At 35.9% G+C, this 288358-nt stretch overlaps 12 protein-coding genes and 2 non-coding genes across 26 annotated transcripts in view; 8 read left to right on the plus strand and 6 right to left on the minus strand.

Moving 5' to 3' along the window:
- Window positions 1-8040: 8040 nt before the first annotated feature.
- Hs3st-a (Heparan sulfate 3-O sulfotransferase-A) lies at window positions 8041-189732 on the minus strand. The gene is made up of 5 exons (XM_076376635.1): window positions 189487-189732; window positions 102022-102108; window positions 30280-30373; window positions 12564-13065; window positions 8041-8657 (listed from the first exon to the last, which is right to left on the minus strand). Exons 3-5 carry the CDS (start codon window positions 30336-30338, stop codon window positions 8061-8063), a joined length of 1158 nt encoding a protein of 385 aa, XP_076232750.1. The 5' UTR covers window positions 30339-30373; window positions 102022-102108; window positions 189487-189732; the 3' UTR covers window positions 8041-8060.
- Window positions 48518-48624, minus strand: LOC143178648 (U6 spliceosomal RNA). Its single transcript, XR_013001831.1, has one exon. It is a non-coding gene; the product is annotated as a U6 spliceosomal RNA (small nuclear RNA).
- On the minus strand, window positions 88426-88532 carry LOC143178642 (U6 spliceosomal RNA). The gene has a single exon (XR_013001826.1). It is a non-coding gene; the product is annotated as a U6 spliceosomal RNA (small nuclear RNA).
- Window positions 92553-96380, plus strand: LOC143178507 (uncharacterized). The gene has a single exon (XM_076377232.1). It carries the CDS (start codon window positions 92553-92555, stop codon window positions 96378-96380), a length of 3828 nt encoding a protein of 1275 aa, XP_076233347.1.
- Window positions 189733-201794: 12062 nt separating the features above from the next.
- On the plus strand, window positions 201795-207756 carry LOC143177837 (protein phosphatase 1G). The gene is made up of 6 exons (XM_076376075.1): window positions 201795-201999; window positions 203469-203748; window positions 203901-204666; window positions 204766-204916; window positions 205060-205515; window positions 205598-207756. Exons 1-6 carry the CDS (start codon window positions 201889-201891, stop codon window positions 205838-205840), a joined length of 2007 nt encoding a protein of 668 aa, XP_076232190.1. The 5' UTR covers window positions 201795-201888; the 3' UTR covers window positions 205841-207756.
- Ift20 (intraflagellar transport 20) lies at window positions 207742-209582 on the minus strand. Its single transcript, XM_076376084.1, has 4 exons — window positions 209448-209582; window positions 209231-209357; window positions 208587-208741; window positions 207742-208009 (listed from the first exon to the last, which is right to left on the minus strand). The coding sequence occupies exons 2-4, from the start codon at window positions 209352-209354 to the stop codon at window positions 207896-207898; spliced, it is 393 nt and encodes a 130-aa protein (XP_076232199.1). The 5' UTR covers window positions 209355-209357; window positions 209448-209582; the 3' UTR covers window positions 207742-207895.
- LOC143177838 (INO80 complex subunit B) lies at window positions 208756-217357 on the plus strand. Of its 5 annotated transcripts, XM_076376078.1 has the most exons (8): window positions 215174-215280; window positions 215547-215712; window positions 215778-215964; window positions 216081-216314; window positions 216396-216568; window positions 216659-216787; window positions 216927-216966; window positions 217047-217356. In XM_076376078.1, exons 1-8 carry the CDS (start codon window positions 215235-215237, stop codon window positions 217050-217052), a joined length of 981 nt encoding a protein of 326 aa, XP_076232193.1. In that variant the 5' UTR covers window positions 215174-215234; the 3' UTR covers window positions 217053-217356. The 5 variants fall into 5 exon arrangements, with proteins under 5 accessions (XP_076232195.1, XP_076232193.1, XP_076232192.1 ...); XM_076376080.1 differs by lacking the exon at window positions 215174-215280 and adding an exon at window positions 208756-209114 and having other exon boundaries at window positions 216927-217357; XM_076376077.1 differs by having other exon boundaries at window positions 216927-217357.
- Window positions 209734-214604, plus strand: LOC143177839 (BTB/POZ domain-containing adapter for CUL3-mediated RhoA degradation protein 3). Of its 2 annotated transcripts, XM_076376083.1 has the most exons (5): window positions 209734-209902; window positions 210804-211116; window positions 211197-211395; window positions 211524-211674; window positions 213542-214604. In XM_076376083.1, the coding sequence occupies exons 1-5, from the start codon at window positions 209743-209745 to the stop codon at window positions 213547-213549; spliced, it is 831 nt and encodes a 276-aa protein (XP_076232198.1). In that variant the 5' UTR covers window positions 209734-209742; the 3' UTR covers window positions 213550-214604. The 2 variants fall into 2 exon arrangements, with proteins under 2 accessions (XP_076232198.1, XP_076232197.1); XM_076376082.1 differs by having other exon boundaries at window positions 211524-214604.
- Window positions 217358-217650: 293 nt separating the features above from the next.
- LOC143178508 (uncharacterized) lies at window positions 217651-239399 on the plus strand. The gene is made up of 10 exons (XM_076377233.1): window positions 217651-217723; window positions 218077-218161; window positions 219258-219396; window positions 220166-220376; window positions 223517-223683; window positions 224319-224496; window positions 237316-237705; window positions 238551-238769; window positions 238844-239062; window positions 239174-239399. The coding sequence occupies exons 1-10, from the start codon at window positions 217651-217653 to the stop codon at window positions 239335-239337; spliced, it is 1845 nt and encodes a 614-aa protein (XP_076233348.1). The 3' UTR covers window positions 239338-239399.
- Window positions 226450-236687, plus strand: LOC143177946 (uncharacterized). Its single transcript, XM_076376282.1, has 2 exons — window positions 226450-228315; window positions 230968-236687. Exons 1-2 carry the CDS (start codon window positions 227551-227553, stop codon window positions 231394-231396), a joined length of 1194 nt encoding a protein of 397 aa, XP_076232397.1. The 5' UTR covers window positions 226450-227550; the 3' UTR covers window positions 231397-236687.
- An 18-nt stretch (window positions 239400-239417) lies between the features above and the next one.
- LOC143177947 (uncharacterized) lies at window positions 239418-242064 on the plus strand. 6 transcript variants are annotated; one of them, XM_076376285.1, is made up of 7 exons: window positions 239418-240325; window positions 240446-240565; window positions 240645-240810; window positions 240904-240984; window positions 241070-241228; window positions 241517-241798; window positions 241921-242064. In XM_076376285.1, exons 2-6 carry the CDS (start codon window positions 240468-240470, stop codon window positions 241778-241780), a joined length of 768 nt encoding a protein of 255 aa, XP_076232400.1. In that variant the 5' UTR covers window positions 239418-240325; window positions 240446-240467; the 3' UTR covers window positions 241781-241798; window positions 241921-242064. The 6 variants fall into 6 exon arrangements, 5 of the variants coding, with proteins under 5 accessions (XP_076232400.1, XP_076232399.1, XP_076232398.1 ...); XM_076376284.1 differs by having other exon boundaries at window positions 240464-240565; XR_013001684.1 differs by lacking the exon at window positions 239418-240325 and having other exon boundaries at window positions 240342-240565; window positions 241590-241798.
- Window positions 242065-247295: 5231 nt separating this feature from the next.
- Window positions 247296-249212, plus strand: Rnh1 (ribonuclease H1). Of its 2 annotated transcripts, none has more exons than XM_076376356.1 (7): window positions 247296-247379; window positions 247616-247768; window positions 247860-248009; window positions 248071-248182; window positions 248258-248388; window positions 248483-248747; window positions 249043-249212. In XM_076376356.1, exons 2-7 carry the CDS (start codon window positions 247665-247667, stop codon window positions 249130-249132), a joined length of 852 nt encoding a protein of 283 aa, XP_076232471.1. In that variant the 5' UTR covers window positions 247296-247379; window positions 247616-247664; the 3' UTR covers window positions 249133-249212. The 2 variants fall into 2 exon arrangements, with proteins under 2 accessions (XP_076232471.1, XP_076232472.1); XM_076376357.1 differs by having other exon boundaries at window positions 248261-248388.
- A 66-nt stretch (window positions 249213-249278) lies between these two features.
- Window positions 249279-249982, minus strand: LOC143177987 (uncharacterized). Its single transcript, XM_076376358.1, has 2 exons — window positions 249676-249982; window positions 249279-249556 (listed from the first exon to the last, which is right to left on the minus strand). Exons 1-2 carry the CDS (start codon window positions 249765-249767, stop codon window positions 249430-249432), a joined length of 219 nt encoding a protein of 72 aa, XP_076232473.1. The 5' UTR covers window positions 249768-249982; the 3' UTR covers window positions 249279-249429.
- Window positions 249983-250467: 485 nt separating this feature from the next.
- Window positions 250468-288358, minus strand: part of LOC143177984 (uncharacterized) — a 59947-nt gene continuing 22056 nt past the window's right edge. The window contains exons 1-8 of one of the 2 annotated variants that reach the window (XM_076376355.1): window positions 277560-278318; window positions 255526-256009; window positions 254112-254593; window positions 253448-253641; window positions 252724-253034; window positions 252105-252179; window positions 251818-251997; window positions 250468-251615 (exon numbers count right to left, since the gene is read on the minus strand). In XM_076376355.1, coding sequence (XP_076232470.1) covers window positions 251574-251615; window positions 251818-251997; window positions 252105-252179; window positions 252724-253034; window positions 253448-253641; window positions 254112-254593; window positions 255526-256009; window positions 277560-278125 — 2334 coding nt within the window. In that variant the 5' untranslated portion in view covers window positions 278126-278318 and the 3' untranslated portion in view covers window positions 250468-251573. Of the gene's footprint in view, window positions 251616-251817; window positions 251998-252104; window positions 252180-252723; window positions 253035-253447; window positions 253642-254111; window positions 254594-255525; window positions 256010-277559; window positions 278319-288358 lie in introns of those variants that run through there. The other variant, XM_076376354.1, reaches the window with a different exon arrangement.

Below are 288358 nucleotides of genomic sequence, written 5' to 3' on the forward strand. Positions count from 1 at the left end.
GCACTTCTCTGTATTTATATAGTGATGCGTTTCAATTATGCAGTGACTAATAAATTTATTCACGCAGAATTATTAAATCCACACGTACAAAAATTAAACATTTTACTCTTTACACTAAAATTAAGGCAACGAAATTAGAATTAAAAGTAAATAAAATTTGGTAATGAGGGCAGATGAAAAACAAATACACTACAGTAACTTTTATAATGAATTTTCAGACTACCTACGAATGAACCTGAGTTATTCTACTTGTAAGTAACAAGAAAAAGTTTCTCTCTATATTTTTTCATTCTAGAATATTACTAAATGTTCCTGTTATGTTCAGAAAATTTTTTGGGTATGTTATGTATTAGTTTCACACTATTTTAAATTAGAATATATTAGTCTAGCTACATTCACGAATAGTAGAATCAATTTGTAAAGAATCTAATAAAAAACAATTATTTTCCACAACGTATGTTAATTCTTAAAGCAGAACATTAATAAATGTAAAAATATGCATTCGTCTGTAGCTAAATTTTGACCTCACGTAAAACGTACGCAATTTCTGTCTCAATCTCTCTAGACATATATGCCTGCACATGTAACACTTCAATTCGTTAAAAATTTTCACGAGACATGGTAAAAATTCCCTTCGAACGTTGTCAAAGTTCGCTGTGACGAGTTTATTCGCGGTTGATCGGATTCCGAGCCACTGCTCCTCGCGTTCTCGAAAGGAAAACTGCTCTTTTCGATATCGAGTGTCACAAAACGACCGCGCAACACGCTCGAGCTCGTTGGCACTGCCACCTCGGAAAAACACCGTCTGATATTCACTCGCAGGTAGATCAATTTGCTTTTTATTACGACGCTGGTATTCGAGCCGATCCAACGTACTTTCATTAGCGCAAATTAACGTCAGAGTTTCTTGTAATGGAATGTTTATAACATTATTACAGCGCAACCTCTCTGTGAATTTATATTCTACAGGAAACATTTTTCAGGTTAATGCGTTCCCCTTCGTCGATTAAATCAACTGTTGAAGTTGCCTGAGGTTTTTAATTATTTTGAACTGCTACAGCAGGTCGATCGGTGCAGGAAGAATTGAATTAAAATTGAATTTGAAATTAAGCTAGGAAAGTACAGTTTTTATGTAGCGAGGTACAATAAATTAGAATACCAAGTGGATTTTTTGTGTTAATTTCGTGGATGATTTCTGATAGATAATACTGTTTATTATCTTGATGATGTATCTTCATAATTTTTGACTGTATATTCTTCAGTATTGCATTTGATAACGCTTACATTTTAAGCTACATGTTATCGTGTATGGATTACTTAAAACCAAAATCCCTATACAATAGCAATCGATCAGTTGTTGCATGCAGCAGTTGGCCCTTTGTTCGAAAAAGATAGTGGTTGTTTGTTGAAACACATAACCATCCTTCTAAGGGTAAAAGATTTGAGGATAAACATTTGCTGTATATGTTACATGTTATAACTCTGGAGATTCACAGCTAGGTTTTAGTGTTATTCCCCACTTTACGAAAAACAAACGAATAAGATTGTATAACACTACTAACGTTAGTATTTTACTAGTGTCTTGCTTAATAAGATGAGCAAGTAGTTATTTAGAAATCTACAATGTGTAAAATTTATATCTAGAACTTTGGGCCAGTGGTGCAAGTATTTTATATCATTGTATAAGAGCTTAAAATTAATACTGTAGATACTCAAAATATCCTATTTTCTCGTTGTAAGTCTGTTGTTAATCCTACTAGCTTTTAGAATTATTCTTTTACTCTTCTTTCTACTCTTCCTCTGATTAAACAAAATGAGTATATGAATTGATCAAGTGCAAACGATACTATTTAAACTACGAAATAACCTTTTATTTAGATCTCCACTTTTTTAACTGTGTTTATAAAAATATGAAATTGCATAAAAATCCATAGTTTATTCATAACTAATTACGAGTTTATAATAAATGTAGCAACGAAATTTTGTTACCATGTCAGCTGTACGATTATCTACAATTCTGCATATGACAATAAGAGTCAGACTAACCCAAGTCCATTTTTTTAAAAGTAAATTTTATACACCATACATAAATTTTATTTCTTTTTTTTTTATTTTATCGTAATAATAGAGATCTATTTTTACTACATCATAAATAGAGATTTACCAATATAAGTTACTTCAAATATTATCTCAATGATATGTAATATTTGCTTTTCTATTCTTCGAAAAAATACTAAAAAAGAATTTGGGTCAGTTTGGCTGACTCAGGTTCAGAATTATTTCTAAGAACAACGTTCCTTTTTCGATACACTGAATATGAAGGACCTTCTGAGGAAATTCACGACGATCTTTCTTTTCCCTATTACACGCACCTCAGACCCATTCCTCGAAGCATCAGGTTCTCATTTTGTCGACCAATTGATGGAATTTTCACATCAAGATCTTTCCTCTCTTGTTTCCCTTCAGAAACAAATGGTCAATTCTATCTCGAAGTTTTATCTCCCTGTGATATACGGGCTCCGTGTCCCTATTTCTCTCTTTTTCTCCTCTCTTTAGTCGATATCAACCCCTTCGTCCCATTCTTCCTTCAATCTCGCCCCTTGGATATCGGAATAGGCGTACCATCGAAGGATCTGCGATATAAGGTCCATTACGACGACTCGAATGGAAATATCCACGAGTTATCTGTAGATTCGCGTTAAGGCAGAGAGGAAACATGGGTCGATAGATTCTTTCAGGACGTTCGACTGAAATGTTATGCAGAATCGTTGCACGTTCCATGTCTCCTCGAATTAATAGCTTTTGGGATATTGATCTACTTCCTTGGATGAAGTGATGGATCGGTAGATGCGATATTTTCTGAAAATTTGATGAACAATCTCTGTATTGTGTTTCGATAACTTTATTGAGAGTTCTATTTTTGGGTCTTTTCTCGTCTGTTGTTTAACTTGTCATGGCTTGAAAGATGAACAATGAATATTAAATTATTTAGACAAATTTTGTTTCGTTTGATGCTTTGATGAATTCGGTGTGCATATATTTCAACTTAAATTTGAAATTAAAAAAAGAAAGAGAGATCATTTTTGCTAAGGCTTTTGTTAAGGTGATAAATTTCGTTTTAGGTGAAGTGATAATTTTGTTTTAGTTAAGGTGACAATTTTGACGCTAAATAAAGTGATAACTTTTGTTGTGGTTAATGATTTTATCTCATTCTCGAGAGACTAACTCCTTTGTTATACATATCTGTATCATTTATGAGTGTCTTTATCTAATACTGGCTCTTTAATTTTATCTGACAAAATTTATGATTGATACTTATTAATTTCGTTTTATATTGCAAAGTGGTGCTATCTATCTACAGCGTTATCTATCTTTAACTATAAGAGATATAAAATACTTGAATTGTTTGTAAATTGTTGTAAAGCTGTCGCTGATATAGTTTATGTAGAAAGTACACTTTTCCAAATAATTAGACGCAAATAGCTTTAAAATTACAAAATTACCTCAACTTATGACTATATTATAATTTTTCAACGAATTTACATTCATCTGCTAAAAACAGATTCTTCTTAACACATAAAAAATCCTTTTCTGTGTATATTATATTATTAAAAAAAACATCAGTGCACATTGAAAAATTCATTCTCAATGCACAATATATTAATACGCCCTACCCAATAATAAAGTTAATATTGCTTTAAACCCTTCGATGACACACAATTATATATAACTCTATAAAAAACTGTTCCTCGTATCACATTTTTTGATATGTATGCGTTACAGATTCACCCCCCAATACTTTCATAGAACAAATACTTCTATCCACTCTCTCAAATGCAAACAATTCGAAATAGCAGGTATTATTTACAATTACTTAAATTTTAATCCTAAGGCTTCGTATGATATGTTTAATTTCCGAGTCGAATCAGAGACCTCTCAAATTCAACTCCTCCAAATATTATTTTATATAATATCCTCGATTTATATCGATTCTATCAGTTCGTACTGATAGTTCCCCCTTCTTTTATGTTTCCCTTTTACGTTTCAATTTTCGAAAACAAAAAACAAACACTCACAATAATTGGTCTCAGAAAAACAGCCCCCATGATTTTCCTATCGACAAAGAATCACGAGCTTACATCGAGAAAATCCTCTCCGCCCCCATCCCCAGCGAAGCAAACACCGATCGACCGAAACGTAATGCTCCTAAAAATTGCGGCTTCAGCAGTTCCGCTTCGTTTCAGGCTTTCCGCCGTCAAAGGCTCGCGGAATCGATACACCGTACTCGAACGACGGCTCCAGCATCCTAATTCGTTCCAGTGAGTCATACATCCATTGGGAAAGGCAAACACTGTCTCCCCAGAGGTACGCGTGAAACGAATATTACGAACTGGTTGAACGAAGCAACGAAACCCAAGATCACAGAGCGTCTCGACCTCCACTTCCTCAACCCTCCCCCGACCCCTAGCTACCATTCCCCACGGGTGGCTCTCTCCTCCTGTACACAATAAGCTTAACGACTCGATATAACAACTTCCAATGTGGATTATAAAAATATTAAATCTTCTGTAATATGAACTAGTTAACTTATAATGATATGTAAACTCACGGACCAATGTGATCCATGGGACGTGGACCCGCGAGAGAGGCTGTTCCGCCGTCGAGAACTCGGACCCTCTTCCAGCGAACAGTCGTTCTTCGCTGGACCCACGTCTCTATTTTATTTTGGCCGGCGTTACTGTTACTTCGTGTGAAATTGTATCTGTTCTCGCGTGTCCGTCCTCCTCGTGTGTGCGTGTATCTGTCTCTGTGTACGTGTACGTAGGTGTGCCAGTCCCCTCTGCGCGAGCGTAGGTACACACCGTGGAGCAAGACGCGCGGTCTTGCGCGCAGCCACGTGGAGGAACGGGTAACAGCATCGATGGATCATTCTGCTCTCTTACTGGAGATCGATCGACCTAAATACCCCGACGTACAATGTGCTCGAACTCGTTCGCCACGAGAATCGACGGATAGACGCCCGACCCAGCCGACGTCTGAGTAACGACCCAGCTAGGGATCTTCCCTGCCACGCTCTGGCTGGGATACGACGCTCCTGTGGGATCCACGTGGCCTGTGACTGATATCAAGGATCGTCGGTATTTCTTTCCTATTCTCGCCGTTCCTAATACGATTCTCCCTCCGACGAACGTTCCATCAACTCTGCTCCCACCCCCTGCTAATTTTCTCCCTTTCCGTCGATCATCTTATGGCTACCCTTCTCGGGGAGGTTCGAGCAGTTCTACGTATGGTGGTTCCGTGAGGAGACCGAATGGGGGAATGATTCTTGACGATTTGGGGAACTGAATGGAAGGCAGCTGGGTTGGGAATTTGGTTTGAGGTACACTTGATGGTAAGTAGTAAGTCATCTCGTGAATAATTTGTTTGAGGGAGTATCTTTGAGTTGTGTATGAGAAACAAGAAATATTGTGAATACTGTATTTGAGAAAAAGATTGAGGATTGTTGGAATTGATTAATGAGTTTCTGATTATTACTTTTTGAAACTGTTTTCTGATTTTGGAGCGATTTGAGAGTGTGTTTTAAACAGGTTTCTATTATTTTGAAGTAAAGTGGAAAGTAAGGAATGATATTATTTATGAGATGACTTACTTTTTCTGAGACATATTTGTACTGGTGTTTGTTGTTAAGTGATTAATTCTTGCATATTACTGGAAACTTTTGTTTAGAACTGCGTTGTTCGTGTACTTTGTGAAAGAGATACAGTAATGTGATAGATTCAGTAATTCAGTGGAGGTATAAATAAATGAAACTAGAAGTTGAAGTTGAAAGCTTTCATGAACTTTACTTTAGTATTTTGTTAACGCTGATGTTAGCTTTATCAGAAGTTAGCTAAAATATACATACTGATTGTATGTATATGTATGTTTGTATTGTGTCTAGTAGACAATTATTCTACATTTCGAGTGTGTTTAGATTATAGGCGATTGAAGATCAGTCTGTGAGTTTTATAGAATTGGTCAATGATCAGTTGACGGATGATTAAACACAAATTTTACTAGAATGAAATTTGAGTAATATTTGCGATGTTTAGAGTGTTTCATTGAATCTTTAGGCCTGTATTCTCTATAAACTCGAATGAGTACTACATTAGAAAAAATGAAATTTTATCTTCTTGCAAGATTAAGTTCTTAATTTTACTGTATCTCTCTCACTGATTATACGTAAATATCATAATTTCTATAGTACATCTAAACTAATTCTGAAGTGATTTTTTCCCTGAGATTAGTTCCTTTTAACGTTGCTCCAATGCACGATTTTGGCTTCATTTCTACTAAGACATGTCGAATAGTATGTTTAACTTCTATGCTTCAAGCAAAATTTTCTCCTTTAGAATTTAACTTCTAAAATAACATGCTAATTGTAGGAAACGTTTCTGAAACATTTCACACCTAATAACAGAATAGCTTATCAAAACAATAAAACCAGCGAAGAGACCAATTTTCTAGACTCCTGCTATAATTAACCTTTAACCACAGAAGCCAATCTCGAAGTCGTTGTTTTCATACGTGTCTTATCTCTAAGACGAGTGGCCTATAGCTAAGGATCAATTCAGCAGCGATCGTCATTAATATCACCTCAGCTACAATTGAATCGCTGAGTCTAAAATATGGATTCATCTTCGCAACAGCGCATCGATTGCAGTTAGAAATCTCCTCTCAATGGTCTACCAAAACGCTGGTTCGGAGCAATTAACACGCAAGGACGAGCGACTGAAACGCGAATGGAAGAGGGAACTCAGGATCCCCGATAATAATGAAGGGTCCTGGGTGGAGCGTATATCCATTAAATTGCATGCACTCGATTTAATGGCTTGACTCGTTGCCACAACCCCTTCAACGTCCACTCGAGTTCGAGCGCTCTTCCTAGAGAGCCCGCAGGAATGTTGCACTCTTAAGGAAGCATTTCACGCTTCTCTATTCTTCTGCCTTCTCTCGCTCCACCAAAGGACTCCCTCAGTTTCCTTGTGTGTCGCTAACGAAGCACTAATCGAGCATTGGAACTTCGCGCAGTAGGAAGCACCTTTGGAGAAGATGTATGCAACAGGAATACAAAGCTACTGAAATTAGGATTCGTGTTAAAAAGGAAAGCTACGTGATTATAAAATTACTTTTTCGGTATTAATCTCCCCTCGAGCACATTGTCGGTTAGCAGTTTACGTCACCATCGAGCTGTTACCCTGTTTCGATCTTAAAGCTAATCAGTAAAATATAAAAGGTACTCATCCTGATCAGCGTTGACCTCTCCACGAATTGTGCCAGTTAGATGGAATTCTGTCCCCGTAGAATCCTCAGCATTCGTTGAAACGACGAGCACGCCAGCAACGATGCGCTTCCAGGCGGCACAGTTGCAGGAACGCCAAGTCTTGAATAAAAAACCGCTAATGATCCTCTTGAACCGAATCAGTCCCGTCGAGTCTTCACGTTGAATGTTCGACTGTGAATCACGGAGACAGCCCTCGGCGCAGTTTGCCCGCTTCATTAACAAGTTCGTTGTCGTTCCTCGAAGCAACAATGTTCCCTGATTCCCTGTAAATTCCCTGGGCGATGTTTCTGCTAATTTCGACCAAGCTCCGCGCGTAATCCCCGTAGATCGTGATTTTCGAGGCGCTCCGTAGCAATTACAGCCTTTCTTTAATTGCGTCAAGCAGAGGAACCGACTTCGTGTTGACTTTATTAAGAACTCCTCCCTCTCTCTCGGACCAGCCGAGTCGCGGCGAAACGACAGCTCGGTCGAAAGCAGTTCCACCGATCCTCCACCCGTCCTCCAACCGCCCAGGGTTTGTTTCCCTAATTCCCAGTCGAATCTCCGCGCCGAGGGAATCTCCGCTCTTCGCGGAACAAATCAAAACAAGCCGAGAAAATTCGCCTAGCGCAGCGATGAATATCGCATCAAAGGGAACAGATTCTCCCGGGGGACGTTGGCTGGCTTCGATCCGTCGTGAGTGCACGCAAGCCTCTCATCTTGGGGAAACGGCAATCGAACCACTTCCCTGCCACGGTTATTCCTCGGGCCAGCCGAGATCCTCTCCCACGAGCTCGTAGAATCGTTGGTTGTGCTCGTTGAAGAACCTTCTCAGCTTGGTAACGACCACGGGGCTCACGCGTGGGTGGCGTCTACCTTTGCTCTCCTTCAGACACTTCTCCGAGGTTTCGTTGCGCAGACAGTAGAAGCCCTTCGTGTGGTTGAAGTAGAAGTTGTGCCTGCCAATCCGCGGCTCCAGCCCGAGGAAGCTCTCGATCCTGCGCAGCTGGGGCACAGGGTCCTCGATCAGTTGGTCGCCGTTCACTATGAGGATTTGCTCTCTAGAGAACACCTCCAGCCACCTGTGCATGTACGTGTGGTAGAGGGAGATTGCGACTGGCCTATACGACTCGTTAATGCTACCATCAGGCCGTATCACAAGCTCCTCGAAGCTCCGACTCGCCTGCTGCTGCTGCAGCTGCTGCACGCTGCGGGGCGTTCCATTCGTGATCGTCGACGCTGTTGCCGCGTGCGTTCGCAGCTGAGTGTAATCCGATATCGCTCTGGTTACGGGCTCCCGCACTATCAGCAGCAGTTTCACGCTCGCGTTCATCGCGCGTATCCTCTCAGGTACCTGCAACACACACGGTTTAATTTAGTCACTTTTCTGTCTCAGTGAACGGTGAAGCACTGCAGAGCAATCGCGTGCCACACGCGACAGAAACTATTTTATTAATGAAACCATGTAGAATGAAGTCTTGATGTACATATGTTCGCGAGATTCTATTCGTTATGTGTTCGTGGCTGTTTGTACTACTTGAGGGGATAGCTCTTGAGAAGTGTCGCTAGTCTAGGGTTTCTGAACCTTTTTTTGCTTATGGTTACTGTCTAAATATCGGAACTCTTTTGTGAATACCTTCCCCCTTTCTTTTTTGCTATCTCTATTTCTTTCTTGTCCCAAACTTCCTTTTTATCAGGTGGAACCGAGAATTTAATGCTGGGACACCTAAGGGATGATGTCGCCCCTGATGAGAAGTTTTAGTCAACAGAAATGATCGGTTAAAATTCTGTAGTCTATTTTCTCTCAAAGGACGAAAATAGTATTACTGCGAAGACAATTCATATGGATACTTATAATAAGTTACATAATTTAATAAAGTAAAAATTTGCCACATGTTCTTTAGAAGCAATCGAAATTGTACCCTTTTTCAAAATTTGTTTTCTTCGTCTTAAGTTAGTCTGTAAATTTCTTAGCTAGAGGGTGGTTAAAAAAATTAATATTAATTTATAGCTCAAATGTTGAACTAATAATAAGTACAAGATTTTTTGGTTATGAGGACAGTTTTCTGGATTCAACCATGATTTGACTCAAGATGATGAATTTTTTACTACGTTTGATATGAGAGCGTCTCCCGCTCGCGGAGGTTTGTTGCTTTTCTGAACGCGACGCAAAGAGTCTTCGGACATTCTGTGTCGCGGCTGCTGAGAACGAGAATTTGCATTGGAAATTAGTGGAATAAACGAAGTGGAATATCCACTCGGTGAATTCTACGGTCTGGAAAATGCGTCAGTGCGAACATGGAGATGCGTATCAAACTCGTGGTGGTGCGTGAATGAGTAAACGTTGTATAATTCATGTAAATGGATAAGGAAAATGTCCTGGATTTAAGTCTGTCTCCTTGAAATGTTTTTAATCTTCTTGAGAACGAAATTAGTTAGAGGAAAATGGTTTGACTGTTGTGTAAATGTAGAGGTCTCTGAATATACAAAGTGTTCGATGATAGATGTTGATGAAATTTTCAGAGGCGATTCTACATGATAAATTAAGATGAAAATTTAGACTGACTTTATTTTTCTTAATTATTAATTGTTAAAAATTCATTTAGAAATGTAAAGTGTAAAATGTTTCTGATTCAACTTATTCTATTGACTCATTCTACTGACATCGTTATATTTGAATTAGCTAATGTATGTCGTAAGTAGAATAAGTCCCAAGTCAGACATATTTTTGTCGAATCTTCGGTGCTTTTTAAACAATTATCTATTAATTTTTTGAGAAAGCCTCAAACTCAGTTTCGTTACCCTTCATTTTCGTACAAAAATAAATATATTTGAAATATATTAACAACTGAAATGATTCCTAGTAATAAAAAACTTTTTTTAGACATTCTCTGTCCATTTTAAATGCACATCTCTACAAAATAAAAAAGAAAGTTTAAAATTTTTGCTACGTATTCATAATATAGAAGTGTGCCATGTAACGGATTGTACAAGCAGAAATATTAGTTTGAATATTAAATAATATATACATATAAAATTTTAACCACTGACTTCCAACGATAATGTTTTTTATATTAAACAAATGTTTTTGAAGTATATGGACTAAGAACTACTTTTTATGCATTTTGTTAAAGGTACTTAAATTTTAAACTTAATACATAACAGAAGCCTACTTTGATACAAATTTAAATGTACTACACTGTTTGAAATTTTATCTTTCTAGGTTAATTCTATTTATTTCGTTAGTATTTTCACAATGTTAGTCTTCTACGTTAATTCATTCGACGAAAAATTCAGATTCATCAGCGGTTGGTTCTATAATTTAATTTTAGCTTTCTCAATATTGAAAATATACAAATTCTACCGTAGTTAGTAACAAAGAGTAGATATAAAAAATTCTAAAATAAAGACCTTAGTACTTTAATAAAAACCATTTTTTTATTATTTTTATATATAGATATGCTGGATAATTAAAATTATTTGAAGAATAAAGTAAATTAAAATACGACAAAAAAATTCTGTATGCAGTCAAATAAATTATAGGTGCAATGATTTAAGAATTCAAGAATAATGAAATTGTGTTTCAGGCTTCCTTTCCCAGTTATGACTTGTTGAAAAGATACTAAACTGCGTTTGAAATACGTCTGACACGGGGACTTATTCTACTGTCACCGCTGTGCCTGACTAACGCGCGCTGGCAGTAGAATAGTAAGTTGTCGCGTCAGACACATTTCACGCGCCTTGTAACCCTGCTGCACACTGTTTACCATAATTTGATGCGAGACTTAATTGTTATCCTTAATAATTTTTTCAAAAAAAATCAATGTACATAAAATTCATTGCTTTCTAGTAATAGTATTTAAGGCAGTACATGTGTGTTCGTACAGTCTTATATGTGTACGATGATACGATTTATATAGTATAAATTTATCTATTTAATAGAATATGTTTTCAAAGACAAACACATTTCACATGCATTTTGGGTGTTATTAATAACTAATGTCTCGAATATGGAGCCTCAAACCCAGTTTCATCAAGTTTATTTTTTAACTTATATTGGTATGTAAATCATTCTTTGAATTTTCTGATAGCTGCTGCCAAACACTCTGTATAGGAAGAAGAGTTAGAAAATAGATAGATATTTTCGTTTTGCTAATTAAGAGATTAACAACAACACTGATTTCTTTGGTATTATCTATAACTTATAAAGTCTATTAATGTATCTAATAATACATTATGTTAATTTATGAATATTGCGCTACTGGTTTGTGTTACGATAAAATGTGAGCAGTGATTTATTTTCGATATTCAAAAAAGGTGAAAGCTACAGAGATTATTTTTAGAGTCTAGCAATAACACGGTAGCCTGGTTCCAAGTAACTGTTACGTCTTTAATCCATTTAAAGAAGAGTTTGAAGTCAGGAACTGAATGTCGAATGCAGAGGCCATTAAAGCAGTACAAAATTTGCTACGCACGAAGTCGAACAGTTTCTTTCAAGAAGGAATTCGTAAGCTCCATTAAGAGATGTATAAAATATACAGAAAATTAACTAACATTTTAATCTCGGAAAAAGGAATAAAAGTGTTACTATTTTAACCCTTAAATGATAAGACAGAGTCTAAGGGACCCCGCATAAAAATTTAGAACAAATTACATTTTAATCTCAACACACAAAAAAACTTGTGATCAGTATCTACTCATTGGAACAATCTTCTACTATTTTTCACACACTGCGAATATACTCTAATATAATTCTATAATCTGAAAGGCAAGTAGCTTCCAAATATGCAAAATTAATCATATTAAAGTTGAGCCATTCTGAAACAGGGAATGGATTCTCCTTTTCCTTTAGTCTACCATTTCCTCCGATATCCACCACCACTTCTTCAAGCTCAACACCTTTTGGTGCAGCAGGTCCTCCTTATATCCTCAACAGTGGGACAATTGTCTATTCGATAGACGCCGCGAAAGATCTACCCAAAAGATGTCTGAAAAAGCCATATACATGTACACGAACCTACATACACCAAGGAGGGGCTGTAGCAATAAAGGGTGCTAGGCTTGAACAAGTGATGGTGGGTGTAGGAGCAAACAGCAGACCGAAGGAACAGCTCGACTTTACTTACAAATTAAACGTCCCTTCGCCTTCTGACTTCCCTCGTCTCTGGTGTCCATCGACTAAACTCGTCCCCGCCGCGGATCTCAAATTCAATTTCTCCTCTGTACCTAACACAGCCAACTCTTTCAACCAACGACTCACCTCTGGCGTGACGAAGTAGCTGGGGCTCTTCTCGATGGTAATCTGCCCCCTGAACGAGTAGGGCATCTTCCGTCGGTACCACTCGAGTCCCTTCCCATAATTATCATCGCGGTCGAAGAAGTGGACCTCGCCAGCGGCCTTCTGTATCTGCGGATGGAGGAAGAGCATTTCGAGGAGCGCCCTGGTGCCGCACTTCCTCACGCCTATGATGATCGCCTGAGGTAGATGCCGGCTGGTGCGGGGGAAGTGGACCTTGCTGGAGAAGAGCAACGGCGGCGTGGCGCGAACCTGCGAGACGAGCTCGACGGTTCGACCCTCGACGGCCGAGGCCGCGTGCAGGCTGTACACGGCGCTGTCGTAGAGGATGTGGAAGGTGAGAAAGAGAGAGAGGAGGACGACCGTGAGGAACGCGGCGGCCATCTTCGGTCTGGATATGCCAACCACCAGGATACAGTCCGAAGCGTCGCCCTCGGCCGGCCTCATGGCAGAGCGAGACATCCACCTGGAGACAGAGATTTAGAGTGTTTTCATTGGATACGAATCGAGCTGTTGACAGAATCTTAACTATACTGCGTTCACTGAGAGAACGCAGTCGTTTCACGCAGATGGCTTCCATTGCCCCGACTGACTTTTCCACTGAGATTGGTGAAGGATTCAAGAGCCTAAAAGGACACGCCTTGCTTCTTTCTACTCTGTATACCTAGTGTCCAAATGAAACAAATGTTTCTATCTATTAAGAAACAATATTTATTGAGATATCAATGTATAAGAATCCACAGCTTATTTGATTATAAGGAAACAGCAACGGTAGAACTGTTTCCTGGATTTCCTACAAAATGTTCGATGCGACCAGGTAGTTTATGACACGGGAAATCTAGGGTCGTTTATGGTATTGCAACGCAGTAAGAATTCTGACTAGTACCAGTACGTTTTCGGTCGACAGAGACGATATTCAAGAAGATTTTTATTTGCTAACAGAGCCGCATTAATACTTTCGGAGAAAACTAAAATCTAAAAGAATATCGTTTGCTTGCTCAAAATTTCTTTCACACCATTTATGCGCTAACACTTGAAGAAGTGACTTTCTTTAGAAATGGTAGGACCTCCAAGGGCCCAACAAGGGGTTCATGGGTAGGGATGTGCTCGGGAGTGACAGAGCCAATAACTAATGAGCGTAGGCGTGAACTGCGCAAAGGGTACGAAAACTCGTCAACCGACAACTGCGTTCTCCCAGTGAACGAAGTATAGATTGGACTCCAGTGTTACAATGAGGCGTGGTCAACAGACATTTTCGATAGGTCCTGACAGAGACTACGCAGTGATTGTCGACTTAAATCAGGCTTCGGAATTAACTGCTCTTTTCGGCCGATTTTCGAAGGCGACGCCTCCTTTCTCCCTCGCACGTCACTTCTCTCCACAGCGGCCATAGTGCTCGAAAGGTCCCAGGCGCGTGCCACAAGAATCGCGCGTCAGGGGATATCACTGACAAAACAAATACGCATCAACAATAATACCTCATGGGTGATGTGGAAATCTATTGATATAAGTGTCGTCGCCTAAATGCGCCACACGCGATTTTTGTGGCACGCGCCTGAGGCCTTCCGAGCACTAGGGCACTAGAGAGAAGTGACGTGCGAGGGAGAAAGTAGGCGTCGTCTTCGAAAATCGGCCGAAAAGAGCAGTTAATTCCGAAGCCTGACTTAAATCATCCCTGTTTGAGCAGAGAAATATTTTTCTAATGCTTGTTTGTTAATGATTGGTCTCATTCTCAGTTGATCTTTCTTGGGGAGGCGTTACGCAATCCCTGCTCTACTTTAAGGAAAATACATGGAATGGTGAGACCATAGGAAGAATCCCAGCAACGAGGAAGACTGACAATGGCGGTTCTCAGCGCGAGCTCTGGCTTATGTCTCGCACTAGGGAGGTCTAGATATTGTGACTAAATGTCTGAGCTAGTAAACTGGCAGTGCACCGTGTTGAATTGATGCTTCCTGTAAAGCTTGCAAGAATAACCAAGATATTCTGTTGGAACATACGAGGAGATTATTATTTATTATAATATATTCAACGAGACAAGTCAGCAAATGTAGACATGTTGCACTTGTGATGTGTGTTGTGTCAGTTGTCCCTATCCTTGTCATTCATGCGCTCAGACTATGAGGAACTGGGTATCCAAGATTTTGGGTTTGTGAGAGGGAATTTTTCTTAGGATCGGGTTGGGACCCGAAAATTTGTAATGTTCAACATTACAAATTGCCTGTAACATTACGAATGTTGCCTGTAAGTTTGAATACTTGTGTAGTACACTTTCAAATCTGAAAGGTTAAGTGGAAGACCCGATTGAAACATCATGAAGAAGCAATTGAATCAAATTCAAGTCGTTACAAAGTTTCTAGACTATAATCAGTGCTTGACCCGGTTGTAGGGTTTGATACCCGAAATTGACAAACTTTCGGGAACTCTACCTGACCCAATTTTAACTTCAGGTACCCGAGTGTTACAAACTTTTGTGTCACGACCCGACCCGCCCCGATTAATGTCCTACCTTATCCGTGGTTCTCATACCTTGAAACTTCCTACACACCTATTATTTACACTTTGTTAAGACCATGTGTTTGGGTTTATGCTGTGTTTGGTCAGTGAGTATAGTAGGGAGACGTAAAGAGGCATAAGGAGCTACCACTTTTTCAAAGCAATTAGATGCTTATTAAGCATTTAGTTCTTCTCCCCTTCTTTCTCCTCGGGAGTTGCCAATGACAAGTGACCAATTAAAGGGAGTGAATTAGTGTTCATCCTTAATTTTCGTAATACTAAAATCACAACCTGATATAACAAAAATTGAACGATTTGAATATTTGGTGTACGTTATGTGTTTATTATGTCATTGCAAACACTGACATTTCCGAGACAATATCTATTGAGTTATACAGAGTGCTTAATAAAATTATTTACGTTTGAATTTGAGTTTGAATTTCAATACAAAAACCTTTATGGAACATCATTTATTGAATAGTATTTTTTGGATGCCTGGAGTTTCATTTTATTTATATATTCAGAGATTAAAGAAATCACGTGGGTGGGTTCGAAGGTTTTCAGTTGACTTCCTAGTGGCAAGGAATTTTATTCTGAGTTGGATTTAATGGGAATGGACCATGCACAATCCACCCTTTGGATTCCAGCCCGACGCTAGCTTGGTCATGGAATAATATCGTTCTTGAAAAAGTCAGTAACTTAGTAGGGATTGCATATTTTCTTGAAGGAAAATATTTCTTTCAAAAATTCATGCTCCAGGTTGAAAACCAATCCTGGCTTCTAGCCTTTCTGGCCAAAAGGGATATTTAATATATTTAAACTATTTACTAGTACAACCTCTTATCTCCAGTACATGAAATACATCAGTGGACACAGGTGTCCTTTATGGCTTGGTGAGACTATGTAGTCACAGAACACCAGTCTCCATTTACTTAGTAACGAAAGTGGTGAAAATTGAAATAGCCTCTCACAGATTGCAAGTTCTTTGAAAAAAACTTCTGTCATTAATTAATAATTACCGCTAATGAAGAAAAATTCCCCTAATTGATAATAGTTACTGGTAGGTGCAAAAATTGCTGTCATTGATAATCAATTACCAACAAGTTAAAAATGCATGTCCTGACGCTTAAATATCCCAGTATTTCAATATACTATTTTGTGATTCTAATCAGGGTTGCTGTACGAATTCCCTCCTTGAGTACAAAAAAAGAAACAAATAAAGAAGAAAAAGAAGAAATTTGAGGGAAGAAATAAGGGGTGTCCTATTCTATTTTGTTACTAAAATCATGCTAAGATCTGTCCCAGACTTATCCCAACAAGGATCCCCTTCTATTCTACCTCACCTCCTAATTTCTTCCTGTACACCCCAGGAAGGAATCCACGCGGCAACCCTGATCCCATTCCTTCTTTCCTATTAGCCAGCTACATTAGAATCTAATCTCAGAATGAAATAAAATTAGCGTTAGTATTCAAGCAACGGAACATCCACCTTCCACATTTCATCCCATCTCTAATCATCACCCTGCCAATCCCAAACTGTCGCAGACAACGAGCATCACCAGATTACAGCCTGCCTCTCCTAATTCGGCGGCACGCAACGTCGACATTATAGGTAGCACGCGTCGCCCATAATTTATTCTTTCCGCGCCGTGGGAATGATTAAGACCGGCGTACCGAACGATCGCTGCTCGCATACTGATAAGGCGGCAGGTTACACGAGAACGTACGCGTGTCCTTACGCGCCGCGATCTGAACGAGCGTCGTCGAGTCTGCCCTCGCTCAGAGAGTCCCTGGCGTAGTTTCGGTTAAGTATTCCGTCGGAAAACGCGACTCCACCGCGCGGATTTCCCGCGCAGACGGTTAAGTATTTACCAGAGTATAATTGAAACGTGATAGAATAAGTAACGCCGAGCGAACGCGTCTCCCTGAGCGTTGTTCCAGAGTTGCGTAACTGCGAATTCATTACGTCGTCGGGGGAAAGAGGCGTGTTGCGTGCTCCTGCGGCAACGCTGATGGATTCGGCCGAGGAATGGTGAATTAGCGTTGCACGCTCGTGATTTATCGCGGGATTCCAGGACCTCTGGAGCTAATTGCGCGCGGAAGGGAGCTGGAAGCTGGGATGGCCTGGGGATGGGATTTCAACCTGCATTCTGAGGGTAATGCCAGTGATGTGTATCAGAGGAAGTCGTTTGAGCTTGTGATATTCGGTTGGAGGACTAAGAAGCTTTGGATAACTTGTGGTCTTAGGGAGGGGGAAAGGAACTTTTGGACAGCTGCAGCCTGAATATATGTTTTGGGAAACGATGTCTGAACCAGATTTTGATTCATTTAGGGGAATTGTAATTGTAAATTGAAGGAGTTATACAGTGCTTATTGTATGCAAAAATATGTGAAGTGTGGGAAATAAAATGGAAATTGTATTATTATGTAGTACATGAAGGGTGAACCGAAGTTTTGTTTGGGTTCTGTTTTTTAAAATCCTTGAATGCAGATGAAGAGGTGGGATTGTAACCTTCCTTTTTTTTGTAGAATTGTATTTTTGAAAAGATATTAATAATAAGTCAGAATTTGGTATTTGCGACGTCTCCTAAATTTATGAATTTACTAATACAATTTGAAGGTGGACTTTCTTTTTGGTAATACATACTACCTGGGAAAAACCAGAATATCAGCAGGCTATCAAGGAAATAGCATTTCACACACAGTGACTTCATATAATTACAGAAAATTAATTTAGAGTATAATAGAGCACTTGGACATAACGTATTGTGCTAATAATTCATAAGTATCTATAGAAGCATCTATAGAAATTTTTTCACGAACTTACAAGGAAATATCTCTAAATCATCCCTAAATAATCATTTCTTTCCATAGAATTGTTATAAGTAGTTCTCCAAAAATAAAAATATTCAGTAAGTATTTATCTCAGCTGTCACCAAGTTCACTGAAAGCATAAAACCAGCTCTCAAAGTTGCCTCACTCACGACTCTACGTCATCATTTCATTAACGATTCCATGTTACAACTTTCATGTATGTTATATCAGTAATCTTCAACCCTGAATGCGTTAATTACATTTTCCTAGTTATACTGGGTTACCATTACATCCAGCATCATCTAAGAGCATGTAATAAAATTTACGGTGAATTAAACCCCTTTATGACCTCAGTCATAATTAGGACTTTCCTCGATGAATACTCCAAGATCAAGAGATTGCATTAAGGGTAGACTCCCAAGACCATTCTACCTGCTGAAACGTCACACAAACTCAGGAATGAATCCCCAAGAATTTTGCAAAGCGATTACCAAGAAAGAGAAATATAAGAAATATAAGAAATTAAGTCGCTTAGATTTGAATGATGCATCGTGGTACAAAAAGGAGTAGCTGTAAGGATCAGTTACAAGAGGGAAGAAATCCTTCTCGACGATTAATGAAGCGACAGAATTAATAGCGACGCCCTTACACAAATCGTATCTCGAATACGGCGAGGTTTTATCGATACCGTTGGAAACAATAAATCAAACGAGTAGAAGCCCGCATACACTCGCAAAATCCCTTCGTTTAGCGATAGAGAAAAAGGTTTACACCAGATAAGAGTAATCGCGTTGGAAATGCTGACATCAGCTGCGCGATGGAAGTGCTCGTTAAGTAAGATTAATTAATCATTTTCCCGTGTAATTACCAGGGCGAGCAATGTAAAGAACTATCTGTACACGCGTTAGAATATCATTCATAAGGACTGCTGTATTTCATTAATTACTCTGTGCCATAACTCTTCTGTACTTCTTATCCATCTTTGTACAGCATGCCTTTGAAATGCGTTGAAATGCTTATTTACGAGAATGAAACATCTTTCGCGGTCAAATGTACGATTTTCTTGTTTACGCAGTAAGAATAACCTTAACAATTAGCAGGATGATTTTAGAAAATAAAATGCTAAGTAGATTAAAGCTTAGATTCTTAAAAGGATCAATTAAAGGAAATCCAACGACCTAAAAAATGCCAAATTATTTTTCCTTAATATCAACTCTGACTCGATTTTTGAAATTTTGTGATTTAATCTCAGAAATTAATAATTTTATTATGTTTATCTTTTTATGTATTGAAAAGTAATTTTTGTAACATTGAATATTAAACGAAACAATTTTTAAATAGATTATAATTATTATTACCATTAGTAGGTATCTGAAATTTCTTAATTTGCTATAGTAATTACTACAATATTGGTCATATATTAAAACACTTATAATAGAGTCGCTATTGTATGTTGTACATTTTATACCTAAAAGGTTTGTGTGTTTAAATATTGTTGTAATAAACCACATAAATCATTCAAATGAATTTCTCGTACTGTAAATTAAGTTGCCTGGTTTCCAAACATCTTTAAAAACTTTTTGTTTAATTGAAATAATGTTTCAACATCTCTCACTGTATTTTATTCCGACATTTTTATTCGATTCTATGGTAACAGGAACCATTAAAATTGGAATCCTTTTGCTCAGAACGCGCGTGTTCAATCGACGTTTTTTTTCCAAACTGTAATTTTATGGAAATAAAATACTTTTCTCTTCTTGACGTATTGTTACGTATTAATAAAAGAATATTTCCTGATAATTGAAAAAAAAAAAATGTTTGACATGCAATGCATCAATGTAATGCTGAAATAATAAACTTCAATATGTTGAAAAATTGATTAACGAAACAAATGTTATCTCGTCAGAAAATATCATTAACAATCTTTATTATTCTTCTAAAAGTCCTAAAAAATCTAAACATCAATCATGTACAATATTTCTTAATCAAATAATTTAAAAATATTATATTTATCTATAAAGAGATATTTACAGAGATCCATCTCTAGTAATATGTATTGCTCTATTAATTATACCTGATGCTATTTCTTACAAAACATTTAACCTATTGTATGTTTCTGAATAATGGCAGTTTAAAATATTTTGTAACAGAAACGTGAGCATCTTTGTGATACAGAAAAAGCTCATGGTCTATGATAAACTGAACTTTCACATACGTGATCGGGAAACTTAACGAAACATGTTTACCAAGGGGGAAATGCTGCACTCTGCTCTGCGACTGTGGAAACGTTAGCTTCATTGTTCTACTGGAATCGATAAATCAACCCCTTACGCTGCTACTGCCTCGGGCTACCGAGAACAAACCACGATATACTACGTCCGAAGTACAACGCGGAAGGAGGATAATCGCACCAAAAACAATCGACTTCGATAATTCCGCCGTAATACGGGCATGAACTCTAGCTGTGATAAAACTGAAGGATTTATTTTCGAAACGTTCTAAGTGCAACAAGTATGAAACTAAGAAGACTGTGAGTTATCTTTAGCTATTTAAAAAGTACATTTTAAGAGTTTGGTGCAGGGTATTATTAATCCTTGAATGGCTGATCCTGGGTTACATTTAATTTTGATTTATTTTCGAAACATTCTAAGTGCAGCAAGTATGAAACTAAGAAGATCATGAGTTATCTTTAGCTATTTAGAAAGTACGTTTTAAGAGTTTGGTGCATGGTATTATTAATCCTTGGATGCCTGATCCTGGGTTACATTTAATTTTGATTTATTTTCGAAACGTTCTAAGTGCAACAAGTATGAAACTAAGAAGACTGTGAGTTATCTTTAGCTATTTAAAAAGTACATTTTAAGAGTTTGGTGCAGGGTATTATTAATCCTTGAATGGCTGATCCTGGGTTACATTTAATTTTGATTTATTTTCGAAACGTTCTAAGTGCAACAAGTATGAAACTAAGAAGACTGTGAGCTATCTTTAGCTATTTAGAAAGTACATTTTAAGAGTTTGGTGCATGGTATTATTAATCCTTGGATGGCTGATCCTGGGTTACATTTAATTTTGATTTATTTTCGAAACGTTCTAAGTGCAACAAGTATGAAACTAAGAAGACTGTGAGTTATCTTTAGTTATTTAGAAAGTACATTTTAAGAGTTTGGTGCAGGGTATTATTAATCCTTGGATGGCTGATCCTGGGTTACATTTAATTTTGATTTACTTTCGAAACGTTCTAAGTGCAATAAGTATGAAACTAAGAAGATTGTGAGTTATCTTCAGTTATTTAGAAAGTACATTTTAAGAGTTTGCTGCATGGTATTATTAATCCTTGGATGGCTGATCCTGGGTTACATTTAGTTTAAGTATTTTGTGTATACATTGTGCAAATGACGAATGAAAAATAATTTTTCTGCAGTTTGCATTCATGATATTATCTCAGCATCCTTTAGATGTATAATAATATATAATTTTGACAGAGAAACTATTTTTAAAATATATTTAGTATGGGTGCAATAAGTCCCAGGGTTGGCCTCACGTCGTGGTCAAAGGTCAGTCATCCCAGAGTTAAGAAATGAATCTTATTTGATATCAGAGTATTTGAAAAATTCATAGCGTATTGTTTACGTCGATTATACGAACTGTATTTTCTTCGATCTGTATTATATAGAATTTTTGGTATTTGGAGTACTAACGATGCAATTATATAAAATCCTTAAGTATACCTCAAACTATCACTTAGTAATAGTTTATCAAAAATAAAAATAAAATTGCTATAAGTCCCAGGGTTAGCCTCACGTCGTGGTCAAAGGTCGACCATCCGAGAGTTAAGAAATGAATCTTATTTGACATCAGAGTATTTAAAAAATTCATAGTGTACTGTTTACGTCGATTATCTGAACTGTATTTTCCTAAGTCTTTATTATTTAGAATTTTCGGTATTTGGAGTACTAACCATGCAATTATACAAAATCCTCGAGTATACCTCAAACTATCACTTACTAAAAGTTTATCAAAAATAAAAAGAAAATTGACCATGAGTTTTGAAGTTAGCGTTAATTTCGATAATCGACGTCCTACAATGTACTAATTCCAAAAAGAAATCGACGAGGTCCAATTTAGGAGTTCTACACGATACAGGCAACTCCTCCCAGTACTCAACAGGAAACACATTATACCATAAATTCGTTACCCCCGAAGGAAATTGTAAAGCCTCGAAGAGGTAAGTTCTTCGAACAGAAGCTTTAAATCCTCCCGGATACACCGACTGAAATCCAAATTTATCATGCTGTCGTTCGAAACAAACGGATATAAAACGACAATAGGAGACGGAATAACGTCTATTTAAGAAGTTTTAAGCAATCCTCGAGCTGAATAATACTTGAAAACGTTTCCAAGTATAAGCAACGATCCCGACGGGCGTGGAGAGAAGGCATTAACGCGACGCTGGCGAATTGTTAATGCCGCCGGAAGAAGAACCTGAAACGCGAACTATCGGGTGCTCAGTTTCTAAATAAAAGGCGCTTAATGAACTCCCGGGCAAAGAGGGACACAAGAGACAGGAAGAACTTTCGTTCTCGCGTTGCAACGCGGCCGAGGATAAATCGAAATTTAAGAGCGACGGGAAAACTTTCGGTCGAGGGCTCTCAAAGCTCGGAATACCTAATCGGTCTTTGGCATCGAGTGGATTCCACCCGAATGAGAATTGTATTCGATACTTTGCCTGTCCTGTGTCATTGACTTTTTTACTGCGTCATTGTTAACACTCCGTTTACGAACGTTTCTTCTATACCCATCTTTGAAGGTACGAGTCAGTTTGAGGCAGGAACAAAACCATATGTTTTCTTCAAAAAGGAACATAATTATGGTTTATTAACTTAAACATGAAACTGATAAGTATAAAATGAAATGAAATATTAAATTATTTAGTTTAAACTTATTATATTTGCAGAAGCTGTGCTGCTGAGTCTCTTATGTCAGATGTGAGCTATCAGGTTCTCAAAGTATCGTCGCTCGCCATATTGTTTATTTTACTTTTGATAGCTACTTTCCTGAAGAACTAACTCTTTTATTATATTCAGATTTATTACTAGTACTGCTTTAGTGAGTGCAGCCAATCTAGTAGCATCAATTGATTTTTTATGCATATTTGTAGAGATAGGTATACCATACAAAGAATTTCAGAATTAGAAGTTTTTAGACAAAATGAATTTGGATATATATTTGTCTCGTTGAATGGATAATAGTTAGTATAAATGCCAGAAAAATATGTAAATGGTTTATGTAATTTTCTCGTCAAATTCGAAATGTGTCAAAATGACGCGCTTCGTAATCGAAGTGTTAATGTATGTGCTTGAGTGTTTGACAACAGATGTCACAAAATTTATGAAATGATGCTACATGGCAAAATAAGAGAAAAATGAAGATAAACGAAACTGTATTTCAGGCTTCGTTTTCGAGTTATTAGTTGTTGAGATAATGATCAAAATAGTGTCTGACTTGGGACTTATTCTACTGATTTCGCTGTGTCTGTCCTAGCCAGTGAACGCAACCAGTAGAGTATTTTTCAAGTTAGACACACTTTACGCGAATTTCAGATAATTCTGCAACAATTGATAACTTTGAAATGAAGCCTCAAACGCAATTTTATTATTATCATTAATGAATTTTCAGTTCTCTGAGTAATAGACTATGAATCTTTTTAAGTACAACAGAATAGAATCACATCTTAAATATTACAACATGTAAATTTCCTTAACGATTTAATATATTTTTGTATATTATTTTTATTCTGCTCTTCATTGTACATTCGAATTTTCCATAAATGCATAAATATCCACAATTTACTCATGAAAGTGTGAAATATTCAATGACAACCGCAACAGAAATATTATTTAAATATTATTTAAACGGTATTTCAGTTACTTATTCACACACCAATTCTTGTAATCAACATCTGTCACTTTTACTCTTAAAATCAAGTAAGATGAATCCTTAAATTATGTAAACTTTTGTTAAAGCATCAACCTTTAAATATAATTATATTTGGTCACAATTGGTAATTAAATTACAACAGAACACAAGTGACTTGTCATGGTTATAAACTTAGTAAGATCGTTTGCTTTACTGTTCATGAACAGAGGTATTCGATAGTAAATGGATTCATAATCGCAGCTATTTCAATTTCACGCGTAATTGCGGCAACAGAACTTAATCTTGCGGTACTGGGAAGCACTTGGCATCGAATTCGCGAAGTTCAGTCCCGCGATTAATAGACGTAAGGAAACAAGGGAGATTTACCTCCCGTATTCGTCAAACATTTCTCTGACGTAAAATAACTTATTTATTTTGTCGTCGACGAATTTACTGTGACTACAGACGAATCCTTCTTTTTGTTATGGAAGAGTCGTAGAACGTGAACACTTTGTCTACTAATAATTTGAAACAAATAAAGGGTATTTAATATAAGAATATCTAAAATTTTTTATAGGAGAGAAATTTATGTAAGAAAACAAGAAATGTTTACAGTTTGTGTGTTTAATGGAAGAATTTGTCTTCAAACTTTAATAGAGAAATTTATATTTGAATTTGTTGTGTGTGATCTCTCTATTATAGTAGAGTCCAGAAGAAAATTGATTTCCAACATTCGAATACCGAATATTTGAAAGAATTTAAATATGTAATTATGATTATGGAAATTTAAATATTTGGAAAGTTGAATATTTAAATATGTTGAAATTTGATCGCTTTGAAGATTAAAAAGTTAGAACGTTGAAATAATTGAAAATTTGAAGACTTCAAATTTCAGAAATGTAGAATTTTGAGTACCTACATATGTACGTATGCAAATACTAAAGAACTAATAAGTAGGTATATTAAAATACTTCAAAAATAAAAAACCTTAAGAATTTGTAAATTTGAAAATTAAATGATTTGAAATTTTTTAAATTTGAAAATTAAACGATTTGAAATTTTTAAAATTTGAAAATTAAACGATTTGAAAATTTGAAAATTTGAAAATTTTTAAATTTGAAAATTAAACGATTTGAAATTTTTTAAATTTGAAAATTTATAGATTTAAATTTTTGAAAATTTAAAGGTCTTAACGTTTGACTACTTGAACACTAGTATATTTAATTATTTGTTGAATGTATGAAGATTCGAAGATTTAAAGCATATATATACTTTCTTTCCGTTATTCTACAGACTGAGACTATTCCCTTCTGCCAGTCTCATCATCCATAAACAAATTGCAAAACCAACCAACTAAACCCAAACATACAATATCCATACCCTAAAAATATCACTAACGAAACGTTCGAGTAATCACAGAAAATCTTAAATCACAGACCTTTAGTTAATAAAGAATCTATTAGTAACAATATCACAAAGCAGATCCATAATCAATCGCTTTTTAACAATTTCTCTAAATTCGATACGAAGAAAGGAGCCTACAGACTCCCAGTGTACCGACAGCTCCAGATTCGCCAATCGTTCAGTGGGGAAGAAGGGAAGTTATCGGCCAGGTGGAAGGCAATTCGAGGGAAACAAGCGGCGTCGAAAAACCGCAGGACCGTTCTACGCTCTGGTTTCGATCAGTTGATTCTGGCGACCGAAGTCGAGGGGGGAGAGAGGGATTGGTTTTCGGCGCAACGCCAAATATTTATCTCGCATCGTCGGAATCTCTCTTTGAAAACCCATCGACCGTATTATCGCGACAAATCGCAATTTCGAGGGTCAACCTCCCACGCGAACGACCGATCCTGCAATGACGGACGCAATTCTGACTTTCGTCGTGTCACTGCACGCGCCACCCTTTTTATCCCTGACAAGGGTGCTACTGACGATCGTCGAGATTATGGTTATCTTGTTCACGGGGTTCGATTTGTCGACAGCTGCAACTTCGAACGTTTGAGCATGTTAGGATTTCAGAATGAATGAAATTCTGCTTGAGTAAATGAAAATGTTGAGCCTTGTTCAGATTAGTCGAGTTGCTTGACTTCGAGCCTCTTGTGTTCGAGTAGCCTGATGTCAAGTTTGTGTTCACGTAGGTCAAGTTAGTTGGATTCAAGTGGTTCGAGATTGAAAGTAACTTGAATTCAAGCTGTCAGGCAAGAATAATTAAAATGGCGTCGAAAGAAGTGGTGCATCCTGATTATTTGGGTAGGTGTTTTTCAAGCAAGAGATGTATTTTTGAGTGCTGCCTTGACGTTCACATGTTCGTTGATTTACTTGGAATTTTTCATGTATGATACAGTATACACCATGGCATACATCAATTAATGTGTATTTCAAGGCAGGGAAAAGTTGAAGAGACATCAACTGCATTTGAAGCTTGAGGGGATATTTCAAGTTAAATAATATAACGTGTTCACATTCGTCATATTGCTTCGAATCACTTGCATTCAAGCCACTTGAATTTAAGTAACTTGAATTTAAGTAACTTGAATTTAAGTAACTTGAATTTAAGTAACTTGAATTTAAGTAACTTGACTAATCTAAACGTGCCTAGATAAAATAGAAACTTAAATGGATGTTTAAAGTCACCTAAAACAACACGTTCACATTGGTCAAATTACCTCGAATCACTTGCAGTCAAACCACTAGAATTCAAGTAACTTGACTCACCTAAACCAGGCTTTACTGATAATATTATTCTGCTGTGGTAATGAGACTGTACCTAATTGTAATTGAAATTAAGAATTGAAATCAGCATGCTTTTTATTTAAAATAGAAACAAGGGTGCTACTAACGATCGTCGATAACATCATCGCTATCTTCTTCACAGGGTTAGATTTATTAACATTAGGCACTATCACTTTAAACGTTGAGGTATGTTAGGATTTCAAAATAAATAAAATTCTGGTTGAGTAAATAAACATGTTACTGATAATATTATTCTGTTGTGGTAATGAGACTATATCGAATTGTAATTGAAATTAAGAACTGAAATCAGGGTGCTTTTCATTGCAAATGAAAATACCGAATAAAAAGGACACATATTTCTTTCAAATAAAATAACAAATAAGATTATTTGAAAATAAAGACGTATAGAAATTGACTCTAATAGCTTATTTGTTAAATAATTTGTGTCCAAATGTTTTATTTTCCAAATATTTGCTTATTGGAAATAGTCAGAAAATGGTAACTAAATAACAGTTTTTATCATAAAACGAACGTAAGTACTCATTATTGTAAACCTAATTGGTTTTTTCGGACAATGTTAAAAAATTTAAAATTGAAAAAAATAGATTTTCTGTTAATTCACCTTTCACCTGCAGTATATGTAACTTCCTTTCCTTCTTCAATAGTTTTGTTTCGCAAATTCTTATCGTTCGTTGCTATACACATAAGCCACTACACTTGTTAATGAATGAAGCAGTTTTTAAATTTCACGCACTCTACTGCTTACGCACATTTCAACTGTCGACGAGAAACTGAACGAAGTCAAGAACATGTCAAGTACGAACAGGAATATAACAGTCGAATTGTAAACACGTCAAAATACAAACATTGTGATAAAAATAAACACTGCCAATGATACACATCGTAAGTCTCGTTTTGAAATAGTTCCTCCCAGCTTTACATTCCTGATACAATCAAATAACAAATATCTAGTTTTCAAATAGAATAAAAAATAAAAAAAACAATTTAGTTATGAAATACGTTATTTTAAAGTAAATAGTAGAACAAATAACAAATAAAATATCAATTTTTGAGATATAGAGAGGTTGCTGAATTTATAACACATATGTGTACATCTTGTAATTTATAAACAATTTATGCTATATGATAGGCAATAGGTATTGTTTATATATTAAGTTAGTTAATGTGATAATTGCTTTAACACAGCCCCACTTGTTCAAGTAAAGAAACGCAGTTTGTTTTATCAACTGAGAATCTAATATTTTAGTATCAGACTTTAAGCTCTACTTTTTCTAAAGTAAGTAGCATGACTTTCAACCATGCAGTGTTCCAGATTTTATCGGCCAAACTTTGTCAGTGTACTCTATGGGTCTAAATAAGAAAAGAATGAATATGAAAAAGAATGAATAAGAGAAGAATAAATAAGAAAAGAAACATACGTCATTTAGAACTTTATTCCAACGTTCTAACAGGAATACGAAATATGAAAAAAATAGTAACTTGTGGTTAACTGCGGTACAGTGTAGGAATATACCAACAACAATATTTATATTTAGTCTGTATATCTTTATCTTGCAGTAAGCTGTATTTACTCTCTGAACTCTGAGGTCGATATTTTCACTAGTACTATTAGTAAGCTGTTAGACCTCATTGAGTAGACATTTTGAGATGCAATGTTAATCAATCCTGAAAAATAGCTAAAAATATCATAACAGTTTTGATAACCTCAGATAGTGATATTTTCTAGCTTAGATAAAGATAGATTAAATGTAAATATTGATGGTATATTCTCATATTGTGTCGCAGTAACCACAAGTTACTATTTCTTTTATATATCGTTTTCCTGTTATAACTATTGAATAAAGCTGTAAACAACCTGTGTCTTTTTTTCATAAATTCTGTTTATTATTGTACCTATTATTACAATAATATTTATAAAAGTTATACCACAGATGTAATAGTGTTTGGCTTCTGTTTCATTAAACAGCAAGCACTATAGTGTCGAGCTTTTACGTCGATATCAATATTTATAATAATTACAATAATTAGTCCAGTAATCCAATTTAAGACTAATCCAGTAGTTCAAACCAAAAGCTCATCCTAGGAAACCAGTTGCTACGAGTAAACTGATGTCACAGTTACAAAAAACTACTTGTCTAACTCTTCACATTATATTTCAGAAAAAATCAATTACATTACCTTGAAGACATAACTAGTAACATTTTTCCTGCTATCTCTTATACGTTAAAAATATTCTATTACCAGCCTACAGAAAAATGGGGGCAACCTCCCCTATCGAATTAATTCTGCAACAAATTTTCCATTTACTGTTCAAAAATTTCATGCCTTCGACTTCCAACAGATTCTCCGAGACAGCAATAAACGTCAAATATTTTCACACGTTCAATGGTCGCATCAACTTTCATAAAACTCGTCGCGTCATACATAGTTAGCCCATGTTCCCTTGTTAGTGCAACGAGTAAACCGTTTCTTCCACGAGGACCATTATCCTCTTAGAAGAAACTGGTTACTCCGCGCAGCTTTTCAGTTACACCGCCAATTTGCCACATAACTCCGGGAGAAATTACGGCGGTTATGATGTAAGAATAATTTCAGGACAGGCCAGCCCGCGGCGCAACGTTCCCCGCCTTCCAACTGCATCCGGTTCGGTTCGACCGGTTCGTGACTTCGAACCATGTCCGCCGCGTTCAAATTGAAGGCCTTATCTCGCGAACTAGTTCAATTAGAATCCGCGGAAAGCAACTATCTTCCCGTCACGAGGATTATCTCGGCGACTTTACTTAGCTAATTACGAGGGAACATTCTGCCCAAGTTAGCTCATCCTCCTCCTTCCTGCTGGGCTTTTATTTTTTTATTATTCCCTTCTTCGCCTTACTTTGATGGATCAGGCGAGGGGATTATACTTCAGGGTCTTCATAAAAGATGAGCATTGGATAAACAAAGGGGTAACTTGATTTGAGAATTTTGAAGCTTAAAAAGGCGACAGTTGGGCTTTTGGTGATCATTTTTCTAGCTGAGACTTGTGAAATAAAATCGGGCTTACTAAATTTGTCACGTAAAAATGGTTTTAGATTAAATTCCACGTATGATCGTTAGAGATCTATATGAATAATATATGTATTATTTTTCAGTGGTTATTTAAGAGATTATTCTATTTATTTAATAAATCGTTATATTTGATTGTGATTGTTTCTTTTTTTTAAATTTGTATGTAACTTTATTTGGTGATTTAAATCATTTGTCTTCGATTAACTTTAAATATGTACTACAGATATACGAATAAGTGAAAACTGAATGTGTGTGGTCAGACGCGTTCTTATAACCATGCTTTTGTTTATTTAGTACTGAAATAATACTTTCATATGTTTCACTCGGTATTTACTGTTCCAAGCACTAATTATATTCTTCCACAACACTACGTTTAATGCAAATTTTATTGGGACGTAATTAACAGCAGAATAGGGGTGATAGGTATATTAAATACGTCAGGCATAGTTTTAAAAATTTTTTCTAGATAAAAAGGATTTCTAAAATACCCCGTAAAACATTTAAAAAATACAGAAGTGTAACAATTAAGATTAAATAAGCCCAAAGTGTAGAGAGACTTTTAAAGTAACGTTAAAATCATTTAAATTGAAAACTATCCAATCTGTTGTGTTCAAAGGATTGAAGACATTTTGGAAACATGAAAACTACTTACAATACATCGATGGGGGACTGGGGAGACCACTCTCGACGAGGCCGAGCCTTGTTGGGCATTTGCGATGGTTTGATTGTTCACATCCTTAGGATTCCTGCAAAAAGAAAGAAAATTGCAATTTGAAAAACTGTTCCGAGATAAAAGTGCAAACTGTTAGTTATCTATGTTTTTTTTTCATCCTGTATTTATGGAAATGAATACTGTTTTCTTTGTAGAATGAATGAAAGCAGAAGAAAAGTTTTCACAAAAAAGCAGAATAGAATGTATAACATACTTTTCATCTTTAAATGTACATTTACGATTTGAGAATGTATTTTTACTATATTTTTTATGGGTAATAGTCTTTTTATTTATTTAACGAACAAATTTTAATAATTTAGAGAAATGAATAAATTGAAATAAATTTGTTGTGAATAATAGAATTGCAAATACGATTATTTTACTATAAAATTCTTGAGTCTATTTTTGTCAGTCAGTTGTTGTCTACAATAATTAAACACAAGTCCCATTTCCTTTGATCTAAACTCGTACAAAATATTCAACAAATGAAAATACCTTATTCTTTAACTATTTTTCGTTCCTCACAAACAGCACACACGCGCGCGCACGATGTACAAGAATTAAACAGCCGAAACACAGACAGACTTCGGAAAGTCTGTCAATGTGTCTTTACGACAGGACGGTCAATGGTAGACTAACTTCGGTGGGCCTGGTGTTCGTCTCAATCATGGTAGAAAAAACAGAGACCGCCTAGATAATAGGGGTCATAAACGAACAGGAACGAAAACACTGTTGCGTCGCGCAGGTCAATGTCAGCAGGGACTTTATGGATATTGGCCTTTGGTGGAAGCATAAAGTTGAGGAACAAAATTTTTGTCAACTATAAATATTGGTATACGACTGAACAAAGGTTTGGGACTATTTTCTGAGTTAAAGAGAATGAAGATTATTTTAGGTACTTAAATACACCATTTCAATAATATGTAGTGGTTCATTGTATTAATTTACTGCAATCTTTTGACGTGAAGAATATTGTAGTTATTATTGAAAATAGTAACTTCGACCTGACTGTATTTTGTTATGCAAGGTGTATGAAAGCAGGTGTAAGAAAGTGTAATGGGAGATTGTATATGCCAAAATAAGGCGAAAATGAGGAATAATAAAATTGCTTTTAATCTTTCCTTTCCAAGTTATTAACACATTCAGTATTATATCATAATTGTGAATAATGCTAATTAAAAACAGTTTTTTTTTCAAAGTTGGAATTATTACAGTGTGATACAATTTTTAATGAATTTAGCGTGGTAGCTAGTCTGTTAAATGTAGAAGAAATATTTCAAATGAGCGTGATGGATTGCGTCTGACTTGACTTATTCTACTGACTTATTCTACTTATTCTACTGTAGTAGAATAAATCCTCCTCTTATTCTACTGCCACTGTGCATACGATATTTTAACATAAATTTTAGTCTCTTTTACAATCAATAATTTGAAAACAGAACCTCAAACGTAATTTCCTCATTCTTGTGTACAGTTAACATATTTAGTATATTTCCCACAAATATGAACTACCATCAGTAACATGTTCAGAAACATATTCCCACAATCTAATTCAAACTAATCGCAGTTTCGTCGAATCTGTTTCACCGAAAAATCGCGGAAAGCAAGAAGTGCACGCAGAAATTCCCAACTTGCATCTCAATTGAAATTCTACTGGCACAGAAAGTAATATTCTGATCGTACCAAGAACTCCTTTGGCAAGGAACCGTTTCTAAAATTAATTCGCGTCGCGAGCGGCAATTTCCAGGGAATTTTCACCAGCAATCATGCATCGACGTTAGCGGGTGCCTGGAGCCTCTCCGAGCATGGAATTTCATAGGCACGCAGAGGCCACAGCGGCATGAAAAATCAAACAATTTTGAGGGCAATTCACGACGGGCTGGTCGCGTTATTGTGGACGAAAATGAAAATCCACGACAACGATGTAACTTTTCTCATTCTGCGTCGTTGACGTTCGCAATATCTAGCCTCCTGGTGAGTTAAGAGTTCAGAGCGTGTTGCAAGCTCGCTGACCGACGCCTGCAACTGGCGACTGGATGTATCTTCAAGAACTTTCGAGTGACATCAGGAGTCAGAATACCCCGAGGCGTTTTTACAACTGAATCTCTTTTTTCATATTTTTTCTCTTGCAATATTCTTGTTTCCCTCAAGCGCAGGGGCTGGTTTTATAATACGTTCAAGCTTATTCTTCCTCGCGCTTTTGTTCCGATCTTTCTTGGTGACCCGCCTGCCCCTCGGTGGGAAAACTTTTCGTGTCCCAGTAGAATTTATCTGAAGTCGTGCAATTTTAATCCACATCGAATTTGATGAAACTTTGCAGGCTTCTGAGCTGGCTAAAAACAGGGGACATGTAGTTCTTGTGGCAAACGGTGTTTCAAGTTTGAGGGGTGGGACCACGCTGCGAACTTTTGCCTGTTTGATGGTATCTTGGAAACTGGTGGAGATATGGGAATGGTTTATGGGCTTCGATGAGACGCGGAGATAAACAAATTTGGAGGGAAAACGAGATACTAGATTTCGTAAGGACTGTTTATGTAGGCTTGACTTGTGTGCTGAGTGTTGCTATTTTTTAGTTTTATTGGGCTGTATTTCTTCTGTTTTTATAGATATTTTTTTATGTTTGCAATAAATTTCACGACAATGCCTTAAGTATTAGGATGACAAGATTGTAAATGTTGCGATTCTTTTAGTTAAAGAAGAGGTCTTCTTATTTTTAGTCATATTATATAATTTGCAAAATTTTATTACAATTAACAAAGGATACTCCTCTGTCTGATACTTGTATATGTATAAAGTACCTAAAAATTTAAATTCTTAGCACACACTAGGGGTAGAAATAAAGTAGATGCAATATTGCTAACCATGTTCGTAAATGCATACGAGTATTTAACACAGCCCCTTACACTGTTCATTAAAATGCATACATGGGTTTATAAATAGTAAAGTAACCCAAGTATTAATAGCATTATCCTACAACATTATACATTATACAATATGAAAAGAAAAAGAAATATTTAAAAAGAACCATTCTGTACCATACTCAAATATCACATTTCATAAACACAAGCTTTTATACAATAAGTAACAATGAAATTTCTCCAACAATGGCCAGGTTTCATCACAAATGCCTGAAAATATTCCACTATTCTGGAACCATGAAGCCTCCGAATTTTCGGATTTCAGATCGATCGAAAACGAAATGGAATTAAAAGAAAGAGCATCTGGCGAAATTTGACGAATCGATACGTGCATCTTTGCAGGCAGAGAAAAATCGTCGTCTGTTCTGTTTCTCGAAATCGGATTAATTTGGTTGACGCGAGACTGTCAGCGTGCATTGTTCGTTCGTTATCTATTCATCACCGCCACCGTGTTGCACGCCGTGAAATCGTGGAAAAAAGGGGAAGCGAACGATGGAATTTAGGTCGAAGTAGCGCGAAGATGCTGGAACAATGGAAACTGGAATAAATCGTGACCGATGGTGATTTACATTCCTTCGTGACAGCACTTGACCCGACCGCCCAGGTTCCATACTTTTTGCGAAATGTATCTCAAATTAAAGTCAACGTTTTATTTGTTTCAGCGGTAACGCTTCAATGCTGCTGTTTCACTAGATTTGAATCGTTTCAATTATGTAGATACAGGTTCCGGTTCGCTGGTATCCTTTTGTTCAGGATTACTACGAGTCATTTACTGCACACATTGTGGTACTGACGACTGTAACACCAATTATTGTCCAGTACATAGGACTTGAATTGTTATGTTGTATTGTTGTTGTATTGTAGAAAAAGTCGTGTTTTAATTATTGAAAACTCGCACAAGCTATTTGTATAAGAATTATTTCATTTTCAACAGGTAAAATGACAAAGAGAATATTAATAGTTTGTGAAATAAAATTGTTATTTTTAAATGGTTTAAAATTACTTGAATAATTACATTGAATTATTCAAGCTTTAATTTAATATTTCACTATCTTTAAAGTATTTTTACGTTCTTAACCAAAAATGCATATTTCGTATCTAATTATATAATATAAGAGATAATTAATAATATTTAATAAGTCAGGCATATTTTAAAAATCAAACTAAAAAGCCTGCATTGTTAAAATTTGATTTCATTATCAAGCGATACTGATACAGCTTCCTCACTACTTAGAAGTTCATTATTTCATTTAGGTCAAATTCGAAGTTGCCTCTGGAAGACAAAATCCTTCTGTACAAAGTAATTATTAAACCAATATTGTCTTATGGGATCGAACTATGAGGATGTGCTAGCAAATGCAATGTAGCCATCCTCCAGGGAACCCGATCGAAAGTCCTTCGAGCTATAGCCAATACTTCGTGATATGTATCTAACGATATCTTTCACGAGGGTCTAGGTATCCTCTTCATAAAAAGAGTTATAGATGAATTCAGCACTAGACACAAAAATAAATTAGAAAACCACCTTAATCCCCTCACTCATCTACCTCTATAACAAGAAACCAGAAAATTAAAAACAATTTGGTCGATGGACCTACTGGATACAAATTTAGGAGAACTCTTTGCTGCAGGTGTCTTCATCACGTCACTTGCATCTTAATTAGAGCAAATCAACTTATAGAATATATTACTCATTGATAACCTCACTGATGATATTAATAACGTGATATATGAACGAGTCGATATTCTTAGCGAAAGGAATACTTTATTTCCTTACCCTAAATTGCAAAAAGAAATTTAATTTAAATCAACTCAGTTTCACTTTTACCCATTCTTGCCTACATCTCTGCCAACAAAGAAGGCAACTATGCTAAAGTAAAAATCTCCCAAAAAGGAGTTTCTAAAATATTATTCTAGTTTCCTGTCTATGGCATTGACCAACTTCCCAACCCTCGAAACAAGAAAACTTAAAGCAAAGTCGCACGACCATGCAGACAACGAGAAGAAGGGAAAGGAAACAGCTGCGAAACAATCGCGAAGCCTCTCTCCTCCTACCACGCAGTCCTCTGCAGTGATACGTGTGTTGGGAGAGGAAGTTTGACGAGCATTGTTTGCGCTGGTTATCGATCATCGTTGCACTGTTGTTTGCAAACCGGCGACGACACGACGATCGTTTACCGCCACCTTTAAGCCTCGGATTTTCCCTTCTGGCTGCCTGTTTCAGGCCAAGCATCCATTTCATGGACGAATTCTCTCTCTGTACCTTATAATCGATCAACCCTTCGTACATTTGTCTTCCCCGCGGAAAAATCGACCGTGTCTGGTCTTAAATCGAGGTTTACCGATGGCCGAGGATTTTTCAGAGGAGCCCAACAGTCCATTCCTAAATCGTTTCAACCTTTTTTTTGCTGTATCTTCTCGTTATAAACTCGTTGCTTCCCATCACCCTTGTAACTTTCTTCAGATGAATGGTCCTGGATGGATAAACTACACGTGCAAAGACTAATAAAGTCTCCTGCATGTTTACTAGGTTTTGTTTGTCACGTATACATCACTATCCTTGCCAGCTGAGGGCTCACATTCGGAAGCTGTCAAGTACGACAGACGATAGACACAGACTTGATACGAGAAACTGACAATAGTTGACTTTTCTGTCGTTAAAAAGTAAAATTGTTTAACAGTAAGTAACATGCTTTTGTATTCCAGATATTGGCGTCTAAAGCTTATGAAGTTTCATCTTCTTGAATCCTTATTTTTAATTAAGAAACTTCCTTTAATGCCTTTTCTTCTTGTCGTAGGTATAAATTCCATATTCTAGGTTTCAACTAAGTCTTCCAAATCGAATATTTAAAAACTGTGTTCAAGATGACAACTTCCATCATTGAGTCCTCACACCTTAAATCCTCTACAATGTTGCACAAGTTACCCTCAAAAAGAAAAAAGAATAAAAGGAATGCTTTTCCTACGCCTCCCCTCAAGTCTCCACCCTCCTCTTTCAGAAAAGGAAAGAAAGCAGTCGAACAATGACCAAAGAAACTCCAAAGAGCAGAAGAACAAGATCGATACACATCGAACAGCAGAAGAGGTTAATGATGCACAGTGGAAAGGAACTTCGTGTACACGATCGCTCCTACGATGTAACACACGACATTCTTCCGCTTGCATAATGGCTTGCTTCCACAAGGCCGCGGCTCTGCTGTTCCTCCAGCACGGCCGCTTTTCGCCGCTTCGAACCGCTGTTCCTCGATCGGCCGACATGCAAACGGAACACGCAACATTCGCCCCGAGTGTTTTTTCGGTTCACGATCAATCGGCTTCCACGAGAGCGATTACACGGGCTACTTTCTTGGGATTCCCCTACAATTTGCGTTAAATAAAAAAAGACTCTTCTCTCTGCTCGTTTATACACCCCCACTTCTACCCTCTGCATCTCCCGAGTAATCGCGCGGTGGATCGCCTCGACTTTCTAATGCCACGGCGTAATTTTCTTCGATCGACCGTTTTCACGCGAAATTTCTACCGCAGCAGAGCGACGAGGAAGCACTCTTCAACGATGCAAATGTTACGACTTCGAACATCGTTATTTGTTACCGCGAAACGTTCAATAAGTACAGGGTGGGGCCACCGCGATTGCGGGGTTAAGGTTACAAAGTGTTTTGCGGGAAATTGTTATTTTGAAACGACGATGTGTTCCTTCTGTTTATGCGAGGACTTAGTGAGGTTTTGATCGAGGAGTACTGACAATTCCTGCTTTAGAGGTTTTATTCAGCTTCATATACATCAATGTGCGTTCGTTTAGAAACTCCAGTGGTGATTTTCCAAGATCGAATTCAAATTTTTATATATTTAAGTACTCTAATTTACAAATCTTGAAATTTTCATATTCTCTGATTTTCAAATCTTGAGTCTTCAGATTTTCGAAATTCCCAAACCCTGAAATCTTTAAATTCTCAATATTCAAATCTTGAAATTTTCTAGTTCACAAATTTTTAAATCTTGAATCTTCCAATTCTCGAACTTCTACATCTTGAAATCATTGAATTCTCGAATTTTCAAGTCTTGAAATTTTCAAAGTAATGAATTTTCAAATTTTGAATCTTCAAATTCTCGAATTTTCAAGTCTTGAAATTTTTAAATTTACATGTTTCCAAATTTTGAAATTTCCTAAATCTTGAAATTTACAAATTCTCAAACCTATAGTTGTGAAATTTTCAAATCTATAGATCCCAAAGTTTTCAAATTTTTAAATCTACAAATCTTGAAATATTCAAATTTTCGAAACTACGAAATATACTTGATGTTTTAAAATCCTTTGCTTTAAAATTTTTAAATTTTCCAATTTTCTAGCTTAGACATTACAAAATATTTAAGTCCTGGAATTAATCTATAACTTTTGACGAATTTAAAAGTTGTTAAATATTTAAAATACTGATATTCCATTCTTTAAAGATTTAAATAGTTAAATTTCCAAGTCATCCACCCTCCTGCAATAGCCGCCAAAAGCCCATAACGATCCTCCATGTCCCATATGAATGCAGAAAATTTAAAATCCAAAGGCGGAAGCATGGGATCAACCCGGATATTACTCTAAGCTTACAGGAGCATATAAAGAATATTACTAAATATTTAATAGAGTCAAATCTATTTGATAAAATATGAACGAACCTGTCATAAGTAATCTAGAGGATGATGCAACGTTAAACCATCATAAAAATAAATTTCCAAATCTTTAAAGTTTCGAATATTTGAAATACGAATTTTTAGTTTCCCAATTTGTGAATATTGTACTTACAAACTTTCAAATTTTTTAATACTTGAAGCTTCCAAGCTTTCCAATACTAACATTTTTCGCTTAAAATTTTCTAAGTTCCCTTTACGCATAAATATTTCATTCAAGATGTGTCACTGAATTTGAGCAGTACCTAGTTGCAAGAAAATAAATTATTGCTGTACTACTATTAAATTTATAAGAGCAACGAGTAGGTTAAAAGAATCATCCCTTTTTGTAATTAAAGTTAAGTTGTAAGAGGAAAATATAAAATACGTGACCTTTTTAGGTATTTCCACTGGTAATTTTCTGTAAAATTCTCAGAGAATAAAATTTATTATAATTTCGGGAAGGTCACTCGTGATTTCATTATCAGCGTAATTTTTCATTTTAGAAGACAACTCTCATTTCTAAAATACAAAATACTCTCGCGTAGCAAAGTGGTTCATTGCGAAGGATGTTAGTTCGTACCTTCTTCTGTGGCATCTACAGCAAAAACAGAGTTAAGTTTAAAAAGAATGGTTCAATCGTTTTCCAGGGACTGAATAGCTCCTTTAGCGGGTTAATGTTGCACGTTCCTGGAACACGCGAAATTTGTGGAAACTTCTGCTATCTGTAGTCGATCCTGGTGAACCAAATCGATAATTTCGAAGAAACTTCGAACTACGTCATATCTGGGCGAGTTCAGCAATTCAAACTTTACTCGAGAAACAGTGGCATACTTTCTTTGTATGTGCTCCACATTGTGTCATATCCAATGGAGAAACAATATTTTCATCCGAAGAAGAAATCCATGATAACATATGGACCCTCTTCTGCTATGCTGTCAGCATTATTTCTAATTTTTACTTTCTTCTAGTTTGTTCTGATTCATAAAGAAACAGAATTTATTTTATAATCCTTTTTTCGTCTTGGATTTTTTCATTTTCTTGGCGTAAGTTTTTCTGTTTTAAGCTTTTTTAATGGGATTATTTTATTAGATATATTAATAAATATCAGTTATTTCAAAACCCTTATGATTATCCACGACCTTCTGCCACCTCTGTAGTACATTTTCAATTCCCCTTTTATAAAAACGTGTTGCTTTAATTTACTTTGAATGAATGAAAAGTGGGGGAATATTAAAAGTTGCCTGCAAACTAGCCCATATTCTCAGATTTATTATTATAATTGTTTTCTTAAGTAGACGGTTTAGTGTAATAAAGTATGAAATGTACAAAACTGATTATTATCTGAAAGCAATATTAGAAAGAAGGAAACATAAACTTTGACCAGTATGCTTCAATTCGTCTCTATTCGAAAAGGTCCAAATATTTCTTTGAATTTCTAAAAATGGCTCAAAGGTCCAAGAATTACACAATTTATTAAACAATATTCCCAAAATTAGATACCACAAATTATTTGTTACCTCAAAATAAATAAATAACCTTCATTCTTCCTTATTCCAATTCTTATTTCATAGAGATAAAATTTCAAAACCTTGAAGATAAGTTCAACAAAAATCATTTACAATTTACTCAAGTCCATAAAGTCGGAATCTTGATATTGGGTTGAAATTTACGTTCCCTTATCGTGGGGTCTACTTATTCGATGGGCCAGTGGAGAGGAGTATCACCAAGATAAGCTGCTATTTGTCTGAAAAGGAATGTCCTCGCGTATAAATGTTATCGTAACGTGAGAACACTCCGTTCTCCATGGAAAAATTTTCAAGGAATACATCCCCTGGTAAAAAGTATCACTTTAATGTCATTGCACAGATAACAAAAATGCATAAGGTTAACAGGAAGAAAACAGAAATAGCAATTGAAGCACTTTGAATAATCTAGAATTTTCGAAAATAAATAATAAAATTATCTAATATAACAATATAAATATATAAGGATTATCAGATTATTTTATCTGGAAGAGGATATGCAAATTTTTTGTAGAAGATTAAACAGAGCTATTACGTTTAAAAATTAGTAAACTCAAATTAAAAGAATTTCTTTTAAAATGGAATTCTAAAAGACTTTGATTTCTTTTTACTACTTACCAACAATATCAAATATTTTAATATTTGGTCGGTTTACATGCTCACAAATGTGGTAACATTATAATGAAAATAATAAAAATTTTGTTCACATGGAAAAACAGCTTGTATCATATAAACTATATTTAATTAATCACTATCAGTACTTCTAAAATTTACCATAAGCACGAAATATATTGTTATTATAACTATACAGCAGCAAATTTAAAAATCCTGTTTTAAAGCTATCTAACCTTGCATACATAAATTTTATTTCATTTTATTTATTCATGTTTATATCCCAAATTATCCATTTTTCAATTACACCATGAATTCACATCCAATTCAGTATTTGCGTATCATGTAACACGTAGTAGTGGATATGGCTATTATATTGTCGATTAAATACATAAGTAATACTATCAAAATCTGTCTTACATAAAATTGTAATGATTTCTAATTTTTCGAAATTGTGCCTTCGTGTCCTTCGAAGCAACGAGCGTCTTCGTTCCTTGAACGTTGGGATCGAGTATTCTTGACACAATTCTCGGGGTCACCATTGTCATTATCGAGTGCACCCTTGATTCATCATTCGCTGTGCAAGAACCGAGGTCAGTCGGAGATATAAAAACAATAACCGAGAAACAATACGCTCTCGAACGCGACATTGAACTTCTTCGAATGCCTTCGTTGTCATCAGGTCGCCCGTGAACATTCTATTCAGAATTCCTTAGCAAGCAATACCTCGTTAAAACTGGAGTCCGACGCAATGGAGGCATTCTGTCGTTTAATCTCTTTTTAGAATCAATAAGCGGAAACTCGAATTCTGATTGCGAACTAAAGAATCGAGAGTGCTCCTTAAAATGACTAATTTTTCTTTATCGAATGAGAAATTCGAGTTCTTTGGAGGTCAAAGTAATCAGCTCTACTTTTTGGAATATTCTTTTAAGAAATTAATTTTTCTAGTAGCAACTTGATTTTATTTTCTCGAATGTAAGGAACAGGTAAATTAAAAGAATACTTAGAAAGACACACGAGTGTACCATCAAGGACTAATGTATGAGGGGTTTGACAACAGGTGTCAGCAATTTTAAGGGGTGATTTTACATGTCAAAATAAGACGAAAATAAAGAACGACAAAATTTCGTTTATGGCTTCGTTTTGAAGTTATTAATTATTGAGAAAATTCTTGAAATTCGCATGAGATTTCTGATTTGGGACTCAATCTACAGGGTGATCTTCTCGCTTGGAAACTCGAAGACATCTTGAGTTTTTAATTATATTTTCTCACCCGAGTATATCTACCCACCCCAAGAAGTCACCACAACCAAGCATCAAAGAGGACGAATCAACACTCATTCTTCACTAAACTCATTGGGATGGGCCCAAAAGCATTGGAATGGATCTTAAAGCCCTCACCTGACTGTCTCAGCTGCAAGGAATTTCGTATTAAAATGTGATGCACGACACCAAGTCCACCCCAACAGGTCTCAGCCCCTCTCTCGAGGACAGACACGTTCAGCGCTAACTGGATCTCCCTTCAGCCTTCTTCTCGAGCACTTTTCGCGAGGGTCGAGGGAGAGAGGTGCCCTCTACTCTCCCCAGTCGCCATGGCTTTGAACATCGAGCAACGCAAAGGCCAAATGTCGCGACCACGTCTCGTCCCCCTACCTTCCTCTCTGTGCATCGATTACATCATTCTTCGCCTCCGTGCCCTCCGCCCCGAGCCCTCCTATAGGTCGGTGTCTCAGGCAGGTCGAACACAATCACCACGGAAAATAGAGGCGCTTTTAACGGAAGCATCAACTGACACGATTCGGTCGTTAATGGATCTGTATTCAGTACTGGCTTCAACTGACTCGGGCTAACTCCTTCAGGACTGAGCTTTCGCGAAGCTGGACTTAGGGGAAACGGTTTGACGATGGCTTTGTGTACGATGAACGTGTTTGCCTTTGGAAGGCTGAGAGATGGTCGTTCGAGTGTTAGGGAAACTGATGTACGATGGTGAATACAGAATGAGAATTTGGGGACGTTTAAGCTGAAGTTTGGATTTTTCGAAATCGTTTGTAGATGGTCTCTGTTTAGTTAAGATTATATAGTTCAGTTTAAATTAATTAAGGTATTTTGAAGTATTATTAAGACTGAATCAATTTCAAACTTTATGAGGGAACTAGACAAGAGTTTATAATTTATTCTAATGGAAACTGAGATAAAGAAATTATTCATTGGATTCTACAATTCCTGGTAACAAGAAGGAAGCAATACTATTTTACTAATGGAGGGGACGAATTTTTGAAGTTAACTTAAGTGTATTAAAATATCATTAAAGTCTTACGTAAAGGATAGGAATGAAACCATTTTGAATTTCTAATAAGACCGAGAAAAAGAATTTCAAAGAATTTTCTTTGAAGGAATAATGTTAGACTATATTAATGATGAAGTAAGTCCTTAATTTGCGCTCTTTTTTCGACTTCTAGGTAGACGCAAGCCCTTAAAGAGACTGCATTTACGTAGACTTACGTTGCAGCAAAAGTTCGCCGAGAAAAATGTCCAAGGTGCCTACTCATGAAGTGACCTAATAAGCAGATACAAGTGGGAAAAGAACGTCTGTGTAGCTCTCTGTAACATTCTTGCTTAATATTGATTTAAGGTCTAGATGCAGTGACACTCCTAATTATTCCAAGAATAATACATCTTAGTGTCATATGAATGTAATATGAAACCAGGAATAAACCTTGAGAATTATTTTTGCAAATAAATTTCTTTTATTTGAAGATATAGATTACTGTAAAGATATATTGATACATATATGCATTGTATAAAAACTGTTATATTCTACTGTCTCATTCTACTCTCTATTAATTTCATGAAGGAACAAAATTTATGGTATAAACCCACCCTTGTAAGTTGGCTAGATTTGATCCCAAGCTGAGGCCAAAATAAAAGACACTGCTGTGTTTGCTCGCGTTGAACTTATTGCTCACCAATAGATTTTTTAATTAATCAGATACACCATTAAAAAACTGGGAGAAACGAATTCCAGAGTAGGTTAAGATGACTGTAAACCTACTAAAATAATTTGGATGATTGAAGGCTATAGAAATAAGGACACAAAAACGTAAGAACTAGTCCAAATACTCCAACTGAGCAGAACACACTAGTATACTATCATACTAACCACGCAAACCATGCGTGTATAAACACATTTTGAATTCTCTATATATCTAACCGTTCCTCTATCTCATTCTTCCTGAAATGATCAACAGCGTCTCATGAAAAAAACAGTGTTCCCTCTCGCCCTCATAATCTCGTTCAAGCAAATCCCAGGCAGCCTTCTACGTCACTGTAAACGCTCACATAACGCAGCCCCATAGAGTAGCCATTCCGATAAAAATGAGTAACAGACGCCTCCGTTAGGTGGCTCTTCGAACAACCGAGGCAATTGGTAGGAATTTTAACGGCGTCCCGAAGGGAAGGTTATTCGTGCCAAGCACCTAGTCACATTGTCGCTACAGGATCGTCGGGATTCCCGTTCGAACGGCAGGCTAAAGGTTATATGACGCCTGGCTCCCGGCGCTGTGGTCGTGTTACGTAACGTATCGAAGGAATTGAAGCTCGTATCGCGTATGCATGCACGTTACATCGTATTACCTAGGGTAAAAGATTCAAACCTCTCCCGTTCCACCTCGCTCACCCCCTCGAACGATCACCCCTCTTAGGGTGATGGCTTTCGTTATTCGGTTCACGTGGTGGTGTAGGTCGATGCACGGGAAAAAAAATGGGTTATGCATACTGACGGGCTGCCTCTGAGGCGAAAAGGTCGTTGAAAATGCGAACGTCAACGTCCGTCCGCGGAATAACACCGTTCCTGGCCTCGTATCGGGCATTCGTTATTGTTAGGGTTGACAGGCTGCCACGGGACGGACACGCTCCCTGTCGATAATCAGAAACGAAGATTTATTAATCTGATTTAAATGTGCTCGCTGAGGGGAGAGGCTGAACTCGAATGTGAAGGATTTTATGTTGAAGGTGTTCAGCTGCAGGGGGATGAAAATGTAAGGGGTGATTCTATGTAGAAGACAAAGTAAGAGGAAAATCGAGATGAATGAAAGTGAGGTTGAGTCTTTGTTTAGGTTTAGGGACACAGTCAATATTGTTGATGATAATATTGTTAAAATATCAAAATTTATTGATATTCAATTCTCATTCCTTTATTATAGATTGAACACGGTCAATGATGTTGTCCATACTTTTTTATGTTGACAATATACGAACACGCTCCCTGTCGATAATCAGAAACGAAGATTTATTAATCTGATTTAAATGCGCTCGCTGAGGGGAGAGGCTGAACTCGAATGTGAAGGATTTTATGTTGAAGGTGTTCAGATGCAGGTGGATGAAAATGTAAGGGGTGATTCTATGTAGAAGACAAAGTAAGAGGAAAATCGAGATGAATGAAAGTGAGGTTGAATCTTCGTTTGAGTTTAGGGACACAGTCAATATTGTTGATCATAATATTGTTAAAATATCAACATTTTATTGATATTCAATTCTCATTCCTTTAATATAGATTGAACACGGTCAATGATGTTGTCCATACTTTTTTATGTTGACAATATACGGACACGCTCCCTGTCGATAATCAGAAACGAAGATTTATTAATCTGATTTAAATGTGCTCGCTGAGGGGAGAGGCTGAACTCGAATGTGAAGGATTTTATGTTGAAGGTGTTCAGATGCAGGGGGATGAAAATGTAAGGGGTGATTCTATGTAGAAGACAAAGTAAGAGGAAAATCGAGATGAATGAAAGTGAGGTTGAGTCTTCGTTGGAGTTTAGGGACACAGTCAATATTGTTGATAATAATATTGTTAAAATATCCACATTTTATTGATATTCAATTCTCATTTCTTTAATATAGATTGAACACGGTCAATGATGTTGTCAATACTTTTTTATGTTGACAATATTATTGGTCGTATGAGGGCCTCCTTTAATCCCTTCAGACCTGATTTTTCAAAAGCAGACAAATAAAGAAAAAGCCAGTACATGATTGCACTCACAGGTTTAATATTTTAAGTTAAATATTGAAATAGTAAAGCAATGTACGTTGTAACGTGCATCAGGTCTGAAAGGGTTCAAAACTGGTGAAATCGTGGTAGAAATGAGGCTATGGAAAGCATTAATATTATCATAACCATTATCTAGATCAAGAGCCATAAAATCTCAGCTTTCTCACTTTTCGGTAGAAAAGAGTTCGTTTTAGTTTAACTATGTATCACAGTACACAATATTGTAAAACTTGGGGTTGCAAGGAGGAGGAAGACTACCTGCTCCACTTTCTTGAGCCACTTTGAGGGGAGTGATGGACAGTGCCATCAGCCCATTCTGGGATTAAAGAATATGTCTAGTGGGCAGTCATTCAAGATTCCTGAGCATAAAGGCCATGGCAATAAATACTTTAATGACCGAGGATGAATGAACTATTTATCCTTCGATAATTCCAGTGTTAAAGTCGTTTTTTATTACTTACATACTGAATATTACTGATTATTTTCCTTATAATTTTAAAATTTACTTTTAAGAAGATTGAGAAAAAATATAAAACGAGGAACGACGTAATTTATGAAAGGATCTAGCCAATATATATGGGCACTTGTGAATTTCTGATTAAAAGGTACCTATTATGGATTGAGAGGCATGCTTACTAGCTTTGATTGTAAAACGTTCTTGTTAGTGCAAAATGCAGTGCCAATTTCATGAATTGCGCTAGAAGCCCATGGATCAATCGCAGCTTTCATCCAATCGCATTGACTAGACTAGTGATGATATTTTTACTCAAGTATTTCTATTTACTGGGTGTACCCATCCACACGATTAATTGAACGAAACCTGCGATTGATTGTATGGGTTTCTGCACGATATTTTTTTATCGATAGTACGGAGATTTAAATTTCAAATAAATCTATTTTTAGTTTTTATCTTCATCCAGTTTTATAAAGATTTCTTCAGCTTTCTGATTTCCATTATAAAATTTTTTAAATAATTATTTAGCAAAGAACAACATTACAATATCTACCAAAATTGATAGCATTAAATAAACTTAATGATTTTCATTTCTGGTAATTATAATAAGCTATGAAATGTATAGTAAGGGTTCAAATCTCAGATCTTTAAATTTTAGAACGATAACTATGTACAAATAATTATCATGTATCAAGAATATCATCAGTTATCAAGAATAACATTACTATATGGCCGATTTTTGAAAATAACGTATTTATAACTGAAACATATCATGTTTTATAACCTTCTGTGCTTTAATTATACTTTTTTATTACTAAAACTCGATCCACAGAAAATATCCCACACTTCTTGAAACGTTCTGTATAATTTCGTAAGATCAACAGTGATGGATGTATTTAGGTCAAGTTAAATGGGACACTCTTTATATGGATGAACTTTTACCTTGAACGTACATATGTATAGGGACCGAAAAGATTTGAAGCGAGCATCTTCTCCGAATACACACCTTTACGTAAATATGTACGTGGAAACGTTTTCACGAACTGTGCTAGAGAGCAGCTTCTCCAACACATTTTAACTGGAAACGTGGCAAGTCGAGGAAACTCGGAAGCTGAAAGCAAGATAGGGATGCATGGAGGAAACCTACGTTCACTATGAGTACTGTGAAATGATGAGTGAAAAATTCTAGAGTGGAAATGAATGTATAATAATTATTCAGATCGGTTTCTAAGGGATGGGAATACAGTTATTCGTTTTATGAATATTTTGTATAATAATATAAGGTTTACATTTTGTTTATAATTGAAGCAATAAAAAAAGGAGAAAATAGTATTAGGTAGTACATAGGTAGATATTCTAGATATATTGTTATCTTATTAACTAGAAACTACTAATTAGAAACTATTATAATAGTTTCTGTTAATAGTCTCAGCTGATGTTTGATAGTTAGGTAAATTTTGCTTGGAATAAAAATAAATCTTCCTTAAAGAAAAACTTGTTTTCTTAAGAGAAGTTCATTTTGTGTCACTTGTCCATAGGTCAGTGGTCAATGAGACGTTAAATCCCACTTAAAAAAATTTTAATAATGTATAATTTATGTTATTCTATTTGTTATTGAAAAATCTATGTGCATGAACCAGAAGGTGAAATATGGCATGTATTTGATATAGCAGAATTATAAATTACTGGAAAACTTTTCTAATGCTACATTTAATAATTTACTACTCCTCAGTTAATTTCACTAAAATATCGATTGATATTTCTCATTTCGTACCGCTATTGGCACTACCGTATCAACTAAAGATAAAAAGAAAATGAAAACATCATTTGATTGATGAAAGGTTTCGTGATATGGTCATTGATCAGGAAACCACTTCAATTTCCGAAAATAATTTCTCATATATGAGAAATACAGATATGATTCTCTGAAAAGACGAGAATCCCACAAAACAAATTCATGTGCCCGTAGATAAATTGCGCAAAGGCAACCGATGAGTACTCCATTTTAGCGAAATACATCTACATGGGTCATTTCACGTTTTATATTACCATTTCGAATTTTATTGAAATTCAGATACATTATGGTCTTTAGTGATACCTTTTACGTAGAAGCATTTTGGAAAATTTTGCAAATTATTAATTGCATAGCAACTTAATCTAATATACGCAATGTAAAGATTTCTATACTAAATTTATATATTTAAAATCATACTAATTAACAGAATTAGGTATAAATTAAAGTAACTACCCTTCCTAATGTAATCAGTTAATCTCGACGAAGTATTATAACATTCATGAATTAAGAAACTAAAATAAAATTTTGTTTAAAATTCAAGGTGTCATATATTATTTGGTAGTGGCAGTGAAGATGTTAGATCATGTCCACGACTGTTTTCCTCAATTTAAGTTTTTCGTGCAAGAAAATCTGCCATAATATTTAGAAAATTCAGTTTTAAAATTACTGTAACAACACAGATTCGTTTTACCTCGAGATTGAAAAGTTGACAACGACGTAAATTATGGAATTTGAAAAATGTTTTGAAAATAGGTTGATAAAGTGAGCAACACGTTCTGTGGAAAGAGTGTACACTCTAGGGAGACTAAGATTCATTAATTCATGGGTTAGATGCGTTTGCTTTCCATGCAAATAAGGGTGTTCAAAGAGAGGTACCTGGACGTATTCCGAAAGATCGTTATTCAGCAGCGTAATGCCTTCGACAAGGTGCATTTGATTAATTCATATACATCATGGTTCGTTCAAACCCTCGGCTTGGAGCGTTAGTTCTTTGTAGATAAAAGGGGCTGTAGGCTGTAGATATTCTAATCTAATATGCATTTACTAGGACACGCTGAAGTTAGATTTTCTACTGCATGTTGCCTGAAGTTAATTTGAATATAACTTCATTACCTGTAATTTGTATATATTTCAATGTATTTGAAAAAATTAAAAAAGTTTGTAAAAAATGTGGAACGCTTCACGATTTTGCGTGTCATCCTTGCGCAGGGGCCATGCTAATCTTCTCTGTATCGTTCCAATTTTAGTATATGTACTGCCGAAGCAAGTACACGCAAAGACGTTCGCTTTTAGTATATGTAGAAAAAGCACCTTGTTCGACAATCAGCGAGAAAATACATAAGAAAGTGCGCCATCTAACGGTGATTGTATATATATAACGTATAACAGTGACGTATAATTTCTCGTTATCTGCGCAAACTTACATTTGTTATACTTATATTTGTATAGGTACTTGAATACCTCTGAACGAATCCACGAGTTAGTGTATTGTACATTATTACACCTATGAGCTCCCTCGAGCTACCTAAAGCTACCACCCAACCTTGAACTTCAAACCTAAATTTCCTACATCCCTTACTTTCACACTGTACGAATGATTCTGTCTTCAGCACCTTCTATACAAAACAAATCAAGATCAAACACCAAGCAAAGTAATTCAAATCTCTACATTCGATGAATCACTCAAGAATCTTCATATTAGAAAACTCATTTAGTAACATTGCTAAGTGACAGTTCTGGGGCTAGGGTAAGTGCTGTAGACTTCACCCCAGTTCTCGTACCAAATGGTATTGGGTTCCCTTCTACTCCCTGAATGAATCCTTTAGGAACAATATCAATCTCTAGCAACACATGGTTGTTGGCATCACTCTCTTCCAATAATAAGCAATCCCAAATAACTGGTCACCAGCTATTACCTGCTGTTAGGGTTATTTAATCTTAGTCACTCTTTTAGTAAGCCATACGTGTCTTAAATTCCAGTCATAAATAGTACGAAACAAAACAGTACTGTACTTTTTACTGTATTTTTGCAAAGTAGGTTTTAGTTACGTAGACAATGGAAAGAATACGTGTACACGTGTGTCAGCATGTGAGGCATGTAAACACTGCTTCAAATCCCATAAAAAGTAAGAAAAGCGTGAAACATTTGTGGAGGATAGGTTTAGAGACAAAGACAATGAAAAAGTTCACATGCACATACACTCCAAAACGCATACATTTTCAGTTACACGCTTCTTTATATTGCATAAAACGCTGGTTCTTTTTTGCCTGCGCGGTGTGCTATCTCCTTTAAGGTTTTATTAGGCCTAGGGACATTATTTCCCCTTGCACTTAAAGAAACTATCACACTGTACGCAACATACAATAGCTTATAACCAAAACACCAAGCGTTTTCAGACATATCTGCACGTGAACTTTTTTCCTTATCTTCCTTTCTAGAATCAGCCTTCAAAAAATGTTCCACATTTTCTGATACACCCTGTATATGGTTACTGTAAATAGAACCGCTTGTTGTACAAGCACTTCCCGATATAACATATTGGCCAAAGTGTTCATAACTACTAATTGAATCGACGTATCCCTTACATACCGAAAATGACTACTATATCAACACGTGACTCAAGTGTAACGTCACCAGCCCTGCACAGCGTCCAGTTAATTGCCCTCATCGACCCCCGAAAATACGCTGTCGCTGCAATAAAGGCCATCGCCTCCAACCTTATTGCCCCATTGCCTCATTCCCAACCCAAAAACCCCATGCTTCCAAGGCTCAGCTCCCCTCTAACAATAACATTCCCCGAAGCTCCCCAAGACCGCTTCTCGTTCATTATCCCCGAAGAGCCACGACTCCCCTCCCCGACGAGCATCAAAGCAGCCCAAGGCGACCAACCCTGCGCAGAGCGTGTTATCCCAGCTCGATCCAGCAACTTTCACCCAGCACAGTAAAGCGTCGTCTTCGCGCGAATGATAAAGCCGAGCGACGCCGCGGGACGATTCACTGTCTGGCGGGTTCGCGTGTGCAGCCCGTGCATGCACGGCCGTGCACGCAGCAGCCGTGCCCCCTCACGTGCATGTGCCTGTGTTTGCGCTGGTTTTAAGGAGGGAACCGAGGTCAGGTCGATTGTCAGCCCGCGAGACCTTGACTCAGTGGCCGCAAACGGGCAGAGCGCGTGCGCCGTACTACGGCCGGGTTACCCGCTTCCTACCCCTTCGCTGGCGCCTGGCCGACCCACCCCTGACACGCTACTACACGTTACTACTACTACGTCCTCCCCTCTTTCACTCCTGTCTCCCCCCTCCTCTCTTACCCCTCGGCGCGCCACTCGTCGTCGACCCCTCTGAATCCACCGTCCCTTTCCACGTGCACGGCTGGATTCTCCTACGTAACCAATTAATAAATACGTCACGACAGGGTGCAAGGCACCGAGGCTGCGCCCGCGCACTGGGACGCGCCGCCGAACGATGTCCTTCCTCGAAGGACGTCGAGTACGAGGTTTAAGTGGACACGCTTAATTATTTCTTTGATAGCTTCTGGCGCGATGCTGCTGATTGGGTTGAAGGTGTTTGGCTCTCGGATTCGGGGGGGGTTTTATGTTTTCGGGAATTGGTTGGGGAAATGCAGTGGAATCTAAAACTGCAGGTGTTTGACGTGCGGCTGTTTACGCAACACTTAAAATAGAGTGATGTAGAATTAACCCTGGAATGGCACACTGGGGTCTTTCATGGTCTTAGGAAAGTACTGATTTCTGTCACTGTGTTTCAAATCATTCCTAATAAAATTCTTTTTTAATTCCTTTTTAGTAGTTGAAGTTTGTAATCTTAAATTATACACTTCAAAGTAATTCTGTGAATTGTTTTTTTAGATAATTTTGTAGACATTTAACGTCAAATTTAGACGTGTAGCAGTGTGAAAAAAATAACAGTGTATCATTCTAGGGTTAATATTTGTTTATACTTATACGTTTCGATTTTTGAAAAAAATTTTGCAATCTTTTTGCAAACAATTCATGATACACTAATTTAACTATTAAACTAATTTTAAACGAGTTTACGAAATATAAAATTATTTTATATATATACAGTACATCATTCATTAATGTTCACTGAATTAGTGAATTTCAACAAATTGTTAATGATTACTATATTTCGATATTTTAAATTATGCAGTGTAAGTATTTTATTTACAAATTGTACGGTTAAATAGTCTGCATATGGCTGGAGATCTCTTCTAATGCTAAGTATACATTGTATATGCACTCTGTAACACATGAAAACGTTGTGTGTTGACATACAAACTACCTTGCTGCCATGTCAAAGTACTTTCTGATGTATGCAAAGCACATATTTGAATTTCACTTATAAACTTGTTAAACTTCCTCGCTCATAGTCAGCCGTTAGAAAGGTGAGTGAAATCGACTTTCTTTCGAGTCGAACGATAACAAAGTTGCCCTATAAACTATGTTTATGTGAAGAAGCGTAATTAAAATATCTTCAATCACTCAACCTTTGTTTACAGATTTCCACCTGTTTGTACACGAAGATGGTAGGAAAAGTTTTTACAGAAATGTCTTATTTTGTTCATCAACTTTTGTAAAAATATTGCACAGAAAATATGTAATTTACATAGAAGAAAATAAAAAAATTTTTAAATTGAACTGAGTTTTATGATCTACCCTATATGTCTCTTATTTTATTTAAACAGTTAATGACAGTATTTTATTGTAGTTATAATTAAAACACATAATATTTCAAATTCATAACTACCCTTTCATGTTCCATTTTTTGCTTATAAAATAGAGAACACTCATAATTCATGAATAATAAACAATAACAAAATTTATACTAACACTAGTAATCAAATCTATTTTAGGTAAAATGTATATTTTAGCAAAATGAAGGAATATTTATTCAGAAGAAGAACATTCATTTTCGAGTCCTCAGTGGGTACTAATTTCTACTCCAAGTAGTAAGAACGCGCATATATCAGACAAAGGCGAAATGTCTCCAAGATACCATACTTGAACTACTAACATTAGACTATCTTACTCTTAGCGACTAAATAACCCCACAAAATGTGCAAGTTTGATTAAATACAATATTTGCATAAATTCGTCAGTTTTACGACACTGTTCGAGAAAATGTACATTTTGAGAAGTTACGACTAAAATTATTCAAAATCTTTCGCTGGGGCTTACGCGTTCACGAGCGAATAAAGGAAAATAAAGCAGAGAACACACGTACGTACGCATACTGAGAAAGCGAGAGACTCTTATCGACAGACACTCACTCGATAATCACCTGAGATTCCACTTGTTCGACCTAGTCGATATTCGATTAACTACTAACGGGCACGACTTGCCCGCGGGAATTCCTGCATTGTTCAGCTTCCGTATCCACTCGAATTGGCCCTGCATTGGCCAGCAATCTCTATAGTGTGCCCCAACGTTACAAGAATGAATGACATCAAGCTCTTCACGGAACCTGGCATTTCATTACACTTTCTAGAGCCTTACTCCTTTCATGAACGTCGCATTTACAAAGTAAAGTTCTTTACACGGAACTGCGCGAAGTGTTATGGTCTACTTTGCAGCTGGATGTATCTCTACCTTTAGTATCTTAAACGAGCCTTCAAACTTCTCTTTACATTAGCTCATAGTTCTGCTAAGAATATTAGGTATACTGTTGTATTTATTAATTTGTGGTTCTATCTCCATGAACATGTTGTTTGATAATGCTATCTTTTGTTAGGCACTGTCAGTACAAATTCCTCAAGTAATATAACACGTTCACATTGGCCAAACTGCCTCAAGTCTCTTACATCCAAGCCACTTGAATTCAACTAACTGGACTAATCTAAACGTCAACTGATCTTGACAAAATAGAAACTTAAAGGGATGTTTCAAATCGAGTAAAATAACAAGTTCACATTGGTCAAGTTGCTTTAAATCACCTACATATATTCAAGCTCATTGAATTCCAATAACTTGGCTATTTTGAGCAAGACTTAAAGGATTCTGCACGGCTCTAAATAAATTCTCGAAAGCATTTAGCAGACTTAAGATTAATTTTCGAGAGGGTATCCCAAACAGTAGCCAAGCACGATTCCTAACCGAGTATTATGAAAAGAGGAAACGTTAATTCGAAGGAACTAATGAATATTTATGCGAAAACGTAGGTGGCAGCAGTTCGAGCCACCAATTACGTCATTTATTTGCATCTTTACTGCCTCCTAATTACTTTCGCGAGCCGACAAAAAATACTGGCGCGCGTGGGAGTGGGGGCGGAGTGTTTCTGACGGAAACGAGTAAATATTCATTGTAAGTAAAGAGAACAAAATCCTGCGCGTCGTTGAAGTCCGTTTCCCAGTAAATTCATTGGCCCAGCCGCGGGTCCGAAAGGCCGCATTTATGAATTTATGAATATTGTTAAAGCCCGTGTGTTACTGCTAAACTGCCCTTTAACGCTGGGTCAGGTCAAGAGTTCACGTGTCTTTCTCTATGGCGATGCGACCAGCATTGTCATAATTACGGTGAAATTACACTCCAAAACGGAATGAAGTAATAGCGGTTGATGTTATAGCCTCGGCGAGCGCTACTCGACGCAGCGAAGCTAGCTGCCTGTCTTAAGGTTTTGTCAAGCGGACAAGAAAGCCAGGTTGGAAGGGTTTCGAGGAATCGTTTTTTGCGCTTGCAATTCTTCTCTTTGGTAGTTATCCGGGAACAAGTCGCGGGGAATTTTAACAAACTTTAACGAAGTTTATTGTGGTTATCAAGGGACGATCGTTGGAGAATTTGAAACAACTGTAATGAAATTTATTGTTGCCTGTATTGTTTCGGTGGTCTTTTATTGACGAGGGAGCTATAGAAATTGGGACCTTTTTCTTTGTTTTTGGAACGTTAAACCCATTCAGAATGATACACTGGGAGAAATATGTAATAACTTGAGTTATAATAAAGATAATTGTATGAAAATTGCAAGTCAGTCTTTCAAAAATTATTAAACAAGTAAGAAAAAATTTTTTTTTATTAGTCTGTAACTATACAGGGTGGTCAACTTGAATAAGGTTACTTACATATCTATTCCAATTGTGATGATATAAAAAATATTTTATTTGAAACTAAAAAGAAATATTCCTTGCAGTATACTGGTCTTTCAATACCATTCAAATTGCATACAAAATATTTTTTTATGTCGTCACAATTAAAAAAAAGACTCTTAGCTAACTTTACTTAAGTAGACAACCCTGTATAATGAATCTTCTGTTTTAAAAATCATTTGAAATCGACGTCTCACGTGAAAATATTTCCTTAACAATTTGTAAGGATTTTAAATTTCAATTATTACCAAAGCAATGTACCTCCAAACATTTTTAAAAATCTACGTTTCATTTTTCATAATTTGCCTTATTTTCACACGACTCAGTTAATAAAATAACTTTTTCTTCATTTTCGAACTTATACAACTTTCAAAATTCTCAACTAAAATCACCTTTCTCAATTATTTGAACAGCATAAGACGACTCTGCGTGCTCTCTGGAAAGGCAGCGCGGCAAACACAAGTGACCAAGGACAAATCGAGCTACGTCACGAAAGAGGGGGCAGGTTACAAAAGCAGGGAAAGCTCGCGTCAGCAATTAAGGGTTAAGGATCACAGGCATTCCCAAGTCGTAGCCGCTCAAAGTGGCGAGTAAACTATCGAACCCCGCAACTTTGGAAACTCTGTCATCTTCCGATAGAAGTCTCTACTTTGCGCGAAGCTAACTGCTCGTCGAACTTTACGATGCTTTCATGAGCGTATGAATAATATAACGGCGTACACGACTACGTAATTATGGTAATATTACGTGACGAGCGAGTGCACTGTAATATTCATTCACACACAGCAGGGGTACAATGTATTTAAATCAATAACGAAGCCGAATATCGCGTGTATCTTTAGACGTGCCTTTGAATAAGCCACAGTCATTCAAAGGTTTTTATATACTATTCCTGTGCAGCGCGGTAAGCTCGTTATTACGCTAACGATTACTATAAAATCGTTATTACGCGAAATTATTCAAGGGGTATTCATCTTGACGATTGTTTTTCACGCGACGCGAGGTATTAATGAAAAATGGAGAATTTGGAATTTATGGGGGAATTATTCGAGCGTTTTCATGGAAGGGTAATAATTATTTGTGTTGTGTATGGATGGTATTTTGTTGAACAATCACCTTTTTTATTGAGCAAGGAAAGTATGGTGTATAATGTGAATTGTCCTGTTAAATTGTCTTATTAGTATCATAATTTTATATTTTTATATTTCAACGTTTTGTAGGTGCTTAAGTTTCGATAATAAAAATAAACATAAGACTGGAGGCTGTAAAGATTAAGTATTTATAAGGTTATAAATAATTTCGACAAAATTTATGGTGAGTACTTAAACTTTGCGAATATTCATTTAAATCATAAATTAAGGTTAATTTATATATTTACTTTTAGTGTTTTAATTCAAAAGGATTTAATAAACTGATGTTTATCTTAATCTCATAATCCCTCTTGTATTAGTGGTCTAGAAAGTAGAATTTAAGATAGGAAAATATCTACAAATATTATTTTACAAAAATTTAAAATAAATGAAATTTCGAAGTATTTCACATTTTCTGTCCATTATTGTGGTATACAAATATAACTAAATTCTAATATCATACCGATGCAAATCGAGATCATGTTAATTTATTATTAAAAGACTGAAAGAGCCTATGACAATTTCTGATAATATATATGATCAAAGTATACACTGATATATTTCAGTGTAATAAAAACAAGAACAAATTTTTAATATGAAACTAAGATTTAGAGTCCCCTTCTCTATTTTCTGACTAAAATATTCTAAGTCAAATAGTCTAATATTAATATATAGCAGTACTAGAACTTTCAACACGAAGCATAAGACCTTTTGAAACTTGGAATATCTAACTAAGTCAGGAAGACAAATATAACTTGCAATATAGACTAGATTCACCTTCTCAATATTATAACATTTACTTTGAATATTTTGTTAAATTTCCCACAAGTGCATAAATATAATCTACTAATCAATTCCTAGTAGAACTCATCAAAAAGTCAGACCAACACTCGACACTTATTTCACAAAAAATGTAAGTTTCAACCAAAAATTCTGACATAAAGTTTTTGTCAGGAACTTGACAAAAACAAACATGAACAAATGAATGAAATATTGCAGTTAGCCCAGAAAAGAATTTACTGGAAATATCCAAACTAGATGGATTCGTCTGTTTCTCGAGTACATGTTCCTAGTCGAGTTGACCCTTGTTTCTGTGGTTAACCACGCGTCGAACTTTACAGCGCTTTTGCATTCAGCTGAATAATAGAACGGGCAATTTGCACCAGGCGCAATGTAGATGAACACGGATGTAAGCATCGACTGCATCTCGGTTCTGTCACGGATAACCCTGCTTCTTCACCGTGTCATTTGCAGATAATAAACCACATTGGCGTTCATGAGCTCGTTGCATTTTTTATTGCGGTTAGTATTTGGCTTCTCTCATTTCTTTTGTGCTACACAGGCTGTTTTAGAAGTGACAGTGTAAAGAAAAGAATAGTTACTCTACATGCAAAGATTTCGTTTCTTAAAAATCAAGAACGATATTAAACAATTTTATTCTCCATTTTCCAATTATTTTTTCATGTAGAATCATTAGTTTTCCGCTTGTATCACTAGTTCTAAGACACCCTGTAGAAGCAGGATGATGGTTTTTAATGAACCTTACAATGCGCAATTTTTTATTTTGAAATTAAATCATTTTTCTTCCTCTAAAGTATGAATAAGGGACATATAATATAAAAATTATTTTTCATGTTTTTGTAGATATTAAAAATGTGTTGTGATTTGAGTAAGTTGTTCACAGGCCAAAGTGATCTCCACGTTTTGATTATTGGGCACAATCCCTAATCCATCTTATAATATTGATCATTTATGTGCTTATGCTGAAACATAGTTTCGCCCTTTTCGACGTCATTCATTTTCTTACACAATATAATTCTGTATTTTCATCGACTACGTGATGAATAAATATTTGTAGAAATTAGAAAAAAGTATTTTTTAATAACCTTCTTCCCTTTCAATATATTTATAGATGTTATCTTTCTAACTTTACAAGATTGTACGAGCTTATATGAATGATTGGTTCTCTCGTGCCTTCTTAATTATACAATCTTGAAGGAGTTTAAGGAGTCCCTCGCGTCGAAGTTGGCGAAATTAGCAAATGTTGCTCAAAACTTGTTCCTACACTTCAATATTAATAAATTAAGCTTAAACGTGGAATTTACGAGCGTGTTACAAATTCTAGGAATCCTTGATACAGAAGTTGCTAAGACGAGCAAACATAAAGTCAGCCTTCTACTTCAACATTCTCGAATACAATATTTTCTCCATACAAGTTCAAAGGCACACTCACATTTCCATAGAATTGTTTTTTCACACGAGCCTTTGTACAAAATTACAAGACAGATACACTTTCACTCAACCTATACTCACTATATTTAGCTTCGCCTGTGGCAGCGTTATCTTTCACCCAAAAATCAATAACAAAAATTTACACTGGATTTTAGCCTGTGCCTCATCTGTGGCCATACCTTCTCGGTTGAATAGAGTGCTGGCACAGTTGCAAGCGCCTGACCAACCGTACGCTTTCGAAATAGACCTGAGGACCTGCGCCCCGCGAATTAGGGACACAAGCCTAGAGAGTGAAACCCAATTGCCGAGAGACCGAGCGAGGGCTTCCCCTGTCGACCTGGGCTTTAGAGGAGGAAAAGATGAATCAACTCTCACACGGTCCCATATGGGGAACTCTGCCCTTACTAACTTCATATCCATGTGCTCTCGATACCCTATCCCAAACATGTGTTAGCGCCATGACAGCTTCAAATGAAGCGAAAGATAGACGCTGGTTTACTTTCGATGGATTTACTGTAGGTCGTAAGAACGTGGAGTGTGAAGTCTTTTCGAGGATCTTGACAATATTTTGGTGACTAGATAATATTTAGAGACTGGTTGATAGTGATCATGGTCGACATGGTCAAAGATGATATTGGGTTATTTAGTAACAGCTAATTATAATTGGATTTCCCTTCTTTTTTTATTTGCAATACTATTACGAGAAAGAATTTAAAAAACTGAAGAATTTAAAAAAAAATTAAATTCTTTGCTTTTAATTTTTTTCAAGTTTCAAATAATTTCTCTTTATATCTTAAATCAATTTTCTGTTCTTCCCACATTATTTCATTGCTTCTGTTTTTAACGTATTAAATAAATTGATCGTGCTGTGTATCCACATTGGTACAAGCACTTGTTTTCCCCAATGTGAGTCGAAAACCCGTTCAGTGGGCGAATGCAGGTCAACAGCGTTGGTTTTAAGTTGGCGCATAGAATTCCTACACAGAGCATGGTCAAGTACATATTTGTCGACGTTTGCCAACATTGACCACGTCCTCTGCATCGAACTTGAAAAACGCGAATAATGCGTCAGCCAACTGGCAGAATAAACGCTTGCTCTCTAGACCTAGAACTAAAATTCGCCTGGATCTCGAAAGGTATATACTTCAGCCAGCTTGCGAGGGGAAATAGAGGAGGACATTTGAACGTTAAGTAAAAGCATAGTTGGATAAGTGAAACGTAAATACGCGAACGTTCTAGGAAAAGCGGGGATTCAGACAGTAATCACGAATGCGATCATTAAATATTTAATGAGCACTAAGGAACTACGATGCTCGATGCATACATTCGCTGTAAACGCCGATCTCTGACAAGGTTCACGATGTCGTCATTCACTTCTTGCTACTTTGAAGTCGAAAATTTATCCCGAGATCAAGCTATTGCTTTTATGCAAATTTCGAGGGAAGCCCTTTACTTAGGGATTATGCAGTGTTCCACGATATGCAGACAATATTCTGTGGTTGGAAAGCAAAATCATCTAAGTCACATGTTTTTGTTTTCCAGATTTCAACTTCAATACTGTTTTAGGGACCTGTATCTTCTCGAGCCTCTACTTTGAAGTGATAACATTCTTTTGATCATTTGCTTCTTTTTCAAAATGTAAATTTTGAGAGACTTGAAAATTTAACAACCTTAATTCTAGATCTCAATTAAGGCCTTAAGTCGAATTTTTTGAAACTGTGACACAAGTGTTCAGCCTTTCAGCTAACTAAGTCACAAATATTTGAAATATGGATTCAGTACCTGAGAACAATAAAAGAAATTCGTGTAAATAGGTTCATGTTAACATTCTTGTGATCACTTCCTTCTTTTTGAAAATGTAAATTGTGAGAGACTTGAAAATTTAACAACTTTAATTCTAGATCTCAATTAAGGCCTTAAGTCGAATTCTTTGACACTGTGACACAAGTGTTCAGCCTTTCAGCTAACTAAGTCACAAATATTTGAAATATAGATTCAGAGAACAATAAAAGAAATTCAAGTAAACATGCTCATGTTTTATTTAATCTTCTTTGTGAGGCGATTGTTATTCTGTATCACCTATAGTGATACAATACTGTCCACTGAATTGCAAGGAAATCGACATGGTTAATTGCGCACAAGATATCTTCGTCGCCATATTGGGTTTGTTGATCCCTGATACGCTATGCAAGGGTTCAAAGCTCGAGAAACAGCGAAGCCATAAAAGCTTCGAACTGGACTAGGCTTTAGCAATTAAAAGGATTAAGTTCTGTATTTTTCATCGGATTTAACGTAAATACCATCAACTGATTCCTTACGTTCTCCCGATAAAAATAATACCAAACACAATATCCTGACAACGATTTATAATGAAATTATATGAAAAAAAGGTTTCTCAAAATTTCAAACCAATTTCCATGCAAGTAGTCAGACTCACCATATCATCCTATCATTTTTACTGCTATAAATTAGCTCAATGTTTCTAAACAAGGCAAATTCAAAAACAAAAATGGTCTAGGCAGTAAACGACCCAGATTGCAGACAAAGAATTAACATTTGCAAAGTGCTATCGTCCTAAAAAGTAAAACTAGTCTTGGAACAATCATCACATCCTCTCCCAGAAATATAACCTCCATCACACGTCCCTCGTTCTTAAACGATCCCCAGACGCAAAAAACGCAGGACTCTTAATTTCATAGATATTATTCTACAGTGCCTTCATTTCAGACCTCACACGACGTCATCGCAAAGACGAAACTCGTTTTAACGAACCGCTGACGAGTCGCGCCTCGTCACGCGGCTTACGTGGGGCGCAACGAAAGGAACATTGCCATTTAAATAATGAAATGGGTCGTTTACATCGTCTCCATCGTCGCAGCCTACCTGCAGAACCCGCAAACACCACTCGCGGTATTCCATCCCGCCATCTGCGAGCTGCACCGATGCAGCTCAAGCGCAGCTGTAGCGCAACGACAGACTGAACTGCATGCAACCAGGGATCTGGCCTCCATGGAATTTTATATCACGCGCGAATCATATGCATACAAATGTCCCAGTTTCGAGGCCCCTCTCTCCATCCCTCTTCTGAAATTCCTTTGGCCGAGACTTTTTATAAATATTCATGCGAATATTACATCGCCCTGAATTTGGGACGTTATCAACGCGTTGCACGCCCTTGGAGGGTTACAGGTGGCTCGGGATCTTTATCGAACGGATGACTGTGTTCTGTAATTGGAATTGTTGAAACGGGAGGCATAGGTGATGTAGAAGGAGATACAGGGTGAGTCATAATTCAGAGGATTAATCTACACACTGAAGTAAATAAGAAACGAACATGTGGAATATGTTCATATGAAAAGATAAAGATAAGAAAGAAAAACTATGAGTTGTTTCAAAAGTACAAAATTCTTACTTTCGTCTTTTAATAAGTTCATTATTTTTGCACTTTGAATGGTCGATTGGAAATTTTCGTGTACTCTAATTTATAGTAAATTAATAAAAATGATAAAGCAGAAGTGGATAGAAAAATAATAATAACTAGAAAGAACATCTGTATTTTCACATCTACAGTTTCGAGTTCAATGTCCTTTAAAAATATATATTTCTCAAATAATTGTATCCACCTTTGCAGAGAATATTTTCAGAACTTCAAATATTAAAGTGTACATACATTTCGTAGCAACAAGCACATTGCCATACGAGGAAAGCAAATACTTCGAATTTGATATCCGATGAAAGAACACTGTTGGTTACCTTTTGAAACTTGAAACTCTGAAAGCTGAACTTACGTGGAATAGCATAGACATCTATAGCTAGAAAGTAAGGAAAATGTTCGATTTTTATAGTAACTTTTTCTCGTAAAAGTGTAGGTACTAAATTTTATTCCCAGATATCGTGTTTCAAGTGTAATAAAATAACGTTTTAACTAAAATATTTCAAAAGTACGTTAATTAAATTTTCATTTCGAGATGAGTGAATCCTTTCAGTTAGTCAAAACGCATATGCGAGTGTTTTAATTTTCATGGTGTTATTCTTTGATACACCACATCAGCGTTTTATGCAAAATTATCATCAGAAAAAGCAATAAAAAATGAAATAACCCATTTCAAAAGAAAATTCCCATTTTCTTTTTAAATAGACGTGTAAATGTAAAATCGAAAAGTAAACTTGAAACAGCCTTTCTGTTCGTCGAGGGCGAGCGTATACTCAACTCTTCAATGTTATAGCGTGAAAATGTTTTAAGCTTCACAGTTAATCATTAATAAAACTACCTACCATCATTTCTCTTTGCACATTTTTCAGTGTAAAATATAACAGAATTTTATTCTGCTTAAAATTAACTCAGTATGGAAGTAATCAACAACCACAATGAAAATATTCAGATAGAAGAGTATACTCAATATTTGTTACAACTTTCTAATAAAGCGTTGAATATTTATATTTATATAACATTTTTTTCTTCTCTGCGCTCGTAGAATCTACTGTCAAACTTTTGCACCTTGAATCTAAAACACTCTGTATATTCACTGCAATGTTTGCAGGATTCGTATACAATAATAATTTATTTTCGTTATTATTTTGACATCAATAATCGAATCCTAAAAAACATCCAATACTTCCTGCCCTACCTCGAGTTATTTCCCTCGATCAATTTTTCGATACTAGCAACCTTCAAAGAAATGTGACAAAAATTGGCGGACAGAAACACGGAAATTAATGTTTGAGACAGTTCGTTCTCAAGAGCGACTCGTCCATGTGCGCTGTCAAAGGAAAATTCTGCCTTCCGTTTGCACGCAGGAACAGATAGGATGTTGCCTGCGCGTTTATTTCCGTGCTTTTAATCTCTTTCGATGTTAAATCTTGCCGACGCGCGGCGCCATTCCTTTTGAAGGAAAATGGAAAATATACCGAGTGACGGCGCACATAAACGGAGAAAAAAGGCTTGTGTTTTGCAGATAAAGGAAACTGCTACGGCGAACGTGGGAATAATCGTTATATCTTGCGCAGAGATACGGGTAATTCCATGCTCAAGAGTTTCGTAAATGAAGGGATTCTTTGTACTGCGAGAACTAAATTGCACAAAGCCTGCTGCAAAGGGGGCTACAGTTTGTTGAAAGAAGAAAGTGAATACGCACCACAGGACACGTAGGTGTAGCGATAATACAAATTTGAAAATATAGTCACTCCCATTCTTTTCTTACAGATTAAGATGCAGAGACTAAGATCATAGATAATTTAGAATTCTAAATGTATTTCTTTATATTTATAATTAGCAAGGGAATGCAACTAAAAATTGTTTCATTTAATCAGTAAATTAACATAAGTAGCTAAAAGGTCTGAAAAGTTTCTTAGTCCAAAAACTCTACAGGTCTCTTGTGAACTGCAGCACCTTAGAATAGAATTTCTCAACATTTTTTGGCTTGTGGTTCTCTACTGAACATCGACCACCTCTATAGCCCTCTTCCCACTTTCTCTTTCTCCTATCCTTATTTTTTCCTACCCTCGTCCTTCTGTTTTTCACATAATCCTAAACATGGCTTTGGGATCCCTAAAGGGGCATTCCCCTTCAGAAACTTTGTCTTAGAACATGCAGAAATAATTTTCTCATATGCACTACCGTTCATAAGTATTTAGACACTTTCACGTTATGCAATGTGTAAAATAAACCAAGTAAAATTCTACAACATACTTTTGGCTACAAAGATCATCTCAGACTATTATACATAAAAGATTTATAAACATCGATGAGGATAACATCTGATACCAGTTAGTATAGAATAATATATCCAAATACTTATGCAGGCTAATGTTTAGTATATTATTAATTATTTTTTGAGAACTAAGTTTAAGAAAAATTCGCTAAATACTGAACCACCTGACAGAAAAGCCATAAGCAACATAATTAATTCTTTTTTAATTTTGGGTTTTTCAACAATCCTAAATATTGGAAGGTTTTAAACAAGACTTCCCAATAAATTTTCCCTCTCACAATCCAGACACTTGATTGTCTAGTATGCAAATGGCTTCGACCAGCAACAAATTAACCTAAAATATCTTGATGGCAGGAACGGAGGTACCTTTGCATACTCATCGTTGTACGTCTGATAATTGCATTAGCGTGACTCTCGGTATATCGTTTACGTTTAATCCGGAAATGGCTTCAACATAGCGACGTTAGGAACACGTACTTCCACAAACAGACGGAATACGCCGTGTTTGCGTTCCTGTAAATACGCGAGCGCAATTTTCGTTTGAGAGAAAGTTGCGGGAAAATGAGAGGCGAGAGAGGGACAGCTTTCGCCGCCATCAGCGAGCGAATTTTCCTGCGAACGCGACGATTGCCTCCTGCTAATTTTGATATCCTCCGCAGGATACGCTGGGAGATTTCGCTGCTGCCGTTTCTTCGTGATTATAGCCACTCTAATCTTATCGGAATTCATAGAATTTCCTTCGGCTTGTTCAGGGGCGAATAATTTTTACGCTTAAGAAGCCGTAACCTTTTGGCCCCCCATCCTTGAGCAAGGATTCCGTGGGACGATTAAAAATTATTTCCAAAGGCACCGAGCATGGCAAATGCAAATGGGAGCTTATCGAGAAGCAGGAAAAGTTCCACTGTCGGAAAGCTTGCTTTTGGAATGAAAATTAATAGAAGGTAAAAGGTCGGTTCGATAGTTGACTCTTTTAGTGAATGACTCTTTGATACCATGTCTTCATGAAGGATCATTTCATTTTCGTTTTGTGTTTTAGATGAAATGAAAGGAAGTTTTTTAAATTTATTTACTTTATTTCGCACTTATATTTAATATGTAATCTAATATATTTAATTTTAGTCTATTTGTTTCACTTCCTTCTGACTATTTTACACTTCTATTGTTATTTTTAGGTGATCTAAGGATAATCGAAAAATGTATGAATAATAAAACATATGTAAGAAATATCCTTTTAGAATGGAAATTTGTGAATGTTGCAATTCAAAGTTATTTTATTTACTGTATAAAATTTACAAAATATTGAGATTACGTTACTTTCAGTTGCAAAAATTATTTTTAATTGATATATCGTCTTCACTCAGTCTACACTAACAATTATCCTAATAATAATTAACTTTAATTATTCTAGTTTGCCTAGACACATTTATTCAACACTAAATATTTCCCTCTTTCATAAATAGAAACTGAAATTTTTGTAGAATTAAATTTCCTTAAACACAAAACTTACTTTTCCAGTGATTACGTTCTTCTTGTGTAAATATACTTTCTGTATAATATTCAGAAGATATCCATTGAAAGTAGAAAAGTACACAAATTCTACCTCTATAATGTTACATCGTAGAAGTACGGAAATTGTAGAACCAACACAGAAAGTTATTCGTATAGTGAAAATCAGATTCCCCGTTTACAAGCACCCACGTGCCCATGGCGTTTCACAGTCCAGTAATTTTCAGAACTTGTCTGTATGCCTCTCAGATTTGTGCGCTTTACGAGATTAAAACTTGTAAAGCCATTTTTAAACAAGTTGCGGGAAACTTGAACCGAGAAGCAAACCGTGTTGCTACGAAGAATAATTTTTCACCGCGCAAAGTACCCATAGTCACCTCCTCTAAATCCCTTTGCAGAACTCCTCAGGAATAATTTACGTCAGCGACATGGTTATTGTAAATCTATGAGAAAATTTTATTTCCAATTTTACTACATTTTAGTAATATTTTAGGTATTTCAATTGAAGTGCATACAGAGGTGTTAGTGAATTTTTGTGAAACAGTGAATCTATTGTAAAATGTATGATTAAATTCTAATTCTGAAGAATTGGAAATCTACTATTTTAACTGTCTGATAATTATAGTATCACTTCACAAATTTCTTTGCATACACTGATGTGTACTTAGTACTTACACAGACTCGTTCACGAGTAAATGTGAAAACTATTATGCTACTTTTATATTTTTTCTTTTATTTACCTTATTTATAGACTTTATATTTAACTCTTGCTCTGTAACAAAATTCATGACTAATATAGTGGACTTTTTTCTAATAACTTCTGAATTAGTAAACTAAAAACGAGAATCTTAATTTTAGATTCAATTCATGGAAAATGTCATTAATTTGGTCAGTGTCGATTTGTCAGTCAGTCAGTGTCGATGGTGCTTTATCCCATGCCCCAAATTTTCGGATAATAAACGTATACATAATATAACTCGCAATGGAGGTAAGAACAGAGTAAGGAGTCCCTCATAAACAGTGGCACATACGTATGAAGTCTAGTCTCCTTTCATAGAGGAAAAAAAGAATAGAAACTTTCCACGAGCCCCAATGATTTTTTATTTCCTTCATAATCGCAAAAGCACGAAGCTTCCACGAGCAAAAGGTTGAATATTAATTCTCTGGCGCGAGCGCGCTCTTATATTAAAATCGACGTTGCATGCCCGACACGAAAGGCGCCTAAAATATGTACATACAGCCGCGGCGAAATTTGTAGAAAAAAAGGAACGAGAGAAAAAGAAGGGAAAAGGGTCAACTTATTCGTGGGAAAATTAGCTCGCCTCTTGGAAATGGAACGAGAACCGTTCCCACGCACCGACGAAATTTCTGCGAGCTTGTAGGTTCAGATATGCACGCCATGGCCTACGTAGAGACGCTTTCAGGCTCGGTGCACGTTTTGATGACGATTTCAAATTAACGTCGGGCTATTTCCGTGCGAAATATCTTTGATCTTGTTTGAAAGAGCAGTAGAACGCAGCCCTCTTTGCTTTCAGGTGATTTACCTAGCGAGAATGACTGCTATCCAGTCATTCACCTAGATCTCAGACTACTTCAAAGCGGTTGGAGACTTCTTTGCTCTTTCGACGATGGATTCGAGTCACTTCAGTCGCTGAGTGACATCTTGAAATTTATATTCTCTTGTTTTTGGGATATCTGAGATGGTAGTTAAGTTCTGACAAGTTCTCTTTTATTTCATTATTTTATTACAGTGTACGTCTCTGGTGGATGTACTTTTACTTTTGATTCTGCTTCGGGTATTAAATTAAAATTAGTGCAAGCTGGTTAATGTTTCTTTTTTAGAAGTCTATTGTCGTTTAGTCAAATATACTAGGTCACTAATGATTCAGGGGTGTTTCGATTTAGGAAGCTACCAAAAAGATCATTTTTAGGTTCTTTTTTATCATTTTTCTTATGACAAATTCAACAAGATGGCACTCTATGGCAACTATAAACATTCATTTAAGTGATTGTGTATCTCATGAGGATACAAAAAATTGTATATTTTTTTATTTGACATAAATTATGAAGATCGACATTTTCATTGTCATTGGACAACGATGGGATATTTTTTCCATGTATCTGTCTCACTCATTCTTGAAGATTTCCTTAAATTAATCCAACAAATTTGCAATTTGTTTTTTTATAGGTATTATTTTCTGTGTAGTTTATACTTAATGCATTCAAATAATGGATTATTTACTATATATATTTCCTTACCATGTACACATTTATTGTTAAATTATTTTTCTCTCCACTGCAACATAAAAATTAATCATTGCATTTATCTTACTCCTAGACTGATAATTCCAATGTTTCACTGGAAGAAGGATCCCAAGGAGGATCAAAGAATATTCAGGCAAGCAGCAAGAAAAGAAGAAGAAACAGCAAAGAAGAGAAATTGGATTATCGTGGAACGTGGCCCAAAGGTATAGTTCCATTTAATTAGGCTGTCAAGTACATTCCTTCGATTTGGTTGGCCTTTGTTCCACTTGCTCGAATCAAATCGACCCATTTCCAGTAACCTGACAATTACGAACCCTTCGGTTAACAGCAGATCCCTGACGTAACCTTAGACTTTGCTGTCTTTGTAATTCGCCATTGACATCTCGATAAGAGTCGAAGTTCAACTAATGATGGGAAAACATTTAGCCTCTCGTACCTTCCTCTTGAAATAGCAAATGTCACTCGTTATTGGACGTCCAATAAAACAAATATTCGGTGAAAAAAAAGACACTAGTATATTCAAGCATTTAATTGAGGTAGGCGCCTGAATAGTTAATTTGTGAACAAGCTTAATTTTACTTCTATTTTTATTTCTTGGTAAATATGAAACGCAGAATTATGTTGAACACTGGAATTATTTTAATAGTGATTTAGGAAATTGAAAATTGTTAAAAATATTCAATACCAAATAAGCATTTACAATTTTGGTACATGTAATGTAATCTCGTTCTTGTTGTAAATTTTTTAATAATAATAGAGTTTTACCTATTCGTTATGTAATAGAATCTATTATTCTATATCCATGTAATGAAGAAATAAACTAGACTCTACTAGCTTCAATAAAATCTTATTTTTATATCTCTTATAAATTAACTACTCTTTCACTCTTTTGACGAACATCTTCAACAATTTGCCAGATTTTTAAACTTTCCAAAATCCTTTAAGCTCTAAAGAACATTTTATAAATTTACATTTCGTAAAATTGTATAAACCAATTTCAGTTTGATTAAATATTATCATCTTTCAACATGTCTACTTAAAGTATTTTTAAACGATTCGATTTCTATAATTAATTTTATTTAATATTAATTTCCATAGATTTCCGATCTAACATAAGAATAGGACTGAATAATAAATCGCAACATAAGAATTTTAGCGCTACAAGAGTGCTCTTACGTCTGCTTGGTCTTGGGTCTGACTAATGGTAGGTTATTCCCCTCACTCTCGTTCCTCTGTTTCATTTGTCTGAATATGTAATAGTATCAAATAGCAATAAAGAGGATTGATTACAGTGAATAACCAGCGTACAGAAAATTAAAAGTCCATAGTTTATACAAATTTAGATGAGAAAAATATAAACAATTGGAATTGTAGGAAATAGTAGTATAAGACAATAATAATACAGTGACAGAAATAAAGCACATATTAAAGAATATTTCTCAAACAAAAAAGTATGTGTAAGATGCAAATGAATGAAACTACCTCCGATTTCACTAAATTAAACTAATTTTAAACCTGTGTTCACTTGTAGAATACATAACAATATTTTTAGTAATTTGCTTCTCATTCTTATTAGTGATTCTAAGCATCAGTATATTTTTACAGTAACAATGTTTAATAGTAGTTTTCACTGTTCTTTCATTGAATTATTATCACACATACGGTTCTCATAATCGATGCAATACTTTCAAATGCAATTCTTCTACCGAGAAGAAAATATCCATCAAATTTCTGATTTACCTGAAACTGGATACGACTACCCCACATAACGAAATATGGAAAGAGTAATTTTATTTTCCCTTTCGGCAAAAATTCACTCCGACCAGATGAAATAGTCAGCCCTCGAAATTACTGCATCTTCGTTTTCCATTTTCCAGAGTGAATTTTCGCCGAATGAAAATCAGCATTTACATATTTCATCATGCTCTACATGCTAACAAACTTTCATTAACAGTAGGATCCTCGAGTACATTCCTCGCGAATAAAATTTTTCAGGCATAATCTCTCGTGTTTACGCATAAACAAATAGCACGTCGTCGCAATATTCGATAAAAAATTTCTGTCAACCGAATAATTACCGAGAAGTGCAGCTTGATCGACTCGAAGCGAATAACACTTTCAAACAGAGGAATGGTCGATATTATAATCTCACTTGTCGCGTCGGGATTTATTTCCTCGCACAAAGTGTTCCGAGTTTCGTTGAAAATCCTCGATACGTCACACGTTTCAATGGATTACGCTTTACTTCTTTGAACGCGCCGTGCATTTCCACGCTCTCATTTCGTTCGTTTAAAAGTTTTATCCTGGAATTCAATTATAACAACTGCATCGCGCATTACCGCGATCCAAATTCAATTTAGGCGAAAGGTTGAAGCTGCACAGCCACCAGCGTCGGACAATTAAATGGATTGTGCGCTCGGCTAGTGTCAGTGTATAAAACCGATGGTTTTCGTAATGCTTTTTACAGCGAAGAGTGGGAAAACATTAGCAGCAGAAATGACTTCGGTAATGGGCCTGGTCGTGAAGTTGCAGGTGTTGCATTCAAGATTTAAACATTTTCGAACAGTGAAATACAGAGGATATACAGGTTGTCAGAGAACTTTAGGGCATTTTTTTAGAATTGCTTTAGACGTAAAAATAATGAAGACAAATTAGATACCACTGAGCATACACTTTCTTCTTGCAAGAAATATGGAACACTTTTTTTAATATTGACAGTTGATATCGTAAAAATGAAAAAAATTCAAGTGTAGTGCATACATCTTTTTTATTCTGCAACGAGATTAGACTTGCTTTAACCCTTGTATATTTTGAAAATTTGAATATCTTAAAGTTTAAAATTTGAAAGTGTGAAGAATTAAAGATTTGTAAGTATTTGAGGTGATTGAAAATCTAAAAATTTTAAAGTCCAGAAATTTAAATATTTGAAGGTATATAATTTGGAAATTTAAGGAATTGAAGATTTGCAGATATTTTAAACGTTTGAAAATTTTAAGATTTGGAAGTTCAAATATTTGAATATTTGAAAGTTGACAATTTGGAGATTTTATGAATTAAAGATTCGTAGGTATTTGAAATGTTTGAAAATGTTTTAATTTGGAAGCTTAAGACCTCGAAAATTTGAAAACTTCGAATATTTAAAACCTTAGGATTAAAACATACAAGAAACTATGTATTTATCTGTACATAATAATTTCATTACCCATTGTGTAATTCCACTTAATTTTAAACAATAAATCTTCTAATGAATTTTAACCAACATGTGTTTCATAATACTATAATGAAGTAATTTCACAAACAGAACACTTTTTCCATTATTCTAGTGTCTAAAGAAACCTTTTACCCTCTACCCTTAATTCACCTTTTCCTGATCTACTCCTCATTATTCTAATATCTAACTTATCTACAACCATAAATTCTTCTACTCCTTTTTACATCTTTCTCTACTACAAACTATTATAAAATATCTTTAACTACACCTACTTATCTTGCATTTATGCACATTTTCCAATGCAGTCACTCGATATAAACATTCAAGACTATTATCTCATTCCTTTAATTTCTCTCTTTCTTCCTCTTGCCTTCGTTATATTATTCTACGTCCTTCACACTGTTATGATTTCTCTCTAGTTGGAAATATAACACGCGATTTTTTTACGAAGAGAAGCAGCAGACGCGTGTCGGTACATTCTCCTTGCTGCAGGCTTTCACGCGGTCTCCCTCCTGACAGCAATGCTGCAACCAGGTGTTTCATGAGGAATACCTTGCTCAGGGATGAAAAATTTTAATGATCATCCGTTATACGCCAACTGTCTAGCGAAAACTCGATCTTTCATGTTGTAAGTGAAATTACGAGTACCTCAGAAGAAAGACGGTATACATATAGATAGATTAAGTTCCATCTTCTTGTAGACTCTGTTTCGATGAAGGGTTAATTTTATGAATCGATGAATTGAAAAGCAACACAAGCCTAACAATCACATTTTGAGGTATTTGATCCTAACATACAATTTTATACATTCTACATATCTGGATCCCAAAGCCACAGGGTATCAAGTTCACTATGTTTCCGTGACATTTGATACACTTTGTCTGTACAGTCGAGATACAGTTTTAACATTATTCAAAAACAGTCAATTTTGAACTTTTATTCTACTGTCCTCCAACTCACCAATTTCTATGTTACTACTGGATCAAAGGAACGATAGAAAGAGGAAGCAAGTAAGTTGGGGATTGCTCCACTGCACAACACAGAGATAAAGTAAGAGGTAAAAGGTGCCAACGAAGAGGAACAACAAGACCCAACGAGCTGGCAGGTTCCTAAGACGCGATCTTCCTCCTGGTAACCTATTTCCAGGAGAACGACAACTCAGAATCGGGTCAGAACTTTTTACAATCGCGCGAGGGATATCGTCCCAGGTAACACTCGCCGCGGCGCAAACACACTCAGCCAGTAAAAGCATCTCGACTCTGTACGCGGACTCGAAGAGATCTTGGGTTCATTTAACTGGCTGTTCCCAGCTGAATAAAACAAGAACGGAGGCAGGCGAACCGAGGGAGACAGAGACCTGGACAAAGAAAATAGATCGATTCGCGGGGTTCGCTTTCAGGAGATCGGGGTGGTTTGATGAACGCGAAACGTTAAATCGCAATGAATGGCGCTTGTTGCAACAGTGTTCGCGAGAATGGCCATTGTTCCAAGCGGCGATAACCTGTTCTCGTTGAGAATGCAAAAGAAAATTTACAATTCCAGTTCTCTCCTTTGTTCCCCACTGTACAGGCTGCTGCAAAGCGAGCGCGCCTCGTTGTGCGTCACGTTGGGCGAAGTTGTGAACTCTTGACGCAGGGAGGGTGTTCTTTTTTTTGGGGAGAAACAAGGTGGCGTGTTGCATGTTTCGTTTATTCTGGGCGGGGAATAAATGTCCCTCGTCTTTTGGTCAGCGGTCGGAATGTAAATAGTGTGCTGGAGGAATAGTACTGGCAGGAGAAGGGAAAATGAATCTTTGTTGCAGGTGGTACTTTCTTCTGTCAAGCACGATTGTTTAGTCGACCCAAGTTTACTACTTTCTTGTATCTATAGGGCATCTAGGTTTATTTTAAAGGATAAAGCCTCTACATTATCATCCCTGAACTCAAATTTCTGGAGGATGTTTTTGTACTAAGATACGAGGCATGAAAGTGAAAATAGTTTTTTCAAAAACTATGCAGTGAATTGATTACTTTTTATGGCATAATTTAAGACACTGTTTAATCTGTTTTGAGTTTGAGTTAAATGAAACCAAGTTGACCTCAATTTTTCTGTACGACACGAGCTTCCCTAATTTTCCAATAGGATTTGACACTTTTGTCAATCGTCATTGAAACACTGTTAAGTGGTCCCACTAAGAAAGAAGAATGCAGACGCTAGACAAAGATAGGGAGTAAGCAAGGACCTGTGAGGACCCACGACTAAATATTCCTATATAATTAATTAAGGCCCAATAAATATGGCGCGCGTCGTGTGGGAGAAGCACCATTCACGAGTTAAGGAAGCAACAACATCGTAAATTAAAGGACTTAGCCACCAGGACTCAACTCTAGAAAATCTGACTGTAATTGGTTAAGGCCCAATAAATATGGCGCGTGTCATCTGAGAGAAGCACCATCCACGAGTTAAAGCAGCGACAACATCGTAAATTAAAGGACTTAGCCACCAGGACTCAACTCTAGAAAATCTAATTGTAATTGGTTAAGGCCCAATAAATATGGCGCGTGTCATCTGAGAGAAGCACCATCCACGAGTTAAAGCAGCGACAACATCGTAAATTAAAGGACTTGGCCACCAGGACTCAACTCTAGAAAATCTAATTGTAATTGGTTAAGGCCCAATAAATAGAGCACGTGTCACCTGAGAGAAGCACCATCCAAGAGTTAAAGAAGCAACAACATCACAAGTTAGAGGGCCCAGCCACGAAGGCTCGACTCTAGAAAATCGAAGAGAACGATACCTTTCAGCACTGTCATGGATCACACTATGCAATAACGCTATGGCTACTTGTGAATCCTTCTTAACTCACACATACCTACAACACAACGTAACGTAACAAAATAACTCTTTAACTTTGCCATGAAACAACAGAATGTCTGCTTCATAAGAGCACCCCAACCCCGTAATTATTTAACACAGCATAGTTATTTAACGTAACTCAAAGGGTAACGAATTATCGAAGGGATTGGAATAATTTCTCTCATCAGATGTTGTGTCCCCGTTTTCGCGCAAAAGCGACGTAAGAATGGCAACAAAGGAGAACGTACAAAGAATCCACGGAAACAGGAACAAGAAGAGGAACGAGGGGTCACGGGAAATGGGGGTTCCAAGGTTCCCCTTCCCCTCAGTTCCGGCCTCGCCCTAGTTCCGAGACGCGCAGACATTCAACCGCGAAACCAAAGTTCTATGGGCTTTATGCAAATTCACGCGCAACTTTTAACATTTACACTGGCTGACTTTCTTGTTGAATGTTTCGGGGCAACCGCGACAAGGATGGAAATGCGGCGGGCGAACGCGGCTCACGTCCCACCGACGTTCTCAATCCTCTTCACTTTGTATCTATCCCTCGTCGTTTGCAGCCTTGAACGTTTGTTTTCCGAACTGGATTCGACGAGCGAGACTAAATCCTTGCCGAGATCCGCTCGAAATCGAAAGTTCGAGAGGTCTTAGTAAAAGTTTTTAGGTTAGGTCTTCTTTTGAGGATGAGTCGATAGAGATTGTTCGAGGAGTAATTAAACAATTAAGACCAGGAATTGTGTAAACACATGTCACTCACTATCTTTTTTTACGTGTACTTATGTTAAGCCTTGTTCAGATTAGACAAATTACTTGAATTTAAGAGACTTGAACGCAAGTGATTTGGGCCAATTTGATCAATGTGAACATGGTTTTTACTTCGATGAGTTTTAATAAAGTTATGGAACTACAGAAGTTTAACAATTTTTCTGTAGCACTCGAGTGAGTCTAATATGGTAACCAGAGAGTAATTCATTTCCTAGGTCAGGATAGCTTTTTTTATCGTTTTACTTGATTCTTTTGTATGCTACTTTTTCGGCAAGAACCACCTAAAAAGACACTAAATTAAAAATTACTATCATCTTCTGCAGTTGGAACCATATGAGAAATATTATAATGCACACATAATTTAACCGACAAGACTACAAAAAAATGTGCACTGGAACTATCATTTTTAATGTCGCTCTCTTTTTAAATTTTCAGTACTCTGTAAATCAGTGCGCTGTAACAACTTTTTCTGATGACGACCTTTCATCAAATTTTCAGTACCAACCGAGTATTTTTGAAATGGAAATATCCATAAATCTTGTTCTTTTTACAGGAGTATGTATACAGATATATGCAATGCCATGATGAATATAAATGCAGCATAAAATGGTGTATAATAATATTTCGCGGAAGATATATCACGCTTGAAAAAGGTCGTAGATTGCAATATTGCGATGCTGACCTGTCATGGGATTTAATGTCAGCGTCTTGGAACAGAAAAAAAGGGAATGGAAGAGACTAAAGCAGCTTAAAAAGTGAATTAATACCTTAATAATTGTGGGAAGTTTCGAGGCGCAAGAATTTCCAACCAAAATTTCCCTGACTGTTCTGACACCGAGCTTTAATCCAGTTAGCCACACGGGAACTTATCTAACCATTTTATAACTTTGCTGTCAATATTATTATGACCACAACAGAAGCTGATTAGTTACTCCGTAACGACATAAGCTGTTATTCGAGAGATTGTTTTGCAGTTTGATAAACTGCAAGCTAGAGAAACTGATTATGGCAGCGGAGTGGGAAAGATAAATAGTATTTCTAAGTATTAATAAATTTTCAGTTGTAACTAAAAAAACGAATAAGAAAGTCACTGAGTTTTCAGAGAAAAAAGAGTTCACTTTTGCAACATTTATTAATCATTCTTTATGACGAAATAGAAGTAGGTAATGGAAGAATTATCCGAAATTTTTGTTTTTTTATTTTATCCATATGTTATATTATGAACTTATAGTTGTTACAGATGTTAATTTTTTGCAGAATTTTTCTACTGAAGTATTTTTTACACTGAAATTTCTACTCCAGCTGTGGAAACTAATTTAAAATACAATAACATGAGACTGACAAAATAATTAGTTGCAAATATCATCATAAATTCCTCTCATTGACTGGATACTATTTGCATACACCGAAGTACTCAAATTTACCTAAAATTGATGCAAAATAAAAGTACCCTCAAAAATAATTATGTTAGTAATTTTAACTCTTTTTATAGCGTCAGTGGTAATACTAAGCAAAAGAAGGAAAGATCGCTAATGGCAAAAAGGTTCACAGGAATTTTAATCTCGAATCCCAAAACGAGAAACTCGTACGAGCAGGAAACAAGTACTAATTAGGCGCGAGCAGAGATGCCTGATTACACGTTCCCAAATGATTCAAATGAACCGTGATTACGTGCATCAGGGAGAAATTGCTTCTGAAACATTTCACTCGAATCGAAGGAACATTGAATGCCAGAGAAAAGAACTAGGACGCGTACATGCGGCGGCCTGTGATTGGAATGAAGGATAGACTGATAAAGAAAAAGGAACAAGAGCGCAAGGGAAAAGGCGGCGTCCCTAGAATGATTATTCGAAGGAGGGAATCGTTTTTTAGGAGAAATGAACCCGATGCATCGCGCGATGTCATTGCTTCCATTTGATATTCCAAGTTCCATCCAATATGAGAAAATTAAAGTTTGAGGAAGAATGGTGTGATCAAATTTATTTAGTGTAATTCTACTAATTATTATTAATAATTTAAGATGGGTGAATCAAATGCTTAAGTATGTTTAATATCTCTTCGTATATTAAAGTCTACATATATGTTTCAAAAATCAAATATTTATGGTAATTACTAAGCACATATAGTATTTCACGAGGAAACTGTTAGCTACGTCATGGAAATATAGATCAAAACACTAATATGTCTGGTTCTCGAGTTGGAACATTAGAAGACTTTTGAGTGATCTACCAACCGAGATAATCTGTTCATTTCTATGGTTATTGTGTTTTGTAGTAATAACGCTAAAACGATGATCTAGTTACTGATGCAGACATCTCGATTCAATTTCAGACAGTTTCGAATAGGAAATTAAACAAAAGTTAAGTAGCTTAAATGGGTCTGACTGTTTATGGTTTATATCACTTTGCTTTCCATTACTCGGAAACGGAGATACAACTATTTGCAGTTACAAATGTAAAACTGTAACATTTTTCTTCAGAATGGCCTCTTATACGTGCTGGAGAAGTTTGCTAGCGTCGCCATGAAACATTTTGTACATAGTTTCTGAATGTAAAGATATTGCGCATGAAATAGTAGACGTAAAATTGGGATAGTATTGTTGCGAGCACCGGGTACATCTCCATGGCCTGCTACGCTCGCAACGAGGAATAGGAGGACATTCGAGGAACAACTGTCAGACAGAATTCTGACAGCTGTCAGGCAGTAAACACGACGAGCAAAATATCCGAATCGTTTACCTTATATCTGAGCTTAATAATACTGCGTATAGTTAATAATTGTAAATAAAGAAATTGTGATACCGTGTAAGCTTGATTCCGATGCCGCGACGCGTTAGAAATTACGGTGCGCGCGGGGAGCCGCCGGCGGCTCCCCACAAACGTAACATTGGTGTCAGAAGTGGGATTCGGGCCCCTTCTGCACGCTCGCGAAAGAGGATGGCCGACGTGGCATCCTCCAACGTGGGACAGGGGATGGCCGACGTGGCATCCTCCAACGAGGGACAGAGGATGGCCGACATGGCATCCTCCAACGTGGGACAGGGGATGGCCGGCGTGGCATCCTCCAACGTGGGGCAGGGGATGGCCGGCGAGGCATCCTCCTACGAGGGAACAGGGTCGGCCGACATGGCGACCCCCTACGAGGGAGAGCGAGCCATGCAAAGGCTGCTCGGAAGATTTCAGCAGGCGCTGTCAGAACAACTAGAGGAACAGTGGGAGAATGCAGAGCGACGTTGGACCGAGGAGCGGACCCGCTGGCAGACAGAAAGAACAGCGAGGAAAGCCTTCGAGAAGAAGATGGGCGCACGAGTCGATGACCTGCAAGGACAGATCCAGGTGATAATGCAACAATTTACTAGGTTAAGCGGCGCCGAGTCTCGCGCCGGGGTGGAGGGGGGACCCGGGTCGGCCGTGCAGGGGGGACTTAGTGGTGTGCCCTCCTTGGCTGCGGCGGCCGTGCAGGGGGAGGTTAGTGGTGTGCCCTCCTTGGCTGCGGCGGCCGTGCAGGGGGAGGTTGGTAGTGTGCCCTCCTTGGCTGCGGCGGCCGTGCAGGGGGAGGTTGGTAGTGTGCCCTCCTTGGCTGCCCTGGGACCTTCGTCCGCCGCGAATCACCCTTCGCTGGTCCCTCTGTTTTCGTCCGGGAGTGTTAGTGAACACCGCGTGCCCTTGGGCTTGGGGTACGCGGTGAAGCCGAAAGCGTATAACGGGAAAGAGTCCTGGGAAGAATACAGAGTACAATTTGAGGCTGTGTCTCGGGCGAATGGATGGGACGGGGCGAGGAAGGCTACGGCCTTGGTCGCCTCGTTGGAGGGTTCAGCGAGGGGCATTTTGACGGCTCTGTCTGCTGCCGAGTTAACAAACTACGAATTTCTAGTTTCGGCCTTGGAGCTCCGCTTTGGAGCTAAAAATTTAGCCAGTTTAAAATATGTGCTATTTCAAAATTGTCGGCAGCGGAGAGGGGAGTCCCTGACGTCGCTGGCCAGGGAGGTGGAGAGGCTGGCGGGTGCCGCGTTTCCGGAATGTCCTGCGGAGACGCGGGACAAATTGGCGGCCTCTCAGTTCATCACAGCCCTGGAGAGCGACGAAGTCAGGAGATCGCTACGTCTGAGCGGCTTCGCCTCGTTGGGGGCCGTAGTTTCCCGGGCCCTGGAGGTAGAGGCCGTGGAGGCACTGGCGCGAGACGAGGCGCGACGAACGGCACCCATGCGAGGATATAAACCGCTCGCGCGTTTGGAGTTCCAGAGTAGCAGAAGAAGAGACCCGGACCGGAGTGAAGAGACTACGTCAGCCATGAAGAGGAGAGCAGAAGAGAAGGGAGCATGCTGGAGCTGTGGACAGCAGGGCCACATGCGGAAGAATTGTCCGGAAGCCAAGCGAAGGAAGGCGGGAAACGCGAAGAGGCCGGCGTGAGGGGGACCAGCCTGGCCTACGCGACAGCGCGTCCCCCCATCGTGGGAGTTGTCTCGTCAAGAGAGACGAAGAGGACATCACTTATGGATACCGTCGTCGAGGGACATATTGAAGGAACGGCCTGCCTCATCGTCCTCGATACCGGCTCCTCAGTTAACCTCATAAGAAAAGGAGTATGTTCAATGGGGAAGCTGGACCGTACGAGATTGAGGATTCGCTCCGCCGTGGGAGAAGACATGCCAGTCTTCGGGAAAGGAACCCTTCAAATACAGTTGGGGGACTTTCTGAGCGAAGAGGAGTTCTTCGTCGTAGCAATGACGGAACCATGTATTTTAGGCATGGCATTCTTAAGCAAACACCGGTGCCAAATTGATTTAGCCCGGCAAGTGGTATGCCTCACAGGAGGAATTTCGGTTCCACTGAAGGGGAGAGAAGAGGAAAGCCGAAGACCTCAAGAGGAAAACCGAAGACATCAAGAGGAAAACCGAAGACTTCAAGAGGAAACCGAAGAGAAGAGAGGCATACCAGAACATCTAAGAGAACTTTTTGAACGATGTTCCATGGAATTGACAGCGAACCAGCAGAGTCGATTCGCTGATTTGCTTGAAGAATTCCGTGATGTGTTTGCAAAGAACCCCGATGAGGTAGGCAGGTGTGAAATCGTCCAACATCGAATAAACACAGGAGACCATGCACCAATCAAACAGGCGCCAAGGAGATTGCCGCTAAATCGCCGTCAGGAGGTTGACCAGTTATTGGAAAAGATGGAGGCACAAGGGGTGATTGAAAAGTCACAGAGTCCCTGGTCATCTCCGATAGTCCTAGTGAAAAAGAAGGACGGTTCGACCAGATTTTGTATAGATTATCGTCGATTGAATGAAATTACGAAAAAGGACTCTTACCCGCTGCCGAGGATTGAAGACACCCTTGACGCGCTCGCAAACTCCACATGGTTCTCAACAGTTGACTTGCAGAGCGGATATTGGCAGATTGTCATGGACAAAAGGGACCGTGAGAAAACAGCTTTTTGCGTGGGAGCCGGACTGTGGCAGTTCCGAGTAATGCCTTTCGGACTGTGCAATGCTCCCGCGACGTTCGAACGGCTGATGGAAACAGTTCTCCAAGGGTTGAATTGGAGAATCTGTCTGGTGTACTTGGACGACATTATAATCCACGCGAGGACCTTTGATGAGGAAGTGGAGCATCTACGCCAGGTATTTCAACGCCTTCGGAACGCGAAGTTATTAATGAATCCGAAGAAGTGTGATTTCCTAAAGAGGGAAACAAAATACCTGGGACACATCGTCACCGGAGAAGGAGTCAAGACAGACCCTGAGAAAATACGAGCCATTGCAGAATGGCCGGTCCCAGCCAATATCAAAGAATTGAGAAGTTTTCTAGGACTCTGCACTTACTACCGGAAATTCGTGAGGAACTTCTCGGATATTGCGAAACCGCTGCACCAGTTGACGGAAAACAAACAAACCTTCATCTGGACGGAACAGCAGCAGAAGACTTTCGAACGGCTGAAGAGTTGTCTAATAAGCTCTCCCGTTCTCGCATATCCCATTGAAGGAGCGGATTTTATTTTGGACACGGATGCCTCAAACGTGGCCATTGGAGCAGTATTATCACAGGTACAAGGAGGCCAGGAAAAAGTAATAGCCTATTTCTCTAAAGTCCTGGGGAAGCCAGAAAGAAATTACTGCGTGACCAGAAGAGAATTGCTTGCGGTAGTGAAATCCGTGGAGCACTTCCACCACTACCTCTACGGACGAAGGTTCCTGGTGAGGACTGATCACGCAGCATTACGATGGCTAATGTCCTTCAAGCGTCCTGAAGGGCAAATCGCTCGATGGATAGAGCGATTACAAGAATATGACATTGAAATCCGACATCGAGGAGGAAAGGCGCATGGGAATGCAGATGCGCTGTCAAGAAGACCGTGCGCCGATACACATTGTAAACCCTGCAGCAGAAGAGAGGAGCAGGACCAGAGGGAGACTACAAGGATTTTACGGACGGCCTGTGAAACTGGAGACGTCGGAGACTGGAGACAAACCCAGGCCGAGGACGAGGATATTGGACTGATCTTATTAAAGAAGCGCGAAGAAATCAGACCAACACGAGAAGAAATTTCAGCATGTCCGCCGCAAACAAAATTTTATTGGACGATATGGGATTCCTTAGAGGTCAAGGATGGCATCCTCTATCGAAAATGGGAATCATCTTGCGGCGCGAAAATAACGTGGTTGCTAGTGGTGCCACGGAAGAAAGTAACAGAAGTACTACAGGAATGTCACAGCTCCCCAGCAGCAGGACACTTCGGAGTGAACAAAACCCTGGCGAAGGTGCGGCAGCGATTTTATTGGATCACCTGTCGACAGGATGTCGTAGAGTGGTGCCGGAAATGTACTACTTGCACGGCGAAGAAGGGACCGCGAGAAAGAGGAGCCGGCGTGATGCAGATCTACAATGTCGGAGCTCCGTTCGAGAGGATTGCGATGGACGTCGTAGGACCCCTTCCGAAGTCAAGTTCTGGAAATCGATTCCTGCTGGTGGTTGCTGATTACTTTTCAAAATGGCCAGAGGTAATCCCTATGGTAAATCAACGAGCTGAAACAGCGGCCAAAGCATTACTAGTGCATGTCGTGAGTCGACACGGAGTGCCGCTGGAAATACACTCAGATCAGGGGAGGAACTTTGAGTCCACCGTCTTCAAAGAACTTATGAAACTGCTAGGAGTTAAGAAGACGAGGACTACACCCCTGCATCCACAATCTGACGGTATGGTGGAACGGTTAAATCGGACCTTACTACAGTATCTCTCCATGTTCGTCGCCGAACATCAGAGGGATTGGGATGAGTGGATTCCGATGTTCCTGTTGGCATACAGGTCAGCCCGACACGAAACCACACAAATGACACCGTCAATGGTCCTGTACGGTCAAGAATTGCGTCTCCCTATACAATTGTGGAGGGGGCTACCGCCCCAAGGAAATGACGCTCAAACGGAGTTTGTATCCCAACTCAAAGAGAGAATGAAAAAAATGCATGAGTTTGTCCGACATCGTCTGTGTTTAAGTAGCGCCAAGACGAAGGCCTGGTACGACAGCCACGCTAATACCATCACTTTTGTTCCAAGTGAAAAGGTATGGCTGTTCCAACCGCGACGAAGAAAGGGCAAATGCCCCAAGCTACAGTCGGACTGGGAAGGGCCGTATGTCGTGGTAGAGAAATTGAATGATGTAATTTATCGAATTAAGGGCACCACCCGAGGCAAGTGTAAAGTAGTACATGTGAATCGCCTCGCGAGATTCAGCGAATAACCCATTTCCCCAGCAAAGAAGAAACAAATATCTCCGAGAGAAGAGGAACAAGAAGAAAGAAGTGCTCAAGAAACGTCAAGAGGCAAGAGGAGCTGGGGAAAGCAGGAACAGAGCTGAGACGCGGGCCCCGGGTGAACACGGGGAGGGGGGGATGCCGGGGGATCGTTGGTCGGGACTCTTCGGTAAGACGACCTAACCCAGGTCCACGCAGGCTCCTGGAGGGTTGCAGAGGACGTCGCGGCCTTGGGTTCCCCGGGCGACACTCCCTCTCCAGGCAGGGAGGTGTCCGAGACGAGCCCACAAAGTCAAAAGACTCCAGGACCACAGTACAGGAACAAGAAAGGATGGGGACATGGAAAGCGTAGGAGTATTTTCGCCGGCGAGTGCAGGAAGAAGGACCAATAGAAGAAAGAAGAAAACCGACAACCAACCTCGTCCAAGAAGAAGAAGCGCCATCGCAGAAGGCTAGGGTGAGTCTCCCTTCTCATCTCCTCGTTCAACCTCGCCGTCCAGGGGCACAACGGCTACCATCGTGTGCCGCCCGGGGTTCGCAGTGCGGATCGGCCGACAGCGGGTGGGGGACTTAACCGTACGCGGGTCTGTTTCCCCACACCGGAGAAGTCTCGTTTTCCCGGGAAGGCGAGCCTCCGGGGCCGGTCCCTGGATATGTGGCGCACCTTTGGACCTATAAAGAGGTCCCCTTGCCATACGGGGAATAGTGATTCCCTGGTGGGAAACAAGGAGGTGCGTCCGGCCGAGGTATGTTTCGTGGAGAGAGACCGTAGGGAGCAGGGCCCGAGAAAACAGCAAGAAAGAAGGACGCAAGTATGAAGAGGACGGGCGAGGGCAGAAGAGCGAAGAAGAGGAATACGAAATTGGTCTTAGCACACTGCGCCTCGCCCAGGGTTTTGGCATGGTTTTTCCCTGGGACCGTGGACGAATGTCGAGGCGCAGCCTGGGGAAGGCCATGCAGGTATAAACTTTCTTGTACCTCTTTTCCAGGCAGCAATACAGACGCCGACTTGGAAGCCTACATTGAGCGCGGTCGGGACGCCCGCTTTCCGAAGGAGGGGAGCAGTGTTGCGAGCACCGGGTACATCTCCATGGCCTGCTACGCTCGCAACGAGGAATAGGAGGACATTCGAGGAACAACTGTCAGACAGAATTCTGACAGCTGTCAGGCAGTAAACACGACGAGCAAAATATCCGAATCGTTTACCTTATATCTGAGCTTAATAATACTGCGTATAGTTAATAATTGTAAATAAAGAAATTGTGATACCGTGTAAGCTTGATTCCGATGCCGCGACGCGTTAGAAATTACGGTGCGCGCGGGGAGCCGCCGGCGGCTCCCCACAAACGTAACAGTATTCTCGTAAAATAATTTAATATCCACGCTACGCTATTATGAGAGCTATCGTTTAATTTATAATTATAACGGATTTGTGGAATTTACTCCTACTTAAAACATGCAGATCTATTTTAACGTTTAAGCTTTGAATAATACGTAACAAAGTAATCAAGTTTCTCGAAGATTAACTAAAATACTCTTAATCAATTGTAATTAAAAAACATATTGAAGTTGAACACATGTTTAATTCATGAAATCATAAGAAAATTAGAAACAAATTAACTATCAAATGTATATTTTAAAATTCAAAGCTAAAAAACTTCTCAAGCAACATTCCCTCAAATTTAATCAACATTTGTAGTTACTTAACACCTCAAACTGGTTAAAAAAGAAAAGAAATAAAACAAAAGTCGTATCCTGAATTATAAAATTAAAAGACTTCTCAATTGTCTTTTAATAGAACTTATTCAATCAACATACTGTGTCTTGATATATTTTAAACACTTGACACCCTTATATACTTTAAAAGAAAAATTAAATTAAATGTGTATCTTAAAGTTTAAAATGCAAAGACTTGTCAAACGTTACTCCCATGGAATGAATAGAAAAATGGAAGCTACATTAAGCCGTGAAGTGACCACGAACAGAGAGTATCGATTTCTTGCGAAGTGGCATCGCTAGGGAAACAGGCTTCCACCATGATAAGAACGGAATTCACGAAACTGAGAATCATATTTTAGCCCTCTCGTCAACGAGAACTACTTGGGACGTAGTCCAACGTGTGCAAGCATAAAAATCTGCGCCGAGAAATAAACTGTCGAGGGAACGCCCGGCACTCTGGACCTGGAAGAATTCTTTTTGCGAGGAACAGAGGACGAAATGGATAGAGCGCAAAAGGACTGTACTGTACCCTGACTAAACCTTGCGAAACAATACCGTCGGGAATGTTTCTGTCTGCCGTGGGAAATTATACAACGACTAGCAATTCCTTGATGACGCCTTCTGTTTACTTCGAACTTGCCGAATATGCTTTTTTCCATTTACATCTCTTCTCTAGAGAACGTTTTCGAAAATATTAAAATCACACGCGCTGGTACTTATTTTGCAGGATTTCAAGCTTTGGAATTTTAGGGGATTCGAATCTAAAAAGTGTCTAGAAGATGGAATTACAGTAATTAGTTTAAAAAAGTAGCTGTTAATTTAACTGTAGTCTCAGTTAATTTTTTGTTCTGCTCTATTGGCATTTTGAGTTGGCATGTAATCCATATATTTGATGCAAGTTCGAATTTCTGTAACAATGTTTGGGAATCGTTAATTATCCGCATTAAAATATACAAATTTTGTTTATTCTCATATACAGTTTTATTGACAGAATGAGGGGTAATATTAATGTGTTCAGTCACGAATTAAATTCACCATTCCTAATAAAATATACTATTATGTATACATACAGTATAGATATACATTGCTTGGTGAACAACGAAAATATTCATTGAACACGAAACCACGGAGACATACGTATATTTCAATTAACAATTTCAAACCTGCCTCAAAAATATATAATCAAAATGCATACATAGCATATTTGTAGAATTAAATAAATATTTTAAGCAATATATAAGTTAACACTGCTTCATATTAATCAATTTTGATAGAATTGTGGAAAGTAGTGTATGCAAATATTTTTATTTCTTATTTTCTAATATTATTAACCAGGACTGGTCAACTGCTTTTCATTCTCATACACTAATTCCAAGTTTGGAAGGAATAAATACAGTAACAATAGAGATTCTGTATTTCTTATTCAGGGAGAAAGTGCATCAATTATTCAGGGTATTTTTTATTTCTCACTGCTCAAAAAAATTGTGGTATTGAAAAGTTTTAGACAAAAATGTGCCAACTTTGACTGGCACAATGAATCATAATTTCTCTCTTAAATTAAAGGCTGAAATCTTTACTGTAAAACTTGTTCACTTTAATACATCCCTACCATTGCAACCCCTTAAATTTGAGGACGTTTGTCATATTGAAAATTGTAAAGTTTGAAGCAGTGAACAGAGTTGCCAAAATCTTTTTCGAGAATATTGTTTCCAGCTGCATAAAGTTTAAACCTTCCTCTTTAATTTAAAAGAAAAAGCAAGTTGCTCCGATTTTTTCTCACAAGATTACAGCACTTTAAAATTTCCCCTGATGCACACTGGATAGTGCCAATGCCAGTGGTGCATGGCATGAATGCAAGGGTTACTTTAAAGCTCTCTAACTCTGCGAAAAAAAATCGTAGCAGCTTGCTATTTTTCATAAATTAAAGCTGAAAGTTCGAATTTTATAGACCTGTAAACAGCATTCTATACAAAATTTTGATGAACCTGTGCACTACATCAAACTTTACAACTTTCAATACGACAAACGTGTCCTCAGATTTAAGAGATTACAGTGGTAAGGATGCATTAAACTTAAGTCCTAAGTTTAATGTAAGTTTAATAAGTTTAATGTAATGTTTCTATTTAGTAAGAAATCATTCTTTAATTTAAAATAAAATATTAATCCTACAAGAATTTTTCGTGGAGTTATAGTAAGTCGAAGTTGACCAATTTTTGTCGAAAATTTCTCTGTACCATAATTTTGTTGAGCAGTGTACATGAATTATTGATAGTTTAGTACCCAGCTCCTCGTTTACTACAGTGTCTGATTTATCGAAAAAACGTTACTGACACAAGAGAAGATTCAAGATGACGTAGGAAGTAAGTGGTTACGTGGGAAGCGGACGCAGGAAGAAGCGTGAGCAGGATTCAAGCGGTCAGAATAAAAAGATGTGACCAGAGGAAAGCAGCGATGCATAAAATCTGCAGAATCCAGGGTCAGGCCGATAGGTCAGCGCACCGCTGGAAAATGTCCTGCGAAATAATGCTGCGGGAGCTGCTTGCTTTATTTTCTGTACACGTATGCACGCACGTGTAGACACATTACAAACAACTGGAGGAGGGAAAAGTTCAGGGTTCAAATGGCGAAGTGAAAATGTAAATTGAAGCTTCGAAATGGGAGAGCTGCTATTTTCGATCCTGCTCGATAATTGAAATTCAGAGATATCATTTTCGAACCTTTGACAAAAAGGAAAGTAACACAGAGTTCGTAAAATAAATACCAAATATTGAATTAAAATTTGTTAAATTATCAGATATTAAAGCTGCAAATAATAAATAAATAAGAACGTTCAGAGTGCTTTAAAATGGGAATATTATTTTCCTTTTTGAATGAATACCAAATAATATCATTGTGAGTTTTACGAAAGTCATATTTTGTAATGTTACCACGCTCTCTCTTTTTTAAAGAATTCCAGGAAACATGCGATCTAAACTACGTAAAGTTAACTTTTCATTCCCTGACACTCCAAACTTTCCATCTTATATGTACTCCCTCTGCTTTCGAAGTTTCTATTACCTCTGAAAATTTTATTAGTATTTCACCGTGCAACGGAACTGCTGTCGTAATTGAAGCAAACATTATTATTATTGTTTAATCTATCAGCTATTAAAATTATCGTGCCTCTTCTTTTTTTGAACATAATTTTAATTTGAACAAATCAAATTTAGTTACTATAAATAGTAGCTAACAAGCTTATAATAAGACAATATTAAATCAGATATCACTTTTGATATGATTTCCACATTATTCAGAAGGAAAGTCAACCCTCTAATCGCAAAAAAAGTATCCAATAATAATTAATAAAACAACGAGTCTATAACAAGGGAATATAATATTCCTTAACCCTTTGAGATAGCTAATAGCAGATATTGATACAATTTGCCTTACCACTTTTCCTAGCGAAAATAAATCTCCTAATCATAGAGACAGAATAATAAAAAAATACAGCAAGTGTATAGCGAGAGAATATTGAGTCAGACATATTTTCTCTTACGTAAAGGATACTATGGCGCATAATTCGATACGATTTTCGCATTATTCTTAGGGGAAGATGAGCGTTCTAATCGCCGAGAAATATCGACGAGAACATTGATTTGATTGAAGGTCGATTTGAATATAGCTGCTCGCAATTCACCGCATAAAAAGGCTAGAGAAAGGTGCTGCACCGACGCGATGAAATATAGTTGAAAGCCTCGTAGGCATTATAAATCGGGCGTGGGGGCGGAATTACGAGCTCCATGAATGGAAAAGAGTTTTCGTGATCAACCTCGTGCTAATAGGTCAGATGGAATCTCCGTAAAATTTCAATTAAACGTCGTCGTCACTCTTTCATGAAATAGCAAATATTCGTGTTTCAGACAGTTAATTATGATGCATATTTATAATATCCTTATTTACAATTCTCTGGAGAAAAAAGGAGCAGTAATTCTGAGAAGTAACGATAAAACAGTAAAGTACAAATACTGCTGACTATTACCGTCTTTATTACACGGAAGAGGTGATTATAATTCAGTAAGGTAATAAAGAATTTCTCGTTTTTTATGAAAGAAATTTTAATAATTCAGCATTTTTTTTCGAGAAATAAACGAATGAAGAAAAAGGAAAAAGTATCAGAAATCGATAAATTGTGCATGTGAGAAACGAGGGTCATAATATAGAAGCTGCTTTCAAACATGACGTAAATAGGTATGTATGCACTTCGATATACATTTATGTTTATATAGAATTATTTGTTTACTTACTTCGTCTTTACGTATGAGAAAGCGGACCCTCAGGTTGTTAGTACGTAAATTGATTTTAGAAACAAGTTTTATACATTTTGTAACCTCTACCCAATTTTAAATCATGAATTTGTATCGATAACAAACTGAAAAATATATTATCTGCCTATTTGTGCATACACGCCTTTACATTGGAACAATTGTTATCACGTGTGAAAAAAAGAGATGAACATAGATATAGAAAAAATCGTCATGTTGGAATTTCCAGTTTTGAGATAAACTAAAAATTTCAATTAGATATTAGAGGAAAATAATATATTCAATACTTTTCTTGGATTAATATTAATATTATTAGTATTCTACTGAACTTGATTTTAGAAAATGCAACGATTTAAAAAACACTGTATTTCTTATGGAAATAGAAAAATTCTTTTTTCTGGAAAGCGATAGAAATTTGAGAAGCACTGAAAAGTGTGATATTTTTTATGTGCAAATTTCTTACTTCATCCACTTGATGAGCTTTAGGAAAATGGTCAAATGAGCATAAAGCTAAAAAACTAAAAAAAGTTGGCGAGTGGACATATTAGCAAAAAATGTGGAACGCTTCACGATTTTGCGTGTCATCCTTGCGCAGGGGCCATGCTAATCTTCTCTGTATCGTTCCAATTTTAGTATATGTACTGCCGAAGCAAGTACGTCTGCATCTTTTCGTTTCGAGTATATGTAGGGAAAACAGCTTGTTCAATAACTAGTGAGAAAGTATGTAGGGATGTGCGCCATCTAGCGATGAATCGTCATAGTATTGCCACATGCCGGGACAAACTGTCTTCTGGTGACGTCATAGAGCGGAAGAGTGGGGATATCGTCCTGTATTTAACTGTAACTGCATTGTCTGTGATACCCCCACTCTTCTACTCTATGACCTCACTGGAAGACATTTTGTCCTAACAACTGGCAATACTGGATCACCATGTAACTCCTGATCAATTGTATAACTAAATTTGCAAATTTAACCTTACTGTGGTTTATATAACATTATTTTCATATACTTAATAATTTTAATTTTATGTATATTAAATCATGTGACTAATTTAATATTTAAATCGTAAAATAATTATAATTTTGTAAAATAGCAATTAATATCAATGCGTCTGTCGTTATTTTTGTTCATCTCGATTAATTTTTCTCTTCATAATTTCATACTTTTCTGTTAGTTTTACATTCTTGTAATTATTAATAATAAATTACGTGAAACATACTGTAGAGTAGAATCTTTATCAACGAGACTGAGATTATCTGTCATAAATACATATATTACTATACTTGGTAGAGGTGTGTTAAAAATTAAAGCATTCATATTTTAATGAAAACTTCTCTAAGTGAATGTTACTGACATGATCAAATAGATGTTCTTGATATCTAGAATTCATATGTGTTATCGCCTAACAATCATATCAGTAACTGAAAGAAAATTAAATATTTCATTCGCCTCGTATATCCACTTCGCTCGATAACGGCGTTAAATAATTAAGGGACTCTGACAGTTAGCTCTTTCAACATCTTTTCATGAATTCCTCTCCACGAGTTTTATAAATAAATCTACACCTCTTTATAGGCTTTGAACAGCTGTCACACTATACTATTCATTTCATCTCACAATTTCTCGATCGAATTAAAATCGAGTAACTATGGTGATCCTTTGTAATTTTAAGTTCATTACATAATCGTCATGTTCCTGCTAAGATTTTAATGATATAACATGCATGAGGTCTTCTAGGCGTTAATAACATTAATAAATAGCAATTCATTTAGGGGAAATTTCATTCAAATGAATATGTGGATATTTGAATCAGGTGCTATCAAATGTTCAAATAGGAACTTATGTCTATGTATATAGACAGTAGTGAACATTCTGTGTTAATCAGGATTCCTACACCGCAGTATATCAAGAATACAATAAAGCTGGGAATAGAACTCGATCGACGATTTAATCGTAGTCTAAATTATAGCATCAGGCACCAGAAGGAGATTTCAGTTTCAAATTTGGTCTTAAGTCGATTGATCGTCCATTATACCCTATATATCATTCAGAAAGCATCAACTTGTTAAAAATATGTTCCGTTCGACGAAGCAACACGCTGTTTTTTATTGTTGCCAGATGTGGAAATCTTAGTTCTTTTCGCATCGTTTTCGAAGTTCCACATCTGGCATATTTTTACAATATAATTTCGAGACTTTCGTCGAACGGCATGTTCTTTTCCCTAGCAATAACCATCGAAGAGGCCATATTGTTCCGCGGTCGTTAACGGCTCAGGGCCAACCTCGGTAAGGTCATCGAGGATTGCAGTCGACTCGCGGGACAATATGGCCATAAAAACATCTGTGAAACACTCGTTCGGTCTTGTCTTTTTGATCCGGAGTACCGTTTCTTCCTCCCCAATTTTCGCGGCCTTCGACCTGAAGGAGAGGTTTCCTCCACCTTCGTCACGAGGAAGTGAAGGCGGTTCCCTTGCCCCCGTCAAGGTGGCCAAGAGGAGCTTCCTTCTTTGGGTCGAAGGCCAATCAATGCTGATTTGTCTAGTCACACCAAATCAGTGACGCCCTCAAATTCGCAAGTTTGGGGGATGAAAGTGGTGGAGGAACGGACTCCGAGAAAACAAAACCAGGAGACATGAGAGTCTTGGTCAGAACGTCAAAAGCATAACGCCGAAATCAGTCAAACAGTCTGAACGTCAGAAACGTGACAACAGTCAGAGACCATACGAATCCTCTAACGAATTAAACGACGCGACAATTAAAAGGACTATTTTAGTTAATTTAAATATAGTTACTTATTTTAGAATCAGCCACCTAATATTAAGTTGGCCGGTGGTACGCGACATTCGTGAATACGCTACACGTTCGCGAATGGAACATTTTTTGGTCCTTCGAGCCGGATATGCGACCTGTGGAAGTGTAGTGCATACATACAAGATACGCGATCTGTGGAAGTGTAGTGCACATATACAGGATACGCGATCCGTTAAAGTGTAATGCGCACATCAACTTCAATCGCTCAAATAGATCCGAGCATTATCATACAAAACACCAGAGGAATTCTGTCAACCATCCGAATCGAGGTCCGACGTTGGGAATTCTGATTGGAAGCTGAGCGAACACGACCCTGGAGTCTGCACTATCATCGTCAACGGCAACGCACGGTCGAAAGACGATTTCTGCAATCGAAATCCAGTCAAGGTAGGCTAGTTGTTGATCTGCCAATCAGACTTTTTCCTTATTCTGACATCCTCACCAGAAACCTTTTTCTCTTTTTTATCCTAAATAATGGCAAATGATAACGAGACTCGTATACAGGCGTTGAAACTAAAACGACGAACGTTCAAGTCGCAGACAACTATGTTGTCAAACTACGTCAACTCATATCAAGATTCCGCGAGCGAACGAGTAAAATTGCGTAATCGAATCGATCGTCTACAAAAACAATTCGAATCATACGAAAATATTCAAGATGAATTAGCCCTCATCGAAAACGTTGAAGAATCGGAAAGGGAGCGCGAGGCAACCACCGAATTATTCGATAACGCAATAGCCATGGCGACTGTGTTATTGGATAGTTTGAATAGATCTACTCAACAGTCAAACATACGGACTGCGACATTGGACGGCTCAGCCTCGCCCGCGCTAACCACGTCATCCTTCACGTTACCGGTTCATCTTCCAAAAATCGATCTACCGAAATTTGACGGACGCATTGAACGATGGATCACTTTTAAAGACGCCTTTCAAACCATGATCCATTCTCAACCAGGTTTAAATAATGTTCAAAAATTACAATATCTTCGTTTATCACTAACCGGAAGAGCGGAATCTGCTATCGACGCATTCACCATAAGTGAAGAAAACTACGAAGCCGCTTGGAATCAATTAAACGATATTTATGATAATAAACGCGTACTCGTTCTTCGGCATACATCATTGTTACGCGACACTCCACACATGGCTAACGATTCTCCGGAATCCATACGTGATTTCGTCAACCACGTTCAACTCCACATCCGATCTCTCCAAGCCCTCGGCCGGACTTGGGAAGATATGGCCAGCGATTTCATTACGAGCATGATGATATCGAAAATGTCAACAGAAACGCGAAAGGCATGGGAACGTACGCTCACGGACACCGAAGTTCCTAAAGCCTTAGACATTTTGAAACATTTACGAATTGCGTCACATCAATCGAAAGAACCGGAAGCACCATCGAACTATCAACGAATGGACTACGCGCGCGAACCCGCAAGGTATACCTCACAGCGATCTCCGCGACCAATTCGAAGGTCACCACCATCTGCGAAATCTACGCCGTCATCGTCTCGATGGTCGCCTCCGACCACGCGAAAATTCAAACAGGCATATGTTACAAACGCCGCATCGAAATGTAAAATGTGCAACGCCGGGACACACGCTGCATATCAGTGCCAGAAATTTCTCGATATGACGGTCGAGAATCGAATACAGGCTGCGAAAGGGGCAAAACTTTGCATGAATTGTCTTCAAATAGGCCACGCGACTGAAGATTGTCGATCCGGAGGATGTCGAGTTTGTAACGGTCGGCACAACACGAAGCTTCATCGAGATGCTGCACCGCGAGAAGATGCACGGAAAACATGACTAACTCCATCGAGTCCAGGACAGCAAACATCACGACTACGAAGCACTTCTATGGTCTCAAACGGACAAACAAACGGATTATTGGCAACCGCGATCATTCAGGTGTTCGATAATGACCGACGACCGATTCAATGTCGGACATTAATTGATACCTGCTCCAACGCCAATTTTATAACCGAAAAACTTGCAAGGGAACTACGTTTGCCATCGACTCGGGCATTCGTGGGGATTCAAGGTCTCAACCATTCAAATACAATAGCTAATAAACTCGTCACCGCTACTATCAAATCTCGTGTAACGAATTATCAACGAACCTTAACATTCCTTGTAATTCCGCAAATCTCAGGATTCACACCGGACACTCAAATAGATAGATCAAAGCTTCAAATACCGCCGAACATAAAATTAGCCGATCCACATTTTCAACAGCCGAGCACAATCGACATGTTAATCGGCGCGGGACCAGCATTGTCGTGTCTTAGCGTCGGGCAACTTCATTTATCCAATCGAAACGATCATGATTTGATTCTACAAAAAACACAATTCGGTTGGATTATCGGAGGAAACATCCCAGATACCACTTCAAACATTACGCGGAAAACTTTTGTAACGAGCCTGGATTTTAATCTGCAGCGATTCTGGGAAGTGGAAGAAGGGCCCCACGTGCAACACTATTCATCCGAAGAGCGCGAGTGCGAAGAGCATTTCTTGAAGAATGTTCGACGTGAGAAGTCCGGGCGATATACAGTCGCGTTGCCTTTCAACGAAAAGCGGGACCAGTTAGGGGAATCTCGTTCGCGTGCCCTGAATCGGTTTTTTTCGCTTGAACGGAAATTGAATCGCAACCCGGAGTTAAAAACACAGTATACCGCGGTTATGGACGAATATCTCGCACTTGGGCACATGACACAGGTAGAAACTTTCGACGCGCCGGGCTTCTACTTGCCGCATCACGCTGTCGTAAAACCGTCAAGTACGACTACGAAACTCCGCGTAGTTTTCGACGGTTCAGCCAAAACAAGTAGCGGATTATCATTAAACGACGCGCTAATGATAGGCCCTACAATCCAGGACGATTTATTTTCGTTGCTCCTGCGCTTTAGAATGTACGCATTCGTACTCACCGGGGACATCGAGAAGATGTATCGCCAGTTCCTCGTACGACCGGAGGACCGCACATATCAGCGTATATTATGGAGAGACGACTGCGGAAATTTAAAAACATTTGAATTGAATGTAGTCACGTTCGGACTCTCGTCAGCCCCTTATCTAGCGATACGATGTCTTCATCAGCTCGCGAACGATGAGCAAGAGGAGTTTCCAGAAGCAGCTGCGATTGTCAAGCGAGATTTATATGTCGATGACCTTCTTACTGGTGCCGAGACATTAAAAGAAGCTCGACATATTCAAGCTCAGATAAGCGAATTGCTTACAAGAGGAGGACTTAACATCCGACAATGGGCCTCTAACGAACCGAATCTTCTAACCGGTATTAACAAAAATCAAATCCATCCGAAGATTTTTGGTGATACCGCTGTAATGAAGACATTGGGATTATCCTGGGATGCACGAAACGATACCATCCGATACACTGTCGAACTTCCAATTTCGAACAAGGTCAGCAAGCGGACAATTTTATCAACTATTGCCAAAATCTTTGATCCATTGGGAATACTCGGACCCGTCACGATCGTCGCCAAACTTTTAATGCAACGTCTTTGGCAATTAAAAGTCGATTGGGATGAGTCGCTTCCCGCCAACATCCATACCGAATGGACCACGTATGCGGCCCAACTGCAAATGCTGAACAACGTGGAATTCAGCCGTCACGTATCTTTGAGGGAATGCCAACGGGTAGAACTTCACGGCTTCTGTGACTCAAGCGAACGGGCATATGGGGCCTGCATATACGTGCGAACAATAAACAAATCTGGTCTTATCAAAACGCGTCTTCTTTGTGCGAAATCTCGCGTCGCACCTTTAAAGAGCATCACTCTCGCTCGCTTGGAATTATGCGGTGCCGTTCTATTAGCATCATTATATACTACCGTCCGAAGAGCCATCATTCACAAGATCCACGAAGTAAATTTTTGGACCGATTCGACAATAGTACTAAACTGGATCAACAAACAACCCTGCATGTTAAAAACATTCGTAGCTAATCGCGTGGCCGACATACAGGGAAAGACCGACATCACGTTTTGGCGCCACATTAAATCAGAAGATAATCCCGCTGATTTAATTTCTCGAGGAGTGACACCCGTGCAGTTCCTCCGCAATTCTTTGTGGCTTCACGGGCCTGAGTGGCTTTCAACCGATCAGACGAAATGGCCAGAGTCAAAATATAGTATATCTAACGAATTACCTGAACTGAAAAAGTTAACGTGTCTTGTAACATCAATCGTGCTGAGCGACGAGATATTCGTTAGGTATTCCTGTATCAAAAAACTCACCCGCATCGTAGCCTATTGTCTTCGGTTTCGTCCAAATCGACGCATCGCTGGACCATTAACCGTTGAAGAGATTCGAGATGCCAACCTCAGGATCGTCAAACTGGTACAACATAACACATTTCAACAAGATATTCAGGACCTCAAAACCGGCAAGCTCCATCCAAAGAGCAAACTTCGTTCTCTCCACCCTTTTCTAGATGAACAGGGAATTTTACGAGTGGGAGGGCGATTACAAAACTCTAATTTGCCGTTTGCACAAAAACATCCCATTTTATTACCAAAGGGAAATCACGTGACAGACCTGATCATCCGCGAGTCTCACGTGAGGAATCATCACGCAGGTGTAACGGCAACGTTATACAACGTACGACAACAATATTGGCCCATCGACGGAAAGAACACCACACGAAAAATCATTCGTCAATGCGTAAGATGTTTCCGGGTTAATCCACCTGCCGTCGAATACATCATGGGTAACCTACCTGCTGCGCGTGTCACCGAGAGTCGGCCGTTTTACAACTGCGGAGTCGATTACTGCGGCCCGTTCTATATTAAAGAAAGGCGCTACCGAAACCGAGCTCGGGTCAAAATTTACGTCGCAATATTTACCTGCTTTGCTACTAAGGCAGTGCACCTTGAGGTAGTGAGCGACTTAACGACGGAGGCATTCATTGCGGCCTTAAAACGTTTTATCTCAAGAAGGGGACTTTGTCGGAACATCTACTCCGACAATGGAACAAATTTCACAGGCGCAGATAACGAATTAACGGAACTGTACAAAACATTATCGGACGACGAAAAGTTACGCAGATTTCTTATTGACAAGGAGGTTTCATGGCACTTCACGCCAGCATTGTCACCACATTTTGGCGGGTTGTGGGAAGCGGCCGTGAAATCATTCAAATATCACGTTAAGCGAGTAGTAAGCGATGAACTTTTCACATTTGAGCAATTCAATACATTCGCCATTGAAACTGAAGCCATATTAAATTCTCGCCCTCTTACACCTCTTTCCACCGATCCTAATGACCCATCCGCTCTTACTCCTGGTCACTTCTTGATTGGCAGTTCTTTGACTTGCCCTGCTGAGACTGATTTCAGGACAACACCTACCAATAGACTTTCACATTGGCAACATATTCAAAAGGTCAAGCAAGACTTTTGGTCCAGATGGCATAAGGAATATGTCCATCAACTCAATATACGGCAGAAATGGACCAAGGGGTCCCACAACATCAAGGAAGGGACGGTTGTCGTACTCAAGGAAGATAACCTTCCTCCCCTTTGCTGGCACCTGGGACGCATCCAGCAAGTACACCCGGGAACGGACGGCATCACCCGGGCGGTTACAGTTCGAACCGCAAACGGAGTCTACAAACGGAATGTCAAGCAATTGGCACCATTACCTGACGCAGAATCGCTGTAGCAGTGCAACCATAAAAAGACTCATACGTAACATTAAGTCACATATCGTCGCGATTAATGTTGATCGATCATAGCGATCAACGGGGGGGAGCATGTTCCGTTCGACGAAGCAACACGCTGTTTTTTATTGTTGCCAGATGTGGAAATCTTAGTTCTTTTCGCATCGTTTTCGAAGTTCCACATCTGGCATATTTTTACAATATAATTTCGAGACTTTCGTCGAACGGCATGTTCTTTTCCCTAGCAATAACCATCGAAGAGGCCATATTGTTCCGCGGTCGTTAACGGCTCAGGGCCAACCTCGGTAAGGTCATCGAGGATTGCAGTCGACTCGCGGGACAATATGGCCATAAAAACATCTGTGAAACACTCGTTCGGTCTTGTCTTTTTGATCCGGAGTACCGTTTCTTCCTCCCCAATTTTCGCGGCCTTCGACCTGAAGGAGAGGTTTCCTCCACCTTCGTCACGAGGAAGTGAAGGCGGTTCCCTTGCCCCCGTCAAGGTGGCCAAGAGGAGCTTCCTTCTTTGGGTCGAAGGCCAATCAATGCTGATTTGTCTAGTCACACCAAATCAGTGACGCCCTCAAATTCGCAAGTTTGGGGGATGAAAGTGGTGGAGGAACGGACTCCGAGAAAACAAAACCAGGAGACATGAGAGTCTTGGTCAGAACGTCAAAAGCATAACGCCGAAATCAGTCAAACAGTCTGAACGTCAGAAACGTGACAACAGTCAGAGACCATACGAATCCTCTAACGAATTAAACGACGCGACAATTAAAAGGACTATTTTAGTTAATTTAAATATAGTTACTTATTTTAGAATCAGCCACCTAATATTAAGTTGGCCGGTGGTACGCGACATTCGTGAATACGCTACACGTTCGCGAATGGAACAAATATATTAATTATTTTCAACAAAGTTGACGATGATTTTTGAGAGAACTGAAAAATACGTTCAGACACTCAGGAATTAAAGTGATACATATTTCTTATCGAGTAGATCAGAATTTATCTGCGAGGAACTGAACTTGTTCCAGTATAAGTAACAGATCTGGCAGGTTTCAGGACACTTCTCGTGCATAAAATCGCACCACGACAGATAACGATCGTTCCTAATGACTCTTTTCAGCGTGGCATTACAGAATTGTAAAACTCAGTAATTTCGCTTTGCAATTACTGTCATAATTGTTCATCGAGTTTATGTGCTTGGACACCTATAAATGCAATAAGCATCCAAGAATATTGGTTAGTAATAACGCTGTTGGTTAGAAATCGAGAAGAAAAAGTATGTTAGAAGATGTGTAGAAGTATTTTATTGAGTTAATATGCAAAATTGCAAAGTGTAAGAAATGAGGTATCTCTTTATCTTCGTTAAAATAGAAAACTAACTTTTTACTGTTTATGATAAAGTTTACTATGTAGATAATACAATTAAATGAGAAGTCACAAAACTACAAATTCTATTATTTAAATTTTGATATACAAAATGGTAATTCTTTTTCTATCAATTTAATGTATGTATATACATGATTCAAGAAATTTTTGAAACTTAAGAAGACTTAATTATTTGAATTACCATATAGAAATATATCTTTGAGATACTGCAACGAGAAGTTTTAAGTATTTCATTTGCTGTTTACAAAGTTCAGTAATAGCAATCCTGAAATATTACTCATTCTTAAAAATGAGGGTAACATTCACTTTCTGCATAATTTAATTGTACTGAATATTACAGAGAAGTTGCCAAGAAATTATGGTGATTATATATGTCATCTTGGATGGTACTTTCACGATGGTTTTATAAAATAGCAGTACTTGAACAGTAAAGTAATAAGACCAAGACTAAAGACATTCGCGATATTTTAAGGATTTTTTATTACAAATAATATTCGAAATGGTTCAAACTTCCTTATATTCTTAATATCTCTGAAACTATGAGAGCAGGATGAAACTTTATACGCTAAGAGTACAGAAGAGATCTTCATGTAATAATAGTTTCTTCTTTTAAGATAAGTTTCCTTTTAAAGATAAGGCGGATTGATCCGAAGATTACATTTCTCTTTTAGATGAAACAGTATACTTTCTTCTATCTCTCGTTACAGTATTTAGCAGCTTACAGTTCGCATTTCTCGTTGGATAACCTACTCCAAAAGGAAACAGTGAGAATAACAGCACGACAGAGAAAGAACGAGAAGAAACAAATATAAGAAGAAAGTTTTTATATAGATGTAGTAAAAACCGAGTAAAAAGAATTAAAACCGATAAAATGATCTATTTCATACAGTTACTCAGAGTTATCGAGAATCGGCCATATGTATAACAAATATACAATATTTAAGCATCCAATTTGCTTTATTGGATGTATAATAAAACTAAATTAAAAAGAGCTAATTTTCCATTTCAACTTATTTCACGTTTTTGATCCTGTCTAATATCAATTGAAGGATTTATGTAAAAACAACCCTTATTCTATTTTAGGATTTTTTTGTAAGTATGTACACGTTTTAGATTCACCACACAATGGAATATATCTGTAGTTGTAGAGTACGACTACCTAAGTCAGATATTTTATTTCCGAGATATTGACATTTAAAGTTTTCAAATTGAATACTGTCTTATGGATTTGTGTCTTCTTAAACCTTTATTTTTAGGTGCAAAAGTTTTTTTACTGTTCTTTTTCCTTTTTAAAAATATACATTCTATATTCTAGGTGTCAATTAAGGCCTTAACGCGAATTTTTTGAAACTGTGAGGGTCACTTTGCCTTACAACCACAGGTATATCATCAAAAACGTGATTCGTGAATATGCTTTTAAAACAAATTTTAATCAACTGAATACAAATTAAAGCTACTACAGTATCACCTTGCTCTTCTGGAAGAAGAAAAGTTAATAAGGGTCATTTTTGTGTTAAACTCTTCAAGTTGTCATATATCTATCACTTTCGAAGGAAATACAATGAAAATTTGAAGGTATGTAGGAAAAAACAGTAGAAAATGTATTTATGCAATGGAACAATGCAATAGTTGAATTATTCTAATTATTTCTTTATTTAACCTACTGTAGATGTCGGCCAATTGAAGACCAACGGAAGAAGTAATTGAGACCGAGGAAGAAAAACAAAGGAAAGACGAGTCACGAGGGGTCATTATCACTGGTCAGCTCGTCCCAATTTGACGCAGCCCGATGCCAAGTGAATATTTCGTGAAAAGCACACTCTGGACGGGGCTACTCGTTTCTTCTGCCTTTGGGGAATTCATTCTTCGATTGCAGAAAAAAGGAAGCACGAGAAAAGGGAGCACAAGACAGGGGTCTGCGGTTGTTCTTGCAAACCAGTTAATTCCTTTACGAGGCGTAATTGGCCTCGAAGCGAGCCACGATCCAAATGTCACGTTCCCATCGATCAAAATTTCGCGACGAACAATGGCGATCATCCATCACTAACAATCTGCGTGTATCGTGGCACAGTGTGAAATGTTTCTGAGAAGAATTTGAAAACTGAATTGCGAAATACCGAAGAGTAGGATTTGCATGAAATTAACCCCACTGGGTTAATTTATTATTAAATTAATGTCTGAGTTATATAAGTATTTATAATTGTGAGGCTGACTAAAAATGGCTATTCCTGTGCACTGCCCCACTGAATAATTGTGCCAGTAATAATGAAAGTAGTTTATATCAAAAATCTGACAAAATTCAATTTATCGCTTATTTGATACTGCGTTGATTTACTTTACAAAATAGGTGATGAACACAATTCTTTATTAATTTTTTCTTTAGACCACTTTCATAATACTTGTGAAATAGTCATAGTAATTATTACTGGTACAGTTGTACTCTATCAATTTCAATTATTGGAAGCCACGTATTTTTATTTGACGAAATTCTGTTGCTAGACTGTGATTGATGTCACAATTGTGAAATAAAGTTTTCCTATTAGAGTTGCTGAAGGTAGGAAACTTGAGTTGAAAATCGTGGTTGTGGTGAGTAAGAAGCGACGGTCAGCTCACCACTTGAGGGATTAATGGATTATGAAGGTGCTTAATTACTACTGTGAGCTATTGCTGTTAGTATTTTGAATAGAGGGTTGTTCTGGGATTATTACTTTAAAGGCTGATATCTTCGATGAAAAATGAAAGGGTTTAGAAAATTTGTCATCTAAAGAAGTACAGCATTGTTGAAAATAATGACTGAATTTCAATGTCTTATGCTTGTGGGAGTAAATAGTCAATTGTATTGGTTAACCTGTAGCAAATTAACTGAACATTACTATATTACATTAAACGTATAATTAGGATTTTATCAATGTAACATATGATTTGAACGCGAATAATTTGCAGAATGGTAATACCTACTAATTACTTGTTAATATTGTAGAGTCAGTTTTATTAACTCTACATGGAACGTTTAGAATATTCACAATAAATACAATTTAATTTTGCAACAAATAAACGAAAAGAAAAAAGAGGAAAAAAGATTGGAGAGAAGATTCATGGTTCCAGTTTTAAAAATTTGTTGATTCTAATTGTAAATACGAACACTATAGCATCTACTAATTTTTCTAAATTTACGAGAGAAAAAAATGAGAATCATTCTTTACATGTATTGTAAATAAATTATTAAATTCATTCATAATAAACATGTTATTTATTTTAAATAGTGAGTAAATAAAAATGAGAATTATTTTAGTAGGCTTTTCCAAACATTACTAGAACAAAAAGAAATAATAAAAAATTTTGGAAAGTTATATTCTGCATTCTAAAGATCAAATATAATTGTAGAGATTAATTTTTGTTGCAAATAAAATAACTATCAGATGCATTATTTTTGACCTAATATAATCTAAATAAGTATATAAAATATCTTTAAATATTTGGTCTGCAAATAACAGTACATCTTCATGGCTTCAAGGAACTTCACATTTCCATTCACAAAACAACAGTATAAACATCTTAAATACTACTTATACAAAACAATTATCTGAACATTAATCTCATAATCCTTGTCTCTACTACAGCATTAACGTTAAAAATTAGAAACTCGTTCTGCATTGAAAGAAATGGAAGGTAAAAGAAGGAAGAAAATGAAACTCTTCCAAAGCAGTAGCAATGGGGGATTATTTACGATGTTACGATAGCACGGGACAAAATAAAATATGCATTCTTTGTGATATTAAACCACGAGAAGCAGGGGACCATGCAAAATTTCGTTTAAGTATTTATTCTACTACCCACTGTTCCCCTTTTTTCAGTACCCTGCATTTTTGTACATTTTTATGCCTTTTATATTTTCAAATGTAATCAGCTTACGCGCAGGCAGAATGTAATTTTCCATGCAGCTATAATGTTTCTAACGTGATTTCACGAGAGAAACGCGAAGGGAACATAATATACATACGCTAAATAAACTACTCCTTGCATTCGCGAGCTTTAGTACTGTTTTGAATCTTCTATTATCAAATTCAAAATGGTAACTTTTAAGTTTATACCAAACTAAGGAACTTCTGGTATTATTTCAATCTTTTTTAGTTTCGAGTATCGTGTTTCTTTTAAAAAAAATTAAACTTTATTTGCAAATAATATTCTGTGTGTACCTACTCACGATTAGAGAGACAATATCGAACAATCGATAAGTAAAAGACTCACCCTCTCCGGCTATACTAGGTGCCTGCAGTTCTCTCATTAAGGTTAAGTAGTCAAGGTCCATGCAACCGGATTTTTAAACTCAAAAATCTGAAAAGATAATATGAGAAACTTGATTAGTTAAATGTATACTAAATGTTAAATGTAATTGTATTATAACACAATTCTTTTACATTGATGGTAGATTTGAATGGGATGGAAAAAAGGAAGAGTTATAGGATCTTTGAATAGTAGTTTAACTTTAAATTTATGACTCAGGCAAGGTAGATATATCTACCACTTAACTATGCTTTATTACTAGATCGTCGATGTTTATGCATTTATCAGAAATTTCAATGTGAAGAAAGAGATAGAATCCATATAATATGGAAAATTGAGGCAATTATTAAAACCAGACCTCATTTTCGTAACTCAATGTATTCCTCGATTGTCAAATTGACACTATGGTAAAATATCAATAAAATTAGAGGAGCAAAATATATTTTACTAATTATGTCATTAACTAACTACTGACTTTGCACCGTTCTCTATTTCTATTAATCATTGAATTTGTCACTTATTTTGTAATGATAATCGACGCAGCACCAAATAAGCGATAAATTCAACGTTTTTCGATTTCTGATTTATTGCTCGACCACTTTCATAGTTATTGTTGTGTGTGAGAATGAACACTTTCTTCCTATTCAGTGGCACGTTTCAACTACTCAACGTAGGAAATTCGTACAGGATCGATCGAAATTCCACGCGACTAACGAGAGGCTAACGTCACGAGCAAATTGAACAATGCCGATGCTATTTATCCGCTATCAGAGATTCCCAGTTTCATTAGGTCAGTATTGGCCGTGGGTAAAGTTGTACGTTTAACTGCTCTCTATCTTTCCTGCCGACCGAATCGAGCTGCCTTAACGAGAAAGTTGGATCACGCCAGGCCTTTTTTCCCCAGTTACCAATTTCTGTTTATTTGGAGTTTATCCAATTTCTATTAACCACTTAACTCGCAACACGGTTGCTCTTTTTGATGAGTACCGATGAATTAGGCTAAATCGAATCAATTGCTTTTATACATGCTATTATACGCTACAATCAATTTTAAATACTGTCACTACTTATTGAGATCATTTTTCAGTCTTTTCTTAAAAAGAGAATTCAAATTTTAGTAGAGAACAATTAGCGATTATCTTCTTGGTGATGCAATATTGAATACTGAAATGACAGTGCATAGTATACTGTAACGATAAATGGTGCTAAATATTAAATATGTATTTTACCATTATTTTCAGGAAATATATAAATTTCGAAAATTATTGTTTAATATGTTTTATTTTAATGAATATGTGTCAGTAGAAACGACGGTATTAAAGGTATCACTAACAATATCATTAAAATCCACTGTCTACCATGTAAATCGTAGTCATTTAAAATTACATAGCTCCCAATCGAACTATTCTTTTCCCAACAAAGACAAAGAAGACACTGTAAATGATAAAGTTTAATAATTACCTCGCATACTCACGGGAGGTCTAAAACAGAAGGTACTGTTTCAACAAAAGGGTAATAATCATTAGTAGTATTTTACGTTTGTAATCGTTTTTCTGTGGCATCGCTTTTCAGTTGGAAAATACGCGCGAAGAGGCAGAATAAGCGACTAGCTCGACCTGTAGGTCGATATATGCTGGACAATTTGAATTGATATAAAAATACCTTAACAATATCAGATAAATATAAATTATAAAAATAAATTTTTAAATTGAAATATAAATTTTTCATTGTATAAGAATGAATAAAAGTATTCCCTTGCACCGTTTAAAAATACATTACGTGATTATTGTTTTACGATTAGCCACAAATGTCTTTCCTCTTTTGGAACCATATTGGGTGAATCGCTAATATTTGTTGAAAAATAGGGGATTTTTGTATTATGACATATATGGGATTTGAAATAACCAAACATTTTAAATATTCAAGAATTCAACATATCCAAAAATACTAAAAATTCTAAGCCTTTATTATTTCCATTAACATATTCAAAAATTAAAAGAATTCAAGAGTTCCAAGCTCTTAGAGACTCAAAAGGCACAAGATTTTCCAATTTTATTCAAGTATTCAAAAAGTTGAAAATTTCAAAATATTCAAAATATCCAAACATTCAAAGTATTCAAGAACTCAAGTTATTTAAAATTGAAACATATTCACTACTACAAGAATTCCATATATGTATTTTGAAAATGAACTGTTATAGAATCAGTAGTCAAACATTATATACAGTCAGACACAAAAACCTATATACCATACACAATTACTAATATTAAAATGGTGAAAAATACAATAAAATTTATCATGTTAGCAATATGTAATTTTTTATGCTCTGTCACCTTATTGTAAAAAACTTTCTAGACACAGTTGTATTCAAAAGATGAAAAAGTACTCAAACTTTAGGGGTTGTTTCCACTCCCTCAAAGAGGTTTCCCATCAATAAAAAAATATTCCCTGAATAACCCATTACACTCTACATGCCCACAAACTTTCATTAAAATCATAACTTCCAGATTGATTGAATTCCCATATAGTACAGTGTATATAGAATTTTGTGACTACATGTATTCTTTACCCCAAGTACCCTTCAAGCACCAAGTACCTTTCAAGCAAATTTATAGTCGTCCCTCCACCAACAGTCACTAAAAATCCAGACTAAGTCTCTCAAAAAACAAGTTCAAATTAAAAAACCTCATCCTACAAATGAATTACTTCCAACATTCTCAACGTTCTTCCCTGTAAACACCCTGTATAAAATTTCTACGCCATTCTACGTCCACAATCAATCCACAGGAAACTCTCCACACTTTCCGAAACAACTAGTACGCAGGCACTGGCCATGTCGCGATCCATAAATTTTATCGCGCTGTCTCCGTCCCCTCGGAAGCTTCCCATTATTCATAGGCTGACTCGCTACATAATTCCGAGGCTCTCGGGCCAGCAGCCTTTTCTGATCGGGAATAAATCTCTCGATCTCCGGTCAGCAAACGAGTCAATCATCCTCTTTCGCGGCCGTTTTACGGTGTCTCGAGATACGGAAGCTTGTAAAGCGAACGATATAAGCTGTTTGGGGGGACAGAGGATTGGATCGAAGGTTCGCTATAACGCCTCCCTGTATCCAGCATCGCGCGCAACCCTGAAGTAATGCTCAAGGGAGGCCGCCGCCATCTCTAAAGAACCATTGTGGATGTAGAGGCGGAAGATTGGAAAAGGTGGTATGCACAATTTCCCAGGGAAACGGGTCAAGGGTGATTAAGGGAGCCTCGTGTGTGCCACGGAATCGAGGTCAACGGGATTCAACGCCGCCCACCCTCTCACCTCGGCTTGCCGCGGGACGGGGAAGTCTCGAAGACACTTGCTCTCGGTCACTTAAAAAATACCCCGTCCTCGACGCCGTATCTCCTAATATCTTGATTGCGAGTTATTGCGAACACCCTCTGCTCTCGCCGAGAGAACTTCCATTATTCTTTTATAGCGTACGTGTGAAGCACCCTCCTTCGTGTTACGCCGACCCCTCTGGACTAATTTGGCCACGGATACACTGGGGCTAATGATCACCAGCTTTGACTCGCTGAGGATGCTTTATGGATCGAACGGTTCCCGCTTTAATTTCGGTCTGCGGAGTGCGCCCGAGCGTCGAGTGTATAATTAGCGTTCAAATGCTTCGGCTGGAGGCTTCCAGGGGATGATGTTGAATTGTGTTTGGCGTTAGGGTTCTATGTTTTTGGTACTGCTAGGGGTGCCGACTGTTCGATTTAAGGCTGTGTGTAATAATTTGGAGATACTCAGAAATATAAATAGATTATATGTTTAAGATTAGGGGAACTTGTATATTTTAGTATTTTTGTGTAGATATCTTTTTTCTGGTGTTTTTCTCTTTTTCTTTAGTATGAAAAATTAGGTCACTTTTTTCGTGTAAAATCGACTATTTGAGTTTGGCTGGTTACCACCCTGTATTTTTGTTATGACTCTTTAACAATCTCCCTAACAGTCAAAAAATTTCATTTATGAACTTTTTGTTATGACACTTTAATCTTATTTATACTTGTAGAACAGGCTACCAAAGTATGTACAGAAAAATATAGGACACCCTGTATAATCGTCATCAGAGTACCTTAAGTTTACATCTAGAACCGACTCCATATCCTTTACTGACAGTATATGTCAAACTCTAAAGCCTTTTAAGACCTCGTACCCCACATTTCCTTTACAAGCCACAATCTTCATTAACCATGCATACCTATACTTCTCGTTACGTAATCGTCATCAGAGTATCATAAGCCTGAGAATACACTCCACATCTTTCACTAACACTGTATCTCAATCTCCAAACCCTTTTAAGATCTGCTATTTCCTTTAAAAGACACATTTCCATTAACTAATACCAAGTACGACACTTCGTTCCTCCAACACGAAAAATCCCCAGCACCGAGGTTGTTTAACATACAGCAGGCGCAAACATTTTGACACAGAATATAGAAAGCACATTTCAGAATTATTCTACTCGTTTCGTGTCCCCCTTCCCGCTGTCCAAGAAGAACAACAAACATTTCCTGCGTCTGTAGAAAAAATATAGTCGAAACCGAGGACAGGAGAAATATTCGATTGAAAAAACACGACTCCGCGCAGGGATATGGAAGTGCAGGAGAATTAATCAATGAATTTCCCAGCGTGCTTGAAACTTTAAATACGCGATATCGGAAGCTCGAACGTCGAGGATCAACGCGCACATCCACATGCCTGCATATTACGAAATTATTCAACAATGCTCGCGTTCTCAATCGTGCCTCTCAACGAAAATAACTTACTATGTCCTTGCTGTACGCCAGTTCGATCGTATCGAGAATCAGGCGCAGTGCATCGCTGGGGGAAAGTAATTCATTAGCCATTTCTCTTATGAACGATCGAGCCTCGCGTGGACGATCGGCTTCGAATCAAGTTCACTCTATTCAAACTGCTCCGACTATTGCTTAACGGTCAATGTTCCAGGGCTATTCTGAAACGACCTACATTTCGCGTGGATACCTACTGCATCTGTGTGCGCGTGTGTATACGGCTTAACGCTTTCAAATCACGAAGATATCCCCGACATTCTGAACAAAAATCCTTTCACTGCTCCTGCAAATTCTCAATTTGCTCCCTCGATTGGATCCCTAAGAACGCTGGAAAATTGTCCGTTCGCTTTGAGAAAGGATCATTTCGAAGCGGTTGGGACTTGGAATGCTCGCTGATTTAATGAGTTCGGTGTCATCATGGTCTTAGAGGTTACAGATCCGATTGATATAGGTGCACTACCGTGTGTAAATATTTGGACAGTCTGAAAGTATTGAAAATGTATAAAATATACTTCAAGTGATATTCTTTGGTATGGTTTTGGCTTCAGACCTTATTTTAGATGATTATTGCATAAGGTAATGATGACTAAACCGTAGCTCGTTAGCCGATTATGGCTCTACTGGGAATTTACTGTGGCTCCTAGGTTCTGAAAAAGGTCTTGCAACAATTTTTAAGGAAAAAATCCCCTTTAATTAGAGAAACATCTTTGAAAAACTTCAATTCTGGAGTGAGAAAGTAGAGGCTTTGCTGTTTAAAAATAGTTCAGGCTCCCTATCTAGCGATTTCTTTTTCACCAAGTTACAGCAGTAACACTTTCACAAAGTATTGTGTTGCTAAGGTCTCATTCGAGTCTAGAGCCTGGACCTACACAAATAGAACGCCTATTATTTCCTCCCCACCTCCTCATTTTCCCCCACTGTACCCAAAGAGGGAATTATGTGGCACCCCTGATTATCACCACCAAACTCCACAAACAATGAACCGATACTCGAATATACGAGAAAGTTGCAATCGATTCAAGTTCCCTGTCGAAGCCCCAGTCACCCCAGTGCCTCGAGTGAACACGAAACCGCGTTTGCTGATAGCGGCTTTGCATAAAGGCTCTTTTGCCAGCCTATGACGCGATTAAACGTTCATTATCACACACACGTCGCGCGCACATCGCTGAAAAGCGCCTGCTGCAGATGCAATAACAACGGTCAAACATAACAGCCGGCAGGTGGGTCAACCAACGAGTCGTTAATATTTGAAGAACACGGGTTATATTATCAGACGGTGACCGCGTAACCCGATATAAATTGCGGGGAGAGCGCCCATCCCCCTGCCGATCTTCTCTTCCCGACCTATAAACAGAACGTCACTTCCAGTAAACTCGATTAAGCTGCATTAATACCAACTTTCACGAGCATGTAAATTCGGTCGTGGCATAGGTACAAACATGTGTATCGTGGAACAAAAACATGCCACGGTGAACATATTTTAGCACAGGGTTGCTAGGTGCCACTTGGTACGATAAAATTGGACGACAATGGTGGCACAAGTTTTGAAAATTCACAGTCATGAAGATATTGTAGTTTTGGACTGATGAATTATGATGACGGAAGTACACTGGTGATTCGAGCACGAAATTTGTTGCTAGGCGTATTTGTACAGTGTTTTCTCGCTGTAAGGTCGTTGATAATACTAGGGTTTTAGTACTAGTGCTATTAACCTTAGGAGTACTTTAGTTTACTACTTGAAAAATGTTAATTCTTGACTATTGACACGGAAGCTTGGTAGAGTCCACGTGATATACTTTTGTTATTGTTCTTACTTAAATATAAAAGACATTATAATGAAAGTTGAGAATATATGTCATAACTTGTTTCCTCGCTCATATGAATTCCAAAAGTATTTGTTATTAATAGGTTTTAATCATATCTTTCGTTTTTAACATTAGGTATCTACAGTTGAGGATTAAATTGAATATATTTCTCTTCTATAAAAAATATTAAAAAAGTTATTTATTGGCATCTATATATATTTAAGTTTTCTAACAAAATATGTGGAAATCACTGTAAACCTAAATTGTGAATAATGTTGTCCCTAGGCTGTAACTCTCGTCAGAGATCAAAAAGTTGTTACAATTTAAGAGACTCCTTTTTAAGGGAAGATTTTACCCCTTGGTCGCCGAGCAAGATAAAATTTGAAAGATGAAGTTCGAGAGATCAAAAAGCAGAAGTTTCACACATTAATTTGTTTCTTCATATAACGGCCTTTGAGGAATTTTAATAAAGTTTTGGAAGTTTGAAGTTTAATCAATTTTTGAGTAGCACTCGAGTCTGCTTCCAATTCTAATTACCTAGACCAGAGACTCCAAATAGGACATACTTTTAAATTGATAACTAAATGTTACAGAAAACATTAAAAGGCAGAGGAAACCAGAATTGGAATAATCTTTAACCTACTATACTTCTAAAACATAAATAAGTATCTAATTACCACCCCTAGAAGTAATGAAGATAAAACGATAACATATCAACTAAATACTGTATTATTAAAATAAAATTGATTTCGTTGTTTGACACATGCCCTAATGTTTTTCTCGTCCTCTACAATAGAGGGTTGGAAAGAAACGTGCATGGGGGTCAAGAGGGCGCGAATAGCGGCCAGAGGGGAGAGGCTGATTGTAGAACCGAGATTAAATTTGGAAGGTTTCGTGTTATACGCTCGTAAAATTTAGAAAGGAACGCGTTCCCCACGAACGTCGAGGAAATGAAAGGAAATTTTCTCAGGGAATGAAAACACTTGTGCGTAGGCGGTGGCGGGAACGACAAAGCTATTCCATTTATGGGACACTAACACTTCGTCCAGGGAAATAGATGCACATGTATCGCCAAGCAAATTGTAGATTTCCGTGACAACACGATCTTCGATAATGAAAGGATTGTGTACATAGCTTATAACGTTTTATGTGTAAATACTGGAATAAGCGAATCCATAACTCGTGCATAAGGAGATGTACATCTGTGGTTCCTTCAATAAGCGTGTTTGCTTGTGGATAAAATTGGAATTGCAAATGGGGAGGCAAATTCTGCAGGTGGATTGAAGTTTGTTTTATGTTGGCTTTTATCTTAAGGGCGGTTAGGAAATATCAGAAATCCTTGTAGTACTTGTTTATGAAAGATTTAATTGATTTGTTTAGATTTATTAAATTTAATAATACTAAAGAGATTCACCAGGCTTTTTATTGAATACGACTTTAGACTAAAATATATCATTACCTACTGACAATGAGAAAAAATGGTTTAAAAATGGATACTTTTTTATCTGTATGTAGGGCAGTGCTTTTGAAATTTGTTTCTTCTGTTCCTTTTTTTAGATATGCAAAAAGTTCGAAATTTTTGAGTATTATGGAAAACGAATAATGACTAGGAGTTCACAAAAAAAACATTAAGTCTTAAGTCTAAAATATACTAAAGCTACATCAGAATATTAGAAGTACTATTAACTAGTTAATTACACATATAACATACGGAATATACAATCCAAGTAATAAATACAAAAACAGAAGAAATAACAAAAAGAAAATTAAAGATATGAACAGTGTTTCAACCCCTAAAAGAGTTAAATCTTAACTACAAAATCCTCAAAAACAGAAGAAATAACAAAAAAAAATTAAAGATATGAACAGTGCTTCAACCCTTAAAGAATTAAACCTTAACTACAAAATCGTCAAAAACAGAAGAAATAACAAACAGAAAATTAAAGATATGAACAGTGCTTCAACCCCTAAAAGAGTTAAATCTTAACTACAAAATCCTCAAAAACAGAAGAAACAACAAAAAGAAAATTAAAGATATGAACAGTGCTTCAACCCCCAAAAGAGTTAAATTTTAGCCATAAAATCGCCTTTCCCCCCAAAAAAATCACAAAAAGCATGCCAGAGTTCGACTACCAATCAACTACATCCTCCCGCAGCCAGGAAGCTGCACGTTGATGCTCGTCCCAGAACATCCCTCTATCTCGTCCGGGAGACTCTCGCGAGGATCGAGCCACTCCCTCGTCATTTCCAACCCTGTCTCCCTCGCAGCGAGGAGAAACGTATCGACAGTCCCTCCGCCCGAATTTGCTTAAAGATTTATCATCCGACCCCGTGCGTCTTGTTCCAACCCGTTTGATAAGGGTTGGTCCCCACGTCGCGACGCGGCCACCCTCCTTCAATTCCATGGTACATCCTCGAGTTCGCCACCGCTATCAGGAATAATTTTGTGGCCGGGAGGAAACGGCGGCCGCCCCTTTTACTGGGGTAATGAAAGTATCTCGACGGGAGCTGCTCCCTGCGGTTTTCGAGCTTGATAGGCGGCGGATGTGTTCGGGGACACGTCGCGCGATTATGCCTGCGACCACACACGCCGCTTCGAGAGGCTCCTGATAAACGGAGGGAAATTGCTCGGGCGAAAGTGAACCGGTTTCTTGGTGTTCCTTTGAATTGGGGGAGTATGTTATCCTTACGCTGGGAGATCGGCGGTGGACTGGGTGTCCCTGAAGGAACCGTTTATTTCGAAGAGATAAGGGGGAAACTTATCCCTTTCCTGACTGCTAGGGCACACACGTTACGCTTAGCTTTTTTGCTGCTGCGTTTGGAATAGTTGGAAACCTAGTTGGCGAGAAAATGGAATGAAATATGTGTTTGAAAAGAATCTTCATTTGCAAAGGGGTTGAATGGGGTTATTCATGTTGGCATAAGTATATGGTACATTTCTAGTATAGATAATAGTCATATATTTATTATTATTATAGTGAGTAATATATCGTAGCATATCAGTCTTGTTTAGGAGTTCATAGAATGTAGATGTTTATGCAAATTCCTATTTTCGTAAATAACTGGAATTAGAGAAATACAATCTGATTGAATATTTGTTTCGAGCTTTAAGTGTTAAAAAATGTATTTCAATTTCTTTCAATACATTTTTCTATTTTTTTAGTGGTTTTGAATATTGAAATTTCTCATAACTGTATAAAGATCCGAAGTCTATTTATCATTTAAGAGATATTGGATTCTTGAGAAACTTAAAATTCTTCAGAATTGCCTTAGAATACAGTGACATCAGTTAATATCTGGACACCAACTTAATCTTACTTAATATAAACCTTCTTTAACCTAAGATCTTTAATCACTAACATGATGTCCATTATTATCCTACGATCTTTCAGCACCAAATAATTTGAAATCCCTCCAAAAAAAGTTTCTACCTTTTAAATCAAAATGTAAAGTAAAGAATGCCATTACTTGTAAAGTGATCTAACATACAGAGCAAAGAAGTTCTGTTTTCACAAATTCTCATTTACATCCTTATTAAAAATAGAGATAGAAGTAAGTCATCAATGCATGAGCTGGACTTACAATTAGAAGCACCTCTTTCGCTATAAGCTCGACATTAAACAGCATCTAGAGCAAGGAACACTATTTTAAATGAAGATATGATTATTTAATAAACCTTAACTACTCGCGTTATGTGCTTTATCTACTCAATTTCACTCATTGTCAAGCATATGCTGATAATTTTTCATCAAAATTCACAGTATACTTTATACTTGTTATCATCATACACGTGGACAAATTTCCCAAGCAACATACCCGTATATGCCACGAGCACACTCGTTAAAAAGTGAAGACGGATGTGGAGCATTTGCGTTACTTTTTATGCGAACGTACAGGACATAAATTGCTCATAAAAAAATACGTAAAAAGTACATAAAAAATGTAAAAACTGCGCGATGCATCGGAATACCGAACGTGCTAATTTTTAGCTAAAGGTTCTGAGTTCGTTTTAGAATCTTCTGTGTTAATGAAGTCACTTGTCAAATGTTTAATAGTGACTTCTAGGAAATTTTTGCAACATGGTTATTCTAAGTGAAATGAGTATTATGATAGCTTTGTTTATTAACATTCGTACAGATCGTTTTAACACGCTGACTGCCTATCTTATTTCATGTAGAAAAACTACGAGTTATCTCGTAGTTGGCAGACGACGTGTTGACTCATGTAGTAGTTCTAGTGTTACATTCATTTACCAGAACTTCAAACTAATGCATTATATTGTACGTTATATCATGTAACTTGTACATGCATATTTTACAGGGTAGTTTAAGATTACAAGGTAGATTTTCTAGTAACAAAATTCATGAGAATCTCACTTTACGTACTACCTAATCATAAATGCATAAATTTAATAGTTTCTCGCGTATCGAGAAAAATTACTTTCTTTAAAAACGAAACATTGAAAGCAAAAATGTTGTAGCAAATGTTTTGTTTATATATTTACTTAGAATCATACGTTTAAATATTCATAGTCTTATTTTCTACGATTTTTGTATATAAGAAAGTCATTTTTGCCTAAAAATTAACACGTTAACGGAAATTTCGATAGGGTGATTTTGATTTAAAATTCAAAGTAGACGTTTAAGCTTTTAAATTACTATCCTTGAGCAATTTCCCACGAATATTCTGAAAGTAGTAAAATTCATACGATAAGCATTAATAGGGCAATTAAGATAATAAATCATTTGTAATAAGTTACCCACATGGAATATTCCAACATGAAACGTAGACATATCGGTTTTCTAGAAGATTAATCGCCCCGCAATTTTCTGAACGTTGCGTCAAGGGAGGAAATCAATGAAATTGCGTATCGTGCAACTAAAGGCGGATTAAAAATAAAGCTCGGTCGATTACGAGCAATTAAAGCGTATAAACTTTGCAGCTGTTTTGTTGTGGGCTATAAGTACAATCCAGCGAGCGAAACGAAGCGTGATAATCCACGTTGTTTTGATGGACAAAAACTCGAAAACCACTTTTCGCCAATTTCAAATAAACTATGAACTTTAAATCGCAAGGGGCACAGCTATATTTTATCCAAAATAAAATAGACTTATTTTCTTAGGAAAGTAAAGCTTAACCATCATTGTTGTTAAGTATTATTCTTACTATTTAGAATTTTCATTTCCAATAATTAGACTAATCTCGAGTCATGCGTTTATGGAGAGTATCAAATATGCTTTTGATCTTAAAATTGATTCATATGAAGGATTTGTATTTGTTTTATGAAGAATGAAACTAAAAGAAAATCAGGATAATTTCAAGATGAAAATAGAGTTGATACAAACAATGGTAAGCTTAACTAAGAAAATAGTCCAATATTTTTCAATATTTATCACAGTTTATACAATAATTATTATATTACTATTTTTTCAATTTTATAATACGTTGTTTAGTACATTTTTCTGTTCATTTTATGCAAATTAATATTAATATTGCTAATATTATGCACCATGTAAATAGAATTATAAGCTGCAAGCTGCTATTTAGTAACATTTTATGTTAATGACTGAGATTTTACTTGAAGTAATAATTCATTGAAATAACATTACTACAAGTAGACGCTATTATATTTTAAATACTGTATTATTATATATTATACTTATTTCGTTTTTGAAATACGGTTGCTTTATTCCATCTCAAGAAACAATGTTGAAAATAATTATTCTACTGTCTACAATAATTAAATACTTGACACTACAATTAAATTTATCACACAAAGTATTACAGAATTATTTTGAAGATAACTTTCTCTCCAATTTATGCGGTAAAAAAATAATAAAATATGTGGTTCACTATTTAAAATTGTTGTTATTTTAAATAAATCGATATTTTGCATATTTTCAAACAACGTAAGTGAAATTTGTCCAGGCTTGCTGGTGTGCCCTTAAAAATAACACCTCCATCAACATTCTACGAATATTTAAATCGATCTGGCGCAAAAATTCTCCAAATAAATACTCGGCATCCACGCGCAGCGACGCGTCAACGAAACATGATCGTAACGAAATTAGCATGCGTATGTTATGCAGCATTCTAGCGGAAATGCGCGCCAGCGTAATGAAATGTTTAATCATCGCCCCCGACCGTGAAAAGAGAGATCCTGTGCATCACTTTAGGCGCAATTGCAGCAAGATGCACGCGCTCGTGCATGCAATGTTAAGTTCCAGTTAGTTAAATGGATGACGCCCATGCGTGCCTCTAGAAACTGCTTCAGAACTAAGCTCACGGTGCGTTTGATGCCTTTGTCGATCCACTATGTGCCTGAGAATCAGAGCACAGTACCTACATACGTACAGAGTGTCCCGTAATAAGTGGGCAACACTTCAGGGACTGACTCAGAACCTAAAAATAATGAAAAAAGTTCATATAAACATATGTCCCATTTATTTTTTTTTTTCTCGAGATATGTCAGGACTCTTGAAATCCTTAATGTACGCAGGATCTGTTGAAAATGATAAAATACTCTGATATAAAATTGAACAGAGGTTTGAACAGATTCGAGGAACGTCAGAGAGTATTGAAAGTGTGAACACATCGATGACGAGGCGTCTGCAAACATGCGTTGAAATGCAAGGAAGTCATTTTGAGCATCTCCTGTGAAGATAGTTAGATATTAAGTGACAGAACACAAAACTCGCTACATCTGGTATTTATAAGAACTTTTTTCATTATTTTTAGGTTCTGAATCAGCCCCTGAAATATTTCTAAAGTACTGGCCACTTTTCATGAGATACTTTGTATTTCCTTGATCACTGATTGCTAGACTGTGGATTTTTATGCAATTTTATATTTTCATGAACACAGTTACAGAAATGGAATTTAAATAAAAATCTTTCATCTTTCAAATACTATAAGTTGCTCTCTAATTTTCATATTTTCTATATTTTTTAATATTATATACATTCTATAATTTCTATATGCTTTAAATTTCTAAATTTTTTATGGCAATCCATATGACAGTAAAATATCAGAAATTAGAATTTCATGATGGAAAAACCATGAAATGTTTACATGAATATACCTTTTCCACGCTTCTTGTATTTTTGTGCTGCACTACAAAATCTTGAAAAGACTATATGTCTGCTTTTAAATTAAGGATTGCTTCAATTTTTTAAAATTATAACAAAGAAATAATACAAATGATATAACGCAGGAAATAGTTTCTATGTCCGTGAAAGAAAGCTTCACTAGATCTGTATGAGAGATATACACGCTTGAAGGTATTGCGAAAATACTGTGCGCTAGGGGAGACTGGCGGTTGGTAGAGCAATTACTATCAAATTGCAAAAACTCAGAAAGACTTTTAAAAAACGTCCATATCTGGTTCACTGGAAACCCTCTGTTTTCTATAGCACAGTGCTCAATCACGTTACAATAGAGAACAGAGAGCTAGATACAATACGAACACGTGTTTCAAAGCGCGGCTTGCAGACAGGTTACTTTCAGTCCTAATTCCGATCAGTTGAAATAAAATCCTACGTTCTGTATCTCCAATTTCTAATCAATATTTTAAATATATAGAAGTAGAGATAAAAATAAACTGACTTTTATAACAAAATTATAATATATGTATGAAATGCTTCAGAACATGAATTAATAGATTTATAAACCTATTTTAAAAACTGACATGATGTGTCCCACGTATTATTTATTTTACCTGATAAAATATCGAAGATATTAATAATAATGATATCAATTTTAATAATATATTACTATATATGTTACATATATTATAATAATAATAATAATATATTATAGTTACTGGTAATATATAATTATAGTATTATTGTATACGTATACGTTTCTGCATTCCATTCTTACAAAATATTGTTAATATTGAAAATAACACAACGTTAAAAGTGTTAATGCTAATATAAAACAGAAATGAAATCAGAATTTAAATAAAACTTAAATCTATAAAAATTAGAATATATGTACATTTTTTTTCTTAAGGTGGGTTTACACTACATGGTATTAAATAAAGTTATACAACTTTTTAGAAAACAGAAAAGAGACATTAGTATAACATACCTCTCTGTACAACTTTGTTAAATAACATGTAGGGTTAGAGCCAGTTTTAAACCTATATTAATGTCATATGTATAAAGAAAAGCAGTCTAGTAACAGTAGAAAATACTTCAAACAATTAATATTAATCCGTTTAAAATGGATTAATATTAGGATAAAATTGTTGGAACTACTTTCATACCAAAGCACCAAAATATCGTAATTTTCTAACTTTATAGGAACCTCATTATCCTTCACAATCTAAATTCTGCTTTAATCATGACCAACTGAAACTAGTGAACTCAATCAAGAATTAACGCGGCGCCGAATAAGTCCACGTAAAGTTACGACTCGAAAAGGATAAGGATGATTCATTGCGTGATTTGCAACGCAATATCCGAGGTTGGCATCATTGCCGTGGTCAATTACTCATTCGGTTAATACAATATGTAACACAACTGACGATGCAAACTGATGGCATAAGTAATGAAGATTGATCGAACGCAGAGCGTGAGGCGTGGATGCAGTGCTCGAATGCAGCGAATTTGGAACATTGATAAATTGCCTCGCTCTCTAATTAGGCTTCAGTTTTCGTTAATGAAATTATTACCCAGACTGCTGGTGCAAACAAAGAAAAATGGCGAGAATGGACGTTGATACGCAGTGGTACGAATTCTACAAAATGTTATTTTCTTTACGAAAACAGTTTAAATATATGAAGTGCTTTTTTTATCTTTTTAAACTTCTTTAGGGTCTTTTTCAGAAATTTTTCAAATGTTAACGTTTTAAAAAAAATGTTGTAATACATTTATGGGCTATAATCTTTCTTCGAGAAAGATTAAACTTTTAAAAGGGACAGAAAATCAAATTTGCTGAAAGTATTATAAACTTTGTTTATTATTTTTGTTTTATATTTTATTTGTTTAATAAAGCTTTTATATTCTTGTTTTTGTATTTTTAACTGCCTTTTTAACAGTTCGAATATTTAAGAATTGAGATCGCACCCTCGTAAGAAAATTATCACAAATTGAAAATATAAAATTCTTGAAATGTGAAATAGAAATAGGAATTTGTTACATAATTACTTAATTACCACGTTACTTCACTTACCTTATTTATTCTTCTATTTTCGAGGGGTATTTTTTATTGTTTTATTATCAATGTTGATTATTATACTATTAGCTAATTAGAAATCTTGTCACTATAATATTATTCAAGAGAATTTTTAATATTAAATCCAGAATTTGAGACAAATAAAAAGGCTCTCAAAATTTTTGTAGTTGAATATTTAAAAAATTTTCGTATCTAAATACTGAAACATACGAAACTTTGCATATGTAGACATTAGATTATTTGAAACTCTGAATGTATAATGTATAAATACTGGATTACTTGAAACTCGGTATATGCAAATGCTAGATGATTAGAAACTCTGAATATGCAAATTTCGTATTGTTTGAAGTTCAGAATTTGAAAATTTATAATATAAGGGTGAAAATTATAAAGCGTTATAGAGAAATATATCCAAAAATATTGATTACACGCAAAAATGTTTCAGATGAAAGTTGTTTAGCACCGAGGGGAATATCATGTAGTGAGACTTATTTTTCCCAGTGGACGCGCAAAGGTAAGGTGAAGGTCACGACCATTTTTTTAAATGGAACCATACTTTTATTTTTTCCTAGTATTCTAGCTTATTTTAAGACGAATTTCGAAACTGTCTACAGAAGCTCATTCAAAGACAAATTTACAGGGAAATGCCAAAAACGAAAACATTTTTCTGTTTAGCATCTGATAATACCTCTCAAGTCGAATACAAATACTTTTAACAGAAGGTCAATTAAGGTCATACAAGAGAAATTAAGAAATAATAAATAAACTTACTTTCTTTAGATGTAACGTTCGAAATAACACATGTCTTGTGTGTGTAATTAACCGTAGTTGTGCTTGTGTAATATATTCATCAGTTTTCCATAAAAAGTAAGCGACTCGTCAGTTTTCAAATCAGTTTCCCATAAAAAGTAAACTCCAGCGACTCCGCCTACAAAGAAGTGGACATGACCATATAATGACCCCTTTAGTATCAGATAATTTATATTTAAAAAATGTCTATTACTCCTGCAGGTTAAAAGATAATCAAGGTGATAATTTTTACTGGGAAGAACTACTTGCAATAGTTCTATTATGGGTCAAAATCACGCTATAAAATGACGTCCCTCGAAAACCATTCGCCTTCCAAGGGTTAACAGCAAAGCACGAGAAAATATTATTTCAACCATGTTTCATCTAATTTTCCAACGTTCTACTTTACTTTACCCTAGCTTCCTAGTGCCTCTGTTCACTGTCTCGTCAAATGCATCAACAACCCTTCTCAGTTCAACGAACGATCACCGCGCGCGCTGATAATTAGCCGTATTCGAACAATCGTGCTCGATGTACTCGAGACCCAGTTTACGCCGCGTCTGACAACGAACCGTGTCATTCCCCTTCGCCGCGGCTGACGAGGAGCCGACTCGTTCCCCTTCGCCCTCTGCTTTGATCCTGATGGAGTCCAGCAGGCACGTCGACCTTTAAATTTCGCGTTCCTTGGCCCTGACGCGAGATTAATTCCTGCGTCGTTAATGAAATTCCCAGTTTTCGCGTCCCAGTAACAAGACGCAGGAGACCAGCAATACACCAACTTCCTGGTAAAAATAGCACGGACTCGACCTGATCTAATTTCCTCGCGAAAACGGTAATTCCGTAATAACTTTTAATTGCCGCAATTTATTCTATCCCGACGTTAATTTATTCTAAGTGGATTCCACGACCGGTGTCACGTGTTTACCTCGAATCCTGGATGAAACGGTACGTCCTCCAGCGTTTCGAGGGCGAGGGAAAAGGGGGGAGGAGATAATGGTGGCGCTGCGTCGAACTCTTGGCCTGCTTATTAAAGTTTTCATGGAAAAGGGGGGAAAGAAAGCTTTCATTCTTGGATCCACGGGCGCGAGAGGCTTGGAGATTATATTTGACCAATCATCTGCGGGGTATGCAAATGAGGACGATCCAATATTGACGGAGTTGCAGGAACGTTTGATGCGATTCGCGGGAAGAGATCGAAATAAATTAGAAGGATAAATCGGGGGAAATATTCATTGAAAAAGTAAAGAGACAGGAAATTTTAAATTGATTTGGGTGAATTAAGATTGAGATTTGTTCTGGAAGGTTCTTCTTTGTGCACGAATTATAGTTAATTTGTGAACTAAGAATTTTTTTAGATTTTTTGACATTATAGAATTAATTTTAGCAGTTAGAAAAATATTCGAACAGACGAAGAGTTTTAGATTAAAATAGAAAAAAAAAGATTTGAAACTGATAAATAATTTTTAAAATAAAAATTCATAGGTACAATCCTTTTTCACGAGTGACGGAAAATTGTGAAATTGGAGAACCTCTTTGCTGAATATTTTTATAAGCAAAAATTTACTGTCATTCAGGGATTAAGTAAGACAAAAGAATTTAGATAATTTATTAACCATAGCAGCGTAGGTATAATTGTTGAAGTTTTAGAACTCTGTTTTGCAGAAATGTTGCATACAAGGTTTATACATTTTTACTGTAACTGTTACTTCTGGTTTTCAATAACTCAAAAATCTCTGGCACAGGAAAGCCAATCGGTATTATCTTCAGTCACGTAAATTATATTTAACTGCAACAAATTTATTGAATTTATTTAATCGAGATAAATACTTTTTCATAAATTGCATTCTATCTACATGGAACGCAAAAATATACACATAAGCAACATGCCTTTGTTGAGGTATTACAAATCATTTCCTTCGAAACTGTGAAACATGGCGATAAAATCATTTTTGTGTTTTTTATTATCCCTCAAAGGGATACAAATTCTCGATTTAAAAAAAAAAAACGGTGGGCAAACTCTGACGTGTCTGAATAAATCCGATTAAATTCGACAACAATTATTTATAGCATATTATTGGTTTCCTAGTAGTTACAAAAATACAACAAGAAATGTTCTTTATTTCTTCAAAGAGGGAACACTTTCGCATTCAGAATTATTGTGCAAATAGAAATTAAAATTATATCACTGGAAACAATTACTCAAAAATGTAGAAAATTCAGAGAATTGTTTAGAAATAGTTACTTAGAAAAGAGTGAAAAATGAAGATTTATGGTATGTGTAGAGATCATCTCAGAGGGATTAGGGAATGCTTTCTCACTACTAGTCTCTCGGTGCAAGCTGCAAGCTTACAATTTGTCATCCATAATAAGAATATAAGGAATAGGAGCAAATACAAAAATTTGACTTAAAATATTCCCTTGAATTAGTCATAAATCATCATATGCATCATAAATAATCTCCCATTATCCTATCTACTTTGCATTTACGAGAAAAACACTAATTCGTAATAGCCCAGACACCCCAATCAACTCTTCTACAATATAACAAATATCGATGAATACTTTGCACCCACTACTTAGAACCTCAACCACTGAATCATCCGAACCCAGAGCAAATGCAATTCCATTATCATTCCAGTCGTCCCATATGTCCTCGTCAACTCGATAAGGATAAACTCCATCGAATCACATAGTTGTCGCTTGGGTCCATCGAAGAGAAAATCGCAACAAAAGCCAACAATTTATTCCCTTCGCCTGGGCTAACGCGGACACGGTGTCATCTCAGGGACAGACGTAGACGAAAGGAATACCATAATTTTCTGCTCCCCCCTCTCTTTCCAACCCCCCTGGGGGCAAGGAGGAGATAACGGAAGAGATCACGATAAATAGGAGAAAACGAACTTTCAGGGAAGGAGAGATTCGAGGAGGGAGACACGGGAGTCTCGCGAACAGAGCTGCGACTTTCATGCTATCATGACGAGAGGTTCTTGAAAAGTGCCGCCTACGGCAGTCCTCCGTACGACGAGAGATATCACGTCATATTTTACCCACAAATCCTACCAGGTCCCTGATGCTTCACCGTCCGACGGTTTTTCTTTTTACGGAGCAATGATTCTCTTCCCACGGTACACACTTGTGCAGCTATGTGTTTGCTCGTAGCGAAGGATGCCACCCTAGGATTGTGTTATTTGCGCGAGATGGGACATCTACTGGATGTTGAGACCTTTAACGCTGGAAATTCGCGGCGAACTTTCGGGGGGAAGAATAGAGGTGTTTGTAGAGGGATCGATCGTTGTTTATTATTTGTGCTGGATTTCTTGGGTACGTCTAAGCAGCTATTCGTCAAATTAATATTTTATAATTTGTTTTCGCAACTGTGTTTATTTGTACACTTTTACGAATATCACTTCAGGTAGTAGTTGGAGCTTGAATCTGAACTTCAGAGGGATTCGAAGTTTTTGAAGAGTATGAAGATTCGAATCACTTCGACCATGATTGAAAGCCTAAAACACTTGAAGGGCTTGAAAGATAACTCAAACTTTTCAAACTCACTGTAACACTTTATGTTAATTGTACTACTTGGACAAAGATACATATTGGAAATGCTTCTAAGAATTTGAATTGTTACCCACTTCTCAAGACTTATCTCCCAAAATTTCTAAAACTATCAAGACTATAAAGAGCTCTAAGTTTCGAAACATGTTCGAAGTGGTTTGAATTTGTTGTCACACATACAGATTCGAAGGGATTCGGAACGTTTCAGGTACCATTATTATCTATGGATATCTGACGTGTACTATTCAAGAATTGAGTGAAGTCTAACTGTTGCACAAGAGGATGTACAACAGTGGCCTAGGGCTAAATTCTATTGGCTAATTTAGTATGAGGGAGGATAAACTAAAACTCTATTTATGTAGTTACAACAAGAGGTAGATGGTGACATTACTGTGCTTTGGAAATCTTGGCTTAAAATGGGGAAGGGAAAGCGCTGGACATCATCACAGAAATTGCTTTCTACAAGGTGATCCTCTCGTTAGGAAACTCAAAGCAGTGCCGCCATGAAAACACCGCGGCAGGACTCTATTGTGACATAAGGGGCTCACAATGCTGTTATGCTCTTTCTTGCTGAGTGCCTTTGTGGTGGCACTGTCTTTGAGTCTTCCAGCGAGAGGATCACCCTGCACTAAATACGTAGCCTCGATATCTGGAATGCAGTCATCCAGAAGAGTATACTCTTGCCTAAATTTATGACCCTTTGACTGGTCGACGAGAAAATCTATACAATGGAACATAAGATACACGACAGGGTTAATAATTGCATGTTAGGGAATGTAAGTGAAATGCGAGACAGAGAAGAAATAGTAGGATAGAGTGAAAGATGTTTTCACGTGGATGCAAGTTTTACTCACATCGCAGCTTTAATGAAAAAAATTGAAATTGGAAATTGAATTTCCAAGAGCTCAGCCTCACATTGTGTTAAATTCCCCAAGTCTTCCTAATTTCAATTTTTCCATAAACCAAGATCAGAAAAATATACTCAAACCGAGAAAAACTAAGAATGAAGCATAGTCCTCCTTTCAAATCAAGGGAATAATTTTCTCTTTTCTCAGAAAATCGCTTCTTTGTCTTCCTTGGCTTTATTTCTGATAATCTATTCCATGTGCTCACAATTGGACCCTCGCTAGATTAGGATTTCAGCGATTAAATATTACAGCGCTACGTAATGTTTCACCTGAATGAACGTAATCGATAGTTGACACGTTGATACCTTAGAAAGTCTCATTCACAAAGGGATTCCCTTCCATCGTTCTACCTCGCTCTATACATCGCACAGCGCTTGTATACATCAACTAATCGCTCAAGGCCATTAAAGGGTTATTCCCACCGTTGGCAAACTTCTCGTTCTATCTCCTCGCCTCTGAACAAACCACCAAGCGGTTGTTTCTGTGTCCCTTGAACACAAAGACAAGCTTGTGCACAGTAAAAGTGGGTATCGTTTTGAATCTGATTCACCGTTGGGAAAATGGCCTTGGGCTACTTAATTTTATTCCCCGATATAACATTATATAGCGTAAGTAGTAACAGACACTGTGCTGGTGGAGCCATTTTGAGCTTAACAACTTTGACCAACGTTAGCGGAAAAATACGCTTTGAAAGAAATTCAATTTTGGTAGATAATATTCTTTGTCTGTGTATTAAGTACACTGCTTTTGTGGTGTATTATCACTGTGCAAATGATATTATTATTTTTGTTAAATTGAAATATCGCGAGGAAAAAAATTGTCTTAGTGGTAAAAGATTCTTGATGACACAGAAAAGAAGAAATTGATACGAAAGACTAATTTAATTAATGAAACAATTACTTGTAAAGTGGGATTAGATGCTCAGGGTCATGTAAGCTGAAGATTTTGGAATTTGGGAGAAGTAAAATTAGAGTATTTGGGATTTCAGTGTTAGACTAGTAGAAACTGTAATAAAGGAGCCATTTTAAGCTTAGCAACTATTCCAGCCAAAGCAACGTTAAAGACAATGTGAACACATTTTGAATGAGGTCTAATTTAATTTGTAGATAATTACCCCATGTAATACACATATAATAATATTACAATAATAATTATTATGCTATTATTTTACTTAAATTAAAAATATTGACGAAAAAAGGGTGGAAAAATTTTTGCCAAAAATAAATCTAATTATTAACGTAACTGCAATCTAAAATATTCAAAAATAAAAAATTATATATAATATATAATACATAATATAATATAATTTATATACCATCTCCAATTGTAACTCATCGTATTAACTGAATATAAATTACTATCTAATATATCTAAATATGCAGCTCATTTTTGGCAAGAAATTAAAATTTGAAGAGTAAAAGTGAGTTAATATAGAGATATATTTTCATTGTACATAGTCATCGCAGGTAGTTCATTTTGAGCAAATTTCGACTCACTCAAATTACACGAGCAGAAGAGCGATGGAACTATCGCGTAGAAACTGACACAGGTATTTCGATTAGGTACACAAGTCTTGAAACAAATTGGCAACCGGTGTTAGCTCGAAACTTCGACAGCAACTGTGAATTCTCCAACTAATTCAATCGACTCTCTATTCAGCCCATGCAATATCATGTAATAGCATTTACCAATATGGTCGTAGTGGGAAGATGACATTGGATCAAGGCCGACGGGAGCAAACCCTGCACGTTCGCGAGGGATAGAACAATAAATTCAGTTTCTACACGGTCAATTGCATAAACGAAATTAGAACGATCACTCACGGGTGCAAAGGTCGACTACTGAAGGGCGTTACAGAACTTATTGTTCCAAAAGCTGCTGTAGTTATCGAATACTGAATATTGATTAGATCGGAATATCAATAATTCGACAGTAATTGTATGGAATACTGTGTCCATTATTGGAAACTAGTAATTGAAGGCAATAGGAAATGAAAGAGCAGCATAACACTTTTGTGAAGATCGAGATTTTTTATAATAATTAGTGAATGAAGGTATGGAGGTGTTATAGAACTTCCTTATTATAAACTCATTGTAATATTCATTATACGTATGTACATTAAATTGTGAATTTATGTCAAATAATTTGACAATAATTTAACTCTAAATTTATTTAGAGTGTCTACACCCATTTGGCGTATTATAATGTGTACATGTACGTAATGTAGATATACATACTCATCTCATGGAGCTTACAAGAAACTGCACAATATGACTCTGAACAAAAATCTGATACTCTTCGAAAAACATAAGCACGTAGTCCTGGAGAATCCAGTTAAGCTCGAGGGCAGAATTTGCGATCTTTAAAGCCCATGGTCGGAGAAAGTAGCACTGTCGTTTTAAGAAAGTGTCACTACTTAATTAAAATACTGAGTTTCCAACATATGTAGTTATAAACATAACAGCAATTCTGATATGGTGAAAAATAGTAAAAAATATTTTTTTAACGTATATTAGTATCAAATAAAATATGCAGAAGTATATTTTAGATTTAATTTAGGGACTTATTATAAAATACGTGAGAAAAATAGAAGGTTTATAAGATGAGTAATATGAAGTACATGTGCATATACTTTTTAAGCTGAATATAAAGTAATTACAGCTTTTACTATCTATTCCCTCGGACCACTATTACAATTATCTTCAATGGAAATCAAACGACACTCGTACTGGACTTGTATATGAACTATCTGTTTATATGTATACTGCTATTACTATACACATAAACATACTAGTTACATAAGTCTTGATCACGAGCTACAAGTCTGAATTGTTCAGCTAAACAATGACATAATTAAGAGATCTGTTCTTTATGATATGCATGTTCTTGAAGGATGTTCTTTATGACCTAACCTGCAAATATATTCTGCAAAATTTTATCAAAATCCAAGGGACTCTTCTTACGAGTTAACTATCCTACATAAATGTAAATCGACAAACCTAGCTCAATTTTTAAATACCAAATATCCCACATTGAAGCTTTAGAGCAGAGGACTCCACCACAAAAAAGGCTCCAGTTACACAGAAATTTTATTCGAAGGAAAAACAATACAACCAACTGCTTAACTTTGTTCTAAACCAGTGTGCCTCAAGTTGTCTCACTACTTCAAGATAAAATAAAAAGCATCCCACTTCACATACACGATCACTAAACCCGCGAGACACTCACTCCCCTGCGCCTCAAAAAGTTAATCCAATAAACAAACCAAAAAACGTCAAACTGCCTCGTCTAAAACAAACCCCAGAATTCCACTCCACATTTCTCGCATATGCTCGATATCTTCTCCCCATTCCTCGTCATCTCGCGTTACAAAGACACATCCGCGATAAAGCGAACGTAACACTGTTGGAAGGAACGCGTCAGGTCGAGAGAGAAATGAGATCACGATCAAGTAACGATGAACGCCCTGGAAATATTATTTCCCCTAATGCAACTCGAATTTCGGCGTTGCTTATCCGAGGGGATGGCCCCGCGGCAGGTGGCGTTATGAAGAACGTGTACAGGGTCAGATAGAAACGTCACTCGGCGGCGCGTTGCTCCGAGGCGAAACGAGGAAAGTGTCGATTCGAATCTCCGATATCCTGCTTCACCGCGTACGTACGCCCACGTACACAGCCGCTCTTTAACGATTACACTGGTGCCAGCTCGGACAGGTACGAGGGGGATTTCCCAGGGACTCGTTGCAACACGTACACCGAATTGCAATAATGTTGTTCGCAAATTCTATCCGACGCGTGCAAGCGCTGGGCACGTTACAGCGAATATTCTTCGACAACAAGATATCTCTTGCGAAGCACGCTGCGCGGGGAGTGTAAGAATTCTCTGTGCTATGGTAATTGTGTTCCCGATTGGGATTTACGAGCTGCGTATTCGATGAACGCTGGGGCGGAACGAAATGGGAGGACAGAATCTTTTTATGGGGATGAAGTAGAGGATCGACACATTGAATGATAGTTAATAGGATGAAAGTGTTGATTGGTGTGTGGACCGAATACTGTGTCTTCTATTTTATTTTTGTATTGTAACAAGATGTATATTGCTGGCATTGTTATATTGAAAATTAAGTTACTTTTGAAGTACTATTATTTTTGCACTAATTGAAGTGGATTATTAAGTTGAGTTTAATGAACATCCCAGAATTTTTCTAAGTTCATTGAAAATGTAGAACAATAAAGAAATTAAACTTGGATACAAAGGACCCAAATTGCCTGCAGTGTACGAAAAATTAGCTATAACTATAAATACAAACTATCCTGGAAATAAAATAATTCTCGTTGGTATTATTTGTGGAAAGTCCTGATACTTCATACATATTTAAAAATATATTCCCTCTATGCTTCCATTGATAAAAGAAATATTCAGAGAAACAGAGAAAATACGGAACAGCATAAAGAATCTTTTTTTTCTCCCAGCGAGGAAAAAATTCAATGAATCGGGGTTCGAATTTAAGCGTAGAAAATGTTGCAAGTAAATAAACAGTTTTATGCCCCTTTCAGGCAGTAAATCCTCCTGCGTGCGTGGGCGGAGCAAGGGTCACAGGAGAAAGCAGTTATTCGATATTCCAGAACTTTTTGCACGACATGAAAAGGGAAACTTACGATGCGGGTTTCGGGAACATTTCCCATATTTCACAACATTTAAACGCTCCTTTCGACAGAGCATCAAAAAGCACGCTGCAAGCGCGACTACACACGCCACCCTCGCGAATCCAACCAATTGACCCGAATATACCTGGGACTTGGCCCGAGTCGATCTATTCGTACGCGATCTGCAATTAACGCGTATCGACTTCGATTGATCCTCCAGCGAACCGTTTACATCGGCCGTCGGGTTCATTCGAAAGAAACATTGGCTTGAAATTAATCTGCGAAATCGAGCCCGATCGTTAGTGCGCCTGGCTGTATCTGGCCCAGATAAAACTGACTACCGTGGAGCCAGGAAATTAGTCGCGCGAATTTGATAAACAAGTTTGCAGTAGAAGATGAACGAAAATAATATACGACTCTTCAAGTTCTGTTTTTGATGGAATTTTAATGTTGTCGATGAAGATGTGGTTAAGATATCTTGAGAGCAAAATGCAATAATTTATAATTGAAAAATTATTGATTCTTCATGTTTAACTGTTCATTTATCATAGAGAATATATTTTTAGTATACCTCATTTTTTTAATTTTGTTCTAGGCTTTCAAAAAATCTAAAAAAATTCTGGTTGGAGCTATCATATTATGTGATTCTTCATTAACTTAAATGTTTAAGACTCTTTTTGTAAAAGTAACAATTTTAGAAAATGTGTAACTTTGCTAGTATATTCAATCTAGATTGTTTATGGAGAGTTTAACATATTTGCTTCTGAGTAGAAATTAAGGTAACTAGACTAGAATTAAATATCAAATCTAAGAATGAGGATAAAGAGTGAGAATGATTGAAATTGTGTATAGAAAAGAATCGTATGTGATCTGTTAATCTGTCAAAATTATTGCAACCAGTAATGAAAATTTGAAAATACATGATCTTGAAAATTTTAAACATTTTCTTTAGTTTTGTAGAAATTTACTTTTAGAACTGTTTAATTCGACTTTATTACAATAAAAAAGTAATTTACTAAAATATTTCAATTCGAAATGTTGAAATTACAGTTACTGTAACTTTAACAAAAAAGGCTAATAAAACTGAATAGAAATTTCAAGGGGACGATAAAACGAATTAGTAGCACAAAAAGCGCCACAGGAAGGTAACGTCAGTACTATGATATTCATCTCTGCTTTTTTACTTCCATTAAGAGTGATTTGTCGACTCATATCGGTTGAATATTTTTTATCTACTTTGATAAGTACTATGTGTCCCCCAACCACTCAACCCTCTTTTTAGATCACTTCAAAGATCTGCCAACAAACAGTCACTTTGATCCGCAATACGAGACTGCGATATGATGAACCCTGATCGGCTTAAAGGATGACATAAGAGTCTCAAAGCCAAACCGATCAGCTCTATGAAACAAGCACAAAAAGTCGACGATGCTGCAACTAAAATATTTTTTAATTCAGCTTCAAGTATACTAGGTGCTTTATAATTCAAGATCAGTGAAATTGCTGACATACTCTAATCCTGGCAAGACTAGACTATTATAAAAACTCGTTAAAATATTAAGAATCATAAAATTTTGCAAATTCCAAGCAATAAATCCTAGTGATGTATATTCTACAAGATGTGACAGAAATAAATGGCCAAACTTTGGTATCATATTTTACACCATGTTTTATTTGTAAAACGAACGAGTTATGGTCTGAACTACCAAAAAGAAAATATCTAGATATTTAAAAAATTTTTGTGACAACAAATAGAAAACGACATCAGATTTTAATATCCATAGTTCAGATCATAAATGTACCCTTACTAATTAAAATGACTTATCATTCAATCCTTTCAGATCAGTAGAACGATCGCAATTATGTCAGCCATCCAGAAACACCCTATACAATATACCATTACATAACTTCCGCAATTTTTATTATCGTGTATTAAAAAAATTATCGATTATTCTGTAAACCTGAATAAAGAAGCGAGCGAAAACCTCGAATTAAAAAGTCTCATGGTTTCTTCAGAAAAAATTCTCAAAAATGTCCCTATATTTCGTCCTCTCAACTACAAGACACCCTTAACATACTAAGAGGAAAAATATTCTTCAATTCACATCGTTTTCTCTCCAGATAGCTACGACCCTTTAAACGTCAGTTTGTTATTAGGAGGCAAAACGATATTACACGACGTACGCGATGTATGCGCAGCCTTTCACGCTGGCGTCAATTTCGTTTAGCTATTCCACTGCTCTGCCAAGGATGTATTCGCACGCGCTTTAATCTGATTCACTTTAATCGGGTGGAGGAGAAAAGGGCGAGAATAACGGTGAAGAAACGACTCGTTCATACACGAACGTTCGTGTTTGTCATGTGGCGTGTGTGGCAAGATTGATGGAGCTTTCAACCTTTCGCTTTATATCGGCGCAAATATATAGTGTATCTGTTTCGAATACGACGGTTCGTGCGGCGGGAACGCGAGATTTGTGAAATATGTCTTGCTGTATTTGGCGATTGCGAGACACGGGCGAGTTGGAGCGATGCAGTAGACACCTCATTATCCAGGGATGGATTAACATTAAATTAGTAGAGGAGACACAGTTATTAGTTATTAGAATATGCAGATTTTTATGCATTTATGGGGAATTTCAGTATGAAAAAATATACAGTATTCATGTGGTGTGCAGAAATATAGACAATATGGAAAGTTACTTATGCTTTAGAATATTGTGAGAGTGAAACAAGGTTTTAATTAGGTTCTACTTGTGTGGTTGTGTTAATGAAAATGGGAATTGGTATAAATATCCAGAGTCTAGTTATTAGGTGGGTAATTTCTATAATAATTTGTTATGTTTTGTAAGTTTCTGAATTGACTAAGGATTCCAGTATGCAGAAGAAATATTTCACGATTGTTTTCTAAGCAGTTACAGTAAAGTTTGCTGTATGAGATTCGTCGAAATAAAGCCAATAGTAAAACTATCAACTCAGTTAAAGTACTGCTGAAAACTTTTGGTGTGAAAATTATTGAATTATTTTCAGATCCTTTCCAATTTTCTACAAATTTTCTTTCAATAATGTGAGAATTTACATTCTTCCTACTTCTTACAAAAATTGAAAATAACAAATAAGGATACGTTAATTGTAAGTAATTCTAGCTATCAACTATTCTGTCCTCAAATATTTTACAATCTGAAATCGATTGAGAAATGTTTCTGGAATAATAAGAAAAGGAAAATTTAAAAGAAAATGATAAAATGATCATAATAGAAAAAGTAATAGCTTCGTTCAAAACATAATGGAGAACAGTTATCCTTCAGGTGACCACGACAATTCATTGTCGACCTTCGCAACAGTGATCGTGACACTATAATGTCACATTCTACCCTATAATGATAGTAATAACAGCCTCTCAGCTCTTGGTATCTCGCTCATCTTTCAGAACTATTTGTCAATTCATATCTAATATCAGTAATTGCGATACGATAAAAATTTATATACAGAGTGTACTATATAAAGCGATCAATTATTTAGAAAAGCTAAAGAAATATCAAGAAACTGTTATAAAAGCTATTCTTTTTAAATAGAGTATATTTTACAATAGAAACAATTGCATAATTACGTACTAGCTCAATAGGTGAAGAATATTTTAAAGTATAGAAATTTTTTTATGTGAAACTTCAGAATAAGTGTAGATGTATTATTTAAAATACCATCTTTCATTTTAACTATCTATTTATAAATAGCCAAATTAGTATTTTATTTTGAATTACTGTAATTATCATTCGAGATTAAAAGTACAGTATAAAAAGGCCTTCTAAAATATTAGATATATTAGTTAATTTAGTGTTTTTAGATTTGTCGAGTTTGAGTAACTTTTTGAAGTGTTTCAATTTTTAAGTATTTTCTCACCATATGACACTTTTAAAGACATGTCATTTATATTTACATTATTTTACACAATGCAATTGAATGACAAATATTGTATGTTCTATAATTAAAATCTGAATTTTCTGCAAAAGAAAACTCAATTAACTTACATACCTAATATTCAAATTTATTCTGCTTTCACATGTACAAAATTTAAACTTCTTTTTATACCAATATAGAGAACTTCAGGATAAAACAATCTTATAAGGGAATTACTCATCTGACTTCACAATTCTGGTCTCCCACCCCAGAATTAGAGAGGTGAAGTAATATATTTCACTCGAAATAATTTCCAACAGGGTTAACCATAAAACTTCTCCACATAGTAGAACCAAAGATCAAAATTTCAAGCACTTGTTGCTTCTGGCCACACTCAAATCACCATGTGTACATAAACTTTTCAAGTTTCTGTCCAACACCTCAGACACACGCCGTGTAATATTTCAAGCTTTGAAAATGAATCTTAAAACGCGAGGGAAGTTAGTTTCTTTGAAGTTCCAGACCAAGGTAATTCCTTAATACGACTTCCTGCGTATGCACGCGCACGCTGTGACCGCGATAAGACGGACGATTATCAAATTTCACTCGCTCGCATCCTCTACTTCGTGAACCTACAACCCTGCAGTCCCATCTATCCGAGATCGCAGGAAATTGAAACTGGTGCCTATCGAGGCTGATCTCATTTCGAAAACTCGATGATCGACAAACTATGGGAACGCATAATTTCGAATAATTAGATTCCGGCTGCCGCTGATTGGTCCTTCAATCTCGGCTAGATTAGATGATATCGTTGTAACGTAATAATTAACTACTAATTGAATCGCCGCCGTTCCAGGACTTTTGTCTTTTCGACTGCATTCATTTCAAGTTTATACTGCTACGAGTGGATTAGCTTTAATTGACGTACTTTGTGTATCCTGTGAATATGGTAAGACAGTAAGAGTAATATTTAAGATAAAAGTTATAAAAATTCAATACTCTGTTTTTTTTTTTTTTTGATAATTTTAAAGATTTTTACTAATATGGATGGTATTAAGTAATATGGAAAATATTGGAAATTGTCAATAAGAATATACGATCATATGAAAATTCTATCAAATTTTTACCATTAAAAGATATGGATACCTGATGCATCATGAATTAAATTTTCCTAAATTTTTCTTAGGATAAGTAAAGTAAATATCGACGTCAATAAATAACTTATCCTTCGAGGTTTTTTCTTTTCAGTCCTGAAAGGCTGCAATTGCACTGCATCAATCTTTAATTCATTTTCGATGTTCATCCTACAGCGCACTTGTCAGCAGCAATATTTCTCTTCGCCATGCACAATTTGCGACAAAAATTTAATATCACATATTTTTTGTCGTCGAAAAAGCACGATCTAATTTTCCTGTATCTTCTTCAAAAGAAGCTGCCTTCATTTGTACCTTTTTGTCCACCTAGGCGGGAGTGCATCCTCTTAAGGTAATCAAATGCAGCCAGACCTCGCGCCGTCGACGAAAGGGAAAGAGAAACGCAGAGAATCAGGCTAATAGAGTCCAGCAGTGCGACCGAGTGGTGCTTAATCAAATGAAAGACACGCTCATGCATACACACGCCCGGAAAGGAAATTGAACGATAAATCAAAAAGTGCAACGAGTCCGACTTGTCCTGAGGAAACTTCGTCACGATACATTGTACCGAAGCCTGACGAACGCCCACGATCTCGTCGACGGTGAATCGAGATGCTGACGATCGATACCACGAGATTGGCTTCGCTGGGCAAAACTCGCGCGACGGTTGCTCGTTTTTTTTTTTAAAGTTCAGTCCACAGCGTCGACGATGCAACGATCCTATGGTCATTTCATTGATATCATTTCAGAAATTTTTTGGTTCGATTTACTGAGAAAATTCGGTGGCAGAAATTATGGGAAAGGAATTTTTAGGAAATTTAAAATTTATGGTTTTGCATATGAGAATATTAATAAATATTCATTCTATGTATTTAATCTTGTATCTATAACACTTACTGTTTATGGATATTGCTTTGCCACAAGAATACTGTTAGGAATCGAAAACATTCTTGGGAACAGTGGAATAAAAATTTGTATTGCATAATTATTTCCTGCTTTATGAAATATGCCTGGGCTAAGTTTCAACTTTTCTTGTGAGAGATTTCGAGTTGTTTTCACTACTTAACCACTGTCAGTGGTGTACGTGGCGTAGATATGTGCAAGTTTCTATAAATTGATAGAAAGGTATATAAAAATATATATCGAGAGGAAAAAGCAAGAATTGAACAGATAAAAATTGATAAACTCCGATAACTGATCAAGATCCACGTCAAACGATGATGGAGCACCTAGTCAGTAGTATGGTATATCCGAACCCACTTAAACACCTACATGTGTCAACAACGATGACAAGAGGATGGATTATAGAATAACGAAAAATAGAACAACTAAATTCAGTGTCATCTCTTATGAACTGTGTGCACAGTCAATTTGAAGCACGTTGTACATGCAACATGTGGAGGCCTTTCTCACACACTAGAGCATCAATTACCTATAAGAATATTAATAATCGAAAACTATCCTAAAGTGAAATCAGCTAACACATTACTGAAATTTATCTCTATTAAAATAAATACATAAACGCTAATATCTGTATATAAAAGAATTTGTTTAAACACACTTTCATGATTCACTCTACTAACAATGAGAATACAGTAGAATCCTAACTGACGTAGAACCTTTTAATAATACACTATAGAGCAGTGAACATTTTTTGCAGCAGCAATAAGCTTAGCCAAAAAGACGATTTAATATCAATAATTTATATTGCAAACCAACAGCTCACTGAAGATGTCAAGTGATTTATTACTTTTAGAAGAAGCTGTACGTACAAATAACGTAACTTCGAAATGATTTCTAGATATGACACGCGGCGAGCAATATAAGTAGTACTCGTCGATCATTCCTTCAGTTCAATTAGAAGTTCGCGGAACAGCGAACTTATTTCAATTAATGGGGCAACATTTTAGCCTAGGCGAAGCCGAAAGTTCGAAACATTTTGTATTAGCCGTGGCAATGTTACGAACTGGCGCAAGTTGTTGCGTTGAGATAACCGTTGAACTTACCACTAGCTGACATAATAAGCGTAGGGCTGACTTTGCCGAATATACACTACTAGCTGGTGAAAATCACTGTGTTCGTCGACGTGTTATGCCAGTCACGCTAGCTTACATTAGGAACAATTAGAAACTTGCTGTGATTGACAATATAATCGAGCTTCAAGCAACCACGGAAAAATACTTCTCAAGAAAATGGAACGCTGAAAATGATGACAGAAATTAAGAGTTTGAAGGGGTTATTAGACAAATTATGTATGGAGTGTTGGAAAAAATATGAGACACTTTCACAGAGTAGATTGCAGGCATCAAAGTGAGAAAAAAAATTCGTATTTTATGTGTTCGATAATGCTTAATTTTTTCATTACATGTTATTTTGTATCGTGTAAGATAGTGTAAAGTTTACTTCTTTCAAAATTGAGTTTCGCACACCTTTTCTCTATATTCTTGTTTAAATAATAACAGTCTGTATAGGTACCTCATAAATAAAGAAGATTTAATAACGATATAAACTGTTTTAAATATCAATATACTATCAAAGAATATATAATCGCGTTTGCTTTTCTGAAGAATAATCAGAAAAGACTAAGCTCACTTTGACTTTTATTTACAGAACAAATATAAATAACTCCTCTACATGAAAATAATGCAAAGTATTCATGTGCATATGGAACGTTTATGTGCTGTGGAAATGCACATGTGCTCAGAAACGCTTAGTTTTTAGATATACATTACTCGATTGCATATTTTCAAACAAGCGAATACGAAATACAGAATAATGTTTAACTAACGAACCAAGCATTTCCAGGCACATATGCATATGAACCTTCTTCATTGTTTTGTGTTTATACCCCACCCACTAAAAGTTCTCCATGCTTTTGTTATTTTTTAAGCGTTTTTAGCACTATTGTAAGAGAAAAATATCTAAACATTATCGAGCATATAATACAAACTTTTTTCTTATCTTGGTTTTTAAATAAATGGAGTGATGTCTATAATCTACTCTGTAAAAGTGTTTCACATTTTATTGAAATCATATTTATATACACAAAATACTGTCAGATCATGTTATAGTATTTCTCTGATATTTAACATTTGACTTATGCTTTGAAAGCTAATTCGATCGAAAGCTCCTTTAGCTACCTTGCATGTATTTACATTTTAGGTTTTATTTAACCTTAGAGTGGTGACGTACGTCAAACTAGAATTGGCTCCATATAAGTACTGCAAGTGTTTACATTTTCTTTGTAATTAATTTCTGTTCTGCCAATTATTTCTACTGTTTTTTGATGTATAAAATATTGGATTAATTTCTATCCTGCCAATTATTAATCTGTATTAAAATGTATTCCTGCAATATTGTTAAGTGTATCGAAATAAATTTCATTATTGTAACAGTTAATTACAATGAAAAAATGTTAATTATTGTATAAACAAAAAATATATTTTGTTAATAAAATTATCTAGAGAATAACAAATAATAGCGTCTTAATTTAAGTAGAATATACCTTCATCTAAAGATACGTCAAATTGACGTCACGATACTATTAGCGATACAGAGTCAATTTGAGGTCAAGTCACCACTATTAACACAGAGTCAATTTGACATCAAGTCACCACTAGTGATATTAAAACGGTGGTCACCATTTGAAGGTTAAAAGCGGAATTTTCTTTAGTCAAAGATTTACGAGATCAAAAAGTCAAGGAATCATGAAGAAGGAACAATTTCATTCAAGTAGCACGATGTGAATAATCGACCCATCATTGGAGTAAATTCAACACGAGACGTACCGCGAGCATTACCATTCTGTGCAGCATTTGCGATGCAGATGACCTGCCATTGATATTTGGATCAAAGACATTATTCCGATTCGGACGAAAGTGTCAGATTAAATGTCACGCGAAATGGTTACCGCGTATCATCGTTCACGAAACAACAATCCATTTATCAAATCTGGTAAAGTCATTCTGAGCGAAGAGATCAAGAGCTGAGCTTAAAGGAACAGACTCCAGTTTAACATTCCTAGTCGTAAAATATTAGCCTGAAGGGAGACTTTTTCACTGAGACTCTTATGCAGCGACTCGGCGAAAATTTCTGGAATATTTGTATTTTGATGTAGAGGGTCGATTATTTAAGTTGAACATCCAAAATATTTCTTGAACAGTTTTATTTCAGCGCGCAATATGTTCGATATAATTTGGCCATTTGATAGCTGTCTGTACTGATTTTGAAGCTACACGAAATTTTTAAGAATAATGTATTTATTTTGAAAGAATAAATATAATAGATATACCTAAAAAATAAGTTAGTAATATTGTTTAAAAAATGTTAGCAATACTCTGGATCCAGGAAGATTACAAAGTACGAAGAAAAAGTGATTCTAGTCTTAAAGGTGGCTAACTCTTATTAACTATTCAGTAGTCAATATATCGAATCTTGCATTATCAGGAAAAGAGATACAGAAATGTGGAGAATCAGGTTAATGAAGCTCAGCAGTGCGACTAGGTATCGCAATAATCAAATGAAGGAACTTTTTGATTAATCAAAAAGTCCAGTGGATCATATTACTCTAGAGAACCTTCCTCAGAGTGTATAGAGGATTGAAATACTCTAGCAGTTCAGCAAAATGGAATTATCAATAGGCAAAATTAGCGTAGGATTTATTTTAAAGAGCAGAAGCTTTCATACTGATAAAAATGTATAATGAAAGTGTATCCTAATATATTAAACCTCAGATGTTTTTAATCTCAGCGACGCATCGTATAGCAAGAGCTTTCTTACTTGACTCTTTAAACGCTACGATCTGACAATAAATAAGACACCCCACGTTGAAGACTGAAGAGGTCAGAATTCAAAGTAGAAATAGAGATGCCATATCGTAAAATCTCTTGCTCAAGAACACTCCTAGTTTTTGTACCAGTAATATCCATTTACATTTCTATACAGAAGATTCAACATAATGAACCATGCTTGCATCCACAATAGCAGAAGTACTTGGTTTCTTCCTGGAAGCAGTTCTCGTATCTCACAAACTTTTGTTCGTCGAACAACTCTCAACTTCCTTTATATTTCAGATTATTACAGCTATGTAGATTCTGTATCTCCTTATCACTATCTCGATTGCAATTCTAGATTTTCTAGGCGGCAAACTCTCTATAAAAACAATCACTTTATTTGACTATTGAAATATACTTCTGTAATTAATGTGTATTGTTCTTTCAAGCATTTGAAATTGTACAGTTCTCACACTGAATCGAGAGAAATATTTTTTGAAAAATGCAATATTTTGTTTAAACTTTAAATTAAATTATCATTGATAAGAAATTTTCTAGACAAGTCAATCTACCTGTATTAAGTTATTTTGCTGAATTTGAATATGGATTTTCTTAAAAAATAAGAGTTTTCGAATTGTATAATTTTTTCCTGTTTTTGTAAAAATAACCTGTATTTCTTAATTTTTAGTTAGAAAGCTACTTGACAGATCCAATTTATTCTTCTTTTACTTTGATCTAATATTTTCGGCCTGTTTTAATAGAATTTTTTTAAATTCTAAGAAGAATTAACTCTAAGTAGAATTCTAGGTAGAATTCTAAGTAGAATTAATTTTGTTGTGTCGAAAAATATAAACGAATGCTAATCTTATTCTACAAAATTCTTTTACAAATCTTGAAACCACAAATACCATCCTCTCATCTCCAATACATATTTTACATCAAGACTATGTTTGTAGACAGTCTGCAAATAATGGTATGCTCTTTTTAAATATGCCGAACATAATTTAATTATTTTTACCAAAGATAGCAATATTCGAAACTGAACATTCAATCATCAGTTTAATGCCATTTCCACTCTTAATTTAATTGAAAAATAAGCCAACTAATTCTCTTAAATCTTCTCTCTAAAATATTTGTTCTAGAACTCCTTAAAAAACGTCTATCTTTTACAAATCTTTAATTTATACCTTATGCATTATAATCGTCCATATAATCCTCACCTAGACAGCCTAAATCAGTAAATAAATAAGTAATCAAATTTTTCATTAATGTTACAGCTTCGATTCTCAACAGGAACAAAAAGGGACTCTGGATATCTAAACAACCAGACATTTATCGTGATATCTCCCCTCGAGGATCTGTACCTTGCCTGCCAGTTCACTGGCATTTTCGAATTTATAACCAGCCGAGTCGTCTGATACGTCGCGACCGTGATTGCGTTGGAACAGCGCAGTTTTAACGAAAATTTATTCGAAAGGAAGAGGGTAATGCCGAGGAAAATAGGATTCAAATGTCTCAGCTGATACGGGCGTAAAGCTTGAAATTTATCACGCTGCTTCACTCGCCGCAACACTTCGGCCTGTTATTAAACCCTGGCCCACTGTTTACTCGGCGCCGACGTTCAAAAACGAAATTACCCTTTGTATATGCGCGCTGACGTTTGAGCCACGCAAATTAGGGCGGGTCGATAAGCGTCGAACGATCCCGCTCTGACGAGTATCACTCAATTAACGGAACTTTAACGTGGACCATTTCGGCTTGCGCGAGGTAAAATCGAAACAGCCGAAACGCGAGTGAATGTCCCGGCTTTATCGATTCAACGTTTTGGCAATTTACTTTGTCGAACTTGCACGGTGCTCGAGGCCCTTCTGTATCGAAAAGCTATAATTGCAGGGGAAATTATTATTTCGTAGGTAGAAGTGTCCTTTCATCGCTCGCGGTGGAAATTAAAATAGAACTCCGCTAATTAGTCGATTAATAATTAGGAAGCCATTGACTCCGATAAATTACGTGTAATAAATAATGAAAGAAAGATGCTCTTTTTAGGAGGAAACGTTAACTTTTATTTACCGAATTGATGCTCGTTTGCATATACACACTTGTCTCGTGATACTAATATAACTTTGATGCTTGCAATAGTGGATAATAGTGGATATATTTATGAGACACCTTTGGAATAAAAATGAACACTAATTGACTGAGTTCTTGACTTCTAGTTAGCTCTCAGTTAAAGTTAACTGGGAGGTTCAGGTACAATGAGTCTAATCGATTCGTGATTCCCTGTTAGGGTAGTTATGTTACATTGTTTAAAATGAGAATATTAAGCTACTGCTACAAAACTGAATTGAAGCACTTTTGAAGTATGGTCAATTAATTAACATTTATCATTTGTGCTTTGGAGCAACGACTTAATATTGATATTTCTGAGAAGTAAATTGATATTTCTGAGAAGTAAATTGATATTTCTGAGATGTAAATTGATATTTCTGAGACGTAACTAGCCTTTCGTGCACTGATGAGACTCATTCCACTTGAATCTCAAGTTAAATTTAACTCAAGGTAAAAAAATCAACCTTAAGAGAGTCAACAGTGAAAATGGATCAATTTTAATCTAAAAGCTCTTGATTGTTGCCTATGAGTATATACAAAATATTTTTAAAAGAAATGAGCTTTCTAGGTGTAGCAGCGCTATTTATGATTTCTCAAAGTTCTTACTGCCACCATATTATTTCTCTTTAACATCCATGTAACTTTGTAATTGACTACTTTTTTATTACATTAGTTTTCCAATTATTTGACAAAATGAGCTTTGCACCCTCAACTTTGAAGAGTAATTCTATCCCTTAAATTTTAGTTACAGCAGCTGAAAAAATACGTGTTCCTTATTTTAATCTTCTCTACACACCTGCAAATTTTCATCAAAATCAGAGGGAGACACTTCGCGAATGTTTCTTATAAATTCAAAATTTTAAAATTGAATGCATTACTTATTTCGTAACGTAAATCCATGCAGCATCAAATAAATGACAAATCTAAGCTTTTAAATTTCTTACTTAGGTCACTCGAAATTACCAACACTATGTATCAGATAATAATTAATAGTATTCCCATTTAAAACATAATTAAAACTTTAAAAAAAAACAAATAAGGATTAATTTCAATTACAATCGACAAAATAGATAATACAGTACTTCCTCGGTATAAGCTTCTCACTTTTCATATTTTGGAATGATTTAACATAAATGAATTTCACTTGTAATGTAACAAGCTAAAAATAAATTACCAATACAAGTATTAACATCAAGAACGATCTCTCTTCCTATCATCCCGCTATCAATAAAATTCAAGCCCAGAAAGAGGTTTGATATTTCATTAAAAAAATCGAACGAGGACTGTAGATAAGGTACACAAAGGGACAAAAGGTTTGGAGAAAACAGTATCGGACATTTTGATCTCATCGTGCGGCGCAAAGATTAAAAGCAAACGAACGTAATGAACGACCCTGGGTAAAAGTAAATTCGCGTACTCGATTACGTTGCCGTAAATGAGCCCCGCCAATTAACAGAAATCGATTAGATTTAATAAATAATCGGCAAGCAAGCTGACAGGTGACTATAAAATGGTTTGATGTTCAGGCGCGACCGCAACGCCGCATCGCAATTAATTTACGCGACAACGATTGAACCCATTAATTTTCAATCGGTTGCCTGAGCCGTGCACTCGATTACACATTAATTGAGGGGTTTATTAATTGGTTACGGGCTCCGAGGATAACGGTAGACCGAAGGATAAAGGGAGTCTCGTGTGAAACCGCTGCTTCGAGTAGCTGTGTTCCCCATTTCACGCGACACAGGGAAAAACATTCGAAATACTGGTCTAGAAAATTAACTGATTCTATAAAACCTGATCCATGGTCCTAGAGTGTAAAAATATGAGCGGTCGTAACGCTAAATTACACGAATCACATATGAGTAGGCAATCACATCTAATTTGAGAGATCTTCAAGTACAAAGTTTCGAACGTCAACATGCACCCCTTGTAAAGTAATTTAATTAACAAATTAATAATATTAGGTAAATAATTTACAAGCTGCAAGTTGTAATTTAGAGATGCAGCTTGATGCATAAATGGCTTTCGTAATTCTGGAAATTATGAATTGTGTAAAGAATATTACTAGTAATTTTTTGAACTATTCGAGAATATTCGAGAACACTTTTAAGTGTTCTTAAAAGTTAGAAGTGTCCTTTTAAAAGACTGAAGTATATTATCATAAATTTTGATTTGTGAAGAAATTTATCTGGAAGTATCACCTACAACAAATTATCCACATATGTACGTATAATATGTATAATATGTAATAATATGTAATATGTTATAATACGTAAAACATACATTTCAGCAGCCACAAAATCAGGCGAGAAAGCATACAAACTGATCATACAAACTTGCTTGTATTGGGAATGGAATCAAGCAACAAGCAGCGACATTGTCACCAGCAACAGAAACATGAAGAAATTAGCAGCAGGCGACAACTTTATCAAGAAACACGAAACGGAAACAAAATGGTGCTCGCTGTTACCTCAGTGGGGCCACACCTTTATACAATCATCTGCCATGAGATTTGTAGCTAAAACTATATTATACAATTTTACTTGATGTATCTTACATATTTCAATAACGTGAAAGTGTCCAAATACTTATGCACAGTAGTATATATTACAAATATACCATTTCTATATCGACATTATTATATGAAAACAGAGTAAATGGTGTGCAAATATGTTTTCGACTGTCTATATTTTCATCAACCCCTTCGACTTACGTACCAGTGTTCAACTGCAATAATCTCCTTGGAAAGTTTCTTGAAGGAGTGAATAACTGGCGCCGCGGTGCAACGCTTTACAGCTAGGCTGAATGTTAAAGTGCTGTATTGTTTCCCGCAATTAAAAACAAAACGGTCCAACCACGTTCGAGCCATTCAAAACGGCCAACGCGATATACGGATTCGCAAGCTGTTTAGTATTTTAATTTGCATAACTGCTCGTTCCTCTGCAAAGCTACGGCCAACAGTGCCTCTGACTGTTGGCGTGGTTGTAATAAGGGCGATGCTGCGAGCGGGAAAAGTTGAGTGCAAAAACAACGATGCTGCTGGTACTTAAGAGACAAAGGTGAAAGTACAGTGGAAGGTCGACTGTTCGAAATAAGAGGAAGACAAACGTTTTTCTGGAGACCGTAGTTTTAGGGTATTGATTTAGATATTCGAACGCAGAAACTATGTAATGGTACAATTAATTTTTTAATACTTATGTACTTTTGTGTTCGATGATTGTATGTGTGTGTAGAGTCAGGAGACTTGTGAAAAGCATTCACTATAACAATTTATGTATTAAATTTCGTAAGTTTTTAACCCTCCACACAGAAGTTCAAGAGTTCGTTAAAAATTGGTACGTTTGCTGAATTGGAATCAGTTATAAAAAAGAATCGATTATTTTCTCTTAAATTAAATTTAGAAAAATAGAATGACTGAAATAGGAGATAGAAGGACAGTAATAGGAAATAGATATTATACAGGGCGTTCCAGAACGTATGTACACACTGTTTAAAATTAAATTGGAAAATTGAAAAATTTGAAAGGGTGAATCTACGCGCCAAAATAGGTGAAAAATGCAGAATAACGAAACTGGTATTATTGATTGCTGAGAAAATCCTTCAAATAAACGTGAAATGTGTCTGACTTGACTCATTCTACTGACACTGAAACACCAGCAGAATAAGTCCCTAAATTACACAATTAACAACTCCAAAACAAAATAATCTGAATTTTTCATGCAATTACTATTGTCCCTATGATCTCCTACTATTTCCTTTTTAATTAAACTATAATTCCACTCCAAACCAACCTTGTGCAACTCCAAAAACAGTTCCCTAATACTCCCCTAAATCCTCGTTTCTTCTATCCAAAAAGAAACTCAACAATCCCTCTGTAACCTTCCATCGCCGAAATTTTCAGCGAAGTGGCGAACCTCTCAAACGCAACGCCAGATCGACCGAAACCGCCACCGAACGCAAGAGATTCGAAGTCCGCCAGCGGATCCAAGAAACTTTCGAACCGAAGCAGACAGCAACGGTGGAGACGATAAAAGATGCAGGGTGGAGCACAAAAGTGAGCCCGCTTAGTCAAGAAACCACATTTTAAGGCCTTCGGGAGCGCGGCGAGCGCGGCGATTAACGAAGATCAAAGTCCCCTACGGGCAACGCGGATCGTGGACCCTTTTCAGCGCAACAGAGTCGCCTAGGCCAGGGCACGCGCACGCAGAGACGGATGGAGGCACACAGAGGAACGTAAAAGTTGCATACTGGCCTGGGTGTCAAAGAGAGGAACTCTTCTCGGCCTCCTCCAACCGTGCGCCGTGGCTTTTCACCGCGCGCTATTCCCTCGTCCCGCCAATCTCGAGCCATCTCCGTTCCAATTTCCCCGGAAGATGTTTTTCCTCGTGCCACGACTCCGAGGAGCCACGAACGAGGATGACATGAAAATTGCAAGAAAGTCTCGTATAGGAACACGGGAGAAAAATCGAGCCAGCAGCTATCGCGACGCAGGATGGATTACGAATCGATATTATGCAAACTCCGACGCCCTGACATATCTACCCTACGTATTTCATACGCGTCGAAAGTGCCACGAATAATAGAAATTTCGGAGGGCATTTGAATGCGACCCATCGCGATTCCTCTGTGTGTGTACATGAGTAATGAGACGGTGTAGAATGGATTTTGCGTTCGTGTGAAATAGCATTGACTTATGAGGACTGACAAGGGAACGTCGGTGATTCATACACGACGACTTTGATGAAACTTTGCACGGTTTTTGTCAGTCAGCGAATAAGAGGGAAAAGGGACGCTGAAGAATAGGGAAAACTACTGGAGTGTTTAAAAAGTGAATGATAATAGAAATTGAGTAATGAGACGGTGTAGAATGGATTTTGCGTTCGTGTGAAATAGCATTGACTTATGAGGACTGACAAGGGAACGTCGGTGATTCATACACGCCGACTTTGATGAAACTTTGCACGGTTTTTGTCAGTCAGCGAATGAGAGGGAAAAGGGACGCTGAAGAATAGGGGAAACTACTGGAGTGTTTAAAAAGTGAATGATAATAGGAATTGTGCATTGAACTTAATGCATCTACGTAGCAACTCAAACTGATATCTTATAGAATGATAGCCACTATTCCCTGTTTCTATCCCAGTTGGCAGAAAAGAGGTCTAACACTTGCAGCTTAGCACTTTCTATCCCCCAGCCGCAGTGGACAAAGAAGCGAAATTGGACATAAAACGTCATAGGTATTATGTGTCATAGGTTAAGTGCTAGGAGTCCAAGGATGGTCTCTTAAGTGCTGCGAATCCAAGACAGTAGATTTGTTGAGTGCTGAGCCTCAATAGCCCAAGACCTCAGCCAATACCATTTTAGCTACCGTGTTGCTTCCCTTTGAATTTTCGTGGAATCTACTCGGGACAATTATTGCAATAGAGTCAACGCTGCAAAATGACCCTACGATTAGTAACAAAGGGCGCTGGTGGTCTGTGCTCTCAACCGTATCGCCTTACAGATCATTTGAGTGTGTCTCAACTGCCCTGTTATCTTTGTACCACGCGCTATAGAGCCACACGGTTTGGAGGGGATAGCCTTTCAGCAACCTCGAACAGCCAATCGATTCGTTCCAACCAGAGTAAGTACACAATACTTATGCGTAATATCGGATAATGTCAGCAATTTCGCGTCGATGAGGCGATTACTTAAATCGTATACGTTGCTCGAGGCTCGAACGGAAAAATATCAACCAACACCACTGCGAGTTAATCTCCTACGTGACCTATTGGAGGCAAGACGTTAGAAGGTGATAGTTTACATTCGTAATGGATCGTCCACTTGGATGCATATTTATGACGCATATCGTGAACGATATGACAATGGCAATAGATCCAATCAAATTGTGTAGCTCTGTGTTTCGATTCTAGCGAGCAGATTATGTTCGACAGACATCTAAAGGTATATATGTATAACTAGGGAATAATTACTGAATAGCTAGCTGATTGCCGCCAAAATCTATCCAGGTGATTAGGTTCTGTCACTGAGCAGCTGTCGACCTGACTGTTGTCGAACTATCAAACAAGACACATTGACCGCTTCTCACGCTGAATGGGGAATATCACTCGATGTGGAACTTTGTATTTGGCTTTTGATTCGTATGCAATTTAAGAATATTTGCATTTGCATAGTTAATGAGAGAGAAAGAGGTCAAAGAGGCAAACTGGGTCAGGTCCCAGATGGATGCATGGGTGTATTATTGGGTCAACTAGCGAAGGGTATGAAAAAATTTGATAGAAGTCTTAGTTATCATTAGTGTCCATCAAATCTTTCTAAATTAGTTTGATTAATTAGAATATGAGTAACTAAAATCTGGCGTTTTATTGCTGTTAGATATAAAAAAATAATATACGACTTCTGACTTAGAAAAAGATGTAGAACTTACTGTAACTCTAAGAATAGAATAGATACTACTAAAGCTCACATTTTGACAGTTTAAATGTCGTTATAAAAGGCAACTTTTATCCACTGTTAAAAATAATAAACATTACAAAAAGATCTGCCTCCATATTTCATTACACTCTGTCACTCACATTTTTGCGAAACTCAGTACACAAGTTGACTTTAGAAACGTATTCCTCGCTATGAAACTCATCAATGAGCCATGACTCTGTATCAAAGGAACATTGTATATTTACTGTAACAGTTCAAAGAACTGCAAGGCTGAATCAAAGATGTACGCGTCCATCAACGACGCAATTGAAAACAGAAGCCCCATCTGTCTATGAATCGCGACAATAAAGAGCCTCCAAGATCCCCCGATTTGCATTTAAATACTGATAGACATCGTCAAGGGGGCGTGCTCCAACGGCGAGATGTATTAAAAACGTGCCATTTCCAGGACAGACGACCGTTCTATCACCGAACGGCAAGGAAATCGATTTTCCCTCCACTCGAGACAGTCTTCAGACAATCTGCCACAGAAGAGGCAATTAAGGTAACAAACAAAAAAAGAAAGGCGAAGAGGAGAATATGCTCGCTGCTGGGTCGAAGTAAGAAAGAAGAAAGAAAGAGTCGAGGGACCGGAAACGAGCTTTGCGTTCTACGAGAACAGTTGGAACACGTGAAATATTCTTCGAAGAGAATTTTTTAACATAGAGAGGGAAACGTCAAAGAACGACCACGAAATTATCCGACGCGTCTGTTCGAATACCCGCGTTTTTAAGTCAGCTGACCTGAATCGCTTTAATGAAATTTACCTTCCATTCACGTAATTCACGCAAATGTATTCAATGCCCCCGTCGACACAGAAAGGAATATATGTGTCAGGTGAACTCGAAAACCGAGTAATCTGAAAAAATGTAGTGAAGGGAATGCAGTAGCAGAGATGGTCGGGTTCTTTATCCAGGCGAAAACGAAAGGACCTGTCCCGTCCCGGAATTCGACTTGAATTTGTGACTTGGGAGAAAGGTAAATGTCCCTTTAAATATGGCTTACTGATAATAGTGTAAATTTATGAAACTGGACAGCGACAGAGAAAATTTGAGCAAGTGAATCATCGAAAAATGTATAGAAGTATCCTCGATACAATAGACGACTTTTGATTCTCTTTTTCAAATATTTGAAAACTTGCAAATCAAAAATCGCTCTGAATTCTGAAAAGTCTAGAGGTGGGCTCAGCAATTTTGAGGAATGGGCTCAACAATTTTAAGAGATGGACTCAGCAATTTTAAGAGATGGGCTCAGCAATTATAAAAAGCCTCAAAATTATGATACACAGGGTATCCAAGCTGAAGCAGGCCACCTAAATATCTCCTCTAGTTCTAGTAACATGAAAATCGTCTATAATATAATTTCAATAGTTTCAAAGGAGAAATATCATGGAAAAACAATCATTTGTGTGAAATCATTTTTGTTTAATTTTTAAATTTTCGTGTTATTAAAAGAAGAAGAGGTATTCAAATGGCCTATTTCAGCTTGGTCACCCTGTACACATTTTCCTTTTAACTCTCAAAAAGTAACAAGATTAATGTTCGTAAGTTAAAATTGGTTTATTTAGTATTTCGAAAGCATGAAGTTTTAATTAACCCTAGAACAACATTGGCACTTTCACCATATGCATATGTGACGCAGTGGGACACTTCGAAAAATCGAGTCAATAGCTGTCATCCAACAGATGGATTACGAATCGATACTATGCAAACTCGAGTACTCTGCCATTCCGCATATTTCGTATACGTCGACAGCAGTAGGAATAATAGAAATCTAGAAGCGAATTTAAATGCAACGTGTAACGCTGTTTGTGAATAATGAAACATGTTATGCTGTGTCGCAGATATTGAATAGAACTTGACGTTTGTATTAAGCATTGTTATCTTACAAGGAGAGAACTAGAACTGCTTCACTCTGATTTCAACTCCATTTGTAGATAGTAGTTGAATGTCTGTCATTTAACTGTTCATGTAGATACTCATAATTACGCAATCTTAATCAAACATGAGTGAAGAATTAGAATAGCAATTCACCAAATATCTTATTTTATCTTTAAAACTAAATCGCAAATAAAATATTTTGAATACATTAAATAGACCATCAGATTAAAAACTCATTCGAGAAACGTTCAGCTCTGAATAAGATACCCTACATAACATAGACTCGTCTACTGGCACAGCAGCTGCAAGAGAAAGCTTGAATTGATAGTCAAAAGAATTTCAAAATTCCTCTACTTCATGTGTCTTTATACGCGAACACTTTTCACATCGCCACGCGTTACAGTTTGCCCAAACAAAATTCTCAAAAATCCTCTGAGAAGCTCGCCTAATGAAAACCGCGGCTTAAGGACTGAATCCAGTCCGCAAGCAGCTGCCGCATATTGCGTCCCAGCTAACCCAGTACACTCTCGCTCCCTGTAACATCAACGCCGAGAACATTTCAACGAAATCGATTTAACACGAAAGAGGTCTGTCTCCCTGGCGAGCCGAGGTATTCGTCTTCGGACTGCAATTTCACGACACAGAGAGCCAGGAAGCAAGAAGTTCCCGGTGCTTCCATCCGATTCCAATTAAGACGCCTCTGGAACGACGTCCTGGACTCGTGAAACCCCTCTACGCGTCGACCTCTTAGCCAGTCTCCCTATCCACCTGGGGACCAAGCGACGCGCTAAACCCTCTGTCGACCGCGCCTCATGGACAATTCGATTTCTTCCGATTCGAGCCACTCGAGCCCAGTCAATTTACGTCGGATGGCTCGAGCAACAACTTCGAGCACCGTATTCGTCTTCCGTCCCCCATCTGACACCACCGAACAGAATTACATCGTTCCAGGGTCTTATTGCGCGCCGTCTCCGCGCACTCGCGTAAATCCACTTGCTCCTGGTCCCTGTCGCTACCTAAGTGCTCTGAAATTTTACCGAACCCTTCCCTTAGGTCGCCGTCGTTGCCTCGGTTTTATGCGGATCGCATTTTCTACTCGATATCGCGCGACGCTACGATACCCTTTTGTTGAGAGTGTAATGGGCTCTTTGTGGAGTTGCTACTGTAGTACTTTGCAACGTCACGCTTTCGCTCGGGAATTTGAGGTCTGGGATTTACACGGGGTGTAAACTGTGTACGGTGGAATATTTCAAGGGGTGGTCGGTGTCAGGGCTGAATGGAGGTTTCGTGAGCCCTTGGGGCAAAGTGAGCTGCTAAGCTCCAGAGTGGATGTGATGTTTGAGGAGAACTATTGATGAATTGAAAATAAGTTTTTTTTATGAAGTATTTGAAGGGTTTTGTTTTTGTGTGTGAAAAATGAGGCTACTTAAGGGATAAAGCCTGGAGCTCTAGCCCTCCTTAGCTCCAATCTCCTCCCCCTTTCTAATCCAGGCCTGGATAGGAGAGTTCAAATGGATGAGAAAAGATTTTATTACAAAATGTCCAATTCGTCGTTGTAAGCTTTAACCCTTGACTGGTATGGTGGGGCCTCAGCGTTTATACTCTGTTTACCATTATTAATCATTTTTGATAATGGAGTGACAGGAATTGTACCACGTTATCATATAATACTAATACTACATCAATGGTTAACTCTTGTTGAGTCACTTTTGATCAGAGACCAATTAGTAATTGATTATTTTGTGATTATTTGTGTATTCTGTTACTAAGAGTAATCAGAGGAATTATGATCATTAATCATGTTTGAAGAAACAAGCTAATTGTTAACTGATCTATGTAATTATGCGGTCGAAAACCTTGACTTATTGGTAATCTGACGCCTGACCTATATACTGCAGTTACAGATGCATTGTTTATGAGGATCTTCAGGGATTTCCCAAACATGTTTCAGAGATATTAATACACTTACTCTTTTTCAAATAGAGAGATGATGGATCAGGGGCCTTGATCTTCCAGCTGCCTTTCAATATTCTAGCAGGACCTATTTCTGAAGAACGTAAACAAATAGAATTTTGTCGAAGATTTTTAAGCTATATTTGAGCCCCCTTAAAATACTGACATGTGTATTGTTCACAATATACAGCATGAGTAAAGTAAAAGAACTGAATATTAAAATGAAATGAACAAATCAGGATTATGTACCTGTTTTCTGTGTTTTCAAAAACAATTCAAAACATAGAAAATTTGTTAATTATTATACTTATAATACATTAATAAACTAATTAACTAATAAATCTCTCTATATGGGCACTCAAAAAATGATTAAGAAATCTATAATCGCCTAAAAATTTTTTAAGGACTAAGTACTAACTCGTTAGATATCAGTAATCTTTTGTTGAGGCTTATCAAAAATTGAATCAGAAAAAACATTCTCTCTTTCCCTCGTTCTCATGAAAGCCAATTTAGTGACTACTTATTCTCATCATTTCACACAGTATCAAACCCAGCAAACCTAAATTTTATATCAAACAGTCGGTTGTTATTTTTTCATCAAATGAAACGTGCTCCGCCTCCATTCGACACATGATGAACAACGTTCAGTTAATGAAAGTCGACGTTGATTAACTTTTCACGTGGGACGAGAAAATAACTCGCGATCGATCAGAAATGCAGAAAGCGACGGGAAGAAAATTACGGAAGGCCGTGGCCTTGAACAACGAAGCTTATAATTTCGATGGTAATTTGCTCGGTCGCGTGTCATTTTCGCATTAACTCTCCTCGTGGCCGTGTGTGCACACATCACGTGTTCCCGTACATGCGCACGCTTGGTACGGTCAATGCTTCATCGCGTTATTCGCCCCCTTTCCGCACCCTGACGCAAGGGAGAAATTTTCTTGCAGGCGCAGGTAAGCTTGGTCGAATGATCCCCTGCACACGAAGCTTCTCATACACTTCACTGGGATCAAATAAATTTCCCAGAATCTGCGGACCCTTTTTCCGCGGACTCCGAGTCAACAAGGATCTTCATCCATCAAAATGTCCAATTCGGGATGTATGAAAATAGATACTGCGTGGTACACAAGGAAATGGGAGGAAAATTGAAGAATTTTTAGAAGCTGCTACTATCAAATTTCGTAGACGAGATGGTTAGGAGAAAATAAAATATAAATAATGGTATAAAAAGAAGATTGAAATTAATGACGATAAGTGAAATGGTCTGGGTTTATGTTGATGAGATTCTTTAATTTATTAGACTATTAATTTAGTCTTTGTGAGAATATGGTTTAGAAATATCAAGTTTGATCATTCTTGTTTATTATAGATATGTAAAATGGGAGGAAAATTGGGAAATGGGAGGAAAATTGAAGAATTTTTAGAAGTTGCTACTATCAAATTTCGTAGACGAGATGGTTAGGAGAAAATAAAATATAAATAATGGTATAAAAAGAAGATTGAAATTAATGACGATAAGTGAAATGGTCTGGGTTTATGTTGATGAGATTCTTTAATTTATTAGACTAGTAATTTAGTCTTTGTGAGAATATGGTTTAGAAATATCAAGTTTGATCATTCTTGTTTATTATAGATATGTAAAATGGGAGGAAAATTGGGAAATGGGAGGAAAATTGAAGAATTTTTAGAAGTTGCTACTATCAAATTTCGTAGACGAGATGGTTAGGAGAAAATAAAATATAAATAATGGTATAAAAAGAAGATTGAAATTAATGACGATAAGTGAAATGGTCTGGGTTTATGTTGATGAGATTCTTTAATTTATTAGACTATTAATTTAGTCTTTGTGATAATATGGTTTAGAAATATCAAGTTTGATGATTCCTGTTTATTATAGGTATGTAAAATATCAGAATTTATTTATTATGAGATTATTCTTCTTACTTTTTCTGGAAAAATCGTTCTTCACTTTACATTTTATAAGAGATTGTTCAGATCTTGAAATCTATACATTCATTATAGTGTAAATTTTATGGAAGCAGTTGTCATTATATAATAATTTATAAATCAATATTTTATATAATACGTCTAATGCAACTATTGCATACCTATATAATAGGTTAAATATTTCAGAAAGAGGAGTTTCAGAGAGAGTGCATAATTCTTCCGAAATTTTTAAATTCAAATTGTTTATGATGAATCCTTATAAATTGAATATTCAAAAATACATCTACGAATACAGCACAGTAAGTAACTGAAAACAAACTATTAAAGACAATTTCGTATAATAAATCATGCTATAAGAAGCAGAAATATATGCTCACAAATATGAGCAGACGTAAAATTAGAAGAAATGTTATTTAGTTAAAGTCATCAGACCAATAATATTGTGGTTTAAAGCTTATCAACAAATAACAAAAATTTAAAAAAAGATTCACCTCAAAAATAACGAAAATTTTTGTCCATCACACGCTAAGAGTCCATGAAAGCTTGAATACTTATATTTTATAAATAAATTAGATCAATATGCATCGAATCGAAGCATCGACGACTTACGAGGGCGAAAGTCACGATACTCTGCAAAATAATTTCAGGAGCACTCCGTCTCCCTATTGCCGGGAACAAAGCAGAAGTCGGGCTTGAAGAGCATCTTAACTTTCAAGAACGCATTAATGCAACCCTCTCAGGAATGCTCAGAAATTCCCCTGGAAGCGTATAATGTCGTCGCGAATTAGGACGCACAAGTGACATCGTTCACACATAGAACGTCGTGGTAATTTGTAAGCAATATGAAATTGGGATCGATACAAGACTTGTTTGCTTAAAAGTGTTTTCAAAGCGAAACCTCGTTTTCTGACGATTCGTTTTTCCAATCAAAAAGTATTAATTTTTTCAATAATCGTTTTACACTGATTGTGAGTGAGGTTTCTATAAACCATGTGCAATATCCATATACATCGATTATAAACGTAAGTTTTGAACCATATTTTAAAAAATGAAAAGTAATGAATAATTTGTCTATAAAATGAAAATAAATTTTTGCATAAAATGTTTTCTGCATGTCTTTTTTTGTTAAAATTTCTAACTTAATGTTTGTAGTGATATGTAAAAATTTGCAAGTTTTCCATCACTTTAAAATTTTTATATTTGTATTTGTTTCATAGTGTTACTCCACTCGATAGAAATATTATGCAGTTTTGCTATTTGTTTTTGTCTCCTACATTTTTGTTACTCATTTTAAATCAGTTATTTTAGGTACATATACTTTGTATTTTATGTTCAGTATTTTTAAATAAATTTTTTTGAAATTTATTTGTCAAATAAATTAAATCTACAAAAGTGTTCATAATATTGAACATCAATCAATCATATTACCTCTTTCTAATAACAATTTGTTATTATTAATAATTTATTAATCTATTTAGCCTACCCTGTATTCTGAAGTGTTAATATAATATTTTTCTACAAATACACTTCTGTGATAGCAACACAAACTATAATACTACGACTTTTCTTTAGACTGAATCTTATCCTACGTACAACGTATAAATATGTACGACTTTACCGAAATATAAGTTTGCTCGCATCCATACATAATACATAAACATAATGGAACAACATCCCAAGAGGAACTTTCATCTGCAGGTAAATAAAAATTATTTATGGAACGTCATAAGCAAGGCTCTATTACAAGAGCTAACAATCAAAGATGATTGCTTTGAAGTTAGGGGTAGCATACATACATATACCGCGAGCAGTAAAATATCAGTTAAAATGTTACGTCTTCTTATTTTGCTTCCGACACTTTATTCCGTGATAAAACTGTATCGATTTTTTGCAGCTACCGTATAAGCATGCACTTTTACGATCTACAGAAAGGCAAAGAAAATTGATCGTTATTACAATTTTAAGATGAGAACAGTATACGTGTTCTCAACACAATCACAAGAGAAGTGAAGAATTTGCATAGAGAAAAAGATCTGAGGCATAAGAACCTATTTTGTAAAAAAGATAATGTAAGAAAAATGGAAACAGAATACTCTAATATTTATTTTGAAGCTACGAAATATGAAACCAGCAGTAGCATGAGTCTGTTACTGTCTTTGCTACAAACATCTCTGATTATGTATGTGTTGTGAAAGTTAAGATGTAAAAGACTTTTGTTTTCTTGTTGCTTTCTAGTAAATTTTTAAGGTTACAAAATCTCTTAATTATCTACATATTTGCAAAATAAAATCTAAAAGCTATAAAACTCCAATTAAATTATTCAAAAACTTTCTAAATATAGGGACATATACAAATAAAAAAACGCTAAAAAATAGTAACATATCAAATATTGCATCATAGAACATTTTATGTGCCATTTGAACTCCCCTGTCATCTAAATCAAAGACACCCTGTATATTCGTCAAGCTACTCTCCACAATGTACTCAGAACTGGTAGTATAAAAGATCTTCAACATGGTGGCACTCAGTACGCGAAGAATCGTGCTGCACCCGTTGTTCTGTTAGACACACTGAAACAGCATCTCGGCGAAAAAACTTCAGCACTTTAGGAATGCTTCAAGTTTATTTATAACGTACGAACACCCCTGCGCCCTCCCCTCATAAGCTGCAACGGGACGAAGCACATAAAAGTTTAAGGACATAAAATAAAAACGTAATCGTCTTCTCCATGGCTGAAGCGTCTCCCTGGAAAAGTATTAAAAACTATTTCTCACGAAATGTATGCTAACTGACTTTATTCGGACTTTTTTTTTATGTTCACCAAGACTTTCTCTAGGCTACGGGTCTAAGGAATATTGTACACTGGAATACTTCATACTTTCAAAGCAGAAAGAAAAATACTCTCTATTCCATAGAAGTCTTTCTGTTTGGGTTTCATACCGCTATACATTTTCGTGATCACAATTCTGCATAATTGCGAACTTGCGTCTGCACTGAGTCATGAATTTGTTCATGAAGCATCATTAACTTCACGTAATCACAAACTTCCGAAGACAAGTATTTCTCATTTTTTGTATTTAAATTTAGAAAACTAGGACAAGAGCTAAATGTTAAGAATAGGTTAAATAAAAGAAAATGTGTGCCACAGTAGATTTCACAGTTAACTGGGATTTTGAAAACGGAGATGCATATGGAAAAATTGAATTCTATAGTTTCGATTTATTTTTACTCGGAAAATTAGATATCGCTTTTTTGGTTGCTCTGTATAAAATGTTCGATAACAGATGTCAAAAATGTGAAGCGGTGATGGTACAAAAAAGAAAGTTAAAATAGAAAAAAATAAAAAATGACGAAATTGCGTTTGGAACTTCTTTTTAGAGATACTAACTCTTGCAAAAACTGTATCTAACTCGAAGCTTATTCTGCTGCCGACTGGAATACACTAGGAAGGTCAAACATAGTAAAGTAAGTAGAATATGTCACAAGCAGGACACATTTCACGCGTATTATTATGTGTTTCCTCAGTAATTAATAACTGACAAACGAAACCTACACACAATTTTGCTCATCTTTGTGTTCTTCTTATTTTAGCACATACAATCACCCTTTAAAATTTGTGATACCTATCGTCAAACATTCTGTATAGCCTTCGTCGATTTAATAACTTATACCGTCTGTGAACCATAAGATTTGATTAGACTTGATTAACTGCTATTCCAGCAGATTAAATTAAGATCGATCTTCATTCTTGCGACACTATTAATTCTATCATTGTTGCAGAGCTAAAATAAAGAATTGTACGCTGTTTCTTGTTACTGGAAAGAACGAAAATACCAGGATTATGCGAAAATAACGTTTCAGAAAACGTTGTGTTATTGGCAAATGAACTCTGCAGAACCGCCTTTCCATCACCACATTAGCAACATAATCCTCGCGGAACATTTAGATTGGCATCTGTCGTATATCGTCGTGCCTGGTCCCGATAGTTGCTTGCCAGTTTGCCAGCAACACAACAGATAGACTAATGTATTCCTACCAGAGAATACTAACCTACGATACATGAAATGGATGAAATTGGTTAACAGATTAGGGAACCTAGTTGGTGAAATGTTGAACTGATCAATTGAGACAGGACTTGAATAGATTTAGCGTGATAAATCAATGAATGGGATTAAGTGAACCTCAAATAGGATTGTAATATTTAGGATAATGAGGTTTCTATTATACCAAAGTATTGTATTATTAGAAATAGGATTTGTGTAAATGATTTCTGCTTGTTTTTCTAAGTTTACTTGGATATTTGACCCCAAAAAATGGTATTAATGAATATTGAGCAATAATTTTAGATATATTTTATTTGTATCATAGAATAGTCTATAGAGATTTGTATGAAATCCAAATTGGTTGCAAAGTGTATGATGGCTTTAAGAGGGATATAGTAGATACACATGAAATGTCAAAATGAAATTAAAAAGAAAAGTTGTCATGCCATGCATTTCACATGAAAACAATATTTTTGGAAGAACTTAAAATTATGCGTATTAATAAAACTACTCAAAGCATTCAAGACATCTAAAAATAGGCTTCAATAGTTTGAGGCACAAAGAGAACATGACCCTACAGAATGATACATGTTGGAAAGTCTATCAAATTCAGCAGCCAAAAAATATGGGATACTGCAAAAATCGTCAGTGTTGTTGATTCCTTCTTAAATAAGTGAAACTCTATTATCCAAATACAGGTCTCCTATTACTCCAAATAAGAGAAGCTCTACTACATTTAAATTATCATTCCCTTTATGAACTCAGGTACAAAACTTAGTGGAAACACCAAGCCACAGCTAAGAATACAAATAATTACCTCACTGTATACCAATTTCGCAAACTCATTAACAAAAAGTATATATATTCCCAAAAACGTAAATCTCCACAGAACTATCTCACTCTCTCTCCAACTCGAATCATACAATGTTCACACCAATGTATACAAATCATCACAATTCACAAAAAGTATTAGTGTCCATAGGCACCATCAGAACCAACAACGCGACACTAAGCTCTCAGCAAACAACCCTCTCCCTAATTCCCAAGCATTCACAGAAAATTCCCACTAGCCCGCTCTGACTCCTCTTTTTCCAAACCCGTCGTCCTTTGTCATTCTCAGAAGAATTACAAAGGTATTGCACCCGGTGGTGGCGAAAACAAGAACAGCACTCAACTTAATAATTCAACGCTAATTGAGGGAGCAGACGTTAGGATAGTCCGCGAGTGCTCACCAGACTACGTTTAGGAGATTATTAAACGTAAAGTCACATGGTGACTGCGGCCAGGGCACGGTACGGGGATTGGGGGTGGGTGAGACGCGAGGAGGGGGTTGCACACAATGGAAGACAAATTGCACGGTAAGGCGGCGTTGAATTATTTGGCATACAGCACTCGACGAGGGCGCAGGAAACTCGCGGAAAATTATACATTACTTCCGGTGTATCCAGGGTCCCCGTCGAAAGGGTTAAGGGTTAATAAGATGCTTGTTTGTGCTTCGAGTGGATGCACTCGAATCCCAGCCGACGGCATAATTCAACGGAGAACCTATTTCCGGGGTAGCAGTCGGCCATTAGGCTGCAACAATGTGCTCGCGTGCTTCGGGAACTGAAAATGTCAGAAGAACGCAACCCCCTAGGGTGCAGACGTTGAGCCAGAGGAGGACAGGGGTATCGGGAGAAAGGGGTGGTTGAACGTGACCCAGAACACGAAATCCAACTACGTACGCGCTGCAATCTAAACTGCGGGATATTATACAGATGGATCTCCACACGTGTATATTTTAATTCGACACTCGACTTCGGGGCAGCAAAATTTCCCCTCGGCGGTGGCGAGCTACATGATTTGCCGAGATAACGATCGCGCTCGCACGCCCTTAATACTGTGTTGCGAGGAAAAACGCCCACCTCTCGCGGAATAACTAATCTGTCGATCGACCCTTCGTGAGTGAGATGTTGAGAGGCTACGAGTATCTGGAGGTCTTCGAAGAGAATCTTAAATTCAGGATTTTCTCTTTAGGAAGAGATCTAGGTGGGAAGTGAAGTATAGTTCTGTTTTGTGTTAGAAAGTGGCTATCGATTGATCAAGGGTTTGTGAGTTTTTAGAGAAATATGGTCTAATACTTGGAATTTAAATGGTGTGTGGGATGATGAAAGAACAGATTATAAAGATTAATGATAAAGATACTAGGTCTAGTAGTACTGTTATAGATGTTGAAATTGATAAATCTACCAACAGTATAATAGCTAAAACGCAAGAACGAAGAATAATGAGAGAAAGTTACTATGAAACTACAGGGAATCTATGCTTTCGTTTTAAAGCGTCATTCGTCTTTATGGATGCAAGTCTCGAATCATATATAACTTCTTCAAATATGATATTTGTAGGTATTTATAACATAGATATTCTTTTATTCCAGACGCTTTCTTTTAGAACGATTCATAAATCTAGTTCACTTCGACTAATCCACTGTTAGAAATAGTGTTCATTAAGCAAACTTCATCAGTCATCCATTCATAATTAGCCAAATCAAGGTATTTTCTATCAATGTCTTACCCTAATTGAAATATTATAACAATAAGAAAACTAGTTTTATTATATATTTCACGTTTTAAGTCAATTTTTATTCACATCACATACTTTTACTCTGATTATTATCCCTGGATCAAACTGACAAAGTTTATTCTTACAAAAACCTGTAAGACAGAAAATAATTAAAATATCGTGTCCCTTTCTGTGCTTCCACATATGTTCTAAGTTTTACTTTTATTTCAAAGATAATTCATCTACTCCCCTATAATTTCAACTAGGTTTCCTTGGTACCCCAGAAAACACGCGACGACCAAGTTTTAATATGTCACGAGGACTCGATGAAACAGCACGAAACACCTTAAATGCCAAATTCTCAGCAGTCCTACATGGCCGAGTTCCCCTCGTCGATGAAGAAAAATAGCAGCGACTGAACGTGCGTTCGCTTTCGTGTGTCGCTCTGCCGCGAAATCGAGTGTGCTCTAAGCTACGAGCGCGTGAAGGCCTCGACGGTCGGCGGCTGTGACAGAGGGTCGTTGTGCTTTTGCTGGACGCAATCTGATCCGATTAGATCGCGTGCAAACGCACAGTGCGCGTACCGCAAGCCTGATTCTAATAGTTAATTACACGTGGCAACAAGCGTCGGTTGCCTCACCGATAAAATTCCATTCTTCCGCTGTGAATTCCTCGCCGAGGCACACCCCGACTATCGCAATCGATGCTTCCTCTTGAGTAAACGCCGATCAATTTTGATTGCGCTTAACTCAATCGCGCTTGTTCGTTCTCTGTATTCTGGCAGCGGCCTCGATTTGAATGCAAAAAACGAAGATGTGAATTCATTATAGAACGTGCTATATTTTAGATGGGAAACTAAACATATTTTGAACACAGTAATCGCCTGACTTAGGTTAATTTGGACTTAACAGAGGGGCTTGGGAATAAGGAATATACGATGATTTATGGTTGTAATTAAACTATTAAACTATTTTATTTCGTTCTGTTTAAGAAGATAATAATTGCATTATTTATGGAATAGGCTGATACACGAAATAGTCTTACAGTTACAAAACTGAATTCACTAAGAAAGGGTGATAGTATTGGGTGATTAATCTAATGTAAAAATGTATTCTATTATTTAAAGGAAAGGTATTGGAATAGTTATGGTTGGAACAGAATTTTTCACTACGCGGTCTATCTAAAAACGGAAACTAAACCCCACAGTTTCCTTTTTGTAGTATCAAATCAACTAGAGTTGCAGCAAGAAAATAAGAGTTCGCGCGGTAGACTGATTCCGAAATATATTCCATTTCACGTGGAAATTGAAATACGAATTGATTTCTTTCAACAATTTTATTTTTACTTCAACCTAATTCAACGAATGCCTTCGGTTATTTTTATTGGCTGGTACCACTGTTCTTTCGTTAAATCACTTGCTTAATTGCAAATGATATAAAAAATATAAAAAGCTAATTTATATAACTTCATATTTGATTATTAAACATATAATATAATGATTAAAATAAATACTAAATACAAAATGCAATCTCTCTTTCTTAGTTTTGGAGAAATTAAAAAACAACTATTTTAGGCGAAATAGTTATTAAAAATTTAGAAATAATCGAAATAGGTAGGAAATGAGTTCAAAAATTAGCAATTCATCTTAAAATTAGTAGTTTATACTTGAACTGAAATCACATTTAGGATAACATTTCTTTTTAATTATTCCCATATATACCACCAAGTTTTTCTATAAAAAATATTTATCTGAAATTATTAAGGTAAAAAGAATGAAGACCATTAAATGAAGATAACCATAATACAGTAATATTACTAATAAAAATTCCAATATCTATCAAATTAAAAAGAAAACCACTAGTCAACAGGTACTTTAATAATTATCAATTCCTATAATATTAATATAATTTTAATTTTAACAGAAAATTTTCCAAAGCTATATCACATGCAACATATCCTAACAAATTACCCAAATGAAATAATCACAGCATTTACGATCCATTAATAATTATTCTATTGTTTTCGCCAGTAATTATAAAAGACGTTACCGAAGTAAGCAAAAATTTGATTAGAACTTGCTGATCGAATCATGAAGTTCTATCCACGCATATCCATTAAACACTTTAGGGTCAATTTCAACGAGCTATACCCGATTTGTTCGCGCTTCATCAATTATACTCATTTATGGCATCAGTTTTAATGAAAATTGCTGATGGAACAACCGACGTAAACAGAAGCTGAAAATTGACCCACATTTTCGTGCGGAAGTCCGTTATAACTTAAGGTAATAATCCTGTTAATAACAGTGAAACAACGAGATGATGAAAACGACGTTTAATAACATTTAATGTCGTATATTGAATTCCTGCATAATCCTCACTTCATTATTAATACGAACTTCAAATACATAATTAATCGTATTTTACGTTGTAAACCAGAAACAGAAGCTTATAGAAAATTTATCAATGAAATACCTTAAATAAAAACGTCTTTCAATGCTACATTAATTATATCACAATGATACTCAGTATTTTATTAAATAATTGAAATTAAAGCAAGCGTTCAAAATTATCCAAGAAACTCAATATCACATTTTTCTGTAGTTACTGCTTTTCTCCTTGGACAGTATACCCCTCGCAAACTTCTAATATCTCCTACATCTTAAACCTAGAGCTTCCCCTAATCTTCCCCCATTCATCATCATAAAAAAAAACTAGAACAAGAGTGATAAGGTTTTGCTCATCCATAACAAATCTCTTTTTAATCACAACTTCGAGCAGCAAGGGGCGCGACGAGCGTCCAATCTGGCGTGCATCGAGAACGCCGGAAACAAACGTCACCCACGGGTCACGTTTCGCGCGGAACGACGGTACCCTGTAAACGATTACACGTTGGCTTCCGTGTGCACCTTTTCCCTTCTTTCGCCAGCGAACGATGCACTTACCGCGTACAGCCGCCGCGCACAAAGAAATTACGATGCAGAAGGCAGAGGCTACGAGTGCATAACCGGAGGGTAGCTCCTTCTACGCAGACACGTATCTCAATCTCACCCTCCTTCGCGCGCTGGATAGTAATAGCCATTGAAGCCCCTGGCTTGATCGCTTTCGAGCAATCCAGTGACATAGAGACTCGGTTGCTATGAATATTTGAGAATTACTGGGGATCGTGGGTGATGAGTGTGTTATTCGGATATGTGGGAGCGTTTGAAGTGTCTGAGAATTTTTGGGAATAAAATGCTCAAGTGGGAGAATTATGTTTATGTTGGTGGTCATTGGAGAACAGTTTTCTATGTGATTTCATATTTTTGTGGAAGTTCGAGAAATGGAACCTACAGAGAAATTTGTTTTATCTTTAAAATACTGTATTTTGCGCTCTATTTTTTATATTTTTTGAGGTTTTGGATATTACATGGATATTACATCAAATTTTCATAAATGCATAAAAAGCGGCTTGTGAAAATATGTACAATAAAAGATATTCCGAATTTTGGTACCTCAATTCTATATTACGAACTCTCGTTTTATTCAAAAAATTTCGTGTAATTCGAAACATAAATTCTCCTTGGTAGACTGCAATTAAGGTATAAATTCTAATTTCCTGAAAACCCCAAATAACTTACGTCGTTATATCAAATGACTGAAAAAAGATCCTAAAAAGGAACGTTCTATCTCGTTCTGAGGCACAGAACGATATTCACTAAAAAATTTCGCAACTTCGAACCAACTTGAAGTCATCATAAAATCGCTCGACAGCAGTTGAAGTACTTTTCACATACTGTGTGGGAAAATCCTATAACTCTATCGACCAACCATACACGTCACAGGTATTCAACTCAGTTTGCATTGATGACAAAGGCACCTATAGGCGTCAGTAGCAATGAAAGAATTAAATTCGACTCTATTCATCGGTCACTTACTATTATATTTACTGCAATCATTCCACTCCTCATATTTCTAAGAAATGGTGAGGATAGCAACGAGTCTTCAACGAGACAGTATTGTGCTCGCGATGATTCGATGCGCCATAAGTCCATTGCTGGCTCAAGTGCCCACGTAACGAGAGAAAAGGGAGAGCAGAAAAAAGCGATCTTCAGACATTTATGTCGTTTCCCTCTTATGTGCTAGTCCCTTCAAGTGAGCAACCGTATGTCTACCCCAGTAGAATGGATATTCAAAAGAAACGCGAGCTTATTTTACAGACTGTTAACGTGATTTCTGGTTCTGAGCGAGATTTGAAAATCGAGTGCACACAAGAAGCTCTGAGGACTATGTTCACAGTGATCAAATGGTACATGAAAATTTTCATAGCATTACTTTGTTAAATACTCTAATCCCTCAAAATACGATTTTAAGTGCACGTATTTTGTGTGCAGGAAGAACTTAATATCTGTTTTATAACCAAGCAAACTATTTAGTTGATATGAGTTCATTGCTGTGGAAACCATATTTTGGGACTAGTTAAAGTGAAGGTATTTCTTAGCCAATTATGTTAGTCAAATGGAAGTTCGTTGCTAAACGATGGATACAAAATTAGTGTTTTGAGTGTTAAACACTATATTTATAGAAAAAAGTTAAAATCTTCCTATTTCAGACATAAGAAGTAGCTGAAAAGTAGCTTCCACCTTATGTCAAGGCATTAAAATGCATTAACTTTTATTAATCATTTCTTGATAACTATACGGTAAATCGATTTCATATTTTGCACAAGGGATTCTTGTAATCCAGATTAGTGACCCCCAGAATTTGAACGAAGTACTAAACTTTTGCATTCAGCTAGGAAATACTTTAAGAAAAATGAGTTTTGCTTTCATGTTCTCCTATGCAGTAATCTGCAGTAATCTGAGAGAGGTCCCTAGCTGTAAGTGTCTAGCATCAATGAATTGTGAGTCTATAACCAGGAAACGTGTTCCTCAATACCGTTAGAATTATCCATCGTCAATGAATTGTGGGACTGTAAAGGCGAAACGTGCACTAAAAACATGAAAAGAGGTACTACTCCAAATCTGTTTACTTTTAATTAGGATATCGCTGGGTTAATAAATACGAGTCGCCATTCGATACAGACTGTAAATTCTACCTCTTTGATTTTTAACTCTCTGATCACCAGTGCTGATTGTATTTACTTTTAGTCTTTTATTCCCATTTATCGAGCAATTTGTGTCCCCTAATTTAGTCCTCTTTTATTAATTCTTTAGCATATCTGTGTACATTGATCTTTGATGTTCTCTATGTACATTGATATTATTTATCATTTTGTGTATTTTTAATCAATTTTCTTAACTTAATGCTCGGCCTCTAATGGAATATGGAAAAAATCCACCATGGAAGTACGTATGCTTCAAATAAAACATGCAGCATTATGCATGCATAAAGGGACCAGCCCTAGAGTGCCTCTGATTGCATGCGATTGGTCAGATTGGTGGTGCATTTGTGGTCGTGGAGCACGATATTTCTCGATTAGTTGTATAACATGTGGAATTGTTGTTATGCGCCATTTCTAACGAGTGCATTTCATACTTTTTCTAGCTGTCTATCAACGAATGCAACTACCTCTCATTAATAATGAAAATAATGAATGTAATATTTTTTCTTACACTGCACAGTTTTTATTATCTTTTACTAGGACTGCAAATAAATGATAGGCTACTATGGAAAACTCTGTGGTTGTAAGCCAAAACAACCTATGTCACATTTTCAAAAAATTCGAGTTAAGGCCTTAATTGACATCTAGAATACAGAATTTATATTTCTAAAAAGAAGAAAGGGCATTAAAAGAACTTTTTCATCTAAAAATAAGAGTCCAAGGAGATAAAAATCTATAAGACAGTATTGAAGCTGAAAACTTTAAACACCGATGTCTCAAAATCAGAAACATGTGACTTAGGTCGTTCTGCCTTACAACCACAGAATTTTGTCTAAGTATTTCTACAATAACTTCAATGTGTTAATATCTACAAAAATAGTGTAGGTGTCTCTCGTTTAGAGCTTGAGTGGAATTATTCTCAGACCCGTGTATTTTTCCATCGCGACGTAACGAAATTATATATAAGTAAACGACTGAAAATACACGGCGGCGTGGAACGAGGGTACGTCAAATGTACAGGTAAATGCCTTGTCAGGTAATCAGAATAGCTTCCTCGAACCGTGTACGAGGGCCAAGCGTGTCTCCAGGGTACATGGAATAGCACGTCGGCTGCTTGGTTAGTGAACGTTGAACCATGAAACTGGACAGAGGATATCAGGCTGGTACACAGGCAGGTGTGAAGACAAACGCCGTGTTCTCATTTACGTTACAAAATTGCCTCGTTCCAGATAATCAGAAAACAAATGTACCGCTTAACTGCCAAGTGATGTTACTCACAGTCGAAACTTTCGATCTCCCCTGGCCATCGCGACGACTCTATTCTACCCTGCTGAACTTAATTGGGCAATCACGCAACATTCAAATCGTTAGTTTGCGGACTATTGTGCGAGTGAGTGCATTCAAATTCGAGAAAAAGAATTCACATCAAAGAAAATTTTATTTGAGGAGACAGTGCGTAACGATACAGGAGTTTCGATTTTTTTTTAACTGCACAGGTTTTTTGAGAACCTTGGCAGAGGTATGGAGCAATTTTTGTTTTTCATTGTTTTATAGTTTCGTGGATTCAAAACATTGCCTAAAGAATAAATTCTGTGTAGAGGTATTCATAATGCTAAGACTACTAATGATTATCATAAATTATATTTGTTTGTAGTAGAATATACATCTTTGAAAAAACGTGTAACTAGTTTAAAGAAATTACATTTTATATCATTTCATTCAGAATTTGCTCGTAATAACAAAATAATGCTCTTAAAATGAAAAATAAATATTTAATATTCAAAATCTAGAAAAGAATTGATAGTTTATAAAGAAAACGTCATTAAGTCATTAATTGAGCAACTCTGAATGAATTATGTTCATAAGATGACATATTTTTTAACATTATGGTTATAGCAAAAGTAGTATTCTGAGCTACAAAGGATACTATAGTATTTTAACAATTACTTACAGGAAAATGTAGTATTATGGATTACTGACAGACAAATAACGTAATGTGATGTCTTCTGGACTGTCACTGGCAGCTTGAGAATAACACTAGCACAATTTCACTTAATTATTCTAGCTTTTAAACAATATTTTGCACGACAAAGTGACTGGCATCGAAAGGAACGCGGTGCGCGAGGAGCTCTGCGCCGTAGCGTGGTCATGTGACCCTGCGTATGCGCAGAACATTTTCGCGCACTCATCGGCGGAAAATTTGAACGCTGTTTGTGCACAGTGCTTTCTCAGAACAGAATAAAATCACTTTTTGCATCATTTTATTATATATTTTTAGTACGTGAAATATTTAGTCCTTTAATTTTATTGATCTTTTTAATATTACTCTTAAAATAATTTATTCTTTTTGAGTCTATGTAACTCGAACAGTAAAAAATACTTAAATACTTCAATTAACGTAAAGTTCTACAGAATTCTATAAGGTCTTTAAAATTCTACAAAAATCCTACAATAAGCACACATTAATGTGTACATTGTTCTTAAAGGAAATAATTAATATGCCTCAAAACAACTTTACTACTCTATCCATTGTTTCGAATTTAATTAAGCTGAAAGCCAATAACAACACCTACTTGATATGCTTTCCAAGCATCGCTTATATGTATTTTCTACGCTTTTGTTCGACATAAGTTTATGACAAATACAAATGTGGAACAGAATGAGCTTCTACTCAGAGTACTCTGTCAGTAAACAAATAAAACATCAGCTCCAGGCGAAGCTGTATCAGATAAACAGAATTCCAAATTCCACTCTCTTCCATTTATTATAACGTTGGTACTGTTACTTTTTGCACATACGCGAACGAAATACAACAGTATTTGATAATAAATTTGTTTTATCTGACTTCATTTGCATTTCTGGTACAACCATCTTTTTTAATACAGGATTTAAAACATCCCGTATGTTAAATGTCATAAAATTATTTCAACTGATTGATTTGAGTCGAATGCAATTCTTCTAGTGAAAAAAAAAGACAGAAAAAGATTTGAGTATAAAAATAATGTAAGAAAAAGACTTGAATTATTTTTCTGAAATACTTGTTTTTGTTGTAGTAAGAAAATCAAGAGTTACAGAAATTAAATATCTATTTAATGCACTTATATTAAAGGATATTATTTATTGGATTTTAATTATCAAATATTGTTATACTTTTATTCTTCGTATTCGAACAATCTGAAATAAATCTTTCTGAAATACTGATGTTATTTCAATGTTACTTCCAACAGCAGATTTTTATAAATAGATTAAATCGCACACGTTTGAAGAATACTCTTCACGTAATATCACTTGCGTCTGATTTAAATTTGAAACAGCCAGTTCGTCCAAATATAAATAAACGGGGCAATATAAACCGTATGATCTACATTATACATATACTACATTCAATGTAACTTAATAAAGTCGTGTATTAAACTTCAAGAAGTAACTCACTTAAAAAATCATTAACCCTGCTTTTTGGAAAAGTCATTTAATTGAGAATCCATTAATGACCTCTTTTCCATTTGCATCGAAATACGAGTATTAGATCTCAAATCCCGAGTATTAGATCTCAGCTGATATAATGTTACACCTAGACTGCAGATGTTTATACAAATCCCTGTTTTAGTATAAAAACAATTAGAGAAGTGAATTCTAATTAAAAATCTGTTGCACCTTACAAACACAAATTATATTTTAATTTTCGATATTTTATACATTTTTACATACTATACAGAAACTTGTCTATTAATATGATTCGTGCCAAGCGTGAATAATTATGAGTATAAATACTGTAACCCCAGCATACCAACTAAGAGTTAAATAATTTTGTCAAAAATACTTAAAAAATATGGACATTAAATTTAATCCAGTAGTGCGTAGACTTTTATTTTTCGACAATGTTTCTGACCGAGAAGAAATTTATCGAAGGAGAGAAGCTGGCCACGTTTTATCATAGCCAGTGAATCGTCACTTATCACTCTTCTCATCGGGCTGACTATACTGGAGTATTTCTACTTGAAAAAACTGGTCAAGAGGTCAGACCTCAGAAAACACACAACAGAAGCAATTGAAATTTCTGAGAGGTGTTTATAGCTAGGCATACATTTCGTTCTGCTATAAAAAATTCAAGTTGGAAAAGAAAGCTCTTCACCAGAAAGAAATTACCATTTCACTTTGCTAGTGAAATGTTCATGGATACAAAAATGCCAGAGTGCAACTGTACTTCGAATACATTCGAAAAATGCAGTAATAGTACTGGCCAAAATACTGAAATAACGTTATGAAACGAGGGAAAATAATTTGTGACGCCATAATGAAACATTTCTCTTGAAAACTCGAGTGGTTGATGGTCGATGTTTAAAATGACGATGATTTCGTTATAAGGAATTTTAATAAAATTGTGTGTTGCGAATGACTTGTGCATATGTCGCCAAAAATGTTTTTTAATTACGATAGAATAATATACGCTGGGTTTTGTACTCATAACAAAAAGTAGTCAGCTAATTTAATTTGTAGGGAGGATTTCGAAAAATGATGTGGAATTTAACTTTTAAATTAACAGTATTGTTAGTTTGTAACATACTATAATATTAATATTATAGAAAAGTATATATAATATATATACTTTAGAAATTAATTTAATCAAAACTAGTAATTATTGTTGTCCAACAATTCTGCAGTGTCTTGCAAAGTAGAAAATGTAATATTCAGTATTCTATATTCAATATTGTACAAGTATGTAACTTGGAGCAAGTGGAATATACCTATCATGAATGATCCCGAAGAATATACACCTACTTACATAATATAGAGTAGCCAAATATAACTAGCTCTTGAAACAACGTCATACTTATTGGTATCTATAATGCATAAATGAAAGAAAATATATTTGTCCTTAATTTGAACCACCTCCTAATGGAATGAAAGTTAAATTTGGTTTTTGGATTTAATATTCTTTCAAGATTAATTTAGTCTTCCTAAGGGAATTAATTTAAAGAAAAATAATAAATGATATATAAATTCAAATAAAGAAACTTTTCGATTCACTATCACACCATTATTTACCTATTCCCTCAATTAATTCTTAAAAAGAGCTAAACCATTGAAAAATTACTGAAAAAAAATAAATTGCCGAAAAATCATTGGAAAACCTAAATAGAAATGAATTTCCTATGAAAATTCGCAAATTTTACCTCAATGTCATTTGAATTTAGGATCCTACTCCTTTTTCTTATTACGATGCCAAAAAAGTTATTAGGAGTTTCCTAAAACATTTAATTGCTCTGTGTTCAAATCACCAGAAGCGAAACGCGAGATATATGTAGCACAGAAGTCTCGCTCTTAAACGCTAATGTCCAAAACTTGCCCGTTCATAAATACGGGGCGTAAGTCTGTAACAATGGCATCAAAATTCGCCGCTGTGAAACGACTTCGCCAGACTAGTAAAAGAGTACCATACCTTGAGCATAATCTTAATGTCCTCAAGAAACTACCTATCGCTTTAGGAGCAGTCAAACTTCCGAAGAGGCATTACTTATCGCTGCACATTAGATGGTGTTAGTTTCACGCTGGTATACTCTGAGAAAACTTCTATAAAGAACAGAAAAAAAAACTGTAGACCTCGATGCTGAGACATTAGCACTGGCAATGGCCAGTCTGTTACATACTCTGCTCTGTTATTTTTTATATTTGTACAGAAGATAATTTTTTAGAAGTAATATCATTTTTTACCTCGATAGTTTAACAATATCGTACTTCAATCTTAGCACATTTTTTATCTCGAAATAGTAGAGGACTTTGTTTAAAAACTGTCTTAATTATTCAGTATAATGATAATAAGAGTATAATTAATAGGAAATTAATTTTAGCTTGAATTATCATTTAATAGTAGTCTACCATAAATAATAAAATTTACTGTTATTTCAAAACTTAAGTAATTTAATTACTACAAAAGTTTATAATCAATGAAAAATTAGAATTTATCAAATGTAGATAGGTACTATATAGCTAACCCAAAAGCAAATTAAAAGTAATTAATAGTAACTTCGCCAACATAAAATTGAGGTCAGTAACTAAATTGATTGTAATACATTAATCTAAGTTAATCAGAAAATCTACTACCTTATTTAAATATCAAATAGGAGTACCTTATAATCATATTGAAGATTCAATTGCTGAATATCAAATATTCCAAAATTTGACGACGCAATATCATCCAATTATCGAACATACTTAAGCACTAATTGCAGTTGTACAGTATGACCATATAAAGAGTGGAAAGTTAATTTCTTTGGAGCAAAAAGTGCGGGGAATCTGATTAACCGACGTTCCACTTTATGGATTTTCCATTACCCAAGCTCCTATTATCCGAAGACTATTATCCAATGTATAAAAAGTGTACAGAACGATAGCGTATTATGACGATGTAGAAACACGTTAAATAACACTTTTACTTAACAATACATCATGTTGCATAACACGTCCTTTGCAATGAATTTTCATTACTTTAAAAGCACAGGAAAAATAATCTAATATAACAAACTTCCAAATACAGTCTAATAAACAGTTAATAAAACTATTATTTTTAATTTGCACATGTCTACAGATGATTCTATGTGACTTCAAAGTACTAAAAAAAATTGTGCTTTAAAACCAAAAGTGAATCTTATCAAAATGAATTTTTACTTACAATTTTCTTACTTTAATACTGAGCTGCGATAAAAGCTAATCATTTGAAGTAATAAAAGTCTGTTACTATATTATTTAATTTAATATTTTATTAATTGATCTTAGCAACGTATCTCTTATACTCTATGAGCTCATTTCCTGCACCCAGTCGCAAACTTATAACAAGTAGATTAGAACAGATGATGATGTAAGCAACAGTTGAAATTCTACAGGCGCTTTAACCCATTTGCCTCGTTTGACGAACTAAGCTCGTTATGTTGTTGCATTGCAAAGCGATAAACTCAAATGACGACTGCAGTTGGCGCTATGAATGTACAGAACAAATAATTTCTATTTTCAAAGTAACTGTGAAGTACTGAAATCTGATTGTAAGGCAAATGGATTAAAGACAGAATTCCACTGAGCCAACATTAGTCGTCTTGTAATAGGCCACAATATCTTTTAAATTAAACAGTATATACACACTTTGCTATAATTGAAAAATTATTTAGAAAATCGTGTCATGGTTCTGTTTATTTTTTTAGATAATTTTTCGATTATTGTAAACTGTGTATATACTATATACAGAGATAGTTAGGTACTTTAAGTAATGCAAAATAGTCATTTTAAAACATACAAAATAGTAGTTAGACTATGATAATAATGATAATAATACTATGATAATTAACTATTTTGAAGCCAATCAACCAATTGAGGTAATGCAAATCATAGCATTTATAGTGATTCACCTTTTAATATTTGGTATGGAAAATATTCGTAGATAATTTACAGAAATTATTGAATCGAAAACGTGCGAACTATCTGCATAGATATCACTAGTAATCATTTTTTATCGCAGAATCCCAGTAATCCTATTACTAGGTGCTTCAATTCTAATATCACATCAGAAGAAGGTTAAGTCTGATTACACAACCCATTACAAGGTCTCGAAATGAAATTTTACAGCGCAGAAGAAGGGATATCCTCGAGGAAAGTTGAGCTTCGAAAACCATAGGAAAAAGTAACTGTTCCCATTATAATGCTAGGTCCCGTTACCCTTCAATTTGCATTGTAAAGCTTTCATTTTCGAAGTCGAAACTATCTACTAAAACCCCCCGACTGCGTGGCGGACGTTTTAAAGAGCACGATAAAAACGGAGTGACGGTAAAGCTCATCAAGGCTGCGGAGTTAAAAATTTTTAATAACGCGAATATCTCGTAAAAATGCCCGATCGAGTAAAAACTGATAAAATCGTGACAGAATTAAAAAAGTTAGCATTCGCTGGGGGAACTACCTATGTATTTACAATGGTGAATGTCAACCAGACTGAAGCAGTACGCGTGAAACTTTTTCATTTCGTCTCATTTAGAAGAGAGACACGATTTTTTCAATTTGTTCAATTGTACTTTTCCCTGTTTCCTATTGAAACACAGCCTGATTTTATTCAAGCAAATGTTTTTGAATGAAGATTAAAATAAATAAAGGAATAATAATTCTTCACTGATTATAAAATATGGATGAATTATTTAACTTAGAAGATACAAGATTTTTAATGGTGTAATTTTCATTTTCCATTGCACAGTGCTTTGGCAGGCAAACATGCGCAAGTTTTGAAGAGTTAATGCTCAAAATAGTTTAAAATAGTTTAGAATGCATAGTTGTTAATAATCAAAGAGTTGATGCAATTTTAACCCTTAGCATAGCAACGAGGGGGTTCATTACCAAGAGGGTCCCCCATCACGACTCCATACCCTCCAAAAAATGAAATGTCATATTTGTAAACGTTTCGTTTACAACAATCATGTAATACAAACATTAGTTTATATTCAAAACAGTGAAACTACACAAATGTATTTCATGTTTTCCTTTTTCTTTTCTACTATCTTCCTTCTTTCTTGTCCTGCATTGCAGTGTGTTCCTTAATTTTGTACTACAGTATTCCAGCTATTTTAATTTATGTTGTTTCATCGGAACATAAAAATGACAAATAAAAGAGAAGAAAAATAAATCTGGTAAAACTGGATTAACAAATAACATTAAGTTGTGATTAAGGTTACGATATTCTTGGCACGTATGTCACAGTCAATAAAATTAATATTAAAATAAAGAAACAATGAAAATAATTATAAGCAAATGAAATTTTAATAGGTTCTCTGAGGACTCTTCTTGGTAAAAAACGTGAATCGCCATACCTTGATATGCTAAGAGTTAAAACAGAAAAAAAGACACCAAATCTACCCAATCATTTGCGCAAGCAAATGCATACCAACAAAAAATGGTCCAAAACAGATCCAGAATTGACTGGAAGAGGGTTAACAACATTGAAAAAAGTAGAACAAGCTGACATCGCCCAACCAGACTACCAAAACAGTTTGTGTCAAGTGAAGATCTTATTCAAACAACTTGTCAAGAAGAACCAGGATGCCCCCGTTTCCCTTGATTGTTTCAGTACCCAAAAGCCTACACGAAACAGCCACTCCTCACCTGATAAGGATCGCCTGTTAAAATTAAAGCAGTCCAAAGTCAAATATATCTCGATATAAGAAGGAACGGGACGTGGCACGAATCCCAGATTCGCATTCGCGAGAAAAATTCCCGCGACGCGTTAGGAAGATCCACCTAGAAGAATTCGCGTTAACCGCCAAGCTGCGGCAAACTGTGCCGCATCGTGTTCCGAGGGCTTTGGGAAGAAAATCGAAGGATTTACGGTGCATTCGGCTGACCTGAATGCCATTCACCCTGAAGAATGGTCCCTCGTCTTTGGAAAATTGTCATTCGACGTCAGCGTCTACCCAGAAATCGCTTCTCCAGTAGAGTAACGCCCTGATTTACGTTAATTCACGCTTATGTTCTTCACATTTGTCACGTTACTGGAGGTCTTCAGCGATTCGACTCGTTTTTATAATGAGAACCTTTTAATGCTTCATTCTGTGTTAGATATTGGCAGTTAAAGAGGGAAATGTAGTTTATCTTGTATCTTGATAATTTAACATTTTGGGATCGTTAAGATCTACTCAATATTGTTTTTTTTATTTACTCCATTTTATTCTTTTTACGATCTGTCGACTCAATATTTAAAGAGAATTTTATCCATTTGATTCAACAAGCATGTACCCACTTTGTATATAAAAGTATGAATATAAATAGTTATAGATATGTACAAGACAAAGAATGAAAAAGAAATAGATACAAACTGAGATAGTTCGTTAACAAGAGTTATAGATTTAGGGGTCTGATTGTCGACACTGATCGAGCCAGAGAATAAGTTCGATCTGTGGGTTATTAACCCCTTGACGTACAATTTTCTTTCGTAATATTATCACCTTTGCTGCCGATCCGGGTGATCTGACAGGAGAGCTATGCAGGAATCGTGAAGGAGCACTGAACTTTATAAGCATAAGTAGCGAGGAACAATCAATCTAGCTATTAATAAGTTTGGATAGAAAGACTGTATCAGCAACAGAGCTTCTGTCTTAGAAATGAAAACAAGTATACATGTACTTTTCGTTGGCATCTACCTACATTACTAATAATGCAATTAATATTTAGATTAAATAAAAGGAACATTTTCAACAGTTAATATTTTAGAAGTAAAGTAAAATCTCATAGAACATCATGAAAGATTCAACATCCAACTGTGTAAATGCACTTATTCATTAATTCATGATAATGTATAATACGTAATAACGCAAAGTATGAACATTTTCGCAGCCTTTTTGATCCTTAAATGGATATACACACTTCTTTTTCTTGACACAATACTTTTAATAAATTGGTTTTCTCCATCTGTGTTTAGTTATCTTTAAATTAATAAAAAGCAAACAAGACAAATGAAAAACGAGAAAAAACTACGGAAAAACCACATGAAAGGGGCAATTTGAAAAATCAAAGAAGGCTCGGCGCGTGCTGTAAATGAAGTTGATGCAAACAACAGGTCTTCCCCCGACAGAGGAAGAAAATCGAAAAAATTTCTTTTGGCGGTCCTTCTTTCACACAGTGCGAGCCATTCAACGCAGCTAATAAGAACTTCAGTTCTGCCCAGAAAAGCACGTGAGAGATATAGTATACCGGTCAAATAGCGAGAAAATGTAACGCAACAAGTTCATAATGAGTCCGCTTTAATCAAAGGAACTGCAATCCTTTCATCTGACATTCAAAAACCCATACTTTAGCAAACACACTTTTCTATTCCCTCGGAGAGCGTAGAATAATAATTTCATAACAAATGATGAACAAAGTTTTCTTTCTTTTTATACAAAATACGTATTTTTGAAGAATGTTACTGTGAATTTCATTTGCATAATTTTTTTTAGTTATGGGTAAAATAGTTCTTGTATTCTAATAGAAAATGGTACAATTATATTGTTTGTTTATTATTCCAAATTCATTTAGCACTATACATTAATTTTGCTCTAAATAATTGTTCAAAATCTATATTTAGTCCTGTGGTTTTGTATTGAAAAATTACTCAGCTGACACTGAAAATTGCATGAGCCACTATTTTTCTCAGTATATTTAAACTCTTGATATCATCTTCATATTTCTTCATGAAATCTGCCACAAAAGTATCAATTTTTGTTTGAAAATATCACTTTACCACAAGCTGCTATTTTGAATACAGTTACATATTTTATGGATAAACTTTAATTTGTTTTCGGGAAAGTTATTTAAAGTTTCAAACAATATAGCATTTCATAAATAAAAACGAGTGCGGCCATCAAGTCCTCAAAGCACAATATTCTCTATACTACAGAAAAGACCCCATCAAGCTTTATAATATTCAAAAACTTTTCTTTTTATACTTAATGCTTCTCCATGAAATAACATAACATTTTATGTAGTCCACTTTCACAGAAAATACAGGAAAAAGTTGAATGTAATGGAACACCTTAGCAACATCAGTAGGAATATAAACTACCACCTAAAACCAATTTGTAGTTCCCTCCTCTCAGCTCTTTAATTTTCCAATTGGCCAATTAAAAAGACTTTTGATTGGTGCACAATGAACCAAAAGCTGAACAAGTACACTGAAATAGTGGACCATTACAAGATATACACCAGTATCAGTGTGTCATTCGAAACCATAATGAAGCTAATTACAATCCTTTCGAAACATTGGAAAAATTCTTTGAAAGAGAAGAATAAACACAAATCAAAATACAGCTTTTTGTATAAATTTTTACGTCACATCAACTGCATTTTGTGGTTATTACGACTGTTATAAAGAATACTGTGACTGTTAGAACTTGCTAGAGAGTGAAGAATATTTTAGAAACAAAATAAATTTATTTATTTTTTATTATCAGACCTTCCAATGAGAACAGTGTCTCGAGGTAAACTTGTAAAAATCGAGCTAAATCGATTGCTCGAGCAGCATTGTCGGGGCAGAGCGACTGTACTGTTTGGGATGCGGGTGACGTCGAATGGTACGCGAAATAAATCGAAGGCTTTTCATCTCGCGAGATAGGTGGATCTCGAGCAGACTTTAGCCGAGAAGTAGAGCCCGAGAGGCATCCCAGAAATGCTTTTAATGACCCTTCCAAAGTACGCTGCGTGAACCGAGTTCGTCATCTCCTCGGCTATTTCGTTCCAGCGCTGGCCAAAGGTGCTGGCTGCGACTAGTAACCGCGGGTACTCCCTCTAGCAACGTCAGCACACTTTGTCACCTGGTTAAGGAATCGTTTTTCTGTCCTGTCAGGCTGCCCTCGCTATGTGGAATACAGAAACTCCTGGAGGCCCAAGTCCCTGGCAATCTACGTGTTCGTATATTATACTAGCAAAGCAGGAACAATGTAACATTTAACTATGTTAGTATGTAGCTTGTATGTTCCACAAATGGCGACTTTTCACTCAAAAGACAGTTTCTCAAAGTGGACATTGTTATTGTACCCTTGTGGACGTTTGAATTGTCGAGAGGGACATCAATGTTCTAAAACAACCATCTGACGAGGAAATGTATCATTCTGTTTTTCTTGATTTCTGGTTTCTTTAGATTCTTAAATTCCTGAGAATCCTCGAATAGAATATTATTTACCAATGAAAGTTGTTTAAATAGGACAGTGTGTATTTAGACATCTGTAAGATCTATTATCTTCAAGAACATTCAGCGGCTGATATTTATGCAGGATGCTCGACAGCAGGTGTTAATAATTTTAAGAGGTGATACTGCTTCCCAAATTATGTTTAACGCTGCGTTTCAGAGTTATTAACCGTTACAAAAACGCTTAAAATAGTATTTTAATTAGTTTTAACTAGTTAAATAGTATTTTAACTAGTTAAAATACTATTTTAAAAATACGCATGAAGTTTGTCTGACTCGGGATTTATTCTACTAATGATGCACAGTAGCGAAGTTATAAGTATAAGTCGTAAGTCAGACATAGCAAAGCCAGTTAAATAAGTTTTAAATTAGGTATACCAAGCTAGTAGAATAAGATTCAAGATAGCCATGGCAAAGCTAATGCAGTAAGTTCCAAGTCAGACGTAGCAAATCCAGTAGGATAAGGCTGAAGTCAGACATAGCAAAGCCAGAGTCAAATACGTTTTAAATTAGGTATACCAAGTTAGTAGAATAAGATTCAAGTTAGCCATGGCAAAGCTAATGCAATAAGTTCCAAGTCAGACGTAGCAAATCCAGTAGGATAAGGCTTAAGTCAGACATAGTAAAGCCAGTAGAATAAGTCTAAAACTAGACATAATAAAGCCAGTAGAATAAGTCTCAAACCAGACATAACAAAGCCAGTAGAATAAGTCTCAAACCAGACATAGCAAAGCCAGTCAAATACGTTTTAAATTAGGTATACCAAGCTAGTAGAATAAGATTCAAGTTAGCCATGGCAAAGCTAATACAATAAGTTCCAAGTCAGACGTAGCAAATCCAGTAGGATAAGGCTTAAGTCAGACATAGTAAAGCCAGTAGAATAAGTCTAAAACCAGACATAACAAAGCCAGTAGAATAAGTCTAAAACTAGACATAACAAAGCCAGTAGAATAAGTCTCAAACCAGACATAACAAAGCCAGTAGAATAAGTCTAAAACCAGACATAACAAAGCCAGTAGAATAAGTCTAAAACCAGACATAACAAAGCCAGTAGAATAAGTCCCAAATCAGACACGTTTCACGCGAATTTTAAGCATTTTCTGAACAACTAATAACTCTAAAATGGAATCTTGAACGCATTTCCATAATTCTTAATTTTCGTTTTATTTTATTGTGTAAAATTGTCCCTTAAAATTTGACACCTGTTATCGAACACCCTGTATAATTCTATATTCTTTTCTTAAACATACAGATTCTATTTTTTAGACTCCAATTAAGCAATGAACTTAAATTTTTTTGGAAGTATAACTTCTGTCGTTTTGCGTTACAACTACATATACATTCAAAAAACAAATTTTGAGATATAGATATAACAACGTCTATAAAAATGATCGCCACTTTCATGAATGACACATCTGTGGATTGGTGAGTATTTGTAAAAAAAATTACAAATTTGTTATTTTCAAATACGTCATCTCGACGTAGAAAATTATTGAAATTCGTGTTGACTTTTATGTTCAATTCCAATGCTCGGGTAAAGCAAATGGTTTTGTGTAGCTTTAATCCTTCATTTAAATTTTAACGAATTGTTGAAAACTGTTTTTGAAATGTGTTCTGTTGAACATTTTTCTCTTCAGTAAGTAAAACATATGGATGTAAATTTTGTCCCTAACTGCTTTATGATAAACTATACATTTATTACCACCACTTTTTATACTTCGCATGTATTTAAATAATGAACCATAAGTTATATTTTTTTTAATAAAACATATAGATAAGTAATTCTTTTATTACTTTATATAAGTTTTAATAATGACATTTTCAAGTATTTCTTTAAATATATTTCTGCTGTTGAATAAAATTAAATGGAACTAAAATTGTCGATTTGAATAAACACACTTCACATTTAAGAAGCATACCCACGTATGAAATAAAATATCATGTTGAAGAAAAATTTCATTCTTTCCATTTTCGATTCTATGTTTAATCGAAAGAAAAATTGAATAATGTCTACAAAATAACTAGAAAACTGATATAATTTCATGATTTTTATGTATTATTTTTCAGTAGGAGTTACATTGAATCGGAAGAGGTTATTGATCTCGAAATTCTCGACGTACTACCACTTAACTGAAGAAGATACCCTTTTACATTAAGCACGTACGAAGACGAAAAGACATCGATAATCTTATAACGTGGATCAGGAAGACGTTTCGATCCTCGATTGGAACGAAGTTACCCCCTGAACTGTCGCAATCGCCACGACACGTACCAAGAAATTTTAGGTGCGATCGCCTCGAAGAAGACATTCCACCGAGTTTAATTATTCTTGGCTGTTCGCCCAACGATTTGCCACTCGTTTGGAACACTAAATTATGATCTAGGTATTTCTTAGTTCTACAAACATTCAACACGGCATACAGCGACAGACAAAAGAATGTTTGAAAGATAAACAAAATGAGAAGAGATACAATTTTATACAAAGCAATTTCTAAACACTTATACAGGGTGTTTTTTCATCTTACACATTCTAATGTCTTCGTTACTTTTGTTGATACGAAAAAATGTGTCAAGACAAACTGGTTTGGTTCAGAGCTAAGAATATTATCATCCATGTTTTTTTCTCTCAAGATCGTTTTATCTGAGTTTTGAAGGTCATGGTCATGTTTTGCATATTAATATGTATTTTTTGTGATGCATTTTAGTGCACGTTGAGACGAATTTAACGAGCTGTCGTATCATGACGTGTAAATAATCTTGAGTGAAAAATTTAAAGAAAACCACAAAACCACACCAGAAAATATGAAGAGAAGAATATCATTCCTTCGGTAATGATTGACCGTAGAAACAAAAGTTTTCCTGCATCCAAAAATGCCTCGAAGCTGATGGACAGCACTTTAAATATTTACTGTAGAGTAAATTTAAAATAACACAATTTATTTACAGAAAACCCAAAATGTAAAAGTTTTCAATCACATTTAAACTAGCGCAATTTTTTGCATTGAAGATCATTTAAAGGTCATAGTGTCACAGTTCAAAGCTAAAAAAACTAAAAAAAACTGACCTGGAGGAGAAAAACGTGGATCATAATATTCTTAGCTTTGAATTGAACAAATTTGTCCTGACACATTTTTTTGTATCAGCAAAATAATAAAGATATTAGGAAGTGTAAAATAAAAGAAACACCCTGTATATTTCATGTACATTAAAAAAAGATAAACTCAAGAGACAAATTATTACTTATTTTATAAGTTCAATTTCTTTTTTAGATTTGTTACTCAGATTAGCAACACCATTATAATTTTCACTTAATTCTTAATGCACATTACTTGCAAACTGAGTTCATTCACTAAATCTTAAAAAAATAGTTATTGTTATTTAAAGAACGTGGATAGTGTACGAGTACTTTTTCAGACTCGATACTTCAATGTGAAGAGAAAAGATACGAGAAACCAAATGGACACCGCAGAGAAGTTTGTGCCAAAGGAATAAGAAATGGAGTGATACAGTCGGTTCAGTATAGTTCCAACAAAGCCACGTGTTGCAGCTTGGCACGTTTGCGTGAGAATCAACTACGAGGTGTTAACAGTGCATAAGGCTCAGACGGATATGGCTGAGTTATCAAAGCTGGCAATAGCAACTGCTAAAAAGTTTCGAGTGGGAAAGTATCAAACGAAATTATCGTTACGACCAACACGGAAAAAGTACACTTCGGCACTCGTTTCGTTAATTAAAAATCCTGTTGCTCTTCGTCGATACTTCAACGATACGAGTCTATTGTCGAACAACTTTAATCTGCTATTGCATTTCTTCTTTATGCAACCGCTGAAGACTTATTTTTTAAAACAAGCAAATATTATACGAGTATACTCTGAGTTTAGGATAACTGTAAACTTATGCAGTGCTATGTGTACCTATAGATAAATACGGAATTTAAATACTTTGAAAGGGATTTGGTTTTGAGTTCTCCAGAAGTTCTGAAACTGTTCAGAATTTTTTAAAATTCTTGAGTTCATAATCTGTGGACCTGATAGGCTCACAGGTATAGAGTAACCAATCTCAATTTTTTTAACTTATTAGATAATTTTGAGGGCAGTGAAATTTCGATTTAGTAAATTATTGGGAGAAAGAGTGAATATTCAAAATTTGAGTGCTTAGAATTTTATGTAGAACTATTGTACAGCGTTCAGTAACTGTTCAAACATTTCACAGAAATTAAATTCAAATACTCTGAAAGTAAAAATAGAGTTCATATTAACAGAAAAGTTAATTCAATTATAAATTATTTATTTTAGAATATCCTATAATCCACTTTCTTCATACTTTATTACGTACTCATATCGTACACATGATGAATACGAAATATAATTTTTACGTTGTTTGAAGTGTCGACATATAATTCTAAGCATTACAGTTGAAAATTTAAACTGAGACTCATTGAATTAAATTTTCACTGTATTTATTATCTTAAATTGTATGATGAGTTTCGACGATTAAATATGAAGAAAAAATCATTCTAAAGTAAAATTTGAAAGAGACCATTGCATATTAACTGACAAAAAAATAGTAATATACTGCTTCGTTTTTTATTGCACGCTATTTCCGAGAGTTTCATAATAAATAAGTTTGTAGCTGTCCAATTGGCTCCAAATTAAAATCGATTTTTCACTTACTATGCTAGATACTTCAATTTATCGAAGTCGTTATTATCGACAATTATGCCGGTTTATATGCTATGATTTAGAGGACAGTAATCGAAACAGTCCACAAAATTATTTATCGTTACGACGTCCTTGCCAGACGGAATATTTTGATGTTTTAATTTATCCCACCATAACTCAACAATGATCAAGTACGCAATTAAATAGCAACAGAGAATCCAATTTTTAAACACTAGATCTATTTATGGCTAAGAAATGTCAGCTATTTGAAAACTCAAAAGTGATAAAAATTAATGAATCTGAAAGAGACTAATTTACTACTGGTTTAAAAATAAATAAAAAAAAGTATTCTGAATAATCACCAAATCATGATAAAAAATCATCACAAATTAGAAATATAAAAAAAAATATTCAAAGAATCAAAAACTATTTTATACAACATATATTCCATAAAAATTCTAAAACCACCTCTGTACACCCTAACGAATAATTTTGTTTCTTTGAAAATAAAACACGTGTAATGCTTTTGCATAAAAATCGACGATTGACACCTTGGAACTGCCTCTAGCATAAGAATCGTGTGAACAGTTGTGGAATCGCGTCTGACCTGGAATTTTTCAAGGCTTTCTCAGTTTTGTGTTATCACCAAATCATTATCTGTTAATCGAGACTAAAAACCCTAAAGCACTGATACAAATTTCGCTCAAAAAATCGACAAAATGTGCATCAATAAACTGCATTTAATATAGAAAAAAAATATGTAGCGCCAGCCATTAACGATCTCCACTCTTCAGGAATTTTCACGAAACTCTCGCGTTAAATCTCAATCTCCAACACGTTGAGCGTCGAGTTCGGTTAAACTTTGGCTTAACAAAATTCCGCAACTTCGTGCATTAATATATTAACGCGAGAAGTTAGTTCCTGACGTGCGAAAAAAAAGGGAACGCCGCCCACATAATGAAACACAGCGAGAGGCGGGGGAGGGTTTAATCGATACTCGACCAGAAGGAAAACAAATCTTCGCCTCTTTCACAGATTTGTATCTTAATCTTTCTACTCGATGTTCAGTAGTGTGTACCGGAAGGAAACACGAGAAACGGGGAAGGACAATATTGACCCAGAGCGCAAAACAAACAAAACATTTATGTACGCAACCCCCTAAGCAACCTGCGTCCTCTCACGCCTGTGCAAAACGAACGCGTTAATATTTTCAGCTTCGTTTAAATATTCCTGCCTGTCAACTGTGTCCCCTTGCACTTGACGACGGCTGAACGATACATTTCTTTCTATAGGGCGACTCAGAATCGATGGCACGAGAGGGAAATAGAAATTCCATGTGCAAAAGGAAATTTAAACTGTGGAAAAACATTATTTGATTCAGCGTTTCGTTTTTTATACAAATTGAATTTCAATTTTGATCAGGTTCGAGTATGCCAGAATATAATTTTGAGTATTTGGAAGATATAGAGTGAAAACGCTTCTACTTTTCGGTAGGAGAAAATAATATGAGTAGAAGTAAGTAGTATGACTAAACACAAGCAATATGACTAAACAAAATTAGTATGAATAAAAACAAGTGATAGGAATAAAAGCAAGTGGTTCGAGTACAAGTAAGTGGTTTGAGTGGAGGTAAGTACTATAAGTGGAATGAAGTAGAATGAAGTAGAATGAAGTAGAATGAAGTAGAATGAAGTAGAATGAAGTAGAATGAAGTAGAATGAAGTAGAATGAAGTAGAATGAAGTAGAATGAAGTAGAATGAAGTAGAATGAAGTAGAATGAAGTAGAATGAAGTAGAATGAAGTAGAATGAAGTAGAATGAAGTAGAATGAAGTAGAATGAAGTAGAATGAAGTAGAATGAAGTAGAATGAAGTAGAATTAAGTAGAATTAAGTAGAATGAAGTAGAATGAAGTAGAATTAAGTAGAATTAAGTAGAATGAAGTAGAATGAAGTAGAATGAAGTAGAATGAAGTAGAATGAAGTAGAAGTAAGCAGAAATAAGTAAAAATAAGTACTGTAAATACTGTAAATAGTGTAAGTTCTGCAAGTAATACAAGTAGTACTTTCCAGTCACTAGTCAGATTGCGAGTGTTCATTTCACCGTGTGTTAGTGCATCGTCCTTAAACACAAAATTATAGCTTCATACAATCATACTAACTTTCTTCCAATCACACTAAATTTCTCATCAAAACCAAACATTATATCAATAATGTGTAATCTATACTTCCAATTTATTTTTCTCCTTCAATGACCCTCTTTTCGCTCCCTTTATACCGTCAGTTCTGAGTCACCCTATACATGGCGAGAAACAGTGCCATGTACTAATGAATGTAGGAACGCAACTACACATAAAAGTTTGTGTAATGCAGTCACGTGACAAGGTGTGCGCCGCGGGCAGTCCCATAATCCCACCTGTACCATAGTTTTTGGCACAGTATAATCAGTTGCAGTTGTAGAATAATATACATATACACATACACTGTTATGTAAAGTGGAGCAATAAGTTTTTTTTAACTATTTCTGGTAATAGAGAATTTCTTTTCTGTTGCTTTTTATGATTTGTGGAAACTTTTTAAGAGTCAAGCCAGATAACATTCTCGAGGACCCAGAAAATCTACATAATATTTTTTCAGAAAAAATGAGATATACCCAAATTTTTATATTTCTAAGCTTTTTTAGGCAGTTTTTACTTAAGTAAACATTTTTCTATATTTTACATAACTAAAGGTATAACGAACAATTATTTCTTCTCAAATAGCTTTGTATCTTACATATATGAAAAATAGAAACAATGGTAAGAGTAAGTTACTTATTAATAATTCTAGGTGATAAAATTTTCCATTATTGATTTTATTTTTGGTTCTATTTATTCTGAAACATTGAACTGTTATCGTAAAAAACAGTGCAATCAAATTACAGAAGTCCTTTGACCTAAGTAACCAAATCACCAAAAAATCCTAATATGTAATTTGATAAATACTAAAGAACTTATATCTTCCAGTTATCTCATTTATAATTCCTAGTATAACTAAAAAACAACAAAACATATCACAGCAATAAAAATAATTCAAAAATTCAATTTCAAAATACAGAAGCAGTAGCAAATTCGAACATTATTTGATAGAACTCAATCAACGAAAAGTAGCGGCCCAAACAACAACATCGTTAATATTCCGCGGAACTAATCGGTAAAGAATTAATGAAAACCGTCAGAAAATTAATTACGCGGAACCCATTGTTATCAGCGTTATCATGTTGTAGTTATAGTGGCGGGGGTGGCGCGGAATTCACACGAAACGCGAAGTCGCATCGCGATAAGTAAAATTTACCGTGAAGTGTACGAACGTGTATGTGAAATGCGAACGTAATGCTAATTACCGACCACTGGATAGTAATCGAATCGATAATCCGATTACGTGCAATTATAACGCGAAAAATCTGTAAAAATAACTGATTCGCGAGCTTGCGATAATTCTGCCTGTTTGTAATTATGCTTCTTATGCTGTCATCCTTGTCCACCGTTAATTTTAAAGTTTATCGCACCGAAAAGGCGACGTGGTAATTATAACAATTATTGTTGAGATAAGCCAACATATTTATATTTCAATGACGTCTGAATTTAGCCAAGAAGGCAATTTAAATGATAATTAAAGAATTTTAAGCTAATCGTAAATTAGTACACCGTTACTACTCTTGTGAAAGTTAATTAAATTGTGTGCTGTATGGATCATTATTACTAATATAATTTTGGAACGATAAATTTCTAATGAAAAAATAAGTGGAAAGTAATAAATCAAATTTTCATAGAGAGATTGAAATGAACGCCAAAAATCACATTTGTAAATATTTATCGAGTGAATAAAGATGAAAATTATTGACTTGTAAGTTGTTATGTGTTTCTATACAAAAAGATGTGAGAAACTAAAGCTCTACAATTATATTAAAAATAATTCAATAACAAAAAGAACTAAAATACCTAAGTTTTTATTAAGATTTGTGAGCTTAAAAATGAGTTATACTGTCTTTTGTCAATATCAATTCTTTCCCAATATAAGAACCTTATCAAAATTCAAAGTTGCATTTTTCAAAAAATATTTAACTCTGAAATATTAACACGTTTTGTCGTCAATACTAATTTATACCTACTTCATATACCATTTTGTACAACATATAATAATATTTGTATATCTTTTTACTGACTTCATTAACATAGATATCTATTGTAAAAATTATTCACTTGAGTTCCAAAGCAATTATTGTATAATAGATATACATTTATTAAATTTAACGATATTATTAAAATGAAAATATAAAACAAATGTTCAAAGAAACTAACATATTTGCGTTTCAGAATCAATCATTTAGTACAATATATATTGCATAAAAATTCTAGAACCACCTCTGTAAATCCTAGCAAATAATTTTCTTTCCTTGAAAACAAAACACGACCATTGTTTTTGTAGGAGACAGCTCCCAGGAAAGTTGCCTAAAAATCGACGATTGACACCTCAGAACTGCCCCCAGAGTAAGAATCCCAGGAACTTTTGTGGAATCGCGTCTGACCTGGAATTTTCCGAGGCTTTCTCAGGCTCATCAGCTTTTCGAGTTCAACGACTTTGCTCAGGTTTCTTACGTACGAGCCGAAAACAAAGGAGCTGGAAGAAAAGTCGACGTCTTGCGTTCTAATTACAACCGTCGCGGTGGCAAAGTGAATTTCATCGTTTGTTTTCCCGTCGTCACATTTCCGTCGTCCCTGGGAATCTTCAACTAAACAATCGTTCTTGTTTAACGTTGTCAAACGTTCGCTTAATCCATAATGGTCGACGCCTACGTTCGCGCAATAATCCCAGTGACCGAAAAACGAGGCACTTGCGGGATTCGTGGCGGTCTTGTGGACTGAAGGCGCAGCTCGCGGACTTGAATTCGTCTCGACCCTTGTTTTTAACCCCTAAGCGAATTATTCTCTTTCGCGGCGGTTCACTTTGATCGCGCAATTGCTTACTTTCATTCGGGAAAGAGAGATCCTACTCGTGGTACCGGAGCGTAATTCGTGGTACAATGGGAAACGGAATAATTGCTGTCGCGGAAAGGTGGAATGAAAATATGAAATGAAATTTGCTGGTACGCGACGTCGTTTTCGAGAAAATCAGTTTCGAGATTACGTCGAATGCACCTCGTTATTTGTTTTTACTACTGCGCTGCGTTTCGAGTTTTCCTGATTATTTATTTTGGAGTTACTATCTCTAACGTGCGTGATTAATTTTTTGTTTATTGTGGCGATTTAGGTTTTATGTATTTCTGTTGATTTCTGTGATCCTGATTTTGTATTTGAGTTTCTTGTAAGTGAATACTTTTTTGGAGACACGAATACTTTACATTTCAGACGTTTTAACGTTTAGAGCACACGAGTCTAAAATACCTTCCACAATGAAATTTCTTCTACAGATATCACTGTGGAAGTTAATATTGATTTTAACAGTTTAATGCTCAATCTACAATGTAATTTCATGTTAATATATTCGTCGAATGTGAAAACATTTCTTGGTATGCTTCTCACATTAAAAGTAAAAATTCATGATAAAATTTGATAAATTTGAACAACCTAGAGAACATATTATGTTTATAAAACAAAAATTATTATTTAAGATTATCATCTTATTTCTGATACTTACACTTATATTATTTTATCCCAATAAACAGTGAAAAAAATAATCATTTGGGCAAATATTACAGGCCATTAAATATTCAATAACTTTTCTACGCTTCAAACTAAAATTGATTAAAATTTGAGGTAAATTTAAGAATATAAAAACAATATTTTGAAAATAAAAAATTGATATCATTACTATAAAGGTAAAAATATAACAGAAATTAATGACGATCAAAACAGAAATATATTACCATGTATAATTATGCAATACTTTACATATATAGTGCATATAATTGAACAAATCTATGTTTAATGATGCTAATTAAACACATGTCCCCATAATTGATTGCAGGACTAAATTAGATCCAATTACTGAGTAAATGCCTTTTTATATTAAGATATTGTTTTGTAATGTTACATAATACTTATAGATCACTACTACTTCACTATATAATTAAATTCATAAAACAAAAATTAATTCCATTATTTTCACCTTTAAAAAATGAACGAAATAATTTAATAATCGTGTAGATGAATATTCATTCGTAAAGACAACTCTCTAAAAATTATTCCAATATTCACTTTTCGTATGGCCAAAGATTATATTGTGTACAATCACACTTCATTTCTAACCAAAACATTATCTATTTTGCATCAACAAACTCACAGCCGAGAAAGTTTCAAATCGCCACACTTTTCTTCAAACAAATCAGAAGCAACTTTAATTTGTAGCGTCTACTGGATGTTGTATTCCTTAAAAATACATACCTATCTGTCACCAGAATAAAGACAGAACGTCAGTAGCGTAGGTCTTTATAGACAGACAGCAGTTTCGTGTCAGACAGGGAACGGAATAACTGATTGCATTTCACGTCGTCACCCAAAAAAATGAGCGTTTCAACGTCTAATTACATTCTTATAACCACATCAAGAAATCTAATTAAAATATTGCCACAAAATGTTCATTGAAAACGTGATCACACGAAAGACTGCGGCAGTGAAATATTCCTTTATAACGAGATCTAATTACCAAGTAAATCGAACTAATAGCAACAGGCACGAACTGTCAAGCACGAAATAAATCAGCACGCGATCAGAGATAAACGCTAATCGATCACGATGAAACAATATTTTCTGTTTGGAACATTGATTTGTGATTCAAATTTGGAGGTATGGTTTCTGGAATATGAAGGCAGTATAACTTTGTCCTTTTTCTTCTAATTATTTTTCTTTTGCCTTTTTGTTTAAATATACATCTTTAGTCGTTCACCATATATAAATAAACATCAGTATAATTTTAATTTAGAGTTCTAATTTCTATATTATCTCATTTAAAAATGGTAACTGAAGTGATAAGTTATTTTCAGATATTTTGCTTCCTTAAAAAAGGAAATTATGTTTCCAAAATTAGTTGTGAACTATCAATATAAAAATGTTAGAAATGATTCGATGGAATATCAAATATAAATTTTCATTATATGTTTTAAGTAATGTGTGGCAAATATGGGGATTGTATAGCTCCATTATTATAGCAAGGAATTAGCATTAAGTCATGTTAACAGTACGATGGAAATGGAAAATAAAAAGATAAAAATTGAACTCCGTAATTAATCATATCGGATATTTGTAAAAAAGTACTCTATCCTATTAGCCTAAGTAATACGTCCTGTTTTTTAAATAGCTATGTTGTTTTTCTAGCCATAACAATTTAAATTCACAGCAAAACAAGAGAATTAATTACGATTGTGAAAATCACAATTATGAATATTTTGAGTCTGTTGACCCAATTTATTTCAAGCGAAATTTCACGTATAATTTCATGTATGATATATTTATTATCAATAACAGATAATAAATAACCAACAACAATTACTGATCAGTTAAAACGTTAAAATTTAACTTTGTCGAAAAGATAGAATATGCAACATGTTACCGAAAATTTGCAGTATATTCAAATTTTGTATGTTTATTGTACGCATTTCTAATTTTCATAAGAATGATTTTGTATGTTAACAATACATTCTCTCGTGATATATTACAGCTATTATCCACTCCACTCACACATTCACTCATTAGAAGTAATTAATAACTGTATTCAATACTATTTTCGCAGCCTAGTCACTAAACTCAAATATTCCTACTTTAAACAACATTTTATTACTACGTTAAAATCGAGAACCTGGTCAACAGCTGCACGTTAAAGTTAAAAGAAGAAAACAAACTACACCACCACTAATCTTAACCAATACATATAAACAAATGTGTCAGTGACTGTTTCTCTAAATCCCCTAAAACTGCCCACAAGATAGACCTCTTCACCTAAGCCCAATCAACAAGTTCTCCACCACAACCTCGCAGCACCGTGACACAAATGAAAACCATGCCAAAGAATAATCAAAACAACGACCAAATCCCCCAACAACCCTCACAAAAACTCCCTCCACAAACCAGACAGCCTCGCAAACCTACAATCACAAACCACCGCTCACAACATGTAACCAAACGCCCCGCAGGCCACAACACTTCCATCGAACATCAACGTCACACCTCATCGAGAAGACGTAGACACACACTGTTCCCCTTTCGAGGGAAACGACGCGACCAACAAACACTCGACCCGAAATCCTCTCATCCAAACAAAGTAGCCGGAGGTGCGCGTCGTCTACACGCCTCTAAACAGTGTGCGTGTTGCGGTAGCAGCGCGACCTCCGTCCCGACTCGCGCCACCCTTTTCCATTCCACCCTGCGCCCTCCCTACGTCACACGCGACAATCAAGAGCACAGAGAGCGACGAGGGGCCGAGAAAGAGCACCTCGGACCACCGTCGGTTTCCTTCGCGACGATGCTCGCGGCAGGGGCGCGCTGTACGTGCGAGCGTTTAACATACACACCTGGTCGGGCCGACCCAAGGTCAGGTCACTAGGCCGCGGACGCGCACGGTGGTCGGTGCCTCCTCCAACGCTCCCGCGATGATCTGGTCGATGACAGCGGGGATCACGGCGCGTACGATCCACCACCAATCCGCACTGGCCCGGATCAGCCCCGGGGAGGACACAATAATAACGACCACGGGAGGACGGCTCGCCCTTTCACAACCACGGTGCAGCACGAACACGCGACAGCCGCGGAACCGACTGCTGCCCACCTGACCGCGGTATCCTGAGGCGAGAGGAGCACGAGAGAGACGTAATTAGCACCGAGAGGCGAAGAATGAGGATCGTGCGCGCGGCTGTTCGGCGGCTCGCCGAGCGGAGACCAGGGTCGACCTGCCTTCCTCGAACCTCACCGAAGAACTGGCGGGCTCGTGCGCTCGCACGCACCCGTAACCCCCTCCACCGGATACGCGACACCTATCTGCTCCACCGTAAACCCTCGCCACTTCTTCCCCTACTTTCGCCCCACCGCGGCGGACCATCCACCCACCCCGTACGCGCTTCCCGCCCGACGCCGCGGCAGCGCGGAAAATTCAAAGATGAGAGTTAATTATAACGACTCGGGACGAGGACGGTCTGGCGGCCTGGGCTTCTTGGCTCCTCGTGGCGATGCGTGGTTTCGCTTGCGGGAGAGAGGGGAACTGTAGAAGTTGAAGAAGGGGAGTCGTTTTATGGGGGGTAGGGATTTGGGGGAATGATTTGGAGGAGTGGATAAAGTGATTGGAATTTGGGATGGTAGAGTGATTAGAATTTGGGTGATGTTGGGGAGTGAGGAATACAGTGAGGTGTGATTTTTGTTGTGAGTTTAGGTGGACTGTGTGGTTAATGTGTGGGACAACTTTAGTCGAGAATATATGGAGTGAATCTTCTTGCCAGTGAATTTGGAAGTAATGTTGTGATTTGAACACCAATGGTTTAGAGTGGATGGTAGATAGAGTGATTAGAATTTGGGTGATGTTGGGGAGTGAGGAATACAGTGAGGTGTGATTTTTGTTGTGAGTTTAGGTGGACTGTGTTTTAGTTAATGTGTGGGATAACTTTGGGCGAGAATGTATGGAGTGAATCTTCTTGCCAGTGAATTTGGAAGTAATGTTGTGATTTGAACACCAATGGTTTAGAGTGGATGGTAGATAGAGTGATTAGAATTTGGATGATGTTGGGGAATGCAGGTGAGGAATACAGTGAGGCGTGATTTTTGTTGTGAGTTTAGGTGGACTGTGTTTTAATTAATATGTGGGACAACTTTGGGCGAGAATGTATGGAGTGAATCTTCTTGCCAGTGAATTTAGAAGTAATGTTGTGATTTGAACACCAAGGCGAGAATTAATTGTGAGTGTTTGTATATGCGATCTGTTGGAAAGTCTTCATGCTACGTAAATGGTCGATTTCGTTCTAGTCATCGTGGAAATGGCTGTGTTTACAGAGTGTTCAATGACAGGTGACAGAAATTTTGAAAGGTGATTATACATACTAAAATAAGACGAAGATACAAATAAGTAAACTTGAATTTGAAATTTCGTTTTCGAGTTATGAATTATTGAGAAAACATCTAAAATATGTGTGAAATATGTCTGAGGTGGGAGTTATTCTATTGATATCGCTGTGTCTGACTCGTGACGTATTCTACTAATGTTGCTGTAGACATTAGTAGTAATAGTTATTGCCTGACTTGAGACTTATTCTTCTGATTTCATTGTGTCTGAATGTGACCTCATTCTACTAATTTCGCTGTCTGACTTGATTAACGTTCGATGGAAGTAGAATACGTCCAAAGTCAGACACAATTTGCATAAATTTTAGATATCTTTGCAACAATTAATAACTCTGAAATGAAGCTCCCAACACAATTTTGTCATTTCTAATTTTTGATCTATTCTGAGAAGTAGAATCATCTGTTAAAATTTCTGACACCTGTTGTCGAACATCTTGTCTATGTGAAGTGAAAGTTTGTTGACAGATGATATTGTATAGACACGGTGTTATCGTTATTGTGTTTAGAGAGAATCACCCAAAGCTGAAAATGTTTGTGAAACAAGGTGTGGCACATTCTACTCGTTTTCAGACCAATTAAACCCCTTTTCCTTCCACGGGACTTCATTTTAAATCTGCATAATATACAAGCATTTATTACATGTACATTCTTCACTAATTTATGAATATTTGTTAATATTTTTGTAAGAAATATGGATGAATAATATTTTATTTTTGTTTCAGTGTGTCATTTGACTCTTAATAAAGCTACCTAAATGTTTGCAAAAGCCTAGGAAAATTATTCCTAAAGGTCACAGCTTACACTTGGAAGCTTCAACAATAATTATTTGAAATAATCAAAAAATAACCATATTTTTTACTTAAGAATTCTACTACCGAATGAATTGCATATTTCTAATTCCTGATATATAAAAATTATTATTACATTATTCTTTATTATGTTCACTGGAACTAATAATAACTTAAGACATAATTTTAAATTACTTGCATCTAATAATTAACACACCTCTGCACGTCATAATTTCCAATATGACCAAAATTATTAAGTTTGTAAATGTTTAAAACGACATAAATTATATTTCAAATAATGAATAAAATATAATGACATATTCGTAGATAATAAATCAATTACTGTCCAAAATAAGGTTTATTCATTTTTCAAATTTATTATTTCCTACTTATATTGAACTTTTTTTTATTTGGTCAAGAACAGATTGAAAATAGTTTTTAATAAATTTTTAAAAATATTGTTTGGAATTAAATATCCATTTAAATAAAAAATCACTAATTTTTCACAAACAACTTAATTTAAACTTCTTTAAATAAAAATTAATTCAAATGAAATTTTATTCAAATATTTATTAAAATAATGTTCAATACTACTAGACCTACAATAGTGATTCTAAATATAAAGTTACAGAATATTCAACGCAAAAGATTAATTATGATGGTTAGATCAAAAGACAGAATTGATCATTTGTCCATTTTATTCATTGCTTTGTTTATTTATTATTCTTTATAATTCAGGAAAAATACTTCATCACGAAGGCACAATGCATTCGATTGTACTACAATGTACACTGGAATGCATAATTTTAAATCGGCACGTGAACGTGCAATTTCTTCGATCGATTTTGCAATGCACCTATAATTCGTCATAAATACGTCAGAAAAATTTATGCAAATAATAGATACCGAACACAAACAAATTAGGTTAATTTATTCATGACTGATCTCGCAATCTAACTCTTAATCTATTTCAAATTCCAACGTTTCAACCGAAGAAAAGCCGCAGAAATAAGACACGCCAATCTCACGATTGCGTATTTACATGTGACTCAAAGTGAGTGACTCAAAATCGAATTCACTCGAAGGATGCTTCAACTACAGTGTGTATTTTCCAGAACAGTCGACTGATCATTTTTGGCTATGCAGTGCAATCATGTGTTTCCGCGTTTGTTATGTAGATGGGAGGGAACTCGGTTCGGTATGTATTCCTACGATGTTCATGCACATACATGCGCGAAACCAGATTCGCCCTGGCATACGTGATTATTATCAAATAGAACGTGAAATGCATGTGGCTTCGAAGAAAAAAGCAATTTCGTCTGTACATTCAATCAGTAATTGATACGTCTCCGATGCGACGGAACAGTTAATTTCTATCGATCTATGAATTGTTCTATTGTAGGTAGTCAACTTGTCGAGACCATCCCTCCTCCTATATTCCAACAAACATATGTTTGTTCGAATAACTATTCATTTGAAAAAAGAACGCCAACTGACAATAGAAACAGATCTGAATTGTTTATGAGTACCAAAGTTGAGTATTATTCAAATCGTTTCGAATAAATATATCTCTAATTTAGTTATCCGAATAAATTCCTTCTAGTCGAATATTTTATCTGAGTAATAACTAGTTTTTACTCGTAATAAATTATTTATTCAAATAATTCATTAGTATACTTATTCGATGAATTTGTTCGAAATTGTAAAATTATTCAAATACTATCTGTTATTCGAATAATATTTGCTCAACATTAATATATTTATATACATATAAGATGTTAAACTACAAGTTTTTTATAATAATGATTGGTAATTTATTATTAAATATTGTTTAATAATGAAGCAAATTTCTTTACTAAAAGACGATATTATTTATACTTCATACTAATATGAATCTTGGGATTCAATTTTGAATAAACTTAAAACAAGATATTTTAAAATAGTTATATCAGTTTTAGAATATTCAGCCCTTTTTTCCTCAACAATTTGCATTTCTATTTATTTAAACATATTTATAATAACAGGAAAGAATCTGATCATGATGAAATAGCTACGATGAATCCCGCCAAGTTTCATTCAGTTCACAACCATTCATTGAGCGTATTGCGTTTGCGCCCTAAGGTAATTGACTTGTCACGCATGCGACCTTTTTCATTAACAGATAATGATTGCAATTATGCATTAATCTCTCCCCTTTCCTTCCCATAACATTTAATAAATAACAGTGCTTCTTTAAATACTTTTCTCATATTTCCAGTAGTAGAATGTACAATTTTGTAACCAAGAATTTTTGTATTGTATGTTTGAAATAATCAATGAACAATATTAATTATTTTAAAAATTACATCTATAATGGTATTGAAAGTTTTCATGTAACAAACCAGGTTTTAAGAGACATAATTTGGTGCAATTATTTTTTCTATAAGTGGACGTTCTCTTAAATTGAATTAAATAATTTTTAATGCATGAATCGATATAACTCAACAATTAAAAACGAAATTGAAGTACTTATATCGAAAATCCATTAGTGTTATTATTTTAAATGGAATAAAAAGTAGAATCTTTGTTTAAAAAAAAAATAACTTGACAGTACATTTTCTTGTGTACCAATTTCTCTATTAACCTCTTAAGCACGAAGTCAACACGCGTTGCAAATCCTTGTAACCTCGGCTAGCAACCAAAGTTCGCACATGTTACGAGTTACGAGCCCACATGCACTCTGTATTACAACATTCTTTATTTTATCTATTTTTATCGCAAATTGTATCAAACTAAACTCTTCGACAAATTTAGATTATAGATACATACATAGATCTAATCTCTTCGATATTAAAAATACAGTATTCCTTCATTATGTACTCACGGTCCACTAGTCATAAACTTATAACGAAAAATACATTTTTAAAGACAACTCACATTCTGAATAGTTCAGTTTTATTTCCTGAAGACTTGCTTGGGAATGCATAAGAACGAAAATCACGGCGTTAATAATAAATAATTCAAGAATACTACCAGCCGAAGACATAGAATCACTTTCTAAATCAAAGAAAATAAATGTTACTTTATATATCTAATTTAAGTAACATTTAAGTAACATATTGAAATGGAGAGTATTATAATTATTGGTAAAAACATTCAGTTTGGATTAAAACTCTTATATTCACACAGGTAAACTTCAATAAAAAGTAGCAAGTGATTCCAAACTTCGCCCAGTAGATTATACCTGTGGCTGTCAGACAAAACGGCGTAACTTACATTTTTAAAAGATTTGAGTTTATACTTTAGGATTTAAATTGTATGTAATAGAAACTGTATTTTTTAACCAGAGAAGATTGCATTAAAAAATGTTTTTCGTTAAAAATCTCTAATACACAGAAGCCTCGAATTATTCTTTAAATCAAAGAAAAGAAAGGGTAGCTTATTAAACATGTTAGAAATCAACGATACTTTCTGTCTCGATAAAATTATAAAAAACCAAGCATTGTTCGATCATCCTTTCCCAAATTCTCTTTAAAAATACGTTGTCGCTAACAAACACACAATTTAAGTTGTAACAATAACTAACTGTATATATTTTTTTCTATTCTAAAGAAATTAAGAACATTGTATGTAAATATTTTTGGAAATACTAACTTCAAATCAAGAATTTTCTACTGTATGTATAGTACAAGCTTAATAGGAATTAGCAAGTAATTTTAAGCTTTTAGTGTAATAGTGACCCATAAGATCGACCTTCTACCATGTAAAAACTATTGTAGTGTATTTTTTCTTTCACCTCATTTCCAACTTTTATATTAATCTTTAACTTAGTTCCCTTATTTTTAATGGAGAAGGTAAAATAGGTATATCTAACATTTGATCAATAATCATTTTGTTACTAACAGTATCAGTACTCTGGGCCATTTATATCCACCAAAGATACTTTAATGATCTGCGCTTTTGAAAAATCAGCAGAAACTCTGTTTTGCTACTCTAGAATACCATCTAATAATTTCCATTCGCAAATATTTCATCATTTATGTTCTTTTCAGTTTCCACGAAGAACATCAAAAAAGTAACAAAACCTGTGCCCTAAAAAACCCAAACTCCCGACGAAGGATTAGCATTCATATCAGCGTACTGAATAATCCTTCCTAAACAAATTCATGAGTCCCTACAACGATCTTTCAACGAAGAAACAATCCACGTACGTTGCACACGAAGTTTACGACGAATAAAATCCTTCTACCCGATCAGAAAGATGTCTTATACGAGGAGTCACATCGTCCTCCCTGGTTAACAGGTTGACGTACGGAGGAGGGCAGGAAATCGCGATGGAGTTACGATCGTGCCAGGCATCGATGGACGCGCGTAAAATCGCGCAACGCGATGTTGCGTGGCGGCAGAGCGTTTACTACTCTCGTTCCTGCCACGCAAATTGCGTAGGCGCGTTTACATGGAACGCGGTGATGTAGGAGGGCGCGATACGCCACGACACAGAGGAGCCAGCCGCGACTTCATTCCTCACGGCAGCGCGAATCGATAAACGGCGACCATCACGCAACACAAACCCATCCTCGCCAACCACCCCGACCTCGGTGCACCATTCCCCGGATCGTACGGCACCTGTACGCTACACATCGCATGCCATTAAAGCGGACAGAGCTTTCGGTACACCCAACTTCGACGACGGTGTGACCCCCACCCCCCTGCACTTTCATTCATCAATTTTTTTTACCCTGGATTTTAGCCATCAATTGCGGGAGACAGCTTTCAGGGGAAACTTCTGATTGCTTTGATTGTCGTGGTCCTTTCAGTTTGCTCGAAATAGAATGGAATACCATAAGGTGGGGTAAATAGAAACATCGGGGTGGGTAAAAAGAAGTTTGGGTGACAGTGAATGTTATTTCAATATTATTTAAATAGTATTGATATAGTATTTATTATTAATACAATAGGTACTATTTAATTTAGATAGTATTGGAATAATATTTTCGATTGATAATAGGTACTATTTAAGTAGTATTGAAGTAGTGTTTATTATTAATAATAAATACTATTTAAATAATATTGAAGTAGCATTCACTACTGAAATAGTGTTTACTATTAATAATAAGTACTGTTTAAATAATGTTGAAGTAGTATTTACTATTCATAATAAATACTATTATTACTAAGTAAGCACTATTTAAATAGTATTGAAATAATATGTATTATTATTAATAATAAGTACCATTTAAAGAATGTTAAAGTAGTATTTACTATTAATAATAAATACTATTATTACTAAGTATGCACTATTTAAATAGTATTGAAATAATATGTATTATTATTAATAATAAATACCATTTAAAGAATGTTAAAGTAGTATTTACTATTGATAATAAGTACTAATTAAACATGTAATATTGAAGTAGTACTTACTATTAATAATAAATACTATTACTATTAAGTAGGTATTACTTAGGTAGGTACTACTTAAGTAACATTGAAATAGTGTTTACTATTAATAATAAGTACTATTTAAATAATGTTGAAGTAGTATTTACTATTAATAATAAATACTATTATTATTAAGTATACACTATTTAAATAGTATTGAAATAATATGTATTATTATTAATAATAAGTACCATTTAAAGAATATTAAAGTAGTATTTACTATTGATAATAAGTACTACTTAAATATGTAACATTGAAGTAATATTTTCTATTAATAATAGATACTAATTAAATGGTATTAACACTAGGTATTAGCAAATCGGTTGTCCAACCAAAAATTGCTTAATGTGAACATAGCATATCCAAAAATATTTCCAATGCTATGTACTGAATGTTTAAGTCAAGCACAATGTAAAATTATATTGAAGATGTAAAATATTTTCTACTTTGCAATGTTTGTGGTAGGTGAAGTATATTATAGGAATAGTTGTAGTTTGAATATATAAATATTCTTCGAATATTTTAATATCTACAAAAATATTTTTTATTTAAAATAGTGGTTTTGTAAATAGTGTGCACAGATGATTTCTGTCCTCCATGAAACTGAAATTAAAATTTCAGAGAAGATTCTTATTTATGAATGTATTCTCTGTATATGCGCGTAGAATATTTTGTAAAATTGAGAAATATGAAAATGGTAAAAGTTACAGTTTTTTATTCAAGCATATCGACTGCTTCCTTTTTAAATCATACATGAACAAAGAATATATTCATAAATAGGACCTTTTTTGAAATTTTAATTTCAAATCTGTGTAGGACAGAAATCATCTGTACTATGTACGACCATTCCACATATGCATATAGATACAGTGGCCATTTGGAATGGAAAACCATCTTCTGTAAAAATTAAAATATTTCTACCCTTTATATTTTATGTATATTTACGTAAAAAGAAGCACAAATATTTTAAAAAAGTAATTCGTCTATAATAAATTGAACAAGAAATCATTAATTTTTAGAATCCGCAACTTAATGCAGTTTCTTACATTAGTAAAGCAATCGTATAAAAAATATCAGAAATAATTATTTATTCTATTTCTACCTTCTTCATTTTTTATTAAATTTTAATGTTTAAACAAAATTTGAAGGGAAAAGTTCCAATACAATAGAAACCTTAATAGAAAGAGATTTAGAAAATTGAAAATAAATAAGAATGAAATTGAAAATATTAACAAAGTTTCGACGCATCAACTGTTGATCCTGATGGAACTCCTACAGGAACTGATTCTTGCGAAAGCATTGAGCAGATAATCCTCTTTATCGAAAAAAGGTCACACAAGCAAATGAAGCTTTCAAAATTCAAAGTAAAAACGATATTGAATTTATTCTTTGAAAAATTACTCGAAAGGTAAAAAGGAAAGCTCATATGTTTTTCGTTATCATGATTATTACAAAAATTGTTCCTCTCGACTTTTTTGTAACAGCAATAGCAAACTGAATATATTTTTTTCCTCTAATGTTATGTTTCAATATTAATTAAATTAATAAAAACACACGAAGTATTTTCAAACATAATCAAACAATTTCAAAATGTATATAAATTAACAAACATCAGTTGCTTTCATAAAGGATAATTAAATTGCATGCAATACAATCTGTTATTACTCTGTTATTACTATCGCTTTCTGAAGATGTGTTTGTTGTTCTATATGAATAACAAGTATACATTCTTGAATGAATTCAATTTATAGGAAAATGAGTTCGAAATTTTGAAGAGGTTTATATATGAAATGCGAAAAACGTGATGGATTTACTAAAAGAAAGTTCATTTCTAGCTAAAATCCAGGCATCTAGAAACGAGGTTATTCTAGATCGTATGCAATAGAGGTGAATGCGGACTATTATCATTTGCATTCGTAATAGTTAGAAGGTACTTTGGCATAATCACTACTTTGGATAATATACAATGCGTACGTACGTATCTTAGGAATGAAATAGATAGAAACGAACTGTTCTACATTAACGTAATTAAGCTGGAATAATATGCAAAGGATACTTTCAGCTCTAATTTCAGTGCCTGTTCTACGATGTATTTAAAAAATTGTATGAATGATAGGAAATAGTTACAAAAAAAAGTGAGCGAAAAAAATAATACCATATGAAAATATCAAAGTTCACCTAAACTTGAATGTGTCGATTATACGTTCTATGTTGTACATAAATTTATATATTTTTCAATAATAATAAATTTAATAAATATATTTTTCAATAATAATAAATTTATGTATTTTACATTCTCTAAACTGCACTTGTTTATATTCATTGTTAGAGACAAAGAGTCTTCAACACATTGTAAAGAAAAAAGTTTGAGAATTGAAGTAGATTGTGTACACTTCATATACAGACAAACTTTATGTCCGTCCTTGGTTTCCTATATTCGCTGAATATTTAATCTTTAATGAGAAATTATCTTGAAGATTCAAGATAAAGTACACGAGAATAACACTGTACTTAGAAACTTGAAGTTCTTGTTGCGTTGAAGTTTCTACAATTTACAACATAATAAGGAATTTTGATTTCCTGCAATTACCATGTAGACTTTAGATAGAATATCGATCACCCTTGTTTTTAAAGTTCTCAAATACTGTACAGTAGGAGTAGAAAACATAGTAAACGTTATTGTAAATTTATAAATAAACTCAATGCAGAAGCACGTAGGTAAATTTTTTTTAAAGTGTATCAAATATGTATAATTATATATTTTTTTACTTCTTCCTTATTTTCCTAAATTTTATTTCTTGTAAGTCTTGATTCTGTTTCTGTTCTTTTTTTTAATCTTCTCGAATTCTTTATAGTACAGTAGATAATAATGTGAATATACTTCTTTTATGTATATACTTATCAATGTTTAAAATTATTTATTTAATATTTTGCAACACAGTAGTAAATTGCATGTAATGAATAATGATAAACAAATAACGAAATTTATTTTGCTTAATAAAATGTCTTATTATATTTAAAATATAGATAAAACTATTTATTTACGTGCTTCTATTACGAATGGATTGTATAAGTTTCTAAGAATTTAATAACATAAAACAAATAATTCATTTCTTTGACTCTTATATACTTTGCAAACGTATAAATAGAAAATATATTTAATACGTTTGAAAATATAGAAAAAACCCTTATTATGTTTTCTCAAATGCTTCCTAAAGTATTTCTTCCTAATTAAAGAAATTGAATTTGTATAACACTTTTAAAAAAAGATTGCAATTTCTACAATGATTTATCCTTCGATATTTGCATATACTCGTGCATTACACCGACCAATGGTCTTTGATACACGACCGACTTCAACGCAGTTGCACAATTAAATATTCAATTTTTCTATTCCCTCAATATTCAATATACTTCACCCATCCACGTAATTCAATTTTCAAATAATTAATATAATTTCGTTAGACTCAATATTATAAACACAATATAAATTTCAGAAATTAAAAGCTATGGGAAAACTTCGTACTTACCGGCTGCCAATCTCTCTCCCATAGTTCCCTCGCCATAACTTCCACATAATGCGTGCATACGTGACTTTGGTTCCGTACCATTTCTCTTCTTTCACTTATCTACGATCAACAAACACATCTTATAAAACAATGTAATTATTCTTCATGAACAATATACTACAAACACTACCAAAACAAAAAACCTACAACTTCTGTACATCCTATTTCTAATAACTCTATAATTAAATATTAACTATTTGACTATAATTACTTTACCCATATTCGATATAAGTACTCCACAATATCTTATAAAACAATGCAATTATACATTCTTCATAAATAATATACCACAAACACTACTAAAATAAAAAATCTACAACTTCTGTAGATCCTATTTCTAATAACTCTATAATTAAACATGAACTATTTTACTATAATTACTTTACCCATATTCGATATAAGTACTCCACAATATCTTATAAAACAATGCAATTATACATTCTTCATAAATAATATACCACAAACACTACTAAAATAAAAAATCTACAACTTCTGTACATCCTATTTTACTATAATTACTTTACCCATATTCGATATAACTCCACAATATTCTTTACATAAAATCATAAGGTTACGCGTACAAAAACCATTAAACAATCAACTCTACTTATTTTCCATAAACAACGGTTTATGGAAGACGGTTATGAACCGGTAGAAACCGTTACAAAAAGCCACCCTCGTTATTTCAAACTCAAAAACCCTTCCCACCATTCCCCTGTTAATCCCCCGCAAACGACTCACTACCAAACCACTGAGGATCGCCTGAAACCCAAAATCAATCGTCCCCGCGGCGTGCTTACCGAAAATCGTCTGAAACGTCGAAAAGATCGATGGTCCCGTGTCCTACCGCAAACCGCCATTCCGTAGCAACGAAAAATCGTCGAAAGTTTGGCGCGAAAACGCAGTGCGCATGCAGGAAAAGTGGCGGTCCAGATGGCGCCATCGACGCAGTGAAAACAGAAACCCAAACCGGTCATGGAGGCTAGTTAACGACTGTGCGCCGCGCTTGCGAATAGTAATTTCATCGGGATATTGTGATAATACGCGGACGCGAGATAATCGAGGAAAATATCACCGTGCACGAGCGAAAATGGGTGCATACTTGTCAAAGCCGATTACGAAGAAAGTGTCGAGCGACCAAGTTGGGAAGAATGTCGCGTTCGGCGCGAGTTCCATGCAAGGCTGGCGAATTAGTCAAGAGGTAAGGTAAAACCCTCGAGCGGCCAGTGCACCGTTACCCAGTTTCGTTTCGGTCAGAGAACGGTTTGCCGGTTCACCGTTTCGTCGTGCTGTTACGACATCCATCCTGATCCATCGGAAACGTAATCCGCCTATGCCTCGAAGCGCGAAATTCGGTCTATCCGATAACCGATGATGCAGGAAATGCCGCGGCGAATGTAACGGGAACGTTTCGACGTTTCACGTGCGAGGAAATTCGCGGACGTTGCTGTCGCGAAATTGACGATGCTCTTTATCGCGCGTTCGAGACCTTTTTCGGTGAAGAGTTCTTACGATCCACCATGACTTTCGCGTTTCATGCGTGCGATACGGTTTTTTATTGGCAATTTATTCGGGGATTCGTCGACTTCGCGTGATTAGTTTTCTGTATTGCTGTTTAGGAGTGAGGAAATAATGATACTGTCAGGATTGTTGAATGCAACACGATCTGAATGTTTATTTGAAATAAATTCGGTTTGTTAATGAGATTTCGTGAATAAAGTGTGGGGGAATTAGAATATCAATTTAGGAGGGTTTAATTGTAAGTTTCTGTGGAATGGAATGTGTTTCTGTATTGCATACAGAGTCATTTGTTACTTGGAGCACCTTGTTTCTTGAAAGCATACTTGTTTACTTGATTTATTTGTGTGTGTATGTGTGTGTATGTGTGTGTGTGTGTTTGTAGTATTAAAAGGAAGGATAACCTTATTTATATATCTAAAGGTTTACATACTGTTTGTAAAATCACTTTTGATCAATTTTGATTATTTGAGGTACGTGTAATGTATGAAATATAGAACTCGTTCAAAACTTAAATTAATTTAAATTGGCGTACAGGTCAGAGACACATTCTTAGTACGGCTGAAAGGAAAACATTTTTTTGTATATAAATACATTGAAAGTATATGTATGTTTATTATCTTTAGATTTTGTTTTTGGTAGTATTTGACATAAAATGTACATTAGCTACATGTATATATGTTACTTGTGCACAAGCGGAATTATTATTCTAAGAATTACTTTTATTATCCACCTTCTTCACCTGAATGTATTTTATTACATTATAGAGAAAAGATTTTGACATAATTCTTCATGATTTTTATTTATTAATTTGCATTACAGACATAAGTTTTACAATTGAAGCAGATAAGTTCAAAGGATATTAACAAGGATTCATATGTTTTTGATTTAATAAGTGTAGCTGTATTTATAGCAATAATATTTTCAGCAATTTTAAAGTAGAAGAATAAATATAATTTAAGTTTTTTAACAACTTGGCTTTCAAATTTACTTTTTCAAAAACAAAATCTTAAATTAAATCGTGGAAGCTTGTTTATACTTTCAGTTTCTTTTTTTGTAATAAACATATTCTCATTGAGTCTACTATGAATTTGTCCCTACCTTGCATGTTCTATTAATATTTATACTCATAATTTAATTATTTGTTTATAGGATGCACACAATTGTTGCATAGATTTTGATGAAAATGTTTCTTTATTTGCTGTATATGATGGTCATGGTGGACACGATGTGGCAACATATTGCGCAAGTAACCTCCCAGATTTTATTAAACAAACAGAGGCATACAAAAGAGGGGACATTAGACAAGCTTTGATCGATGCCTTTTTAGGCTTCGATGCTACACTTGAAAAACCTGAAGTAGTTAGTATCCTTAAAGAGCTTGCAGGAACATCTACATCAGACAAAAAAAAAGACAACATAAATGATTCTGGTGCGTTTCTTTTTATACTCAAAATATATTTTTTAGTGAATTATACATATAAATTATACCATTACATTTTATAATTATTAGTTTGTTCCACTCATTTCCTTGTATAAAGATGTATTTAATAAAGTAGTCTTCATACATTACATTACACATAGATGAAGAAGAAAATGTTAAAAATTTATGTATGGAGGCAACAATGCCATTGGAAGAAGTAATGGCAAAATATCAGTCAGAATCGAATCCTCAGTTAAAAAATTTGAAAAATGAAAAATGCAATAAACGAGCATGTTCTGCAAGCCCTTATCTGCGTGGTCGTAGAGGTAGAGAAAAAGCAAGTTCATCGTCATCTGGTGCAGGATGTTCGTCATCTTCCTCTTCATGGAATACAAATGAAAGTGATGTGAGTAGTTCCAGTCAACCATGTGGATCGACTTTATCTAGTACAATGGACCAAAAGGAATCAGAATGTCCTGGAAACAACGAAGCTGAACAGGTTCTTGATTCAACAACTAGTAATGGAAATGTTCATACATCTCCACCAGTAGTATCAACAGCAGATGTAGAACCGACAAAAACTGCAGACATGCCTGACAGTTCTGAAGATGTGAACAAAAAGGTTTCAAGTCCTAGCAAAATTACATGCACAGAATCAAATGCAAATGAAGTGGAAATAAATGGCGAAGAATCAAAGCGGATTGGTGATGCAGACAGTAGTAAGAGTGGAGGTGATAATGTATCCAGTAGCTCGTGTACTCCAGTAGAAAATGGAGATGCAGGACAACAAGAACGAATAAGCAGCACTGGTAGAAAAAGAATTCAACCTATTACATTATATCATACTCTTCTCAAAAAAGATAATGATGATTCAGAAGAAGAAGATGATGATGAAAACGATGAAACATTCGATGGAGTATCAGAAAGGTAGAAACTGCTAATTGAGCAAAGAATTTCTTCTCTACGTATACAGTCTTAGTCGTCAATATAGATTTTACGTTATCTTTGTATTGTACATAATTTTAGCGACGAAGACGACACAGAAGATATTGACGAAGATGAAAGTGATGAAGACGAAGATGAAGATGAAGATGAAGAAGACGAAGATGGGGATGGTAATGTTGATGATGACGACAATGACGATGATGGTGAAAGTCTTATGATGGATACAGAAGAGGTACAATACTTGGTTTATAAAATATATTCAAGGATACTATTGCGATATGATTGAAATTTTTAAATATTGAAACGTTTTATTTATATTAAGAATGCATGAAATGAAATTTTAAATTAAATAATATAAATCATTGATTTATACAGCCAGGTTACGATAGTGGATGTACAGCAGTAGTTGCAGTACTAAAGGGAAATGAATTATATGTAGCAAATGCTGGCGATTCCCGTTGTGTTTTATGTAGGGATGGCCAAGCAGTTGAACTCAGTTTAGATCATAAACCTGAAGATGAACCAGAAATGGAACGCATAGTAAAAGCCGGTGGAAAAGTAACAGCTGATGGCAGAGTAAATGGTGGCCTCAATTTATCAAGGGCACTTGGGGACCATGCTTATAAACAAAATGTAGATTTACCACCACAAGAGCAAATGATCTCTGCACTTCCTGATGTGAGGCATATCACAATTGAGCCAGAAAAAGATGAATTTATGGTGCTTGCCTGTGACGGAATTTGGAATTTTATGTCAAGTCAAGACGTTATACAATTTATTCGTACTCGTTTAACAAACAATTACGATAATCTTTCAAAGATTTGCGAAGAGGTATGTAATAATATTCTGTTTTATTTTAATTTACAGCGTGAATTTCGATAATCAGTAAAAAAAAATATGACATTTATTACAGCTGTTTGACTATTGTCTCGCTCCTGACACTTGTGGAGACGGTACAGGATGTGACAATATGACAGCTGTAATAGTTCGATTTAAGCCACCGGTCGATGCCGTGACAAACAGTACTACTGCTGAAGTATGTACTGCTAAAAGGTCATTATCACCATCTATATCCACAGAAGGGAGTAACGATTGCGTTACGCAGGAAAATACGATAACACCTTGCAAGCGTCCTAAAACGGAGGCAACTATGTGAAATTTGTGTTAAATGTTATAAACTGATCTCTGAAAACAAATGAGTGAATGTGAATTTATGTAAAATTGTGTAATTCTATAGAACTGTGAATTTTGAACGGAAACTTGATGGCGTTCAATACAAAGTTACTTCAAATAACATGTAAAGTATCTTAATACTGACTATTGGTGGCAGACTGATGAGTTGGAGCATATGAGGATGATAATTTATTGCTTGCATTTCGACACTAGACGTCACTTTAACATAAGCGAACACTTTGCTGTTTATTTTTTACTTAAAAATGAATGACTCAGAACTACATTTCATCTGTCATTAGTGGGTAAACTGTCATACGGTCTAACATTTTTATAACATCATGTACAAATTATGTAAGACAAACAAACAGAATTCTGTATAATTAACAATACAATAGATGTTTCTCTTTATAAGTACTTTCTACAGTAACTATAAGGTAGATGACGAATATTAATAACACCGATCTAAAATCGTTTATTAAGTCAAAGCCTTGTAAGATTTCATGAATAGCATAAGATACTGTAACAGTTGCATCAAAAATACATTTTTTTAAACTTCAGGCTTTTTAAATGATTTTCCACATTTGAATACTTTCAGTTCTGATTTTTTCATTAAAGAAAATTTAATTGTGCATCATCTCATTTGCTCCATCAACATTTATAAAGTATACTCTTTGAGTTTTTAGAAGACATCCATAGTAGATATGTAATTGTACATATTTATAAATTTAGACTATAGGATTTATATTTGTAATTCAACACGATACCATTTCTTATTTTTACGAAATAAAGTTTATTTTTGAATCCCTGGGTATAGTGGTTGAATGGATGGGTGTGCGAGTAGTCTTAAAATTCATGAACTGTATCGTGTAATGAAGAGAATTGTGTATTACACGTTACCAATTTGTGATCTTATACTAAAAATACTGTTAAATGAAGGTACACTACTATGGGGTACTGTCTACTTTAAAAAAGCCCTAAATTTTGTTTCGAGTTCCCCTCGACATCATAAATTATTTGTAAATTTATAACGTAAAAATAATAACCGATTAAAAAGCAAAAATAGTAAAATAATCGATTAAATTAAGGACTATTTAAATAGAGACACAGTTTTAAAATTGGACATTGATGAAATATGTATTAAAACGTAGACTAAATTATCGTAAGGAACATGCAACAAAGATGAAAAAATATTTAAATTATTTGTTTCTAAAAGATGCGTATTTTATTTCAGCGGAAATATGAATCGTTACATTTTCGCTATGTGCTTACATAGTTTCTCATCTATAAGACTAGTTCGATTTCTTTTTTATATATCTATGATACATGCATAAGGAAAATTTTTAATTAGTATAGGAATACTACTTTACGAATTTTTTATCTCACAAGCATAATTTCATTATATCACTATTTCATCGCAATATGAACATACGATACCGCAATAAGTGTATTGTAAAATGCAAAGTTTTCGTTAAATAAACTGGTGTAGCTGTTAGATAAATTATTGATACAAATTGCGGTATCTTTAGATTTCTATTGTTACTCATCTCCTACAGATGCTCACATGTAATTGCGGCTGTTAGTAGACAGTAATTATTGTATGAAATCTGTTTATAATTACGTACAGAAAGTAATCGTAACTTTTGCGAAAATAAAAAAAAAAAATAACACCACTGTCAAGGTGATCAGTAGCATACGCATACTAGAAGCAGTACCTAGTATCACTCAGAATTGACTGATGTGCCTTTCTCATTCAGGGGTTGAGACCTTCACAATATGTATGTACAGTTGACGCCGTCTTATTAAGAAGGGTTTAAACCCCGATACCGTCTCAATTGCAAACTTCGTCATAAAATTATGTATAAATATCTTGTTTCGTAATATATGTCGCTCTAATTATCATTGGTATTTTTACTTTTACTCCTCACCTTGTTTAACGACTACATATACGAAAACATTTTAAACATGATTGGACAATAACGCACATATTTAAGACAGGATTAGAAATTTTACAATAAATATAATTCTTTAAATACAATATTCAATTCACTGTTAATTGTTCAATAGTTTCCAGTTGTTCCATTTCGATCTTTTTTAAAGATTCGTATTGTATACGAAGCCGTTCTAGTTCCATTGATTTTTCAACAATCTGAGCCTGAAATAATGAACATCTATATTTTTTAAATTGTTTTCATTTTACTTGATATATGCAATTATTTAAGTTATTTATATCAAAAAGATTCAGCACATATTCTACTAATATAGAAGCAAATTTTTTTAAAATATACGATACATAAAGGTATGTGCTGTTACAAAAAGAACGTGTTATTCAAATACTTTTATATTTTTTAACTTAGAACGATAGTTAATCTTATTTTTACTTTCCATGATATTGATAATGGATGTTGAAAATAATAAGGTTTCTAACTTAGCTAATTAAATTTTAGTAATATGTGCTAAATATTACTCCAAACTTAATTTAAACTCTAAAGCCACATTCCTACATGTGCATATTTTTCGAACATTCTCAATTACATTTTCCAAGATCAATTTATTGCATAGGTGTAATAAAATGGAATAAAGTATTTAAAAGGATCATATTTACAAATAGAAGCACAGCTTCTTTTTATAATATACATTTCATACACAACATGAAGGTTTTAATTGATTAGCGTTATACATGTGGGAACATGGCTTAACGCATCCATTTCCCTAATCAATTTGATCATAACCTGAATTTGCTGTTTTTGAGCATCCCTTTCCTTCGCTACCGAACGAAGTAAGTTTCGTGTTCCAATCGTTCTCATCTTTTCTTTTTCCACTTCGTTCGCCAACCGATCTATTATTTGAATAAATTCATCGGTGTTCGTTTGGAAATCGGTAATTTCTGAGAAATGGAGAATGATATACAAACTTTATCCAACAGCATGAAAAAATTTAAAACTTCTAAACATTTACGCTGCATCAAAGCTAAACCTTCTATGATAGTACTTCTTGTGTAGAAGAATTGACACAATTAGCAGGGAAACTTCCATGATAAGAATAATAAAATTTCAAGTTAAATGAAGAAAATAAATATCTGAAATAGTTTCGATCTATCATAGAAGGCATTCGCCTCGAACATTGGTCAAGATTTATTTCAAAGGCGGCAATCTATGTAGATGGCAGTAATTACTGCCAGTAAGAATGTGCACGCGTTTGTTTTCTCTAAGGGCGTATTCGGTAGTTATCAAATCCACAAAGGAGTAAAAAATAGCAAGGTAAGTCGAACGATAAGGTTCATAAATCCAATTTCTCGACGAGGACACGTGTACTGAGACCGCAAACGAACTCGTACGAATTAGCCTGCAAAGAAAACGATTCCCATGAAACTCACTCGACACGAAATTCTGGCATTCCTCTTTGAGTTTATTCGTCTGATTTGCCACTTCCGGTTCTAATACGCGGATCTTGCATAAATCGTCAATGTAAATTCCATACTTTGCCAAGGAGTCCGCCATTTTCTTAAATAAACAAACGATCGACTGTTAGACAACAGCGCCTGCGCGTGCCTCCGACTAATCTCCGTTTCTTCGTGCTAGTCACTCACTCACCAAAATGGGGGTACGATAGGGTGTATTTTTCTGTCGAGTCGCAAGACATAAAAGACCAGTGAATCGTGCCGTTTATGTAAGGGTAATAATATTTAAGATGAGGTTAATAAACGCCACGTAAAGTATCCTTGTATTGGTTATCGTTTATCGCCTGCGTTGTTCAAGACTTGCGACGATTCGCTCTTTCTCTGTTATATTTTCGATTTGACGTCTAATAAAATCGATGTACCTCCTCGTCTGAATATTCATTGTCATCGATATTTGACGGTTCGAAACGTCGTCGCCGTCATTCGTTATGTCTGGAGATCACAAAGTGGGAATTAATCCTTCAGAATACGTCAAGCTCAATATCGGCGGTTCCTTGCACTATACAACAGTAGGCACTCTCAAAAAACATGACACTATGCTGCGTGCTATGTTTAGTGGCCGCATGGAAGTTCTCACAGACTCTGAAGGTGAGATGTTTCATAATAATTAACTTTGATGTACTACTGAAATAATTGCACCACTGGAGCTGGTCGGGTTAAATTGAACACATCTGAAAAATATAACATTCGAATGTACCTGGTCTCCATTCATAGTAAATGATTTGTTACTAAATGTAAAATGAATAATTACATAGACTTTATCCGCTTATATGGAGAACAAATCATTTTTTCATATTCAAATTCTGCTTGCGTTCTTCTTGTATTGAAAATTGTGAACATTCCTAGTTTCCAGCTAAGTTAAGCTGAATCAAGAAGAGAAAATGAGGTTTATTTATACATTTTCCATAAAATATAAGATGGTTTTTCATTCTTTTTTTTTGTGAGTCGTGTAGCACTTGTATTGTGTTCGACTGAATGTATAGTTTTTAATTGTCTCCAAGTTAGAATTGTTTTACATTTGCATTGTAAGTAGATAATAGAAAGTTTCCTACGAAATCAGATAAGTACTTAGGTAAATATGTACATACAAGTGCCCACTGTTTTAGAAAACAAGTAAAATATTAATCTATATAATACTAAAGTAACAAGTATGTATACTATACAAAACAGCACAAAATGCATTCTACTTTACCTGATATATTCTCCAAGTAGCATTGATAAAAGTCACTTAATTCTGGGTCAGATTGACTTTAATATTTACTGTATCACATTGCAATGCCTCTTATTCCAATAATGAGTTCTGTCATATTTATTAGAATGTTTCAAATATGTCTCAAAAGTATATTAAAGTTTCTATAATAAAGAATTATATTTTGGTCTATGAAATATTCATAATTCTTTAAACACATATTTCAAGTTTTTTATTTGTTCATAATAGAATACAGCAATAATTGATTTTTTATTTCAATTTTGTCAATTTTATTTACAGGGTGGATATTAATAGATAGGTGTGGTAAACATTTTGGAACAATTTTGAATTTCTTAAGGGACGGTTCTGTACCATTACCAGAAAGCACAAAAGAAATGGCAGAACTACTCGCAGAAGCAAAATATTATTGTATCAGTGAACTAGCTGAATCTTGTGAACAAGCGCTTTTACGGAAGGAGAGAGAGGCTGAACCTATTTGTAGAGTTCCGCTTATCACTTCCCAAAGAGAAGAGCAGTTATTAATTAGCAGTACTACAAAGCCTGTAGTGAAATTGCTCATTAATAGGCACAATAACAAATATTCGTACACAAGGTGATACTACCTGTTTCATTGATATTATAATATGCAACAAAGTGAAGAATAAATATATATATAAAGCCTTATCTTTGCAGTACATCAGATGACAATCTGTTAAAAAACATAGAACTGTTTGACAAAATGTCTCTTAGATTCAGCGGTAGAGTACTATTTATTAAAGATGTAATTGGCTCCAGTGAAATTTGTTGTTGGACATTTTATGGCCATGGTCGCAAAGTTGCAGAAGTTTGTTGTCATTCTATTGTATATACAACTGATAAGAAACACACGAAGGTAACATCAAATAATTCATATTACATTAGGATTCCCATATTTGTAATTACGAAAATGTTATATAACTTGAAGTAATATTTAAGTGAAGTATAATGGAAAAAAGTAAACCTTTAATTCACAACATATAGGTTGAGTTTCCAGAGGCGAGAATTTATGAAGAGACGTTAAATATTTTGCTATATGAACATCGAAATGGTCCTGACCAAGAATTAATGCAAGCTACATCCTCCCGTGGTGCAGTTAGTGGTGCGCCACCTTGTACATCAGATGAAGAAGAGGGTGAGCGTTCAGGCTTGGCTCGCCTTCGCTCCAACAAACAAAACACCAACTGACCCAACCTTACCCCCCTCACCTTTCCTAATCCCACAACCCTTAGCGTCGTTCGAGTCCTCGCCCTTAAGACGCGAGCCAATATAAAATAAGATGTGTGAAAATGAAAAAGGAGACACCAACAAAATTTCATATATATGATATATATTCATACGCACATAATATCATATATATGATACTATAAAATAATAATATATGCGTCTCTTTCTCTATTTCTCATGCAAAAACAGATGAGCAATGTTATTAGGATTTGTTGTGCGATGAGCTACCACTAAGTTACACATCACGTATATTCTCTTGGTATATAGACATATATCCTAATTATTTCACATATCTGAGATCATTTACAGATAATTTTGACGTAAAACGGAATGACAAATTCGTCTCGAGTTTACTCATATTTATTTAGTATCACATTTATACAGTAGGGTTTACAGTAATACGAAAACGTAAGAATGTTTTTCTTATTTTCTTACCTTCGTATAAAGAATTTAAGAATAGGTACATATTTTTAAGAGAACAGAGATGCGCGTACTATTCATGTGCCAAATGTTCGTGTCAGATATGAAACAGAAATAAGTCGAAGTTGCCATTCTGTGACTGACGGAATTATTTACTATTTTATACTCTATGACAACTTTTAAGCAGTTATTTAGAATGATGTCTTGTATAAAAAGTTTGCACAATATAGGACTGCATTGTTACCTGTTGTAAGTATTATTATGGTTACTACTATTATACCATTATGATTGTCATTGCTATTATTATTATCATTAGTAAGGTAATTATTAATATTTTATTACTATTACTGTTATTATGATAAATTCAATACGTTTATATCCTTTTTTACAAAACAGAATTCTATATGTCAATAAATTAATGAAATAAAAAGTGTGTTTGCATTTTTCAACTTAAAAATTCTATTAAACTGCTTAAAGGATGATTTGGAGTAAACACTGCCAGTAAAATAATTACAACAGAGTATATGAAATATCAGTCAGGCGCAACTTAAAAATTCACTCAAACTTTAATTAATTCCGCATTGATGTTTGAAATTACAGACATAGGTCCTCTATTATCAACAGCATAATTTTTATAAGCATATAAGCTTTGTGTTAATTTCTGTACATCATTCCAAAATGTGGTACATTTTTTCTTATAATAATACTTTTTACTTACATATTTCAATTTATGGAAAAGAACGTGCTGTAATTCAACAAGCACTACAAACTGGTACAGCGTGCTTTTCTTTATATGGTGCAAAATCCTACATTTAATGAAGGGACCATATGTATTTGAGTTTTCTACCTACAGTTGCACTGTAGAAAATTTTCATATAAAGATTATCTGTTATTCATTGAGTTGTAACTTCAGAAATTAAAAATCTATATATTTTATTCTCCCGAATACAAGACGATATTTATATGTATACAATATAGCAATATGGAAAAACATAAGTTTCGGTAACAAAGTTTCAGTTCCTATAATTTTATATAAGAGAACAATTTTGAAATTATAAGTAGTGAGTATCGTTCATATTTCATATTTATTATAAATCACTATAATTAATAAAATGATGTATTATGTAAGTTAAGCTAAATGCAATATATATTATGTTAATGAAAACATTATCGCTGCTTGAATTTTTCAACCTTACGGTAGAGCACAGTTTTAGCAGCCGCCTTGTAGTCAGGTAAAACCGACACGAGCTTTAACATTTGTTCAAGTTACATGTTTTCATATGTAAAATAATAGAATTAGTCGTTGTCAGAAGTGAATTGTAAAAATTGTACTGATTGTTTATGTTTTCTTTCAGGAAACTAGTACGTCCCATCAAAATACATAGGGTAGCCAAGGTCCACTTATTAAATCGACGAAATTTATAATCTAGCCAGATTGTGCAAGCCAGCAACGTTTCTGTTTTATAGTCGTTTAAAAATATACAACAAATTTTTGTCTTGTATCCGGGTGAATTGATCATCTAATCTAATTCTAATTTTTACAAGTGATTCTTTTCTCTTTTTTTAATTGTCGTTTTCATACTTAATTCATACATCAGAAACAAGAATAGTACACTTATAGTTATTGTTTTCTTAAGAAGTGCTGCTCAGCCTACAAAATAATATTCTCCAATCTACACTTCCAGTTATTTAATCCGACTAAAATTGAAAACTCCTTTAAATAAGGAAGATATATACGAAGAAATACTAATTTATAATTTATCAAATATCTTGTCAAAGAGAACAAAAATGTATCAAATAATAATAGTTCAAATGAATGTCAATCCATTGAATACAAATAGAATTGCTCTATGTATATATAAATAATGTTGACATGAAAAGTTAATATTATTGCATCCAATACTGTTTTGTGAAAATTATACTAATTATATTTTTCATTGCACATGTAGGTAGTATTAATAGTATTATGATGTATTAAACCATACTTTAACTCATTACTTATGCCTGCATGTGTATTTGCTGGAAGAAGACTGTCTTGCAAAATATTTTTCTTCAAATTGTATTCAAGAAAGATAAATTTGTATAAAATGGGGCCATTAAATACTTCAGATAATAATTGTTTGGAGAACAGGGTATTTTCATAAAATATTAAGTATAGTACCACATAATATTCATTGCGTACTACATCCAGGATAAAAGAACAAAATAATAAAAGAAACAAAGACTATAGAATGAAAAATGTATGTACATACGTACTTAACAAAATAGGTATCTTAAATTGCTTAAAATGTATAATACGGTTTAGAGTTATATTAATGAAATAATTTAATATTAACAGTATATATACGAATATGTAATCAACACATTAATAAGTGTTACTGTGATATGAAAATAAAAATTACATAATAAAAAGTAATATATAATCATTTATGGTATTATTTATTTAAAATAATAAATAACTTTTCAGCAGATGGTGTCAAAATGAATAATTATATTTGCTTCCCTTTTATTATCTTATAAGTAATATTACATACATTATGCAGTATGTTATCATTTAATTTTTATTGTTCTATTACATGAAAATATATTATATTTTATTAAAGAAAATATTTGCAATTAAATTTGTTTCATATAATTTATAATAATTAATGAACAAATTTCGTTTGTTTTTGCATTTTATTTTACAACCTAAATTTTTTACAGAAATGAAATAAATAAAATTATAATTATTTTGATTTTAAAGATATAAAATCATACAAAATGTAGAAAGATGAAACAAAAGTAATCTATTCGGTTAAAAGATTGAATTTTGTAATTAAAGATTCTTTTCGTTTATGAAATGCAAGAATAAGTCATTAAAGATTTATTATTTTCAATTTTTACATTAATTATAAAATTGACTGCATTTGTTACAATAATTTGTATTCCATGCTTACCAACATTAAAATTTTTCTACCAACGTTGAGATTGCGAAATTAACACTTAACCATAGTATACATCGTGTCTTCAACAGTTTTGACAGATCAAGCGGATCAGCTTTCTGATAAAATGGGTAAGACCAAAGATATGAGCACAGATGAAGAGATAACTGTAGGTACGATTTTCCACATACTGAATAATTAATATTCAGTTTGTAGAACAATGAGTGACTTTATTAATTTTTTTTTCTTTTAATTTCATCGCTGGGGTTAGTAAAGCACTTTTGAGATAGTCAACTCGGTGAAGCGACATCAACAACAGATAATGGCATTTCGTGAAATTACATTGCGCGGAAGATTTGAAATACTTCATACAATTTTGGTTTCATTTATGCTGTACCCAATATAATTCTCTTATTTATATATTTGTCAATGTTTTTAGAAACCACTGATGTATCTCCACAGAAGAGGCATAAGAAGCATAAGCATAAAAAACATAAAAAGAAAAAGACAACTCATGAGGAGATTGATAATTTTACTAATGTTATGGGTGAAACAGAGAAGAAGAAAACTTTTAGAGTAAAAGTGAAGAAAGAAGATGATAAGAGGTAAATAAAATATATATTTAAAATATCAGTAAATGCAAATTATATGTTCTAATATTATTTTCTAGTTCAGAAAAGCCTCGTGAAAAAGTACCAAAATCAACAAATTTCAATGTTGCGGGATCAAGTACTGCACCATCACCAAAAGCCACAACAAAGAAAAAGGTACCGAAAAGCAACAAAGGTAAAGATAGCGGTACTAGCAGTGAAGAAGAACGATGGCTTGATGCAATAGAATCTGGAAAACTTGAAGAGGTAATTGCAAATGATTTAGACCAAATTTATTTAAAACATTTCTCACACAAAAAAGGAAGAAAATAATGCCAGTATTATTTTTATGAAATTATAAATTTTATATATTACAATTTTAGGTTGACGATGAATTGAAAAAAATCAAACCAAAGGATCCAAAGTTAATGACAGCTCGTCAGAGAGCTATGTTCGAAAGAAAGACTGACACAGAACCAAATCCAGGTGTAGAGCAGCTTATGTCTTTACCAACTGGATATAAAGAAAAAGTTATGACGGCTGAAGCCATACAAAAAGCTGCTCTCAAATCTTTAAAGAGGAAACAGTTGGCTGATGAGAAGAGAGAAAAAGACAAGGTAACATTGCCATTATAATTTACAATATTTTTTTATGTATATAATATAATACATTCTAAAATTCTTCATTTGTGCTTATAGAAAAAAACAATGGAACGATTATTGAAAAAGCAAGAATCGAAAGCTTCTAAAGTTATTAGTAAAGGAAAACCTTCTAGAAGACAAGTTCCTTTAGTTACATACCGTCTAACGCTCGAAAAAAGTTCAATATCTTTACCCCCAGGAGAAGATTTTCCATTACAGTCTACACAAGCGTGAGTAAAAATCTTTTGAAATGACGAAGAAATTTAGTTACAAATGTTAGAAAGTAAACATATACTGTTCTGTTATGCTTTTGTTTTCAGGAAAGAACCCCCAGCACAGGTTCTTTGCGGTGTAAATCAATGCAAAAATCCGAAAAAGTATTCATGTTCAAAAACCGGAGTACCTTTATGCAGTTTAGAATGTTACAAAACTAATTTAGCAATATCCACGTGAGTGAACGATATATCGTTAGTTGCATTCGAATATTTATCACTTATATTTCTCAGGATTGAATTCCTTCAAGAAGTAAGGATCAAATATTAAAACAGAATTACTAATAATCATTTTTTATCATTTGTATATTCACAGAACGATAGAGAAATCCTTTTTGTTTTATAAAACTTCATGGGTATGTATTAAAACGATTCTAACTACAATACTAGTTTGAAGCTTAACATATATTATTAAAAAAATATTGCATTTTTCCAGCTGTAATATAATTAAATTTTATAAAGAACCAAGATAAAAATATAATGTAAAAACATTTATAAGAGAAATAAGTAACCCAGTTACGAAAATGTTCTAATTAAAAAGTTAATTTTAGATTCGATTATTGTCACAATAGTTGCTTTGTAAATACTTTTGTATATGCAATCCTCTGTACATTCTCGACTGTTCAAAGTATTATGTCACTGTAATATTTTTTTAACGAGAAAATGTTGCATTCGATCTCGCGTGCGAATGTATTTGTAAATAAAAGAAAGGAAAAGCATTATGTGAAACTTATTTATCGTCCAAACAAAAGGCTTTGTCGATCTGTCATCGACACCTGCTATTAAAAGTTACGCAAACATATTATCTTCCGGCGAAAAGGAGAGATTTAAAAACGTGCATCGGGTGCAACTTGCGTAACTAGGACTAGCCTAGGCCTTGCTTTCACCAAGATAGCTTCGGCCAAGTCGCCTCTTGATCGTGAAACGCGTAACATCGCGGTGTTCACTCCCCGAGTCGTCGGCTCGTGGTTCGCAATGGTAACATTGCAATTGGTGTAAAGCGAACGAACTTTAACTAGGCCCAGATTTTCTGGGTGACAATGTTGCGGTTCGATTGTTTTGTGATTCTCGTTCTTCTAATATCTCTAACGCCTTCAAGGTCTCAAAGACGGGGTAAGAAAATAGATTCGTCTACTTTTCGGGATCCTTTAAGTGAAATTGTGAAAGTTCAATGGGCGCGAGTTTTTATTAAATGTGTTGTAATTTCAATATCTCTGTGTAAAAAAAATTGTGGTTTACTAGTATTCTACTGTGAAAATTTAGAAATTTATTGAAGCCCTTTTTAAGAAGCCGGTTAAACCAGAATGCATATATTTCAGATTCCATTTGAAACTATTTAACTTCTGTCCAATTTTATCACTCACAAACTATTGAAATATTCAAAGTGAGTTACTGTTAATAATTGTCACTCGAAAATACAAATATTATTAATAAGAAATCACTGTTTCCATTTATTAAAAAATCAGGTGGCGACTATCATGAATGTCTGCGTCCTTGTGCCAACGAAGCGTCTTCGAAAAAGCTATGCCGCTACGAATTCGTCGTCAGCGAATTACCTACCACGTTCAGGTGAGACACAAAATTGAAGAACGTGTTTACCGCAACATAGAAATTGTTAAAAAACTGGTTTTAGAATAATTTGTAGACCAACTCGTTGTAACAATTTAATGAAACTAGAATGCTAATTTGAAACTTGTTCGCGTTACAATGTTAATCTTCGTTCAGGGAACAGTAGCACTACACTTTGAGGTAACGTTAAATCTCGAAGACTTCGATGCTCCGAAATAACACTGCTACTTACAAATTTCAATACGAAGATTAATAGCGTGTATGTAGCGTAAGTATATATCATCAGACTCTTTCCAACAAAGAATAACCAGTAGGAATCTCGGTCAAATTCCACATTAGTCGAATAAATACATGGTGTCTAGGGTAATCTACAAGTTAACGGTAGATACGCTTAGTTACAGAGTGCATCTTGCATTTTTACGATACCTAACAGGTTCTGACACCATAGTGTACTGTGTACCACTACATGCACGTGGGTACCTGCGCTTTACATGCCTAGAGAATAGCATTCATTTATACATGAGCTTTTCGAAAGTCAAATTGATCAACTCCACTTTTTGTAAAATAAAAATTTCATTTCTATTGTCAAAGCATGTGTAAATTTTTTATGAATCGAAAAATTTACCTGCATAATTACATCTATTGTCAAGAAATAATAAACCTATATATGACTGGTAAATAACATTTAATATATTTTCGAAGCCATTTTGGTTAATTTTAAGTTCTGAATGAAGAATTCAATATTTTTAGGAAAAAAGTCATCTTTTAAACAATTCTCTACAGTAGATTTTACATGACTGTTTATTTCAATCTAAATTTTAAAATATATTATTTATCATATCGGTACTTTTCTTTACTTTTTGTTTTATTGAATTGATTAATTTCTTAGCGAACCATATACATTTCGTGTAAACGTACCGCGTAAGAAGAAATGTCAGCGCGATGCTTGCGGTCAAGTTCGCGACACGTGTAGGCGTTATTAAGACGTTAATGTTTCAATCAAACGATGATACTCTCGAAACAATTGTTTTCTTGCCGAGGTTGCAGTCCTAAAACATTCTTTGAACGTCTATTGTACGTCCCACGCGATTCATATTACCACTTGCAGCCCTCGCAATACATCCGAAACCAAGGACGAACCGGTGATCAGTGAAGAAGCGACTTTACTAAGAAGTTTCCTGGGGATTAATGGTAAAAGCCCTGGACCTACAATAGAGGTAATCAGATTTTGAATTTTTTACATTTCTAGTACCTGAAACATTCATGAACATATTTTATTATTTAGTTTCGCTTCTGATGAATGATTTTTACGTGTGCATAGAGGTCTACAATATTTCAATGTTTTTAATATAATTATATTGATATTTAAATCTCTGATATTGTATGTGCTTTTTACAAATGTTTTTTAAATATAACAATATTTAGATGTTATTATATTTCTTGATTTAGGAAGTAAACAGATAGGAAACAAAGTTAGTGAATTGTTAAGGTCTAATTGTTTTGTAAGCTTTAAGTGAAAGGAAAATGAATATTAATTTAGAAAGCATGTAGAAATCCGTACTGTAATGAAGTTTCGTTGTCTTTTGCACTGTTTGTAAGAAACGTAGGAATAGATCTACACTGTAGCAATTTGTAGAAAAATATTATTTTTAGAAATTAAATTCTTTCACTGCTGAGCTTACAAATTTTACTCGTATAGAATTTAAATATGATTGAAGAATATTTTTATCAGTAAAAAATGCATAACTATATACACTTTAAAGCAATTATATCTTTAGATTTATTTCAAATTTCAACATTTTGATATTTTTTAGTTTAATTGTAAAAATACAAAGTATTAAAATCTAAGAAAAATATTGAAATCAATTTTAATTTAATAGTTATTTCTCTAAATCCATGCATAAATGAATTCCACAAATTCTGTAATTTCGTTTCAATATTCGATAAATTTGTGATATTTAAATTATTTTTTACTTTTTTTTTTAGGTTTGTCTTGGGGATACAATAGAAGTTTTTTTGTATAACAAATTGGGATCTGAAGAATTATCTTTCCACTGGCATGGTTTGCGACAAAAAAATTTCGATCATATGGACGGTGTATCAATGGTCACTCAATGCCCAATATTGCCATTTGGCGGGTTTCGATATCAAATAAAACCGGAAATTGTTGGTACATACATGTACTACGCGCATCTAGGTAAGGAAATGAAAAAAAAATGATAACATTAAATGACATAAAACGTGTATTCAAACAGCCGCGTAACTAAAATGTTTAATAATATTATTGGTGAAGGATATTAATAATTTTTATATTATTTAATACTGCACTCAGAAAAGAAATGATCAGTGAGCACTCGAGTTTGGTAGAATCATTATCCACAAACAGTTCCAAACTAAACACTATTTTTCTCAAAACCATAATTTAAAAATATTAAAGCAACATTCCAAAAGTCTAAGAATATTTGTTAATACATTTCATAGAAGTAATTCGCCAAATTTAAATTTGTATTAAATTTATTACACATGTATTTGACTATCGTTGTTCTTAGACTTACTCAGTAATAAAATTTACAACATTGATAAATGAAGCATAAAAGTGGATTAAATTATCACATTGAATTTCAATAAAATTAAATCAGTGTTATTGTTATCTTAGAATTACTAAATATTATTTTTAAAAGTCGATTCAGACAATTTTAAGTGTGTCCCAATTTTCCCGCGCTGTAGAACGACTTCTACTTCCGGCAGGGCAAGCAGAATCAAAGTAGATCAATAATGTAGAAACCGTGTAGAAGTTAGGTTACATGGGGGCCTCTTCCCTTTACCAGTGTCCGAGGAAAAAGTGATTGGAAGTGTCAAAAACGTCAGTCTTACTAATTACGATTCTTGAATTTGTTTCCCGTTACATCAGAGTGATATGTATCAGTTACGTGTCGGAGGAAAAGAAAGTAGAATCAGTAGAATGACATTTAATAAGGAAACTCCATTAATCGTGGACATTCAGGTAACTCGAAACAAACTTGTCAAATATATAAAATTGCAAAATACCGATTGTAATCACTTAATTACAATAAAAAATACACTCACTAAAAACGTATAATATAAATAGTATTCTCCTGTGCTCGTGAAAAATAATTTGTAGCACAATTTGGAATTTTTCATTAAAAACAGACACCTAATATACATGCAAGTTAAATATTATCGCGATTGACTTTAGTTTTCTTTCAATAAGAAAAAAATGAGGGTAATATTTCAATTATTGATTTTTTAAAATAATCGATTATGTGAAGCCGTAAGTTCTTAGACGAAGAAATGAGTATGTTCGAATTCTAAAATTATTAAAAAATAAATGACGTACGTCGTTCGTACAGTAAATATGTTTTTATTAAATTATTTTAATTTTGATTAATTGACAATGTATATACGTATGAAATAATAGTTTCTGACTTTAAAAGATTTAGTCTTTCATTTCAGAACTGGTATTAAAGTTTTCAGTACAGATTTTTTATTAAACTTTTTCGTGAAAGTAATTTGACGCTAAAAAGATTTCTTGCGTGTGGAAAAATGGTAAATATTTTAATATTGAAGAAAATGGATCACTTTAGCGGCCATCTAGTGGAGATGGCGACAAAGATTTTATGGATTCATCTGCGTATACAAGGTGTACCTTTTAACAATTTAAGTTTTCGTGCGAGGAATACATGAAGACTATTTAGTTTTGACCAGATAGTAAATTAACGTAATAAATACATTATTCATAATAATTTTAAAGAGCTTCTAAGTTTTAGAAACGGCATTGCATTATTTTATTTGATTGTTTAAAATCTCTAAACGTTTAAAATTTAAACATTTTCTTGATTCGATGTGAATAAAAGTGGCAGTTACTGTTATTATTAAATTAAATTTTATATTTTCAGAATATCATAAAATGAAAATGTGTACTATTAAAAAAAAGATGATGATAGTCATAGTTTTTTTAATTGAAAAAATTTCCGAAATATATATTTATTTTATAACCTTCTTTTTTTAAATTATCTACATTCTTGTAGATAGTTTAATTATTATAGCATTTTATTTTTACTTAAATCGTAGCTATAGAGTAGTAATCATATATTATAAAGGTAATTATAGAACACGAATTTAAATAGTAATTTCTATATTATACAGAAAGTGGTATTAGAAATGATGGTCAGTAAATTCTTATTGTAGAATTACATTTCAGCTCTCGTAAGCAAATAAAACGAGATTGAAGCAGATCGATATAATTGAAACAATACATCGTCGTGTTTACTTTTAGGGTTGCTCAACCGACGAACTCTTATCTAGGAAATTGATACTGTTCCCTCCAAAATTACATTTCCTATAGCTTATTAATATGAGATATGGTTAAACCAGAAGGGCAATCATAAATTTATTAAATTCCATTTTTATTTCAGTAAATTAAATTTTATGTCATGTTTTGTCACGACAATCATATTTAATATTACACAGATATATTTTTGTATTATAAATATTTACAATAAGTTATGTTATATTTATTTAATATCAATGTTTCATGATAAAAATATTTTAGTTATTTAATTTTTCTTTTAAACATGAAAATATTGTTATAGAATATTTAAAATACATATTCTTTAAAACTAAAGTGTAAAAATTAGTTAACAAATTTTATACTAATGCTACATTAATAATATTTCTCTCGTGTTTAGAATTACATACATTTGTATTTACATTCATGTGATCTATTACATCTACAGAACTTTAATATGTATAATAAATAATGCATCGGAACGGCAAATAATTTATTCACAATTTGCCAAACTCATTATTGTTTGAAACGTCTGAAATGAATTAATCTTCTATACGCATAACTATTCATATAATAGTCCTATCATTTATTGTGTATTACGATTTCGATTTTGATTAATAGATATTGTTTAAACGTATGCACTTTTGCGATACTAACTTTTTATAATATACATATTATAAAATTCTTTTAAGTATTTTGTGTGGCATATAACAAAATAATTACTTTTGTAATGTTCTCCCAAGTTTTAAATATTACCCCGTACTAACAAATAATAAAAATAACAATTCTAAAAAACTAACGATTTACATAAATCGAAAGTTGAAACAGAAACGAATAAACTATAATCACGTTCGATCTTTTCATAATTCCTGTTTGAATAGTTAAATTGACATTATCAAATTAAGCATTTGAAGCTACTGTCGACAGAATTTTATAAATTGTGAAACGACAAGGAGTAAATTTTCATTTTTGGATAAACTTTAATCAGGAAAAAGTTTGATGGAAGTATAATCGATTGGGATGATTAGTTTCGCAGCAAGGCGATGGCGTGTATGGGTCGTTGACAGTTCGAGGACCACAGGATGACCCCAGCTCGGAAAGGATACTTCTCTTGTCATCAAGGCCACCAACTCCACTGTCGCGGCATTCGCACCTACATCCACCTACGCCCACAGAACTTCTCTTGAACGGCCAGGTACTGATTTATCTAATTAGATAATAATGGCGAGAAGGGGAAGGAGGGTTATAATCCCAGTCGAAAGCACTCGACAAAACAGACTTGAGTTAAATAATATTCTTTTTATACTAGAGGTACTCCATTAACAATTATTATTATTATATAATATTATTATATAATATACTATTTTTGTATTTAATTCACTGAAAATCAGGTCTTCTTCGTTAAAGAAACAAATTTGAGTAGTCATAAGCAAGTTGAATTTAATTTTATAATTACATAGCTCAAAGTATTAAAACTTTGCTATAAAGTATAATTTGAGAAAATTTATTTTATCTATAAGATATTTCCCTAAACATACACGTATTATACATGTACATATAAATTATGTGTCTCGTGTCTCTTACGTGTCTCGAATACGTTAAGACAGTTAGTAATCATGATTAGTTTAGCCAATAATACGCTATATCTGAAAGTGCATGTGAAATCAGACGCTTCTATCTACTGTAGCCATATGGATTCACATTTTTTCCACGTGCAACCTCGCCAGCTCTGTCCAGTATGTACTAAACTCTACAGAGACTCCGACCCAAGCCACAGTTCAAACTTCAAACTACTTAACACCCATCTAAAATGAGCTTTCTTCCTTCCAGAATCGTGAAGCAATTTTGAGGGTCGACCATGGCCAGCAATACTTACTGCGGCTCATCAACGCCAACGCGTACAATTGCCCCATCCGCTTCTCCACTTCCGCTCACGATTTTCGAGTATTGGCTGCTGATGGCAACTTGGTTCAACCGGTGACAGCTAAACACATCGTTCTGTTTCCAGGTATGTGTAAGGTAAATGTCCCAGTAGCTGACTATATCCCGCTAAATAAACACTGAACACTCATTCTATTTAAATTTAACACTTTACCTGCAAATACATAAATTTTAATATAAGCCTGTTAATAGACTTTCGGTAGGTAAAGTGTTAAGCTTAAGATTTAATATACATAAAAACCAAAAATAGTATATCTAAACACAGGGATACCGAAATTCACCTACTGAGACATGTGACACCTTAAGCATTCAGGTATTAGGATATTAGTAGGGATACTAGGGAGTAGATTGTAGAGAGCTCAGAAGATATTAGCAGGGGACAAGAGCAAGGGAGATGCTCTGCTCACTATAAGCAGTTAGGTCATTCCCTAAATGATACATCCAAAAATTACTTCATTCGTAAATTGTTTATTTTAGTCAACTATTACATTCTATATTCTACTATCCCTGATAAAAAGTTTTTGGCCAAACGTAATAATATGAAGTTATTTAAAAATATTGTAGCTTTTGAAATGTAAAATGCTATTCTATGAATATAAAACATATAGGAAAATTGAATGAGTTTGGTATGATAGTATTTTACATTTTCAAAAACTACAATATTTTTTAATAACATCGTATTCTTGCATTCCGCTGAAAACTTTTTGCCAGAGGCAGTACCATTTCTTATCTATCGAATAATTTTGTAGGCTCTCATTAAGAAGAATTCTTAACTTTTTAATTAAAATATGGAACAGGAATCAGCGTTACTTATGGGATGACCTAATAATGATAATATATCTGACCAATTCGGCAAATAAGTAAAATTCGCGGGTGCCATTTTCTTGTGCTTTCTTAGAGGTCCAATCGAACCCAGACATCTTCTAAGCTCTCAACAGTCCTGTATCGCGCGAGCGTTCGTTGCCTCATCGCGGAGATCTATCGAGAGCTGCACGCAGAAAAATTCCCATTCAACGCACGTAAGATATGATCATTGTACGTGCAAGTTGAATGCCTGTGCGCGGTTCCACTGCGAAACACGTTGCCCGAGACTTCACGCGTTAACTTCATCCAGCTCTCCTGCGCGCAATCACATTTTCTGATAGCGCCTGCCGCGAGGCTGACAAGTGAAAGCGAGCAGAGCAGGCGAAGAGTAATTGCGATTGGGAGAGACAGCTCGAAGTGAATCTAAGTCGATAATGCAGAGTACAAAGGGGTGGAAAAATATCGTGACGTATGCGCTTACTGCATACCGCGACGGCGTCACTAATCTGACTGAACGCACGCTGTTGGAATCGAGGAGGATTCTTGATGCAATGGAGTGCCATGGGATTGGCGGGATTGCTGACGCTGTTGCGGTGTTGTGGCATCAATAATTTGTTAAGCGGATTTGTTTTTTCTGAGGTATGAAGAAGAGATGAGTAGTGGTAGTTTAGGGAAAAGAATGTAGGTTTGAATATTTGAAATTTTAAATAGCTATATATTTAAATATAAATGAATATTCAAACAAATGTTTAGAAATATTTTGGTTTATATTCTTCAACTTAAATTTTGAATTGAGAATAAGATTGTATCAATTTAAGAGATTATTGAAAAACTGTTCTTTTAACAAGAGAATATTAAAATTAGTCTATAAATAAATTCAAACATTAAAATATTTATACGACTAATAGTTTTTAGTTCGATATACATAACTCAAGAATCATGATTTTTTGGGAAACGAGATATCTTGTTTTCATGTAACAACCGTTTTTTTAAAATTTGTAACTGAAAAACTGCTACTTTTTTATTTATGTCGTTACTGCAGCAAATGAACAAAATGTACTTATGGTTACTTTGAGACATTTATATTTCCTTGATATCATTAATATTGAAATTTTTGTAAAATATTTTTTATTTTCTTATAAAAGTATCTTGCGTAAATCTGATAAATAAGAAGTTAATAGCAACAAATGGCCATGAGCTAATCATACTTAATTATAATAATGAAAATCTAGATAAATAATTGAAGTGAAGTAAAGACATTATTTTCAAGCAATAGTCTCTTCAGCTTAAGTTTAGTCTTATTTAAAACGAGTCATCAAATCGCAGTCTCTCTCTGTCAGTTAATCAATGCAGTGCGTGCAATAAACACCTATCGTGACATCCAGTAAACGTAGTTAATTTAGAGGTACGAAATTTTTACATACACTGAACGTTAGGAAGCATAAGAAAGAGAAATAGAAAATGTAGTCAAAAGAAAAAAATATGTGACAAAAGGAATCGAAAATATAATCTACACGTACAAGGAAGGATAATAGGAAGGCTAAAAATTTAAAAAAACTTTCAAATTCTAATTAGCGTTACGAAACAGGATTAGGTAAAGCGAAACTAAAAGCAAACAAAAATTCAGAAATGTTAATCGACACAGGGAAAGCGATAACGAAAACAATATTTTACTATTCTAATTTTATTATAACATTCAAGAAATTTAGTATTTCATTAAACAGAGAAACATAACGAAATTAGAAAACGCTAAGAAGAACCCAAGAAAGAAACCAAAAAGACGAAGACCCGCAAAAATTTCATCTCTTCCGTAACAAACGCAATTGAAACCGCAAAAACGATCAAGAGAATCGGAGCGAGACGCCCACACGCGGATGCATTCAATGACAAAAAGAAGCTCCGATAGAAACACAGTAAAGAAACACGTGAAGACCATAGAAGCAAGACAGAGCCTAGAAACTAATGATCATCGCGCACGTACAAAATAAACCTGGCAGAATAAACAGAAACAAGCACAGGGCGCGGGGGTAGGGAGACAGAGACAACATCAGAAAAGGAAGTAACAAAGGGAAGGAAAAACGACGAAACGAGTCGCAAGGTCGTTCGGTAAACAAAGAGGAAGGGAATGTAAAGAAGGCACAAGCAGTCTCGCGGTGGAAAAATGCGAAAGGGAAAAGGGGTTGGGGAGGATGGGGGCGATACAAAGCGAGACAGAAACAAAGAGGCCAACAGGAAAGACAGACAGAGAGGACTAAGTGCAAAGGATCGGTAGGGGGAGGCGAGAGGACGAAACTGCTTGGCGCTCATACGCTTAGCGATGCAGCGTGCAGCTCGTTCGCGCAGACTCGGCCGTCTTCGTGCCCTCGCCGGGTTTCCGCAAAGGGAAATAAAGAAAGGAAGGCGACCAAGCGCGCGCGGGTCTCGCGCAAAAATCATTAAAACGCGTGCTCGATTCGCGGCTGCGGCGTCGTTGTCGGCTCGTGCTCGACGATTTATTAGCGGGTACACGAGCGTACCCGCCCGCTCGGCCGAGAGCTGTGGCCAGGCTTGCTCACCGGCCGCCGGCACCGTCCTACGTTTCTCTCCGCGTCCGTCCGCTTCTCTCCGTCGCCCCTGCGCGAGATATCCGCTCGAAAAGAACCGCGGGCTGGCAGTGTTCGGGGCCGAGCCACTCGAGCCGCTCGCTCCTCGTTTTTCCATGTCGGGCCACGACGCGTGGAACGAGCCAGAGACGAACGACACGCGGCTCGGCATGGAGTGGACCCGCGACAAGACCCTCGAGCTGCTGCGCGAGTACCAGCAGAGGCGCGTCCTGTGGGACTGGAACGCTCGTGGCTACCGCGACAGGGCGAAACGCAAACGCGCGATCCAGGAGCTCGCCGAGATACTCTGCTGCAACACCCTCGAGATCGAGAAGAAGATCACGAACCTGAAGTGCCAGTACTCGAGGGAGGTGCACAAGATTCAGAACAGCCGCGACGCCGCCACAGGGCCAGACGATGTTTACGTGTCCAAGTGGTTCGCCTTTAAGGCCATGCAGTTCCTGCAGTTCGGCACGCGCAGATACAGCAAGAGGAAGAAGGTACGTGCGAGAGGTGTGTCGCGGGAGGAACCCAGAACCCCTTTCCACGTGTCGGCTTCGGTTTTGATTGATACGCAATAGTCCCCCGTGGAGTAGCTGGCACGCTAGAGGCAATGCTGCCCCGTTCGAGGGAGCCTAAGTAAACCGGTTGCGAAGCGTTCCTTTCTCTGATCATAAGGAGGCCGGTTTACGCCATCCGCGTAATTGACCAACCGATTTCGGAGAAGGACCATTGTCGAGTGTGTTTCGTGGAAACGATTCCTCGCTTCGACGACGCGTCGCTTGTCGGGATACATGTTCTGTCGACTCGTAGCGACGTGTCACGGTCGTTCCTTTTTGTCCTAACCGCTGGATTGCTGAGCATCGTGGCTTCTCTGCTCCTGAAAAATCCATTCTCGGAACGTTCGTCTGATCTTTCTGCATCGGGCATTATTCTGTTTATTGTCATCCCTGTGAGAGCATTTTTCTCGGTTTTGTTCCTCTTTTTCCTCGATTCAGTCTGCTCTGTTCTGCTCTCTTTGTCCGCGTGATGCAGAATGCAGACTACCTTTGTCTCTGTCTCTTACCCACTCTCCTCTCCCTTTGCCTCGATGCTACCACTCGACGTTCCTTTTCGAAGGGGACTAATGGAATTTTATGGATGCACTAGTGGGGTCAGATGGGTTGCAGGGTTTTTTTGCAAGCTCCGTTTCTAATACTGCGTACGAAAATGAAGGCGTGTGAAGCTTCAGCCTCGACGCGCGCAGATGAATGTGGACGATGCTAATGCTTAATGGGAATCTCTTTGAATCCCTTGGGTGTTTTTTTCTATTGAGCTTTTTAAGCTTGACAGTTTCTTTCATCTAGGAATAAATTTTTTGAGAGTAAATTGTTGTCGATAAATCGCCTAGAATTTCTTTGTTGAGTTGGAGAAATTGAAAGGTTGAATGATTTTCTTTAGTATTTTTCATCTTTAATATTTATGAAGAAGCGCATGTAACAAAGAGATTAGAAGTATAACTTATCAAGCCTGTTTTATTGCAAAATGAAGAGATTTACAGAAAGTTTGTTGCAGAAAATGGTTAATGAATCAATGCTGTTTTCAGTAGACTCTCATACTCTCATATCAAAATATTTTAATATTTTGTTTTTAAATTCTTTTATGTTTACGGTCCCAAAAATTAATTATTAGTTGTTGGGAAAACTCAGTAACTTCTAATGTTAATAATTATTTTATTATTTTAGTAAGTTATTGAGTTTTGCATTTATTCTTCTTTAGGAGTACAAAAATTGTTTTCTAGTATTTTTTAATTCTCTATATCAGAAGGTAATTCTAAATTAACAGACAATGTCAAATCTTCCTAGCATAATGAAACCTCATAGCTATTTAATTCTTTCGTATATAATCAAACCGTATCTTTAATTACAGAGTAATTCAAAATAAGAGAAAACATCCTTTCAATTCATCCTTTTTATCGTCTCACTATAACCGTAATTAAAATTAACAAAACAACAGCTAATGAGAATTAAAAAAAAATTGCACAATTTCAAAAACAGTTTTACTTAAACTCATTTAAATTTTATATCTGTGGTAGTATTATTTTTCCTAATTAAGCGTAGCAGACGCATTCAGCTATTGTTATTTGATGAAAGATGCACACCCGTGAAAGTTCTAGCATGTAGTTTCCCTTGCAGATCGAAATGCGAGATTGCCGCTGAATTGTGTGAACCGAGTCCGGTAGATTGGACCGGTGATTCGATTCGATTGTGTTTATATTCCGTGTAATTACAGTTATCAAGCGCGCACAGTTTCCTCCATTCGAATAAAGTTCTATAGGCAAATTAGATTTAAGGCCTCCATCAAGAAATTCTCGGGAAATAGCGTTAGAACGAGTAACAGTATTAATTAAAAATTTCTAATTAGAAAATGAACAAATGAGACGCGAGAACTTCACACACATTTACTGTCCTATACGTATAAACTGTTATTTTATATGCTGGTTATTAACCATATTAGAAATATATAACGCAAGAAAGTTAACATGGGATATATCAATATTTTTAATTCTTTTTCTCAAAGTATTTTATGGCTCCAAAGAAAAATTTATATTTTGAGTACTTTGAATGTCAAGTATGTGCTCCATGAAAATATTCTAACATTTTCAAAACGTTCAACTCCTCATTCCATTTGTTAGTATTTTTTAGCAGTGGGAAATAAGGAACTTAAGATTTTTATTTTGATTGATATGTAACCATACAGCTATATGGGGAAGGAAAGGGTTAATAAATTTTAATGTTACATCAACTACTTAACATAGATATTAACGTAAAGGGACAGATTCTTTGAATTAATAACTATCTAAACATCTGGCAAAAGAACATCCCACGCTATAGATAATACACCGTTATCGTGAACCGGACCAACACGAACGGAACAAACCTATAGGATTACGCTCGTATGCGTCAATAACCACGCTCAGTGTCCCTAAAACAATATTAGAATAGAATATTTCTCGTAAATAATCCAAAAGCTGCCAAGCTATTCACAATATCCCTCTATCATCAATCAGTCCATCGAACCACCATAGAAACTTGGGTTCCTCTCGCTTACACGCAACCGTGCCAATCTCCTATCAAAGGCCACGTATACGAAACATGTGCTTTTTCTCGCAGAAGGCGGAGGAAGAGTCGCCGAAGTTGCAGGAAGAATACTTAGTGAGTGACATCGACCCCGAGAGCATAACATTCATAGACTGTAACGAGGAGACGAACGGCTCTGGGACAGGCTCGTTCAACGCCTCGCTGAGCGAGGACGCCGAGGAGTCGTCGTCGTCGAGCCTGAAGGCGATGAAGTTCTACAACGGGTCCCTGCAGGAGCAGAACAGCCCGATCGGCGATCTCGAAGAGTCGGCGGAGACGAAGCCCGAGACGCCGCCGAGCGAGCGGAAGAGGACGAAAGAGGAGTTCGCTAAGTTCGCCGAGAGCATCGCCGTGCAGCTGGCGGAGATACCCGACTCTTACTCGAGGTCCGTCGCCAAGCTCAGGATTAATCAGATCCTGTTCGAGGCGGAGATCGGCGTGTACGCGCAAACGCGTCGCTAGCCAGAGGAACAAAGGGAGACTCTGACGACTCGACTCGCTGGTTCCGCGCGTTGCGTTCCGACGCTGAGGAGAACCGGAAGTGGAGGCCAGTGAAACGCGCAGATGTTGGTCTCGCGACGGGATGCTGAGGCAGGATGCACAGATGTTGCGCGGACACGCGCTGGACACGGCGACAGCCGATGCAGAGGTTGAAGCAGAGTTGCGAAAAGGGGAAGTTGGAGCAGCAAATCTTTATTCGTTTCGACAGGGACGAATGGGTATAGGTAGTGCACCGCCGCGGCAGGTGCAAACGTGTCGTAATATTATGGAAATTGTCTGTAATAGCGTAGGACGTGCTCTGAGGACAGGTTTAATGGCACTTCCGATTTTATTGTAGGACTGTAGTTGATTTTTCGTTTGAAGTTCTTCGAGAAGCGACAATACGGTACGTTTTGTTGGGTACTCGGCCATGTTGAAGGATTGTTTGAACGTGCACTTTTATTGTTCTACATTTTTCGTGGTACATTGTTCAAAGGAGGGTATTATTGAAATGGAATCTCGATCATTTAATGTATTGATTAATATTGTAAAGATTTGTGCAGGACTAAAATCGATGATAATTGTAGATAAAAGTTAAGGGTGTTGAGGTGTTAAGTGAAACAGGTTGAAAATTTTATCGAAATTGACGTTTGTCCTTTATCGAGAAAAGAAACTTCAACAATAAGATTGTATGATAGAGCACGATAATTACGAGTTAATATAGTTTATTGTGCGGTGTAATTTACAATTTTAAATTCGCAAGCTCGACTAGCTAGTGAGGAAAACCCATTTAGCGTACTGCTCATCATAAAGTAAGGAAAATATTTATACTCGATATTATATTTTTTTGATAATTATACACAATTGGATTTCTTCCAGGGATGATTGTTGTTCAAAGCCCTAGGAACAAAATTGATCATTTCTCTAAATGAAAACAAAATGATCTACTTACGTACATTTAAGATTATTGCGAGGAATCAAAAGTGTTAGGGATACTTTTCTGAGGAATTTCGTATTATGTGCATTGCTTGTAAAAGCATAAGAACTCAGTAATTGTTAAAAGATTATAAATGCTTTTTATCCATTGTGTTTAATATTTTGAACTAATAGGTACGTCACTCCTGGATTACATAAAATCCAATTTCAAAATTTTAATAAGGAATTTATTACAAAATTTTACGAATGAAAGGAGACCTTGTGTTGTGTTGAAAGTAACGAATGCCTTCCAAATGCATGTTAACGGTTCTATACGTTTCTGTCGTAATTTTATTTAACTATCGATTGAATATTTTTAAACGATTTGTTATTAAATAAATCTAACCAATCGTCGAATGAAGTGTTACTCATATTCGATAGAAATAGCGGATATGTGATTTTTAGATGTAAAGGTAAAGAAAAAATCGGCGTCGCTCGAGTCAGATTAAATGAAGAAATATTTTTAAGGAGAATTGGTTAAAAGACAATTTAACGTTTAGAGATAGACTGGCTAAGTTTTCATAGAACTTTAATTTTTTTAATGATATGTTTTACTGACATTTGTCGACCTAGCTCTCTAATGACATCATTCGTCGTTATCTCTGATGCAACCTGACTCAGCGATAACTAATTAGACTATTATAAATATTTCATTGGTATTATTTCAAGGCTTTAAATAGTAAGCTTAGTGAGCTATAAATAGATAGTGAACTATTTTTTAACAAAGAAAAGTCCCTCCGTAAAGATGATAAGTCTTCTTGAATCATTTAAGTTTCGTTTACGAAAAGACTGTTCTGTTTCATATGCAAATCGTCTCGATATGCAATGAAATATGTGAAAAGGTGGTAGGAAAGTGCAAGTAGAACAAACGCTGTTTTCATTTTACAATAGTTAATAGAAATAAAATATAATTATATTTGATTAATAATAAGAAGATTTTATATTTTCACGAATTTTTTTAGAACCAATAATAGAATAATTATTTTAGGACTCTAAAAATCTGATGTTTGTAAAAAAGAGTGTAACTAATCAGTATTACTGCTTGTTCAAACACATTGGCTCAAAGTATTTACTGTAGTCAAAAATGTTTTATCTATAAAAATTTCAGGAGTCTTCCTTAATTTAGAAGCTACAAATTCAATAAATTATTTGAATGTTTGTAACCAACGTGCGATCACTAGTGATGGGAATAACAGCCTTCCAATTACCTACATATGTATATTAATAAGATAAAGAAATATCATCACAAGTAGATAGATACTTTAACCGATTATTCGAGTAATTTTTACTAAATAAATCTGTTCTTTTTTAATCAATATTATTTCTTTAGTACGCAACTTTAATAATTTCTTGCTTTTCTTGATTTTTCAACACTTTTTAAAATTACATATTTTTTAAATATATGCCAATTCTTGCGAAGTGAATTCCCCAAATATAACACTCACTTTTTGTCTCTCACAGTTGATCATAATCAGTAACTATGAATTACACATTTTCTTGCACCAAATAAATATATAGATACTAAGTTACTGAGTGATTACTGATACTTACTCATTAAATTTTTTTAAGTAGTTAGTAACTAAATTAAATCAGTGAGTTGAAGAAGAGTACAAGTTTGAAATTAGCCATTTTCAAATCTCAAAATTATATGTAAAGTGTATAGATCCACACCTTGGTCTCAAATATCTCAAAATGTAGCTTCTGGACTTGTACTGTTTTTCAATTAACGATTCAGTGAGTCCCAACACTAGTAATCAACGATATTCCTCATTATCTATAATAATTAATATTATATTTCACGAACTTTAATTATATTCATTTAACTGAAACGTAACTACTGTATAAAAACAGTCATATTTTGTTCTACTTGAATCTTCTACTGCTCTTACAAATTGTAAATTGCCTAACGTATGTACATGTTATACGAGACACACTGTATACATTCTATGGTTTACCAATCTCCGGTGCATGTCTTTATGATATTACTCATTGTTGTTCCTGATTCCGCGATAGCTTTATACTTTTGTATCATTAATAATATCCTTTAGATTTTTACTTACAACTATTAAGAAGTATATACTTTAAAGTAAACAATTAAAGATTTTTTTTTTTAATAAAAGCACATTTTGATTACGTAAGCTTCTCTGTTTGTACGTATTAAAGGTAATTAACCTTTGGAAAAAATATTAAAAGCGTACTACAGAGGCGCTTGGTTATATAATAGTTTCACTTGGAGTTATAATTGTAAAAAGCATTCTCAATTTCAACGATCTTTTTGTCGCGAAAATCCGATAGATATAACCACCTATACTGGGAAACTGTCTTTTACCAGATTGAGCCTTTTCTTAATAGTCCCAATAATTTTACCATGCTGGACAGTTTCAGCTAGTTCCCCGTGAATAACAAGACATACAAAGTAATGTTTGTGTAGTATTTTAAATGTAGTAAGATTCGAAGAAGGATACAAAATTTTGCATCACGCAATTGTAACTGTATAATGTCCATCCAAATGTATACTATTTTTCTGACCATTGATCATTATTTATTAATCACTCATATAAACATGATATAAATAAATTTCTTAGCTCGTCGACTTGGAACAGTTACAGTACTTCGTAAGAAATAATGTATACTACACCAAAAAATTGTGTAACGAAGGGTCTGAGAGTGTTAAGGGTTTACGATGCGTTATCAAGTAATTGAGCCTTTAAAGGGGTGTTGTCCGAGCTTTAATCGCGAGTAAAACGGTCTTCCTCACATTTTAAATATAGTTAATAGAAAACAGTGACATAATATGGCTTGTAGAAAGGAATAGATGAGCATAAGAGGTCCCTCTCGGATAGGACCACTTTAAAGTGTTGTCTTGTCCGTATTCCTTAAACAAGTCTTCTAATACGTAATTGCAATCGATATACCATAGAATTGGAGCTGTCAAGTTCACAGTCTAACTGTTGTAAAGGTTGACACGCTTCTAGACATGAAAGTATTACGAATAGACAGAAATAAATAGAATTACCGTATATTCCATTTTAATAATTAGCAAAAAATTTGGGTAAATTACTTTAGCATTATTAATTAAATGCTCATCATTATTTTAACTTTAATAATTATGATTCTTTATTAAGCGTTAATATTTCTATGTATCTTCCATAAGAAATTTCAATAAATGTAACAACCTTGCGTAAATACAATAATATTCCGGTGAATAGGAGTAAAAAGCATAGGTAATTTGAATACGGGTCAATGATAAAGTCAAAATACAACTGATGCCTTGATATCTCGTCTTAATACTTGTTCTGTTAACTTATTAATGTTAACTCTTTCGGTACTTGCTGAAATTGATTAAGTAATAATTATAATGCGGATGAGTGATTGGTAACGACTAATGTAAAACAACGTGTAATGAATTTAAAGGAGGTACGAATTCGGCGAGATTTTATTTTTTGAAAAATGTAGGTAAAATTTAAGCTAAATTTTTTCCACTAAAAGATATAATTATTTGTTAACTATATTTCCTGATATTTTGATTAAAACATTTGAAGCTTGTGTTTGCTTATTTAAAGAGTGAGAATATAAAAATTAAACTAATTCACTCTAAGCAATAGTGAAAAATGATAGAGATGGCAATAAGTTTATAATAAAAAGTATAGTATGCGAATTGTAGTATTGAAAATTATTTATGCTTCTCGTATGTTTTCTCTACTGATCAAAATTTATAATAAAGTCAGTTTCTTTTCTTTTTCCAATATTTGTAATTCACCCCTAAGAAACAAGTATTAAGTTTAGTCTACTTTCGTAGCAGAAGAGTCAGTATTATGAAACAAGCAAACAATTAGATCTATTACTACAAATATTTCTTGTAAAAACGTAAGTAGTAAAACTGTCAAAGATCCAATTTGAAAAATCAATCTGTTCATTAAAACCTAACATTATTACCCAAAATCGTATAATTTTATTTTTATTTTTCGTGAATTTAGTCTCGACATTAAAAATAGAATTATCTCATTTAGTTTCCTAAGTATTTTTATAAGTCAAAATATTTATCGTTGAAAATATTCATTTTGCTGCGAATCGAATTCGTTGAATTACTTTGTGGAAAAGTGATTGGGGCAATTAAAGCGAACTTAAAAAAATAATGCATACATACATACGTTGCTATACTTAAATAAAACCTCTGTCTTTACGACCTTTGTACTCATTTATATACGTTTCTGTAATGTTAAGTAATACACAACTCACAATTAACTTTGTATAATTTTATTGAATAAAATAACTAGCGTAAGCGTTCTTGGACATGCAATTACTCTTTCCATAGTAACGATTTAGTATAATGATTTTATATGCTCCTAAATGCTTGAAAAGTAGATATAAACTAGTTATGAAGAATTTTATTTTCTACTGTGAGCCAGCCTGTATATAGTAACTTCAAATTATTTATATTTAGTCTTTTCTGTATATTTGAAAAAGACAGTAATGAACAAAGACAGTTATTAATAATATACACACATAAAAAAATAAGGAAAAAATGTGGTATACAATCTTTTCATTCGAGGCTTCATTTTCAAGAAAATCGAATTTGAAGTTTGCTCAACTACGCAATGCGATTTACTTATCGTGTATTCTATTACGTTGTAAATCCAATAAACTAAAATGAAAATAATAAACTTCAAACTCGATTTTCTCGAAACAAAGCCTCGGATGAAAAAATTGAATACTAAATTTTTTCTTATTTTTTTTATGTGGAATTACCCCCTAGCCGCTTGTATTACGATTTTCCACCCACATTGTATATGTCACTTCAGTTAAAAATGATTAAGGTAGATACAAAAAAATAGCACAACATTGAGAAGTAAATACTTTGATCGAAATAAAATATTTCTGTCTCGTATAAATGCATGGATACAATTAAACAAAATTTAATTACAGGTGAAAGGTTCGATGTAGCCATAGAAACAAATCAAGCTCCCGGAAAGTATCTCCTCGATATAAAGGGCTTCCAGGAATGTCAAGACCTTCGCCAGGAAGCCTTTATTCTTTATAACGACGCAAAACTGGAGTCTTTGGTGATAAGGGACCAGGATATATCGAAAATCGATAGCGATAAGATTGCGACCAAGGGCTATAATTGTCACGAAACGACGAAAGATCTTATTTGTGCGCTGGATCTAAAAGGATTGTCTGATACCTCTGCCGAGATCAGCTTGAACGAAGTTATTTATATTCCATTCGATATCAATGCTTTTCCCTCGTTCACCGACGAGATGTCCGACAACAGATACAATTTCTACGAATGTGCATACTATCCTTCTTATCTCAGTAAGGATCTAAATTTTTAAGTTAAACTAGTTTTAAATGGACATGAGCTTGCTTAACGCGCAAGGAATTGTATTTACATATAGGTTGTTCGACAATAGGTATCAGAAATTTTAGAGGATGATTCTATACGTCAAAATAAGACGAACATGAAGAATAGTGAAATTATGTTTGAAGCTTTATTTCTGAGATATTAATTAATGAAAAAACGCCTGAAGTGTCTGGTGCGTCTGACTAGACATATGTATTCTACTGCCTCATTCTACTAACATCGCTGCGTCTGACTTAACTACTGCACAGTGGAAGTAGAATGAGTTTCCGAGTAATACATATTTCGGGCGTATTTTAATATTTAGGTATTTTTTTTAACAATTAATGACTCAGAAACAGACATTTCAAACGCAATTTCGTAATACTTGATTTTCTACTTATTTTAGCTTATAAAATCACTCTTAAAAATTTGTGATTAAAAATGATGATTAAAAATCAAGAATTCATGTCGTTTTTGCATACTGTTTTGCGTACAAACAGAGTAGAGAGGATTTGTAAGCCCTAAAACTGGTAATTAAACTCTGAAGGAATAAAAAAGAATTTTTACTACATGTAACAATTCATAGATTGATAGAACAGTGGATCATGATAATATAAAATCAAGCCTATTATGTCCAAAGTTTGCATAATGAAACTTCTTGACAGATTATTCGTTAAATAATAAATATAAACAGGATATAACTTATTCGTAGATCTAATATATTATTTAATCTTTTTATTAACCTTTTTGCTACAAAGCAGTCTAGTTTACTAGTCTAGTTAACAATAAACTAATATTATTCTCCTACTGATTATAGGTATAGACAAAGAAGTAAGAGTCGCTCAAATCAATGGTATGTCATTTAAATATCCATCGTCACCACTGTTATCACAACCAGAAAACACGCCAGAGGAAGCGATTTGTTCGCTTGAGAAGCGCGCGGAACAATGCTCGAATACACCATTATTTTGTGAGTGTATTCAAATAATTCAAGTTCAACCCAGGCAAAACATCGAAATAATTTTAATAGACGAAGGTAAATTCTAAATTATTCTCAAAATACTGTTATCTAATTTATTCTTGCAATATTTAACTTAATTCTTTGCTTAGGTTTCGGCGGAAATGTTTCTCATACGTTTCATATACACGGCTACAATGCGAGCATCATAGGAAGAGGCAGCTTTGAGCAGCCAATTACCAGAGAAGAAATTATGTATTTGGATCGTTATGGAAAATTAAATCGAAACGTTGTAAATCCACCACGGAAAGACACTTTTGTTGTACCAAATAAAGGTTACATTATTCTTCGACTTTTTACTGATAATTTAGGTAAGATTATTTCTATATTTTGATAGAGATATTATGACTACTGATAATATTTAGTTTTTATATGTCATTCTATAATGATCTGTACGAGGAAATTATATTTACTATTTGTAGGATACTGGTTGTGGGAATCAAGGAGCACGGGAATTCTTCCTAAATTATTTGGACCTACTATGCAATTTTTATTGAAAGTAGGAGTTCACTTTTCACCAATTCCTCTAGATTTTCCTACCTGTGGTAGTAATAAACAACCAGATATGATATTTGAAACAAACTGATTTAGTATGCAAATTATACATAACTTACTACATGTTCTTGTATAAATACATATAATGTGATATACATTATTTTAATTATGTTTAGTTAATGTCGTGAATTTGTTATATGGAAAACTAATCTATTTTTAAAACTTATCATTCAGTAATTTATGTAAATATTTTTATACTTTATATTATGTTTTCTAAAAAAAAATCAAAGGTTAAATAAAACAACAAAGAAACCACAGATATTCCTGTCTTCGAATCTTTGCATTCGAAGAAGAATTATGGACATGCGTTACTTTGCATCCACAAGAGAAAAGAAGATTTACCCAGGGAGGTCTGCTGAAAGAAAACTTAGAAAGACTAAGTCTCAAGGTTTAAAATTATAAAGGAAAATTGAGGAATAATTTTAAAAACAGTCGCATCAAGTCTTTGTGTCAAACTCAACTTTGACAAATCAAATCGTAAAGTCGGGGGTTCACTGGAAAGCTAAACTATGTTATGCTAACTTTAAATGTATTTGCTTCAGTACAATATATGTCTATCTGTAAACAGATGTCATTTGCATTCAACTCGTTTTTAAGTGGGTGAAAGTAAAAGTCTTTCAAAACATCTAAAAAAATTCATGTGACATAGAAGTCTGTGGATAAAATGTATGGAAGTCGAATACATTTGCCGCGAAAATCGAATCAAATTTCAGATGGCAGCACTAATGTCGCGTCACAAAATGGCTGAACTATCTTGTACCCCTCCCGCTACAGTTTCAAACCCCGCGTCGGTAACTCCAGTTCAATTCAGTCCAGTTTATGCATCGTCCTCTCAGATCATGCATAGACTAATCTCCAACCATCTTGATATGACAAATCGGTGTTGCACTCTACAGACGAGTTGAATTATTAGTATCCGCGTGATTGAAAATTGTTGTGCTTCATTTGAATGTATATTCTTGTGTTTATTCTATAATATTTCTGTTTTTAATATTAGTTGACAAACGACGATTAGAAAGGTAAGGTGCCATTAATGTATGTGTTATTATACTTTATTATCATCATCTTTCATTCATAAATTCCAATTAACTAATGTGAAAGTCATATAAAATAATAAGAACAATTGTGTTGCATTGTAGTCATATAATTTATTGTAGAAAAATGCCCATGTGTATTGTCAAAGGGTGTACAAATAGATCTTTCATGAAGAGTTTAAGACAGGAACAATTGGAAGAAAGGTCAAAAATTACTTTTCATATGTAAGTGTGAAACAAAGGCTTCAGGCAACAGATTTTTCTATAAAGAAATAGACCTTTTTATGACTACAATGTTATTTAGGGTTCCAAAAGACAGTGTTAGACGTCAATTATGGTTAAAAAATATAGGAGTAGATGAGTCGTCCTTGCCTAAAAAGGCTGTAGTATGTTCGTGTCATTTTAGAAATAGAGATTTTGATACAACCTCTCTATCATATATACGACTGAAGGCAGATGCTGTACCTTACGTATGTAGTATTTTGTGAGTCTATTACATTATTATACATCGTTGTCTGTGTAACTTGCTTTATATTTGATTATTTATTTATTTGTATTTACAGTTGGAACTTCCAGTAGATGTGAAAGAAAAAAGCAGTGATGGGTACGCACAAATTTTAAGTGAAGAGGGATTATCTTCATGTGTATGTTTCTATTATTACAATTTCTACAATATATATAATATTATATATTAAATAACATAATCATCTTATGAAACTATTATTCTAGCTACGTTTGGCACTGACTGAAGGATCAAATACTTCAGATAGATCAGCTGAGTCATTGAATTCTTCAGTGAAAAGTATAAAGCACTTTAGAGAGGCTGTTTCCTGTGATGAACATATTGAGAGAATGTCAAGGAGAGAAACTCCATCACGAAGTGAATCTGTAAGTCACTTATTTAATGTACATAGGTTCGTAGGATTTCAATATGTCCTGTTGAGTAGCCCTACTCTGCTTGCACGTAATTTTGTTCACTATCTTCCTCCCATCCTGAGACAAGCTGGTCAGGAAAAGAAAACATTTAGAATTCCTGAAACTAGCATCATTTATGTTAATAGTCCAGATATGGTTCCAAACTATAGTCTGATATGCCAGCATCTCTATATTTGTATATGTATAGGCAGTAATATTTAGTATGCATGTGTAGTAGGTGTATGCATTACTGTCTTACAGTTACATGCATTGTTAAAGATATCAGATAAATCAATACAAGTACAGATGTCCCATGTTGACAAATCTACATCAGTGTCACCAGAGAGATTATGGCATTCACCAAGAGCAGAACGATTACGTGAATACATACAGATACAGAAGAGACAGTATCAAGCTCAACTGAGACTGCTGAGGCAAAAATGCAACAGGAAAACAAAAAGAATAGAAGATCTTCAAGCAACACTGAAATTATTCCAAAATAAGAATTTATCTCAAACTGAATAAAGATGGAGGTATTGAAAGGTATATTTAATTTCAATATTCAGCTTGTATAGAATTAAAATATTTAAACATTTGTATGGGACTGAAGCCTACATTCTATTGTATTAATATACCATTATGTTTTGTATTCTTTTGTTATTTAGGTATAAAGGTTACGTGATGTGTGGACAAAACGCTTGTAAATAATAGATAAATAACTTAAAATGATCAGGAGGGTAAGGTTCGTGGACCTGAAAAACTGTTTTTTTTTAAATATATTTTATATAAGAAATAAACTGAGAAAACTATTTTATTTTTCATTATTTTTCACCGTTCCTTTTCCCTGTTCTACAAACGTTGTTTATTAAACTATACAACATAACAAACTTATCTGTTATAATTAAAAGGTATGAAATCAACAATTATAGTTCCGAAATACATATTTGAATATAGTATTTGCTTGCCACTAAGTATTTTTATTTATAGTATAACAAACAATTAAACATTACAAGTAATATAAAATCTTTCTGAGCAAAAGAATTATTCTAAAATCACAAAAATGCAAACTTTAGATTTTATTTAACAATTATGCAACAATTGTGCAATTATTATCAACAATACGTACAGAAGATCATCTCGTAATTTCAATCATTGGTTCCAACTTCCTACTCTTTTGGAGGAAAGGATATAAATACCATAGAATCAAGATGAATTTCTCAGTCGCTCCGGTGTCTTCGGAAGGTGCGCGTCGCTGTGGTGATTCTCTATGGGGATTTCAGGCCCTCGGACCACCTTCGTCTCCTGGACTACCATAGTCGCTAGACAGCCTTCAACCCTTGGATCCAGCCTCTGTGAAATGGATATGTAACAAAATACATACTACACTATATTTTTGCTTCTTTTTTGTTATTACAATGTATTTAGTTTGCAGAAAACCATTATCACATTAAAAGTAACAATATGCATATAACAAGTTCTTGCTATGGTAATTAACAAATTCGAGTCCAGTGATCGCCAACAGTCTTTTCAATATAAAAAATGACTCAAATGTGATAACCTTCGGTGAATAGTGTTGCCATATTCCGGGACAAAATGTCTTCCCACAACGTCATGAAGTTGAAGAGAGGGGGTACCGCGAAACGCATAAATACTCTGCACGATAGGCGCGCTCCTCAGTCAAGTCCCATGTCCCATCAAGTCCTTAGTCGCTCTTAAGATTTCTAAGTGTGCGGATCGTAGTGATCGTCACTCGGTTCCTGTGGTACCTTCTCCTGATTCATGTCAACGACCCATGGGGTTTGGAGGGTGCGAAATTCTTGATCAGGGATTAGACCATCCAACTTATGCCTCATCATTTACACTTCTTCAACTAGAAAGACGTTACAATTCTACCAGCTTCGTCATTAAGATCATACAGCAGTAGAAATGCAGACTACTTTTACTAACAAAAAATTACGTAAGCTAAACATAGTCATTTTCACTAACAATACAAGACTTTATACTTCATACTTACTAGATACACAACATTGTACATTATAATTGTATAAAATCCTTCTGACCAATCATTTACCACAATAAAAATCATTAAAAACAATCATTTGCGTTTACTGATTCATTAAACCACAGTCCTAACATGTTCCTCTATTTCTATATCTATTTTATTCAGGACTGGCGTCTCCAACCACATTTTAGAAATTTCGAGATACCTCCTTTCATGTCATGTTTTCCTGATACTTATGCGGATTTTAGCCAAAAGTCTACATTCAGATTCCCGCCAATTTTTGGAAACCTCTTTGCATATCATGTTCTCCTGATACTTTAGTCGATTTTCGGGCAAACTCTAAGTTTCCCTTCCCGCCAATTTTTGGAATACTTCTTTGCCTATCATGTTCTCCTGATACTTTAGTCGATTTTCGGGCAAACTCTAACTTTGGTTTCCCGCCAATTTTGGAATACCTCTTTGCATATCATGTTCTCCTGATACTTTAGTCGATTTCCGGGCATACTCTAACTTTGGTTTCCCGCCAATTTTGGAATACCTCTTTGCATATCATGTTCTCCTGATACTTTAGTCGATTTTCGGACAAACTCTAAGTTTCCCTTCCCGCCAATTTTTGGAATACCTCTTTGCCTATCATGTTCTCCTGATACTTTAGTCGATTTTCGGACAAACTCTAAGTTTCCCTTCCCGCCAATTTTTGGAATACCTCTTTGCCTATCATGTTCTCCTGATACTTTAGTCGATTTTCGGGCAAACTCTAACTTTGGTTTCCCGCCAATTTTGGAATACCTCTTTGCATATCATGTTCTCCTGATACTTTAGTCGATTTTCGGACAAACTCTAAGTTTCCCTTCCCGCCAATTTATGGAATACCTCTTTGCATATCATGTTCTCCTGATACTTTAGTCGATTTTCGGGCAAACTCTAAGTTTCCCTTCCCGCCAATTCTTGGAATACCTCTTTGCCTATCATGTTCTCCTGATACTTTAGTCGATTTTCGGACAAACTCTAAGTTTCCCTTCCCGCCAATTTTTGGAATACCTCTTTGCATATCATGTTCTCCTGATACTTTAGTCGATTTTCGGGCAAACTCTAAGTTTCCCTTCCCGCCAATTTTGGAATACCTCTTTGCATATCATGTTCTCCTGATACTTTAGTCGATTTTCGGACAAACTCTAAGTTTCCCTTCCCGCCAATTTTTGGAATACCTCTTTGCATATCATGTTCTCCTGATACTTTAGTCGATTTTCGGGCAAACTCTAAGTTTCCCTTCCCGCCAATTCTTGGAATACCTCTTTGCCTATCATGTTCTCCTGATACTTTAGTCGATTTTCGGACAAACTCTAAGTTTCCCTTCCCGCCAATTTTTGGAATACCTCTTTGCCTATCATGTTCTCCTGATACTTTAGTCGATTTTCGGACAAACTCTAAGTTTCCCTTCCCGCCAATTTTTGGAATACCTCTTTGCCTATCATGTTCTCCTGATACTTTAGTCGATTTTCGGGCAAACTCTAACTTTGGTTTCCCGCCAATTTTGGAATACCTCTTTGCATATCATGTTCTCCTGATACTTTAGTCGATTTTCGGACAAACTCTAAGTTTCCCTTCCCGCCAATTCTTGGAATACCTCTTTGCCTATCATGTTCTCCTGATACTTTAGTCGATTTTCGGACAAACTCTAAGTTTCCCTTCCCGCCAATTTTTGGAATACCTCTTTGCCGATCATGTTCTCCTGATACTTTAGTCGATTTTCGGGCAAACTCTAACTTTGGTTTCCCGCCAATTTTGGAATACCTCTTTGCATATCATGTTCTCCTGATACTTTAGTCGATTTTCGGGCAAACTCTAACTTTGGTTTCCCGCCAATTTTGGAATACCTCTTTGCATATCATGTTCTCCTGATACTTTAGTCGATTTTCGGACAAACTCTAAGTTTCCCTTCCCGCCAATTTTTGGAATACCTCTTTGCATATCATGTTCTCCTGATACTTTAGTCGATTTTCGGGCAAACTCTAAGTTTCCCTTCCCGCCAATTCTTGGAATACCTCTTTGCCTATCATGTTCTCCTGATACTTTAGTCGATTTTCGGACAAACTCTAAGTTTCCCTTCCCGCCAATTTTTGGAATACCTCTTTGCCTATCATGTTCTCCTGATACTTTAGTCGATTTTCGGACAAACTCTAAGTTTCCCTTCCCGCCAATTTTTGGAATACCTCTTTGCCTATCATGTTCTCCTGATACTTTAGTCGATTTTCGGGCAAACTCTAACTTTGGTTTCCCGCCAATTTTGGAATACCTCTTTGCATATCATGTTCTCCTGATACTTTAGTCGATTTTGGGACAAACTCTAAGTTTCCCTTCCCGCCAATTTTTGGAATACCTCTTTGCATATCATGTTCTCCTGATACTTTAGTCGATTTTCGGGCAAACTCTAAGTTTCCCTTCCCGCCAATTTTTGGAATACCTCTTTGCCTATCATGTTCTCCTGATACTTTAGTCGATTTTCGGGCAAACTCTATCTTTGGTTTCCCGCCAATTTTGGAATACCTCTTTGCACATCATGTTCTCCTGATACTTATGCTTATTTCCACCGTAAAATAAACTGTGGATAGAAATAAAAGAGGGAGTATCAGGAGAAGATAATACCAAAAGAGGTATTTTTCAGGAAGTAGGTTTTGGTTATTAAACATTTTGTTTGGAATGTGCAAATGTTTATTAGGTACACAGGATTTATGATGAATTAAATAAATCACTGAATGGATATATCTTTTTCACTGTTTCTTTATTTGTATAAATTAAATATCACATTTTACATAGTATACACGTGGATTCTTAAGCTGAAATTGTAATTTTTAATTAATGATGAACATTTTCGAATCGCGACTTTAATTTAGTCGAAGTAGACAATGACGGGACAGAGGTTGCCTCCTCGGTGCGAATCATCACTCGATGATGCCCCTTGGTGGATATTGTATCTTGCGGCTTATGGTCTGACCACTGATCAAGGATGACGCACCCTCAATGACCCATGAGCCTCTGACACGGATCTCGGAAACTAACCTAAGAACAGACTAAGAACTACCAAGATCCGCACCCTCTGAAATCTCGGGAGTGACTGAGGATCGTGTTCGTCGTGCATGGTATTTATGCCTTTTGTGATAATGGTTTTCTTAAAAACAAATATATTATACTATGTATGTTGTTACATATTCCATTTCACAGAGGCTGGATATGTTCTATACGCTTATATTAAAAGAAGTAATTATAATTGAAATGTTGAATGCTGTGTGTCGACGCCTCCAAGAATGCTCCATAATGTATTCATAATGCATGGAACGACGACTTTTGTAAATCGTTTTCCTTGAAGCTTTTGTTCACGAGAACATCATGTTGATCACACTTGAGATATTGCACATACCTGATCGCTGCTGTGCACATAGACTATGACCAGAGGAATAGCAAAACGATCTGACCAGATCGAAAGCGGTAATGCGTCTAAGGAACTGCTAAATCGTGGTCATGATTTTCATTCAGATCATTTCGAACTTTAAATCTTTAATTTTAATTCCTACCGCTAGTTTGCGCTGTAATCTTACTTTTAACTGAGTCGATAACATCGACTGTGACACGAAAATGGTAAAGTTCACAACGACAGACGGTGACGATAAATGCATTAGATGACAGGCTTGGTGATGACAGTACTATTTAGCGCTCTAGTACTACATTGTTGAATACTAGAGCTCTTTTATTAGATTTGTAAAATATTACATCACAAATTAACAGCATTGCATATGAATTCTTTGATCTTACTTACCTAGACAATTTTCTTGTGCATTTATTTATATATTATACGCTTTCAAAATGGGACAACGTTACTTTCAATTCTTTCGAATAACTTTTAGTATTACTGTTTCTCAAAATGAGAATATTTCACATCGTAATTGAGTTCACTATAAATATAAAATATAAATTGAACTCGAACGCCATCTTTTAGCGATCGTATGTACGAAAAATGTTTATAACCTTAGAAAATAGTATTCTGTACATTCGACCTGTATTTCGTCAATACTTTTGACTTTTACGAGTGTATATAATGGATCATCAGATTCTGCTATTCCTATGGTAAATAACGTCATATGAATATATATTGATATATATGAAAATTAAGACGAGACTGACAGAATTTAGTAACATTTAAAGCTGAATAACTTATTTGAAATTTAAGGAAAGTAGTTACATCTGGTGCACTTAAAGCCAGCTTGTTTATATTATGTCATTATGTATTATTTAAAATTTGAAAATGTAAATAATATAAAAGCAAACATTTTTAATGGTTTACAAATCTGATGAAATTACAGATAATAGTTAATGCAGATAAAAAGTTTGAGAAAATCTATTATAAAGTAAATGAAAATAATTCAGTTGTATGTTTTGCATAACATATTAAGAAATATGGCACCATCATATTATGCAGTTGCTAAAGGTCGTAATCCTGGAATTTATTCTACATGGTAAAGAACTATTATTATCAGTTTTGGTATATTATTTTTAAGTATTAATTTATATTTACTATTATATCATACGTAATCTATTTTCTATAAGGGATCAGTGTAAGGAACAAGTTCATCAATACTCTGGTCCTGTATTTAAAAAATTTAATTCACAAACAGAGGCTGAGAATTTTATTAAACAATATTCCAAACCAAATATAGAAAGTAAAAGTACAAAGAAAATACTACAAGTTCGAAAAAGGTATAGTAATGATATTATATGAAAAAAAGAAAATAATATAACACTTAGTGAACCTTTTTAGACTCATATCTCAAGTAGATGGATCTTCTAAAGATAATAATCCATCATCTTCCAAAAGGCGTACAATATTACTAGATTTGACCACTTCAATTTCTACAAACAGTGAACACAAAGTAAATACAAATTTTTTTTATTATATACTACACTCTCTGATGATAATTGCATATAACACATTTGAAATGTTACAGAAGGAATCATCAGATTATATTATTGATAATAATGGTTATGTAAATGTATACACTGATGGTGCCTGTAGTTCTAATGGTGGAAAAAATCCAAGAGCAGGTATAGGTGTTTGGTTTGGCGATAACCATCCCCTGTATGTTTCATATCTATATTTTATTGTATTTTATTCTAATTAATTTTTGAGAGAATAATAGGTTTTGTTCTCAATTTTACTAACTTCCTCATAGGAATGTATCACAACCTGTTGTTGGTAGAGCAACTAACAATATGGCAGAAATTCAGGCTGTGACTATAGCTGCAAAGCAAGCCAAAGAAGCAGGCATAGGAAAATTAAAAATCAATACAGATTCAAAATTTCTCCTTCAATGCATTCAAAATTGGATGCCAAGATGGAAAGCTAATGGATGGAAAACTATAAATAATAAACCTGTTATAAATAAGACTGAACTGCTGGAAATGGAAGAGGCCCTTACTTCCTTAACAGTGGACTGGGTAAGAACTCTTGTTAATTGAAAATTTGGATTTACAGGATATTTTGCAATAAGTAATGAGCTAATTCTATAGTCAAAACAAAAAATTATTTAATTTGAAGCTTCTTGTCTAAAGAGACTGAATTTAAAAATTCAGAAATGGAAAAAATGTTTACTTATTGAAAGCTATACACGTATTTATAAAATTATGAAGCTGATTGTGCATGTAGAATCAGATAGATAATTGTTTATTGTATTATTCATTTCAAACACTATTTGTATTTTATTCTCAACATTTATTGGAAGTAATATTTCAGAATCATGTTAATGGTCACGTTGGAATTTATGGTAATGAAATGGCTGATAAATTGGCAAGGGCAGGTTGTTTACAATATGAAAAGCATTAGTATCATGTTAATTTAAGAAATGTAATATATTTTTATAACTAATATTTTCTCTTTTTGATATTAAGAATCTTACTATTTAGAATAATTTATAGATGAAAAATATTCATGCATAAAATATAAACTCATCCATGTTTCATTAAGGAATATTGTTTTTATTTAAAAAGAAATGACATGTAATTTTAACTGTTTGTGATAAATGTATGTAACAATAAAGTCATTAAAAAAGTCAAATATATGTATTTACTTAAAACTTATTAAGCTAGGAGTTAACAAAGGATGTAGCAATATTAATTTGATTCACGTATTAGGTCCATTTTCGCTGTTGGTAGTTTGTTCTTTATCTGTAGATCTTGGACAAATTTGCTTTAAAAGGATGTATATATCCTCTGGCGATGTCTGAAGCGCCAGAAGCTCTAATATCACACTACAAAAAATAATCATTTGAAAATGATAATTTAAATATCGTTAAATATTTTTGGAAAATAGCCAAGAGTCAAATCATACGATATAGAGGTTATGTTTACACATTTCACAAATTATTACCGAAATACTCCTGGAACAGCTGAAATTCCTGCTAATTCTGCTAGTGCAATTAATTCTATTTGATGAGCTTCAGGAAATGCCACTTTATCCATTATAAATTTTAAATGACTTAAGGATACAATTTACCGCCCTATCCCTATGCGGGTGGTAACTTTTTTAAACTTAAATAACCACTTTGGTTTTACAACGCCATCTACGTTCAAGAACGGTGGTTTTGGGAACCATAAATAATTCAACTGAAGTCTAATCTGCAAATTTGAGTTTATCGTAACGTGGTTAACGAAACCTTTTTCTGCTAATAAAATAATAAATTTGTATTCTTAATAAAATTAATACTTTGTCTTTTATATTTCTTTTACTCACAAAATCAATTTAATTAGCACTTCAAAATCCAAAATATTAAGTAACCTTAGAATTTTGAAATAATTGTATGTGACATCTAAATAAATCGAAAGGAAGCTTCAATTCAAATGAATTTAGCTGATTTTTTAGCAGTATAATGAATTCAAAAATGGTTGTAAAAAATAATAAACATTCATTATGATACGATTAAAAACTTTATTTTGGTTTGCTTTGCAATTGGGAAAAATATATATAATGTTGCGTGTACCTGTAGGAACTTTGGACTACAGATTATGTCTGGGACAATTGTCGATTGGGTAACATGCTAATTTAAAAAAAAAAAAAAAAAAAAAAACTTAGAACGTGTCGATACGTTACCAACGAACAAGTTGTGAAAGAGAAGAGGAAAAGAAGTAGCTTAAATCTATACTAAGGCTAACATCTCGTTAATCCTAGATTTACACGTTGGTAACAAATGTGGTATAAAATATTGGTATTCGATACGCATTTGACGTGCCTCTCTTGAACGAATGACAAAAATATACGAAGGTTGAAATATATGAGTGTATTTCGTATTTGTTTCGCACGCGACGTCCTTTTATCATAATGCAATAAGACTTCGATTTAAAAAAAAAAAAGAAAAAAAAAGAAAAAAAGAAAGACGAGAGAGACAAAGAAACAAAACAAAATAGTAGGATTATAAAAACACTCGAGCAATCTATAACTTAGATCTTTTCAACGTATAAAGCTGACCATGAAACGAATCTTACACATGGCACACGGTTAACCAACTGTCTAAAATCTGACGCTGAACAACCCTGCTAACACGTATAAAATTATGTACAGCATCACGAGATAGAAGTTTTGTGCTTTGTTCCTCGTTACAAGCATACACGAACCAGCTATTTCTGGTCTGTTTCTGTTTCTCTTTTTTGCTTTTCAAAACAGTTGAAGATTCTCGACTAGCGTACATTGTACGTCATGCATTGGATAAAGTCTATATAAAAAGAAAAAGAAAAAAAAAAGAAACGAAGTTATTACGAATGTTTTATATTCGACGTGAATTCCTATTACAGTAGAAAATCGTCGAACGACTTGCCCTTTGGAAGATACACGTTAAATGCTTAATTTCAGCAGGGTTAGTACTCTCTCTATTGGTCTCGAAGACTCGATCGTTCGTTACGAATAACGAATAAAAGCAACGCGGCGATTACAATGAAGCAACGACCGTTTCAACTCCGACTGCGGATCTTTCGTCATTAAAGTGCCCGGGAGTCAAGATTTATAATTCCTCTCGTAAATACTCGTTTCTCAGGAGAACCGCTTGATACGGCGATTCTTCTATACGAAATAAAACTTATACTTTACAGATGAAACATATTTGAAGATCCTTAAAAATATACACTTCCTCTCATGACGTATCATCTTTCGTGTTTATCGTGCTGAATACGCGTTATATTCTTGGCCATTCTTTTTTGACTAGATTCATTCTCAGTTGAATAGGTATTTAACTTGATACCACGAGTACGAGATCCGGATGGATAGACGCTCGTTGTTTAGCCAGAACACACTTCAGAGTGCTCGTCCCATGCAGCGACCTAAAATATTAATTATTAATAATATTTATGTTCACGATTAGAGGTTAAGTATCGTATCAAATAAATCATTTTATTAACGTGTGTAATGCCACTTTTACTTAAAATTACACGAATTTTAACATGCTTTAACGATAGCTCTCGTAGCACTATATATGTTAAGAAATATGATTCAAATAATACCAAAATAATTTGAAAGTCTTACCTGGCATTCGCGACTGCAGTACCATTGGTTTCCACAGCCAGCGCATACGAATTGCGCTGCACGTTCGTGACATCCTTGGCATCGTGGAGGACTATCTCTGTCCTCTCTGGTATCCCTTCCACCTGAAGAAATGCGGGTCTCTCTATCTTCGATTACAGCCGATTCTTCCTCAACATCATCCTACAAGAGAATATACAAACATTTTACATACTGATGTATATGTATTTCCTCTATGGGAAAATACTGATTGAGTAAGTGATTGTAATGAGTTGTAACGTATATCTTACCACATGAATTAAATTATTCGAGTGCGACTGAACTGGAGTATTGACGACTGGTGTTATTGTTATTTCAGTTCGAGCCTGGAAATATAAAAATAGAATTGAATGTTACTCAGGTTACGTTTACTTTTACCTAAATGACACATTCACGATTTTATGATTTGTGAAGCATTTTCAGTCACAAATCTCTTGATTTGTATATATACTATGCAATTTTTATATCCAATGTAAAAATGCAATGCAATGTGAAAGGTAGTTTTAGATATATTTCAAGGTATATTTTCAATTTAGTCTTTTCACTAATTATACTGATTTGAGTCTTTCGATATACATAGTTCATTGGTGAAATTTATCTCTATAAAGAACTATAATATTAAAAAATCAAGAACACAGTTTTAATATTTAACGTTGTCCCTCTTTTTTTCTCTGGACGCTGCATATATGAACAACTTCCATTACAAAAAACTTTCTTTTAATAAATAATAAGCATTCACGACAACGCCAATTTTAAAAAAATATCATATATGAAAAGCTTTACAATTGCTTTCTATTTGTAAGTGAATCTGCGTTTTAAAGGGTTAAACTGTGAAGGTGTTATGTTGTGTTTCATAGAAATGTGAAATACCTTGGAAGAAGATAGGAGGTCACTGATAGAAACCGGATTAGAGCCTTGATATGCCTGCAAAAGGTGCTGGGTTGCCGCACTTTGCTGTGGCATGGACGCGGCTGTTGGTGCATTCCTTTCTCTTTCAGGTGCGGTGAGTAATCTAGCTAAAGTAGGTGAAAAAGAAGTAAGTCTTGGAGATTGTGATTTCGTGAGAATTCCATGGAGCAATGAACCGCTCTGTTGTGGTGGCGTATTTTGAGGCGCTGGAGATGGCGCGACAGGATGAAGCGTCACGTCCGGGTAATTCTGAGGTGTTTTCACAGGCTCACCTAAAAATAATTTTAGATTTTTATATTAATCGTTTCACTGGTTAAGTTTCAATTATCCTAAGCCTTCCGAATCCCATAAGTAATATGACTTCCTCTTTTACATTTTAATTCAAAGGATCAAGAGAATCCTTCGAAAAAGAGCCTAAAACAATTGTCTGATGGTGGTAGAACGTAATTCAGACAGAGCTGTGACTAAACATAACAGCAGGCATTCATTTATTCACGAATAAAATGATTTTCGGAAGCATTATTTATGGGATAAAATAATATTTTAAACGTTAAAGGAAAAATGGCTACGATTACTTATTCATCTATAGAAGATTGGCACTTAATTATTAAACTCTATATTTACACTCTTTTCTAATACTGAAATTTGACAATATACGTTGTTGTTTAAAGTTAATTATATGTACCTTGCTGTTGGCTAAGTTTGGCGAATTGCACGAGCACATCCTTAAAACTCATCGAGTTATTGGGATCAACCGCGTTCGGGTTGCTTTTACAAGAATCTGTACTAGATGGCCTTGAATCAACACTGTGGCCTGTTTCGACCATAGCTCCGCCAGCTCCCAGACCGACATTCACCGAATTTCTCATTCTTCGTCCCCTGTAATTCCAACAAATACTCTTTTACAAAACTTTACTTGCAATTCCTGTTAAACTGTAAATAAAAACATTAAATTTACACATTGTCTAAAAACTGATACTTGGGAACAAATTTACATTTTTCTAAAATCAAAAAAACTACTAAATGTCACAAGTAATAACAATATGCTTGATGGGATCAGAAGAATTAAGCTTAATTTTATGAGCAGAACGAAATATACACTTAGCTCTAAAACGATTTAAACCTCAGACTTTAAAAGTTCATTCTAAAGGCTTCCAAGTATGCAAACAAATATACAAACAAATATACAATACAAATAAATAAATAATCTGCTGGGCTATGAATTTAGAATGAATAACCAGAAAGTATAATATTTCAAGATTATTTAGTTAAATGTGCTAAATATTTTGACTAAGATTTGTTACCCTAAAATAAACTTTCCAGCTCTCTGGCTTCATATGAACAATTACCTGCGCGGTACTGTTTCAGGGTGCCTCAGTCTATAATCAGCAATGATGGATCTGACGTCAACGATGGCGCCTTGGCGTCCTTCACCAATCTGTCTATTTTCTGGGCTGAGCACTTCCGCCTGTTTCCGACCATTTTCACCGCCCTGTTTTGGGGGCGTCGACTGCCGCTGGGACGACTGTTTCCCGATCTTCTCCTTCTTGAAGGCAGGTGAATCCCGAGAGCTCTCTTCAGGCAGATCCTCCTTCGAGCCGAAATTCAATTTCTCTTTGGATACTGGAGTAGTGTTACCACTGCTCTCCCACTCGGGACCGAGCGCTAAGCTCGCTGGCGGCAACGTGTCCGCTAATTGTCCATTGCCCTCCATAAATCCCATGACTTGCCTCCTTCTCTCGATCCTCAGGTACGCTTCCTCCTTGAGTTTTCTCATACTCAGAATCTCGTTCCATTCCATTTCTTTGGCACGTGCTAGCTCGTCCAAGGCCTGAACAAAATATATAGGAATTGTAGTGCATGTGTTTAATGGGTTTAAGACTGTATGGAATGAATTCATGTTATAGGGTCATTGACTAATGAGATACATGTTTCTAGTAATTGTGTCCTGGTACCTGAACACTGACGCTAATTTTACTTAATTTTACACTTGAATTCTAATGTCTCAAAATACCTGGACACTTAAGACATCGAATGTTTCAATACGTGAACACTCCAAAAGTGTATGTCTTGATACGTGTCTTATGACACCCCAGTAATATACTATTTTAGGATAAGTAGGTACACTATTTTTCGTTTTTAATTTCATTAGAATTTAAGCGCAATGTTAAATAAAATTAGCTTAGATAGTGTTCAGGTACTAGAACAGTTCCCTTGTTTCCTGAATACTTAACACAGTCGAGTAAAGAATCGACGTATTGATACAGAGGGAGACATAACAACTGAATAGCAGTGCTTGATGGACCAAATATAGTAATCATAAAAGCTACAACTTCGTAGATATTCTAGAATATTCCATTGAAGCTACACAAATCGCCATAAATAGTGTTCTAATAAGTGAAGTCTACATTTAACTACTCATACCCTTCAGCCTCCAACTTTACAGACCCCCCAAGTAGCCCCAAGAACATCCTTACACAAGTCTCTCATTTTCCAAATCGTCTAACATCACAAAACAAAAACATTCATATTTATTCCAAACACAAAAATTCAATCATTAATCAAACTCTTTCCCATTAAAATTAAAACAGCTTCAAAAACTGGAGTCAATCACATTCGCCTGTAAACGTTTCATATCTCCCTAACTCAACACGCAAGAATATCCATTCACCATAAGAAAACAGGGATCCTACATGAAAGAAGAAGTCCTCTCCAAGACCCCCTCTTCAAGCAGACCGACCCAAGCATCCTCCAGACGTTTACCTGAACTTCAGCCCGCAGCTGATCAGCCCTCGCCGCCAGTTCCTCCGCGGTAACTTTTTCACAGCCAACCAGGGACGTGATATACTGCTCCCTCTGCTCGTTGCAGAACTTCTTCGGCGTGGAGTTCCCATTAGGCGGCAGCTGTCCATCCGTGGACTTTCGCTTCCTGCTGCCTCCTTCTGTCTCCGATTTCGCGCAGCGTGACGCCGCCTGCTTCTGCTGGGCGTTCTCCGCGGCCGAGGTGTTCTTCGTCGCCTCGTTCTCCGAGTCGCAGAGGGGCTCCTTCTTGATCGACGCCGAGGACCTCAGACACTCGAGCGTCGCGGGCGCGGCGGCTGTTTCCTCCGGAAGCGCCGCCCCGTTCTGCTGGCTCTGGGGCACCTTCGGCGAGGCGCGTGACGTGTCGTCCTCCCGCGTCTTCTCGGCGGAGTCCACCTTCTTCCCGTTTCCAGCGGCACCTTCCATCGCGTGCATCTTGTTCAAACTGCAAGCAAACGAATATTTCTGCCGTGAGTAAGCGTTTCCTGCGTCCTTCGGACGTTTCATGCCGTCAGCCTTGTGCCACTCCGCGAGTCACATTGCAAAATGTCGCGCTTTTATGAGCCGCTTTGATCCTTCGACCTGACGATCGCAATTAACGAAAAAAAAAAAAAAGAGAGGCGACAAGGTGATCGCGATTAGCGGCCTTCCGCTCGTCGAACGTCTAAGACGGAAGAGCTGTTAGGTAAAGGCGTCGAAGTGATGGGAGCGTCTGTCTCTCTCTTTTTTTGGGACTGAATTCACTCGATATAAGCTCGAAGAGATACGAGGAGGCTCTTTAAACTGGTTCGCTTGGGAGTTGATGATGCTTTAATGGACCTTGGAATCATGTTTTCTTGGTTCTATGTTAGTTTGTTGAGGTTATAGCGAATTATGTATGCGTTACGATTTTTTGAACTCTCTAATTTTCTTTGCTAAAATATATAATAGTGCAAATATAGTATACTAGATCAATTAAAAAGCTTAAAGGCTTTATTGAGATAATGAGTCTCTAGCTTTACGAGTTTATAGTGAGTGAGTACTGTATTAGAGTTCTCGAAGTCAGTCTTTGAAAAATGGCAGACTGAACTGTCCTAGGATATAGAATATTAAGAAACTTTGAAAACATCACTTCGTGACGAGTACAATTAGTTAACTTTGTCGTTCAAGTACTATATATTTTCCAAAAAAATAAGATAGAGTTAAAATCACTGAACCATGTAAAAAATACAGGCAATTTGAAATGACTTCAACTTAATCTTTCTGAGACAATATTAATCTCTAAAATTTCTCTAATATTTGTGAGTATTGTACAACATTAAACTATTTATCAAATGTCCCGTTATATCTTTCTTTCTCAACCTTCACTTTAATTTATGAATTTATACGAAACATGATTTTGATGTAAAGAGGCTAGCGTAATAATAATTTCTGGATGCAAATGGCTTTTTTTACGTTAATCATTGTAAGAAAAAACTTTTCAGCGTATAACAATGTCCTCGAAAGACAGTAATGCAGTTCCATCCACGAGTGAGGTCCCTTACACCACTTTGTCCTCCTCCACGTATCAAACTTGATTTGTGTTGATTGCTCATACATAATACTCGAGGAACTAGCATTTGTATGCATAATAGAGGAAACTAAGTGTGGGAGACTCTTTTGCTCGTGATTAGAACTTGTCACATTGTAGAAAGAAGCACGCCTTGAAACAAGTTCACAGACTGGGACCAATGATAGTCTTGTTTCAAGCTTTGCTAAGGAGACTATACTCTGCTCACGTTGAAGTCAGAACGAATGTAAAGTGTTCTGTTTGCTTGATGGTCATGTGATTAGGTACCCTTTGCTCCGCCCACTAAGAATCATAGTGACACTATTACAAAGAATTGTATTATAATTAGATTAAACGATACACTTTAGTTACATCTAATTTTTTTTAACAAATACTATCTTCATTTCATATTCTCCAATTCCTTTTGCTTTCACTCGATATGAAAAACAGATACACAAATATTCACATTTTTGGACAATGCAAATATGTATATTTGAGAATGGTAGGATTTAAACATGAAATTATTTGCAAATGATATTTTTTAGTTCACTCAAAAGACGAAAAATTTAATTTGTGCTGTGATATAAGTAGAGTTTACAAATGTAAGATCAATTTTTATTATTATATTTGGACTAAAAAAAGCACAAAGATTACCTATTTTTGTTATCAATTTTCATAATGAGACTAAAATAGTTCTCTCTAAATTGAACTTAATGTCTTTAATTCTATATGGAACAAATCAATAAATATTCATTTCATAATACGAACTTCAACGTTGTCACGAGTGTATTCATTGCACATACACTACTTCAAGTAGTATATACGTTACATTTTGTATTTTATCCTTAACAGCACTTTGCTTTTTCCTTTAAGAAATACGAGAAGATACATATTTTTTGCAATAAGAAACACACAATCATCGTCATATACATATATAAGTTTATGTATCTAAAATACAGGATACATACAATTTACTGGAAACGAGAAGTTCGTGAAACTGAAAAACAAGATATAAGAATGGAGCTAGATAGCGATTTATGGAAAACGGATCAGAAAATGTTCACTTTTCAACGATGACACTGATAAACCGATAAGTCTGCTCGCGAAGTTTGCTTCGACCTTGCACAGAAAATAGTTGTCACTGAGCTGAAGGACATTTTCAATGCAACACGCTTGGCATGCGTCTGTATTATCATTTTCATAGTATCGTTTATACAAATGTTTATATCGTCACCTATCCAAGGGGACAGTGTAATTAGACGAGTTGCATAAAGGACTTTTAATTAACACTACTGGATACGCTCAGCTTCTGTAATGTGTTATTAGATCTGTTTGCTAACGTCGCGTTGCAATTTTGGCTAGATACTGAGCAAATAAGAATTAAGAATTATTCATTTCAGTTTGAGTGCAATGTATTTTAAAATGTTTATTTAAATGTCTTTGCATTTTCCTCGAGTATTTAATGTAATTTCCGGGTTCTCTGTCAACAGACTTTTAAAATCACTTTTCTGAAAAATATGAAAAAAGAATCTAGAATTTTAAATCATTTTTATACAAGGATGTTCTTATCTTAAAGTAGATAAAATTCAGAGTATCTTTTTAAAAAAATATCCTAAATTCGAAAATATATCTATATAATTTCCTTTCAGTTCTCTGCATAATTGCTACTCTAAACAATTTACTAATACTATTATTCCTTCAAGAAAATATGTATTTGTAATGACAAAATTAAAGCTTTGTATAAAACCATGATAGGCGTATTGAGTATTCTTTTACTATAAGTTCCTACATTCTTCATAATTAATGAATGCTTCTAAGTTACGTATCTATTTTTTAAATTGTCTCTCTTCTAATACTGTCTTCTAAGTGTCCTAAGTTTTTTCAACTGTTTCAGTTGCCTCAGATTTATAAACTTGAGTGAGAAAGCAAGAGTGTTTTTAACCCCTTTCATAAAAGTTGTAGTGCAGTCGATCACTCAGTACAGTTTGTGCACTGAACACCTACAGAAGTTCGACAAATATGGTTAAAAGATTTCCGCTTACGGTTTGTGCTAAGTGCTAGAATTTCAGCAACGAAAGAGTTGAGAGTTCTAATACGTTAGCACGTTAGGTAATGCATCCACGTTTGTCTATTTTCTCAATGTATCAGGTCAGTTCCAGAGTTTTACATTTTGGCTTAGAGGAGCTGACTTTCTAATAGAAAGCAATAAAGTGTTTAGTATATTAAAACATTAGTAATAAGAAAGCATTTAAAATGTAGAAAATTGAAACTTACTTAAATACCATAAATTTATATTTGAGTAGAGTTATATATAATTATCTATAATATTTTTATTTTTATAATTCTGCTATAAGGCATCCTGTTATACAAACAAGATAAAAAGAACTGTGTTTTATACCTATAATTTATATCTAATAAATACTGTACTTTAATCACTGAAGCTTAGAGTCTTGCACCCACATACAGAGGTTCACTGTTCTAAATATTATAGATCTTCATTTCGTTTGTAATGAGTTAAATAATTTCATTCGTCAAATAGTAATAAATATCTTTAGTATCTTTAAAATGATTACAAAATTTATCATTAAATGTCTGTTGTTTTAAGTATCATTAAAATTGATGCACTTTTATGTGCTCGTGAATAAAATTGTAATTAAATTGTTTTCTTTATAATACCTACGTACGGTACCGCTCATAAATATTCAAATGATTTCACAAGTTTGGAAAATTGCAGATTTATTTCAGATATTTATTTTTGAAATTAATCATTAGTTACTACTAAAGATACAATTACTGTAATTATTATATATTAATTTTAAGACACAACAGAAATACGAAACAAATGTAAAGAATATAGATCATTTGCTACAAAGAAACTTGGATTTTTCTCAACATGTGACACCATTCGAATATTTATGTGTAGTACTGTATATTCTTGAAACACTTCTCACTTCTGTCTTAACACTATTCGTTCACAGTTACTTTAATTTTAAGTGTGCTCCATTACCACACTACTGGATGGCAACCCATTCCCTACCTAACATTTCAAGTAATACTTCTGTGAAACAATAACAAGATCCCAAACTCTTTTCAAATTATTTAATACAATCTTCATCGAAACAATCCAGTTGAACCAAGCAGAGGTCCAATAACAGTCTCAGACTGCATCTCGTTTCTTGCACTCATGATTGAATTCAATTAAATAATAACTATGCATATTATATCTCAAACAAGCAATAACGACATAATAATAACAATAATAACAGTTACTCAGTACTAAACAAAACAACTTATCGAATAATGTACCAGACATCTTAAATACCTACAGCAACGCGCGTATTTATATAACCACTTCCCCATTATTGGAAATGCATGAAATACACGTTTTTATTTACACTAACCGACATCAAACGTTATTCTCATCAGACTTACAAACTTTATACAACAATCGTTTAAAGTAAGGTTTATAGCCAAAGCTATATTAGATTTTACTCGAAGCGCCATTTTACGTATTTCCAATAATATGAAACTGTTCAAATGCACAATAGTTACACGAGAAGGACTAGTGGAAACTTGAGCATGATTTCATAATATTTTAGGGGTCTTCGATCCCAAAGCTTCTCGAATCTTTTCGAACAGTGATTATTTCGCCGATCGATACGCGAACGTAGTCGAGCGCGATGGAAGCAAGGGTACATGCTCCCATGGCGAAGATGACGCAGAGTGGTCTTCGCAACGTGTGCACGACCGTTCTGCGTTTACCCTCGGCAAGAGGCACGCTACACACGCACTAGAATAGAAGATGACCACACAGCGGGGTTAACGCTTTCGCGCCTTCTGTGCGCTCCACTACACGCTTCGTGCGCAGTGCCTGCTCCTTCTCAGGATTCTATGCAGATTATTGTGTAATCGATGACATATATTCGGAAAAGTGGCAAGAAGAACCCAAAATTGTATAATGAAATTGCTCAAAAACTGTCTTGGATTTGGAGTTTAAGTTTGGATACTCTGTTTGAATTTTGGCGGGTTGCGATTCGTGGCGGCAAATATGTAGGATTTAAAAAGTTCTGATTTTAATGAAAGAGTTAGATAAGCTGGATTTTGAAATTTATGAAACAGTGATCACCAGGACCAGTTGGTACTATTCTCAAATTATTGAGATAAATTTAAGTAGTTAAATCAGTTTTCTGAATCTTTTCGTTATCTCGATGTTACTCTTAATTCTGATAAAGCAAACACAACAAGAGAATTAGGCTATTATTATTGTCTACCAAGAAAAGAACACGAGTATTTAATATGGCAATTGAAGCACGAATTTTTAAAGAACGTAATAACTTTCTTTAAACAAACAAAATTATTTAATATATTAATTGCAACTTCAGTCGTAAAAATACAACTCCGATTGTTTACCTTTTTTATCTTATCTTGTCTCTATTAGCCATTATAGACATTGAACTTCAATTAAAAAGAAAATGAATTCAATATAAAGGACATAAGTATATAATCTGAACTTATAGTTGACATAAAATTTATTTTTCTATGTTAGGAATATTATAAAAATTGTCACTTTTTATATTATAATTTAATTGACATGAAGTCTATATTTTATATCATATTACTCAGTTTAGGTAAATAATTTAAAATTTGTTTCAGTATAATTCTACAGCAGTAAGAGTAATATTGATGGAGACATGGGGGGATTCTAAAAAAATGAATCAATTTCAATTATCTCGATATTGTGGGTGCACAAGTGCACTGAAGTACAGCTTTAGGTGGTTGAAGCATAGGGGGATGCAAGGGGAACGATTCTCCCTCATCGTAGGCAGAATTGTGATCTGACTACAAGTGTTTCCCTTACCTCGACGCACTGCTCAAACGCCAGAAATTGTTCTCTAGAGTACACGGTCTTTGAACCCAACGTTCTCGGAAGCCTAACCAGTTGTAAAGTTTATTCTAGGCTTTCGATTCATTTTTTCGTGTGGTATAACTACTCCTTCATAATTTTTTTTCAACAAACTTTCACTTTTAAAAGGTTTCTACCTGAGTCTTTTAAAAAATATATGTACGCTCATATTCCTATTAGCACGTATGTATGAAAAAGATTCCATTTTGATACCCTCTAACTTCTTGCAGAAGAGGTCTGAATATTTGGAGAAAATAAAGAAGATATCTGAGAATTTATAAAAGAAAATTAGACGAGATTTCAAGTGATAATGTGAAAAGAATTAATTCAGTCCTCTACCTCACAAGGGTTAGGTCAGTGTTTGTTATTATTGTATAGTCCATCAGCGTTCGGGAGATTTAAATGCCGCAATAGGAAAGTCATTCCTGAATAGGAGTATTACTACATCATATATGTACTTCAAAAGTGACACAACTCAAACAATCTGATCTTTTAATTGTAGTTATAAATCAGTTTAATAAATGCACCTGGATTCATCGTAAAAAGTTGACTAATTTAACATCAAAGTTATAGAATCTATTCAAGTAACTCTTCACATATAAATTACAACTTATTTAAATAAAGGAAAAAAATCCTTCGTTTAACTATCTTCAGCCAAAAATACAAACTTTGCTTATAGATTTCAATCAAGATGTAAAATTTAAAATAAAAATATTTTCAACTATCTAAAGTTTCAAATCAAAGTCTTCTTAAACTGCAATTCTCGTTTACCATAAAATGAAGTGTTATTTAAATAATTCTTAAATTATCACACAAAACTGTATTTAACGTTTCAAGTCTATCTGATTACATCCTCCACAATAGCAATAACTGCCTGAATTAAATAAATTAAAACGAACCCTTCGACTAAGAATTAAACCTACCCCTTTAGCCAGCTGTTAATTACTCCGAAACAAATATTTCTGAACAAAGTGAATCCAAAAAAATCGAACGATACTAACAACTTTACTTCGAATACGGAGAGAAAAAACTTCACCGATGGAAAAATCTATCAGGACTGTATCAGTCTTTCAACAAAACATTTTCTTTGAACAGTTATTTCCACGTAAAGCGATGGGGTGAGTTCGTCGACGAAAATATTATCGTCGGATTATTAAAGGTAGCTTGAAAGCAAAAGCTGGCTCGGTGAACGAAATGTAAACACTCCGAGAATGGATGAAAGACGTTCGCTAAACCGTCCGAAATTCATGGTTACGCCTCTGGCAAGTTTGCAATCGAGCGACGCAGTGCACCATGTGTTTAAAATTTTAAAGGGCCTAATCGTGAAAAAGTTGTACTTTGACAATTTTCGACTACATAATTCTTGTTTCTTTTTAAGCTCCTTAATGCCTAAGGATCTTTAATTAAATTGTTATTTATCTATGAAAATTGTTTACAAATATGTATATATGTATATGTATTTAAATTGCAATAGAAAGATATGAAAAAATTTGATCGTAGTTTTGAATAGGCCTACTGAACAGTCACCAATTTTTGGAACACATGTACTATATATTTTAAAGTATAACTTTGCTAATTGGAATGGACTGATAAAAATTTCACTGTTATCTTGTAGGGCGTATTCAGTTCCTTGATTTTTGTAAAAATCAAGTGCCATTTCTTCAACTTTTCTTGCAATTTAATTTTGAACTTCGCTGATCGCGAAAACTTGTTTCAATTAGAATAAATTTGTATAAATCATTGAAAATAACATTATTAATAATTACGACTTTTTAGCATTGTTTCCTTTGCAAATTGCAAATGCTTAAAACAGAAACAGAATTATTTACGAAAAAATGAAAGACTCAGAAATTCTAATTTTTTATTTACAATTGCGAGATCAACGTTACCCTGACTAACAAATCGAATTTATATCAAGTAAAATTATATGAAAAAAATATCATTTCCGAAACTTCGATTTTTTACTTAAATAATTCAATTTTTCTTTGGATATTCCGAGTTTGTAAAAGAAGAATAATTTAAAAAAACCGAAATTATAAATAATATTACTCGTTTAAAATGATCTGCATATTATTAAATTAAAACATAGTTTTTCACAGTCAGACGCACATTTAACACTGTGTGCCACGAGCGTCAACGCGAGCACGCTCGTCTCGCGAGGAGGGAACGCAGGCATCGGAAGGGAGAATTGCGCGCGCCAGAGGGAGAGGATGGTAGAAAGAGAGAACGAGAGAGAGAGGGGGAAAACCAAGTTCGTTGCACCCGGTCGCGTTCACTGCACTTTATAGACGCGGATATAGGTTTCGCGGTACCAATTCTGAAAAGCCCTCCAACAACTCTTCCTCGAGCCTTCTAACGATTCGAACAAAATAAAAAGGCTAACGTTTGTATTCCGATTTGTCTGATCGATTTGAGAAAATGTCAGTGGCTCTTCTTGCAAGACGGGCAATGTTAACGAGAAAAGAAACTAGAATAAAAATATTTATACGAAATTTTAAAAAAAGAATCAAATACTACAATTGCAAAATTTTTCAATTTTTGAGAATTGAAATTTGAATTGTATATCAGAATGTAATTATGAAATTTTTGAAATTTTTAGGGAATTATAATAGCGTCGAAAAATTGTTAAGAAATGAATTTTAAATACATTTTAATTGATTTGTTGGAGACTCTGAATATTTATATTTTTCTCTACCTTTTCACGACCTTTTTCCTCGTTCTTTAATTTTGAACGATTGAAAAATATGCAATTCAATAGGCACCTCAGTAAAAGATTTTGTTTCGATTTGTTTAATTTACGTCTAGTTATAAAATAACACGACGAAATCTCGATGTATTGAGGGCGTGGGAAACATGAGCCTCCACGTGATACTTGTTCCGCAGTTTTTTTTCTCGTATGTTCTTTTTTTTCAGACAGAGTGTAACAGGTGGTTAGTGGTCGCATCGATTTTCGTTTGCAGTATTCACAGGCCCGCCAACAATCAAGCACTGCTCACTTCAATGGCACTTCATAAAAACCTGCCATAAACCTCATCTGAATTTTATGGAGTCTAACGCCACCTACTAATACTAAATCTGTCCTACTTTTTTTTAAAAAATGTTCTCTCATTCAACTCTCGCTTTTAATTCCACCATTCCCTCGCACGAATTCTTTTTCATTTCACCTCGAAAGGTACAAAGACCTTTCAATACCGAGAAATGTAGCTTTCCTCTTTCTATCGATCGCTACACAGAATTAAGAATAATCCCTTAATTCACCCATTGTTTGAAATAACTAGAGTAGTATAAATCAAATACTTTCAATGTTCAACTTACTCCATTTTATTTCTGCAGTAGTAAACATTGTCACAATGAATGTTACTTGATAAACTAGTTTGATAAATGTTACAGACCACTGATGGAAAACACTGGACAACGTTGCATGCGGCACTGATTAAAGGATTCGTATTTCTCCAGGCTATTGTACCTTTCACGCTTTCCTTAGTCGCGCGAAATAGTAACGGAGCGCGCAATTGTTAAACTGTAGCGATAGCGAAAGCGAAGGAGAAAGCGAAACCGGCCGGCAAGCGGTAACTGAAATCTTCTAGGCTAACGAATATGCATAATGAGAAAAAAAATGTTACTAAAGAATCTAGGCCATGAAGATTTTCCACGTTCTCTACTTTAGTATTCAATAATGTAATAGCACTGATAAATCTAATTCAGTTCCCTTTTGTAAAGAACTCCCTAAGAAGAAAAATCCCTAGGAAAGAGTAGATAGAATTATTCTGCCCAACTATGAAGAAAAGCAGTATCTACTAAACATATTCTACTGCTATTTTGCGCTAAAACAAGACGTAGAATGTTCAAAATTATTTAAAAATGCAGAAAACTTAATTTCACATTTTTCTGTAGGTTATGTCTTTTTCCATAGTGGGGTGGTATTGCAGATGGTAACACGAATGTTGAAGATTCGAATTGCGAAAGAGGTTAGGAGTAAGGAACTGATTCTTAGCGCGACTTCAGTAGTCTTCTAATGAAACTCATAATTTTGTAACTAGAGTATTAGTTTAACTAGAGCACAGGTTGATATTTTGTATAACAAAATAAAGGAGCGATAAACCATTGAATCACAAACCCATAGCAACGTCTCTAAATAGCTTCACGCGACTATTTTCCTCGAAGCAGTGTAACGATTACTATCACGAACCAGGGTGAAACACGAGCCACAACTGGTTCTATGTCGGTCATGGGATAGGGACTTTCGCGATTACAATCTGAACCAAGTAAAAGTAATCGGTCTACTGGACACTGCTTGGTACTTCAATTCGTCTTCCTGGTATCGCAAGCTCAATAACCAAAGAACAAAGCCCATCGAAAAGCACAATGTTCCCTCTTTCTAACCTCACCATTAACGTACCCAAAACCTAAATTATTTGAACTAAAAAAGCTTCACTTCACAAGTCAGTCAACTTTCAAGGCCAAAGTAGACTATCATGAACACCAGCTAATCCCATTGTCAGAAGCAAGTTCCTTGCTAAACACTAATCAACGAGCCTATATCCAGAAAACACTGTACAGCCACGTCACCATAACGATAATTCTCTCAAATCCCATTCCAAATGTTGAATAACCCACCTTCTGTTAACCCTGCGTTATCGATAAGCATGCAAGTCACTCCTGTTTTCACTTTCCATGTCAAAGTACAAATTTATCAAGCTTACTCATAGCTCTCTAAGGACTCTAACCACCCACTCCCCAGCACACTGAATACTCTACATAAGAACGCATCCTTAAACATTCTTTGACATCATACTAGACTCTACTACACTCTAGCTCTCAGATCAACATCAAACTCATCCATACCACAATCTTGCACTTACTAGTCACCACATCGATCAGCTTAATATCTCACTGTAACCAGTGTTGCAAACAGGAACGCAATCAAAATATATCACAACATAAAATACAATCAAACTCTTCTGCATTCCTCATCAAGGACCCCAGCCCAAATCTAAACATTCCAATTCCCCGTATACGCAAATCAAATCCCCCTCAGACCCATCATAACATACGTTCGTGTATACTCGTAGCTTCAACGTGTGGTTACATCTCCCCGAAAGAGTCCCTCGCGGCGACTCGGCGCAGTGTGCATCCGCGGAGAAGAGGAAGGTCCCCAGGAAAAGCGTCGACACGGGATCCTAGTGGAACACACGCGTCGCATGCACCGTTCACACTCCACTTGCACTTTCCACTCGGTCGCCGGTTACGGTCCTTTCTTTCCTCGCCGCGGGGACAGCCGGACGCAGTCGATCGCAGCCGATCGCGGCCAATCGTCCGCGACTCGCGTCTGCTGGCGTCTTCCTCGCCCGAGACGCTCTGGGCACTCTCGCTGTCGCGCGCACGGCCGATATCCCCTTCGGCGGGACGGGTGGTGAAACGCCAAAGGTCAGGAAAGGTCGTTCGTCTATCGAGGAGCGTTCTCTCTCGGTTTCGGCGCGAGGATCGCGTCGTGGGCCCGAAGTCGAGGCTGGAGTCGCGGCGAACCGACGACCATCGACAACTGGGGACCGCCAGGGAACCCTTTTTCCCTCGCTCTCTCCGAGCGGCACCTGGACTCGCTGCGCGTCTCACGGACGAGGGTTCTTCCCCGGTTCCACGACCGTGCGCGAGAGAACCGCTAGCACGCTCTCCGAACGCGAGCCTGTTTTCGCGCATTTACGGTTAGACGAAGGACGTCTAACCGACTACGAGGCGTGCGAGTACCCGCGCGGGTAGAGCCGAGTACGAGCGCAAGTTCGAGCGACGGAGACGGGAGTCGTGGAGAGTAGAGGGTACAGGGGCAAGAGAGAGAGAGAGTGAGAGAGGGAGGAGAGAGCGGGGTGCAGCAGGTCGACTGACTTAGGTGGGGTTGACGCGGTTAATGCGGTGACCAGGGGGGAGGAGAGCAGATAGAAGCGCGCGCGTGTGCGTCCGCGCCTAGATTGGGCTAGGTTAGGTTAGGTTAAACGCTTGCCAGGGGACCTTGTAGCGGCGTCCTACTTCTTCTTCGCGAGCAAGCGCGCGCTTTCGTCCTCTGTCTCCCACTGTCCTCTTGCCGTATGCTCGAGGCTGAAGCTGTTGTTGTTGCTGCTGCTATAGCTTTTGAATTTTGCGCGATTCGAATGTGCCACTGTCTAACGTGGAGACTGTACGGTTTTCTATTGGTGGAGACAAAGAGCTTTGAATCTTTTTTTTTAACACTGGAATGGCACAGTTTTTTCGGACTGCCACACGACACTCTTTCAGGCTTTTTAAGTTTAGCCTGTTCTTCGTATGTTTTGAATAAATGTGTACAAATTCTATAAAAGTACAATAACATACTTTCAAATGTAGAGTTTGAGGTTATAAAAAAGCAAAAGAACAGTTTTATTTGCAATTATTTTGCAGTATAGTAACATAAATCAGTATTTTGCTGGGGCCATGAAAGAAGACCTCAGTGTCATTCCAGGATTAATTCTAGAAAGAGCTTTTTTAATTCCTATAGTTCTTTTTGAGCGAACTTGAAAGTTTGAACTACGCTTAAGTTTAACACTTCCTATAGAACTTTTATGATTATACAGTTTCGTACTGAAATATTAACTACTTTATTTATGAATAACGATTTGTGGGTATGTTTAGTTTTCTCTGACGAGAGACATCGATGTTTTGACGACGAATGACTGTTGGGAGGGCTTTCCGTATACAGGTTTACTATTGGTCATGATGATATTACCAGGTTCTTCTTGTTGACACAAGAGAAACGGATTATGTGTAACACGGGGAAGAATAAACCAATAGGGACGAGTTACGTTTGTGCACCAGTCACCAGTCTCCCATTTACGAGATAAGTACATGTACACTGACTCGCAGATGCATTCTAAACATTAATATAATTATGAAAGCTACTATAGTGTATTTTATCTCTTACCTACATACCTCTCATTTTCATGATTCATATTCTAGAACGATTCCCTGAATTTCAATGCAAAAAGTAAAGTATGTTTCACATTTGACCATATGAGTTTAATAACTTTTTGCGAATAAATTCGTGTGTCGCTGCATATATCCTCATATTATAGAAAAATAACTATAATAATTCTTTCCTCTTTAATAATCCTATAATTCTTTTCTAATAGTCTATGAAAATTAATAGTACGAGACTAGTCCACAATATATCTTGATAATAATATCTGATAGTAGCTCTAGAAAAGAGGTTGTTTATAAATAATCTCGAACTAATTTCACCAGAGGAATTTCATCCAAAAATAGAAGGGTAATGGATAGGGCATGGTGAGCAGGCAGAATTTAAAGTCACGAAGATAGAATATAGTCTAAAATTGTAAATTGGAACAACAACGACGGAGTAGAGGTCGACGTAAGCAACACAGTCCACGGAAAGACGTCGGAAAGGTCGACTTCGGGGCGCAGGTGGGGGAAGAACACGAAGAAGGAAACCTCTGCACGGTCGAAGTCGCGCTATTATTATTGACATCGAATGGTTACGAGCGAGACGTTTTTTCACGTAGAGGGATATTGGAATGGTTCACTGAAGGAATAAAAAAAAAAAAAAAAATGACAAAAAATAACTTCCTGCAGTGTACTATTCATGGTATCATTCATAAAATTGTATATTTTAGGATAATGAAACTAAATAACTATAAGAGATTTAGAAAGAGTAACCAAGTACGTAATCAAAGATGATAAAGGAAATCATTTTTTAGTGTCATAGTATTTCATGCAAAAGATAAGAATAGGAACTGCTTATTAAAAAAATTAGAACTGAATGTGAATACTACGGTGCCATCTTTGCTTAACTTAACCTAAAATTTTTGCCATTTAACCAAGGTCTTCTGTAGGTTTCTTTTTACAAAACAAGCATTCTTTAGAACTTCATAGACAATCGTTTAGATAAATTCAGACAATTTTATAGTACAGTATATAATTTGGTTTTATGTTTCAAATAATTTATTTTGTACCCTTATGTTGATACGGTAGTAAAAGTAAAAGGTGGAACTTTGTACAGTGGAAGTAAGACATTAACTTACAGAGATAAAGCGACTGAGGTCTCTTTCAACTTTCAGAAATGTCTGATGCATTGGCATTGTGACACACCGACGAAGGATAGATCAAAAGATAGAATTTTAAGTCCTTCATTAAATTTAGTTTATGATAAAAAATTGAGATGAAGAAGTTTCACAGACTAAGGACCCAAATGTATAACAGTGATTATAACATATCAACAACTAGTGACTGAAAGAAAACCATTAACAATATTACCCAACCTTGAACCAAGAACCTCGAACCTCAAAATATTCAAGACAATAAAGAACAGAACTTAATATCTGAATTTGTAATTATCATCAAAATTCTACGACCAACTTCTCCACTGAACCAGCGATCTATATAACCACAGATAACGCACGTTCCTCAAGGATCCTTCCAAGACTTCCTCCACTCGTGCCTTAGAATACTTTCAGTCTGTCGTAACGTCCAACGCCTATCAACATAGCTGCAAGTCTACAATTGCCATAAAATATCCTATTTATTCAATTACACAATAATAAATGCAATCGAAGTGACGATCACAAACGCAACGAGCTTTTTCCCCAACCATTTCGAAACCGACTCCGTCGAAGCAAGAGCTCGTTAGCAAACCGTCGAAATCTCCGGAAAAGAGATACGAAGGACTCGCTGAACACCAGGAGGCCAAAAAATCGAAGAAGGAAACCTCTAGGCGAGTGTGAGACTCGCGCTATTATTATTGACATCGAATGGTTACGAGAGAGCGTGCTCGCCCGCCCGCTCGCGTTCTCCTCTCGACCTAATTCGCGGACGCTGACGATCGGAGGAGTGTTCTCGCCTGCTCAAGGTGTCCCTGAGCGCCAAGGACGTTCTCGAGCGTGTTGGTGAACCGTGCACGGAGGTTACGTCGAAGTTTTCTTGGAACGAAGTCGAAATTGCCCACCTTTTCCCTTAGAGCACCGCCCTCGCCCTTAACCGAACGCTGCACCCTTCTATCTCTGCGACTAATGAACCATTGTTTTTGGCTGCAATGAGGAAATGAGGAAAGAATGATGGAAAGATTGTTTTGAAGTATTTTGTTGCGATTTTTACACAAAGAATTAAAAATTGCAAGGTACACTTGCTATAAACTAGCGACTTAGTATGGGTAATAAGTTTATAGAGAGTAAGAATTATATTTCTGAGAATAATTTAGTTACACCTTGAGAATCTCCATTTGTTTTATTATAGCGAAGAAACTTCAAAAACTAAACAAACTGACGAGCTTGTAAAGAGATAATTGCCCAATAGGTAGGTTAGATTCTTAGATAAAGTATCTCTGTTTTCAAGTGCTGCCCATATTTTCAAACTTTAAAATTTTTCATTCACTCTATTCAATTAATGCATCTCTTCTATAGAATCTCACCAAATCCCATTTTTAACCTCTCACGAAAAATTCTTAATATTTAAATCCTAAAGTAGACATAACATTAAAAAGTTCCAATGTAGATACAAAAAAGACTGCAAAATTTTAAACTGCAAGTTCCCCAGCAAGTGACGGGACACCCTGAACCAGACTGGTTAATTCTTCCCTAGCAGAAGCATACGGGTAAGGCTTCAAAATGGCGTCGCGAAAAATTCGCGACAGCTTGGATTTCACAAGATAATCGACAAGGCTGGGCGCGTTTGCCAGAAACGAGCCGGTCTCGCTTCGTCCCTGACCGCGAAGGCCTTTCTCGGATGGCGTTGCATCGGTCAGAGGTTGAATTGGGTGAAGTCGGGTCTAGCCTAATAGTCCAAAGTTCTGCCATCGCGGAGACGCTGGTCAGCATAAATAGTTCCACTATTCCGGTCATTCTCTATCGTCCCCCTTCCGCGTGTAAATAAACCAGCAAAAGGTTGCCTTTTCATCGACCTTGGTAATTTATGATAAAACAACCGATACGAGCCACGTGAAAAAAGAGCCAGTCGTCCGTGATGTTCGATTAATGAAGAACTCACAAACGACGGGCTTCTAAAATATTTCGTTACATTGTAACATTGTAACTGATGGGAACTGTGGACGGGGCTACTGTGAGTAACAGTCGGGTATCGTGTCACGTTGACGCAAAAAGTGGTCCGTTAAGTCACTCAACCGTTAATTTGTTGCAATCGATCGATTCCTGAAATTCCATTGCGAGAAAGATGATCGGCCTCGATCTACGCCAGTGATAGGTGATAAAGGAATGTGTGCAACGTTATCTATTGTAAATAGCTCGAAAGAGATGAGTTTTAGACTGAAGAGTACCATGGGATAACACTTACAATTATAGTTTTGTTGTAGGTGTTTCTGATAGAGAACGTTGTTATTATAGCATTCCCTCGTTATATGCTCCTAGTTATATTAATTATATTGCAATGTCCGGTTATGGGTACAACTTTCATTTGGGAATACAGTTATAAATGATATTTCAGTCACTTTTTTTGTTTTCTCAGCGAAAGTGATTTTTGATTTTTAAACATTCAAATGTTCAAATTTCCAGATGTAAAAATTTCGAAATGTTTGATTATTTAAATACCAAGATTTCATAATATTCATACGATATTAAAATTCTGAAATTTTCAAGTTACCCAAATATTACAATTCTCGAATATTTAAAATTTTAAATATTCATTCTAATATTCAAGATTTCAAATATTCGAATATTGTAATGTACAAACTGAACAATTTTTTACTTTGAGATTCTAATTCTGGGAACAGAATCTACTTCTTCGTGGACGATTCCGCATTCAGGCCCAATAACAAGGTACCTCTTAAAATTAGTTAAGGTAACCTATACTTATCATACCTTGTGCTTCTAATAAAACCCTACACTTCTACTAAAACGAAAGAGAGCTCATCGCCTAAATACACCTCAAAGATAAATTCACCCCAATAAACTCGCCCATGAACCACGAGCCTGTAACAAGAAGACAATTACACGTACTCCTTCGTGTAACCATTAAATAAAACACCAAACCAACAAGAGATGTAATTTCTCAGACATGGTACCCCGATTGACAAAATCAGGTCAAATCTCATTTGCCTCACAGCGCGAACCGTGAACGATTATCGGTTACCCGCGACGAAAAGGGTGAACGTACTTGGCCCGTTCTCGAAAAGCGACGATAGCGATCGATGGATCGTTAATGAGCCGTGGTCTCTTAAAGTTGCAAAATGCAGCAGTGGATCTTGCCATCGGTGAGGGGTCCTCGTCTGGGATTTAATTTAAGTGGATGAGCCCGTAATAAAAATCGCTTCGGAATCCCAAAAACCTGTCACGTGTTTTCCCCGAGGGTCGAACCATGCAAATGGTTCTCCAGTCGAACCTTGCACGCCCAAGGACGCTCGAGGACGAACCGACACCAAGATAGCTGTGAAACTCGTCCCTCGGTTCTCGCCGTTTTTTCCACATAAGATCACGCGGCGTTCTACGAGAAACGACGATATATCACGAGGTGGAATGACGAAAGGAGGACGGTCGATTCTCGGCCCGAGGTCGCCCGTAGGTCAAATCGCCGTCGCGGAGACGACCCTGGTCGGCTGTTTGTGCACCAAAGATGGTCGGGTCGTCGCCGATCCTTCTCCCATGCCTACCGTCCGACCGATTTTCGACACGTAAACTTGAGCATCGATTTGTTTCGTATCCTCGTAACCTATCGCTGTTGCGCGCCAATGTGAACAGGGAAATGTAGCGTTCTGTGTTAAAATGGGGTACAACGATGGGGAAAATTGGGGGTAACTGACGAAATACAGGTCAAGTGAGCGATATGTACATATAATCTGGCAAATCTAGTTTCGCTGGTTACCATTGTCGAGTGTTAACTTCTTACAACTTATTAATTGCTTTATTTCTACATTCTCATGGATGAAGTAACCGCTACACGTTAGAACGTCTGTGAGAATATAGAGGCACGTAGAACAATCGAGAAGGTATCAATAATCGACAATAATCGACAAATGTGACTTGCAAAATTAGATTTGTCAAACTGTATCGATCAGTCTAAATAGTCTAAGGAGAAAGATATTGACAGAGCATTTCTTTATTTCGATCTCTTTTTTTTTAAGGATAATTTGTACAAGATCAGTCCCATCAATTTATTAAAATTAAATTTGATGCATTGATCCTACTAATTTATTAAAACCAAATAAAATAAAACGTACTAATTCGTTCACTCTTGTTAATTTAACCTGACAATTTTTTAACAGAGTCGCCTTGTTTTTATTTATCAAAACAAGGTTGGAATTGTCAATAAACCACCATATGTTAATCTAGCACAAATTTTCCTCAGAAAAAATTGTATAATATATAGTATAGCCATTTTCAACCCTTTTTTTTCACGTCGTACAAATTAATTATTAAAATTTTACGGCACTCTAAAGAATGTACTAATTTATTCGTTGTTAATATATGGTTACTTCTAATCAATGCTACCACATTATATTAATTAGCGCAAAAATAAAAATAATAATTTTTTTATTATTTTACCCTTATTTTTCAGCACATTTTAGAAGACAAAAATTATTTTATTTTAAAATAAAGAGTGATAAATAAAATAGATATATTTGGTTGGAAGGCAAAATGATGAAATCTATGAATCAAAAGTTTGGTATCACTTGCTAATACTCGTTAGAACAGTTATAGTAACGTATCGCTCATGTTACAAACTGATCCAATTTTCACGAAGTCCGAAAATCAACTATTTCTTAAATATTGAAATTAATTGTGTGAAAATTGATAAAAATTAGTAGACGACAATGATCATTGGAATTACCAAATTGTTTACAAGCTGACAAATTGCAATCCTTTGAAAGTTTAAATACTTTTCACGCGTTACAAGTTGAAATTCTATCTATTAACTATATTTCTCGACGCCTATATAAGTTTGTTGCACAACTTGCATAGATTAAATTACATGTCTATGTACATCAATAGAATTAATGGCTTAACACGGAAAAATCTAATAGCATTTTCCAATCAACTAACAATAAATTTAGGAAGAAGTTACTTATGCAACAACGAAGATTACCTTAAGAGACCACGTTTCATTTCACTGGTACAAAAATAAAGAAAATTATCGACATTAACCTTGCACCTACTTCATTACGCCAGTAAACATGTTTAAAACAAGAAACTTCAGACTTTCGACAGAGTGCTCTCTCCTCCTACGTAATACCTCATTAACAGCGTATCTTGGATAATATTTAATACGTTGACGTGTTAACGGCTTAAAAACCTTCAAATTGTACGAATTGTTATTAACACAAACCGAATTACTTGATATCAAAAAATAAAGAAAGCAAATACACTATCTAAGTTATCTCAAATTTTCAAAGCGTGAGACTCTTTGCTTTAATTTTTTGAACAGCGTTTATATCACTTTCTTATTGTAAACCGAGCGATAAATGATTCTCAACATTGGTAACGAAGCAGTTTATTCGTCTAGTAAACCGGAAGTGAAGTAATTTTCATTATTTTAAATACCTATGTTTAAACGCTCGAGTAAAATTAAAAATAAATGGCAATTTTTAGTTGACAAAAACAAAATCACAACAAAGAAGAGATCACTTTTCTGCAATCCAACTAGTTGTTTTTAAATGCCAAAGATAAGAGAAAAAACACAAAGACAGAACCCCAGACTGATAGACGCTATCAGCTCGTGAAAACAAAATTGCATGTATCAATGGGAAGCTGATTACAATGTAAAAGGATCGAAATCCCAAAGAGTGTACGAGTGCAATCGCTCTGAATAGAGCAACACGTTTGAAAAGCTTTTCGAAGGAAAGCAGATGTTGAAGAAGCATTATCCACACGTGCGTTGTAAGAGAGATAAGAAGGCAGGAGCTCATTGGTCGATCCACACGGTCACAAGAATATTCGTAGAAAGATTCTGCATCATAGAAGTGTTGCCCAACTCGTAGCATCTCGCTTACTAACGCAAATTTTATGTTGCGAGTTGGCCGAGAGTTATGCACATTATATTTATATTTGTATACTTGAAAGAATGTTGCATGGCATTGCATGACGTTTCTCAAATAATACAACTCGATCACTCTTATAAAGTAACAGAGGGCACATTTTTGATTTACTAATTAAAAAAATTCTTTTAAGACAGGTGGGACTTCTTAAACTTTGCTGAATTAATACTTTCTAAAATAATAAACAGAGAGCCTGAGATACTGATTTCACTTTGTTTCGTGGAAGAAATGTAAAATTTGTCTAAAAAGTTAGAATAGTGATAATAAAATACTAATGCGTTTTTAATTAATTTTTAAGGTGGAAATTCTAATTTTTTAAGTTACAAATAACTCGTAAAAAATAGAAAAATATCCTTTTTTGATTTACAAATATTAACGCTTGTACAATGCAATCCTGAGCGTAAATCATTAGATTTACTAAAATTATGGAAAAACAAATCTATTTAGTAAAACAATCTCAATGTGTAAATCAGCTAATATTTACTTCCATTATTACAGTTGGAAAAAAATGAATTTTTGATTCCTTACTCTGTTGTATGTTTATCTTATCGTTAACAAAATCGCATTACGACCAGAAAAATGACGGGGACATAACTAACTGTAATCATGTAATGACCTTCCCGTGTACGTAAAAATTGTGTAACTACCTTCCCACCCATTACTATTATTCTGTTCTGTCACTATTGTGAAATCATTATAAATATTGTATAACCTCGTTAACACAAAGTGAACAAAGATGCAACGATTCGTATTTAATTACGCAAAAAAAGAATCAAAGACTCATTGCAAGGTCAACATGGCGCGTGACCTTGAAAACTAAAATTTAAGCAAAATAAATGCGAGAGTAACTCATTTTCTCATATTATTATTCAATTTCGTTCTGTATTTTGAAAATTAGGAAGCGAAAGTTTCGAATGATCTGCGACTGCGGATCAATGCACTGCACCTCCCAGAGGTCGCACTAAAGTTCTCCGTGGTGCCGCGCTAACTAAGCCGCAATCATAAAATTTCCTCTTTGGATCGTACGATCTAAAACGAACTGATTTAATTAAATAATACAATAACAGTAACCCTAATTCCTTTTCAAAAGAAATCCTATAACAAAAAACGCTAATTAAACGAATTGAAAATACCGGACATAAAGAAAATATCCCCTCATTAAATACTAAAATAATATTGCTAGAAGCACCAGAGAAACGAAAAGAAAAGAAAATCTCCAGATCCCCTCGCGTATGCTACCGTAAGTCTGAGAAAGCCAGTAACTTCAGAAAAATATAAAATTAAGTTTTTTGCATCTCAGAATACTCGCAGCCATTTTGCGCCTTGTCTCAGTGCACAATAGCAGTAAAATATTTTTACTAGATACTGCTCTCCTCCATAGTCGGGCAGAAGTAAGCAGCGACTGCATACCATACAAGAGCGAACCGTATTGAAAAGCAATAGGAGAAGAACCTCGCGCTAGAATGAGACGATATCTTATCGCTTCCGGTACCAGATTCGTCTTGGACCCCCCATTTTATCGTGCACGCGATCGCCACTAGGCACGATCGTGTAAACGGACTCACCGTGGCGCGGGTTTGAGACCGAGGGCAAGCAGCACGTCGATGCCCGCCATCTTTTGCTCCTGGTTCACTTGATTGCCGCTCTTGGCACGTTGCTGGTGGTGGTGGTGCTGCTGCCGCCTCTCCGTGGCCGGCTGATGGTGCTGCTGCTTACTGTTGGCGCTGATGCCGTTGTTGCCGGTCACTTTCTGCCCGGTTAGCATTTTAGCATGGGTGACCTTGAGGAGGGAGCGCTTCGCGTCCTCGACCAGCATCTTGGTGACCGGCTGCACGTTCACCGGCACGCCGATCGTCGGTACGGCGCCACGACGCAGCCTGCTGCGCACAGGAAGCCCGAGCACAAGGTGCTCCATATCCTTCTCGTACGAGTCGTTCGTGAAGTGGAGGGAGCATATGCGCGCCGTTTGTATGTTGAACGGTATCTCGCCGTTCGAGAGGGGCACGCGGCCGCACGCGCGCACCCATCGCGAGCGCACTTCCGGTATCTGGGGGAATCGATGGTAGCGGATACGACGGCCCCGCGTCCGACGATGACTGTTGCGGCAAGTAGCCACGGCGCACTGCGGCATCCTAACCTCTCAATCCGTTCCTCTTTCTATCGACACACGCACGCACGATCACGCTCTCACACGCACTGAAGCCACACGCGATAACGACGACTCTTTACGACATCCTCGGCGATACTGGAGGCTTCTGCCGCTGACAATCCGCTACGACCGTGTCACCGTTCGCGCAGCGGCGTTCATCCTCGACTAGTACGGCGTGCCTTCGAGAGCCTTTGATCACAGACGTGTTGTTCCCTCTTCCTCGATAAAAGATCGTTCCTTTTCTGGTCTTCCCCCAGCGTCTGGCAGACGAAGGTCGTCTGGCCGTTCCAACAGCCCGAGGTTCGTTTACTTTGGTAGCGAACGCGTGACTAGAAGCGTTTTGCCGGGCGGGTCCGCCAGGACCCCAAGGTATCGCCGCTCGACTCTCAAAACAGGCGCACGTGGGTGTGCACAGACGCGCACACAGTTGCGCGCGGCGAGAGAGGAAACCAGGTGCGACCTTTCGATCGCCTCGCTTCCGATCTTCTGGATCGTCTTCCGTTGTTTCGGGTCACGTGCCGGTCGGTCGTTCGAGGGAGAACAGAGGCGTCCTCGAAGGACGAACGTCTCAGACAGAAGAGCCTCGAGCGACGGCAGCAGCGACGCGCTGGTACGTGAGAACCGAGACGGTCGCGCGACGGAAGCACTCTTGCGCTCTCTCGATGACCGCGGGAGGTCGAAAGGGCATCGGTACCGCCCTGCGTGCGACGCCCTGCGAACTGTGGCTAGCAGCGTAGAAGGGGACCAAAGAGCGAGAGAGACTCGTCAAGGGGGGACACGAGAGGGGAGGGGGTAGGCACAGAGAGACGTAGCGATGAAAAACGGTGTGTGCGTGGGCCCAGACGCCGCTTGGCCACCACTTTCTCGGCTCAAATTCAAAACGTCACACGCACACGCGTGTCGCGCGCCTCGCGTGAATCGACCGTCCGTCGGGGCGGAGGGATCCGCAGGGTTGCGGAGGAAGAGTCGGAAACGCGCGTCGCGCTCTCGTCTCTTCTCGCGCACAGCACGTGCGGTCGCTATGGTCCGCGTCGTCGACGAAAGGTGTCGCCCGTGTGTCCTTCCGCTGACGTTGGTTCGTAGGCGGCCCCGTCAAGATGGCGACGTTCGACGACGGCCCGAGGGACGATCGTCGACGGGCGCGCACGAGAGTCGCCGAACGGCTGCGCACCGACTCGTGGGTAAAGTCACGGGAAAGTCACCAAGGGGAAAGTCGCGTCCTCACGGCGACCGCGGAACGGCGGAACGGAAACGCGGCTGGGAATCCTCTTGAGCGGCGGCTGGAGGACGAGGAGGACTGGTAACCACCCGCGTGCACACGCGAACGTGATGTAGAACCGTCGATGATGTATATATCACGCGTGATAGCGTGCTAACTACTGCACGCGCGCTGCTTCTCCTACGGACTGGCCGATCGGGTCCGGCCGTGGAACAAGAGACAGCCAGTGGCAGCTGCGTGTGCCTCCTCGTGTCTGCGTGAAACCGGTGAACCAATGATCGTGCTCCGGTGCCGTCGCGGCAGGGATGACGGGTGCTGTGGAGGGGGCAGGGTTGGAAAGGAAGAGAGACCAGGGAGACAGGGAAAAAGAGGGAGGAGGTCACCGCTACCGACTAGGGTCCTTCAGGGGTTCGCCACCCCTCGAACCACGAGGTTCTCCTCGCCTCTGTGTTATCCGGTATAACCGACCGCTACCGACCCCCTCTGTGTCTCTCACTCTTTCTCTGTCTTTCTCTCTCTCTTTCCCTCGCTCCACGAGGCCCTCGTTCTCCTTCAGCCGCCACGTTGCGCTTCCTTGACCTGGTCCTCGGCAGGGCGTTAGATTACGCGCGCTCCTTTTCTCTTCATCCCCACGGACGGTTCCTGCTTTGTCTGCGAACACGACGAACCCACGGCGACCATTGTGCGATGGTCGGGTGAACGAGCCCGCGTTTGCAGAACTGTCGCAGTTTTTGCCCTTGCCGAAGGACGAAGGAACCATGGCCGAGGAAGACGCATTAGCTTCTCTGGCGTCTCGGTTTGGTTAGGCTTCGATTATTTAATTCTAACGCGACGGAAAATTACGCAACGTCTCGCCTTGTTGCGAGGAGGTTCCCTTCGAGTGAGACGTCCTCTGGGAGAGCGGCTCTAAAAATAGGCAAAACGGAGACGTTCGATTGAGGCGCGGAGGATTCGAGATGCGGAGACTTCGATCGGAGTGTTTAAATATGTTAGTGGTGTCTGCGTTATGGTTATGCGTGACGAGGGCGTTATTTTGGGGTAAGGGTTTCATTCTGGAGGAGTTATGCGTTTACGATTTGTATGAATTTTTTGGAATGAATTTTTCTGGATCCACCCCAGTATGCACATTTAATTAAATTTCTTCTGTAAAGTATGCTAAATGCGCTGTTCAAATATTCAATAACTGCAGCAGAGAATATGGTGGATTACGTATTTCCTGTGTACATTTTTCAACTTAATTGTTTAATCTATATGAGGTAATTGTTCTTGAAAAAACTAGGAAAATGTCTCTTTTTTTAAATTAATTAACAGTCAGCATGAACTTTGAATAATCTGACGCAATATTGAAAGATTATTTACTTACAATATTTGGACCTTTTTGCGATGTGCCTACAAAAATTATTGGAAATATAAGATGCAAATCTGCTGACATGAAATAATAGGGGCGAAGACTTGATGCAAGCAGCAAAACGAAACCTACAGGTTGAAGTCTTTAGTAGAACACGACGGAAGTCGCCATTTCGTGGCCAAGTGGATGTAACGGTGAACAAAGAGTCTCGTTTCCTTTGTATTAAAAAAATGTTCACAACCGAACGCAATCAAAATTCAACGACATTCTATCAATAATATTTACAAAATTATTGGTTTACTATTTTGTACATATTTTATTCTTAATGAATAAATCTTCCAAATTTTTCTGAAATTATTTTCACCTCTCATTTTTCGTATTTTCTTCCGCTCAATAAATTTCTTTGAACAATTTTTTACCATTCATGATAATTTTGGTGAAGAGAAACAAAGAACTACGTAATAAGATGGTAAAATTAATAAAGCAGTACCTACTTAATACCAGAGTTAATGATATTTATTCCAAACAATTTTACCTTTCCAACGACCTATTTAGATCACCATTCGCCATTATTTAATGGTCAGTGAAAATTAAGTCGGCAGCAATTGGTCGACGCTTTCAAACGAAATACCATAGAACACGTTTGTGTTTCAGTTTCAATATAACGTTCATCTCTATTTCTGTGTTCGTTAAACAATATCGATATCACTGGTTACCCTATATTGTACAGGTCAGCTATTGGCATTTAGACGGAATTCTATTGCGCCTCAACAGGGACACAGCTATTTCTCCCCTATTGCCGCTAATCAGGTTCTCATGGCATCTTATGTGCCACAAAAGAAGGAGAACTTGACCCCGTTCGATCGCAACCGAACCGAAACTGTATTGCAGTACACGATCAATAAGTCAAGCTAATTGTCTGGGTACAAGAAGATCCGGTGAATTGACCGACGATCACGCGACAGCCCGACGTGGCCCTTGTGAAATCGCCCGAATTGATCGTGATCCTTTCGGTACGTCAACAGAACCGCTACATTGGGGCTGATTCGACTGTCGAGGAAATTGTGAGACCGTTTCGACGACGTGTTTGTTCAAGAAGATGGCGGCTCGACAGGGTCGACCTTTTGCATGGAGAAAAAGGGGGCGAAGAAAGGGGGAGGAAATCTGGCACTGGGCGTCGAGTCATCGGAGATATTGGCACGCAACTACCCTCATCGTCTCTAACACCTTAAACCCTGTGCCCGATGCACAGCCTCTTCGAAATTGTTCCATTGTAGTCTCGTCCATTATTAGCACTATACTAGTTTTACAATCACATGAGAACGCTTGTCTGTATTCTGGAATACTAATGTTCATTTTTTTGAGTGCCCTTCAAACGAATCTGGGTTACGCCGAATCTCATGTAATGATGATAATATTTCTGTTTGTTTGTGTAGTTGAGAGATAATGATAATAGGAACAATAGGAATCCATTTAGAGACACTATGTGATAAGTAAAAAGGATATAAGGGGTACACTACTCTATATAGTGAACACATAGTGTTAAGAAATGTGTGACTATATATTTTTTTTACAGTTTGGCTCTCAGGTGCAGTTTTGTTATCTAACTTTAATACAGACTGAAAAATCTAAACTTATGTGGATCAATAACCTATAAATTCTATAAAAGTATTTCATTTCAGTATGATATAAATTGTTTTCTTTTTACTACTATGTACGTGAAGATCTTAAATTTATCGTTGCAAAATTAATGTTTAAGAGACTCAATGGAAACTAATAATCGAAGAGCATCTTTCCTAAAAATAAAATAAGAATGGGAAACGATGTATAAAAATTTATATTCATCTAAAGAGAAAATGATATAAATACTTTTTAATAAGTATATTAAAGTTTAATTATACCCATACAGTTCTAAAATTAAAAATTTTCCTACTTCTATTACTTCCTTAGAAGTTTCAATTGTAACCAATTGTTTATTTGAGGTCCAAAATAAATTAGTAAATATACTTAGATAATATTTTAAAAGTGAAAATGCAACAAAACGTAAAAATATACGAAGAAATTTATATGAAGTACTGCATTGCTTAAGTTAATATCTTTGGATTAAATAAGAGCGGTGTCTCATTTCTGGAACGCTGAAGATTGGACAATTCAGTTTCTTAATAAATGGTTACAAAAAAGTGTTTAGTGGTAAAAAACGTTTCTAGTACGCGATGCTTTTTGGCAGAGACGTAATTTCTCGAATGAAAGATGTGTGTCGAGGGGGTTTCAACGATATTACTTTGGAACATTTTTGTCCCCCACTTTTGTGGATTTAATTAAAAAATAGTAGTGCAAATATAATTTTCACTTTATACGTAAAATGATACTATAAAAATTAATTAAATCTATATTTTACAAGTTTTCGTTATTTCTTTTATTAGAATAACCTCTATTTACTTTCAAAGAAATACACATTCCGGAATTATACAGCATTAGTGAAACTAAGAAACAAATAATTAATACGTTATAATGGAAGTTGTATCAGTAACACATTTAATATTAATACCAATATGGACTAAAACGTCAACCTTTTATTAATCAAATCAAAATTTCAAGGGCTTTTGTTTCTATAAAATTATCGACTTCACGTATAGAAATATATTAAAATTGCACTGTTCAGAAAGCAAACTCTTCTAGAAATATTAAAAATTTTCTGGCGAACCTATAGATAAATTCGATTGCGGCGAAGTATAGATTTCCATGATACATATATGTCTACACATATATTGTAATTCTGATAAGCAAGTGGTCTGAGGAGGATCCTCAAGGGCAACCGTAACAAATTAACAGTCTGTTCCAGCGATGCTCGGTTCGCCACGTCGGCCATTTTGGTTTGATAATGAAGACACGCGTAGCAGATAATGAACGTTCCATCGTGTATTAGTGGGATTAATGGTTTAGAGTTGTGCTATTGGTAGTTTGCGCTCTGTGCACAAGATAGATAGGTAGATCTCCTTAGCCAGATAAAGCATAAGTACAAATGCTCTCTGGTTGGTATATCACGTGTTTGCACTGATTCATCTTTTCCTCAACATTAATGGTTTTCATCATACTGGAGATTAAAGCCAGAGATTAAATATTAATCGGATACATGTGTTCGAAAAACACGATGAAATTGGTATCTATTAAAATACTCATGGCGTCCACATTTCTAAATTTTTCCACGTATACTATTTTCTCGATACGAACTCAGCTATAGTGACTATTCATGTTTCCATATTCACAAAGGAATATCTTTAATTACTCAAACCTTGAGTTTTGAATATTCGCGTAAGAAAAACAAATAATTGTGCTTCATGATAAATAATTCAAACAATATACCTAGGTAGAGCTAATTATCCCACAATAATTTTTAACTATGGAATGTTAAACACCACTGGATCTCTATTATTTAATAAGACTGAAGTCAGATTTAATGCTTGAATTAGACTATCTAAGAAAAATACCTTCCACATTTTATAAATTTTCTATTGGCACTCAGTTACGAGCTTATTACGAAATACCGCATTCCCCTTAAACGAAACAATTAACGCAAGCAGAATAATCGAACACAAACAGTGTACTACAGACAAAACACCCCAACAGAAATAGACTAGCAGCAAACGACAACCTCGAAACTAAAAAAACAGAGCAATGACAGTATTTACGCCCACCTTCCATATCCTACCAACTCACGAATTTCAAAATTCCTCAAAAACTCGAAAACCTCGAAGCAGATTCCAACTACTTCCAACTATCATTACAGCAACATTGCAACGCAACGTAATTGAAGTTTTCAGGTTCGTTCCTTCAGAGCAATACCAAAGAGGCCATTGAACAAGGCGCAGGCGTGAATGGTCCAGCTCGAAGGCAGACGTTCCCCACAGGCGAACAGCTTCCCATCGGTTCTGGTCGAGGATCTTTCCCTCCGCGATATCGTATAACCAGCGCGACGAGGGCGCTCCCCCATATTCCCCGACCCTGCCTCCCCCCTCCCCGCCTGGACGGCGGAACAATTTTCTCAGAACGTCTGTGCGGAAACTGAGGACGCCCTGGTACCAGAATCGCCTCTAACAGAAACATCTTCGCGGAGCTTCTCTCTCTCTCTTTCTCTCTCTCGAGTTTTTGCCTCGATGCGTGCCAGTGCGTCCCTGTGTTTCGACCGCGTGGAGGCAGCCAAAGAGAAGCCATCGAAAAGAGGAGAAGAAGCAGGCACGAAAGGCAGGCCAGGCTTCGGCGTGGTTCACGCGGCCTCTCAAATAAGGACAGACCGATTTCCGGTGGTCTCGCTCCCCCCTCCGAACCTCTGCAGCAACCTGACCCCACCAACCGATCGAGGGTTGTCCTCTCTTTCTATCTCCCTCGAAGGTCTTTCTTGGTCCAACGTCAGCGGAAAGAGAAAGAGAGAGGGAGGCGTCTCTGTCTACCCTTCGACAATGCACAGCCGCTCGTCTCTCTCCGTCTTGGCTACTAGAGCACGTTTCGCTTCCTCCGTCGATGGCTAGAGTGATATCCCTGTCCCGCTCGTCCCGAGGCAGAGGCCTATGCCGCTGTCCTGCTCTCTGTCCAGGCCCGTCGTTGACGCTCGTCTTAGCAGGACAGCCTGTGTGCGGGCGCTCCGCACAGCTGGCACAGGAGGGAAATAAGCCGAGGCGTCTCCGACTCGGGGCCACCAGACACGGCTGCCTGGAGAACGACCAAGAAGGATGCGCAGCTGCGACCCTCTTTTGCCCGTTTTACACGGCGCTCCTCCGAGCACAGGTCGAAAAATTTCCTTCAAGGGACGAGACCTGGATCCCTCTGGCTACGACCGATCCCTGCCTTCGCTCGTTTAATCTGCTACGGTGTTATCTTGCCTGACGGAAATATCTCTCGATAGGCTGGACGTTCGTCGCGGGCTCAGCTCCGTCAATATTGCGTGTCTTCACTTGCGACTGCGTTGTCTGCGACTCGGCTTCACAACTGTCGTTCACTCATGGGTCTATTAATATATTTTTCGAGGATTCTAGGCCTGTTTTGGGAGACTGGGATGTGGGGACTTTAGGTGGCGATGGGACTCGAGAGAGATTTACACAGTTTTATGAGGAAGTAGAGTTGCGGAGAAATTAATTGAAGGACTCCCAAGTATCTAGCTTAATGCAGCCTGATGGAAAGGTACTGAAAAAGACCAGTGTGACCTTTTTCAGGGGATTAATCTTCCTCGAATTCAAGTATGGAGGACCCTGCTTGAGATCACGGAAAATTCCATCTGCCATTTCAATTTTAAAACACTGTTACCCCCGTCATAAATTATCGTTTTTCTCTCAAAAATGTCATTAATCTTCATCGAACTTCTACCTTACTGAAAACGATGATCTGCAATTTGGTATTAAATCTAATATATTATGCAGAAGTACATAAGTAATTTCAGGCTCATAGAGATTCATTAATACTACAGATTGGCACATTTTCTAAAGTAGCGTCTACCGTGAATTACACATGATTGTGAGTTCAATTTTGTCGCAGACCATGTAGAATATATTATGCGCTGGCAGAAACCGTAATCGGAACTCGGTGTGCCTGGTGTCAACCCATCTTCGCACACGAGTCTGTAAGCATGAACAGCGGAGCATGCGTACTCCGGGCACATTCACCGAGCCACGCGGAAGATCGAAAAGCGTTTCTCCCTGAGGTCGGTTGTGAGATGGTACCGCGGTGGCCGGTTCACATCTATCTTTTTATTCCCCCTTCGACGAATTTCTCTTGACTATTTGCAAAGATGTGGCTCGGAGAAAGCTTGAGTTTCCTTTTTATTTACCCGATGAAAGTAAACGCTAGCCTATCGAGGAGCCATTTTAGTCGATTCCTTTGGCCATGATCTTCAACTGTCTATATTGTTTATATTGGTAGCTTATTCGTCGTGGAAATTTGCACATGTAACTGGGAAAAATGTAACATTCTTGTGCTTCAATTTAGCTTGACTTTTTGTTTACAAGGAATATATGTCGAATAATATTTATGTAAAATTGTATGGTTGATGGTGGGTTGCAAATATTTGAAAAGTGGAATCAGAGTTTGGACTACTTCAGACGGCGGAGGGATTCGGCGTCCTCCGCGCTGCGGCTATGTTGCGCGTCATTGTGAGCTACATGCGACATTGCGTTCCATTTAATATAATGGCATACCTTGATAATTGTACATAATCAAAGACTAGAATACAGATCAGCAACACCTTAGTCAATCATTCTTTTATATTGAATATACGAAAAATTAATATAAGTACATTGTGGAGGACCCTAAATATTCCTCCACAATTAATTAACATTCTTCCACACAATTAACTTTTCACAGATTTACAACTTCGTTTTGCACTTACACCATCGTCGATATACAATATCTCTAACTGAAAAATTAGAGTACACTGCAACACGAGATGGTACCCTCCTCAACACTAGATCGTCTCAAATTCCCCAGTACTCCATTTCTCCCAAGCAGTATATTTTTGAGTAAGTACTCGGAGGACCGGCCGCCCATTCAGTCTTATTTACTTATAATCGTCGAAGCATGCGGGCGAAGCAGCCGAGAAAGTACGTCAACGATGTCAATGACTCACTGGTCGAGGTATTCGCACGCAAGAAAATATATCTGCGTTACCATAGAAAAAAGCATGACGTCACGTGTGGTCGACCGCTGCGTTCGCTGGGAGACCATCGTCGATAACGATAATCGTTTTAATTCCACGAAGAACGCTCGTTTTCCACGAGCCTCTGTCTCTTCGAACGCGCAGCTCTGTCATCGGCGAGAAGGAAATTCGCCAGGGGTGCATCGCAGCGCAGAAAGCTGGGTTCTCCAAGCGGCCAGAGGAGCCGAGAAGAAAGGAAGGATCGACGGGGCAGAGGGCATTATACCGAAGGAAACTGCGGAATGGTGGCTCCGATAGGCTCACCTGGCTCCTCGAGATTTTTCATCGTCTCCAGGTCACCCCTCGGCTCGTTTCCCGACCACTTCGGCCGCTTATTACGGCGGCCTAAGGGATGGTATCTTTGGTACACGGCGCGCTCTAGGTGGTTCACCCCTCTCTCTTAAGGGGCAACCACCCCACTCACGTGCTTCTTCCTATCTTCGTCTCGCTTTAATGCTGGCTGACAGCGGGGCTCAAGCGAGAGGGGACGAGAGAGAGAAGGGGAGACACCCTTCATCCTTGAGGCGGGTCCCGGCCACCCCGCTGCTAGGTTCGCTAGGATCAATACCCGCCATCCGAACCGAAGTCCAAGCCACCCTCTCTTTGCCTGCGCTGGCTGCCTCTGCCTGGCCTGCCTGGCCTGCCAAAACCTGCCGAGTCTGTCCAGGTCTCCGGAGAATTCGAGTGGCTTCCCGAATCCGTCGGCAACGGATGCTTTCGAGCCGCTGTGTATAGCGACCGAGCCTCGAGAACGCCGCGCGATTGTCAACGTGACTTCGACAGCACGCGATGAATATAATCGATCACGCTCTACAGATATGGAACGGAGATGCATGGGAGAAGGTTCGAGCAAGGAACACGGCTCTTGGGGAGACTTTGATGAGGCTGAGAGCTACGGAGGCTGCTCGAGCCGTTACGTGGCGGTATGGCGTCGAATTTTCAAGGTCGAGATGACGGAGTCTTCTG

This window comes from Calliopsis andreniformis, chromosome 4 (assembly GCF_051401765.1).
Source record: "Calliopsis andreniformis isolate RMS-2024a chromosome 4, iyCalAndr_principal, whole genome shotgun sequence".
NCBI classification, from domain to species: domain Eukaryota; kingdom Metazoa; phylum Arthropoda; class Insecta; order Hymenoptera; family Andrenidae; genus Calliopsis; species Calliopsis andreniformis.

What these genes read in the sequence shown, in the direction of transcription:
- LOC143177987 (XM_076376358.1), bottom strand. Translation starts at nt 249,767, where the DNA reads ATGGATAAAGTGGCATTTCCTGAAGCTCATCAAATAGAATTAATTGCA. An exon ending in GCTGTTCCAGGAGTATTTCG is followed by an intron (nt 249,557 to 249,675) that starts GTAATAATTTGT and finishes TATTTTTTGTAG; the next exon opens with TGTGATATTAGAGCTTCTGG.
- LOC143177947 (XM_076376285.1), top strand. Translation starts at nt 240,468, where the DNA reads ATGCCCATGTGTATTGTCAAAGGGTGTACAAATAGATCTTTCATGAAG. An exon ending in AGGCAGATGCTGTACCTTAC is followed by an intron (nt 240,811 to 240,903) that starts GTATGTAGTATT and finishes TTGTATTTACAG; the next exon opens with TTGGAACTTCCAGTAGATGT. An exon ending in CTCCATCACGAAGTGAATCT is followed by an intron (nt 241,229 to 241,516) that starts GTAAGTCACTTA and finishes ACTGTCTTACAG; the next exon opens with TTACATGCATTGTTAAAGAT.
- LOC143177946 (XM_076376282.1), top strand. Translation starts at nt 227,551, where the DNA reads ATGCAGCGTGCAGCTCGTTCGCGCAGACTCGGCCGTCTTCGTGCCCTC. An exon ending in GATACAGCAAGAGGAAGAAG is followed by an intron (nt 228,316 to 230,967) that starts GTACGTGCGAGA and finishes TTTTTCTCGCAG; the next exon opens with AAGGCGGAGGAAGAGTCGCC.
- LOC143177838 (XM_076376077.1), top strand. Translation starts at nt 215,235, where the DNA reads ATGGGTAAGACCAAAGATATGAGCACAGATGAAGAGATAACTGTAG. An exon ending in AAGAAAGAAGATGATAAGAG is followed by an intron (nt 215,713 to 215,777) that starts GTAAATAAAATA and finishes ATTATTTTCTAG; the next exon opens with TTCAGAAAAGCCTCGTGAAA. An exon ending in CCATTACAGTCTACACAAGC is followed by an intron (nt 216,569 to 216,658) that starts GTGAGTAAAAAT and finishes TTTTGTTTTCAG; the next exon opens with GAAAGAACCCCCAGCACAGG.
- Rnh1 (XM_076376356.1), top strand. Translation starts at nt 247,665, where the DNA reads ATGAAAATAATTCAGTTGTATGTTTTGCATAACATATTAAGAAATATG. An exon ending in ATACTACAAGTTCGAAAAAG is followed by an intron (nt 248,010 to 248,070) that starts GTATAGTAATGA and finishes GAACCTTTTTAG; the next exon opens with ACTCATATCTCAAGTAGATG. An exon ending in TTTGGCGATAACCATCCCCT is followed by an intron (nt 248,389 to 248,482) that starts GTATGTTTCATA and finishes ACTTCCTCATAG; the next exon opens with GAATGTATCACAACCTGTTG.
- Ift20 (XM_076376084.1), bottom strand. Translation starts at nt 209,354, where the DNA reads ATGGCGGACTCCTTGGCAAAGTATGGAATTTACATTGACGATTTATGC. An exon ending in ATGCCAGAATTTCGTGTCGA is followed by an intron (nt 208,742 to 209,230) that starts GTGAGTTTCATG and finishes TCCATTTCTCAG; the next exon opens with AAATTACCGATTTCCAAACG. An exon ending in CTCAAAAACAGCAAATTCAG is followed by an intron (nt 208,010 to 208,586) that starts GTTATGATCAAA and finishes TCATTATTTCAG; the next exon opens with GCTCAGATTGTTGAAAAATC.
- LOC143178507 (XM_076377232.1), top strand. Translation starts at nt 92,553, where the DNA reads ATGGTCTCAAACGGACAAACAAACGGATTATTGGCAACCGCGATCATT.
- LOC143177839 (XM_076376082.1), top strand. Translation starts at nt 209,743, where the DNA reads ATGTCTGGAGATCACAAAGTGGGAATTAATCCTTCAGAATACGTCAAG. An exon ending in AGTTCTCACAGACTCTGAAG is followed by an intron (nt 209,903 to 210,803) that starts GTGAGATGTTTC and finishes TTTTATTTACAG; the next exon opens with GGTGGATATTAATAGATAGG. An exon ending in CTGATAAGAAACACACGAAG is followed by an intron (nt 211,396 to 211,523) that starts GTAACATCAAAT and finishes CACAACATATAG; the next exon opens with GTTGAGTTTCCAGAGGCGAG.
- LOC143178508 (XM_076377233.1), top strand. Translation starts at nt 217,651, where the DNA reads ATGTTGCGGTTCGATTGTTTTGTGATTCTCGTTCTTCTAATATCTCTA. An exon ending in ACACATCGTTCTGTTTCCAG is followed by an intron (nt 224,497 to 237,315) that starts GTATGTGTAAGG and finishes ATTTAATTACAG; the next exon opens with GTGAAAGGTTCGATGTAGCC. An exon ending in ACTTTTTACTGATAATTTAG is followed by an intron (nt 239,063 to 239,173) that starts GTAAGATTATTT and finishes TACTATTTGTAG; the next exon opens with GATACTGGTTGTGGGAATCA.
- LOC143177837 (XM_076376075.1), top strand. Translation starts at nt 201,889, where the DNA reads ATGGGTGCATACTTGTCAAAGCCGATTACGAAGAAAGTGTCGAGCGAC. An exon ending in AGACAACATAAATGATTCTG is followed by an intron (nt 203,749 to 203,900) that starts GTGCGTTTCTTT and finishes CATTACACATAG; the next exon opens with ATGAAGAAGAAAATGTTAAA. An exon ending in TTATGATGGATACAGAAGAG is followed by an intron (nt 204,917 to 205,059) that starts GTACAATACTTG and finishes TGATTTATACAG; the next exon opens with CCAGGTTACGATAGTGGATG.
- Hs3st-a (XM_076376635.1), bottom strand. Translation starts at nt 30,338, where the DNA reads ATGCCCAACAAGGCTCGGCCTCGTCGAGAGTGGTCTCCCCAGTCCCCC. An exon ending in CAGTCCCCCATCGATGTATT is followed by an intron (nt 13,066 to 30,279) that starts GTAAGTAGTTTT and finishes CTCTGTCTCCAG; the next exon opens with GTGGATGTCTCGCTCTGCCA. An exon ending in GCTACTTCGTCACGCCAGAG is followed by an intron (nt 8,658 to 12,563) that starts GTGAGTCGTTGG and finishes TGTGTGTTGCAG; the next exon opens with GTACCTGAGAGGATACGCGC.